Below are 257,357 nucleotides of genomic sequence, written 5' to 3' on the forward strand. Positions count from 1 at the left end.
GAATGAGAGATATAGACATTGATGTTGAAAGATAAATAACAATGAATGAAAGATATGCAAAAAAAGTAACGATGATAAAGGAAACATGCCATTGTTAGCTGGTTGTAGCGTGAAAATGAAAAGCTATTGTGAGATCAAAATCAACCTGCCTGAACCTATCTGATCTCCCAGTTGCTGGACACTTTAAATCTCCATTCCTTTCCCACACAGACCTTTCTGGCCTAGGTCTCACCCTTTGTCAGAGTGCGGCTAAACGTAAATTGGAGGAACGGCATCTCATATTTCGCTTGGGCAGCTTACAGCCCAGTGGTATGAATATTGATTTCTCTCACTTCAGGTAGCCCTGGCATTCCTTCTCTCTCTCTCTATGTCTCTCACACCCGTTGCACTAGCTTCTCATTTTCACCCGACAGTTAACAATGGCCTATTTCCTTTATCGTCGTAACTTTTTTGTTTATCTTTCAATCATTGTTCTTTACTTCTCCATCTCGCCATCTATATCACTCGTTTCCCTTATCCCGAACCAGTCTGAAGAAGGCTCGACCTAAAATGTCACCCATTCCTTCTCTCCAGAGGCCTGCTGAATTACTCCAGCTTTTTGTGTCTATCTTTGGTTTAAACCAGCATCTGCAGTTTCTTCTTCCAAATTATTATTCTGCTCGTTAATTGCAGAATATCTGTTTCGAAGAAGGGCAAGGGTAGCACAGAGGTGCAGCAGTTAGAGCTGCTGCCTCCGAGCCTTTGATCCTGATCTTGGGTGCTCTCTGTGTGCTTTGCATGTTCTCCCTGTAACCTCGTAAGTTTCTTCGGCGTGCTCCTTATTTCTTCCACATCCCAAAGACGTGTGGGATTGTAGGTTAATTGGTCCGTAAAAAAATGGCTTTAATGTGTAGAGAAAGTACAATAACATGAAGCTAGTGTGAATGGGTGATCAATTCAGTAGCCTCCATGACTCTATGCTGGAAATGTGAAACAATATGCATAGCAATAACAGTAAATGCTGGAAAAGTTCAGCAGGCAGTATCTGCCGAAAGACAAAGTCATCGTTTGGGACCCTTTGTCAGAACTACAGTAGAGGGCATAAAATGTTGACTTTCTCTTTCTGCAGATGCTGGCTTACCTGCTTAGTTTTTCCAGCATTTTGTTCTAGGTAATCCTTATTCACACAAATAATGTAATCTTGAAAGTTTTTCTCCCCAGTGAATGTTCCAATGTTTGTTTACAATGCTTATGGTTAAACTATTTAGCCACAGATCTTTAATGGGACAAGAGAACCTATTTTCATAATTTGTGGAACTTGCTAAGCCATCAAGTTACTGAGAGCCAAGAATGTTGATGTCAATCCATTTCCATGATTCTCTCACAATAAACTAAACACAGGTGACATATATTCAACTTGCTGTAATGAGAATTCAACTGGCTTCAATATACCAGGAGCCCATTTGCCAACTAGGCTCCCTGCAGTGACTGTATGGCAAGCTGAATGTATGGACTGCTTCATCTGCTCTTGTCCTATTAAACTTAGAGCCACAAGCACTACAGATGCTGGAATCTTGAGCAAAACATAAAATTGAGGAACTCAGCAGATCCAGTTGCAACTGTGGAGTGGACATTTGACGTATCAGGGTGGGACCCTTTTTCACACTGACCAACTACTTCCAACAAAAAAACATTCAATTTGCTACAACCCTCCCTCTCTTAACAAAGCAAGTTTTGTCCGGCTTTCAGTTTAATGATAGATCATTGGCATAAAATTTTATCTTTTAAAGTTAAATGTGAGACACTTTACAGAGGCTGTTCCAGTATTATTTGTAATTACTGAATGTATAGACGTCTGCTTTTTCAATTACAAATGGATGGGATGGGATTTATTTATAGATTGTGGGCATCTGAAGAGACAACCAGCTTTATTCAGGGCTATTGTTACCTGCATGATAACATTTCAAGATCCAGGTGACCATGACAATCATTCTTTTGATTTTTTTTTTTAAATGATAAATTGATGACATTCAGTAGTAACCTACCATCTCTCCTTTTAACCCACATTAGAATATTCTATAGTGACGATCAATAAATTTCACACAGAGGATGATGGGTATATGGAACAAGCTGACGGGTAGTTGACACGGGTACTATAACAATAAGACATTTGGACAGGTACAAGGATAGGAAGGTTTAGAGGAATACAAGCCAAACGCAGGAAGGGGGCTAATGTAAATGGGGCACCTTGGACGGCAAGGGCAAGTTGGGTTGAAGGGACTGTTTGATGTTTTATTGATCCAAAAGATCCTGATCAATTGTTGGTTGAAATAACCTTTCCAAAGTGTAACTATACACACAATACCAAGGGATGTTGAATTGAATGATCTAGGGGAAGGTAAGTGTGCAGAATATATTTCTCAGCATCTCACACTGACTCTATAGACAAAGTCCAATATCTGCAATTGGGTCGAGATAGTACCCTAGCTGTTCAGAAGCCTGATAACAGAGAGGGAAAAGCTGTTCCTGGGTCTGGTGGAGAGTGCTTTCAAGCTTTTTTGTATCTTCTGCTTGACGGGAGTGGGAAGGAGGAGGACGAGTGGGCAGGGACAATTCTTTGTTTATGTTGGCTGCTTTTCCAAGACAATGTGAAGTGTAGATGGAGTCAAATGATGTGGAGTGTCTGGTTTGGGTGATGGACTGGGCTATGTCCACAACTCTCTGCAATTTCTTGTGGATGATATTTGTATAGCAGCATTACTGTGAGAAGGTTAATATAACTAGTCAGGTTGAATTTGGGCCTGAGGGAACATGGAATAAATGTAATTGACTGAGGAAAGGATGGATTACCCATTCAGTCTGAAGAAGGGTTTTGGCTCGAAATGCTGCCCATTTCCTTCGCTCCATAGATGCTGCCTCACCCGCTGAGTTTCTCCAGCATTTTTGTCTACCTATTCAGAATGCCTGGTTGATGATTATCTCAAATGATTCAGCTTCTTCTCCAAATGTACTCTCTGCCATCTACAATTTCTTTTGCACCAAACTTCTTGACAACTTTACTTTAAATACTGGGGGAAATATAGATTGATTATCCTAATTATTAGAATTGTTAATCTAACGTAACCCACCCCAGAGTTTACATTGGGTTCAGGTTAGGTAAAATAAAGAATACAAATTTAGAAACTGAAGACATCTTCATTATTTTACAGGTTAAGAGAATTTTCAGATCTGGCAATAAAACACCTCCTGATCATAATAAGTCAGTATTTATTAATCAGGCTCTTGTGCATCATATTGCTCAATTTCAAAAATGTTAAATTTTCCACATATTAGCAGATATTCCAAACTGAAGTACAATATTAATTTAGTACAAAAACAAGCAATTCAGCAAACTTCTTATTTACATTCTTCAAAAATACAAATCCATTGTTATTCTTCACTCTTTGGGTTTTTTGAGACATTCTCTTCCTTTGGAAGCAACTGTAACATTTTGTTTCTCTTTTTTCACATCGGGAATGAAGACACTCCCGTCCATACATTTAAATAGACCCATTAATACAGTGGGTGCTGCATCTCCATTTATTTCTGCCCCAAACCCTTGGCCTCACCATGTAAGGCCTGTTGGAATATTACAAAAAGTCAACAGCAGAGACCCTTTCTCTGTTCCCAATCTACATGCTACATCGGTGATGTGCTTAGCTATTGTAAGTTGCATGTACAGTCACGATGCAACAATCTACACATGAGCCAATTGTGCTGTATCAGCATGTGACTGGATAAATAAGTTACACCTATATTGTGTGCAGCATAAATATGGCAAGGTCTGTAGCAAAGGGCTCATTTATTATCACCATATTTGACATTAACTTTAAAAATAATCAGTTGCTAAAATAAATATTAATCTGGATATTGGCATCATGTCCAGAGCTGTATTTATTACCCATGCCTGGTAAATACTTAGTATTTTGGAAGAAAATGGTTAAACTGATCGGGTAAACAGTACTGAAGCATCTCCTGTAGCAAAATGATAAGGTCATCAACTAATGGCCTGCAGAGCAGAATGATGTTGCTGCTCCATTTCTTCCATTTTTCTCCTACGAATTTTACAAATATTGATGTACAACGAATATTTGAGGCAGGGATCAGGGAGGGGAGGATTTCCAAAGGCAAAAATCACAAAGCAAAATTAAATTGCCTTGTTGTAGGGAAATTAAAAAATAAATGGTTACTGGTGGTGATATTTGTTCTTTAAGAAGGCAAGTAATTCTTCATACTCATATGCTATTAACCTAGCTTACGAAGGCTCAGGTCCCTCTGCTAAACATACACAGCCATTTTAGTGCATACTGAATACAGATATCAATAACTAATGGAAGCAGAGTATTCCCAGAGTTTTATAAATAAAGAACAAAGTTGCCAAGAGAAACCCAAGAGCACATTCACTTATGCACAAACACGCTCGTCACAATAAATTGTACCTGGGGCTCAGAAATGTGGCTCTCCAAATTATAAAACTGTTCAGTAATAAAGTTCCTGTCTCCATCTACCCAAAGATCTTTATATTGAAGTTTCATTTTACTGTGTTAGTTTATCTGTGTAGGCAAGAACATCTTAATTGACTTCACCTGCTGTTGTGCATAATAAAATCAAAACAGATTTTACACTAGGTCTTTCTGTTTATACTAATACATATTTCTAAATCAAAATTTGGAAAACAGTTTCTGCAACAGGTATCCAGTTAAATGATTATTCCATAAAACAAAGTGGTTCGACTCCCAGGTTGTATAAAGCTTCCTCAAAAGCAACAGTGCTTCCAACAAAGCAGACAGAACAGCTATAGTGAATAAGTACAAGAAGGCTCAGTACTTTGAGAATATAATCATGTTACAGTGCATCCCAAGTACTTATTAAACCACTAATGCAAGCATTAATGGGTACTTTTACAAAATGTTAACTACTATATAAAATGACATAATCTACTCTTCATACAATCTCAATATTTCCAAAAAACATGTACAAATCAAAGCAAAATATTTAAAGATTTTGCAAAAAAAGTCCTTAGCAAAGAGTGCAAAAGTCAACACAATTGCAAATTAATTAACCTAAAGTGCTTAAACATAAAAGGAAATAAAATGATACAAGGAATGCTAATCAGTAATAATTTTCCTGGTGTGTATAGATTAAACTAATTAGTAGATAGTTTGGATGTAACTTTAATTCACTTGCTACCAGCAATTAAACAGTGCCACAGAATAATGTTTCACCGCAACTCAAAATAAGAGCCCTATTAATAATCAATAGTTTTTTTTAGATCTTTCAAATTAGAGCAAAATATGCTCCAAGAGTGAAGGAAGGGTGGGGGGGGGGGTTGGGGTGGGGGGGGGGGGGGGGGGGGGGTGAAGAAATAAAGAATGCTGTGACTGATGATCTGCAGAGATGCACGCATTTTTTTGTTTCCAGCATCAAACTCATAATAAAGGTTGTGTATACCTTGCTGCACACAGTCATTGTTTGAAACAGGATTTTGGCATAGGAAGTATCCTATTAATTTTCAACATTATTTTTTTTAACAGCCCCCCCACAATTCCTTTTGTCTTATTTATCTCTATGATAAAGATGAATGCTGCAGGTTACAAGTTGGACAAGAATGAAACAAACCCAATAACACTGTCACTGCACAAGACAGCCCATTTGATAAATCAAGATGCATGAAAACATGACTGAATTCACAACACAACAGCAAGTGAAACATTAGCCACAACTGGAAATATTTGAACTCTATGGTTTGAAAAGAATTAGTGATTCACAGACAGTGCTGTATACAGTGTTTCTTACTACGTGAGGGAGTCAGGAAAATCTCAACACATAGCAACAACAAAAGACACGACATTCATCACAACATCAGTGCACATTACATCAAAAATGAGGTCTTCCTAAGGTGCATAAAGAATGGCAAGCCATAAATCAACAGATATGGAGGTGGTGTACTAACACTAACAAACTCTAGGTGTGTCTGAAGTTGAAATTTTAAATTTGCAAAACATCACTTTTACACTGGCACTTTAGTTTTGGGCAATTCATGACAGCAGTAGCTCCCCCTTAAGTGGTTGCAGCTTATCACTGAATATGATCTATTTACTGTTTGGCAGTGAATTCTCTCTCTGCGCGTTCAGTGCAGTAATTCCTTCATGGCCAACTTCTTTTTTTAAAGGCTATTTTGAGATGGTCGTTGCTGAATTTTCTCAAGAGGGACCCAACAGGACCTAAGAGGGATCCACCACCCCCTCCCCCCTCCCCCACCATGTTCATTTCCATTCCTTTTGATGAAAGATCACAGCACCCAAATACTTACATGCCCACAATTTTAGTTGGGGGATACACAAGGAGATTGAATTTAAATAGCTTTGATTTATTTTCAAATGAATGAGAGTCACAATTGGATACCACTTCCAAGGAAATCTTATAGTGGCAATAAAATGCAATCAACAATAAGAAACTGGTCACCCTCTTCCCCATTAGGACGAGATCCAGGCATGTACAGCACAAAAATAAAATCACTTGATGCAAGGAACCATGTTAAACTCTGATGATGATAATGACCTTATTTATGGATTGGAAAATAATATATCTTATCACAAATAGAATTTTGATGTATATAATTCAATTAATTGCTTTAACAACCCTTAAACGTTATGCTTCAAAATGGTTACTGATATAAATTATTGCATTAATTTGATTCAAATGTGCTATAGATTAAGTATGGGTTACCTTTATACTCATTTTATATTAAACTGATATTGAATATTCGATCAAGATGTATGCCTTAAGTAAAATTATAACAGTATTCCTAATTTATTTGTGAAAGTGGTAACATTGGAAAGTAAATGTTATATTAACCAATTTACCTATTTTTATTTTACGTACAGAACGTTTAAAGTTTTACAACTTGTTGTAAAATATGTTGTAACATATTCTGACAATCCACATTAAAAGCTCAATGTACTTTTATACAAGGACAAAATATTACGACTTCTGATTATTTAAATCTTCCACGTCCCAATTAAAAAAAATACTTTGGGATTTCCACATCTTCTAAGGTGTTTGAAGTTATTTCATTCAAAAACAATGTCAAGACTAGGCACTGTCCAATGCCATTTTGAAAGAGCTGTTATCAGCAAATTGGTAACTTTACTCAAAAGATTCATTTGAATTCTGTCAATTGTACGTTTCAGGATTTGATATATCAAGACTTTTAATATATTTTTCAAGTGCAAACTCTGATAGAAAGTCAGTTGATCACAATTTTCAAAAAGGTTTAGCACTTGAATGAAAATATTTGCAGAGCCTTATTTAAAGAGCAGGGGAATGTTGCTGAATGGAACTAACTATAGGGACCCAATAAGGATTCAGTGGGCCGACATGCATCTTCTAAATTCAATGAACTACAATCCAACATTGGTTCACCAAATACCATAGCATCATTATAACACCAGTTTGTACTGCAAATTAAAAGTGTCGATCGTAACTATACTGCTTTGTTAATGTACTTCATGATAGTTGAGCATTTTGTACTGTAATGAAGACCAAAGCTGGTATTAATTACGTTTGAGGAATACCCAGGTGCATCGCATCGGTAGCCACTGTTGAGAGAAATCTTACAGTGCAGACAAATGATAGCTCAGCCTTAATACTAAACTTATATTGGCCACTGATGTTGCACTGGCTATACTTTATATATAATGGTAGAGGTAAAAATAGTCTACTGGGGAATTGCTGATCAGATAATAACAATGGATGTTCGAGTTCAAATTCCAAAGCTTCCTTCTAATGAACAACAGTGTATCTCCTAAGTGCTGGGGTTAAATCCAAAAGAATGGGAAGGAAACCTCAGCACACCACCACCAACTGCTGCAATCTTAATTATGCTAAAATTAGGTGGTTTTGCGGATGGGGTGGGGCTGGGGAGCAGAGAAGGAAAACGAGCGAGTAAGGAGGAAAGATTGAAAGAGATGCTATAGGCTTCAGACATTACCCCTTCGGTACTTTTGATCTTTTACCACTTGGAAAGCCAAAGGCACCACCCAGACGGAAAGCCACCATCTCAGATTCTCCCATGTCTCCTGGCCTCCAATCATTTAGGCAATGAATAAAAACTCCCGAGGACCGTTATTTCCTTATTGCTGCTGGTTCCATAATGAATAATGTTCAAATTAAATTGCAGTGGGTAAGGAATTCAAAGACATTTTATTCCAGTTGCCTAGACCAAATCTGAATTTTGATAAATTACAGCAAATCCACTGCAAATATTCCCTACAACTAGCTCAAATAAAAAGCAAATCTATTAGTATGGCTTTACATTTCCCAGTGCTAATTACACTAAATCAATACTCCATCAAAATATATTTTGACATTTGTATTTATAAATGACACCAGAATAAACTCTGAATACAAACAATCATTTAATTGCATTTTAATTGCACCTTCCAGCTCAGTAACACCAAAAAGAAAATTGCTGCTATTGCACAAACTTACCAAGAAATCATTTTAGGCAATTGGTTTAAATCTCTTTTCCAAATTATATACTGAATTTCACTTAATTCTTATTATTTTTTAAATTTAACTTATTGGACAGGTCAATATTTGTAGAGCACAAATATAAGTTGAAGCAGACGGTAATTTTTATGGAGCCACTGAAATGATTCAGAAGCTGTGTTAGTTTAGTGATACCATCTATACCTTGAAACTAAATAACCAATAAAGCTGCTAGAAAATGCCTGATCCAATCAATAGAGCTGTACAAAAGCTATAAATTACAACACGGCCAACATTTGCCATGGAAGAGAAAGCATTGGTGCTGATACAAGAATGCCTCTGATGCCAATACTTTATGTTACAGAACTCACCCTCTAATGTTTAACATTTACCCCACAGCAGAATAGTTTGTGGCTGCAAGATAATTGATTTGAACTTTTTGAACCTGCACCCATCCAACTTAAGTTTTCAACTTTCCCCAGTTGTTCTTTATTAATAGCCATTATAACATGTATTAGACTCAAGCCCATTGCTAGCTTTCAAACATGATAAAGGGATGAATTTTAAGTATATGCTAAGGGAAGTCTTGAAGTGTACGTTTATATTTTCTGTTAGAATCATTTTCAAGAGATATTCACTTATTTTGCAAATGATTTCTGGAACATTTGATGACAGCATCGAAAATAAACACATTTTAAATGTTATAAGTTACATTCTTATATTTTAGGTTATTAATTTTTTTTTAAATAATTGTGACATCTCTATTGTGACTGTTAATCTGAATTTTAATGTTAATTTTGGGGGCGTCTGATCCCAAGGGCTCATTGACTTTGAACGCTGACCGATTCCACTTTAGTAATGCTTAACATTCATGGCTTCTTACCCTTTAATATGCTGCATTATACACCATTTAGTTTTCCTCTCTTGGATCACAATGAACACATTAAAAACTTTTGCATCAAGTGGCAGAACCAAACATTCACAGGTGGCATGTAGGACAGGCAGATTCATTTAAATCAATCACCTTCTGGCCTACAGGTGTCAAGCAGTTATTAGAAAAGTACCCCAATCTTTGCATGCCCAACATCAGATGTTAACTGCATTATTTGCATAACTGTAGGCAGAGTTTTCTGACTCGCACACTTAAAACTAGTTAATGTTATCCAAGCATCAGCTAGAAGTTACAGGAGAGATATTTGGACTAATTGACCTGGGCTTAAAGATCTCTGTCATCAAGAGTTTTTAAAAAATAAAGTTAACTTTAATTAACTTAACATAATTAAAATTAACTTACTGGACCAGAGTTCAATTTACACTTTTTCTTACAGTTTGAATACAAGATTTGAAAGAAAAACAAGTTGCATTGTACAGATCTGCCATGGAGCAACTTCATTAGCCAAATGCTTTAACTCACACAGATGAGGAGACGCGATTTAAAATGTGTATTGATGGCGATATTTTAAAATTTGAGGTTGTGGTAGCAGCGGAATTATTCATTTCATCTTTTATCCTCTTCAGTTTTGTTTGCCCAGAAGTTTTGAATCTTAGAATGTAACATGGCAAATGGAAAGAGAAGGCGGGGATCCCAAATTGATTGCAGTTAATAAGTAAATACATGTTTTTAAATGCTATTTATAGCACTTGTAAGCTTCTGCATCAAGTCAGGGCTCCTTCACATAGTATGGAAATATTTCTTACATTCCTATGATTTCAGCTCCCACATTCAACTGGTAATGTTAAAGGGCTCTACTGTACATCTGCATGCCTGTACGAATGGAATCTGCATGGCTAGCAACTTCACACAGTTGACCAGCATTATTTAGAAACAGTTATTCAATATGCATGCATGCCCATTTACATTACATTTATGGGAGAAATGTGCAAACTATCAATCATCCAATTCTCAATTGATAATTGTTAGGAACACATTAAAACACATCTTGAAATGTATTTGGATATCCTGTTTGGTATAGTAACCTGCATGTATTCCAAGTTTAGAAAGCTTGTTTCTGATATATCTCGGGGGTACAATTTTACTTGAACAAACCTTATTAAATTAAGCCAAAGTGCAAGGGCATTGAGCGTGCAGAGAGAAAATAAAATATTTACTTCTCCTGATATGTCACTGTGGGAAATAAAGTTTACAGCTATAGAAAGTGTACCCAAACCCCTGCAGTGTGATATCAGCACAAAACAACCTTCCTTATTGCAGAGCGTGACTTTACAAATTATTCATGATAAAGTTTGCGGGCCAAACAATGCTCAATTGTAACAAGTTTAATTTTGATCATCTCGGTCCCTCAGAAGTTAGATGGAAACAATCTGAACACTTTCAAGGCTTTGGTTCAGATCCAGCTAATTAGCATTGCAGCACAATTCATTGAATCTTACCAAATGTAATCACGAAAACCATAACAAAAGCATTAATGCAAACTCTTTTTTTTTGATTTTAGGGTAATTGAACTTCACAAGATGACTGACAATTTGCTACAGGCTTACTATAGCATGACTATGATTAGATTAAAGAGGATGCAGATTCGCTCAGTCCTTTCATGCTGCAGCTCTGCCTTTGGTCACAAGGGGGCTCCAAGTGAGCTGTGCAATGGCTATAAAAAGCCTCGTGACAGAAATCAAAAGCTCAAATCATATTTTTCTCTCATTTTACTAGTTCACCATTTCCATCGGGATTTTCTCCTTGGTGAAGAAATATCAGCTCACAGACATGAACCAGTGATATGATCTAACTCCAATTGGGCTTAACCCTGCAGTCTGCCCATCTATATTGCAGCCAGTTCAGGCAAACACAAAAAATTGCATACAAGTCAATGAACAAACACCAAGGGGCTTCCTTTGTATCAGCACACTTTTCTTTGCCATTTATTTTCGGTGGATTCATTCCTAGCACATCTCTTCCTTTCTTCAAATGAGAGACTCCAGATGCAATCTAGAGTCCAGACAAACGTTCCAAGGCTGTTGAAAATATAAACTCTGAGAAGTTACTCTTTTCAACTTGCACAAAGCATTTTTGGAAGTATTTTCACACACAAAAAAAATGCTCAGCGCAAGTGGCACTTCTGCATAAAAGGGTCCCACTTTTAGTCTTAAATTCTGCATAAATAAAAGCTGGGATTTCTTTTGAAAAATAATTAGAAAATCAGCCTCTATTGAGCATAATCATTTGGAGAAATTGCTGCTCAAGTCTATTTCTTCTTCTACCTTCCTCAGCAGAGTCTGAATGTCACTTGCCTCAATACCAGACAAATCTGCAGAGGTCGTCGGACTGTCGAGAGAAAGAAACGCAGTGAAATCCATATTGTTCACACCCGGTATGAGTTCAGTCTGCAAGGGCAGCTGTGTTGCCTGACTGCTTCCCTTGGAGCTGGAAGGAAAAGTCTGAGAGTGCGGCCGAACCTGCTCCTGATCGGACTGGACCTGCGAAGAGTCCGCTTCCTGCGGTGGGTTTTCCTTGCTGCTTCCTTTTTTTTCTTTGCTCTGATCACGGCAGGCACAGTGGCACTGACACGACTCCTCTTGCTTGATGATTATGACAGGAACACTCAGCCCGATCTGTTGCACTGGGCTTCCTGTGATGAGAAGTGAAACAAGAGGCGCATTTATATAAAAACCTGGAGGCTGCTGATATCACACAAGCTACCTTCTGCATGGACATTAGAGTTTTGAGAAGGTGAGTTTGCCATTCCCCATTTAGAGTCAGAGCCAGTCAAAGAGTTTTACAGCACGGAAACAGATCCTTCGGCCCAACTTGCCCACATGCCCCATCTACACTAGTCCCACCAGATTGCATTTGGCCCATATCCCTCTAAACCTGTCCTATCCATGAACCTGCCTAAATGTTTCTTAAACATCTTTCTAGATAATATTTACATCAGAATATAAAAATGTGCTGAGTTTGCAGTGAGACAGATAAATAAATCATTGAAACATGATGCCAATTGTTTACGCAACCCAAAATCACAACGTGACCAATTGGCTGGATTAGATGGAAAGATGCCACGTTGGTCAACAGTGATTTCACATACTTTACGTTTTTGCATGCATCCATAAGTAGAAAATATATATCAACCACAGGACGTAATCTATGGTTCCTTCACCAATTATTGTGTGGGCTAAGCAACCATACGGCACAGGCCCCAGAACTGACTTACATAGACTAGTACAGCACAGGAACAGGCCCTTCAGCCCACAGTACTGTGGCCAGTATAAAGCCAAGTTAAACTAATCTCCTTTGCCTGCATGTGATCCATATCCCTCCAATCGCTGCATATCCATGTGCACTTAAACACCTCATTATAGCTGGCTCCTCCACTGCCCATGACAGCATGTTTCAAGCTCAGTAAAAAAAAAAAACTTGCCCCAAAAATTTCCTTTAAACTTTGCCCCTCTTACATTAAAGCCATGCCCTCTAGTCTTTGGCATCTCTTCCATGAAAAAAGACTCTCACTGTCTATCCCATCCAGGTCTTTCATAATTTTATATACTTCTGATATAAGTTCTGATGGTCTCCCCTCAACGTCCGACATTCCAGATAAAACAATCCAAGTTTGTCCAACTTCACCTTGTAGCTAATACCCCCTAATCTGTTTAGGGACTGTTTACTGTTGCTCTTTCTGCAGATGCTGCCCAATTTGCTGAGTATTTCTAGCATTTTCTGTTTTAAATACAATGGTCAGATTTCAACCCACTATGTATCTATGTAAGTGTAGGTGACATAATCACTAGGCTACTATACCATCATAAATCTGTTCGCCACACTTCCAGACAATAAAATGTTTTGTTGCTGCACACCACATTGTCACCACATCACAAGAATAAATAAATAGCTATGAAAGATAGACACAAAATGCTGGAGTAACTCGGCGAGTCAGGCAGCATCTCTGGAGCAAAGAAATGGGCGACATCAATAGGAGAGGAAGGCAATAGGATAGGCATGTCACCTATTGATTTTCTCCAGAGATACTGCCTGACTTGCTGGGTTACTCCAGCACTTTGTGACCTTAGGCATTTGCAGTTCCTTCTGACACAAATAGGTATGAAAGTTTAGAAATAAATCTCTACCTCAAGAATAAACCCTACATAAGATCTTATAACCAATGTCGCATAACATTTACCCCGCTGGACAAACAGAAACTTAGATACCTTGATGTAATTCATATTATCACTAATTCATCCATCTAAAAGTTTACCCAATGCTTAAAATTTATTGTAATATAGAAACAAAAAATTAAAAGCTGTTACCCGTATTGTTAGTGACTGGTATTGCTGTGGTAAAAAACACCTTTTCTACTTTAGGACCCTGTGACTGAAGAAAAAAAAAAAGTTATAAAAATGAACGGTTTAACATGGACATTAATTACAAATAACATTCTGTCTTATTGAATAATTACATTTCTTATCTAACAGTTTTAAACAACGCAAACATTCACAGGGTCAACATGACATGTATCCTCCCCTCTGGCAGTGCAATAGGACTTCTCCATGGCAGAACCAGAGCTCCCACTTTTAACATTTATTTTCTAATCAATGGCGAGTTTGGAAACACAGGGAAATGAAAACATTTAGTGGATGACAGTGTCTGGACCAAATACAATCGTCTGCCTAGAGATAATAAATCGTCAATCTTGGCTTTACTTTTTATAGTAAATGGTAGATGAGGGGCAGCACAGTGGCGCAGCGGTAGAGTTGCTGCCTTATAGCGCTGACAGCACTAGGGATCGGGTTCGATGCCGACTACGGGTGCTGTCCGTATGGAGTTTGTACATTCTCCCCGTGACCGCATGGGTTTTCTCCGAGATCTTCAGTTTCCTCCCATACTCCAAAGACGTACAGGTTTGTAGGTCAATTGGCTTGGTATAAATGTAAAATGTTCCCTAGTGAGTGCGGGATAGTGTAAGTGTGTGGGGATCACTGGTCGGTGCCAGACTTCGGCCAGTTTCCCCGCTGTATCTCTAAACTAAATATGGTTGTGAAAGTATGGAGATGAACAAGGACAGGATAACTTAGCTTGCACCAATGTAGGACATACCAGAGTACTTCACAGTATCAGCCATGGCTGTATTGACAGCAAGCTTGCCTGCGAGTCACAAGGATGCAAGTTAGTGTCCCCATTCAGAGGCCCAAGAACAAACTCATGGTCGTGTCTCCAGCGCAGTATCAATAGGTTTGCTCCTGCACTCCTAGAGAGGATGTGAAAAGGCCACACGGACGGCACGCGGTGTTAGAACCCAGATAGAACCCAGTTCCCTGAAATTGTGAGGCAGCAGCACCAACTGAAACACACACACACACACACACACAGAGTAATTACTTGCATTCCTCAAGCGGTCCCTTGTGAATATTAAACAGCACGTTGCAAATTCTTTAACAGCACGTCACTTACTTGAACACTTGTAATTCCATGGAGCCTTTCAGGCTTTTAATTCCTTTTAAAGGGTCATCACTGCTATAGTTTTGTAGAGATATACAGCATGGAAACAGGTCCTCACACCCATCGAGTCCACATTCACTGTCAATCATTAGTTCTATATTATCCCACTTTTTCATCCTCTCCAAATACATCAGGGGCAATTTACAGAGGGCAATGCAAACCAGCACATCTTTAGGATGTGAGAGGAAACAGGAACATGTGGAGGATACCTACACAGTGTCCGGGCAAACACTAAGAAGGACACCAGGGACTACTCTCACTAAATTTATACGAGTTTTTGACAGTCAGCTTGGAAAATAGAGTTTGTACAATACAACAAGCAACATTGCAAACTAAGACTGGGAATTATCTGGGTAAAATCAATACCCAGAAATCCCTATTGCTCTTCAAGCAGTTGCATACTGAACATAACGAGTCTAAAACCTTGGTAAGTTCCAGAATTTAAGGGGGCACTGCTGTAAATTATAGGTGAATGGAAAAGTATTTTAGAAATGTTGTGAACTGCAGGGGCCATTTCTGGATACTTTTATGACCCTATGAGATTGAGCAGGAATGCATCAAAATGGAACATAGAACAGGAACGGACCCTTTGGTGCACAATGTTTGTGCCGAACATGATGCCGAGTTAAACTGATTGTACATGATGCATATACATCTATTCTCTGCACTTCCCTGTGCCTTTCTAAAAGCCTCTCAATGCCACCACCATGTCTCCCTCCACCACCAACGCTGGCAATGCATTCCAGGCCTCCACGACTGTGTGTGAAAAAAACTTGCCCTGTACATCTCCATTAAACTTTGCTCCTCTCAATTTATAGCTTTGCCTTTGAGTGTTGGACATTTTCACCCTGGGAATAAGGTTCTAACCGTCTACCCTATTGATGCCTTTCTTAATTTTATATAGTTGAACCTAGTCTTTGCTCAATCTCCGACTATAAATCCAAAGCAACATTTTAGCAACATAAAAACCCTCTAATCCAAGCAGCATTTGGGTAAACCTCCTCTGCACTCTCTCCAAAGCTTCTGCATCTTTCCCATAATGGCTGGAACTGCAGGCAATCCAAATACGGCCCAACCAAAGTCCTATGGAGCTGCATCCTCAATTATGGGCTGTTCTCAAACAAGCAAGCGGGTTAAACAGCCTTGGTCTGCTATTGTATTTTGAGATTGTATTCCCCCCCCCCCCCCCCCCCCCCCGATTAACTTGCATTCCACTCTTGCTTCTCCCTAAACTCATTGTACTATGGATTACAGGGACTATTCAAAACCCTAATCCCTAAAGCTTTAGCTAAAAAAAAAAAACCATGCCTGAAATGAGAATAAATTTTTGTTTCCTCCTTACCCTCATCATCATCATCTATCAAGTTCCGTGAAAGGTAACTGACACAGTATTATTTAACTCCTTCACAAAGTGAAGAAAAATGATAGGGAAGTAATTGAAGAGATTTATGGCATCTCCAATACAGATGCCATGATATTGTGGGGCAATTTACCACAGCCAATCAACCCATAATTGGGATGTGGGAGGAAATCGAAGCACCCAGAGGAAACCCATGGAGAATGTGCAAATCAATATCCAAAAATTTCACGGCATTAGTCATGGGGGCGTCACAGAAATCCTTCCTCTGCATTGAAACTGGCAAGAGGTAAACAATATTGCATTACAACCATTATAATTTTGCTGAGCTGCTTATAAGGGTTTGAATTTCTCAGTGCGAGGAATTTCCCAACATTTCTACAGTGTATACCGTGCTGTCTGGAGGAAACACACTCGATGGGCAATTAGACTTTCAGTTCTAAACTTTATTATGTGCACAACTTGTTTGAAACAATAAACCCTGTACCATGTCCACCTAATAACTGGAAACCACATCAATTATGTTATCTTCCATACAATGCTCAACTAGTAAGTACACTACTTTAAAAACAGGATTTTTTTGAACAGGAACAGTTACCTGCCAAGACTGCATGCACATTTCAGACAGATCTAATATGATCTTATATGCCATTATATTACCTGGAAATTATTTAGAAGCTTTTTCCTTTAAAAACTATGATTATATTTTTGTCAGAGTTGAGCACTGGGGGATTGTGGAAAGGATAAAGCTACAGGAAAAGTCTAGTATAGATGACAATAATAATTCTCAGTTTAAAGATCTCAAATTAACAATGATATAGCATCCATGTCTGACTAGTGAAATATACCAAAAAATATATTTTTGGTTAGTAATAACTGTTGTTTAATGACACTAATGGCCCTCTGCAATGTGCTGGACAGCAAATAACCTGTGCTTCTTTAATAGTGATTGAGGGATGAATGTAAGGATAATCCTATGCACCGGGATGATATTCAGCAGCTGATTAATTGGGCAAGGGAATAGCAGCCAAGTATGTGCTGCCAAGTATGATGCAAGCCATTTTGGGGTCTAGGACAAATACCATGAATAATTCAACCTCGGAGTATCAAGGACCTTATTGTATGTCTAAAGATCCCTAAGTGGCTGCAGCGTAGGTAAATAGGATGGTTAAGGTGGTACGATGGATGCTTGCTTTCATTAGCCTGAGGTCATGGTACAACCTCCTCTTCTCTCCATATCTAACACCCTTTTGACTCCTTTGCAACTCTAGCCTGTGTCAATTACTCCACTCATCTGCCAATCAAGTTCCCCTCCCCTCACCTTTGTCCCACCGCCACCTCTCTTTTCTAGCTTCCTCTCTCCACTACAGTCAGGATAAAGAAGGGTCCTGACCCACAAGTCGCCTGTCCATTCCCTTCACAGGTGCTGAAGAAGGAACTGCAGATCCTTCGCTCCATAGATGCTGCTGCACCCGCTAAGTTTCTCCAGCTTTTTTGTGTCTCTTCACAGGTGCTGCCTGATCCGCTGAGTTCCTCCATCACTTTGTGTTTTGCTCAAGATTCCACCATCTGCAGTTTTTTGTGTTGCTGCTTCTGTTTTGACTAATATTTGCCATGAAATGGGGGAAAATTCCATGGTGAACTTTGAGGTGTATAAGAAATTCTAAATATTCGAAGGTACCAGCTAAACCAAGCAGGAGGATATTTGGTTCATTCAAGGCCATTGAGCTCAACTACTTGTTGATAACCTCGAATTCCAACAAGCACAATTAGCTAATCTTATCCAAAGGACAATGTACTTAAGGGCCTGTCCCACCAGCATGCGATTGCATGCGTCTAGCGCAACCAAACGTGGTGGCTTGAGGCGTACGGCCGTGCGGGGCAGGTCCCAATTCCAACCGCGGAGCCGTATGGAGTTGTGCGGGGCTGGTCCCGACATCATACTCACCAATCAGCTGGGCAGGAGGCGGGCCGACTGAATTTGTACGTCGCACAGCGTCGGGCGGTGACGTCATCACGCAACGGCACGCCGGGCGGTGACGTCATCGCGCAATGCCTACGGCGTCAAGGCTCTGCGTACGACGTCGAGACGCTACGTACGCCCGTTGAGGCGCTGCGTACGGCCTCAATGCGGCTGCGGGCCGACAGGCCGTTGTCGCGCGGGATTTTCGGACAGTGCAAGATTTTTGGAGCCCCGCGCGATGTCGGGACCAGCCCCGCACAACTCCATACGCCTCCGCCGATCGAAGTGGGCCCCTCGAGGCCAGTCTAGATTGCAAGTCCATTAATGGAATTTAAATCTGCTAACTTCTAAACCAACTTACATCAAGTCTTTGAGTTATTCATCCATCATATCAATATAGCTTTAAAAAACAAAATTAAACCGCATGCTCACCATTTTCTCTGAATTTTGTTGAACAGTGTTGGCTCCATTTATGATCCACTGCAAGTTCTGGTCTGCCATCACAATGCCAGGCTGAAGAATAGTGGTGCTCTGTGATGGATTAATTGTTATATTAGCACCGTTGGTTGCTAAAGGCACAGTCTGTACCATAGCCGGCATTGATTCTGTGTTACAAGAGGATGGGAGTCCATTACTGGACAAAGGTGGAAGTCCTTGCGTCGGCTGTAGTGGCGCTGGGGAAGGCTGAACAAACTCTTGCTGATGGGTTGAAAATTGCTTGACTGGTGGGACAGGCACTGGAGGTGTCAACAAAATGCCAGTGGGATTCCTAAATGCCGTTTGGTGCGTACTGGTAGCCAACGTATCCGACGGCGTGGAGATGGGGTCTGCTGCTTGCTGGGAAAGTCTCTCAATAGTTGGCTGTGACAAGGTTGGAACATCACTTTTTAGTTTCCCTGTCAAGCCTAAACACAAAATACAAATAATTGTGAAATAAGCATTGAAAACAATGTCCACCACCACAGTTGAACTCTGATGCTTTATATAAACTGCATAATTTTAACCACTATTTGATCCAAAACAAATGCAGCATAAATCAGAATAAAGTTGCTTGGGTTTTGTAACCTGCTAACACCTTTTAGTCACTATTTTCACATTGTCACATGTGCGAAGGCACAGTGAAAATCTTTTGCTGCGTACTGACCAGACAGAGGAAGGACAATACATAATTTCAATGGAGCCATCCACATATGCTAAAGGGTGTAACGTTTAGTGCAAGGTAAAGTCTGATGGAAGATAGTCCAAAGGTAAAGTAAGAAATGTTGGAGCAGAGATTGAAGAGTGTGTCGCGATTGTAATGCGTGATTGCTGATCCACTCCTGTGACCAGCACACAAAGAGTCGCCTGGCTTGGGCACCATCTTGGATCTGCTACAATCAACCAGCTACAAAACAATTGTTTTTAAAAAGTAAATTATTCAACCCCAAAACTACTGGTGCTGCTTGAAAAATTTGACTGGATTCATATCTGAAATGTAATGAATCATTGTTCCTACCAGGCTGTTGGGAACCATCATGGCTGGTACAGCTATCAGTATTGTGAAACATGGATTCAAAGAGACTTCCTGCTGAAATAGTGCTCAGGTCATGTCCTTGGACCTAACAGAAACAAAACCAGGAATTAACGTGGGTGAATATTAGTGAGGGGAGAAAGAAAAATCAGGAAGTTGAGTAAAAGTAGTTCACACTTTAAAAAGTACTCCAACAATTTGTATTTACACTGTTCTCATATAACATGACAATACTCTATAAGCTAGATCAACCGAAAATATTAATTCTGTTTCTCCCTTGATGAAACTGCCTGATCTGCTGAGTATTTCTATTTTATCTGTTTTTAATAGATTTACAAGCATTTTTTGCTTTTCAACTACTGCTGTTGATTGCTGTTGACCGATTGAATTGTATTGATATATACAATTTGGTGATAGATACAGCATGGATACAGGCCCTTTGTCCCTCCCACTGACTTCATGCTGACCATCGATCACCCATTCACAATAGTTCTATGTTATCTCACTTTTGCATCCACTCCCTACATATCAGGGGCAATTTACCGAGCCAATTAACTTACAAACCGATTAACCTACAAAGCATCCCTGCACACCAGGGATGTGAAAGGAACCCGGAGCACCAGGAGGAAACCCACGCAGTCACAGGGAGAGTTTGCAAACTTCACGCAAACAGCACTTGAGGTTAAAATTTAACCTGGATATCTGGTGTTGTGAGGCAGAGGTTGCACCACTACGCCGCCCTGTAAAAGATTCTGTAAAACAACAATGACTACCACCATCTGCTTTTAAACTAATTCCCAGCTGACCTTTGGTTCCAAGAACCTCAATATTGCTAAATGCCTTCTAAAAATAAATTCAGAAAACACCTATTGCATTTCCAACATCCCTCTTTGTTATACTTCCCCTTTTCAAATTTGTTTCATAATTGTCTCATTAAGCCATGACTGTAATCATCTTCAATGGAACCAATCTCAAATGTATCAAACAAGATGGTGTCAGCACCCCATCTCTTTCTCAACACAATGTTGAACCTCACTAATAACAAATCAACTGCAGTAGGAGTTGCCAACAGGAAATTATGGAGGCAAAGAGTATGCAGATGCTGGAATTCTGAGCAAAACACAAACAGTTGGAGGAACTCAACAAGCCAGGCAGCATCTGATCAGTTTAAAGTGTCCCAAACCCAAATTGTCAACTGTCAGATTTCCTCCAGAGATGATGCTTGTCCTACTGAGTTCCTTCTGCAGTTGATTTTTGCTCAATCGAAAAATCCCCCACAGGAGCAGCATTTCAGAGGCAAGGTCATCCCAACCCCAATAATGGATCTGCAGTAGGCCGACTATGCTTGCATTTGGAGGTTGTGCTTAAGTCATTGATAACTTCTTCACTAAAACGTATGAAAAGATACACCCTACACGGTGGCGCAGCGATAGAGTTGCTGTCTTACTACGCTTGCAGCACCGGAGACCCGGGTTCGATCGTGACTATAGGTGCTGTCTATATGGAGCTTGTAAGTTCTCCCCGTGAATGTGTGTGTTTTCTCCGAGATGTACAGGTTTGTAGGTTAATTGGCTTGGGTTTGAATATTTGGTATAAGTGTAAATTGTCCCTAGTGCGTGTAGGCTAATGTTAATGTGCGGGGATTGCTGGTCGGTGTGGACTCGGTGGGCCGAAGGGCCAGTTTCCGCCCTGTATCTAAAAAACTAAAATGCACACAAAACCTGCAATACAAAAATTCTCTCTCAACCTGTCCTTACTATACAACGTAGAACACAAAGTGCTGGAGTAACTCAGCGCATCAGGCAGCATATCTAGAGGATATGGATGGATAGGCATTGTTTCAAATCAGGACTCTTCTTCAGATTAGAAGCACCCTGATGTTAGTCTGAAGAGTCCTTGTCCTGCAGAGATACTGCCTGGCCCGCTGAGTTACTCCAGCATTTTGTGTTCTAAACAAGATTTCAGCATCTGCTGTTCAGTGTATCTCCACTATAAAACATGGCAAAATCCTGAAAAACATTCACTCGTTTTGCATCTTGAAAACCACCTCCCAGTGACAGAAGACATCAATGAAATAGGTTATAAATGAAAAAAGTATTAAATCTGTCATTTTCCAGTGCTCTGGCTCTTCCACTGTATTTTGCAAGGAGATTGAAAAAACAAAATGATATGAAGAAAAGTGAAATAATTATACGTAATGTATGGCCTGTTAATCTATTCAAATGAACCAACCATCAAATAGATAATTGAATGCCACACTACGATCTGCAAAAATTATTGTTTTATAACCTTAGCACAAGAGACGGCCTTTTAAAAAATAAAAAAATAAATCAGAAAATACTGCCGTTTCATCACCAACAGCTCGTAATAGCTTACCAATTGTGAATTTTCTCGGAGTTCTGAATCCGTGGATATCAAGCTTAGATCACTTAAACAAAGTGAATGGTTTGTCTCCTGTGGACAGTGGATAGAGTTGACAATATTACCAACGTACAAATCTACACAAATTATAAACCAAATCGATTTTCACAGAATGGAGAGAATCCAGCAATAAAAAAAAATAAAAAATAAAAAATTGTAACAATCTGCAGACTTGGCGAAGGAATTAGGAAATGTAAAAGAAAGCTAAACCATGAATCCTTTTACAACTTATTGGAAGCATAGTACTGCACTAATTCGAATGTTAAAATAAAATGTCATCTCGTCATTAAAATGGTTAAAATCTTGTTTTTTTTGGTCCACATTGAGAATAAGTTGAAATTATTTTTTTTAGCACCATGATTTAATTCAATGTTAAAGTAACTTTTTGTAAGTTTACAATGCTATTCTTGAGTAATGCAGCGGAACCAGGAACCCGCCAGAGAGGGAAGCCTGCGAGCTGCAGGTCATTGCAACAGCAAGCCTGTCCACCTCCACCCAGAGAGGAGGATGGAGGGAGAATGGACAAAGGCCCCTCGTGAGCCGGGGCCCATCCCCACAACAGGCCAGGCCCGCCGTGGAAATGTGAACCCGCCAGGAGAGGGAGGCCCAGCGAGTCGCAGCCCACCTCAACAATAAGCCCATTGCGGAATTGGGAACTCACCCGGAGAGGGAAGCCACGGACAGGAGGATGGAAGGAGATGACGACGTTCATTGGACAAAGAAGAACCGGGGTGTCTAACCTTCTGCACCCTCAAGGTTGGCTGCAGGAGGCACCCCTCGGGGAACAAGGGCTGAAGAGGCCGTGCAAGGAGAGGACAACAGTTCATGGGACAACCAGAATGGAGGCAATCACTGCAACAGGCGTTTGTGGCCAGCTGCTGCTGGGTCTACAAAATGGTGCCACGCATAAACACTCAGTGTGCTGAACATTCTGGTCTAACCAGGGGATAGTGCTCATGTACGGTGATAGTCTTTGCTGAGTTGTATGCAAAAAAAGTCTTTCATTGTACCTGTGTATATGTGATAATAAAGAAACCATTGAATCATAATTTGTTATGAAAGATAGTTCTGTCAATTTTTAACCAGGTTATTACTACTAAGTTTTAAATATACAACTCAGATGGCATCTCCATTCAAAACATTAATCCTTTTATTTTTCTTATATATAAGTACTTTGTGTATGAAAATGTTCTCATTTTATTTCAAACATTTTATGACATCCCCGACTCAAAATCTCTCTTAGATTCCTCCACTTCCCAAAAGTGAATCAGAAATGAACCTACTGTCATGTTCTGTGCATGCAGAGTAAACAGTGGCCAACAGCTAAAAGCACACCTTTCAGCAAAGCGTTCAAAGGGAACAATGTTTTGTAGAAACTAACCTCATTCACAGAATTCTGGTTCGACACATTAGCTTGGTCTTTATCGTGGGCCTTCATGTGGCTCTTGAGACTATATTGTGTGCTGAAAGTCTTTTCACAGCGATTACTAGGACAAAAGAAGGGTCGCTCACCTATCAAAACACAATAGTATTCTTGTGTTAAGTTGTTGTCACACCTGCAAATTCACTCATATTCCATCAAAAGTGACAAAACAAAAAAATGTTAATATTTTTGCAATAGCATTGTAGAAATGAATTAATGTTAATTAATGGTAGCTAGCTCCATACTACACAATTCAATTTGGTCGCTCTGCAGCTCTGAATAATTCTCCTTTTCATGTTTCTGCATTTCTATTGGCTTCCCAGGAGAGATTACTCAAGTAGAAAACTGCGGGCAATATCCTGCTGGGGTCTGCTTGCATTCTGAGAGGCTTGTTGCTATAAATAACTTTGGGTTGTCAGAATAACTGGCAACAGCAATACAACAGAACAAAGCAGTGGGGTGCTAGCAAAAAAATCATGTGCAATTTTTTAAGTTTAAAAGGTTGTGGGGCATTTGCCTAGACAATACCGAAGCCTAAAAATTCATCTACTACTTTGGTGTTATATTTAAAGGCCACTGCACGCCACTGTTTGGGTTGGGAACTCACCAAAGTGAAAGTCAGTCACACCCGAGGCTCAACATCACTGACATGCCAGAGGGGAACCCATGGTTAGGGACACTCCAAACAGGACCAGAATGTTGTGGGGTTTGCGTGAACAGTGGGAGGATGGAGTCCTTGAGAACAGCAATAAAAATGCTGACCAAATCATACCAGAGTCCCAGGCTGGCCACTGCTCATGGGCACGCTGTTTTAATAGCTATATAAACACAGACAATAACGAGTACTTCAAGATACAACGTGCTGGAGTTGTACAGTGAGAAAAAGAAAGCTTCTGCCAATCCTCTCTTCCAGCTTTCTTCCCCCCCCCCCCCCCTCCCCCCCCACAAACAGTCTGAAGAAGGGCCCCGACCTGAAACATCATGTACCCATGTTCTCCTGGGATGTTGTCTGACCCACTGAGTTACTCCAGCACTGTCTTTTTTTGTCAACCAGTTCATTGTTTCTATAAGTGACTTTAACCACCATGCATCCGATACTGAAATTGTAGCACGTGAACAAGGAAGATTTGCAGTTACAAGCTCAGTGCTGTCATTTGAAAATGGATAGCTATATATCATTCATGTAATGAGTAAGGAGCACTGAAATAAATAGCATCCCGTGTCTTAATTTAGCACAATTAAAAAGTGTTACGCATCTTAATTTTTAGTCTTGCATCTCTTCAACGTACTGGTGCTAAGAGAACAGCACACTTAAAGAAGCACACAGTTAAGCAGGGTTCCTTATAATAGCTACCCTTTTTTTTGGGAAGAGATTTTGATCTACTATCACTGATTATGCATCTATCCAAAAACAAAAATGGAACAGTCACCTTCAGCAATTAATCAAGCAAAAATAGAATGAAGTGGCTGCATATTTTACCAGCAGTCATTTTGAGCAGACTACTATATAGTAATCGTGGAGAAACAAGGAGCTGCTGAAATTTTCATGCTTATCCCTCTTGCTTCTTAAAGCCTTCGTAAGTATGTAACAAAATTCAGCAAACATTTCCCTTTAAAAAAAAATAAAGGCTTGTATTTGCTCCTAGAGATTTAGTTTGAAGTCTTTTTTTCCTGATGCAAACCAGTGGGCCAGAGGAGGGTGGAGATGATGGCTAGAAGGTATTAAGATCTTGCAAAGCTGTTCTAGTGGGAAAAGGAAGACATCGACCTCTCCATGCTGTGATAGGGGCAGGTCAACAGGTCTGTGCCTTGGTTATTTCTGGTGGAATGCAAGACTTTTGGAGGCTTCATAGTTTAAAAGTGGGGGTTAGCTAGTGGAAAGCAGCTCTGAACCAGGTGGAGGAACAGGTAGGTGACAAGGTCCCAAGAGGCAGGGATAGAAATCCAGGATATTGGTAAGTTTCTATTCCTTTCCCCAAAAGGATGAAATAGGCAAGATATTTATTGCAAGGGACTTAACTTGTCCCAAGAGTGTGCAGAGATTTCCGAGGATTTAATAGGAACCTGAGGGGTAATTTTTACACACAGGGATGTCGGGTGTATGGGACGAGCTGCCGGGTGAGGTAGTTGAGGCAGGTACTATTGCAACATTTACAAAACATTTAGACAGGTTTAGAGGGATACGGGACAAATGCTGGCAGGTGGGGCTAGTGCAGATGGAACATGTTGGTCGGTGTGGGTAAGTTGGGCCGAAGGGCCTGTTTCCATGCCGTGACTCTATGAGTGCTCAATTGAGGCAACTCCAGAGTCATGTATTCCTGAATTAGGTTGTTACGTGACGCCCAAAGAATGGCATCATCCTGTGCTCCCAGGATGAGTAGAAATCACACCAGATGCACGTCATACATGCCTAGATTTCTGGAGTGATGCAGTGGAGATGGTTGTTATTGCTTTGCAGTTCACAATGCTATTCAACAATAAAGCGTTGCCAACATATTCAGGTAAATTAGATGTTAAAATTCACCTAATTTTCCTAGGCTGCCTGAAATTTGCCTGCGAAATATTAGGAGAAACAAACAGCATCAAAATTAATCTTACAAGGAACATTGCCGGAAGGAGTTCAATTACATATTCGTCAAAATGCTTTGTGCAAATCAACCTTAAATTTGACTTTTAGTGCCAATGTAGTCCTTTCTGTTCATTCCCCAAACTTTAAACAAAAAGCACTGAATATATCAATGGACGGAAGATATTGAGTAGGTCTATCCAAGTGGCCCGAGATGTCGTCGATGTCGTCGATGTCGCCAAACAGAAAGCTGAGGGTCTGATCCCGGTGGAGGAGAGCGTCCAGTGCCCACTGTGAGTCCCAAATGCACTGCCATCGCAACACCCCGCAGCTCCAGCCCCTTCCCCTCAGGTCCCCCATGCTGACTCTTGCCCCCCCTCTCCCGTGATACCCCCTCCCCCTCTCTCCCATGGCTCTTCCCCATCCCCCACACAACCCCCCTTTTCATCCCTCAACCCCCCCTCCCCCCACCCCCTCCCTCCACTCTTGCCCCCCTCCCCCCCACCCCTCACAAACCCCCCCCACCACCCCCTTCCCCCCCCCCCCCCCCCCCCCGCCCCCCCCCCCCCCCCCCCCCCCCCCCCCCCCCCCCCCCCACACATCCCCCCTCCCACCCACATACACACCTCCCCAACGGATCCCACTTAGTCTAGTTACATTATAAAATGACTCACTCATTCAAAATTAAACAGGAATATAAACATTAATTTTGGATGGAGTTGGGGAAACATTTGTACATAAATTATGCAAATAAAAGTTAGTAACAAAAAATAGGCTGGACATAATTCACGACATTCTATTGTGAAGGGTGCGAAAAATAAGGTTAAATGAAAAAGACTGATTACCTGTGTGGGTTCTGACGTGAGTTCTGAGATGGTGACTGACCGCAAAAGCCTTCCCACAGCCATCATGATCACACCTAAAAATGAAACACATTGAATGTCTGAACCCCGTCACTTTTGCATAACATGTGCTGCGGTCTAAATAAAAACGCACACACCCCACACACATACATGCAGGTATCAATGGTGCCTGCTGGACACCAAAGAACATCTCCAAAAGAGCAAAGTGCTGGAATAACTCAGTGAGTCAGGCAGCATTTCTGGAAGAAATGGATAGACTTTTAGATTTCAGAGATACAGCATGAAAACAGGCCCTTCGGCCCACTGAGTCTGCGCTGACCAGTTATCACCCTGTACACCAGCACTATTATGGACAATTTACAAAAGCTAATTAACCCACAAACTTGTACATCTTTGGAGAGTGGGAGGAAACCAAAGCACACGGAGAAAACCCATGCGGTCAAGGGGAGAATGTACAAACGGCATCCATCGTCAAGATCGAGCGCGGGTCTCTGGCGCTGTAAGGCAGCAACTCTACTGCTGAACCACTGTGCCCCCAGGAGGTAAACTACATTTCAGGTTGGCACACTTCTTCAATTGGGTCCCGTCCCGAAATGTTGCCCATGAAGCAACGGTGCCTGACCTGCTAAGTTATTCCAGCTCTTATTTATTTTTTCCAGCTTCTGCAGTTCCTTGTATTTCCAAAGGAACCTTTCGTTTTGCTGGCACCCAGGGAACAGCAGAGAAAAAGATGAACATTGCAGCATTGGAAGAACATGTCTTACCTTTTCTAGTGATGGCATCCCATCATATGGTAAGATTTACAAATGGGTGCAGCTCTATCATCTCTCTGACAGTGAAAATCCACATGGGCCCCAAGCTACACATTATTGGAACAAAGTGCAAGAATAACTCAGATGATCAGGCAGCATCTCTGGAGAATATGCATAGGTGACTTTACGGGTCGGGATCCTTCTTCTGAAGGGTCACCCGTCATTGTTCTCCAGAGACAACGGCCTCACCTGGAGAGTTACACCGGCATCTGTGTCCTTTTTTGTAAACCTGCAGTTTCTACACATTATTAGCTCAGTTTTGCAATTTATCCAGTTGCAAGATCCATGTTTTTAGATAAGATGGAAGTCATTTATTTTGGTGATATCACCAGCTTTGTGAATGTTAAAATATGCCAAATCCTTTTAAGTCACGTGGTTGGTAATTTTTGCTAACCTCTCGTGTTCTCAATAATCTTTTGGAAAAGTTATAAAATCAAGCCCCAGTCTGATACCATATTTAGTAAAGAGAGTGATGGGGGGTTTATTGAAATTTCTGTCAATTATTTGAAACATCATTGCTGACTTACTTTACTTTTGTTTATAATGCAAGTTGAATAATTCAAAGTACAAATCAGGTGCCATATTTACCGTGTCAGAATAATGATTACGGTTTCAAAGTTCTTTATCTGGTTTAGGATGTTCCACGGTTTGGGAAGCTACCACTTAAATATGGGATAAACGCTGGCAGGTGGCACTAGGGTAGATGGGGCATCTTGATCGGCATGGGCAAGTTCGGCCGAAGGGCCTGTTTCCATTCTGTATAACGCTTTTTTCATTGATAAAGCATTACATCGTTTTCAAACTATTAATTTTCTTCAAATATAGCAATTTACAACCACCATTCCAAAGCCTTTGCAAGAAAACAGTTTATATTTCTTGCTTCAATATATAGACAAATAAAACAGCCATTAAAAAACATCTTGAAATGTCAGATATGGGGTAGACTATTTCCTCTCATGTTGAATTCAAAATGAAAAGGATTAAAAACTAATTTAGCTTAGTTGCAAGATTCCTGGAGAACTGTACAAAGGTTTCTTTAGTACAGGAAAAGGATTAGTTTAATTTGGCACAGAGATTAGTTTGACTTGGCATCATGTTCAGTATGGACATTGTGGGCCAAAAGACTTGTTCTTGCGCTGTACTGTTCTATGAAAAGAGTTTATAGTTAAAAAAATTGTATTAAATATTACACTATTTGAGTAATAAAGTCTCACCCTTGTATCAAATTTCCGAATGGTGACAGAATGATGATTTATGGTCTTCTAGGATTTCACTTGCAATGTAACCAAGGTCCTGAATTTTATCTGATGAATGCAGTTTATTCGATCTTGCTATAGGGGGAAAAAAGTGATTGATATTGGCCTGGATTTTGCCTTTAACCCTGCACTACAGGGCCCTAGATATTTAAAAATAAATATGACATTCAGTATAGTATCCCATCTGAAAAATAATGCTTTACTGGACTGTCAATTTAGATTTTGTACTTAGGATTTTGGGATGGGACTTAAACCTAACTCCAGAGATGCTGCCTGACCCACTGAGTCACTCCAGTTTTGTGTCGATCTTTGATTAAAACCCATAACCATTTGGGAACCACAAGTTTTTCCATCAGATTAGAGAAGAATGTTATTGGTACAACTTGTGTTGCAATAGTCCCAATAGCAACCATCTCTTGAAAGTGAATTTGAATGTTTGGCCATCTAAGAAACAGATTATTTTGTTGGTGTCATCCAGTGGTACTGGTTGTGAAGGTCACAAGGGGGAGTTTATGATTGCAAGTTTTATACATGGTTTGCCGAATACAAATTAAAATATTATGCAAGTGTAGAATCCTCATGGAAAGAGTGCAAGAAAGTCATGGAAAAGGCATGCAAAGCTACACTGACATTTTATATACATGTATTATTGATGAAAAATTAAATATAACAAGTTTTTTTACTCCATTGAATGAATTAAATAATTTAATATTTTTGTCAAAATTTTGAAACTTATTTCACTTGGATGGATGTACAGGGATCCCATTTAGAAAGAAAAAAATACTAATTTGATTAATTGTTAAGACATAAATTTATCAATGAGATTATTAAAGGCTATGGAGCCAAGACAACTGGATGGAGCTAGGATACATTTCAGTGCACATCACACTGAATGGTGGACTTGACACAGAGGATGGCATGGCACTATTTCAATTGTGAAATGACTACTGACAAAATGCTTCCACTGGCTATCCGATTGCAAACAAGGAACAAACTAGATATGACTAGAAGAGATGGGATATTTAAAAGGGTTTTGATTATGTGAAGCATTTTTGAACATAATTCTTGTTGCAGTGAAACAGAGGTTTGAACAGTTTCAAACAAAGCAGATAATATAAAAGTGCAGACACAAAGATTCCTTCTATACCAAAACTTCTGCAGAGCAGGCCCACTCTTTTAAAAGTGATAACTCAAGAACAATTAACAAGACATTCAATAGACTCATTCCATTATGAACTAACAGTTGACATTGTTGTTGGGAATTTTGAGAATTATGAATAAAATTAGTAGTTTATAATTTGTTTAAACCTAGAACTCATATTGGGAAGCATGATGGGAAAAATGGCCAAGAATGTAGTCCGAATAGCTAAAGCTGAAACATTCTGTTGAAAAACAGGCTTTCTTATCTATTGGGGGGAGGATAGTCCTTCGCAGTTCTGTCTAGGTTTTTATTTGTTGCAATCGTGAGATACCAGCTGCTCATGACGCTGTGTTTAGCAGGTGTCCCCCAAAGGTTAACAAATGACCTCTTTAACGAGGGGACCCCATTTAGCGAGGAATCAATCCTTCCCACAGGGCCACTGACATTTATGGTATCTATCTGATAGATATATGGTAGAGAGATTTTTACAGCAACAAGAAACGTAAGATTAAAGTTAACTACGGGGAAAGACAAAGATGGAAGGTTACAGAAACATTGATTAATGATTTATTTCCATTCCACAACTGTGTCATGAGGAGATAAAAATCTTGTAGTTACTATGGCTTGTTGAAACAGTTTGGGCTTGCTCACAGTTTCCCGATGTGCATCGCTAAGGCCTTTTAATTAACTGACTTGTTCGACAGACTTAGCAGTGATCTGTGAGCTGTTTTATTTTGTGTCTGTGCCTATCCGAGTAAAGTCAGATATGGGGTATGGGTAAAGTACAAAATTCCCTCCTACAACACAATAAGAAGATTGCAGAAACACCAAAAAAATCTTCAGACCTAGGCAAATCAATAATTAGCACGCTAAAAAAAACTAAAATTTTCGGAGTGAAAGGGTGGCAGCCATGGGAGGTAATAAATCACACCCTCAGTAGCAGTGAGGACAAAAATACTCAGGTAAAATAATATTATACAATTTTTAACCTGCTTAATTTCACATGAAGATTTTAAATTTGTTCTTGGATCTACAATAATCTAATCACCCAGTGGCACAGTGGTTCAGCAGTAAAGCTGCAGCTTTACAACGTCAGAGACCCAGGTTCTCCAGAGACCCACCTGAGGGTGTGACTTTGGGTGCAGTCAGTGTAGAGTTTGTACGTTCTCACTGTGGCCACGTGGGTTTCCCCTGGTTGCTCAGGTTTCCTCCCACATTCCAAAGTTGTGCAATTATGTTGATTAACTGGTTTCTGTAAATTGTTCCTAATGTGTAGGATAAGAAAGTGGACGGTGAGAAAGAGGGCAGCCTGGTGGCGCAGCGGTATTGCTGCCCTCCTGCGCCAGAGACACGGGTTCAGTCCTGGCCGTGGGTGATGTCTATATGGAGTCTGTATGTTCTCACTGTGGCCTGCATGGGTTTTCTCCAGGTGCGTTGGTTTCCTCCCAAGTTTGTGGGCTAATTAGCTTGGTATAATTATGTTGTCCCCAGTGTGTATAGGACAGTGTTAGTGTGCAGGGATCGCTGGCTGGCATGGACGGTGGTCTGAAGGGCCTGTCTCCATGTTGTATCTCTAAACTAAACTTATCCTATGCGCAGGCATATCATTCGGACTGTATTTGGCAACAATTCAAATGCATTTCCAAGTTCATTAACTGCATTTAACAAAGCAGGTGTTAACAATGCACAGACAGTAGCGGACTGGCCAGGGTGTCAGCTTGCCCGATGGCAAGTGGGCCCCTGATGAAGTGGGCCCCCTATATCGTGAGCCCCTGATGAAGTGGGCCCCCTTTGTCTCCTGGCAACTCATATTTTTGGACCCAGTCCGCCACTGTGCACAGAAGTCATAATCTTATTAGGAATCAAAATGAATTGCTAACTCCCCTCAGCATTTCTAAAGATTAAGATTGTCCACATGTTAAAAAACTGAACAGGGTACTTAGCTTGAAGTTTACTTATTAAAAAACTTTTTACTCCAACCATGTCTCCTGTTAGAACACCTTTTCTAATTTCAAAATTGATAAATCAAGTTGACAGTAATACAAAACTTCACATCTTCCATTTCTTAATAAATCTACAAGCTTTGCAAAACAGTGGAACCATAAGAAGCTTCTACCTAAATGGCTTCTCTCCTGTATGCGTTCGGACATGTTTCCTCAGGTCACTGAGTGTAGTAAAGTACTTAGTGCATCCTTCTGATTCACAGTTAAATGTTTTCCCCGTGTGAAGCCTTTGATGGGCTTTCAGCCTGGAAACAAAACAAAATACAGTTACTACCAGTGACTAGTTCAGAGTTGACAACCCGATGAACGGTTTTATCAATTGTTGTATCACTGATTACATCCAGCACTGCATGGAAGGGTTGTCAAAGAATCTCTCCAGAAGAACTCCCTTAAAACAACTTCTAAAAAGCATATTATATAAGTAAATTAGCATAAAAAGAAATAAGACATGTGTAACCATTAATGACACTCGAATGCTGTTAATCAATTTTGTGAACCATTAATTCACCTTGGTTATATTCCCAGGGAAGTAATTGGCCTGAGGAATTGAATATTTCCCTCTACATAATTGAAGCCTGATCTTCCAAGTGCTTTCAGTATTTTCTGTGTTTTGTATCAGACCCAGCAGTTGCAGCTTTTTTTATTATTGTTTTTCAATCCCTAGCCAGTTTTCTTTTCCCCAAAGAATGCTAAGCTTTCCTAGCACTCTCTGTTATTCTGGATTTCCATCAACCACTATCGAGTCAAATACTAGAGAGTATAGCTTTAAGCTGAAAGAGAAAAAGTTTAAAGCAGATGCGAGGGGCAAGTGAAGTCTTTTAGATAGGCACAAGCAGGGAATGGAGGAATATGGATCAAGTCCAGGCAGATAGATTTAGTTTAACCTGGCACTGTGTTCAGCTTGGACATTGTGGGCCATAAGGCATGTTCCTGAGCTGTGCTGTTCTATGTTCAATGCTAACTCTTTCTCTCCTCATTGGTGCTGACCAACCAAAGATGGCAGCATCTTTTTTTTATTTCAAATTTCTTGTTTTTATTTTTATTTACTGAGACACAGATGCCTGGTTAGTGTTACACTGCATGAGTGTTTGTCATAGTCCTCTCAGTCCACCAGTCCGAACACTTTCATGTACTTATCCCACTGTACTTTAAAATGACATCTACTCAGGGTGCTTGCTGAGAACTGTGTGCAAACAGTGGCATAGCTGGTAGAGCTGCTGCCTCACACCTCCAGTAGTGGGGTTTGATCCTAACCTGAGTGCTGACTGTGTGGAGTTTGCATATTCTCCGTGACCCTGCATTTAGAGAAAGGCGACCAACAGTCAAAATCAAAGTGAGATATTAACCTCCAGCATGCTTTCCAGTCACTGGCATTTATTGATTATGGATGGTCAAAGCATACCAATAAATATCAGATGTCACTTATCTCAGGCCACCCGAGTGTTTTCTCAGTTCTCATGATGCTCCTTGATTTGAATTAAACGATTACCAGCTTATCAGCTTCACCATGCTTATTAACCTCTCCCTGCCAGTCCTTGTTTTGTGCTTTAATGGTCATAACTAGTGCCTCACATCAGTCATTTTATTTGCTGATCTGCTGCTCTGGTTCCCACCTCACTACCTATCTAGTTTGAATCCTACTGAGTTGTAATAGTGACCCGACTTCCCAAGATAGTGATTCCCCTCCCCAGGTCCTACCTGTCCCGGAAGTGTGTCCAATCTATACCTATATAACTAAAAGTCTGTTCTTGACCGGTTTTGGCCATCTGTGCTGCGATTTCCGAGCGAACGCTGCCACCTACGGCCGTCATTTTTGGCCACCTCGCTCAGAGCCCCCCTCCGCCGTATGTGTGCCGAGGATTTTTCCCGTCGATGACAGAGATATTAACGATTTTACAAAATTCCCCATTCTCTCTGCTGCCCCTGCTGCCGGCAGGGGGAGGCACTATAACATAGAAACATAGAAATTAGGTGCAGGAGTAGGCCATTCGGCCCTTGAAGCCTGCACCGCCAACCAGGAAGTGGTGTGCCTCAATCAGTGTCTGCAAGCTGGAGGAAGGCAGAGGGTCACGTTTCTCTGAGCTGTGAATAACACTGAACACATGACTACTCAAATGTAAGTGTCCTTAGTGGTTCTAAAATGCTTGCAGAATGTGTCTATTGGTTCTAAAATAATCTCCCCCCCCCCTCCCCTCCCCTCCCCCCCCCTCTCCCCCCCCCCCCCCCCCTCCCCCCCCCCCCCCCCCCCTCCTCCCTCGTCCCCCCCCCTCTCCTCTCCCCCTCCCCCCCTTTTTTCTCCCCTCCATCCCCTCCCCCACCATTCCTCCCCTAAACCCCCTCCCCTCCACACACCCCTACTCCCTTCCCTCCACCCTCCCTGCTCCCCTCTCAGCACACCCTCTCTCTCCCCTCTTACCCTCTCTCTCCCTCCCTCCCTCCCTCGCTCCCCTCCTCCCCTCCATCCCTTCCCCCACCCTCCCTTAAACCCCCTCCCCTCCACACCCCCTACCCTCTTCCCTCCACCCTCCCTCCCCCTCCCTGCTCCCCACCTCACCCCCCTCTCAGCACCCCCTCTCTCTCCACCCCTCACCCACCCTCCCTCTTATCCTCCTCTCCACCCCCCTATCCCTCTTGCCCCTCTCTCTGTGTCTCTGTCTCTGCCCCTTCTCTCTCTGCCCTCACTCTCTACCCCCCCCCCCTCTAGATGTGACTGCAAGTTGGGGGCTATGCGTCAGTAGATAGGGTGGTATGGGGTAAAAGGAGCAAATTAATAATATTAATATAATATCAAGGGGGTAATTAGCGTGAGTGCGGGAGGAAGATAGTTAGTGTGTGTGCCGCTGCGGCCACAGAAATTAATGTTTTTACCCCTGACTTTAACAAATCAAGGCAATAAGTAGAATGGTGTGGTAGATGAACATCAGCACATGGATTGGAAACGTTTACAGCGATGTGGGCCAAATGTAGGCAAATAGGACTTGCTTAGAAGGGGCATCATGGTGGTTGGCGCGACTCACGTCGCAGCGGCCTCTGCAGTCCGTCTGTCTTTTTGTTGTTTTTTGTCTCGTTTGAATGTAGTTGTTTTTTATTTTTTTGTGTATGTGTGTGGGTATGTGTGTGGGGGGCGGGGGAAACTTTAAAAAATCTAGCCCCTGCAAGGAGAACCCGACCTTTTCTGTCGGGTCTCCGTTGTCGTTGGGGCCTAGCACCGTGGAGCGGCCTCCAGCAGGAACGACCTGGGGCTCCAGTCGTGGAGCCTGCGGACCTACTCACCATCGCGGAGCTGACCGAGTTCGGAGCGGGAGGAGCGGTGGTGGCGCGCTGCTGCGACCCGACCCCGGGGATTCGGAGGCTTACTGCAGGTCTGGCAGACAGGAACACCGGGAGCCCGCGGGTCCCTACTGGGAGACCGCTTTTCGGGGCTTCCGCAACGACGACTTCACCCGCCCGAGTTGCGGGGTTGAAGAGTACCTGGAGTGGGGCCTTACATCATCGCCCAGCGTGGCTTGGAATGTGGGACTTTGCTAGCGCCCGCAGGGGGCTCCAACAACAAGACCCGGAGCGTGGGCTTGCATCATCCGGCGCGGTGTTAATGGCCGTGGGACAATTGCCATTGCCCGCCGGGGGCTTTGACTTTGACATCGGGAGGGGAATGGGAAGTGCAGGGGGAGAGATAAGTCTTTGCCTTCCATCACAGCGAGGAGGAGATGCGCTGTGATGGATGTTTGTGTAAATTGTGTTGTGTCTTGGTTCTTTCTTGTGTGTATGACTGCAGAAACAACATTTTGTTTGAGCCTCAATGGGGTTCAAATGACAAATAAATTGTATTGTGTATTGTGAGCATGGATGAATTGGGCCGAAGGGCCCGTTTCCATACGGTATGACTGAAAAAGAAAAATGTTCCAGAGGCTAAAACAAAGAATAGATGAACAATAGATAACCAGGGAGGCACAGTGGTAGAGTTGCTGCCTTACAGCGCTAGAGATCCTGGTCGATCCTAACTAAAGGGTGCTGTCTGTATGGAGTTTGTATATTATCCCTGTGACCACATGGGTTTTCTCCAAGTGCTCTGGTTTCCTCCCACATTCCAAAGATGTGCAGGTTTGTGGGTTAATTGGCTACTGTAAATTGTCCCTAGTGTGTAGGTTAGAACTAGTGTGCGGGTGATTGTGGTCGGTGCGGACAAGGTGGACCAAAGGGCCAGTTTCTACGCTGCAACTCTAAATGAAAAGATGACTGTTTGATTTTGTTTAATGTCTAACTAAGAGACCACTGTTTGAACAATTGAAATGTAACGCTAAATTAACAACTGGTTTTGGAATAAACATGTCAATGTTGGAATATGAATTGTCAGATTAACAAGTATGTTTATGGTGTATTAGGATCCGTGACACACAAATTAGTTGGATAGTGAATACTCTGGTATAATGAGTGTTGGCTTAATGAGAATTGACTGTATTGATTGCAAGACTGACCAATTGGAAGTCTCCTATAATCTGGCATTTTGTTTTTTTTAATTAAATTGATTAGGTGCCCCTTTTAAGATGCCCCTGAGTCTTCGGACCCAAAGATTCTCCTGTGTAAATGTTTAATAACCATGCTATATCTGTTTTGTCACATAATTTTCCAGATAAAATGTTTTACTCCAGTTCAAGGAGAGTTACTGTCCACTGATGCAAAATATTATAATGAATTTACAATGCCAAATTGCCCTCAAGCCAGAAGCATTCTCCATGTAAACATATTAACAACATACCGATTACACCACCTTAATACTGTCCTCAAAAGACACGATGAAATGCATTTATATCCGTCCCTCCCTGCTCTGCGACATAGCATGCGAATACAGGAAATTTGTGTATTACACAATTCCTTGCAATACTTGGTATTGGTATATTATTTCATGTGTACCCAAAAACTCTGCTTTGCATGCTATCCAGACACCTCATACCATAAATGAGTTCAACCATACCTTTCACAAGTACATCAGAAGAAAACATAAATAAAGTGGAGAATTATAGTGTCATAACTACAGAGAAAGCATAGTTAGAAAAAGTGCAAAAGCCACAATTAGGTAGATTGGAAGAGTCTGATAACAGCGTGGATAAAACTTTTGTATCTTCTGCCCAACTGGAGAGGGGAGACAAGAAAATGACAGAAGTGTGAATTGGTCCTTGATTATGTTGGCTGCTTTCCCGAGGCAGCAAAAAGTGTATATGGAAGCGGGGTGCGCGTGAGTGCGTGAGGGGGGGGGCTGGTTGTGATATGGACTGGGCTCCACTCACAACTTACGCAATTTGTTCCACTCTTGAGCACAGCAGCTACCATACCAGAGTGATACATGTGCATCTATAGAAATTGCCAAACGTCATGGAGATATGCTAAATTTTCCTAGCTTCCTGCAGACGTTGAAGCTGTTGGGTGCTCTCTTGGCTGCAGGGTAAATTTTTATTGATATTTACACCAAGGAACATGAAACTCTCAACCACCTCCAATTCAGCACCATTTATGCAGACATTGGGGTGAATCAAAGACCAGTTCCTTTGTTTTGCTGGAATCGAGGGAAAGGTTGCTCTTGAAGCCATGCGACTAAACTTTCCATCAACTTCCCCCCTCCCACCCCGACCCACTGCAGTGGTGTACTTGTATACTTCATACTTGGGCAATTCATAGAAATAGTTTAATTTAATCCGAGCTACAACTAATTCGCGATTCATTGCTGTCTTAAAAAATATTTTAAACAGAAAAACCTCTTCTTTCAGATTGGAACCTCTAACTGAGAGTTTAAACTTTTTAAAGTTAGATTGGGCCTTGTAACTGGCTTCAACAAAGAAAACCTTGAATCATATGTTCCCTTGATTTCCTGGTTTTACAATGATTCCTCAGAAGAAAAATAAGTTGTGCAATCACATTATATCTAATTTACTGATAAAACCACAATAGTAATACTGAACGATAGAGAATTGACGCTAAGGTTAGACAAGCCACCAAGACTGAACATGTTGGAGATGACTGGTTCTATGCATTACACCCAAAGTTATTTTCCAAATCAAATGTTCTATTAGTGTTAACAGCTATGGCAAATATGAACAAATACAAATTAACAGATCGGGCAAATAACCCATCACCTCCTGAAACATTCTAATTTAGAAGGGAGAAAGTCGGATGTAAAATAACATTGAAGGATTAGGCAGTTAACCGGTCTGCCCTGGCAGATCCATTGTTTCTGCCTGCTCCTGCCACACAGAACTAATCTCCAAATACACAATTTCATCCTATTCTGCTCTTGTCGAGTCCCATCTGACCTACAGCCAATACACCTTGCATGCCCATCCACTCTTCAATAACTTTCAACTTAATCTTTACCATGAAAGTCCACCCCCTTCACAGCTCCATCCCCACCAGGAAGGTCTCAAAGCCCCCAGTTCGTCCTTGAAGAGAGGCCCAATCAGTTTCCCCCTACTAACACTCTCCTCTACCTGGCAGAACATCCTCACCCTCAACAACTTCTCTTTTGACTCCTCTCACTTTCTTCACGTTAAAAGTGTGGCCAGGGACACTCACATTGGGTCCCAACTATCCCTGCCTGTTGGTTACAATGAACAGTCCTTGTTCCAAATGTACACTGGCACCATCCCCCAACTCTTTCGTAACTACATCGATGAATGGATTGGGGCTGGCTCCTGCACCCGAGCAGAACTCGCTGATTTCATTAACTTTACCACTACCTTCCACCCTGCCCTCAAATTCATCTGGACTATCAATGAAACCCATCTCCCTTTTTTTGATCTCTCTGTCTCCAGCAAAGGGGACTAACTACCAACTGATGTCTACTACAAACCCATCAACGCCCAGTTATCTACACTCCTCCCACCCGGCCTGCAAAGACATTATCCCCTGCTCTCAATTTCAGCAACTCCACCACATAAGGTCATAAGTGATAGGAGCAGAATTAGGCCATTCAGCCCATCAAGTCTACTCTACCATTCAATCATGGCTGACCCATCTCTCCCTCCTAACCCCATTCTCCTACCTTTTCCCCATAACTGTTCCCAAGATGAGGCTTTTCATTACAGGACCTCCCATATGTTCTTTCTTCAGTAAACATGCTTTCCCCACTGCTGTCATCGATGCGTCGCTCACCCACATCTCCTCGGTGTCCTGTTGGTCTGTTCCCACTCAACACCACCCCAAAATGGAACACAAATTCCACCATTTCCACGAACCTTAACTTTGACCCTACCAGCCTTCGCATCCGACATTCCTGCCATCAACGTGATTTCACCACATCTTCCAATCCCCACACCTTTCCGACTACTGTGGAGCCCGCTCCATCCACAACTCCTTGATTCACTCATCCCTTCTCACCCAAACCATCCTCTCCCCAAGTACTTTCCCCTTAAACGTTTCCCTATACCTCCTCCCTCACACCCATCCAGGACCCTAGCTGTCCTTCCTGGTAAAGCAGAGATGCATATGCACTCCTCTAACCTCATCTACAGTATTCAGTGTTCCCAACATGGCCTCCTTTATAGCGGCAAGACCAAGTGTAGATCGTATGACCGTTTTACTGAACCCGTAAGCTCGGTCCGCCATGGCCTGTTGGATCTCCCGCTTGCTATCCATTTTTATTCCCCTTTCCATACTGTCCTGGGCCGCCTCCATTGCCAGAGTGAAGCCACACGCAAACTGGAGGAACAACACATATGGAGAATATGATTGGGGAGTTTACAACCTAATAGCATGAACATTGAATTCTCCATTTTTAGATAACTAACCAACAATCAATCTTCTTATCCCCTCTTCCTTGTGCCCCAAGACTTGTGCCCATTTCTCCCCTTTCAGCTATATTTCTGCCCCTGGCTTCAGAATTGCACCTCTTCTATCCTTATCTCACACCTTTTGTCTTTTCATCTCTGGTGTTCATCTGCCTATAACCCCTCACCAGTATTCACTGTTTTGGTTAGTCCTGGCCCTCTTCAGTCGGAAGAAGTGTCCCATCCCAAAAATATCCCCCAAACATATTCTCCAGAGATACGGCCTGACCTGCTAAGTTATTCAAGCACTGTGTGTCTTTTTTTGTATTAAAATGTTATGTACTGGAAATGAGGCAGGTATTTGAGATTCTAATCCTAATACATCAACCGTAAAATTCTTTGAAAATGATCTGCATATCTCAAATACTGATGAAACAAGGATCTAGTTTTAAGTGATCGGAGAGTGCAGCTCAAAATAACTGAGAAGGTTGGAAACTTGATAAGCATACAAATAGGTGAAAGGGTCACACCATTTAAAGCATCTTTTTTTCAGTAAGAATTTAACTTTAAATGGTAGGTAACTTTAACCTGCAGATTCTTTTACAGTATTAGACAATAGTAAGCAACCTTTTGTCCATACCAGTTAACAGTTAATTAAGTGCAAAGTTATAACCATTTATTTGAATAAGATATATTTATTGTCAAGGAAATCTGAACAAAGATGTGGTTTAAAAAGGTGCAGACCACAGAGCCCTCCATAATGTTTGGGACAAAGACCCATCATTTATTTATTTGCCTCTGTACTCCACAATTTGAGATTTGTGATAGAATAAATCACATGTGGTTAAAGTGCACAATGTCAGATTTTAATAAATGCCATTTTTATGCATTTTGATTTCATCATGTAGAAATTACAGCTGTGCTTATACATAGTCCCCCCATTTCAGGGCACCACAATGTTTGGGACACATGGCTTCACAGGTGTGTTTGTAATTGGTCAGGTGTGTTTAAATTCCTCCTTAATGCAGGTATAAGAGAGCTCTCAGCACCTAGTCTTTCCTCCAGTTTTTCCATCACCTTTGGAAACTTTTATTGCTGTTTGTCAACACGAGGACCAAAGTTGTGCCAATGAAAGTCAAAGAAGCCATTATGAAACTGTGAAACAAGAATAAAACTGTTATAGAGGAATCAGCCAAACCTTAGGCTTACCAAAATCAACTGTTTGGAACATCATTAAGAAGCTTACAAATCGCAAAGGGACTGACAGGCCAAGGAAGACCTCCACAGCTGATGACAGAAAAATGTTCTCGAAAATAAAGAAAAATTCCCAAACACTTGTCTGAACCCAATTGAGCATACCTTTTATATGCTGAAGAGAAAACTGAAGGGTACTAGTCCCCAAAACAAGCATTTACTAAATATGGCTGCAATACAGGCCTGGCAGAGCATCACCAGAGAAGACACCCAACAACTGATGATGTCCATGAATCGCAACTTCAAGCAGTCATTGCAACAAAATGCTAAACATGATTACTTTCATTCACATGACATTGCTGCAATATGGTGCCCTGAAATGGGGGAATTATGTATAAACACTTGTAATTTCTACATGGTGAAACCAAAATGTATAAAAATGACCTTTATTAAAATCTGACAATGTGTACTTTAACCACATGTGATTTTTTTTCTATTACAAATCGCAAATTGTGGAGTACAGAGGCAAATAAATAAATGATGGGTCTGTCCCAAACATTATGAAGGGCACTGTAAATGTAAGTTGCTGAAACAGAATGCAACATACAAAGTACAAAAGAATGAGCTGCTGCAAGAATTGATCAGGTCGGGTAGCATCTGTGGAGGCAAAGGGTCGATGTTTTAAGTCGAGACGCTGCTTGAAGTGTCACATTTGTAAGCACCACAATACCATTACTGAACCTGATGCATGGGACAATTTAATTCCTCACAATCACTTGCAATATATACCATGAAAATATAAAATTGTTTTAAAAGAAACAGTCGGACAGTTGTTGAAAAAGGAAATGTCTACTGAGAACTAAATCTTATGTAGACACTCATTTATTTTTCTCTCCCTACAAAGCTCAAGTGGCTCACCCAACGTTCCCTCATCACCAATGTCTCCGAAAAATTGCTGCACACAAATGAAACCCACGCTTTAAACATTAATTCAAGCAAATGCCCAAGTTCTTTGTTATTACTTGTTGCAGTCCGTCAAATTGGCTAATATGAAATTGAGTGAAAAGATACAGAATGTCAGCGAATTGAGAAATAGACCAAAAACAATTTCCTTACATTATTTTAGCACAACTAACATCACTGTCCTCGCGTTCAAAATGTGACTAATTTCTTGATATGCATTGATTCAGCCACTGTTGAATCCATCTTGTTACTCCACCATTAATACCCAACCATTGAACCTTCTTAACCAACCTTCCATGAGGAACCTTGTCAAAGGCCTTACTGAAGTCCATATATACAACATCCACTGCTTTACCCTCATCAATTTCCCGAGTAACCTCTTCAAAAAATTCAAGAAGATTCGTCAAACATGACCTTCCAGGCACAAATCCATGTTGACTGTTCCTAATCAGACCCTGTTTATTCAGATGCTTATATATATTATCTATATATTAAGTATCCTTTCCATTAATTTGCCCACCACTGACGTCAAACTAACAGGTCTATAATTGCTAGGTTTACTCTTAGACCCCTTTTTAAACAATGGAACAACATGCGCAGTACGCCAATCCCCCGGTACTATTCCCGTTTCTAATGACATTTGAAATATTTCTGTCATAGCCCCTGCTATTTCTACACTAACTTCCCTCAATGTCCTAGGGAATATCCTGTCCGGACCTGGAGACTTATCCACTTTTATATTTCTCAAAAGAGTCAGTAGTTCCTCTTCTTTGAATCTCAAAGTTTCCATAGCTACTCTACTTGTTTCCCTTACCTCACATAATTCAATATTCTTCTCCTTGGTGAATACCGAAGAAAATAAATTGTTCAATATCTCCCCATCTCTTTTGGCTCTGCAGATAGCTGTCCACTCTGACTCTCTAATGGACCAATTTTATCCCTTGTTATCCTTTTGCTATTAATGTAGCTGTAGAAACCCTTTGGATTTACTTTCACCTTACTTGCCAAAGCAACCTCATATCTTCTTTTAGCTTTTCAAATTTCTTTCTTAAGATTCTTTTTACATTCTTTATACTCCTCAAGCACCTCATTTACTCCATGCTGCCTATAATTATTGTAGATCTCTCTCTTTTTCCGAACCAAGTATCCAATTTCCCTTGAAAACCATGGCTCTTTCCAATTTTTACTATTTCCTTTCAACCGAACAGGGACATAAAGATTCTGTACTCTTAAAATGTCACCTTTAAATGTCCTCCATTTCTCTTCCACATCTTTCCCATAAAACAAACTGTCCCAATTTACTCCTTTTAAATCCTTTCGCATCTCCTCAAAGTTAGCCTTTCTCCAATCAAAAATCTCAACCCTAGGTCCAGTTCTGACCCTCTCCATAATTATATTGAAACTAATGGTATTGTGATCACTGGTCCCGAACTGTTCCCCAACGCATACCTCTGCCACCTGACCCGTCTCATTTCCTAACAGGAGGTCCAGCACCGCCCCTTCTCTAGTAGGTACTTCTATGTATTGCTGCAAAAAACAATCCTGCACACATTTTACAAACTCCAACCCATCCAGCCCATTTACAGAATGTGTTTCCCAGTCTATGTGTGGAAAATTGAAATCTCCCACAATCACTACCTTGTGCTTACTACTAATATCTGCAATCTCCTTACATATTTGCTCTTCCAATTCTCGCTCCCCATTTGGCGGTCTATAATACACCCCTATAAGTGTTGCTACCCCTTTCCCATTTCTCAGTTCCACCCAAATAGCCTCCCTAGACGAGCCCTCTAATCTATCCTGCCAAAGCACTGTTGTAATAAGCAATGCAACACCTCCACCTCTTTCCCCTCCAATTCTAACACACCTGAAGCAACGAAGTCCTGGAATATTTAGTTTCCAATCACTGCCCTCCTGCAACCATGTTTCACTGATCGCCACAACATCATACTTCCAGGTGTCAATCCAGACTGTAAATTCATCCACCTTTCTTACAATGCTCCTAGCATTAAAATATACACATTTAAGAAACCCACCCTCTCTTATTCTCTGTTTATTGTCTTTTTCTTCTCTCTCCCATACAGGCAGCATCCATGGAGCGAAGGAAATAGGCAACCTTTTGGGACCAAACCCCTTCTTCAGTCTCAAGTAGGGTTTCGGCCCGAAACATTGCCTATTTCCTTCGCTCCATAGATGCTGACTCACTCAATGAGTTTCTCCAGCATTTTTGTCTACAATATGAAAAACAAGTTTGATTTTTACTTATTCCCTCAGGTTAATGAAAGTAAAGCTCCTGTTGCACACATGCCAACAAACAACTCAGGTGTCTGTCTGCCTACATAATTTAAAGGCAACATGAGCACTCGGTAATGCTTAACCTGCAGGATTAAAACAAATAAAAACAAGAAATAAAGATATTGATAACTAAAGTTAGCTCCCCTTGGATACCAGCAGCTAATTCAGATTCTGTAAGCAGGTGCAGCATTGTATTTTGCACAAGCAAGTTAAATTTAGCATTGCAAAACAGAAGTAGCAAAGCTGTATTCAATTTCTGGACTCCTATCACTAAATATCCCATTTGGAAAAAAGACAAATATACTGAAGGAAAAGGAGAGCCGAATTAAAAATAAAATCTTGCAACTTAACTGAAGGCAAGAGAGCATTTGTATGAATCTAGAACAAAAGCAGTATGTTGAAAGGACTCTGAAGGCAAAAAGTTGACACTTTTCGTCGAGGCATTGTATCAGCACGAAAAGGAAAGATTGTCAGTATGTAGCAGTATATAGGGGGGGTGGGGGGAGTGAGACAGAAGCTGGTGGGTAACTGTTGGAACCAGATGGGTGACAGTTGGAACGAGAATGAGAGGCAGAAGGAACCAGGATGGATGAAGAGGATGGAGTGATGAACAAAGGGAGAAAAAGCCCAGCGGTAGAACTGGTGCCTCAGAGCGCCAGAGACCAGGGTTCAATCCCAACTTTGGGTGCCGTCAGTGTGGAATTCCTATGTCCTCCTTGTGACAGCATGGATTTTCTCCTGGTGCTCCAGTTTCCTCCCACATTCCAAAGACGTGCAGGTTTGTAAATTAATTGCCCTCTGTAAATTGACCCTAGAGTGTAGGATGCAAGAGTGGAAACTTAGAACTACTGGATGAGTGATTGATGGTTGTTATAGACTTGGTGGACTGAAAGACCTGTTTCCAAGCTATATCACTAAAACTAAAATTTGGTTGATAGTTGAATGCATTCAGGAAGAGAACAGTGGAGGTGTAGTTAACCCAAAATTGGGAAATACTAATGGATGCAAGCTACCCAAGGGAAGTGAATTGTTGTTTTCCCAATTTAAATTTGGCCTCTCTGTAACAATGGAGAAGGCCAAAAACTGACAGATAGGTGTGTGATGTGGGAAATTCTGAAAATAAGGAAGGTGAGTTGTCTGTAATATATTTAACCTAAGAGTTTACATACTAGAAAAGCATGATGGAACAGAGGCCAACAGAGTTATGGGCCTGTCCCACTTAGGCGACTTTTTAAGGTGACTGCAGGAGACTATGCAGTCGCCGCATGGTCGCCACATGTTCGCGGGTGTTTGTCGTGGAGTCGCCTTCATGGCCGTGAGGAGTTCCCGCATTCTGGGAGCTAGTTGCTGCCTCATTATGGTCACCGCAATTTTTTCAACATATTGTAGGTATGTTACAAAACCTACCTGAATCGTCATTGGGAATCTGCCCACAGCCAGGTCCGCGATTTTGGCGCTGTTTGGAGGGGGCGGGTTTAAAACGCGATTTTTACTAGGCTGTACTAATCGCACATGTTCAGCCTAGTAAATCATTAACGAAAAATCGCTGCAAGACCCGGTCGCAAAAGGTATTATTAGTTTTATAGGCCTCGATAATATAGTTCTAATAGTTTTAAAATTACTGTCTCATTCCGCAACCTCTCGCAGCCCCAGGGTTTTATAAAGCAAACAATTAAAGGTATGTACCTTATTTTTACATTAAATGGGGCATATATATAACCCTATATATCAAGTTATCTATAGCGAGTAGTTCATTTTGGGCTTTTTATATCCCGCAGTATTTTTCTCGGCATTTGAGGGCACTAATCCAGCGCGATGTCAACGTTCTAAACCAGCGCGTTCACATGAACCCACTAGAAAGCCGATTTAAATGGGCATTTATTTACAGCAATTGGACACTAAATTCCTTCCATTTGGCCTATAAATTAATGTAAATTAGATATAAAAATCATGTTATATTGTGAATTATTTGTGAATAATCTTTGGACACTTAGGCTATTTAAAAATGTTAATCTTTCCTTAAGAAATGGGCTTTTGACTATCCAAGATCACAGCTTTTTTGTAATGTCCATTGAAAATCAATAGGGAACAAGATGCTAATTTCCGAGTATGAAAATGGTCATAACTTTTTTAATACTTGAGATATGAAAGTGAATTTGGTGTCAAATTAAACTTATTGTTATGCTTTATCTGATGGGATAAATTGCAGACTTGATTTTTTAAATCTCAAAATTTTGTAACATTGCTACATATTGCAAAATTAGCGGCAACCAGAATGAAGCCGCCATGGAGAGTGGTGGGAATTTTCGTGCTGTAGGTGGGTCGCCAGGAGGTCGAAGGTTCTCATAGGATGTAGCCGGTGCTGACCGGTGAATTTCATTGGCTCATAGGGGGAAAAAAAAAACTGTAAACAGTAGTTTTCAGAACCAAGGATAACCGATTGGTAACGTTAATGTCCGCCGAGCTTCACAGCCGTGTATCTTTGGCTTCTTAAAGGTTGTCTCCACTCATTCTACCCCCACCCCCCCCCACTCCTTTAAAGGACTTATGTAACCCTTCCCGTACACTGTGCTTTCACCGTCTTAATTACAGCGACAACTTTCCTGTTCTTCGCGGTGGTTGGCTGTATCACCGTGTTGCTCCAGCGCTTTGTGTTCTGAATGCTCACTGATGTTCTGCCTTTGGAGAAGAGCTGGGCGCCGGGAAATGGAAGAAATACACGTGTGGACACCATTAATTATGGTGGCTCCTGAACGAGGATTTTTTGTAAGCGCACATTTTAAAATGAGTTTATTAACTAGCAGGTCTGGACAACTAACTTTAGGTCAAGACTAATCCTTCATTAAAAGTCCAGGTATTATTAAATTCTATTTTAAAGAGTGAAATTGAAAGAATTGCAGAAATGGGTAAAATATGCGACCTACGTTCTTTGTGGCAACTTTTCATTTTTCAAAGCATAAGACATAGGAGCAGAATTAGGCCATTCAGCCCATCAAACCTACTCTGCCATTCAATCATGGCCGATTTATTTTTCCCTCTCAACCCCATTCTCCTGCCTTCTCCACTTAACCTTTGACATCCTTACTAATCAAGAATCTATCAATCTCTGCTGTAAAAATACCCAATGACTTGGCCTCTACGGCAGTTCCACAGATTCATCACTCTCGGGCACAAGAACTTCCTCCTCATCTCCAATCTGAAGGTACATCCTTTTATTCTGAGCCTGTGTCCTCTGGTTCTATACTCTCCCATTATTGGAAACATCCTTTTTACATCCACTCTATCTAGGCCTTTCATTATCCGATATATTTCCATGAGATCCCTCCTCTTTTTAAACTCCAGCGCGTACAGACCCAGAGCCTTCAAACGCTCCTCATACGTCAACCCAATCAACCCTGAGATCATTCTCGTAAACCTCCTCTGGACCCTCTCCTGAGCCAGCACATTCTTCTTCAGTTATGGGGCCTAACTGGTATTTAATAAATACACACCCCTCTCTTTCCACCAATCAAAATACAAACACATTATCAATTTATACAACAGAAAATTGTTCAATCACAAGTCACTGAAAATAATAGAAAATCTGCAGTTAACAGAAAATGTTAGAAACATTCAGTAGATCAAGCATTTGTGGAAAAAGAAACCAGATTCATTTTACACATCCTTTCACAACCAAGTCGTGCTGTGCAAAATACGTGTACATTCAGGGATGTACTGAAAATAATTTAACTTTAAAACTTGAAGGTCTGAAGTGAAATCTAGACAAACCCAGTAGAATTTAAGTTAGTGACTGAATTCTCCTGGTGAATCCACCCAAATAAAATTGTAAGTTGAATTTAATAAACAAAGAACAATGCACTCATTTGGGAGGTCAACCTTTATGCTAATTTAATATTTTTTACAGGATTAAATTTACTCAAAACAGGTTAAACTTTATTATATTTTGAATTAACCAGCATCATTTAGCCAGGGATTAAGTATAAAGTTATGTGAGAAAAACTCACTACCTTTCATTAACTAAGGCGGCTTTTTATAGACAATAAAACATTTGTGGATTCTAGACCAGATCGTAAATGGATTGACACAATTCATCCAAATAACAACCACTTACTCAGTGTAACACAGCAGTACACCAGTAGAACTGCAGCGTTAATCAAATTCTGTGAATATCTGGATACGGCATTCAGACATGGATGAGAGCATACTCATAGTTGTAATCAACTTACCTATATAGTGTGTTAAATGCCTTTTCACAACCCTGTACGTCACATTCAAATGGCTTTTCCTTGGTATGGACTCTGACGTGAATTCTGAGGCTGTAAGAGGTGAGAAAGGCCTTGCCACAGCCTTGCTGGTTGCAAACAAAAGTGTATTCACCCCTGTGAGTCTTCTGATGTGTCCGTAGATTCCCTGCTGTGCTATACGTACGTGGACAGCCTTCAAATGTGCACTGATATCGTTTGACCTATGTGCAGAAAAATGTTAAAAACTTCAAATTACCCAATTTCCATTTGGAATTTAAGCACATCATTTAATATGTTTTAAAGTTAAAATCAACCATACAACTATCAACTTTGCGACGAAAGGCAACAAATTGAATCTTAGGTATTAAATGTCTTGATCGCAATCCACAAATGTTTGCAATTGGAAGAATTCAAAGGAAATGCAACTGTGCAGGTAGTCAGTCCATGCAAGCCACCTCCAAGATTCAACATTAAAGACATATTAGCAGGTCCAAACGCCATTCAATAGCAGAAATATTAAAACAATGGAAAATAACCTGAACTACCAAGGTAGATCAATAAGATCCTCCAAAACATAGCTGTCCCCATAGCATGCAAGGTCTGATACACTGGTCCTTCTTGCTCTTGCTGGTTAAGCTATCCAAAAAAAACATTTACTGCATAAGGACTACAGTACTTAAAGTGATGACTTAACACTATTGTCTGGTTTTGAATGGAGCACACATCCCATGATTAAATAAAATTTAAAAAGTCAATCACAGCAGTAGAGAAATGAAACTACTGCCTCAGCACATTTCCAAGAGAACAGCTTAAATACAAAGTATGTGGGTTGACATTTATTCACCTAAAACAATGAGAGTTTATCCTGATAACACTTAAAGATTCAAGAATCTCGGTTTACCTTTACCAACAACCGTGTACTGCTCCCACCAGTGAAAACATTTATTGATTACAAGGACTTTGAAAATGTCGTTCCCCTTAGTGATACATTCATCAGCATAGACAATTCAGTGTTGCTGCCATAAGCCCACATTTGAGATGTTGCAATTCAGATTCTTATCATTGAATCCAGTCATAATTCAACATGTTGCAAACATTCCCAAAACAAATAGTTTCAGTTGCAACATTTCTACTTTTAATTTATATTCAAGAACAAAATCAAAAGTGGCATTTCAATGCATTTACGGAATTGTTGTAATAAGTGGGGCTACCTTCCAAATGAATCATTGAAGCGAGGATCAATTTGCTTGAATTAGCAAATAAGAACAAATCAAAGCATTCGAAGAACAGCAGTAAGTTCTCCTCATGTCCAAACTAATAAGCCTCCCACAGGCAATACCCTCAAACCCAGCAAACGAGTTACTGGATCTGACGTGCACATATCAGCGGCAATCTCTGCAAACAGAATGGCCACAGATTTGCACTACTACATTAGGAACAATTTGAGCATTTCTGCTCACATGGGAAGACCCTCACAACTTTTTCTTCGAAGATGGACACAAAAAGCTGGAGTAACTCAGGTCAGTCAGCATCTCTGGAGAAAAGAAATGGTCCTTTTTATTTTTATTCCTTTTCTCCAGAGACCCACTGAGTTACTCCAGCTTTTGGTGTCTATCTTCGGTTTAAACCAGCATGTGCAGTTCCTTCCTACACAACTTTTTCTTCTGTCTGATTCACCAGAAATTGATGAGCAAATCCATTCCATATGCCAGGAAAGCAACAAGATGCAGGCCCATTTGGTAGATAAATACGCACATTCCAAAAGATTTTAGAATTGATCTTGTGAGAAGCTTCCTTCCATAACCATCAGGAAGCTAAAGGGGTACTGTGTAACATACAGAGGTCTGGACATTGAGAAGTGATTGGTAATGTTTTCCCATATGTGGGAAATCCAGTGACAGAACACCAACTTTCAGCTGCCATTCAAGGGCAGGTCATTGCTGGTGTATGGTTCCCCTTCTTCTCCATGGACCGCTACATCTACAGGAGCAGAAGGCAGATTTTATAACTGTTCAATATCATTGTGTTTCTTTTCATTAATCAACATGATTAAATTGAAATGGTGCTTATTTAAATGTTTATGAATGTTTATTAATGTCTGAAACATTCAAGCTCTTTATTAGCCTGATTCAGTCAATTGCCAGGGTGGGAGATTGCAACCTTCATGTGGTCCACTCTGTTTCGACTAATGCAATCAACCCAACGTGCACAAACAAATAGAACAAGATGACCTACAACCTTAGGCTGTGCACACCATACACAATAAGAAGTCAATTGCCAAAACATGGATGACCAGAGCTTACATAGATAATGTTTGGGGCAAAGACCTATCATTTATTTATTTGCCTCTGTGCACCACAATTTGAGATTTTTAATAAAGAAAAAAAAAAATAAAAAAAAATCGCATGTGGTTAAAGTGCACATTGTCAGATTTTAATAAAGACCATTTTTATACATTTTGGTGTCACCATTGAGAAATTACAGCAGTGTTTATACATAGTCCCCCCATTTTAGGGCACCATAATGTTTGGGACACAGCAATGTCATGTAAATGAAAGTAGTCATGTTTAGTATTTTGTCGCATATCCTTTGCATGCAATGACTGCTTGAAGTTTGCGATTCATGGACATCATCAATTGCTGAGTGTGTTCTCTGGTGATGCTCTGCCAGGCCTGTATTGCAGCCATCTTTAGCTTATGCTTGTTTTGGAGGCTAGTCCCCGTCAGTTTTCTCTTCAGCATATGAAAGGCATGCTCACTTGGGTTCAGATCGGGTGATTGACTTGGCCACTCAAGAATTGGCCTTTTTTTAGCTTTGAAAAACTCCTTTGTTGCTTTAGCAGTATGTTTGGGATCATTGTCTTGCTGTAGAATGAACCGCCGGCCAATGAGTTTTGAGACATTAGTTTGAACTTGAGCAAGTAGGATGTAGAATTCAGAATTCATTATGCTACCACCATCAGCAATTGTATCATCAATGAAGATAAGTGAGCCAGTCCCTTCAGCAGCCATACATGCCCAGGCCATAACATCACAGATGAGATGGTATGCTTTGGATCTTGGGCAGTTCCTTCCCTCCTCCATGCTTTGCTCTTGCCAACACTCTGATATAAGTTAATCTTCGTCTCATCTGTCCACAGACCTTTTTTTCCAGAACTGTGGTTGCTCTTTTAAGTACTTCTTGGCAAACTGGAACCTGGTCATCCTAATTTTGCAGCTAACCAGTGGTTTGCATCTTGCAGTGTAGCCTCTGTATTTCTGTTCATAAAGTCTTCTGCGGACAGTGGTCATTGACAAATCCACTCCCGACTCCTGAAGAGTGTTTCTGATCTGTCGGATTGGGGATTTCTTTTATTATAGAGAGAATTCTTCTGTAACCAGCTGTGGAGGTCTTCCTTGGCCTGTCAGTCCCATTGCGATTAGTAAGATCACCAGTGCTCTCTTTCTTCTCAATGATGTTCCAAACAGTTGATTTTGGTAAGCCTAAGGTTTGGCTGATGTCTCTAACAGTTTTATTCTTGTTTCTTAGTCTCAATCAAACAACCTTTATTGTCATCTTGCAAAGCAACAATTGTACAGTGCAAAATGAGAAGACGTTTCCCAGGGAATACCGGAGCATCGCACATGAAACTTAAAACATTTCACACACAATAACAGTAAAAACAATCCAGTCCCTGATGAAACAGTATAAATAGTTAAAAACAGGTAAAACAGCAACATTAAAATACAGTTAAAACGATCATTAAAATGTCCAGGGCAACTCATTTGAGTGGCTAGTGCCAGAGTTATTAAATTGTCAGTGCAAAGCCGCAGAATCAGGTGGAGTGACTGTTTAGCAGCCTCACAGCCTGTGGCAGGAAGCTGTTTAGCAGTCTGGTAGTCCGGGCTTTGATGCTACAGTATCTCTTGCCTGATGGCAGGAGATCCAGGTGTGTGTGGAGGGGGTGCAGTTAGTCCTTAGCTATTCTCAGAGCTTTATTCAGACAGCGGCTCTGGAACAGTTCTTGTACCGAGGGGTAGGGAGACGCCAATGATCCTCTCTGCTCCCCTCACTCCCCTCTGCAGAGCCTTCCTGTCTGAGCAGTTGCAGTTGGAGTACCACGTGTTCATGCAGTTCGTGAGTACAGATTCCACCGTTCCCCTGTAAGAGAGGCCCAGGGAGCCGTTGGTGAGAGGGGAGGAGTACCTGCGCTGTAAGTATAAAATACACCGCGGGGCTTGTTTCCACAGAGGCCCAGGGAGCCGTTGGTGAGAGGGGAGGAGTACCTGCGCTGTAAGTATAAAATACACCGCGGGGCTTGTTTCCACAGAGGCCCAGGGAGCCGTTGGTGAGAGGGGAGGAGTACCTGCGACCAAATCGCCAACGTTCCAGAGAAGGAGTCTGGGGGAAGCCTCTGATTGGTTTACATTTTTACATTTCTGCCTTTAGGTTAAGGATTCTGGGAGTTAAGGGTACAGTATTTATTAGTAAAGTTTAACGGATAAAGTTTTGTGTTTTTTTAATATTTAATATAGTTAAATTGGGAGTAGGATATGTCGGTGGAGATTGGCCCCGTGGTTTGCTCAGCCTGCAACATGTGGGAGATCAGGGATATGGTCGGTGTCCCTGGTGACTACGTTTGCAGGAAGTGTGTCCAGCTGCAGCTCCTGGCAGACCGCATTGAACGATTGGAACTGCGGTTGGATTCATACTGGAGCATCCACGATGCTGAGAAAGTCGTGGACAGCACGTACAGCGAGTTGGTCACACCGCAGGTAAAAGGTAAGAGGACAGAAAGGGAACGGGTGGCCAATAGTCAGCAAAGCAGCAGGCAGGTAGTGCAGGAGTCCCCTGCGGTCATCTCCCTCCTAAACAGGTATACCATTTTGGATACTGTTGAGGGAGATTGCTCATCAGGGGAATGCAGCAGCAGCCAAGTTCATGGCACCATGAGTGGCTCTGCGGCACGTGAGGGGGGGAAAAAGAGTGGAAGGGCAATAGTAATAGGGGATTCAATTGTCAGGGGAATAGATAGGCGATTCTGCGGCCGCAAAAGAGACTCCAGGATGGTATGTTGCCTCCCTGGTGCAAGGGTCAGGGATGTCACTGAACGGCTGCAGAACATTCTGGAGGGGGAGGGTGAACAGCCAGTTGTCGTGGTGCATATTGGCACCAACGATATAGGTAAAAAAAGGGATGAGGTCCTACAGGATGAATTTAGGGAGCTAGGAGATAAGCTTAAAAGTAGGACCTCAAAGGTAATAATCTCTGGATTACTACCAGTACCACGGGCCAGTCAGAGCAGAAATAGGAGGATATTGCAGATGAATACGTGGCTTGAAAAATGGTGCAAGGGGGAGGGATTCAAATTTTTAGGGCATTGGAACCAGTTCTGGGGGAGGTGGGACCAATACAAACAGGACGGTCTGCACCTGGGCTGGAATGGAACCAATGTCCTTGGGGGGGTGTTTGCTACTGCTGTCGGGGAGGATTTAAACTAATGTGGCAGGGGGATGGGTACAAGAGCAGAGGGGCAGGGGGTGTAAAATGAAGGTAGAAGAAATAGGTAGCAAGGTGAAAAGTAAAAGTGGCAGGCAGACAAAACCAGGGCAAAAATCAAAAAGGGCCACTTTTCAACATAATTGTATAAGGGGTAAGAGCGTTGTAAAAACAAGCCTGAAGGTTTTGTGTCTCAATGCAAGGAGTATTCGTAATAAGGTGGATGAGTTGAACGTACAGATAGCCATTAATGATTATGATATAGTTGGGATCACGGAGACATGGCTCCATGGTGACCAAGGCTGGGAGCTGAACATCCAGGGATATTCAATATTCAGGAGGGATAGAGAGAAAGGAAAAGGAGGTGGGGTAGTGTTGCTGGTTAGAGAGGAGATTAACGCAATGGAAAGGAATGACATTAGTTTGGAGGATGTGGAATCGGTATGGGTAGAGCTGCGAAACACTAAGGGGCAGAAAACGCTGGTGGGTGTTGTGTACAGGCCACCTAACAGTAGTAGTGAAGTTGGAGATGGTATCAAACAGGAAATTAGAAATGCTTGCGACAAAGGCAAAGCAGTTATAATGGGGGACTTCAATCTACATATAGATTGGGTGAATCAAATTGGCAGGGGTGCTGAGGAAGAGGATTTCTTGGAATGTATGCGGGATAGTTATCTAAATCAACATGTAGAGGAACCAACGAGAGAGCTGGCTATTTTAGACTGGGTATTGAGTAATGAGGAAGGGTTAGTTAGTAGTCTTGTTGTGCCTGGCCCCTTGGGCAAGTGTGACCATAATATGGTTGAGTTCTTCATTAGGATGGAGGGTGACATTGTTAATTCAGAAACAATGGTTTTGAACTTAAAGAAAGGTAACTTTGAGGGTATGAGACATGAATTGGCCAAGATTGACTGGCAAAGGGGGGGGGGGGGGGGGGGGGGGGGGGGGGGGGGGGGGGGGGGGGGGGGGGGGGGGGGGGGGGGGGGGGGGGGGGGGGGGGGGGGGGGGGGGGGGAGGGGGGGGGGGGGGGGGGGGGGGGGGGGGGGGGGGGGGGGGGGGGGGGAGGGAGAGGGGGGGGGGGGGAGAGGGGGGGGGGGGAGAGGGGGGGGGGGAGAGGGGGGGGGGGGGGGGAGGGGGGGGGGGGGGGGGGGGGGGGGGGGGGAGGGGGGGGGGGGAGGGGGGGGGGGGGGGGGGGGGGGGGGGGGAGGGGGGGAGGGGGGGGGGGGGGGAGAGGGGGGGGAGAGAGAGGGGGGGGGGGGGGAGAGGGGGGAGAGGGGGGGAGGGGAGGGGAGGGGAGGAGAAGGGGGAAAGGGGGGGAGAAGAGGGGGGGGGGAGGAAGAGGGGGGGGGGGAGAAGAGGGGGGGGGGGGGAGAGATTATTTTAGAACCAATAGACACATTCTGCAAGTGTTTTAGAACCACTAAGGACACTTACATTTGAGTAGTCATGTGTTCAGTGTTATTCACAGCTCAGAGAAACGTGACCCTCTGCCTTCCTCCAGCTTGCAGATACTGATTGACGCACACCACTTCCTGATTTTATAGTCACTCCCCCCTGCCGGCAGCAGGGGCAGCAGAGAGAATGGGGAATTTTGTAAAATCATTAATATCTCTGTCATTTTTCATCGACGGGAAAAATCCTCAGCACACATATGGTGGAGGAGGGCTCTGAGCAAGGTGGCCAAAAATGACGGCCGTAGGTGGCGGCGTTCTCTCAGAAATCGCAGCACAGATGGCCAAAACCGGTCAAGAACAGACTTTTAGTAATGTAGATAGATTGTCCCTGAATCTGGCAGCACAGTCATGTGTGAGCAGTGTGAACAAGAGTGGCCTGAGCACATAGCCTTGAGGGGAGCCAGTGCTCAACGTGATCGAGCCCAAGGTGTTCTTGCCAACACGGACTGACTGCGGTCTCTCTTTCAGAAAGTCCAAGATCCAGTGACACAGGGTTTATTTGGCCTCATAATGGCTTATTTGACTTTCATTGGCACAACTAGGTCGTCATTTTGATAAACAGCAATAAAGGTTTCCAAAGGTGATGGAAATATTGGTGGAAAGACTAGGTGCTGAGAGTTCTCTTATATCTGCATTAAGGAGGCAATTAAACACACCTGAGCAATTACAAACACCTGTGAAGCCATGTGTCCCAAACATTATGGCGCCTTGAAATGGGGGGAACTATGTAGAAACACAGCTGTAATTTCTACATGGTGAAACCAAAATGTATAAAAACACCCTTTAATAAAATCTGACAATGTGCACTTTAACCACGTGATTTGTTCTATTACAAATCTCAAATTGTGGTGTACAGAGGCAAATAAATAAATGATGGGTCTTTGTCACAAATATTACGGGGGGCACTGTAGATGCATAGATACATAGAAACATAGACAATAGGTGCAGGAGTAGGCCATTCAGGCCTTTGAGCCAGCTTCGCCATTCAATATGATCATGGCTGATCATCCACAATCAGTACCCCGTTCCAGTCTTTGTCCCATATCCCTTGATTCCGTTAGCCCTGAGAGCTCTATCTACCTCTTGAGTTTCTTTCCGCTCTGCTGCATGATGGTTCTGACAATTGGATGGCCTTTGCCACAAAGGGTTTCATTGACCACATTGGAACCATCTTTGTTGGGAAAGTGAAGACAGCAGATTCACTTGAGCTACGTGCCTACCTAAGGAGAGAACAAGCACACGCAACTCGCCATTCCCAGAAAATTCTGGGATGATGAAATAGTCGAAGGATTAATCTCCACATTTCCATGAGGTGTGTCAGAGTACAAACAAAACATTTACTGTAGTGACTGGTTTAATTTGTCCTTTTGCCCTGGGTTTGGTGGGGTGATAAAACAGTATCAGGAATACAATTTAGCCTTCATCTGGCAGAGAACGAATTTCAAGGATCTTCTGACATATTAGCAATCTAATACAACAATTACTACGCTGGAGTTTAGAAGGGTGAGGCTGTTCTCATCAAAACCTACCAGATAATGGATGGCCTAGATAGAGTGGACAAGGAAAAGATGTTTCCAGTCACAGGAGAGTCTAGAACCAGAGGGCATACTAAAAGGACGTACCTTTAGAATGGGGATGAGGAGGAATTTCTTTAGACAGAGGGTGGCAAGTTTGTGGAATGCATTGACATAGACGGCTGTGGAGATCAAGACATTGGTTATTTTTTAAGTTGAGAGTGAAAGATTCAGGATTAATGGCTAGGGTTAGTCAAAGGTTAGAGAGAGAAGGCAGAGGAATGAGGTTGAGATTGAAAAATAGATCAGCCATGAGTGAATCGTGCAGACTCTATGAGCCTGTCTTATGGAAGATTAATTGAGAAGCAACATGAAAGGGAGCCACCACAGTAACATCCAAGAACTTCCACATAGTCAAATATGCAACAAAGCATTCACAAAATTTGAATGCAATTTAAATACTTGATCAGTTTATCAAAATAAATCAGTTTATATGTTTTAAACACAGAAAAGAATGAGGTACCCTTGCTGACACATTCTCTTAGTCATTCATTGAAGCAGTTTTTTTAAACTTGCTTCCAGTAACTATTATTAATTTGAAAGTAAGCTTCAAGTGACAATACTCCTATTGAAACTTATGATCTGCTCTGAGCAGATACCAAATTTATATTGTGAAGACAGTATGCTGTAATCGTTTTCTTTTAAATAATTCTACTATACTTCACTAATGCAACCTGTTTTTGACCGGTGTGCTTGTTTGGCGATCCAGTGTGATGTTTTCATAAATATTGAATGGGTACGACTGCTAGCCCTTCGTTTCATGGTCATCCTCAGAGATCATAATTCTCACCTACAGGAGCAGCCAAAACTTAGCATTTAGTACAATATCAAATGGCAATCTGAATCAGATGACTATGCTCCATGGCCACAACCAAACAGACTTAAGCACAAATAACTATTCCGATACTTCAGTGTTAGGTGAGGGGAAATATGGCACCACTGAAGATGCTGTCTTGCAGATGAGATGCTAAGCAAAAGGACCTGTCTGTCCTTTCATCTGAGATAACAGATTCCAATGCATTATCTTGGACAAGAGCAGGAAAGCCCTTCTCCGTACCAATTATTAATCAAATTCATTAGATTTTGTACTACATCATGCGTTCTGGCTGCTTCTATAGGTGAGAATTTTGATCTGATGATGACAAAGAAACCAATGGCTAACAATCATACCCATTCAATATTTATGAACGTTTCACACTGGATTGATTTAATAGCCCTGTCCGACGGTACGAGTTCATTCCAAGAGCTCTCCCGAGTTTTAAAAAAAATCAAACTCATGGTAAGCACGGAGAATGAACGTAGCGGGTACGTCGGAGCTCAGATACGTCTCTTAGCGGCTCGTAACAATAACTGGCAGGTACTCGGGAAGACTTGCTAACGGCAGGTAAGCACGGGAAGACTCGTGTAGATTTTTCAACATGTTGAAAAATGTCCATGAGAGCCCCGAGTACCGACGAGTAGCCATTACCGTAAATCTCCGAGTTCTAATCAGGGCAAACTCGGGAGAGCTCTTGGAATGAACTGGTACCGTGGGACAGGGCTTTAAGTAAGCAGAGCATTTTGTAATTGGGATATGCTAAAGCAGGTTGCATTAGGGAAGGAAAGGAGAATTCATGTAAAGTAAAGAAGAAATAAAGGAAATGTTCATTAAAATAGAAAACAATCTTCACAGATGTCAAGCATCTGAAATAAAGACAGATAAAGTTGGAAATACACAAAAGGTCAGGCAGCATCTGTGGAAAGAAACTGCTAAAGTTTCTTATTCCAATAATTTCTATACAATACTTGTCAGGTTAACTTGTGCAGAATTCTCCCTCTTGCTTTCTTTTATTAAATAGTGAAGTGATGCAATATATCCATTTTCTAATCTAAAAGAATGGTCCCATCTCCCTCAGATAAAAACAGAGGATGACTTTAAATATTGCCCACGTTGATATTGATCAATGTTTTATTTTAAAGATGAATTATAACATCATAGATTTATAGTATCACTGAACATTTCAGATCTTTTAAAGCTCTGCAATATTAACCTTCTGATCTTGGAAACGTATCAATATAGTCCCATAATATTCTTCACTACCAAATATTTGTTTATATTAATTGCAGTTGGTTGCATTTTCCAAAGCAATATTGTTTTATTAGGATGCAGAACTTTGTATCCTCTTGGGTGACCCTTGAGAATAACAGGTCAAACCAAAATCTTAATCCTGTTTCTCTTTTTCTCTCTTTACATCTGCTGCCAGACCTGCAGGGTATTCCCAGTATTATTTCATTTCAGATTTTCAGGATCCTCAGTATTTTATTTTTACTTCCCTCTTCATCTTATTACAAATAATAACGCAAAGTACTCAATGTCTGCCATTTCGTTATTGTTTTTTTTTTAAATGCCGCCACCATGTTTTCAATGGGTCTACATTGCTATTGATCAAACTTTTATTCCAAAGATGAATTATACCATCATAGTTTTAGTATTTCAGAACAAGGCCATTTGGTGCATTGTGTTATTAAGGTGCACCGATTGTGATGCCCCAAATAAATTTATTTTAACATTGCATTTTTGTAGTTCATCAACTATTGATCAAATGTTATTGCTTATTCTATCACTCCTCCCCACAAGATGTGTGTTAGTATTGTCTTTTTCCATGCTTTTATACAGCTTTGTTATCATCAACTTCCTGTCATTAATAGGTTTTATTTTTTTAAGTAGTACTCTTACACCTTAGAAAGTACAAACAAGTTTTGTATTACATTAATTTGTGTTGAGCACACTGCACTTATCGTCAGATTTATGACTCCATTGAGGCCAATTTGTCGCTTAATATATGGTTAAATCTTCTTAAAATAACTGACTTTGTCCCTCACAAACATTAGTAGTCAGTCCCCATCAAGTGGCCTTTGATCTTGATTTTCAAAAGGTTTTCAAGAAGGACTCGTGCAGGAGTTGGTTAACAAAGTTAGCGCACCATTGGTGTTATTCCCTGGCATGGACTGAGATTTGCATTATATAAACAGAATGATGTGAATAGTGGGGTACTGCAGGGGATGGTTCTTGAGACCAATCTGTTCATTATCTACATTTACACATTAGCTGAGGGGACTCTAATGTCACGTTTAGTTTAGAGATAGAGCATGGAAACATACCCTTCAGCCCATTAAGCATGCCAATCATCAAATTACATGTTCACACTTGTTCCCTATTACCCCATTTTCTTATCCACTCCCCATACCGTAGCAGGAAGTTTGACTGAGACCAATTAACCTACAAACCCACAAATCTTTAAGATGTTGGAGGAAACCAGAGTACCCAGAGGAAACCCATGCAACCACAGGGAGAATGTACAAACTCCACACAGACAGCACCCAAGGTCAAGATTGAACCCAGGCCTCTGGCAGTGAGACAGTGTCTCTACCAGCTGTGCCAATGTGCTGCCCTGTTTTCAATTTACTGACAATGCAAAAACAGCCAGCATTATGAGTAGGAAGGTGGATGATTAAAAAAACCTCAAGGAAATAAATACAAGCTAAACAAGAATGTGCCAGATGGAACATAATTTGGAGAAATTTGAGTTAATCCACTTCAGGGTAGAAAACAGAAAAGCAGAGCGTTTTAAATGGTGACTGACAGATCGTTGTTGTTCGAGTCTGGTATGCTTGTACACTGGAAGCTAGCGTCCAGGTGCCGCAAGTTGGAGAAATTATATATTGGCTTAGATTGTAGGATTTGAATAGAGGAGTAAAAATAAGTTTCATTGCAATTACATAGAATATTGGTAAAATTGCACCCAGAGTATTCTATACAGTTGCGGTTTCATTTTCACAGAGGGAATGCTACAGGACATTCAAAATATTCACAAGACTGATTCAGGGAATGGTGAGGGGGGGGGGGGGGGGGGGGGGGGGGGGCTGCCACAAGGAGAGATTGGGGAAATATGGTCTGTATTTTCTAGCGTTTAGAAGATTGATGTGATCCAATTAGTGGAAAAAAACCTTACACAGTTTAACAGGGTGGGTGCAAAGAGCAAGGTTCCCCCAGCTGAGAAGTTTAAAATCTGGGGGCTGCAGTCTCAGATAAATTCAGTACATTTAAAACAGATTGAAACATTTGCAGATACAAAGGTAATACAAGGATTTTGGGGATAGTGCAGGAAAATGGATGTCGAAATTTAACCATGACCCTGAAGAATGGCAAAGGGCCATTTCAGTCCCCAATTCTTGCATCCGATGCTCACACTGATAGAATTAGCTAAAGTCACCACTGCTTCTCCCAAGATGTGCCCTGGGCAGCACAGTGGCATAGCAGTAGACCTGCTGCCTTACAGCGCCAGAGACCCAGGTTCGATCCTGACTACAGGTGTTGTTGGTACAGAGTTTGTACGTTTTCCCTGTGACTGCGTGGGTTTTCTCCTGATGCTCCTGCTTCCTCCCACATTCCAAAGACATGCAAGATTGTAGGTTAATTGGCTTTGGCAAAATTGTAAACTGTCCCTAGTGTATAGGATACTGTTTGTGTACGGGGTATTCGCTGAGCTGGTCGGCGCTGACTCGGTGAGCCGAAAGCTTGTTTGCACATTGTATCTTTAAACTATCCCCTTATAGCACAGAAGTGCCTTTATCTTCTATCTATATTACTAAAACTCTGTTCTTGACCGGTTTTGGCGATCTGTGCTGCGATTTCCGAGAGAACGCCGCCACCTACGGCCGTCATTTTTGGCCACCTCGCTCAGAGCCCCCCTCTGCTGTATGTGTGCTGAGGATTTTTCCCGTCGATGAAATATGAAAGAGATATTAATGATTTTACAAAATTCCCCATTCTCTCTGCTGCTCCTGCTGGTGGGATGGGGGAGGGACTATAAAACCAGGAAGTGGTGTGCCCCAATCAGTCTCTGCCAGCGGTATGTATGCCTCAATCAGTCTCTACAACATGGAGGTCTGAGCTCTGAATGACTGAACAAATGTCTACACAGCTGTGAGTAAGTACCCTTAATTTGTTTTGAAAATGAAAATATGGTTATGGTTAGTTTGAAGGAAAAAAGCACTGCCTGCAAATGGTTGTTTGGGGGGTTGGGTTCTCTCTCTCTTCCCCCCCCCCCCCTCCCCTCCTCTCCCCTCGGGGGGGGAAGAATAGTTAGTGTGTGTGACATGCAAGTTGGGGGGGGGTCTACTTGTCTAGTCAAGAGATTTATGATGTTAAAGCCTTTGGTTATGGGATTATAATCCCAACGTAGGGCTAGTGTTGTCTATAATGGATGATTTTTCTTTCCATCCCAGACCACACCCCAAGTAAAAAAAAAAAATTGCTAATTATCAAGGCAATTTATCTTAGCTGTTAGTAGAGCTAAAGCAGCTGGTCCATCAATGGATATTGTATCCACACTGGTTTCACAGTGGGTCAGAGGCCTGCAGAAGAGCAGTGCAAGATAAGAGTTTGGTACCACCACTACAAAAGAGTTTGGTACCACACTACCATCACTCTTTCATTGCCGTAACACACCTTGCATATTAGCCTTACTAAGCATATCTAAGCAGTTGCAAAGAAAGGATGCAAATTGATTTGCAGCTCCAATATTAATACAGGTGCACAACCTTTTATCCGAAAGCCTTGGGACCAGACACTTGTCGGATTTCGGACATTTTCGGATTTCCGAATGGAAGATTTTTAGCGTAGATTAGGTAGGTAGCGCGGGCGGCTTGAAAAGTCTGGAGCGACAGCCTCCTTCCCAGAGACCGGGGAATCATTGTAAATCATTGCATAAATGTTAGTCAGTTAGTTTGGAGGGATTTTATGGGGTGGGTGGGTGATGGGGTAAACTTTAATTCTTAGTCCCCTACCTGGTCGGCGACTCCAACATCGCGGAGCTGGGGGCTCCGTCCGGCCGCGGGCGGCGCCGGTTGGAGCTCCGACCCCGGCAACTCGACCCCTGGCTGCGAGGCGCTCCAAATCCCGCCGCCCGCACCCCAAGCGCTGGGTAAAAAAATGCCTTACCGGGTCGCTGTGCTAAGCTATCTGAGGCGCCTTTATCTTAGCTGGGGCTGCGGGCGGCGCTGGATTTGGAGCGCCTCGCAGCCAGGGGTAGAGTTGCCGGGGTCGGAGCTATTGTATCGCACACTGGGTTCACGGAGCTGCGGAGCTTCTGACGGGACCCGGTAAGGCATTGACCGAAGCCTCTCCGACCAGGTAGGGGATAAGAATTAAGTTTACCCCTTCAACCCCCCCCCTTCAAATAAAAGTCCTCCAAACTAACATTTAAGCAATGATTTACAGATGTTTAAGTGTCTCCCTGGTCTCCGGGGAGGAGGCAGCCGCTACAGTAGTACAGACCTGGGTTGGCCGTGGGTCGTTTCGGGTCAAGTTTGGCGCCAAACGCGAGCTTTGGTGTACAGACGACATCCTGGAAAAAATGGCCGGTTTTCGGAGTTTTTCGGTTTCCGGAACACCGGATAAAAGGTTGTGCACCTGTATAACGATTGCACTCTGAGCTTTAACACACAGAAGAGTACAGCACAGTAAAAGGCCCTTCGGGCCATGATGTCTGTGCCGAACATGAAGCCGAGATAAACTAATTTGCTTCATCTGCATAAGATCCATATCCCTTCATTCGCTGCATATCCAAGTTGCTGTCTAAAAACCTCTTAACACAATGAAAACTCTAAAAATACTAGCAGGTGAGAATGAATTAACTCTTACTAAATATTTAATAGAACCACACACTGTCCTTTTTTTTTGAAACACTTACCTCTCTAACCTTGGTCTCAGGACACTCCGATTGCAAGGTGAGCGTGGCTCCCTCAATATTCCTGGGCATTGGTGTGGATCCAGGATTTATGGTGAACTGAATCTGATCAGGAGAAATGGTGTGATGCACATAACCCTGTGCCATTCCATCAGGATCCGATATCAGGTAAAAGTTATCCTCGCTATTCTCTGATAAAAAAGTCACCAAGTTGTTATTGTTGCCTCCTTCTTCATCATCTTCTTCCTCATCGTCTAAGCCAATGGGGTCTTGTTCTATTAAGACTGTTGTCCGATCATAAACAGTCCCAGAGGAAGAGGACAGAAGTCCATTTTTTACAGAAAAGACCATCTTTTCTTCCCTAGTCATCTCCTCTTCATCATCTTCTGTTTCATAGTATGCAACATTGTTGTTCTCAGACACAAGTTCGTCCTTTTCTGGGTCATTGTCACCCATGTTGTATTCTCGATTATACCAGAATGGTGGAATTTTCTGAATGGTCATGAAACAGAGAGAGCTGTTAATGCAGGGATAAAAACATGGCAAAAATAGTTTCCTTCAAGTGCAATAAATATATTTACATAGCATAATTCACAACTTCAAGATGCCCAATAACATTTTACAGTAAATGCACTGCCATTGGATAGAAATATTTAATTTGTCCTGCTTGATTTGGGAAGTTAACAGTAACGCAAGATCATTTCAAACAATGTAGTCCAGAATAATGCACACCTGTTTAGGAGCAGTACTGATCATCAGAATACCAGCATCATTTTGCATTATTTACCCATTCCTAGTCCTAGAACAAAATGCTTTACTTCCATTATTGCTTCTGCACCAAGCATTAAACACTATATGGCCAATAATCTATCAATTACACCCAGGCTGGTAGAATTTTACACACATTTGATTCGTCATTTACAAAACATCAAATGCAACCACTTGCCACAGAACAAATTTTGAGCCAAGCTGAACATTTTAGACATAATCATTAACACTTAAATAGACTCCATAGACCCTGCTTGGTGCGATCAAAATCAATAGTTTATCTTCCCCTGATAAATAGATTTTTTTAATTGCCAAAGGAAAGGCAAACATTAAAAAAATTATATTACTAGAATGTCTGTAGATCAGTCTATAACATAAAAGAGAGCCAAATGAAAATTGAATGAAAGTTGAAGTTTAAAGTAAATTGACAAGCAGTGTTAGTCTGCTTTATGTAGATATAAGAGCATCAGATTATTTTTTCATTACTCGTTCTCAGGATAGAGGTAAGCACTGGCAAAACTAGTATTGAATGCATATTCCCAGATGCCCCAGCAGCTATAATGGGCTACTTGAACAGCTGCAGTCACTACCTCGTTGTAATAGTTTGATATATCTAGACAGAGTTTCCGGGACAACTATGGGTGGCTGTTAACCATTGTAATTCCAATCTCCCAGAATGGTAGTCATAATCCAGACAGAAAGGGCATCATTCCAAAGGGCATTAATTCATGGAGTTTAAGAATCTGTTATTCTTATTGCTACATATACTGATTTCAACTTAAAAAACAGCAAAAATTTTAACTAACTACTAGACGACCAGTATGTTAATCCAAGATGAACGTGGATGAACTGTGTGGTTCAACTGCAGGTCTTGGTATATTGGAAGAATAAGAGCAAAGCAATCAGTGGCTTGGGAAGGAAAAAAATAAATCTATGCCAGATCTCTGCAACTTTTTATCTATAAACCTAGCTCCGTTCCTTCAACTGATGTATTTCTCAATCGCTTCAGGCAACAACTGAAAATTCTGTCTCTAACCATTCAGATTCCATAATCATCAATTCCCAGCTTGAATCTCTCCATTTCTCTAAAGCTCTCCCAAAAACCCTTTTTGCCCAAAGTCACCCATGATGTCATTTTGCTAAATATCCAAGACCAAAGATAACCATGTAAAATGCAAGTAGGAGATGGTGTGTAAGGAGACATTTTGCAAGTCAGTGTCTAGTGTAGATCACTAATCCTGGCAGTCACCAACTCGTATATCAAACGAGTCACCAGGAGACGAGTCCCTTCGCCATAGTTTATAAATTCAAGCTAATTTTCTCCCCAGCCTCTCTAATTTAAATTCCCGACTCAGTTGTTCTGGCATGAAATCCATACCATCCGATAGGATGGACACAGGGATAAAGTTGAGGCTCATTGCAGTGACGGGGCGGAGATCAGTAGAGTAGTTGGAAGTTAAAGCAGGGAGGTAGGGAAAAGGAGAATTAAAGAGTTGGAGAGTAAAAGAGAACAAGACTCAGTTAATTCGGTGCCCGTTGGAAAGAGGGAGAGTAGGAATATGAGCAACTTGGGCAGCGGTGCCACTGCCTCACAGCACCACAGACCCGGGTTCAATCCTGATCTCGGGTACTGTCTGTGTAGAGTTTGCACGTTCCTCCTGTGACCGTGTGGGTTTCCTCCGGGTGCTGCGGGTTGCTCTCACATCCCAAAGACGTGCCTCTGCAAATTGCCCCGAGTGTGTTGGGGGTGGGTGAGAAAGTGGAATAACATGGAACAAGTGATAACGGGTAGTCGGCGCGGATTCGGCGGGCCGAAGGGCCTGTTTCTATGCTGTATCTCTAACTGCACTCCCCGTTACTCGGCCGGAGAGTGGCGAGGCCGGGACGGGCCCCTGTCACCCGGGTGGCGGCGGACGCAGTGACAGCCCGGGTCCGGCGCGACCCCCCGCCATCCGCCCGAGGCCGCTCACCTGTCACGGGAGACGGACCTCGCTTCCCACCATGTTTAAACCCAAGCCTGTCTCCCGGGTGCTCCTGACCGAGCCGTCCGTCCGTCCGTCCGTCCCTCCCCCAGCTGGGCTTTACCTGCGCTGTCAGCCTGACCCGGAGCCGCCGCTCCTCCAGCAGCCGCCGCCATGGTCCGCCAGCCCCGCGGCATGCTGGGTGCACCAGCCCGCCACACCCCCACAACCCCAATCCGCAGACAACTACACCATTATTTTTTTCTCTTTCAACCACTCGTTCGTTTCTGCAGTGATAACGTTGCCAGCCGCACAATCTGCGGTTTTTGCGGGTGGGGATTGTAAAATGGTTTGACCCGGTTGCCCAGCAACGGGCGCCCGCGGGCTGAAGCCGGCGTCTTCGGCTGGCCCGTGTCACGTGCAGGGGGGGGGGGGGGGGGGAGCGTGAGCGTGAGGCGGCTCCACGCTGAGGGTGGAGCTTTCCAGAACAGTCACCACCGACCACCATCATACTCCTCCTCAGCGGCAGCCGCACCGAGGGGACGGGTTACATGGAACAAGCGCCGCCTACTCGCCAGAGGGAGCGACAGCGGCAGCGGCAGCGGCAGTGGCAGTGAGCGGAGGCCGCCTCTTGTCGACCCACAGTGGCACCTGAGGTAGGGTCGTCTCAGGCCAGCGCGGTCCCACCAGCACCCCTTCCCCACCCGCTAAGCTAAACTGATATCCCGGTACTACCAAAGTCTACCGGTACTACCAAGGTCCCGAGGCAGAAATGAACAGAATTTTATTTTATTATGCAGAGAGAAAACAATAACATTTTGTCCATGGGTCTCGACCCGAAACGAAAAGTAGTAGCATTAGGGCATTCGGCCCATCAAGTCTACTCCGCCATTCAATCATAGCTGGTCTATCGCTTCCTCCTAACCCCATTCTCCTGCCTTCTCCCCATAACCTCTGACACCTGTACTAATCATTTTTCGGAAATGATACCTGACCTGCTGAGTTACTCCAGCGCGTTGTGTCCTCATCTTGTAACTAACGCATTCTAATCCAGGCAGCATTCCGGTAAACCGCTTCTGCCCCCACTCCAAACAAATCATTCCTGTAATAGAGCGTCCATCATGACTTCCTGGCTCTTATATTCAATGCCCAAACCAATGAAGACAAGTAAACCACACAACGTCTTTACCACTCTATCTACCAGTGTTGCCACTTTCAGGGAACTGCACACTTGAACCCAAAGATCCCTCTGTATAATCAATGCTGTTGAGGGTTTAGCAATTAACTATATATATACTTTCCCTTTCAGATTCAGATTCAATTTTAATTGTCATTGTCAGTGTACAGTTCAGAGACAACGAAATGCATTTAGCATCTCCCTTGAAGAGCGACATAGCAAACGATTTGAATAAAAAATAAATAATAAGTGTCCGGGGGGGGGGGGGTGATTGGAAGTCACCGAGGTACGTTGTTTAGTAGAGTGACAGCCGCCGGAAAGAAGCTGTTCCTTGACCTGCTGGTTCGGCAACGGAGAGACCTGTAGCGCCTCCCGGATGGTAGGAGGGTAAACAGTCCATGGTTGGGGTGAGAGCAGTCCTTGGCGATGCTGAGCGCCCTCCGCAGACAGCGCTTGCTTTGGACAGACTCAATGGAGGGGAGCGTGGAACCGGTGATGCGTTGGGCAATTTTCACCACCCTCTGCAGTGCCTTCCGGTCTGACAGAGCAGTTGCCATACCATACTGTGATGCAGTTGGTAAGGATGCTCTCGATGGTGCAGCGGTTTGCATTCAACCTTCCAAAGTGTTCATTTCCCCCCTCCTTTCTTTCACTCCTCTTCTCATAATGATTTCTCATAGGACCATTCAGCACAAATGGACAGATAAACTAGCTTTGACTAGAATCAAGTGTTTTATTGTCATATGTCCCAGATAGAACAATGAAATTCTTGCTTGCAGCAGCGCAACAGAATATGTAAAATAGTAGACCATGTAATAAACGAGAGAAAAAAAAGTTCAGTGTGTGTACATATACACATGCTCACAAATGCGTATAGATCACATATATAGCCAGCGATTCTTTAAATGTTTTACTTGTATTTCCTGTGAAATTAGCAGTTTCCTTTCTGTACTTCTAGTCACTTGAAGCCAAGAGTCATTCCACACTTTCCTGCCTGAGACTTCAGTCATTCAAAATAATTCAGCCTGAAGAAGGGTCCTGACTTGAAACGTCACCTATCCATGTTCTCCAGAGATTCTGCCTTACCTGAAAAGGCTACACAATTTTGTGTCTTTTTTTTGTAAACCAGCATCTGCAGTTCATTGTATTCACATTCAAAATTACTTGCAAAATTACAGTTACTCCTTGATTTCACAATCATCAAATGTCATATCCAAGGTAGTATCACATTGCTGCATCCTGATTTACATTGCTTTATTGTTTGTAATCATGCTGTTATTCTAATCAAAAGCTCATTCGGGTCAGGTTCATAATTTTAACTATGGCAATGTAGTTGAAATGTAAAAGCTCAAAAATAAAGGTCATATATCTCAAACCAGCTTTGATTGTCTGAGTGACATTGTGGGATTATTCTTTGCAATAACCAGTCCAGCTTTCTTTTCTGGCTCATCCAAGATACCTGGTTGTGATGCCTTGAGAAAACACAGCATGAGAACATGTTTTTTATGAACCCAGAGATAATTTCAGCTTATTTTAATGGTTCAATGGTTGTATGCACTGCACAGTGAATTTTTTTTGCATAGTTCAACTTTACAAAAGTCCAAAGTCTGGTCTATGTGCTCGATGTACTGGAGCTGCTCACAATCCAGGTAAGCCTCAGTCCGCTGTAGGGTCTCCTCCATCGCTCTTGACTGGCTCAGCCTGCGAACTGACGCCCCTCTCCTCGCCCAACCGCCACTGTTTCCCGAGGGCTCCTTCTGCAGCCGACCTTGGGCGCTGGAAGCAATACCCCGATCCCTCTCCGACCGAATCATTCCTCGTGTCCGTTGTCGCCAGCAGCTCCCTCCTCCTCAACTCTCGGGTCTTTGGAGCCTTCTTTGCAATGGCAAACCAGGCTTGCCGTGGGTGGCCCGTCGGGTCTTCCCTTGCGGCGGTCCTTCTCATGGAGATGGAAGAAATAGTTTTAACTTTCAGCATCTTGACGCCAAAAATGCTGAAGAAGGGTCTTGACCCGAAACGTTACCTATTCCTTCGCTCCATAGATGCTGCCTCACCCACTGTGTTTCTCCACCATTTTTGTCTACCTTCGATTTTTCCAGCATCTGCAGGTCTTTCTTAAACAACTCTTAGATATTTGATGCTCAGTCACTTGTAGGTTAGCACTGCCAAAGCCAAAATACAAGTTATAATGACGTTACGGAAACTTCAGTTGTGAAAGCAGCCAATGCGTTGATCAAAGAGGTGGGTTTTGGCGAATCATACAAGCACGGAAACAGGCCCTACGACCTAACTTGTCCACGTCGACTACATTTACACTAGTCCCAGCTGCCGCTGTTTGGCAAATATCCAGCTGTGCACCCATCCAAATGTCTTTGAAATGTTGTTATATTATCTGCCTCAACGATCTCTGACAGCTCATTCCATATACCCACCAGCCTCTGTGAAAAAGCTGCCCTTCTGGTTCGTATTCAATCTTTTCTTTTTCACCGTAAACATATGTCTGCTGGTTCTTGATTACCCTGAGTAAAAGAGTGTGCATTCACCCTATCTGTTTTCCTCATAATTTTATATATTAACATACGATCTCCTATTAGGCTCCTGCACTCCTAAGGAATAAAGTCCGAGCCGGCCCAATTTAACCCTATCTTTGGCGAAAAGCAGTAATTTGGCTTCAGTGGCACAAAGCTATTAAGGGGAAGGAATCAATTGTACTCCTGTTCAGTTAATCTGAATTTTTATCTGGTACTTCAGACAGATGAATTCCAGGGAATTCTCATATACTCCTGTTAACTCATCGCCAAAACATTTTTAATTTAGATTCAGATTCAATTTTTATTGTCATTGTAAGTGTACAGTACAGAAACAACGAAATGCATTTAGCATCTCCCTTGAAGAGCGACATAGCAAACGATTTGAATAAATAATAATAAGTGTCCGGGGGGGGGGGGGGGGGGGGGGGGGGGGATTGGCAGTCACCGAGGTACGTTGTTGAGTAGAGTGACAGCCGCCGGAAAGAAGCTGTTCCTCGACTTGCTGGTTCGGCAACGGAGAGACCTGTAGCGCCTCCCGGATGGTAGGAGGGTAAACAGTCCATGGTTGGGGTGAGAGCAGTCCTTGGCGATGCTGAGCGCCCTCCGCAGACAGCGCTTGCTTTGGACAGACTCAATGGAGGGGAGCGAGGAACCGGTGATGCATTGGGCAATTTTCACCACCCTCTGCAATGCCTTCCGGTCGGAGACAGAGCAGTTGCCTAGAAGAAGCGCTGAAAGTGTTTGACTACATGTGGTATTGAGCACCCTGTGGTGGTCAATCAATCAATCAATCAATCAACCTTTATTGTCATCTTGCAAGCAACAGTTCTACAGTTCAAAATGAAAAGACATTTCCCAGGGAATAGCGGAGCATTGCACATGAAATTTAAAACGTTTCACACATAATAACACTAAAAACAATCCAGTCCCTGATGGTACAGTATAAATAAATAGTTAAAAACAGGTAAAAACACAACGTTAAAATACAATAAACCAATCATAAAAATGTCTGGGGCAGCTGATTTGAGTGTCCAGTGCCAGTTATTAAAGTGTCCGTGCCAGCTGCAGGATCAAGTGACTGAGTACAGAGTGGCTGTTTGGCAGCCTCACAGCCTGTGGTAGGAAGCTGTTTAGCAGTCTTGTAGTCCGGGCTTTGATGCTTCGATATCTCTTGCCTGATGGCAGGAGATCCAGGTGTATGTGGAGGGGGTGCAGTTTGTCCTTAGCAATTCTCTGAGCTTTTTTCAGACAGCGGCTCTGGAACAGTTCTTGTACCGAGGGTAGGGAGACGCCAATGATCTCCGTCACTACCCTCAGCAGACCCTTCCTGTCCGAGCAGTTGCAGGTGGAGTACCACGTATTTATGCAGTACGTGAGTACAGACTCCACCGTACCCCTGTAGAAAGTCCTGAGGATGTTGGTGGGGAGTGAGGCCTGTTTTAGTTTCCTCAGGAAGTGCAGTCGCTGATGGGCCCGTTTGACGGTCCCAGTGGTGTTCCTGGACCAGGTGAGGCTGTCTGTAATTTGCACACCGAGGAACTTTATGCTCTCCACTCTCTCCACTGCAGTGCCACTGATGTTGAGAGGTGTATGCTTTGGCTGCGCCCTCCTGAAGTCGACAACCATCTCCTTCGTTTTGTCGACATTTAATTCTAGATTATTTTTGCCGCACCAGTCCACTAGTTGTTTTACTTCCTCCCTGTACATTGATTCATCATCTCCGCTGATGAGTCCCACCACTGTTGTGTCATCCGCGAATTTTATGATCTTGTTGTCCCTGAATCTGGCAGCACAGTCATGTGTGAGCAATGTGAACAACAGCGGGCTGAGTACACAGCCTTGAGGGGAGCCGGTGCTCAGCGTGATCGAGCCTGAAGTGTTCTTGCCAACATGGACTGACTGCGGTCTCTCTGTCAGAAAGTCCAAGATCCAGTGACACAGGGTGGTGTTGAGGCCCAGCAGGGTTAGTTTCTCCACAAGTCTCTGTGGGATGATGGTGTTAAACGCTGAGCTGAAGTCAATGTACAGGATTCTGGCGTATGTGTTATTGTTTTCCAGATGCGTGAGTACTGTGTGCAGCGTGGTAAAGATGGCATCCTCTGTAGAACGGTTGGGGCGATAGGCAAACTGGAGGGGGTCTAACGATGAGGGGAGGCTGGCAGTAATGTGGGGTTTCACCAGGCGTTCAAAACACTTCATTATTATTGGGGTCAGGGCAACAGGGCGGTAGTCATTTAGGCAGGCAACAACTGGTTTCTTCGCTATGGGAATTATCGTGGAAGTTTTGAGGCATTTGGGGACAATGGCATCTGCTAACTCCTCAGCACATTCCTTGAGCACACGTCCTGGGATGTTGTCGGGTCCGACTGCTTTCCACGGGTTGACCTTGGACAGGATTCTCCGTGTGTCCATTGAGTCTATGGTCAGGACTGGCTGGTCGGTTTGTAAGCAGGGGCTGGCTCTCCCCTTGGGTGTGGTGTTTGCTGCATCAAAACGTGCAAAGAAGTTGTTCAGTTCATCTGGGAGAGAAGTGTCCGTGTCGGTTACCTGCTGCCTTGCCTTGTACCCCGTCAGTGTTTGGATTCCCTTCCATATCCTCCTGGTGTCTCCTGTGTCACAGAGGTGTCCCTGGATTTTCCCCGCGTAGGCACGTTTCGCTGTCCTGATTCCTTTTTCCAGTGCAGTCCTGGTAGATCGAAGAGCGGCTGTGTTACCGGCTCTGTAGGCTGCGTCACGAGCCCTCAGCAGCGAGCGCACCTCTGCTGTCATCCATGGCTTTTCGTTTCCACGTGCAGTGAAGGTTTTCATGATAGTGACATCCTCGGTGCACTTGGCAATGTAGCTGGTTACAGTCGCTGCATAGTCCTCGATGTTGATGAGGTCATCATAGGATGTTGCTGTCCTGAACACATCCCAGTCAGTGTGCAAGCATCATATCACACGCAAACAAATATGGTTGTTTGAAGTTAATTATCGCAACAGGAGTACCTTGGAAATTGGCCTAAACACAATCATCTTCATTTACTTTAGCAATACTGTCCTAGCCTGCCCAACGTCTGATTATAGCTCAGGTCCTCAAATCCTCTGCACTGTATCCATCTTAACAACATGCTTCCTTTAGCAGGATGACCAAAACTGAGCTCAATACACCAATGGGCCCTCATCGACGTCTTGTACAACTGTAACATAACATCCCAACCTGTATTTTCAGCACCCTGACTGATGAAGGCCAATGTAGCAAAAGCCTTCCTGACCACCATATCTACCTGTGACAGCACTTTTAGGGAACTATGTACCTCACTCCCTAGATCCCTCTGCTCTAGAACACTCCCTACGGCCCTGCCATTTAGTGTGAAGGCCCTGCCCTGGTTTCATTTCTCAAAATGCAACACTGTGTTACTAAACATGCCTTGTAGATTCTCATCCAAATTGTTGATATAAATCATAAACAGCAACGTGCTCAGCACTGATCCCTTCGGGACATCACAGGAGAAGCTTGACAAGGAGAAACGTGAACTGGAGAGCTCGAGAGATGGCATGCCAGAGCCATGGGGGGACAAAATATTGGTAGCACTGGTAAAGTGAATTGGAGATGGAGGAAAGGCCGGGAGGAAAGGAAAGTTGTGTAAAAAGAGCAGGCCCGGAGGAGTTTGTAGTGATGGTCATGAAAAGAGCTGGACTATAATCTAATGTTGATCAGAAAATGCAGCAGTGACAGACAAATAAGTCTTCGAATGAGTTTGGATGTGAGAATTATGCTTTGAATGAGTGCAATTGATGTCTGGGCAGCCAGGGTTATGTAAAATACTGAAGACTGCAGACAACAAAGGGATAGGCAATAGCTTCAGCAGCAGATGGTCTAAGGCACGAGCAGAGATTAGTAGTAGTTTTTTTTTGTCATTTCAATTTCAAATGCAAAGTACAGTTGAATTACGTTTACAAAGAAAAGCTGCTTAGAGAAAAAAAAACCAGATGATTTCCTCATAGAAGTTCACTTCATGCTTACAGCCCATTTCCTTCAAGGAAATACAAAGAGGGAAGGTCAAGAAATAAGCTGAATCAGCTAATATTTGCTGAGAAGCAGTGATTTGGCTTCAGCGGCCTAAAGCTATCAAGGGGAAGAAACCAAGTCTCCTATTACATTAATCTGCAGTCTCACTGGTCGCTCAGACAGACGAACTCCAGGGAGTTTTCCTATACTCCTGTCAGCACCAAAAGGTATTTTAAATTAGAATAAGGACTGAAAGTATTTGACAATGTGGCATCAAGGCATTGTGACAAAACTGAAGTCAGTGGGTATACAGTCCAGAGGTTGGAATCGTATATCACGCAGAGGAACATGGTTGTTGTTGGTACAAGTTAGTAAGCACTGCAGGTGTTCCTCGTACAGTGTCCAAAACACAGTCTTCTTCAGTTACATTATCAATGACCTTCCTTCACCATTAAGTCAAAAGTGAACTTGTCTGTTGATAAGTGCAAAATATTCAATTATTTTTGCAACTCCTCAAAAGTAAAATTCTCGAGTAAGCTTGTGACAAAATCCAGAAGACATTCACGCATGGGGTGATTAATGGCAAATTAAATACCTGCCACAAAAATGGCTGGCAATGACCATCTCCAAACTCCTCGAAGATACCAATGACCAGCATTTGAGCTAAAGCTTCCACAACTTTATTTATTGTATCAGCAAGAGCAGGGCAGAGGCAAGTGTTTAACCTTTGATATCCCAAAACTCGCACTGACTACAGTGTGATAAAATACTCCCCCACCTGCCTTGGGTGCTTGCATCTTCAGCAACACTCAAGCAGTTTAACACCATGCAGGGCAAAGATTAGTGCTTTGCAATGGGAAACGAGTGAATTAGACAGTACCCTAGCTTATGATAGAACCGTTCAGAAGCCTGATAACAAAAGAGAAGAAGCTGTTCCTGAGTCTGATGGTGCGTGCTTTTAAAGTTCTGTCTCTCCTGCCTGACGGGAGTGGGTCGAAGAAGGAATGACCGGGGTGGGACAAATCCTTGACTATGTTAGCTGCTTTTCTGAGGCTGCGTGAAGTGCAGATGTAGTCAATGGTGACGAGTCTGATCTGTGTGATGGACTGGGTTACATTCACATCTCTGCAATTTCTTGCTTTCTGAACAGAGCTGTTCCCGAATCAAGCTGTGAGTCATTGGAGACATGCCACATCTCGTCAGACTTCGAAGGAAGTAGAGGCATTGGTGTACCTTCTAGGCTGGCCCATCAATGTTGTTGGTCCATGACAGATTATTGGAATGGAATGGAATACAGTGAAATTCTTTGTATGCATACCCAATGCATACAAATAGCAGCCACCTACAGCCCTGTTAAAGTTACAAAGCACTCCGGCTCCTCCTTTTGTTCTCCCCCTCCCCCACAGTGGATTCCCCCACGCCGGGTCCCCATTGTCCTTTGTTCTCCCCCCCCCCCTTCCCTCACGCCAGTCCCCTCACACCGTGTCCTCCATTGTTCTTTCTTCCCCCCCCCCCCCCCCCCCCCCCCCCCCCCCCCACGGTGGTTCTTGCGCTCTCATCGACCATGGGTTGAGCCGCGAGGCATCGCCACCGCCGCCAAGGCCCCATCATCGCGAAGCTTCATTGCGATGGTAATATTAATGCCCATGAACTCTCAACCATTTTCACTTCGGCACAATTGATGCTGATATAGGGGCATGTACTTCACCAAGCTTCCTGAAGTCTCAAACTAACTTCTTTGTCTTGCTGACATTGAGTGAGAGGTTGCTGGCCTGAGACAATTGTACAAAGCTCTCCTTCTAGCACTCTGACTCGTCATTGTTTGTAATCCAGCCCACCACAGTGGTGTTATCTGCAAAATCGTAGATGGAGTTACAGCTGAATTTGACCCGATTGCCATTAGTGTATAGGGAGTAGTCAGGAATTGAGAACACACTCTTGCAGGGTACTGGTGTTGAGAATTATTGTGGAGGAGGTGTTGTCAGCATTCTGTTTATCTTCTTGATTGTTGCTGTGCAACTGTTCCTTTTAAATGTTGTCTGTCGTCAATGAAAGAACACTGCATGGTTCAAAACTGTTTATTTATCCTATCGCGTTTCATTCACCTTAGTAATATCTGATTACAAAGCTTGATGATAATTTTAATCCTGTCTGTTTTGTGGAATATAGAAACATAGTGTTAAAACTTGCTGGGCTTCTGCCAGCAAAGCCACCATAACCATGGTTCTGCATATCAGATGCTGTTCTGAACAGGCATCACTGCAATTTACACACAATTGATAGTGTAGCACTGAGAAGATACTGTCGGAGCCTTTCAGCCCACCTGGTCCATGCTGACCAAGGTCTTAGGCAAAGTTGTTGCCAAATCAAGTTATGATGTATCCGGACAGGATACATTCTACAGTGCAACAGGAGAGTTGTTGGAGACATGCCGAACCTCTCTTGGATCCATTGTAGGCTAGAGTCAAGGATGCACACTGACGCCTTTACTTTCTCAGCCTCAATATGCTTGGCATAGGTCAGATGTTTGGTAATGTTTACGCCTAGGAACTTGAAGCTCTGTGCCATCTCCACCATCGATGCATGTACACCACCTTGCTTCCTTAAGTTAATAACGAGTTTGGTGAACTTTTGTAACTTTGTTGGCACCAGAACCGTGGCGACACTTATGTACAGCCGAGGTGAGGTCTGCTGTGATTCTACCGGATTATATGTAAAACAAGTATTATGGAATAGTTATTTTATCTTGCTGACATTGAGAGAGAAGTTGTTGTTTGGACACCATGTTACTAAGCTCTCTATCTCCTTCCTGTAGCTTGTTTTGTCATTGTTTGAGATCTAACCCCCTACAATGCAAACTTGCATCTGCAAACTTGTAAGAAATTTAGGAATTTTCCAAAAAGGGATTCGAAGACTTATTTTTTGGCTGATTACTGATTGGGGATGGGTGGAGCTAATGTGCTGATGACTGATTGACGTGATGATAGGATGGTTGTCTGTCTTTGCCTCAGACCTCTCCATCCTCTCTGCCAACACACCCCTTCCATTTAACAACACATACTGTAAGGTTCACTTCACTGCCTGGCATCTGAAGGCATCAAATGTGATTTTATTGGAGAAAGGACGTGTTTGTTCTCTGCCTGGTGTCACCAGAGTTGAGATTGTTTGTAATTTTGCAGAGGCACTCTACAGGGATTTTTACATTTAGCAGCAACATAAGCAGAAATATATATTTGGAACATTCTAGACAAAAAAACAGGGCAACCAGCTCCTGTGAAAGAATGAATATATTTGTTATCAACAAAACATGAGCAGCTTTTGTAAAAATGTGGATAAACAAAACTGAATTCACAATTCATGAAGAAAGGATTTCAGTACACTTGAGACATCAGGGTATGAACAAAGTAAGATTGGGTTCAATCTTGCAAAGGAATGTTATATGCATGAAGACTTGGTCGTAACTTTGCAATTTCATAAAATGTGAAATGGAAGAATTTGCCTTGAAGGAATTTTTATTGTCACATTCTTTAACAATAAAGTAAATTCAGCTGGTACACAAAAATGCTTGAGAAACTCAGCGGGTGCAGCAGCATCTATGGAGCGAAGGAAATAGGCAACGTTTCGGGCCAAAACCCTTCTTCAGACTGTTCAGCTGTTAGTGTTTCTGTGGTTGTCAGTAACCAAATCAAGTTTAAAAAACAATCTTTTGGGAGGCTGAAAAAAACAGTTGTGCTGATAACATTGGTGTCGTCAGCACAACTGATGGCCAGTCCCACACACTGTTAAGACCAGTGCAATGGGTGTTTCACCAGAGAGAAACACATAACGTGGTTCAGGGTGGCAGTGCATAATTTAGATATGTTACAATACTTACCTTCAGTGGTGTTGCAATTCTGCCACTGGCCGTGTGCACGATTTTGGCGTGTTTGAGGGGGGGGGGGGTTAAAAAAAACATTTCCGACCTGGTCCTGGATTATATTTATTGGAGTGCAAGATGTTGGTAAAGAATCGTTCCGACGGCCGTTCTGTGTGTTTTTTTTTTTAATTCGCCTGACAAGTTAATCGCTGGAGTGATTTTAAAACTAGCTTCTGAAGCCGTCAATGCCGACAATGGGGACGGATTTTATGTAGGGGACAGGTAAAAGAAAGTAGTTTATTTTTATGTATAAAAGTGTTTCTTAAGATGCATTTAATTCACATTTTAAGTTGCGAAATGGTGATTTTTTTCCCCCGAAGAACTAAAAACACTGCAACCTCAACGTTCCAAATGGTCCCGTTCCAGAAAATCCCACAGGCAAGTTGATTTAAATGGCCATTAATTTACAGGTATTAAACATTAAATTCTTTCCATTTGGCCTATAAACCCATGACAATGAGATTTTTAAATTGTTATACAGTATTGTGAATCATTGTGTGAATGTTATTTGGACACTTAGGCTATTTTAAAATGTTAATCTATTCTTAAGAAATGGATAGATGTTTAGATTAGCTACAATTGGGTAACTAACTAATTATATGCTTTAATTTCAAGTCATCTAAGTAAGATTGTTTCATATTTGTTTCAGAATGCTTCAATCTATAATAACTGAAAATTTCTTTCAGTTCTCTTAAATGTTAAGAATGTTATGGGCTTTTAAATGTTCTCGATCACAGCTTTTGTGTTAAGTCAATGAAAAAGCAATAGGGAACAAGATGCCAATTTCCGAGTATGAAAATGGCCATAACTATTTTACTACTGAAGATATGAAAGTGAATTAGGTATCAAATTAAACTTCTTTTTATGCTTTATCTGATGGGATAAATTAAAGACTTGATTTTTTAAATCTCAAAATGTTGTAACATTGCTACATAATTGAGACCACAGATATGTTTTAAATCTTTCAACCTCTACAACAGTCCCACATCCCCGTGCAAACTCAAAAATCAGAGAAAGGGATAAAGGGCCTGTCCCACTGACGGCATCATATCAGTGTCGCCAAAAGATTTTGAACATTTCAAAATCCAGCGGCGACAAAAAAAATGTTGCGACACATGAAAAAACACCGCGCGTCAGATGTCATCACGCCGCATCATTGCCGCGCCATACATCATCACGCCGCGTGTTTTTCGGTTACCTGATACGTCAGTCAATGATACCGGCAGTCACTGAAAAAATCGCCAAGTGGGACAGGCCCTTAACAAAGGGGAAGGAAGTGCCAGGTATCCTGAGATGTAGGAACAAACAACTTACAATTATATTTTGTTAGGAAATTATGTCTCGAGGGACTAAATTCATGCTAGCAAGGCGGATGGAAATTGGCTAAGGGATAGAAAGCAGAGTTGTGTTGGTGACTTGTTTTTTTGGACTTGAGGGATGTATGCAGTCTGTTCCCTAGTGTATCAGAACCGCTGTTCCTTTTGACATGTATTATTGACTTGACCTCGAGTTAACAGCCATCGTTTGGATTTGTCACAGACTGTGAGAATACAAATCTATAAGAAAATTGAGCAAATATATTGGTAGGGGGGTGGAATCCAATGTAGGACTGCGGCAGGTTGGGAGTCGGTATGGAAGGTGATGAAAGAAATGTCAGTGGACAGGAGCAAGGCAGGGAGGGAGGAAGTACTATATGAAGGAACTGCAGATGCTGGTTTAAACCAATGATAGACACAAAATGCTGGAGGAACTCAGCGGGCCAGGCAGCATCTCTGGATAGGAATAGGTAACGTTTCGGGTTGAGACCCTTCTTCAGCCCTTCTTCTGAAGAAGGGTCTCAACCCGAAAGGTCTCCCACTCCTTCTATCCAGAGATGCTGTCTGGCCCGCTGAGTTACTCCAGCATTTTGTGTCTAGCGAGGAAGTACTGTTGGATTGAATTGCATTTATTTTAATGCAACATGTCTTGACGGGCAAGGCGGATGAAGTCATGGTGTGGATAGGTACGTGTGATTGGGATGCTGCAGCCAGTCTGGATACCTGGCTGAGAGAGAGAGACAGGATTGGCAGCTTAATGTTCCAGGGCACAGGGGTGAGGGTAAAAGTGGAGGGAGAGTTGCTTTATTGATTGTCACAGGCATAGTCCAAGATGACATTACTGACGGTTCATCTAGTGAGTCTATTTAAGTGGAGCTGAAAAATGAAAAGAGGATGATCACCTTGTTTGGAGTGTACAATAACCTCCTAAATCAGGTGTCGGCAACCAACGGCCCACGGACTGTAACCCAAAATCATCCGGCCCGCAGGCGTAACACAAAACACACACAACACTTATCCGAGAGTAGTTCTCACACACACAGCCAATTCCATATCACAACACCTGTCGACTCACTCTCTCCCTCCGTCCCTACCCTCCCACCTCCTCTTCCATTCTCCCGACCACTTGGAGTGAAAGTGCCGCCCCCCTCCCCTCCCCTCCCGGTGCCGTGCGACATATGTGAAACTGAAGCGGGCTGAGAGTGGCTTCGGCGAGGCGGTTGCTCCAGCGGTTTCCTCGGGAGCCCAGCGGCGGGCGGGCTGGAGGAAAGCGAAGCATCAGAGGAGTCGGTGAGGAATTCCGCTTCGTCCAGTGTTGCGTTTTAGTTTGACGCGGGGATAATTGTCTTTTTGTTACATTTTTGTCGCGATGTTTAAAAACTATCATTAATTATTTATTAACAATAGCGATAGATGTGACCCGCCACCCGCTCACAGACATGGGTCCTGGCTCCAATGCAGAACAAAGTTGCCGACCCCTGCCCTATACAGTCAACGGAAATTAGAAGAACAAATATCCAGGAGATTGCAGGCAGCTGCAAGACAGTTGGCATAGTGGGCGATATTGACTTTCCCAATATAAATTGAGACTGTCATAGTGCCAAGGGATTAGAATGGGTGGAAATTTTCAAATGCGTTCAGGAAAGTTTCCTCAGGTGGTATGTAGAGGCCCCTACAAGGGAGAGGGTAGAGCTAGAGCTACTCTTTGGAATTGGGAAGGACAAGGGATTGGTGTTCATGGGTGGGCTTTTTGGGACCAGTGACCACTGTTCTATTAGCGTTAAAATAATTTGGGATAAAGACAGGGCGGGCCCACAAGTTAAAATTATGAATTGGGGCAAGGCCAATTTTGATGGTACAGGTATTGGACAGGAACTTGCTAAAGTTAATCGGAGCAGGTTATTTGCGGGCAAAGTAACATTCCAAAAGTGGGATGCTTTTAAAAGGGTGATGACAAGAGTTCAGGCTAGGGTGAAGGGCAAGGTAGGTAGGGAGAAAGGAAGCCTGAATAACAAAATAAATTGAGGCTCTGGTCAGGGAAAAGGAGGCATGGATCAGGTATGGGCAGCTGGGATCAAGTTTATCCTTGGAGGAGTTTTGGAAATTAAGAAGCATATAAAAGAAGGAAATCAGGAGGCGAAAAAGCGTGCAGGAGATAGTTCTGCCAGATAATATTAAGGAAAATCCTAATATTTTATGTACATTAAGAGAAAGAGGGTAACTAGAGAGAGAATAGGGCCTTTCAAAGCGGCCATCTGTGTGTGCAACTGTCAGGGATGGGCAGGTCCGCAATAAGTATTTAGCCTCTGTTTTTACCACGGAGAAAGATATGAAAACTGGGAAGCTTAGGTAAGTTAATGGAGATGTCTTGAGGACAATCCACATTACAGTCAAGCAAGTGCTGGATGTCCCATGGTGTACAAAGGTATATAAATCTCCTGGGACTGATCAGATATATCTGAGGACACTGGTGTGTGGCGTCAGTCATTACACCAGATCAGCAATGACTACACTCGTAGTAAGGTGAACTATCACAATAGGTTTTATTTCCAATGTCAAACAATAATGTCTATTGGTCCAGGTCTACTCAAGGACACAGTCCCTCATCGTCAGTGAGGAGGCACAGGCAACTTGGTATTCATCCCAACATCTTCCCCTGACCTCAAGAGGAAGTGCGGACTGTCTAAGGTTTGTTTGGGTGGCTCAGTCTTCCCTGAGCCTGGAAAAACAGAAACACAGTTAACAAGTGATCCTCTACTCTCTCTCCTTTTGCTATGCTCCTTTCTCCTTCGACACCTGGCTGGAACCACTGGGTTGACAAGTGGTAGGGCTGACGAGGTTTCCTGTGAATTGGTCAAATAACTATTAATTGGACCCAGCTGTATCTCATTTCCCCAATGGCCCCAGTTTACCCCAGAGTACTTGTGTTATCCAGCAGTCAGTCATTGTTTGTGGTGTGGATTGAAGTCTTCCTCTGGTCTGTGTACCAGTGATGTGGATCGGAGAGGCCCTAAGGGAAGATGTGACGTCGCAGCGGCCAGAGAAGAAATTGCAGGGTCCCTGGCTGAGATATATGTCATCATTAGATACAGAAGACTGGAGGGAGGCTAATGTTGTGCCTCTTTCTTAGAAGGTCTGCAAGGAATAGCCTGGAAACTGTAGACCAATGAGCCTAACATCTGTGATAGCTAAGTTATGAGAGAGGATTCGGAGGGATAAGATGTTCTTAGACGGGCTGATTAGGGATAGTAAGCAGAGTGTTATACGTGGGAGGTTGTGTCACAAACCTGCGAGTTTTTTTGAAGAAGTAAGCCAAAAAGGTTGACATGGGCAAAGCTGTAAACGTGGCCTATGTGGACTTCAGCAAGGTATTTGATAAGGTTTTGATAAGCTATGTGAAATTTAACACAGAGAAATGTGAAGTATACATTTGTTAATAAAAAAACGTGGTTAGATCATTTTTGGAGATAGTACAACAATTGAAAAAAACTAAATAAAAATCAAATAGCTTCTTTATAAATTAACACATGGCATACAGAAGCAAAGATGTTGTGTTAAACCTTTATAAAATATTATGTTCGACACATTCACAGTAGTATGTTTATTTGTGGAAACAACACTTCAGAAAAGATGGCAATTTCCAAAGAGAGGATGTATAAGGGAGTAAGTGGAGTCGCATCTGATCTCCAGGACTTCTTTTACACAGAGTTACTGGAAAATGGTTAAGGTTAAAGTGAAATTTGCTAATCATGCTCGAAATCAAGAAGGATCTTTATGGAGCAAATAAGAAACTGATTCCAGAGACAAATGCTTGTAACTGCAGCACAGAAACTTAAGGCAACAGAGGTATTATGGGAGAAAAGAGGAGTTTTTTAAGATAGTGATCTGGAAATACACTGTCTGCGAGGTGGTAGCAAGTGGTTCATCAGTAACTTTCAATAGAGAAGTGCATAAATATTGAAGGGTTAGAAATGATGGCCCTGAGGAGAGAGCAGATAACTGAAACTAATTGTGAATCGTATTAAGAAATGCACCTTTTGGTGCTGCATCATTCTTCGAGCCACTGAACCTTCTAAACACTCATTTTTCAACAATGTGAGCACAACTACACAATTATTTTCAGAATTCTGAATTAATCAAAATAAATTCAGAAATTCCTGATACACTCATCCACGGAACATAGAAAATTGCTTTTCAGGATGGACTTGCGTCATCATAGTTGACATCAAGCACAGTGAATTACAAACATGAACGCACATTTACTTACCAAGTAGAGATTCTAGCCCAAGCTTCCAGATAACCCTTGGTTCCTGACAAAGTTGGGAGTAGTGGATCCACTTGGATATCCCAAATGGTATTCGGGAAGCCAATCTCTCATATGGCCTTTGAATGTTAACAGAGAGTGTCAAGTCAAATAGAGTTTATTGTTGTATCAACAAGTGTGGTGAGGTGCAGATACAATTAATATCTTGTTGCCGCAGCATCACAGGCATAAAGTTGTTGAACGGATTTCAGGAAATGTTGAAGGGTTTTAACAGCCCTATTTTTTTTTAAATGTCTGAAACTGATGTACCTAGGATCATGGGGCTTGTTTAATCAGAGCTATGTGATTGAAAATTCATTTCATCTGGAGTAAATTGTGCCAGGTTAAATCATGTGATGTTACTTTTGTGATTGATGTGATTTCTGTGCCAGAAACAAGTGATGATGTGATTTCTGTGCAAGCCTCCTTGTGGGTCATTCCAGTGTCACCTGGACCACATTGTCCATTTGAGAAGCTATTGACAAGTGAAATACCCACCTCCATTCCTGTGCCCCTCCCAAAACAACTGCTGCTCTATTCTCCCAGCCTCTCTCAATCTTCAACCTACCCTAACACTGTGATCACTCCTCCCTTTTTCCAGGCTGCACAATTCTGGCACACCTCCTCTATTCCTCCCATACACATCTTGACGTTATCATCTATCAATTATTCCTCTCTCCATTTAATCATGCCAGCGTTCCCAATTTTGCCACTGCATTTATTAGTGCAAATGTGTGGAGTGCCCAATAACTTGAGCCTATGTCCCAAGTAAAATTTGATGCAACAGAACATGCAAGTTGTCCATTTATATCTACATCTTTCCAGTGAATCTTGTCAGATACCTTTGAAGTTGGCAATGGGTTTTCCAGAACAAATATTGTTCATTTAGCCCAAAGAAGCCTCCTCCTACCCTTCTTTATGTAACCCAACCTAATATCCTACTAATCCTGTCTCCCTCATGACTTTACTAAGTCTTCCCAAATCTGAACAATCTGTGCCAGTTCCTCCTTGTGATACCAAGTTTTACATTCTCAGCCCAGGTAAAGCAGTTTTGTTCAACTCTTTTATTGGTTTATTACTGATATATTAGTTTACTCAAAAATGAAAATATCTTCACAAAAGTTAGAAAAAAATAACCTTATGGTCATATAATGAATTTTATATCCTCTGTTAAATCATTTTTTTCATCCAGTCTGAACGGTCCCAACTCAAAATGTCAACTGAAGATGATTCCCGACCCAAAACATCATCTGTCCATTCCCTCTACAGATGCTGCCTGACCCACTGAATTCCTCTGGCACTTTGTGTTTTGCTCAAGATTTCAGCACCTGCAGTTGCTTATGTCCTGCTTCACTTCATGATTGGCGACTTTACCATAGGCTGTCTGTATCATGAGCTCTGGAAATCTTTTCCTGAACATCTTAACCCTCAGATGTTAAGATGCCCCTTAAAAATCATGCTTTTGATCACTCATTCCAATTTCACTTTTTGTTCAGTTTAACAGTTAGATACAAACACCAATATTATTTCATATCGTGCCCCATATGCATGTTTATATACACAGCAAAGAGTCCTGTGAAGATCTATGATCATTTAAACTCCATTTAAAATGTGTAATATTCTTGTTCCGAGCTGATCAGAAATAATAGGGCATTCAAGATGCAGTTTGTATCAATACAATTGGTACAAGTACAGCCATGTCTAGACTTGGGAGTCCCCCTGCTGGCCATTCACGTGCCTGCTCTTGGTGGATGGATGTACGAAAACAATCTGAATGTTGACTCTCAATGTTTGTCAATATGTAATTAAAAAGAATGACAAAAAAGTCTACTTAAAAATATAAATTAAAAGCATTAAACAGGAAAGTAATTAAAAATAATTCACAGTCCAGTTCCCACTGAATCAGCGAGGTTTTGGATCTTGTGCCACATTTAACTCGCACAGAATCCAAGAAACGATGATGTACCAGAATCCTGCGACATTTTGAACAGGGTCTCATGCTCAGTGACAGATTTGGTCATCCCTCCTGAAACCTATTCTCTGAAACTCTGACTGCTGGACACTGCAGCAAAGATTTACCATGGAGCTGACAGTCTGCTGTGAAAATGAAAGATCTAGTATCATAAAAAGTCGCTCAATTAAATGACAGGTGATCGAAGGGAGATGAGGGGACTGCATGGAAATAAAAAAAATTGTTTGCAGTAAAAACTGGCATTGTTCATATTTGGGAGAAGGGAACAAAAGCATTTTTTTGCAGCAAAGAACACAGTAGAGTATATTAAATCATGTTTATTTGAATTGTGCACTGACAATTTGTACGATTTGAACATTAACAAAGATCTCCACCAATGTATAAATATTTTTAAATTAAATTCCGTACATATGAATGCAACAGTTTACATCATATCATGGAGTATGAAACACTGTTTTGGTTCATTGTCCAATGTTATAGAGCACTATCTCATGTACAATCACCCATTTGCTATAAACCATCCTGATTTTCAGCAGTTGGCTAAACAAAAATCTCTAAGCAATAGTAGGAAAAATACTGTTCCTCTCTAACAATTTTGTTGCTGAAGTGTCTTTCAAGAATTTAGTTTATGCTGTCTTTAATGGCATGCTTTAATCACCAGCTTCACTCCTTCAAACTTGGAGAGTGGGTGACATGATTTCTCCTACAAAATGCAGAGGTTTCCTTTGAAGATTAAATACTGTGCTACTGTACACCATCAATGAGATCTCATGACCCAGATACTCTGCCATTACTGGAAGCAGTGTTGGAATGCCCTGTAAATCCTCATTCAACATCTCTAAACTGCAGGTTTATTTTTCATACGTGTCACTTTAAAAAAGCTATGTCCTGCATTGACAAGGCTGAGATACATATTGTGTAGGAAGGTACTGCAGATTCTGCCTACACCAAAGATAAGACACAAAATGCTGGCGATACTCAGCGGGACAGGCAGCATCTCTGGAGAGAAGGAATGGGTGATGTTTTGGGTCGAGACCCTTCTTGCGATACATATTAACATACTCTATCTGGTCCAAGATTGTATGCCAAAGATTGGGATCAATCATGCCAGTTGTTATGTGAATGAATTTACGCATTACATTGATGGGGTGTAGAGACACAGAAACTTGCCAGATAGGCCAAGAATGTTTTCATGTAAACCTCATTTTATGCAAGGTTTATTTTTCTTCCCATTATTTCCACAATGTTTTACTTCACTTTCTGCACCTCAAGATAAATATTTATGTTATTATGCAGTAATATATCAATACTCTCTGTAGCTCATTTGAAAGCCACCATATATACATATTTTTCTGGTTAATTCAAGATGTTGATAACAGGTCTGACAATGAAACATTGCTTTATTAACATGGAGACATTACATTAATTCAATATTAACAATTATTGATCTGGACAGGTCACATTACATTAAGTTGAAAATTCTCACTCTTCAAATCACATGTCCCTATCTGTAATCTCCCAAAGTCCCACAAACGTCCCAAGTATCTGTGCTCCTCCAATTCTTGTCACTTGATTTTAATTACTCAACCAATACCTGGCAATCCTTTGGGTGCAATGGGTCTAAAGCTCTGCTTTGAAGGGTCTAAATAACTGCTTTCCTAAAACTCTCAATCCCTCTATCTTCAAAATGCTCTACAGCCTCTTTGATCAAATATCTCCTCCTTGTTGTTCTTGTGTCAAATATTGTTTAGTGAATGATTTGAAGAATGCAGCAATGGGCCATGTATGCATGATATTATTAGCAACAGAATGTTTCATTACAATTTCTAAGACAATGACAGCTATGGTTAACAGATGTAGGTCAAATTCCAGCGTGCCACAATTACAATGCATTTATTGTGATATTGAAAGGATTAATGAAAGGTACAAATGAATACTGGGATTGATTAGGTTTAACTTCTTAATTTCAAAGAAAGAAAAAGCCCATAAAATTATTGGGAACTGACTTTAACAACAGAAAAATAAAAGAAGCACTTGTAAAGGCATAATGTTAAGATTAGAGGAAGTGAGACTATGGTTAGTGCTGAGAGAAAGTGAGGTGGAATGCTGGCAAATTGGAGGCAGGGTCGGGAGATAGCCCTGTGAGTAATGCATAAAACTGTTAAAACTGTCAAAGATGGTCAGTAGGACAAAGAAAGATTAGTGGCATCACAAACATGAAATGTAACTTAAAAAATCATCAAACATTTCAATAAGCAGGGAGCTGCCAGTGGGTTACAATTATAAAAGATAAATAGTCTGTGTCCTAATGGAATTATCTATTAGATGTGAAGCTAAAGATTAATTCTGCAATAACATTTGGTTAAACAGTGATTAAACAACCTTTTAATTGTTTTTAAAACACAAACTCAGCAGGTCAGACAGTGTGAGAACATGGATGGGTAACGTTGGGACCTTTCTTCAGACTGATTCTAGGTGGGGGGGTGTGTGAAGAGAGGTGGGGGCAGGACAAATTCAGGCAAGAGAAAGGTGCATGAAGGTGAGAGGGGTTGATTGGGAAAAGGTGGATAAAGGCCTGAAATGAAAAGGAGATAAAAGACTGAGAAAAGACGTGGTGTGGAAAGTGAGACCAGAGGAAGCAATATGGGTGGAAGGGAATGGCAGTGTGAAGGGGGGGGCAGAAGCAATGGGGAAAGAAAAAAGAGGGGGAAGATTTGGTTAATTACCTAATATTGAAGAATTCAATGTTCATACCATTGGGTTGTAAGCTACCCAAGTGGAATATGAGGTGCTGTTCCTCCTGTTTGCTAGTGGCTTCACTCTGGAAAAGGAGGAGGTCCAGGACAGCAACTCCAATATGGGAAGGGGAGTTAAAATGGTTAGAAATGGGGTGATTCAGTAGGCCTTGGCGGACCGATTTCAAGTGCTCGGTGAAATAGTTCCTAGTCCTTGCCAATGCAAAGGATGCCAAATCGAGATCACCAAAACATGTCTACTGTTTAATTTATGTTGGATTTTAATCATAGAAAAATGTTTTAGGACATTTTATTTCAGTACAATCAGAAATAATTGGACACTGAATTGATACAGAAGGTGGTAGAAGAGGTGCCCAAATGCTTTGTTAAAGATGGAGATTTTAATAAAGGGCTTGTCCCACTTTCACGACCTAATTCACGACCTCTGCCAAGTTTGCCCTTGACTCGTACTCGCAGCATGGTCGTCATGAGGTCGTAGGTAGGTCGTAGGTACTCGTGACTTACTGTGATACCTTCATTGCAAACATAGGCAGAAGAGGAAAGGCGAGCGCAGTCTTTGAGGATTTCTTGAGTTTAATCTAACATCAATATCTACTCATTACAAGATGATCACTAATCTAAAGCTTTGTACACTGTGTAAAACAAATGGAATGTATCAGTAAATAAAAACAGCAAGCTCAGTTTGTCATGTGGACTGAAGCCATTTCTGTAACTGGTGCGAGAAATAATATACAATAGGGTAAAAGAGACTTCACAAGTTCCATTACGGTGAACTGAGATTATAAAACATGTGATTCAAGTCTAATCTCAACGGGGGAAAAAGAAATCATTGCAACTCATTCTAATTACAATTTGTCAAAGTACAATACTGAAAGCCAAAATAATCTTAGTCAAAGACAAAACAGTCATCCGAGAAGATTTAATATTGGGTATTGAAACGTATTTTACCTGAAACAGCAATTAAAATATTTTTTAAATGTTCAACATAATTTTGTATTAATTCATTGCTAGTTTATCCAAAATGAAAGGTCTAAAGGTTTAAAAATGTATGCCAAAATCCTGCTCTAGCAAAATGTTTCACAGTGAACATTATCTGATCAAACTACGATAAGTAAAGATTTTATCAAGTTCATAATTGTTATTATTGGTTCAAAACATTTCAAATAATATCTGGTGATCACACCTATCCATAATTCTTGTGATGATTATTTTTTATTCGCTTGGCTTAAAAGAGGAAATGATTTGTACACAAATCAGTTTTTGCTACCATGATAAAGTAATATAATGACAGGTATACTTCACTATCATTATATTAACTCCAAAAGATAGCAACTATAATTGCTGAATTAACTTGATTTGCCTGTCTCCACACTCCTGTAATATGTTAATTCCAGGTGTAATTGTTTGATTCCAATTTGCTTCTGTTTTTTCTAATGTTTTGGGATTAGATTAATTGCAGGCAAATTTTTGACAAGTTAACATTTATTGTGGCCCTTTACAATCTTTCCATTTCACAAAATGTGTGAAAATTTATGATGCAGGCCACTTCCATTTATTTGGTCTATCCAGTCTGTGCTTAAACTCAGAGCTATTGTGCAAAATACAGTTTCAAAAGCCACTTTGATGAAAAATCGAAAACATTTTTTGCCCGGTTAAAGTGAGCATGGAGTAATCTCTGATTTCACTTGTCAACAGGAAGCAACTGTTTGCATACAGAACCATCAGTGCCCTGCACTTAATGCATGACAAGATGTGACATTAATAACATTCCACTGCACTTTGACAAAATGGAGGTGGGGAGAATCTCTCCTGCTCTGAACACCAACAGTAAGGTACAATACAAAAATCTGAATTTACGTTCTAAATAACAAAATATTTGCACTGCTCTACATTACCTGAACTTCATAAAAAAATACTCTTGTCTGGAAATTGTACAATTTTATTGAACTCTATAAAATAAACTATGTTGGCGGGTTAAAGTACTTTAGTTAACCATCCTGCAGAGTAAGTAATTGTGAAATGAATAGCTGTGCTGCCTTCTTATTAACGACTGGCTCATATTGACCCACTAGAGTGGGAGGTGGTCTCAGCAATAATGCTGCGAAGATGCTCGCTGTAGAGAAACAAAGAGTGATGTTTATATCTTAAATTATTGGCTGTAATTCTCATTGGTGATACTACGTGGATGCTTCAATCACCATTTAAAAAAATTATAAATCTATACATTTACGAAATAATTGTTTGAATCCAATGCATTAGACCACATTCAAAAATGATTTAATTATAACATCTCAACAGTCGGTATTCTGGAACAACCCAAATTGTGTATACTCTCTCTGTATTGGTCACTGTACAATAAAAAAAATACAACAGCTATGAAAATAAAATAATAAGTTTGATTCATCAACTAACGGGCCTTAAAGTAAAGCTGAACATGTTGAGGATCCGTTTCTTAAATTCAACCAAAGGCTAAGCAAGAAGACGCAAAGTTCTTTATAAAAGGGCACAGTGGCATAGTTGGTGGAGCTGCTGCTCCTCAGCTCCAGTGACCCGGGTTCAATCGCGATCTACGAGGCTGTCTGCCATGGAGTTTGCACATTCTCCATGTGACTGTGTGAAAAATAAATCTTATTTAAATAGTGAAACACAGCTTAATCCTGTTCAGAATATGGGTCTCAGTGTTTTCTAATCTGAATGGAGGGATATATATATATATACTAATTAGGAAAGTTAACAACATTGAAAATCAGAGGTGGTTTGCTGGGCTAGTATCTGGAAGAGCCATGGGAAGGAGTGGAGCAGGTGTGAGGGATTAGATGACAGACTCCTCATTCCCAATTCATTTTTTCTTGCATCCTGCCAGATTTATCCGTAATCCTCAGGTGAATAAAAGCAAGGAGCCTTTGACAAACAATTATTAAACACTCTATTGATTAGTTTTGAAACTGATGTGTAGATAATGTTGGGAAGATACTGCTGAAAATACTCAGCAGGTCAGACAGCATCCATGGAAAGGAACACAGTTGTCATTTTTAAACAGGTTTTGACCATTTTGGTTCTGATGAAAGATTGTCACCCTGAAATGTCAGCACTATTTTTCTCTGCTGTTCCCGAATTGCTGAGAACTGACCTGAAACTTCAGCTGTTATACCCATGTTTCATTTGTAAAATGGCCAAATGCATTGAGCACTGAAATACTATGTACTCAACTCAGCGCCCAGCACTGAAATCATTTTCACTTTATATTGAACAGATGGATTAACACCAGGACTTAGCCTATAATTACCCAAGAGTGTAATTTACATTAAATAACTAAAGTGGGACCCAGCTTCACACGGGAGGGCTGATCCCCCAACGCAATATTCTACCACACCACCAATTCCAGTATTGGTGGCCAGTGTGGTGGGGGGTGGGGCTTTCTGGAGCGCTAGTATGGGAGTTGTGGGCTGAAGGGACTGGTTTCCAGAAGGGCTAGTATGGACATTACAGCCCAAATGGATTCTTGGGCTGGCGGTTCAGTCACTCAAGCCTGGTGTGCTGGCAGCTCACTCACTCAAGGCTGGTGGGCTGGCAGTTGACTCGCGGCTATTCCTTGAAATGCCACTTCAAGCAAGGTGCAAGGCCACCAAATTCAAGTGTAGTTTCATACCTCTTCAAGCAGGGTGCAAGGCCACCAAATTTAAGTGCAGTTTCCTGCCACTTCAAGCAGGGTGCAAGGCCACCAAATTCTAGTGCAGTGTCATACCACTTCAAGCAGGGTTCAGGGCCACCAAATTCAAGTGGGTTTCTTACCACTTCAAGCAGTGTACAAGGCCACCAAATTCAAGTGCAGTTTCTTACCACTTCAAGCAGGGTGCAAGGCCAACAAATTCAAATGCAGTTTCATACCATTTCTAGCAGGGTGCAAGGCCACTAAAGACAGAGAGTCATGACCTCTCCCCCTTCTTGCAGATACTGAGCCACGCCCACACTTCCAGGTTCTATAGTCCCTCCCACCAGAAGGGGCGTGGCCTTCATGGCATGATTGACAGGAGAGAGAATCGCAAACATTTTTAAACACTAATAACTTATTTTTCATTGATGGGAAAAATCCTCAGCACCTGATGAGCAGAGGGGGACTCTGAGTAAGATGGCCAAAAATCACAGCCGTACGTGGTAGCGTTTTTCTGCTAGATTTCATTACCTCTCCTGACCCAATTACCTGATTGTTTGACCTTCCCAGCTTGTTAACTCCCCAAGATTCAACTTGCTCACTTCCTCAATTACCTGAGCGCCACTCTTAATTATAATTCCCTGGGACCTCTGCTGCCTCATGGAAATGTGACTTGAAGACAAATTAGCAGGGCTTCTCAGCCTCACCATTCATCTTCAGCTATTTTAACCAAAAATATCAAGTTTGAGGCCAACAAATCCATCTGGCTTTCAACATGGAATTCTGCAGTTAATCTTTGTTTTTATTGTTACCTAAAATTTCCCAAGAAAAACAGCAAAATTAAGCTTACCAAGTGTACAGACATCAAGGTTGTTGGAACTCGCATGCTTCAGAAGTTCTCGAAGGAAAGCCATTAAACAATTGAACACATTCCTATGGCATTGAGGTAGCATGAGAACAACCTATGTAAAGAGAAACAAGTGGATGTACAAGGGTGGATGGAAGTTACCAAATTGATTAACAAAAATCCTTGGACACACAAAGGACTGCAGATGCTGGCATATTGAGCAAAACACAGTGTTGGAAGAATTCAGCAGGCCAGACAGCATCTACAGAGGGAATGGACATATACAATGTTGGGTCTTTTTGTTCTTGTTGGGTTTACGCAAACAAGAGGAATACATCAACAAAAATCATTTATATAACACACCTAACATTAAAAAACATAGTAAAGTACTCCTCACTTTTCTAACTTCAAGAAGTCCAGGCCCAGCCTGCTTCATCGCTACTCACTGGTCAAACATATTGCACCAGGAATTAATCTGGCAAACATTCACTGCATTCCTTCTATCCCACATATATCATTGTGAAGGATGGGAGATGAGATCAGCACACAATATACCAGATGCAGTTTCACTGGGTCTCTGAACTGTGAATAACACTGAACACATGTCTAATTGGAGCAGTACACAAATTATCTGACAATTCAGGCCAGAATATGGTTTATCTTCTTAATTACCTACTTAACCTGCCTGTTACCTTTCAGGAAATGTTCATTTTGAACTGTTGCAGCTTAAAGGAGGGGAGGGAGTATTTTAATAAGCAACCAAGTATCCGATGAAATTCAGCATCTAGCATCCATGATTTCAGCAGCGTTACAGAGTCCAGAATCATCGCTGACACAGACTAGTTGAAGATGTGCAACAAGACCAAGGGTTTTTCTTGACAGCCAAACCTTTCAATCTCTTGCCGTTTAAAAATTGTTCCACTTTTCTATTTTTTTTAGAACTCAATGTTTCCATTATATTCCATCTGCCATGACCTTGCCCATTAACGTAGCATATATATATTTTAGCAATCATTCAGATATGTGATAATTTATGCAAATGAAAAGCAGATTCTGCATCCTCCTCACAACAGGATAAATGCATTGGTGAGATTGGCTAAAGCTGAATATAAAAATCCTGGGATTTTGACCCTTGAGGATCTATCTGCCTTTTAGTTGGAGTCCTGCTTTGATATCTCAATCTAACTACTTCCTTGTTCCTTCTGCTGTCATTTATTCAGATTTATGATAATTCTATCTATCCCTTCCTTTCCAGCTGCACAGGAATCTTCGTGAAGCCCTAGAGTCATGGCTCAGTCATAGACATTTCAGGAAATTCTGTCTTATCCACAACAATGTCAAGCAGGCAGGGGGCTTAGAGACTTAGGGAGGTCGTGAAGCCCATCTTTGGGTCGACGTTGTGCAGCCGTCAGGGGTAGACCCGGCGGCAGCCGAAGTTGGGCCGGCGGTCGATGAGAGCTCCAGTGGTCGATCGTTGAGACGTAGGTAGTCGACGACCGCCCGCGTGGGAGCCAGAAGTCGGACATGCGCCGAGAACAAAGGAGGACCCAGTAGGGGACCACCAAGAGGGAGAACAAAGGAGGACCCAACATGGGGGGACCGCCAAGAATTAAGAGGGACCACAAATAGATTGTGTTAAAAATGGTTTGTGTTAAATGGAAAACTTTGTAGCTTTATCGACGCCCTTTACATGGTGTCTCTTTGCATAGCTTGGGTCCTCGACTGCCTACGTCCATCCTCGAGCTCAACGGTCGCCGGCCTCGACCACTGATGCTCTCATCGACCGCTGGCCCAACTTCAGCTGCCGCCGGGTCTACTCCTGACGGCTCCACAACATCGACCCAAAGATGGGCTTCATGGCCTCCCTAAGTCTCTAATTCATATTCATTCAGATATGTGATAACTTATGCAAATGAAAAGCAGATACTTGTAGGTGCTGGTAACCCAAAATAGAAACAAAAACGCAGAGATGCTCAGCCCAGCAAGTTCAAGTAACATCTGGGATGGAAGAAACAGAATTACTATTTCAGGTCAAAGACCTTTCTTCAGAATGAGGAAAGTTTTCTATATCTGCTATGAATTGCCTACAATTAGCTCATATATTGAAAATGGGATTTACGTTATCCACTCAGTGTGATTGGATCTAAAGGCTAATTCTGACCCAAAACGTCACCTGATGCTGCCTGACCCGCTGAGTTCCTCCAGCACTTTGTGATTTGCTTCACAAGGTCCACCTTTGGCATTGTGTTGTTTACCTGTTCAATCTGGGTCAGGCTGTTGGCACTTTCGAGACATTTGATGTATAGGTTATACGTGATGACCGGCTCAGGAAGAGCATCCAGAAAGAGCAACAATGCTTCACATATAGAATGGTTACTGCCAGCTGCAAATATGTTAAGGAAATAGATGGGGTGTTTCACATACGTACACTTGGATAATGTCCATTTACAAAAAAACCCCACAAAATAACAAAGCACAATTATATAAAAGATTCACACTGGACCAGTTCTGCATCTACAGTGCCCTCCATAATGTTCGCGACAAAGACCCATCATTTATTTATTTGCCTTTGTACTCCACAATTTGAGATTTGTAATAGAAAAAAAACCCACAAATGCACAGTCAGATTTTATTCAAGGCCATTTTTATACATTTTGGTTTTATCATGTAGAAATGACAGCTGTATTTATAATAGTCCTCCCATTTCACCATAATGTTTGGGACACTATGAGCAGAGATTCACCACTTCAAAAAAGTTCTTCTCATTGTAAAGGATTTGCTCTTAAGGTGTATGTTAATTCCCTAACATCGGGAACAATCTTCCTAATGTAGCCTGTATAGAATTTTGTAAGTTTCTATAAGATCCCCTCTCAATCTGTACTGTAGTCTATCCATCATAAGACAATTCCCAGGAAATTGAATATTTATAATGAATTTCACCATAATGTTTGGGAATGGCTGCCATCTGATTGTATCAAGTGAGCTCCTTAATGCAGGCAGCTCTCAGCACAAGTCTTTCCTCCAGTCTTTCCATCTTGGAAACATTTATTGCTGTTTATCAACATGAGGACCAAAGTTGTGCCAATGAAAGTCAAATAACCCATTCTGAGACTGAGAAACAAGAATAAAACTGTTAGAGACATCAGCCAATCCTTAGGCTTACCAAAATCAACTGTTTGGAACATCATTAAGAAGAAAGAGAGCGCTGGTGAGCTTACTAACTGCAAAGGGACTGGCAGGCCAAGGAAGACCTCCACAGCTGATGTCAGAAGAATTCTCTCAAAAATAAAGAAAAATCCCCAAACACTCGTCAGACAGATCAGAAACACTCTTCAGGAGTCAGGTGTGGATTTGTCAATGACTACTGTCTGCAGAACACTTCATGAACAGAAATACAGAGGCTACACTGCGAGATGCAAACCACTGGTTAGCCGGAAAAAATAGGATGGCCAGGTTACAGTTTGCCAAGAAATACTTAAAAAAGCAACCACAGTTCTGGAAAAGGGTCTTGTGGACAGATGAGATGAAGATTAACTTCTAGAGCAAAGTACAGAGGATGGAAGGAACTGCTCAAGATACAAAGCATACCTCTTCATCTATGAAACACGGTGATGGGGGTGTTATGGCCTGGGCATGTATGGCTGCTGAAGGTACTGGCTCACTTATCTTCATTGATGATACAACTGCTGATGGTAGTAGCATGCTGAATTCTGAAGTGTTTAGACACATCCTATCTGCTTAAATTCAAACAAATGTCTTAAAACTCATTGGCCGGCGGTTCATTCTGCAGCAAGACAATGATCCCCAACATACTGCTAAAGCAACAAAGGAGTTTTTTCAAAGCTAAAGAATGGTCAATTCTTGAGTGGCCAAGTCAATCACCTGATGTGAACCCAATTGAGCATGCCTTTTATATGCTGAAGAGAAAACTGAAGGGTACTAACCCCCAAAACAAGCATAAGCCAAATATGGCTGCAATACAGGCCTGGCAGAGCATCATCAGAGAAGTCACCCAGCAACTGGTGATGTCCATGAATCGCAGACTTCAAGCAGTCATTGCATGCGAAGGATATGCAACAAAATACTAAACATGACTACTTTCATTTACATTACATTGTTGCATCCCAAACATTATGGTGTCCCATGAAATGGGGGGACTATGTATAAACACTGCTGTAATTTCTACATGGTGAAACCAAAATGTATAAAAATGGCCTTTATTAAATTCTGACAATGTGCACTTTAACCACATGTAATTTTTTTCTGTTTCAAATCTCAAATTGTGGAGTACAACGACAAATAAATAAATGATGGGTCTTTGTCCCAAACATTATGGAGGGCACTGTATAAGTATAGTCACAAAGATAGATCCATGTTATGGGATGGTAGAGCGCCAGAGTTGGTGCAGCTGCTGCCTCACAGATATATTGACCGGAGTTCAATCCTGACACCCATTGATATTCATGTAGAGTTTACACATCCGTTGTGGGATGAAGTTGTTCCTGTGTTGTACTGTTCTATTTCCCCTGTGACTGCGTAGGTTTCCAGTTTTCTCCTATCGCCCAAAGACGTTGGAGTTAGAGAGTAAATCGACGGCTCTGAAATGACCCTAGTGTGTAGATTGTGGTAAAACCTGGGAAAGTTGATGGATGGAGGGACGGGAGTGGGTTAATGATTGGGAAAATTAGCAGAGAAATGGGATTGCTCTGTGAACTATCATAGTCTCACAAAATGAATTAGCCTCCTTCTAAGTCTACGTAAAATTACAAACAGATAAAGCACTCGCCGTCTTTGGCAGCATTTCCCTTGGACCTCAATGGGCGCAGTTAAAGGATTTCCCCCTTTATGGTGACCCCTTTCTGGACTTCCCTAACATCGGGAACAATCTTCCTGCATCTAGCCTGTCCAACCCCTTAAGAATTTTGTAAGTTTCTATAAGATCCCCTCTCAATCTTCTAAATTCTAGAGAGGAGTCTATCCAGTCTTTCTTCATAAGACAGTCCTGACATCCCAGGAATAATGAAAGAGAATTGTCCTTGCCAATTTGATTTCCAGGTGTTTCCACCCTGTACAACTGCTGCTCTGATGCTTTTGGGAAAGCTAAAACCAACTTTACTGGCAAATTCTTACTCGGTGGCAGCAATCAAAATTCTCTTGCTGTGCCTAATGAAGAGAAGTCATTTGATTTCCTTTCCACCCTGCTCTGATGCTGGGAAAAACACTGGCAAATTCTTAGGTAATCAAAACGCAATAGAAGATAAGTCATGAAAGGTCATTACAAATTAGAAAAGGATACGGATAAAATCTGGTATTCCAGTATCCAAACAGTCTCTGATCTCCTCAAATTCCGACTTCAGTCCTGGTTGTTGGAAAAGATCGCCCTACAATGATAGCATTTGACATGTCAACAAAGGCACTCCCCATTTATATGGGAAAACAAGCTGAGAAATGAACATGAATCAAGACGGATAGTTTGGAATTGTTACTACAACGAGACCTGGAGTGCAGCATTGCGATGTAGGTAGTTGACCATTGTCCAGATTTCTTTTGGAATGTCAAGTTGCACTTCATTTGACAAGCAGTCACCATATTTGTTTTCCTTGGCCTTTCGTTCCTACAGGTTAAACAAATTGCATTGTAATTCCAGTAATGATGAAATAAAGTGCACCATTCATGTCAAAATAAACTACAGTGTACCCCCAAGCTATGGCATGAATAATGTATTTTATATAACACAAACTCTTTTCTCTCCATTGAATCCCATCTTATAAGTGTACATGAGTTCCAAGCGGAAGTGTTTCAACAGTCATGCCCAACGATCTCCAGGCAAAGGAATTCTGACTATGTTGTAGGCAGAAGAGAAAGAATTGTTCTTTTAATTAACTATAAATACATGTAACTTTGTTTCCAATTTGTGGCTACAGCATAGAAACAGGCCCTTCGGCCCACCAGGTCCACACCGAAAATCAATCACCCGTTTACATTAGTTCTGTTATCCCACTTTCTCATCCACTCCCTACACACTAAAGTCAATTTAGAGAGGCCAATTAATCTACAAACCTGCACGCCTTTGGGATGAAACAAGTGCAATCCTGGGAGAACCCATGTGGTCACGGAGAATGTGCAAACTCTACACAAACAGCACCCGAGGTCAGGATCGAACCTGGCGCTGTGAGGCAGCAGCTCTACCAACAACTGTTGTTTGATACAATAGCATTGTATAAGTATCAAGAGAAGAGATTGCCTTGCCAGTTTATAAACCAAATATTTTCAGTAATCCCTCGCTGTAAACAACTGTGTAATTGTTGGACAAGTACCGGTTATCACCATTTGCTAACCTAATTTGCTAACCTAATGCTATCACTATTTGGGTTGCAGAAATTTTCCCCTTGCTGAATTTGTAAATCACAACCCAAAAATCCATGATACGGCATAAAATTCCCTCTTAGGAATTTATATGGGGGGGAATCCCAGGAACACAAACTCCTGTATTATGCAGGGAGGGGTCCCTTGTATTAATGAAAAGATTGCTTGTCAGTTTCCAAAGCATATCCCTCAAGTGGCCTCCTGCTGTGAATCAGCAGCCTGTAATCATTGTCATTGATAAACTAATTTGGGTCCCTTGAATATATTTTGTGTTGATTTAAAGAGGCAGAGGTGAAGCTAGCGTAGATCAGCCGCAAACACACTGAAGAGTACCTATTACGTTGTGTTGTGTTCTGAATATTATACAAACAATATCACTCTCTGTGTATGATGATGGGGTGTTAGTGATAGCAAAATTTTGATTTCCACATTTACCTACTAGAGACAGTACTGTCAATTTCTGCAAGGGAATAGTCCATACATTGTTCTCAGTTTTGTGTAACTCTAGATAATAATATAACAAGTTATTGGACATCAAAATCCAAGCCTTTCTGTAGATAAGATCATTTTAAGGAATGGACACATTACAGGTTTTGTTTCATAATGCAAGAAATTTACACCTGTACCATCGGAATTGATGGTAAAATTGTGGTGCACAATACTAGGCATCGATCGACAGTTTATAGGCAAAGCGGTTTACTTGAGTGCTCTGTGTTTTGTCATTGAAGATGCTTTTGTAAATGTTCTTTCAATGTTAACAATGGTAGATTGTGAAGTTTCCTTGACCCTGAGAGCTGTGCAAAATAAACAATGCATGCGAGTAAACGCATTAAAAGTCAAGTTCCCAACACCTTCAGGCACTTGTGTAGGGAGGAACTGCAGATGCTGGTTTAAACTGAAGACAGACACAAAAAGCTGGAGTAACTCTGCAGGTAAGGCAGCGTTGCAGGAGGAAAACAAAAACATAGGTGACGTTTCGAGAAGGGTCTCGACCCAAAACGTCAACTATTCCTTTTCTCCAGAGATGCTGCCTGACCCGCTGAGTTACTCCAGCTTTTTGTGTCCTCCTTCAAACACTTGTAGACTTCAAAACAAATATTAGTATAGGAAATGAACCAGACTCAACCAATTCATATTCAAATTAATGAATAAATGTTTACAAAGCAAGAGATAATTTTAGGATCATCTTTCATTTAATGATGTAGAATCACCCAAAGCCCAAGTGTGAAGTTACCTGCAACGTAAACCGATAGCAAGTACTCCTGATTACATCTGTGCTGGAGCACGTGCACTAATCTCTTAACTCTATATCCTCTAATATACTTTGCAATTAGATTCCCAATTCCCTTATAAAGGTCCCATGAATTGACCAAATCTACTCAAGATGAAGCAGTTTAGTTATTTGGAAAGGTTTTGATCCAAAATTGCACATCTTGACAGCTATTTTTAAGGCCCATCAAACATCGATACACTTTATAAAGTACTTTATTGAGTGTAAGTGCTTTGGGAATTGCTGGAGTCATGAAAGGAGCTAATCAAAGTCAATGTCCAATAGTCACCTTGTTTGTAGCAACAGAGCAGAATGGAGGTGGGGGTGAGCTTTGTAAAGTTCTCATAGGTGCAAGCGCAGGAACTGATCACCAAAAGCTTTTCAGAAAACAGTCTCCTTTACAAAATCACAGCAGCCCAGAAGTTGCAGTTAATTCTGGGATCGATTGGCCTCATCGCTGTACTTCTGACATGATTCTCAGAAATATGTCGCAAGATTTGGGAAGTGAAAGCCTGTTGATACTTGCAGCTGTAGTTCACTGCGATGGCCACGTTTGGGATGTGCAGAGTGAACCGGCGAGCCCAGGGGGTTAGGCATGCAGTTTTAGAGGGTTCTTGGGATAATTTATACGGTCCGGTCTCAAGACTATAGAGCTTCGACCTGCATTAACATCAACCTCTGCCGTCAAAATAAACATCTGAAAATAAATTGCTCTTCTGTTTTCAAATCTTTCTATTTTCTTTGAAATAATTAAATTTCAATTCTCTGATTCTACACTTTCTTATGATCTTGTGGATCAGTTATGCAGAATTTACATGTTTCTTGAATTTATGTAAGTTCCATTATAGAATACCAGCTCTCGTGACAAATTTTAAGCATAAAGGATACAGATCCAGTATTTTCATAACCAATAAACCAAGATCAAATGTGACTGTATCACTTACGCAATTTTATCCAATGTGCTAATTAATTTCAAAGAACATAACATTGAGAAGCCTGTAAAAGCTACAGCAAGCAAGAATGTCATTGTTTTGTTCCCAGAACACATGACAACTGAACACTCTTCACATTGGAAAATAAAATAGCATTCAAGAATTGAAGACCAGACAGACGTTAGAGTAGGTTATATGGCCCCTCAGCTTGCTTTAACAAGAGCAATTGTATTCTGATTCATTAGTGTTTCCTTAATATTGCACAGAAGTGTTAGGCAAGTTTATGTGATCACAAAGTGCTGGAGCAACTCAGCAGGTCAGGCAGCATCCCTGGAGCATTTTTGGTGACGTTTTGGTTCGGGACCCTTCTTCAGACTCAACGTGAGCAGATCCTGGAGTGATATTACTCTGTATCGCAGCGGCACAGTGGCACAGGTGGTGTAGCTGCTGCCTCACAGCACCAAAGACCCAGTTCGAGCCTAAGCTCACATGCTGTCTGTGTGGAGTCTGCATGTTCTTCCTATGACCTGGTGGGTTTCCTACGGGTGTTACGATTTTCTCCCATATCCCAAAGACGCATGGTTTTGTAGGTTAACTGATCAATGTGCAGAGGATGGATGAGAACGAGGGATAAAATAACTAGCATGAACGGGTGATTGATGGTCAGTGTGGACTCTGTGGGCCGAAGGGCCTGTTTCCATGGTGTATCGCTAAAGTAAGTAAGTAAGTTTTATTTATATAGCACGTTTTACATCAACTCACGTTGAAACCAAAGTGTTTTACATAAAATAAATAATACGTTTCTGTATATCTATAGAAAAAGATTTAAAAAAGAGGTCAAGACTAATGTTAAAAGTGGAATGGAAGGACAAACGTATAACATTTTACATGCAATTTCTGAATGTTTTCTGAATTTCTGAATTATCAGCTGTTCCGCACATTTCCAGTTGCAGCAATTTGAGATTATTTTAGACGAATCTACTCACCAACTCTTGTATCCTTTTGGGTGGGACGTCGCGAATTGGTTCCCTCAGGCAGCAAAGCGTGTGCAGTGAAGATCCAAAGCAACTTGGGAGGTAATTCCCCGAAATCGCCAGAAAATAATCTTTTCCACGTATTAGATGCAAGACTAAAATATCTTCAATCTGGTCCGTTCCCATATTTAATGAAAGAGCAGTGGTTTTATTCACATACACTTCCAACTCGATTTCTATCCTATCTCCTAAAGAGAAAACAAACTCATGTTTGTTCATACACACCACCGAACAAGCAATCTGATCAATGCAAAGGTTATTTTCAGAGTCTTAAAACAGGCACGCACTTTTTTGTTTATCTCCAGACCTTCTGTAGGTGCACATGTCAACATTCTCCTGTGATTCAGGGTCAGTAAATGAAAACCACAATGTTTCTATTTGAACCAGGCACATGGTTTTCATGTATAATTAGCGTAGAGTATGGGAAAAAAAACTAAGTGCAGGAGGGTAGACGCTAAAAGCTGGAGTTACTCGGGACCGACCCTCGGCACAGCCGATCTAGACTGGGCTCGGCCCTCAGCTGCCACAAACAATGGACATTGGTCAAGCGCGGAGGGCTGTCGATGACCGAGGATGGCTGTCGGTGAGTGAGGAGGGCCAGTGAGCTGTCTCCCGTGTGAGTGCTGGCAGTCAGTCGAGGACAGGCCGCGCATGTCAATGATGAACGTGCCGCTGAGAACAAAGGGGAACCTGCTGTGGGGAAGGGGCGTTGAGAACAAAGGAGAACTGTAAAACAAAGAATTTCACTGTACCAAGTACATGTGACAATGAAGTATCAATCAATCAATCAAAACTCAGGTTGGGCAGCATCTGTGAAGGGAATAGAAAGGTGATGTTTTAGGTCCGGATTCTTCATTTCGTCAGTGTGAGGAAGGGACCCAACCTGTCTATTCCCTCCACTGATGCTGCCTGACCTGCTGAGTTACTCCAGCACTTGTTTGTTTTGTTCAAGATTCCAGCATGTGCAGTTAATTGTGTGTCAATTTCACTGCTCCACTGTGGAATGTGAAAATATCCTTGTGAAAATAGATTAATTTAAAACATTAACCCTGAAGCAGATTTGGTATTTGGCCAACGTTAAACAAATTTGTCTGTCTCTAATTAGTGACAATGTTATGTGTTTGTACAGATCATTGCTTCCAGCCAAGTACAAGTGTGTACTTGGCTGGAAGCAATGCCCCTGATATTACATGTTAGGCTACTTTTATTCCTTTTCACAAATAAAATTAATCTGGGGATGGTAAGTTTACTTTGTGTGGATCTGTGAAATATACCAGTGTCTGGGCGATGTACTGCCTTAACACAGCTAAATTACTAAACCCAGGCTCTCTAGATTTTTGAATAGAGAGGGATAGAACTCTGTGAATGTATGGCCCAATCACATCTCAACCCTGGTAATGTCAGTGGTTTAGCTGCCAATGTAACCTCACTTAAACCATTATCTTCAAATTGTGTAAAGTTATGTTACAGTAGTACAAGACATTGGTCAGGTTACACTTGGAGTACTCAGTTTTGGTTATTCTTCCATAGGAAGGATGTAATTAAGCTCGAAAGAGCGCAGAGCAGATTTACGAGGATTTTGCCAGGACATGAGGGCCTGAGCTACGGAGAGAGGTTGTGGCAGGCTTGGAATTTATTCTTTGGAGGGCAGGAGGCGGAGGGGTGACCTTATAGAGGTGTATAAGATCATGAGAGGAATTGATAGGGTGAATCCAGGGTATTTTACCCAGATCAGGGGAATCAAGAACCTGAGTACATATGTTTAAGGGGTGAGGGGAAAGATTTAATTGGAACCCAAGGGGCAGCTTTTTCACACAGTGGATGGTGGGTATATGGAACGAGTTGCCGGAGGAGGTGGTTGAGGCCGGTTATGTAACAAGATTTAAAAGACAATCTCAACAGGTACATGAATAGGAAAGGTTTAGAGTATGGGCCAAACACAGGCAGATGGGATTAGGGTAGATGGAGCATCTTGGTTGGCATGGGCAAGTTGGTCTGAAGGGTCTGTTTCCGTGCTGTATGACTCTATGACAATGAGTAAAGTAAGTATCTAAATCCAGCTTTCATAACGTACGGTATCATCATCAAAACGATGGTCAAATAATTTAATTTTTATTTCGTGATTCAGGAAATATTAATGTAATTATATAAAATAAAAAGGAGGAATATTCTATATTGTACTGAGAATGGAGGATATTTTTATACTTGAGGAATCCAGGGTTATCAAGTTGCACAAAGTGCTTGAGAAACTCAGTGGGTCAGACAACATCTGTGGGGGGAATGGATAGATGATGTTTCAGGTAGCGACACTTCTTAGGATGTTGGGTCTGAAGTAGAGTCCCGAACCGAAACACCGCCTCTCTTTTTCCTCCACAGTTGCTGCCTGACCCGTTGAGATCCTCAAGCACTGAAGTTCCTTGTGTCATCATCAAGTTATTCCAGTGCAGGTTAGTTTAGTTTAGTGATAATTCATCATACAGCATGGAAACAGGCCTTTCGGCTCACCAAGTCCATGCCGACCATATCTCACTAATTCTATTATCCCACTTTCGCATCCTACACACTAGGGGCAATTTATAGAAGCCAATCAGCTGTATAAACCTGCACATCTTTGGAATGTAGGGAAGAAACTGGAGCACCCAGATGAAACCCATATGGTCACAGGGAGAACGTGCAAACTCCGCACAGGCAGCATCCGTAATCAAGATCGAATGGGGTCCCCCTGAGCTCAGACGAACTTCATGATATTTCCATTTCCATTACCACCCCGTACCACTGATTCCAAATGTGAATTAAAGTTTAGTATCCACTCTATCTTCAGACACCAAGGACATGTTGGGAACTGCGGTGGATTCACTTTGTGTTGGGTCCCTAAACATGAGCACTTTCATCATGGATGGTACCTCACACCTTGAATACACAACTTTTAAATTTTGATCATTTAATTTTGATTAAGGAATTACATAAAATCAATCCTGTAACAGAATGCAATGTTAAAAAGAGACACATTTATACTTAGGAACAAAATAAAACATACCTTCAATTAAAATCCCCTTGTTAGGTGTGGCACTAAACCATGGCTTGCAGTAAGAAGGCTCATTCAGTTTGGTGATGAATTCAAACTGACAGGGCACAAGCCCAGTGTTGGCAATGATAAGCGTTTGAACATGGAGCTGCATGAACTTTACATTCTCAAAATAAAACTGGAAAAAAACGTGTCAATAAAAGAACAGTCTTGCAAAATAACTCACCAAAACAATACAACTGTCCTAAAGGGTTAAATTGACATGTTAACAACTCATGATTGATGGACCTATCAGTGCAAGAGATATGCACACTCATGACTGCTTGGAACAGTAACCAAATGGCAATTGTAGGATCATAAACCAAGACTGATGTTTTTCTGTCCTCTTCGTCAGGAATCTGACATCAGCAGAAGTACTTTGAATGGTTCACTGGTTGAGTGCAGCTGAGTTCATACACACTAGGTATTTAAACAAGTGCTGTTGTCCTCATGGTTACAGTGTAATGGGCAATTGCTAACATCGAGATGGGGCCGGGTGGGGTGGAGGAGGAGGGCTGGATATAGGATTAATGATTTGAAGGTTTTGTAAACAATTCCCTACTAATGCTGTAAAAATTATATAGAGCATGGTCGAGAATCCTACAGAAGACTTGTGCATGAGCCTGTGCAGCAATTAAAACTAGTCTTCCATATTCAGAAGTTTTATTATGCACTTCATGGACCAATTAATGTAGGGTCATTTCAAATACTCTCTTAAGATTTCACACCACAGTTTGATTGTTACATCGCTGTCTCTGGGGAAAATAAATGAGAGGATGCAGATGTAATTGCCAATACATTTGTCAAGAGGTATTACCCAAACTTCCGGAACATCTGGAGATTCAAAGTAGAATTTGCAATAAAAACTATGGAAGCATTATGAAACATCATCTGATTATATACTGGGCACAAAGTGACAAATTAACACACAGCAGTCTCCAGTTTACTTTAATTGAATGGGTGATAAGTAATGTTTAATTTTTACTGCAGCATCTAAATGAAAAGTACCTGTATAATTGGACATTCATTCTAAGTCATGGATCAACAATTTAAATTTTACTTTTGGCTTTACATTGACTAGAGAGTGTTACAGCAACCTGGTAGAATACTGTTTGGGTATAATTAAAGATCAGTAGGTGGTCAGAATGCATATTTCTCCAAGAAATCAATAGTATCACCTAACGAGAGAACCGTTAATGAAGTGAAGTGGTTGTAGCAACATATCATTCAAACTGAACTGAGCTAACAATAACACAAAACTGAAAGCTGCAGACCCAAATACCAACAGAGTATCTTACCTCGATCTTGGACAGTGACACTGAAGGAATAGAATCATTCTCCATTCTATCTAATGTACGAACAATATTTTCATAGGTCTTCTTGTACAAATCTTGATTGATCACCTTTATCTGTAAAAATATGGACTGTACTTAAGAACTTATCGGCACCAACTTTCCCTTTAAACAGCCAACATTTTTTTTATCTCAGGAGGAAATAACAGATTTAGATTTGGCAATTGAAAAGCATAAGATATTTCTGAAAATACACCTGTGGATAGAAAAACAATGCTCATTGTGAAAGATGATCCTTCTGAAATGGTGGTTTCACAAGGAGGGGGTTAGGCTTGGTGCATGTGCATGTGCATATGGAGGGGGTTTTAAACAACTTAAAATCAGCTCCAGCCATCTGCACCGACAGACACTGCTGGATCATTGGCAGCAATCGATCTATGCAAAAATCCTGACTTCAAGAGGCTCCTCACCAATAATATATTCAAATAAGGCTCCAGTGCAACTGGGATACTGATGTACCCAGAGCTCAGCAACAAAATGCTGGGCAGTACTCTTTGTAGGCCAAGTAGAATAGGAGTTGCATTTCCAACCATTGAGATTACATCTATCAAGTCCTACTCTCCTTGATGCAAAACACGAATGTCCCTAGATCACAGTCTGACCTGTAGCTTCTTAAAGATTTTTTCTGCTTATTCATGACAAAGTAATAATCCAAACCACAAATATGTAAGGAAAAAGTTACACACTACAGAAAGGGCTCGTATTAGAGCTCTGAGATGCTCACGGTTTTGGATTCTTAATGCATGGTGTTCTGTAAACTAGATACTAGTAATTAGGAGACCTAATATAATGTTGGCATTTATTGCTGTGGGAAATTAATATAAAATGAGGGAGGGTTTATGCTGTTATCTCGTAAAGCGGTGAGACCTCATCTGGAATATTCTACACAATATTGGTCTCTGCTTAATAAAGAGCTTAAGTGCAGTGGAAGCATTTTGGCAAAGATTCATCCCACTGGTACCTGGACCAGACTGACTGCCTCTCGATAGAATGGATGAACTGGTTCGGTTTGCAGGTAAAGGAGCTTGAAAGACCGAGGCAGGGCTTGTTTTTAAGATGCAGTATCCTGAGGGGGCAAGATAGATGCAAAGAAGATGGGAGAAACTAGAACTTGGGATCACTGATAAATAAAAGGTTGCTATTTAGGACACAGATACAGTCAATTTGTTTTCTCAAAGATCGTGAGACTTTGGAACTTCCTCAAAGAGAGGTTGAAGCAAAGTACTTCAGTATTTTTAAGGCAATGGGTCAATAGGTTTTTAATATGAAAGGTGAAGGATTACTATGGATATTCTGGAATGTGACTTGAGGCCACATTCAGATTAGCCATTAACATATTTAAATGGTGGGGCTTGAAAAGTCAGCAAGCCTATTTCTGCCCATAATTCTTATGGTCATATGGTTCATGAATGAGTTTAAACTCGCTCAATGAAAAAAAAAAAAAAAATGATTCAATTTATTGTCATTGTCAGTGTACAGTACAGAGACAACGAAATGCATTTTTTTTAGCATCTCCCTTGAAAGGGAGACACAGGGCGTCGCGGTGTGCCCGCGCCTGCCGCCGTATCATTCCATTACAGGCAAAGGTGGGTGAAGTGTCTTGCCCAAGGACACAACGACAGTATGCACTCCAAGTGGGATTTGAACCGGCTACCTTCCGGTCGCCAGCCGAACTCTTAGCCCATTGTGCCATATGGTTCATGAATGAGTTTAAACTCGCTCAATAAATATATCTGTGCATATTGTAATGGGAAAGAGTGGTGGATCCCGAGAACGAGCCGTCCGGAGAAGTGATGGAAGCAGATAAGAAAGTGATGTTTACGCAGGAGGTCAGGCTGTATTTTTTGTTTCATTTAACATCAAATATAATGCAGCATCAAATGTCACTGTGTCTAGCTTTATTCAATTAGATTTGAACTGTCAGGTCCCACCATCTTACCCTAGATGGTTGTACCATTCTCATCAGTGTCAATGGCTACAAGACCATTTATCCTTGTTAAATTCCGGCTGCTTTGAGTGTTTGCTTGATCCACAAGGGTGGCGCCACGATGGCAGTCTCGCCAACAGTCTGTCTTCGTCTCTTCTTGTTATTTTTAGTGTGTATTAAAAGCATGTGTTAATGTTCTCTGGTTTGTTTTATGTGGGGGGTGGTTGGCGAGAACTTTTTCAACCTCTTACTTTGCCGTAGATGCAATTGTTTTCCGGATCGTATCTCCGGTCACTCTGCGGCCTAACATCATGGAGCTGGAGGCCTTGCTCGGGACTGACTTTGAGCCCCACCGCGGGGCGTGGACTTAACATCGGAACCGATCCCTTGCATAGGATCAACACTCCAACCGCGGCCTGCGGATTTCACCATTCGGGAACTCGCAGTCTCAGGTAGAGACCGATGTCGGGAGCTGCCAACGACGCAGAGGTTTCGACCAGCCCCGACCCGGGATCCGATCGCCCGGCGGAGGGGAGCTGAAAATTCCCCCCCCCCCCCCCCCCAGGAGCTTTATCGCCCCGACATGAGGGCCCAAACGGCGCCAGCTAGGGGAGCCAAGATCGCCCCGTCAATGGAAGGCTCGAGGCCCCTGACCGCGGGAGAACAAAGAAGGGAAGAGATTGAACTTTTTTTCGCCTTCCATCACAGTGAGGAATGTGGAGGAATCACTGTGGTGGATGTTCATGTTAAAATGTATTTTGTGTGTTTTCTTGCTTTTTATTGGTATGACTGCATGACAAATCAAATTCCTCGTATGTTGCAAAACATACTTCGCAAATAAAGTATGATTATGATGATTATGATTATGATCAAGATAAACTATTTGCCAAATGGTCTGATTTTACAATACATCATGGTTTTATGAAATGTTCTAGCTAAACATGGTGTGTTTGCCGACAATTCCTTTTTACTACAAAGGATCAAGACAATGGGTAAAATATGGTGAATATGAAAAGATGATTACGTACCCCAACTTGAAACAGCGCGCTGACAGGTTTATGGTCGCTAATTCTCAAAGCCATGTGACTGCGATAATCCAACTGTTTGACGTGATTGCCCTTCCAAAGGATTCGATCACACCACGCAGGGACTCGGCACTTCTCACTGAGAAATAAAAAACACTTCTTCAAAAACGTTCATGAACGCTGCTAACCTTACGGTAAAAGAAAGAATCATAGTATTCTCCAGGCATCAAGTCTGGAGAATGTGAATAAGTGAAGGGCCTCAACCCGAAACGTCACCCATTATTTCTCTCAATAGACGTTGCCTGTCCCACTGAGTTACGCCAGCATTTTGTGTCTCTCTTTGGTTTAAACCAGCATCTGCAGTTCCTTCCTACACATGGATAGATGACGTTTCGGCTTTATTAATACAGATTGTGGTGGGGGTGAGAAATCTGGAAGAAAGGTGGGGGGTCGGACAAAGTCTGACAAGTGATAGGTGGATACAGTTGAGGTTTTATTTTTGAATGGCAGATGGTTGGACAAAGGCCAGAGATGAAAAGCCAAAAAGGGTGATAAGATAACAATAGAACAGGCATAAATTGTGAAGCCAGAGGAAGGAATATAGATGGAAGGGGAAGTAGAAAGGGAGAAATGAGCACGCATTCAGGTGGGGCCCAGAGAAGAGGGGACAAAAGAGGATGGGGAGGGGGGGGCGGGGCTTATAGTAGTTGTTTCATACACACTTCTGCATACATTTCACTATCCAAGTCAAGTAAAAGTTGCATCAGGAAATAAAATGATATTCCTTTGGATCTCAGCCAAATTTGCAACTCAAAAACAAGACAGATTATTCTGTCCTAATCACCGGCATAAAGTTATATTCACTATCAAGTCTACCCAGAGTGTTCTCTGTACATTTGTTTGTCTCTGTTTAACTATCCACTTGTCTCACTCCCTCCCATCTCCCCTCCCCTTTCTTTAATCTATTCCGCACAGTTTAACCTTGCATCTGCTGTCACCCCTGGCCTCCCCTCTCTGGTTGATATCTGTTATGATGTTTCATCTGTAGAGTATCACAAGATGTGCAAATACACAGTTTAATTGACACTGCCGGATGCAATCAATCAGGATTCTCTCGTGGAACTGTACCCTATTAAAAGTCAACGCATTTTGAGGGGAAAAAACTTTGACCTTTAAAATATTAATGAACAATAGCTGCTTCCAAGCTGTTACCCCTTAATGCACGAGGTCAATGTGATTAACTACTTTCTTTGCTGCAACAACATTTTAGTGTAGAAGGTATGAGAGGAAACCCGTTTGAAAGAAAGCAACATGAACAATATTGTCCAGTCATATAAGCTTCTTCATCAGCAAATCCTTTGTTTTAAGTAAATTCATCAACTATTTGAGGTATCATCCAGAAACTAACGAAGGAGACAATAAGTACTGTGCCAGAAATGCTAGTTAATGGATGTGTATTTAGAAGCAGTGGTATACAAAACTGGCACACCAAATGCTGAGTGTGATGCCTCCCAACAAATACCACACAATGAGATAACACAAGACAGAGATGGCAAGTTAAGCAGTTCAATCACCAGTTTCACATTTCAAATTAAACCGTGCATAAAATAATAAATAAAACTGCTGAAGGTGCTAGATATTCAAGGAAGCTTTTTGGTGGAGAAGGGGCACAATAGAAGCAAATCTTTATGGCAGATTAAAATAAAGATAGGAAAATAAAAGAGGAAAGAATTATGCCATGAATTCCTCAAATGAGACTTCAGAAATTGCATGCAAGCCATTACAAGAACACTGGAACCACGTAGATGAGCCTGTTCCTTACATGCAGCCACACTGAGTAGCACAGTGTAGCAGCTGGTGGAGCTGCTGTCTCACAGCATCATTGATCTGGGATCGATCCTGATCTCCAGTGATGTCTATGTGGAGTTTGTACATTCTCCCTGTGACCATGAGTTTCCTCTGGGTGCTCTTGTGTTCCCTACATTCTTATCTATATCTCTGATAGAGATGACAAACAGCAATTGGCCCAGCACCCAACCCTGAGGCACACCACTAGTCACAGGTCTCCAGTCTGAAAAACACTCTGCTTCCTTCCTTGAAGCCAATTCTCTATCTATTCAGCTATCTTATAGAGTCATAGAGTAAATACAGTGTGGAAACAGGCCCTTCGGCCCAACTCGCCCACACCGGCCAACAATGTCCCCTCTGCCCTAGTCCCACTTGCCAGCGCTTAGTCCATAAGCCTCCAAACCTGTCCTATCCATGTACCTGTCCAACTGTTTCTTAAACGATGGGATAGTCCCAGCCTCAACTATCTCCTCTGGCAGCTTGTTCCATACACCCACCACCCTTTGTGTGAAAAAGTCACCCTTCGGATTCCTATTACATTTTTTCCCCTTCACCTTGAACCTATGTCCTCGTCCTCGATTCCCCTACTCTGGGTAAAAGACTCTACCGGATCTATTCCTCTCATGATTTTGTATCGCTCCTTGGATCCCATGCCATCTAACCTTCCAGAACAACTTACCATGCAGAACCTTGTTGAATGCTTTGCTGAAATACATATATACATCTACAACTCTACCATCATCAACCTTTTTGGTCACATCAACAAAAAACTCACAGATTTGAGAGACACAACCTCCCTCGTACAAAACCATGCTGACTATCCCGAATCAACCCTTGTCCATCTAAATGCATGTACATCTTATTGCTCAGAATACTCTCCAGCAACTTTCCGACCACAGATGTTAGGTTCACCAGCCTCTTTTGATAATTATATTAGAAGGCAATGCACAGATTTAAAGGTCTTGCTTATTCGAGACCAGATGACAGAATCTGGTAATCCACTCTGAGGAAATGGTTGCTATGTAAATTAGAATTAACTTAAGAAATATGTAGGTAGACGTACAAGTTATTGTGGAATTATCCAAACCAAAGCTAGAAATGTTGGATGCCCAATGCAAGTGAAATTGGGGCAAAAAGGAAAGTTTCACCAATGTTGTTAGTTGTTACAAACATCATTAATGGCAATATGCAACTGAGAAACGAATATCCTGTGTACGGGAAAGATGGCAAGTAGAAACAAAATCCTATTCTACTAACAGTGCATATTAAAAAGGTCGTCAAAAGTTTGCGGATTAGAATAAGGGTCAAAGGCAGAGTCAGTTCCAAAGAACTGGGTGAACACAATGTGCCTGATGTGAAGCAACAGATTCTGAGAAAAGTACACACCCTGTAGATGTCTCTTGGCCAACGCGCTGGTATAGTTCAAGTGCAAGTTCGCGTTTACTGTCACTTAACCAATTAAGGTACAGTGAAATTTGAGTTACCATACAGCCGTACTAAGTGAAAAGAGCACAACACACACATAAAAGTAAATTTAACATAAACATCCACCACAGTGGAATCAACATTCCTCACTGTGATGGAAGTCATCTTCCTCCTTTCTTCACCCGTAGTCGGGGCCTATGAACCCTCCGCAGTTTGCCGCTACAGACGGTCCGATGTTCAGGCCCTCTCGTTGGGATGATCGAAACTCCGACGTCGGGACGGATCGGAACACTCCGCGGCAAGGAGTTCCCGAGTCGGCCGCCTTTTAATGGAGACCGCCGGCTTCATGGTGTTAAAGTCCACAGGCCCAGCGTTCGGAGCACTTCTTCTGGCATTCCTCGGCAAAGGATTGCAGCTCCGCAATGTTAATGTCCGTGCTGTGCCTGCGGCTTGAAGCTCCTTTTAGGCTGGTTTGCAGGAAAGGCCACACCAATGCAGTTGTTGGGCCGTGGGGGGGGGGGGGTGTTCAGTGCGGGAAATGAGACACTGAGAAAGTCGCATCTCCGTCGAGGTAAGTGACTGAAAAAAAGTTTCCCCCTATTCCCCCCCCCCCCCCACATAAACGAACCTAGAAACATGGAAACACACATTTAAAACATAAAAACAGAGAATGGACATGTCAGACTGCTGGCGAGGCAGCCATTGCTGGCGCCACCCGGTGGTAAAAGGGCAACCAGTGACATTTCAACATCATTTCGAAACAACATACCATGGCTTCCTGCAGCCTTCAAGGCAAGATTATGGAATTAAATCTCTCCTTAAAATCGTATTGTTGAGACTAAAGTGTCGTCCAATTGATGCCAACCAAGACCACAGCGAATCTAAACGCTCACATCAGATGTGATATGAATTATTGCATCAGAACAGAAAGATACTGCTGCTTTTCTTGGAAATAATACACCAAGCAAATGGGACTGATAAGGGTACAACATGTATGAAAAGATCACACTGATTCAATGCAAACAATCATTGTACCACAAAGATAAACATGCAAAGTTTTGACTTCAATGCAGGTAAACCAGAAGGTGAATACAACCTCCCAATTCCCACTCTGACGATGCCACCGTATATTAATGTTATGTGGACAAGCTTGATTGTAACCCTATCAGATATAAACTCCCTTCTCCGTCCCCTCCACCTTATCTTCTCACTTTCCCAGTTCTGATGAAGTGTCATGGGGTGAAATGTGACAGTTTCTCCCTTCACTGATGTTGCTTGCCTGCTGAAAGTACTGGCATTGTGATTTTGTTTAAGATTTCCTGCATCTGCGGGTTTTTTTCTTCTTCAGTTACATGCTGTGAACTTTGGACTGAAGAAGTTTCACCAGTGTACATTAGGAGAAGAGTGCACATGGACAATGATCACAGGCGACTTGAGTAAAGCTCCTCCACAGAGCACCAAAGAGGTAGCAGAGAATGCTGACGTGGGCATAAGTATTCAAGAGGGAGATTCAACATGAATGCAGCGGACATGCTCATCTAAACCAATCCCAAGGATTTAAAAAAAATGTTGAGTTGAGTTTAGTTTATTGTCACATGTACCAAGGTGCAGCGAAAAGCTTTTGCTGCGTACTAACCAGTCAGTGGAAAGACAAGGCATGATTACAATCGAGCCATCCACAGAGTACAGATACACGATAAAGGGAATATCATGAATAACATTTAGTACATGATAAAACCAGTAAAGTCCGATCAAAGATAGTCCGAGGGTCTCCAATGAGGTAGATAGTAGTTTAGGACTGCTCTCTCGTTGTAGTAGGATGGTTCATACATTGATCTTAAGACAACGTACATGGTGAGATGTATCCCAATCTCTCAGGCTTCAAGAAGGCTACAAGGCAAGATGAAATGAAAATGTGTCTGCAGCAAATGATTCAGAAAGGATGGGAATGCAGACAGCATGAAGTTGAATTGAATCTCAGACCACACTTCCAAATGTGTGAAATCAACTGGATATGCAAGCTGATCTGAGCTTCAGAGGAAATAATGACTGTTCCCAAGCCAAAAAAGGAAGAAACTGATAATGTATACCCAGAAGTCATAAAGGTGTAGCACAGGAACAGATGCTAAGGGCCACCATATCTGTACCGATCATGGTGCCAATCGGAACTACCGACATGTACTTTGTAGGCGGTTAAATCCACAAACCACAGCTTTCTGACATGTTGTATTCTTCTATATTTTCCTCCAGCGTTGTTGATCCAAATATTCTTCCAAGTAAATGTCTCCCAATTTCAAAGCTGTGTACTTGTTTAGAAGTTAAGACTTCTTTGAAGCCTGGGACTTTAGGTTTTTTTTTCTATTCACCTCTGAAAAGGAAAAATTATTTTAAGTATGGTCAGAACTGATCTGACCATCAGTTCCAATGCAACCGGGATTAGAGGTATGAGCTACAAGGAGGGGTTGGACAAAGGCAAATGAGATTAGATTATCCTGACATTATGTTTGGCACAGACACTGTGGGCCACTGTGGGCCAAAGACACTGTGTCCTGTGCTGTACTATTCTTTGTTATTATATTTTTACTATCCACAGAATAATGAAAATAAACTGTCAAAGATGGCTAAACCATCACTGTCAGAGCTCACTCGTGTCTCCTTCTTTGTCCCACAGATTTGCCTTCCCACCAAATGCAACAAGGACATATTTCCCCTGGTCCTCACCTGTCACCCCACCAGCCACCGCATCCACCACATCATCCTCCGAGATTTCTGTCACTTCCCACCACATCTACCCATCCCCACCCCTTTCCACCGGGACCACTCCCTCTGCAACTTCTCAGTTCACCCATCCCTTCCCACCCAAGCCATCCCCTCCCTGGGTATGTTCCCCTGCAACCGGAGGAGATGTAACACCTGTGCGTATACCTCCTCCCTCACGTCCATCCAGGTAGCCCAGCAGGGCCTTCCAGATGAGACAGGTTCACATGCATCTCCTCTAATCTCATCTACAGGCATCAGTGTTCCCGATGTGACCTCCTGGGCAACCATTTCCCCGAACATTTCCGCCAAGGCCTACTGAATCTCCCGGTTAATTCCCCTTCCCATTCCCATAGTGACATTTATTTCCTGGACCTCCTCTATTGCCAGAGTGAGGCCACACGCAAAGTGGAGGACCAGCATCTCATATTCTGCTTAGGTAGCTTACAACTCAACGGTATGAACAATGAATTTTACAATATTTATGTAATCTCTAACAATACCCCTCACCCCATTCTTCCCCCACAACCCATATCTTCCCGAAGCAGTCTCCTCTATGCCTGACCTGGACGTACATCCATTCCATACCCCTGCATCCCTCAACCTACATTCCTTCCTCTGGCTTCATAATTCACAACTGTTTTTGTCTCACACCTTCTGTAGTTTATCACTGTCCAACCATCTGCCTATGAACCACCCCCCCCCCCCCCCCCCCCCCACTGACCTATGTTCACCTATTACCTGCAAGGCTTTGTCCTGTCCCTGACAACTTTCTTCCTTCTTCTACAATCAGTCTGAAGAACCAAAGCATCACGTATCCATGTTCTCTAGGGATGCTGCCTAACCCATGATGTTACTCCAGCATTGTGTGTCTTTTTTTGTTGCTATAAGAATATTACCCCTTAAGTACTGTATAATGTAATTAAATGCATTTTGACTTGCAAGTGATTAAAGAATCAATGTATTTGGAAGAAAGCCACTGTAAATATTCAATTTCATTTTTAGTATTGCAGAGAAATTAATCAGAATTATACAGTGAGAGACACTGAAGGGAAAATTATGCACTTTTCTGGCGCTATTTTTAGTTAGACTCTGATTAGAATGGACTTCAATTTAAAGATAGCAGATTCAGGATTTTGACGGTCCAATGAGCACTCAAGGCATCTATTACCTTGTGTCCCAGTTATCTGTGCCAATGTCATATTTGTAGGTAGGTTGAAAGTTGAGCGCTCCTTCTTCGAATCCACGGAATATCATCATACTCTTCTTGTGCTTGCTTAGCTGTGCAACAACAGAGTATCTTACAATTTTTGTCTTAACTTGCAGTCCTTTTATCATTTAAGGATGTGAGTTTAAAAAAAATTAATATTCATAAATGAACCAGTTAAATATAGCAAAGCATGGACACAAAATGCTGAAGTGACTCAGTGGGTCAGGCAGCATCTCGGAAGAAAAGGAATAGGTGACTTTTCAGGATGAGACCCTTTTTCATACATGAAGTCTCGACCCAAAATGTTATCTATTCCTTTTCTCTGGAGATGCTGCCTGACCCACTGAATTACTCCAACATTTTGTGTCTATTTTGGGTGTAAACCAGCATCTGCAGTTCCTTCCTACACAGATAAATATAGCATCTCAAATAAGATGTTTCTACTTTGTATATGGAGCGTCATGTAGGCTAAAATAGAAATACTTAAAATTTTCCACATTTCCATCATGTAACTTTAAATAAATTGTGAAATAAGGAAAAATGTGTGGAATAAATATGAAATATATATAAATTATAAGCGTAGATTGTAGAATCCTCTGCCAAGCATTCAGGTTAAACTTCCTGAGTCAATACTCTGTCACGCCTCGGATATTTTGGAATCATTTTAGGCCATAATTAAAAATTTGCATCATAGACTATTATATTTTGACATTAAAAATATGTGCATCTTTTGAAGATAATGTTTCTCTTCCTCTAATGAAATATTCTGTATTCATTTTCCCTCATACCCAAAGGGAATCCAGCAAACATTAGAACTAACCATTCCACAAATAACTTGATTGCCAAAGAGGGACACAATGGCGCAGCTGGTAGAGCTGCCGTCTCACAGTGGCAGGGACCTGTGTTCGATCTTGACCCTGGGTGCTCTCTGTGTGGAGTTTGCATGTTCTTGTTTCCTCCGGCTGCTCCGGTTTCCTCCCACATCCCAAAGACGTGCGTGTTTGTAGGTTAATGTAAATTCCAACTAGTCTGCAGGAAGTGGATGTGCAAGTGGGATAACATTGAACTGGTGTGAATGTGTGATCGATGGTCGGCATGGACTTGGTGGGCTGAAGGGCCTGTTTCCACAGTGCATCTTTCAATCAGTTAATAGCAGGTGGTATAGTGGTCGAAATAAAAATACTGATATTGTAAATCTCTTGTTCTTCTTGGTCTGTACCAGTCTGTAGACTGAGCCCTTCATTTATCCTGTTTGCTTCACTTTAATTTTAATAATTGTTCATTATTTTGGAAATTTTGTACAAATGTTTCACTATCAAAAGCTTCCTTTAAAAATAATTCCACCTCGTTTGGTTGATCAACTAAGTAATCTGTGGAGATTAACTTTTCCCTTGATGCCTCCGTAGCCCGATAAATATTAACAGTCACTTAACGTAAACCTTACCTGATCATACTTGATGAGGTTTTGGTAATCCTTCGCTGCTATTAACTTCTTAATTGTTTCTGCTTCGGGGTGACATATCCTGTAGTTCAGATCTCCAACCCATAGTACAATGCTTTATATTGCAAAACAAAGTTGCAAACAATGAATGAATAAATAGAAACATATCCCAGATACTCATTTTTTTGCCCACAAAACATCAAGCTGTGGTCTGGTGCTGTATATATATGTAGATATATGTATATGCCCATATCTATAGCCTTAATCAAATGATCCTCATTCATATAGAATAAATCTTCAAGTATGAGACATTTATGTCACAGCACAACTCAACAGTGGAAAACTGACGATATCATCCTCTAATACTGCTGTACATACACTCCAACAACAGTCACTGAAGTATGATAACCAAAAAAATATCTCATGATACTAAAGGTTTCAAAATGTCACTGTTAAATGTTTTCAAGTTAGGTAAAGCTCCCTACATTTGGCTTCACTTCAAACATTGGAAAACACTCTGGAGTTAATGCAGAGATTGTCAGTAATACAATAATATCCTTTTCTGTTTCTTCATGATTTCAAGTGTACTGTTTAGGAAATACATGCATTTAAGGGACATAGAGCTCATAGTCATGCTATCAATGAATTCAGTTGATGGTCCTAACATTATCTTTCCTTTTGGTCTATTGCCGTACATGGACAGGTTTCAAGAAAGATGAAAATACACATGACAAAACCTACAAGGCTCTTTCTGTTCTTCACGAAGATATGGGACTGGTCTCACATTGTGATTCCCAGTCAGGTTTGGATAAGGGAAGAAAGCATTTAGATCTGTGTCCATGGACACAGACTCCATCCAACCTTTCCACATTAACCCTATCAACATTTACCTTGATTTATTTCTCCCTCCTGTTTTGCAGCTGCCATTAAACGTTGTTCACTTGCACTTGATTAGATCCATTCCAGGTATGATAGTGTTTGAAATTCTAACCACTTTGAATATATATAGCAACAAATATCCTCATTCTAATTTCTTTGGAATCAGAGAACTCAAAAATACTGGAGATGCAAAATAAAATTCAGAAAATGCTGGAAACAGCGTGCTCGGGCAGCACCCAATAGAAGAGAAACAGGAAATATTTCAGGTCACAATCCATCGTCAGTTTTGAAACATTATCTGCATTTCCATTTTTAATTTCATCCTCTCTTTTCCTGGAGTTTTGAAATATGAGAAGTCCTGTTACAGTCATCATGATGAACCTCTGGGTTCTAGCCCAAGATCTAACTCAACCACCTTGCTGTTACTCGTACTTGTGCCTGAGCAAAAGCTGAAGCGGTGGAGATAACATAGGAGAGGGTATAACTTATGGTCTCATGACAGATTTTTGTACGATCTCAGTACAAACTTCACACACATCAGCTCTTTGCCACAGAAGTAAGAGCCTTGGATGCATTTGCCCAAGATAGACACAAAATGCTGGAGTAATTCAGCATTTCTGGAGAAAAGGCATAGGTGACATTTCGGGTCGAGACCCTTCTTCAGATGCAAACTCTTCTCAAGGTATTCCGACTGAAGAAGTTCTCTCTACAATGGGATTTCTGCCACACCCTCTCTCGCTGCTCCCCCTCTGTGAGCAGTCAGAAGAAGGTCTCAACCTGAAAGGTCACCTATTCCTTTTCTCCAGAGATGTTGTCTGATCCCACTGAGTTACTCCAGTATTTTGCGTCTACCTTCGGTGTAAACCAGCATCTGCAGTTCCTTCCTACACATTCAATTACATTGTTGCTCCACTTTCTTAGGATCATCGTAACATCAAGGCAAATAAACTTGGGATTGCTCTGGCTTGCACAGCTCAGTGCCACACCAACCCAAACCAAGTACAGTGCCCTCCATAATGATTGGGACAAAGACCCATCATTTATTTATTTGCCTCTGTACTCCACACTTTGAGATTTGTAAAAGAAAAAAATCACATGTGGCTAAAGTGCACATTGTCAGATTTTAATAAAGGCAATTTTTATACATTTTGGTTTCACCATCTAGAAATTACAGCTGTGTTTATACATAGTCCCCACATTTCAGGGCACCATAATGTTTGGGACACATGGCTTCACAGGTGTTTGTAATTGCTCAGGTGTGTTTAATTGCCTCCTTAATGCAGGTATAAGAGAGCTCTCAGCACATAGTCTTTCCTCTAGTCTTTCTATCACCCTTGGAAACTTTTAATGCTGGTTATCTACATGAGGACCAGAGTCATGCTAATGAAAGTCAAATAACCCATTCTGAGACTGAGAAACAAGAATAAAACTGTTAGAGACATCAGCCAAACCTTAGGCTTACCAAAATCAACTGTTTGGAACATCATTAAGAAGAAAGAGAGCACTGGTGAGCTTACTAATTGCAAAGGGACTGACAGGCCAAGGAAGACCTCCACAGCTGGTGACAGAAAAATTATCTCAAAAATAAAGAAAAATCCCCAAACACTTGTCCGACAGATCAGAAACACTCTTCAGGAGTCAGGTGTGGATTTGTCAATGGCCACTGTCCGCAGAAGACTTCATGAACAGAAATACAGTGGCTACACTGCAAGATGCAAACCACTGGTTAGCCGCAAAAAATAGGATGGTCAGGTTACAGTTTGCCAAGAAGTACTTAAAAGAGCAACCGCCGTTCTGGAAAAGGGTCTTGAGACCAGATGAGATGAAGATTAACATATCAAAGTGAGCAAAGTATAGAGGAGAGAAGGAACTGCCCAAGATCTAAAGCATACCACCATATCTGTGAAACACGGGGTGGTGGGGGTGTTATGGCCTGGGCATGTATGGCTGCTGAAGGTACTGGCTCACATCTTCATTTATGATACAACTGCTGATGGTAGTAGCATAATGAATTATGAAGTGTATAGACACATCCTATCTGCTCAAGTTCAAACAAATGCCTCAAAACTCATTGGCCGGCGGTTCATTCTACAGCAAGACAATGATCCCCAACATACTGCTAAAGCAACAAAGGAGTTTTTCAAAGCTAAAACATGGTCAATTCTTGAGTGGCCAAGTCAATCACCCGATCTGAACCCAAGTGAGCATGCCTTTTATATGCTGACGAGAAAACTGAAGGGGACTAGCCCCCAAAACAAGCTTAAGCTAAAAATGGCTGCAATACTGGCCTGGCAGAGCATCACCAGAGAAGACACCCAGCAACTGGTGATGTCCATGAATCGCAAACTTCAAGCAGTCGTTGCATGCAAAGGATATGCAACAAAATACTAAAGAAGACTACTTTCATTTAGATGACATTGCTGTGCCCCAAACATTATGGTGCCCTAAAATGTGGGGACTATGTATAAACACTGCTGTAATTTCTACATGGTGAAACCAAAATGTGTAAAAATGGCCTTTATTAAAATCTGACAATGTGCATTTTAACCACATGTGATTTTTTTTCTATTACAAATCTCAGTGTGGAATACGGAGGCAAATAAATAAATGACGGGTCTTTGTCCCAAACATTATGGAGGGCAGTGTATGTATGTAACCATTGGACAGATGCAACTCCATCAAATTGAGTTTGAGGAAAATTGGACCAAACAGATGGAGCATTAAAACATCTATTTTGTGCGAGTAACTCTCAGAGGTCTGGCCACTTACTCGTGCTTCATGATCGTGAGGGATGATAATGGCAGGTTGGTTTGGAGGAAGCGCATTCGAGTGCAGATCTCTTTGTAGTCCTGGTTCCGTCTTTCACACTCCTCAGTGTGTGCTGCCAGGTGAGAGCTCACGATACACATGGAGGTACTATGAAACATAAATCTTATACTCACTCCACCCTTGTTACCCTAGGAGGAAAAACACACATTTGAAAAGCTTGAGATTTTGGAAGAGCTCAGAATTCATGCTGGAAAATTCTTCGGAGAAGTAATACCTTGCTGGAAAAGTCTACATTAATCAAGTACACTAAAGTTGCGTTATTGCTAAAATTGTGCATCTTGCGTTGGGCTGACTATTCCAACTTGCTAATCCCCTCTTCTGGAAGATCCCCTGCAATCCTACTCCTGGGATCTCTGGCCCACTCTTAGCTGCTTCTGAATTCTCTGCAAACTAAATGGGCTGTGTAATACCCTTGTCCAATGCCAGATGAGGAGTAGGTTGTAGGATAACAATGGCTGCTGGATGTGCTATGGCCAGGGACAAGGCATCTGAGCCCTGTGCAGTGATTAGTGATGTCAGGAAGATTGCACTAGGCTCATGTGTTTCAATAATGCTGGTTGATGGCAAGATAGGAGATATCTAGTGGTGGTCAGCGGTGATGGAGAATGGCAGGTGGATTGTGCTAAATCGGGCAGCACAGTGGTGTAGAGGTAGAGTTGCTGCCTTAAAGCGCCAGAGATTCGGGTTCAATCTTGACTATGGGTGCTGTCTGTACGGAGTTTGTATGTTCTTCCTTTAACTGCGTGTGTTTTCACAGAATGCTCCAGTTTCCTCCCACATACTAAAGATGTGCAGGTTTGTAGGTTAATTGGCTTCTGTAAATTGTCCCTAGCATGTAGGATAGAACTAGTGTATGGGTGATCATTGGTTGGTGCGGGCTCAGTGGGCTGAAGGGCCTGTTTCCACACTGTATGTCTAAACTAAAGATTGGTCCATAGAAAAGTGGGGTGGGGGAGGGGTTGAAGTTGGACCTGGATCTCAGGGAATTAGTGAGGTTATAATCAGATCCTATGACATTAAGCACCACAGTCTAGCAAAAGCACCCTCCCTGTATCCTGACAATTTAGCCCTAGTGGAATTTAAGTTTCAATTAGATCCTTTCTTTCCTCTGACCTTCTGAACACAAAAGCAGTCAACCCAATCTCTCCTCAACAGAGTATGGGGGCAGCACAGTGGCAACGCTGGTAGAGCTGCTTCTTCACAACGCCAGAGATCCGGGTTCGATCCTGACCTCGGGTGCTGTCTATATGTAGTTTGCACATTATCCCTGTGAATGCCTGGATTTCCTCCGGGTGTTCCGGTTTCATCCAACATCTGGGTTTGTAGGTTAATTGGCCTCTGGAAATTGCTCCTGGTGTGTCGAGAATGAACCGGTTATCGATGGTTGGTGTGGACCAGGTGGGCCTTTGCACCCGTTCCCATGCTGCATCTCTAAACTCTCTAAAATAAACGACAATCAACCCTTAGCAAGAATTTATTTCACTGCCTCGATGGCAAGCATTTCCACTATGCATAAGGATGGTGCAATTGCAACGTGATGTTGACAATGTATGCTATTATTTTATGATTCCATAGTAAGAATCACAAAAGAAAACCAGATTGTAATCAATTGTCATTTGATGTTAGTTCCCCATATCAGGTGCATGTAGCTCCTTTGAGATTATAGATGAGCTGAGACACAAGGTATTCCTGTGCTACTTGACATTATTGCCAGAGAGGAATTGAAGCAATTGCTACGGGTGCATGGACCAGTAAAACGCCGTGTTCAAAATCCAATTCAGCAATCATTAGAATCTCAGGATTCACTGCGATCCACATTCAGAGGAAGAGGTCATTTTAGATTTTACTTCGGAGTCACGTGAGGGACTCCATGAAAGAAACCCGCTTACGACGCATGCGTGTCATATCGCATACACGCATTGAAGGAGTCAGAAGTGGGAGACGACGTCTCCCTAGAGAGAAAGGCAAAGAAGCAGGTAAGAGACTGCAAAATTTTTCCACTTACCTTGCAGGTAGGAAATACAAGAAGCTGCAGGAGCTGGAGGGAGACTGTAGAAATGTTGCAGCCAGAACCAGCCAGCAGCAGCCGTTAGCGGGGAACCCTCCGGAGAGGATTCCCAAACGGCTATTTTTAGCACAGAACAGCTGTGCCCGACGTTGCTCCCCGCACCGGCAAGAGACTGCTGCCGGGCGGGAAACAAAGCTACACGGCCCGGGGAGTTTCTAGACCAAGTCGGGTCTATTTTTAGATGCAGTCGTTCGGCGCTCCGCAGCTGATTAAAGCAGCTGCACCACCCGGAAGAGAGAGAGAGCAGACATCGGGAACAGCAGCCCATGGACCTGTGCTACGGGGTCCGTGGGGCTGCGGGAGGAAGGACGTTCCTCCGAAAACGGCAGGCTGAAAACCAGTACAGGTAAGAACAAATTTCCCTTACCTTTTTTGGTGCTTTTTCCAGAGTGCTTGCTGTCTTCTGAAGAGACTGGTGTGTTGCTGAACAGCAGGGAGCCAGCTAGGACGTCAGGGCACAGCCACAGGTGGTTACTGGTGGGATGCTGAACAGCAGGGAGCCACCGACTGATGTCAGTATAGAGCTGAAGGGCTGTTGTTTAATGACCAGCAGCAGCCAGCAATAAATGTCGGCACCAGCATCTCCCAGATGGGAGCGAGTGCCAAACTTCACCCTAAATGGGTAGAGGTGCCCGTGAGGACCAGGACCATGGGGAACGGTCCAGTGCCCGTAGGCATGGGGACGGGCTGTGGGATATACCGCGTGCGACTAGTGCCCGAGAGCACCAAGGTCGGCAGGAGCGGTCCCATATATTAAGCACCCGCGACGACGAGTGCCCGAGAGCATGTAAGTCGGCTGGAGCGGTTTGCTGGAGTAAAATTCTCCATATTGGCAGGCTCCGGGATTGGAGGTAGCCACAGTGGGCAAATAATAATATAAGTCCCACAGCAGTTTCCCATATGGGCTGCATGAAATGTCGGACGCCTCTTAGGAGGGTATGCAAGGTCTGACGGGGGTAAGCCTGAGCAGGTGATGGAGCCACTGTCCCCTATTGAAGGGGGGGAAAACAACCTGCCGAACATGATGAGCAGTACTGCCAGCAGAACTCACGGAGAATGATTGCGAGAGGATGGCTGTGAGTATTGAAGGACTGTGTGTCCACCCATCAACTTCAAGCTAATATTTTTGCTTAAGTGTTGGCAAGGCTTCTATACCCCGGAATATTGTGGTGCTCTTAATGTAGCCATTGTTACAGGTGCATTTGCAGACATGTTGGGAAGGCCGTTAGGAGTTGGGAAAATCCGTAATACTCTGAAAGGTCTCATGGCGGGCATAACAGCTTTGGCCCGCATGTTAAATAAGGTGTACAATATTAGTGACCACAAGGATGCCATTAGCACTATTTTTTTTTGGAATGTGCAGTTTGAAGGGCCATTAAGCCAGCTCTAGACCCTAGTTCGCTATACTAGGTAAGCAAAGGGCTATACACCCCGTTATTTGGGGGGGGAGACCTGTCTAAACAGGTAAAGAATTGGCGAGGAGGCTTCACTTTGGGGCTGATTAAAGCATCCAAAGGTTATCTGGGGAAGACATTAACCTCATTTGCATCCTAAGAGAGGTAGTGTTTTTGTATTATACTACAAAGAATTGGGCAGAGGTACCCAGCAGCAGCGTCCTGTTTAGGGTTTGGGCCAGGACGACCACTGTGGAAGATGCATAAGTAACATTAACCATTAGGCTCTCCACAACCGCATATGAAACCAAGAAAAAATAACTTGGTTACCACCAATACCATGGAGGTAGGTGAATTTGGGGCTCCAGCATTAATAGGGAGCACGGAAGTTGGAGGGATATTGCAACTTCATGTTGTAGCGTGGTGTAATATATCTATGGACAGATATATCCTTAGCAGTTTTAAGGGATATCTGATAGAGTTTCTACACAAACAAAACCCTCCAGTACAACATATACCGGACAGATATACATGCTGGTAATGGAATAAACCAAACCTGAACAACAGGATTTGTCTCAAATATCTTTATTAGAAATAAGAAAGATGGGGGTTGCCGTATTATTATGGATTATCAATACTTCACAATGTTGTGCAATATATTCATTTTAAAAATGGATATTTTTAGCAGTGCTAAAGACTTAGTGTTCAGCAGGCTACTGTATGGCAAGTATTAATCTTTAAGATCCTTGCTACTCAATATCCAACAGGGGGAAAAATTTTAAACCAGCGTTGGGACTGCTGCAACACCAAAATCATAGAGTAATGGTATAGTTGGATGATATCCTTATTGTGGGAATAACTTATGAATCGGCATGTTAGCCAGTGGTTGCCACTAAACTATTGTTTGAACAGCTGGGATTCATTATCCATTCACTTAAGTCAAAATTGACACCATTAACACATTTAATATGTTAATGACTTTACTAATATGGAAACCCACAGAGTTTAATGGGCGCATATATTATAGAGGTCATTTATTTTGGCCAAGGGAAAAATGATAGAAGCTATAAAAGAATTACAATGTTGGGAACACAATGTTAAGTATTGCTCCAAACCCAATAGTTATTCACAACCCGTCTGTGCTATTACAAACAGATGCCAGTGCAATTGGTTATGGTACAACTGATACCATCTCGAGCTATGGGGGAGATGGAATATATAAGAAGCTAACCTACATAACACTAAGGGTTAGAAATGTTAAGTGCATTTCATGGGCAAAAATCTTATTGCTCAGGAATGAAACTGCAGCATGGTAGATGGTAGATAGATAATACCTCGGTGAGGGCATATTTAAGTCATATGGGTGGAAAGATATCACCAGCTTGTGATGAATTGGCAAATTAAACTTGGGAATGGTGTGTCCAAAGGAATATTTGGTTATGGGCTACGTATCTACCAGGGATACTAAATCAGTGGCAGACACCAGGCCACGAAAAATTATTGGAAGTACTAAATGGATGTTGGATAGATGGTATTTGCTAAAATCAGTAAAGTAGGTAAGGCCGGATATTAGAATTGCATCCGGGGTTAAATCACCAGTTACCGAGGTATGTATCATTGATACCAGATCCTGAGGCAGAAGCTACAGATGCTGTTTCACTGCACTAGGGGAGGGGTTTTCATTTATGTATTACCTCCTTGTCTAGTTATAAATTTGGGGTACGAAGGGACATTCAACAGGAATCGGTATTGGGGATGTCTTAGTACCTGATTGGCTTACCCAACTATGGTTTTCCCGGGGTACAGGACATGGTGCTGGAACTATGTATAACGGTAGACGTAGTCCTAAGTTGCTGGTGCATCCAGTAACTGAGGATAGCTATCCATGTCATAGAAAATATTGATTTAGTAGGTTGTAGACTCTATAACACCGCTATGGGACATGGGGCTATCGATAGAACTGTGGACATGATCACAGCAGCACGAAGAAGGTCTACTCTACAACAGTATTTAGGTCATATTAAAATGGACTAATTACTGCCATGAAAACTTTCTGGACCACAGAAATAAGGATGTTCCGGGGGTGCTACAGTGGCTTACCAGCCTGCAATATGGAGGACTGTGTTTCAGCACTGTGTATAATGCCGAAAGTGCATTGTCAAGTTATTAATGGCAAGAAACAGTAAGATAACTATATTTGGAATGTAAGTGTGGCTTTGATCTTGCTAAGGAATTGGTCGCCGGCTACAGCATTAAATCTGGATACCTAACTAGAAATAGTAATGCTGATAGCGCTAGTCACAGTGCATAAGCTCCAGTTATTGCTAAAAGTAAGACTGGATGGCTTCACTATTGCGGCACGAAGATTGAGGTTTGTGATCCAGGACCGTATTATTAAACAAAATAGGCCAGGATTAGCAGGGCAGGTCATAGAATTGATGGCCTACCCGGAGGACAATGCCTATGTATAGTAAAGTACGGTTTTGTTATACAGTAAGAAAAATAAGGCTATCAGAGGCAAGGAATTGGCGTTTAATCAGCTATAAGATACTGTACCATAGAGTGTAACTCAGACCATTTCGCGGTGGCTGAAATATGGGATATGATAGGCGGAAGTGGACAATAACATATTTAATTCTCACCCCACCAGGGCTGCAGCTACATCTGCAGCAAAACGCCTTGATGTATCCATGGACCAAATCCTCAGGATTGCGGGATGGTTGTTGGAGAATACGTTTCAGAAATGTTAACAAACCAGTTAGCAGCATGGGAACGGTTTTTCGGGGAACAATTTTAAGTTCTGTATGATAATTTATCCCTGAAGAATACAGGGTTATGATTTGAATTAATTCGATATTATTTATCATTTCCATTAAATAATTGGTATGAATGCTTTGAATATAATTAACAATTTCTCTCTAACTACCAAGGCAGTTGTGAAGCATGGACTCGTTTCCACGGCATGAGGTCACAGAGCTTTGAAATCTTTCATGGAGTCCCTCACGTGACTCCGAAGTAAAATAGTAAGATTAAACGAGAACTTACCAGTTTGAAGTTTGATCTGTATTTTATGAGGAGGAACGTTGAGGGAATACATGCCCTCCGCTCCCACCCTCATAGGGTCAAATCTTAAGCTGGTATCTCTTTGATAATCTTGCTATTTTAGGTCAATATAGGGTATCTGTGACCTCACACCGCTGCTTTGAAGGATGACACGCATGCGTCGTAAGCGGGCTTCTTTCATGTATTCCCTCAACGTTCCTCCTCATAAAATACAGATCAAACTTCAAACTGGTAAGTTCTCGTTTAATCTTACTATTTACACCAACAAAAGTTTGTAAACAGGAGCTCTGAAAATAATACATTTTAAAATGCTCAGCAGAGAATATATCTTTTCTAATGCTGTGACAACGATAAAGGGACAAGTGGGCTGGTCAGTGTTTTTCCCTGAAAGTGTAAAGGGCCTGTCCCACTTTCACGACCTAATTCATGACCTCTGCCGAGTTTGCCCTTGACTCATACTCGCAGCATGGTCGTCACAAGGTCGTAGGAGGTCGTTGGTGGGTCGTAGCAGGCCCACATGCTGGTCGTAGGTACTCGTGGCATCAAGTAGGTCGGGGCGTTTTTCTAGCATGATGAGAAATGTCCACGAGTAAAAAAGGTCGTGAATTAGGTCGTGAAAGTGGGACAGGCCCTTAAGGATTAACAAAACAGATCTATGTCGATGCATACCATTCAACTGTGGAGGAAGTGCTTTGGGGGTGTGGTGCTGGGATTCAGAGGTGTGCAAGCAGTTTGATGAGAATATATTAAAATTCCAAATAACCTGCTATCTGAATGTTCAGAAATCCTGATGGTTTTGGCATCTGGCAATGCGTGTTCTGCTCCTTCCACAGATGGAATATTTAGTGCAGTTTTGGCCACCACACTACAGGAAGGATGTGATTGCACAAGTTTCGGTTACAACAGACTGTCTACGTTGGGTTTGTTTTCCTTAGAACATATGAGTTTGAGGGAGGACCTAACGGAGGCATACAAACTCATAAAGGACATAGACATGATGAACAGTGAAAACTTTCCCACATCAGGGAGATTCCGAAAACCAGAGGGCATAAGTTTCATGTGGGAAGTAAGGGGACTAGAAATGATCTGAAAATTGCTTTTTTTTTACCATGCGGGAAAACACTGACCTGAGAAGGTGATGGAGGTAGCCATCTCACAACCATAAAAAAGGTATCTGGACAATCATTTCAATGGACAAGGCACAGAATGCAATGGACCAAGTGCAGGTAAATGGGATTACAATAGATGGATATTTGATCATCTGTATGGTCAAGCTGGGTCTAAGGGCCAGTTTCTGTGCTGTATGACTCGATGAGAAAAGTACATAGAAGTTTTAAATCACATACCATTTAAATCCTCAATTGAGAATGATCTGTAGAATGTAAAGTGGAAGTTATTGTATATTTAGAGTCATAGAGTCAAGATGACACAGGCCCTTTGGCCCATCTTGCCCATACCGGCCAACATGTCCCATATTTAAATTATAAATATTACCATTTCTTGTTCTATTAGGTTTGTATCAATGCAATATGTGAACAAATTATTTATTGTACCTTAATGCAATGGGTTTTATACATAACATTAGTGCCAAGTTTCTTATTTTAGACACACCAAAGAATTTTAAGCAGGAACTAATGTTGGTCCATGCCTCTGTTATAAGCTCTTTAATTAGTAACAGAGGAGAGATAATAGAAACTGAAACTCGCAGAAAGAGAGGCGGAGAAACCATTCTCAACTGAAATACCTGCTTCCCTGGCCCTCGGGCCTCAGAGAGCTTGGACCTTCATTAATTATAATTGTGTGTTAATAAAGAAGGAGGGGTATTTGTAACAATTGCTTCACTCAGTGGCACACCCATAATGGCAGCACAGCGGTAGAGTTACTGCCTTAAGGTCCTGTCCCATTTGCCGATTTTTTCGGCCGGCGTCATATCAGTGTCGCCAAAAGATTTTGAACATTTCAAAACCCAGCGGCGACAAAAATAATGTTGCGACACATGAAAAAACACCATACGTCATCACGCCGCAAATTTTTTGGTGACCTGTTACGTCAGTCAATGATGCCGGCAGTCGCCAAAAAAATCGGCAAGTGAGACAGGCCCTTTACAGGACCAGAGACCCAGGTCCGATCCTGACTACGGTCTCTGTCTGTACGGAGATTGTACTTTCTTCCTGTCACCGCGTGGGTTTTTTTCAGATGCTCCGGTTTCCTTCCACATTCCAAAGACATGCAGGTTTGTAGGTTAATTGGCATCCCTAGTGTGTGGGAAGAACTAGAGAATGGGTGATTGCTGGTCGACATGGACTCGGTGGGCCGAAGGACCTGTTTCAACGCTCTAAACTAAACAAAACAAAACAAAACTGAGGAGTTATAGGTATGCCACTGGGAACCTCCATTCCTTATTTACCATCAAGGGAAGTGGGTGGAAAGTGTAGGGAAAATTAAATATAATGAGGCATCATATATTCTATGTTCAATATCGATTTCCTAAATTTTAAGATGGATCATGCACAAGATTGCCAAGGACATGGACAAAACCGTATGAGGGTGTCCTCCTCCTCGTCACAATGAAATTGCACAATCTTAAACCCCTTTTTCACGGGGCGACTTGACGCAAGAGTTAACCATAGTTGAACATCGTGGGAACCTCTTGCGATAACTGTACGGCATTCGTGGACCACCGTGGCGCTAACGGCAGGTACTCGTGTAACTTGGTGACTCGGGAGAAAATTCAAACAAGCTTGAATTTCTCCAAGAGTAACTTGTACACTTGTGGTTGAACATTGCAACATTATATGCACGTAGTGGCCAGTGCGATATCCGTACTGACTCTTGCGTGTACCGTGGGAACTCCTGCGAACGGTGAACCCGGAAGCTGGACAGAGGGGACAGAAGGCGAGTAAAAATTGTCTTCTGTGGGATTGAATTAAAAAAATAAAGATTTGCATCCGCATATGGACATCAACTTATTCATCAGTTATGTTAATGAGATTCAAGAAAATAACTATAATCTTTAAAAGGGACTTTACTGAAAGGTCCCGCATTTTTATGGTCCGTGAGAAATTTTTCACATGTACTTCTTTGAGAGATACAGCTCTTGAGAGATCCTCGCCGACCAGCGATCGATGCCTTTCCGAAGCAGGGTCCGGAACGCTACCAATCAATGTTCTCCAGAGACCCGTGTAAAGGAGTGAACTGCACATGCTGGTTTAAAACGAAGACAGACACAAAAAGAGGGGGGGTGTCTTCATTTACTGGCGGTGGGTGTCTGTCACTGAAACAGGCAGGTGAGATTTCACATCCACCTTGTGTGTGCCTCTCTCTCTCTCTCTCGCTCCCTCCCTCCCTCTCACACAGGCATGACTGGAGGAACTCCGCGGGCCAGGCAGCATTTACGGAGGGAAATGGACAGGCGACCCATTCTTCATGCTGCCTTATGTCTCCCTCCCCTCTCCCCCCCCAACTCCCACCCACACACGCGAATGCTGGAGAAACTCAGCGGGTGCAGCAGCATCTATGGAACAAAGGAAATAGACAACGTTTCGGCCCTGCTGCACCCGCTGAGTTTCTCCAGCATTCGTGTGTGTGGGTGGGAGTTGGGGGGAGGGGGGGGAGAAAGACATAAGGCAGCACGAAGAATGGGTCGCCTGTCCATTTCCCTCCGTAGATGCTGCCTGGCCCGCGGAGTTCATCCATTCATGCCTGTGTGAGAGGGAGGGAGGGAGAGAGAGAGAGAGAGAGAGAGAGAGAGAGAGAGGCACACACAAGGTGGATGTGAATCTCACCTGCCTGTTTCAGTGACAGACACCCACCGCCACTAAATGAAGACACCCCCATCTGTCTCCCCCTCCTCTCCCTCGACTCCCCCACCTTTCCCTCCCAACTCCAGTCCCGTCCCAAGTTCGGTCTGTGAAACGCAACACGCCAGCCCCGACAACCAGCCCGGTGGTCAGTCCTTTGAAGATAGACACCAGTTGCTTGGAGCAACTCAGCGGGACAGGCAGCATCTCTGGAGAGAAGGAACGGGTGGCGTTTCGGGTCGAGAGCCTTCTTCAGACTCTTGGGATCACACTATCCCTAGCCAACAATTGGCATATCAGGGAACCAAATATAGACATAAAGTGCTGGAGTGACTCAGTGGGTCAGGCAGCATCTCTGGAGGAAAGGGTTAGGCGACATTTCGGGTCGGGTCCCAATCTTCAAAATACCCTGCTGAGGTCATCTGTTGTTGGCCCTGATTTGTCCCGGTCTTTTCTTGCTTCCAGTTCCCCCCTACAATCATCCCGAAGAAGGGTCCCAACCAAAAATGGAATCCATTCCTTTTCTCCAGAGATGCTGCTTGGCCCGCTGAGTTACTCCAGCATTTTGTGTCTAACTTGCTGATTCAGACAGTTTTTGATTTACTCTGAAACACACGTTGGAAATTTAAACTTGGGCGCAACTAACATCGTCTTACTACCGTGGGAACTCTTTAACTCAGCGGGCAGGCAGCAGTTAATTGTTGCTCCCTTCAGTTTCCCAGGGGGTCGGGACGGGACTGGAGTTGGGAGGGAAAGGTGGGGGAGTCGAGGGAGAGGAGGGGGAGACAGATGGGGGTGTCTTCATTTACTGGCGGCGGGTGTCTGTCACTGAAACAGGCAGGTGAGATTTCACATCCACCTTGTGTGTGCCTCTCTCTCTCTCCCTCCCTCCCTCTCACACAGGCTGAGAGACTCTGCCTCAGTAACTGTGCTCACTCCATCTGTGTCTCCCACATACACAGTAAAACTCTGCTTTGTGTGTGTATATACCAATTCAACCAAGGGAGGATATTTATAGTGTGTGAAAAAAAAAGTGACATAATTTGTGCCACGTGATGATTTAACAATGTCATTCAAGATTTAACGGGAAAGCTCGGGAGACGGACAAGTCACTCGCACAAATAACAGAAATGCCGAGTACCGTGGGAACTCTTTGTCTACCCCCACGTTATATCGTGTGATATCGTGCTAGACCACGACCACTTCACTCTGGCTACATCTTGCATCAAGTCGCCCCGTGAAAAAGGCCTATTATGGTATCAATTCATTAGTCCTTCTGCTAAGAACTATAACTTATCACATACAGATCAGCAGGTTAATTAGCCTGTGGAAATTTCCCTCAGTGTGTAGGTGTAATGCAAAAGTAGTATAACATAGAACTGGTGTTAATGGGTGATCGATGGTCGGCAGGAATTAGATGTTACTTTTAAGTGTTAAAGGAAGGTAGCTAGTAGTTATGTGCAAGACTCTGGAAGCTGGAATCAGACAGGGCCGTTAAGAAATATAAAGGAAGCAAGAAAGAACAGGGAATCACGACGGCTAAAAGGGGCCAGCAATGGACATGTTACACTTTGGGAGGTCAAATTTAGGAGAAAATTACAGAGTAAATGGCAGGAGTCTCTGGACCATTGATGTACAGAAGGCATCCATGGTTCACTGGAAGATACAGAACAAGTACATAGGATGGTAAAGAAGGTATGTGCAATATTTGCCTTCATAGAGAACTGTTTCGCATAGAGAACTGTTTTTCATTTCATCTTGAACTGTAATAGTCTCTCCATTAATGTGCCATTAACTAAACCAAATAGCGGGATTTGATTTTTCTCCCTTCAATCTGCCTTACCATTCTTCCCATGATGCCAGTTCCTACTGTTTCGACTTCCACTTCTGTGACGTATTCTGCAAGTTCTTGTCGCACATACAATATGAGCATCATTCCAACCAGACGGACAAGCTTGATCTGAAAGATAAGATCCGTTTCATTAAAGTATCAAATAAAGATGTCTCATCTTCAGATGTACCACGGATACAAACGTAACTGAGAAATGGGAAGCTGAGAAATGGGAAGCAGCATAGGTGTACAGCAAATAATAACCTGTATCACCAAAACTGGGACCTTTCAATCAGGTTTGCTTCAAGATACAAGATACAATTTATTTGTCATTTCGTCATTTCGTTTGGACCTCAAGGGGTCCAAATGACAAATAAATTGTATCTTGTACCAATACAAGGAGTTATATCAAAACATTGTCCACAGCTGATCTCAGAAAGAGCAACAATAGTGCAATATGTCGAAGAATCAGGTGAATTCCATCAAATAATTTAGTCATTTCTAAAGGAAAGTGGTTTATATGTATCGTTTATACATTTGATCCAGAAACAATTTCAAATGAAAAAAAAATTCAATTCTCATCCATACAGAACCCTAATAGATAGGGCTGCATAATTCTACTTTTTGCTACGTTATTGCAACAATTATATTGCATTGATCCAACTGAGCTGCATTAAAAATAATACAATAACTGTACCTTTGCATATTTGGTTGTAGGATGAAGACTCACAGACACAGCTCGGAACCACTCCTCTTGTTTCGGTGAGTCGTTGAAAAGGAATGCTTCTTTGCTCAGGTCAATTTCTTGAAAACTTATAAAAACAAGTAACAAAAAGCTCTGCTTACCCTATTGCCAATCAGAACATCAGTAAACACGGCAAATATCAATCCTCTAAACAGGTTTGAGAGGACAAAAATGCGCAGCAAATGGTTCCAATTAATTAGTCAGGTTATAACTGAGATAGACACGCCTCATCACGCATAGAGGCATAGAGTCATACAGCACAGAAACTGGCTCAATTTAACCCTGCCGACCAAGACACCTCACCTAAGCTGGCCCATTTGCCCAGAGTTGACCCATATCCTTCGAAAGCCATGTACCTGGCCAAGTGTCTTTTAGATGTTGTTATTGTACCTGCCTCAACTCCCTCCTCTGGCAGTTTACCCTAATACCCTCTGAATGAAAAAGTTATACTTCAGGTTCCTATTAAATCTTTCCCATCTCACCTATGTAAACCTATGTCCTCTAGTTCTTGTTCCCCCTGCCCTAGGTAAGAGACTCTGTACATTCACCCTATCTATTTCACCTCATGATTTTGTACACCTCTGTAAGATTACCCCTTAGCTTCCTGTGCCCAAAGGAATAAAGTCCTAGCCTGCCCAACCTTTCCCTACTGCTCAGGCTCTCAAGTTCCACATGATGTTGATACATTGATTAAAAAGCAGCACCATTTTAGACGTAAAGCTAAATCAATTCAACTGCACATGGTATAAACTTTAGCCAACTCAAGTGAAAAGTTTAAGACATTTTGGCAGCTTCTTGCATGAAGCCACTACAAACAGCTATATTTATCTGCAATTTTTATTTCACTCTTGAAAGTCCTATGGCAGGTGCACTTAACCTACAGGAAATAAAATCCCATTTTATGCAGAATTCCACTATTATTCCCATTAATGGTCCATCAGCTTTTCATTTAAAGGGCTATCAAAAGGTCAGTTTGCCCATTGTGCCTCTTCTGAAAGTAATGTTTCCCTCCTTCCTCGTAGCTCAACAACCTTTCACACTGTGCAATCCAAATCATCGTACATCAATGAAAATGGTACAAAAATTACTGATGCTGAAAAGCTGAAATTAAAGCAGAAAACGCTAGAAACATTGAGCACCGTGTTACTGACATCTTCAGCTTTAATTTATCCTGAATTATTGACATCTTTAAAAATTGTCCCAATATTCCACTCTGCAATCATCCAAAATCATCACCCAATTTACCCATGACTACATAGATGGCCCCAATCTCCTTCTCCACCCAATTTTATTCATCACTGTTCCATCTACATATCTACATATAGTTGGTGACAGCGCTGAGGAGGAGGATTTCCTGGAATGTATACGGATGGGTTTTTAAGCCAATATGTAGAGGAACCAACTAGAGGACAGGCCATCCTAGGCTGGGTATTGTGTAATGAAGAAGGATTAGTTAGTGATTTTACTTCGGAGTCACGTGAGGGACTCCATGAAAGAAACCCGCTTACGACGCATGCGTGTCATATCGCATACACGCATTGAAGGAGTCAGAAGTGGGAGACGACGTCTCCCTAGAGAGAAAGGCAAAGAAGCAGGTAAGAGACTGCAAAATTTTTCCACTTACCTTGCAGGTAGGAAATACAAGAAGCTGCAGGAGCTGGAGGGAGACTGTAGAAATGTTGCAGCCAGAACCAGCCAGCAGCAGCCGTTAGCGGGGAACCCTCCGGAGAGGTTTCCCTAACGGCTATTTTTAGCACAGAACAGCTGTGCCCGACGTTGCTCCCCGCACCGGCAAGACACTGCTGCCGGGCGGGAAACTAAGCTACACGGCCCGGGGAGTTTCTAGACCAAGTCGGGTCTATTTTTAGACGCAGTCGTTCGGCGCTCCGCAGCTGATTAAAGCAGCTGCACCACCCGGGGAGAGAGAGAGAGAGCTGACATCGGGAACAGCAGCCCATGGACCTGTGCTACGGGGTCCGTGGGGCTGCGGGAGGAAGGACGTTCCTCCGAAAACGGCAGGCTGAAAACCAGTACAGGTAAGAACAAATTTCCCTTACCTTTTTTGGTGCTTTTTCCAGAGTGCTTGCTGTATTTCTGAAGAGACTGGTGTGTTGCTGAACAGCAGGGAGCCACCTAAGGAAGGCAGGCCACAGCCACAGGTCGTTACTGGTGGGATGCTGAACAGCAGGGAGCCAGCTACTGATGTCAGTATAGAGCTGAAGGGCTGTTGTTTAATGACCAGCAGCAGCCAGCTATAAATGTCGGCACCAGATGGGAGCGAGTGCCAAACTTCACCCTAAATGGGTAGAGGTGCCCGTGAGGACCAGGACCATGGGGAACGGTCCAGTGCCCGTAGGCATGGGGACGGGCTGTGGGATATACCGCGTGCGACTAGTGCCCGAGAGCACCAAGGTCGGCAGGAGCGGTCCCATATATTAAGCACCCGCGACGACGAGTGCCCGAGAGCATGTAAGTCGGCTGGAGCGGGTTGCTGGAGTAAAATTCTCCATATTGGCAGGCTCCGGGATTGGAGGTAGCCACAGTGGGCAAATAATAATATAAGCCCCACAGCAGTTTCCCATATGGGCTGCATGAAATGTCGGACGCCTCTTAGGAGGGTATGGAAGGTCTGACGGGGTAAAGCCTGAGCAGGTGATGGAGCCACTGTCCCCTATTGAAGGGGGGGGGAAACAACCTGCCGAACATGATGAGCAGTACTGCCAGCAGAACTCACGGAGAATGATTGCGAGAGGATGGCTGTGAGTATTGAAGGACTGTGTGTCCACCCATCAACTTCAAGCTAATATTTTGCTGAAGTATTGGCAAGGCTTCTATACCCCGGAATATTGTGGTGCTCTTAATGTAGCCATTGTCACAGGTGCATTTGCAGACATGTTGGGAAGGCCGTTAGGAGTTGGGAAAATCCGTAATACTCTGAAAGGTCTCATGGCGGGCATAACAGCTTTGGCCCGCATGTTAAATAAGGTGTACAATATTAGTGACCACAAGGATGCCATTAGCACTATTTTTTTGGAATGTGCAGTTTGAAGGGCCATTAAGCCAGCTCTAGACCCTAGTTCGCTATACTATGTAAGCAAAGGGCTATACACCCCGTTATTTGGGGGGGGAGACCTGTCTAAACAGGTAAAGAATTGGCGAGGAGGCTTCACTTTGGGGCTGATTAAAGCATCCAAAGGTTATCTGGGGAAGACATTAACCTCATGTGCATCCTAAGAGAGGTAGTGTTTTTGTATTGTACTACAAAGAATTGGGCAGAGGTACCCAGCAGCAGCGTCCTGTTTAGGGTTTGGGCCGGGACGACCACTGTGGAAGATGCATAAGTAACATTAACCATTAGGCTCTCCACAACCGCATATGAAACCAAGAAAAATAACTTGGTTACCACCAATACCATGGAGGTAGGTGAATTTGGGGCTCCAGCATTAATAGGGAGCACGGAAGTTGGAGGGATATTGCAACTTCATGTTGAAGCGTGGTGTAATATATCTATGGACAGATATATCCTTAGCAGTTTTAAGGGATATCTGATAGAGTTTCTACACAAACAAAACCCTCCAGTACAACATATACCGGACAGATATACATGCTGGTAATGGAATAAACCAAACCTGAACAACAGGATTTGTCTCAAATATCTTTATTAGAAATAAGAAAGATGGGGGTTGCTGTATTATTATGGATTATCAATACTTCACAATGTTGTGCAATATATTCATTTTAAAAATGGATATTTTTAGCAGTGCTAAAGACTTAGTGTTCAGCAGGCTATTGTATGGCAAGTATTAATCTTTAAGATCCTTGCTACTCAATATCCAACAGGGGGAAAATTTTTTAAACCAGCGTTGGGACTGCTGCAATACCAAAATCATAGAGTAATGGTATAGTTGGATGATATCATTGTGGGAATAACTTATGAATCGGCATGTTAGCCAGTGGTTGCCACTAAACAATTGTTTGAACAGCTGGGATTCATTATCCATCCACTTAAGTCAAAATTGACACCATTAACACATTTAATATGTTAATGACTTTACTAATATGGAAAGCCACAGAGTTTTATGGGTGCATATATTATAGAGGTCATTTATTTTGGCCAATGGGAAAAATGATAGAAGCTATAAAAGAATTACAATGTGGGGAACACAATGTTAAGTATTGCTCCAAACCCAATAGTTATTCACAACCCGTCTGTGCTATTACAAACAGACGCCAGTGCAATTGGTTATGGTACAACTGATACCATCTCGAGCTATGGGGGAGATGGAATATATAAGAAGCTAACCTACATAACACTAAGGGTTAGAAATGTTAAGTGCATTTCATGGGCAAAAAGCTTATTGCTCAGGAATGAAACTGCAGCATGCTAGATGGTAGATAGATAATACCTCGGTGATGGCATATTTAAGTCATATGGGTGGAAAGATATCACCAGCTTGTGATGAATTGGCAAATTAAAGTTGGGAATGGTGTGTCCAAAGGAATATTTGGTTATGGGCTACATATCTACCAGGGATACTAAATCAGTGGCAGACACCAGGCCACGAAAAATTATTGCTATGATGAATACACCACCGTCTTCTCCCACCATTTCACCAAAGTCTTCCTCGTCTATGCTTCCTAATGACACTTCTTCATCTTCTTCATACTAAATGGATGTTGGATAGATGGTATTTGCTAAAATCAGTAAAGTAGGTAAGGCCGGATATTAGAATTGCATCCGGGGTTAAATCACCAGTTACCGAGGTATGTATCATTGATACCAGATCCTGAGGCAGAAGCTACAGATGCTGTTTTTCACTGCACTACGGGAGGGGTTTCCATTTATGTATTACCTCCTTGTCTAGTTATAAATTTGGGAACGAAGGGACATTCAACAGGAATCGGCATTGGGGATGTCTTAGTACCTGATTGGCTTACCCAACTATGGTTTTCCCGGGGTACAGGACATGGTGCTGGAACTATGTATAACGATAGCCGTAGTCCTAAGTTGCTGGTGCATCCAGTAACTGAGGATAGCTATCCATGTCATAGTAAATATTGATTTAGTAGGTTGTAGACTCTATAACACCGCTATGGGACATGGGGCTATCGATAGAACTGTGGACATGATCACAGCAGCACGAAGAAGGTCTACTCTATAACAGTATTTAGGTCCTATTAAAATGGACTAATTACTGCCATGATAACTTTCTGGACCACAGAAATAAGGATGTTCCGGGGTGCTACAGTTGCTTACCAGCCTGCAATATCGAGGACTGTGTTTCAGCACTGTGAATAATGCCGAAAGTGCATTGTCAAGTTATTAATGGCAAGAAACAGTAACATAACTATATTTGGAATGTAAGTGTGGCTTTGATCTTGCTAAGGAATTGGTCGCCGGCTACAGCATTAAATCTGGATAACTAACTAGAAATGGTATGCTGATAGCGCTAGTCATAGTGTATAAGCTCCAGTTATTGCTAAGTAAGACTGGATGGCTTCACTATTGCGGCACGAAGATTGAGGTTTGTGATCCAGGACCGTATTATTAAACAAAATAGGCCAGGATTAGCGGGGCAGGTCATAGAATTGATGGCCTACCCGGAGGACAATGCCTCTGTATAGTAAAGTACGGTTTTGTTATACAGTAAGAAAAAAGGCTATCAGAGGCAAGGAATGGGCGTTTAATCAGCTTTAAGATACTGTACCATAGAGTGTAACTCATATCCCATATTTCTGCCACCGCGAAATGGTCTGATAGGCGGGAGTGGACAATAACATATTTAATTTTCACCCCACCAGGGCTGCAGCTACATCTGCAGCAAAACGCCTTGATGAAACCATGGAACAAACCCACAGGATTGCAGGATGGATTGTTGGAGAATACGTTTCAGAAATGTTAACAAACCAGTTAGAAGTATGGGAACGTGTTTTTCGGGGACCAATTTTAAGTTCTGTATGATAATTTATCCCTGAAGAATACAGGGTTATGATTTCAATTAATTCGATATTATTTATCATTTCCATTAAATAATTGGTATGAATGCTTTGAATATAATTAACAATTTCTCTCTAACTACCAAGGCAGTTGTGAAGCATGGACTCGTTTCCACGGCATGAGGTCACAGAGCTTTGAAATCTTTCATGGAGTCCCTCACGTGACTCCGAAGTAAAATAGTAAGATTAAACGAGAACTTACCAGTTTGAAGTTTGATCTGTATTTTATGAGGAGGAACGTTGAGGGAATACATGCCCTCCGCTCCCACCCTCATAGGGTCAAATCTTGAGCTGGTATCTCTTTGATAATCTTGCTATTTTAGGTCAATATAGGGTATCTGTGACCTCACACCGCTGCTTTGAAGGATGACACGCATGCGTCGTAAGCGGGTTTCTTTCATGTATTCCCTCAACGTTCCTCCTCATAAAATACAGATCAAACTTCAAACTGGTAAGTTCTCGTTTAATCTTACTATTTTGTTGTGCAAAGCCCCTTGGGCAACAGTGACCATAATATGGTGGAATTCTGCATTAGGATGGAGAGTGACATGGTTAATTCAGAGACTAGGGTCCTGAACTTAAAGAAAGGAGACTTTGAAGGTATTAAATGGGAATTGGCTCGAATAGGCTGACAAATGATACTTAAACGATTGGCAGTGGAGATGCAATGTCAAAGATTTAAAGATTGCATGGATGAACTCCAAAGATTGTTCATCCCTGTCTGGTGAAAAAAACAGGGAAGGCGGCTCAACTGTGGCTAACGAGGTAATTAAAAGGATAGTGTTATATCCAAAGCAGCAAACAAGAGGACTGAGATAATTTTAGAATTCAACAGAGAAGGGCAAAGCGTTAATTAAGAGGGGCAAAAAAGAGCATGAAAGAAAGCTTGCAGAGAATATCAAAACTGACTGTAAAAGCTTTTTTAGATATGTAAAAAGGAAAAGATTAGTGAAGGCAAATGTAGGTCCCTTACAGTCAGAGACAGGTGAATTTATAATGGGAAACAAGGAAATGGCAGAACAGTTAAATAAGTACTTTGGTTCTGCCTTCACCAAGGAAGACACAAACAATCACCCAGAAATACTAGGAGACTGAGGATCTAGTGGGAGGGAGGAACTGAAGGGAATCCACATTAGTCAGGTAATGGTGTTAGATAAACTGTTGGCACTGAAGGCGGATAAATCCCCAGAGCCTGGTGGTCAGCATCCCAGCGTACTCAAGGAGGTGGCCCTAGAAATCGTGGATGCACTGGTGATCAATTTGCAATGTTCTATAGGCTCTGGATCAGTTCCTGTGGACTGGAGGTTAGCTAATGTAACTACAAGAAAGGAAGGAGAGAGAAAACTGGGAATTATAGATCAGTTAGCCTTACATCGGTAGTGGGGAAGAACCGGGAGCCCACACACCCCACTCCCACTCTCTCCTCCCGCCCAACCCCTCCCACCCTACACACCCCCCCTCCCCCCCCCACCCCCCCCCACACATCCCCTCCCCCCACACACACCCCTCCCTCCCCCACACACCCCCCTCCCTCGCCCACACACCCCCTCCCCCCCCCACACCCCCCTCCCCCCCACACACCCCCTCCCCCCCACACACACCCCTCCCCCACACACACCCCTCCCCCACACACCCCCCCCCCCCCACACACCCCCCCTCCCCCCACACACCCCCTCCCCCCCCCCACACCCCCCCTTTTATGCATTTTATGGGGATGTATCACAACATGGTATGGGAACAGCTCCACCCAAGACCGCAAGAAATTGCAGACGCAGCCCAGACTATCACACACAACAACCTACCTTCTATTGACTCAATTTACACCTCATGCCTTGCAAGGCCACCAGCATAATCAAGGATGGGTCTTACCATAGTCATTCCCTTTTCACCCCTCTGCCATCAGGCAAAAGGTACAAAAGTGTGAAAATGCACACCCGTAGATTTGGGGACAGTTTCTTTCCAGCTGTTATCAGGCAATTGAACCATTCTATGGACAACTAGATTGTGGTCCTGAGCTACTATCTTCCTCATTGGAGACCTCAGACTATCTTTAATTGGACTCTACTGAACTTTATCTTGCACGGAATGTTATTCCCTTTACCATGTATCTGCACTGTGGATGGCTCGATGGAATCATGTAATGTCTTTCCGCTGAATGGTTCGCACGCAACAAAGGCTTTTCACTGTACCTTGCTACACGTGACAATAAACTAAACTAATACTGGAATGCCTGTTAAGATGACAAACATCTCACCCACAATGTTTCTGATCCAAGTTCAATATGAAACTAGTTATGTGCAGTGCATTTGTTTAATCTTCATTTAGAGTGTTGAAAAATATTCAGCAGTACAAAGGTTCCTACTCTTCCCTCCTTTCCAAGCAGAGCAAATAACACTGCATCTCCCATTTTGGGACACAATTGTAATTGGATGCTAATTTTTTACCACGGCAAATAGTTTCAGCGTAATTATAGGAAGCCAAAGTACCGGAACATCTAACTAACAGTCGCATGAATCAATGTGGTCACACACATACCCAATACAGTAGACATCAGGTGGTTCAATATCATAACTCAACCAAGGCTTCAGGTCCTGCAGTGGGGACTTGCCGTTCACGTTGTATGTTCCTGCAAATATTCTGAAAACAAAAATAAAAATCTTGAATACAAGAAGTAGAATGATGGCAATCCAAAATGTTATGGACACGATTCCAATATTTAGCTTTTATTATAAGCAGAGTGAATAGCTGGTGACTCACAGGTAACAAACATTAGCAAATTACTTAGTTACAGATGTGATGTTTGTTTGGGAAAGTTTGGATTTATCAGACAAAGCCAAGAAGCCAAACGCAGACTTAGCGATCGTTTTGCGGAACACTTTCTCTCAGCCCACCTGAACCTATCTGATCTCCCGGTTGCTGGACACTTTAATTCTCCTACCCATTCCTGCACAGATCTTTCCAAAGATCCTATAGTGGAGCAAGATAGACCACTCCTTCTAAATGCAATGGGCTGACGCTTAGTACGCAACGGAGCAAAACGTGGGCCTTTTTGTCATCCATTTCAGTAACCCGACCCGACTCGCAGTGTAATCAACGTTGCGGGGGAGCAGTTTGTGTTAATAAATTATAATTCTGAAAATGAGGAGAAGATTTTTACCAAAGAACTTTTATTTTTACGAGGATGTTTCCGTAACCGGCTTCCGTCTCTGCACTAGTATCTTTGCTCCGCTATGGGATCTTTGGTGTGGAGACGGAAGCCGGTTACGGAAATGGGGCCGAAAATGAATCTGCCCGTGACCGTACTACGTCTTCTTCGTCGAGTGATCAATCTTGCTTGCTATAGGATCTTTGGACCTTTCTGTCCTCGGTCTCCTCCATTGTCAGAGTGAGGCTAAACGCAAATTGGAGAAACAGCATCTCATATTTTGCTTAGGCAGTTTACAGCCCAATGATATGAATATTCAGGAAGGCACGGCTCTCTCCCTCTATCTCTATCCTTCCCCACCCAAGTCGCAATAGCTTCTCATTTTCACTCTACAAACAGCTAACAATGGCCTCTTTCCTTTATCATCGTTTTTTTTTGCACATCTTTCATTCATTGTTCTTTATCTCTCCACATCGCCGTCTATATCTTGTTTCCCTTATCCCTAACCAGTCTGAAGAAGGGCCTCGACCCAAAACATCACCCATTCCTTCTCTACAGAGATGCTGCCTGTTCCGCTGAGTTACTCCAGCTTTTTGTGTCTATTCAATAATTTGTTAAAGCCAAATTTGTCTAAATAACTTGACTGATTAATTGATTGAAACAGGCCCTGCTGCCCACACACGCCATCGGTTGATATTAGTTCACACTAGTTCTATGTTATCCCACTTTTGCCTCTATTCCCTGCACTCCAGGAGCAATTTACAGAGGCCAAATAACTGACAAATCTGCCATCTTTGGGATGTGGGAGGAAACCGGGGCACCTGGAGTCACAGGGAGAATGGGCAAATTCCATGCAAATAGCACCTGGTCAGGGTTCACAAATTAGTTGCACACAAACAATTTGTATAAACCCAATGGGCTGATGAGCCTCATTGCTATTTCTCTAAATACAACTAGCATCACCGCACATCAGAACAAAGTTATAGATTTGTAATACACATGAAAATTAATGTTGATTGCACAGTCCACAGAACGTGTAAACTAACCTGTAATTATGTATGTAGGTGTATTTTCCTTCTTGTTTCAGCAACTCAACTTTGATTAAGTTGTCCCTCAGACCAAACTGCGGTATGCCAAGGATATGCCCCGTGTTCTTAACCATCACATTCTTGTCGCGGACAACGTCATTGGTCATTTCAGGACTGCTCGAAACAGAAACACACAACCTTAAAAAATGTCTCCAATATCTCAAGGAATGGAACACAAACGCAGATCGTAGTAAATGCATAACAAAATTCACTTCCTTGGCATCTTACCCATTCATCCACCACCCTCTGTGTAACTTTATGGGTCTGTGGCACCATGGATGAGTGGGAGAAGTGAGAGGACCAGAGGAGTGAGGGGAGGAGGTTTGAGGAGAGAGAGAGAGAGGCCCGGAGGAGTGGGGGGAAGAGAAGGCCAGGGGTGTGGGGAGAGAGAGGGATGGAGGAGTGAGGAGAGGGGCCTGAGGAGTGAGGAAATGTTAAGTGGTAGAATTCAATATTGAGTACAGAAATGTTGCAATGTGCTGTTCCTCAAGTTTGTGTTCGGCCTCATCATAACAATCCAAAAGGCCACAGACCAGACGGTTAAAGTGGGGGAGGAATGAAGAGTTAGGGTGGCAGGCAGCTGAAAGTTACTGCAGACTCAACACAGCTGCTTTGCAAAGCGATTACCCAATCTGTGGTTGATTTTTCCATTGTAGAGGAGACCACACTGTGAATGCTGAAAGCAGAACATTCGATTGGAAAAAGTGAATTGGTGCTTCACCTGGAAAGACTGTTTGGATCCCTGGATGCTGGAAAGGGAAGAGGTGTAAGAATACATGATGCATCGCCTTCAGTTGCAAGGAGAGTGGGTGTTTGGTGGGACGGGAAGAGTGGAGCAGGAAGTTGTGAAGGGAACGGTTGCTGCAAAATACCAAAAAGGGAAGAGTGAGGCTGGGACGTGCGGTCAGGGGCCGCAGAGCCTCACCTGTCATACTCCCAATGAAAATAACTGTTAAGAAAAGTTGTAAAGAATGCCGATATGAAATATGAAACATATGGTTGCCTATCCAATAGTCATTGTGCAACCTGTCAATTGGATGGTGAATTTAAGCTACCTCTATCGGGTTCATATGCTTCCACATTGACCTCACCGCACGTCACTGGAGTGAGGCAGGTGTGTCTGGTGGTGAAATCTCTTTGAAGGTGACAGAAAAATTACAGCGAATGGTCTGAGGAATGTAGAGGCTGCTTGGAGGAAGGTGAAGTGGGACACAAAATGCTGGAGTAACTCAGCAGGACAGGCAGCATCTCTGGAGAGAAAGAATGGGTGACTGGTCAGGACGAGACTCTTATTCAGACTGGAGGTGAAGTGGTCAGGTCTTTGACCTAAAAGTTTAGTTCTGATTCTCTGAAGGGCGTTTAATCTGAAGATTTAACTCTGCTTCTCTGCCTACAGGTGCGGGTCTGACCTGCTGAGTATTTCCAACACGTATTGTTTTTATTTCAGATTTCCAGCACCTGCAGCTCATTCTTTTATTTTTTTTTATGTCATTCCCCTTGTTGGATTGGAAACATACCAGTCACAATTTTGAATTTGATATTTTGAATTATTCTGACCATCAAAATTCTAACATATTAAATGTTTTATTACATAGTATACAAGAGACACGTTTTAAATGACATACCAAGTGTCCATTTCCTCAATAACCTATTTCTATATATCTGGTTTGACAATCCCTCAAATACATGAAAACACAAAGAACAAAGAATTTCAAAATAATGGAACACAATTTACTTTATATTTTAAAATTTTCTTGAGGTGATTAGCTACCATTGTAAACAAATGCATGTTCCAATCCTTATTTGGCTTACTGTAAAATGTTGCTTACATAGTTTGGGTCTATGCGAATTTATCAATGCCATTGACTGCTCAGCAATGACATTAATGTTGTTGTGTGTCAGAAAACTGGTACAAATTTTGATAAAAGGGGAAATCCAGCTACGAGATTAGCATCTTATGTTGTCACCAATGTTAAATATTATGCTAATCTGGACTCTTGAGACACTATTCTGGAAACACTTGCAGAAATAATTGCAAATGTATCTGGTTGCAATAGAAAACTTGCTAACATCCTCCATGAGTAGGCATGCAAACCGAGGAAAATAAATGGCGATTTAAACATGTTCGTAATTTAAAACTAATGCGCCGGTGGATAAATAAATGAAAGAAATAAGTCTGCAGGAATGTATGTAGACAATTTCCTCATACCACTGAAGTGACTGTAATTCAAAATGTTGCAATTTAGACTATTTTGATGGAGGGAAGGAGAGTTTATACAACATCTTTTTAAAACTTCGAAAGTGCCAAAATGTTTTATAATTAATTAAATAAACTGAAATGTCGCCACTGTTGTAACTTAAAGAAAATTATTGTCCAGGTTTTGCACAACAAAGTTGCAAAAACAGTAACAGGATGTTTATCTGATAACCTACTTTGCAGGTTTTGGTTGAGATATAAAGATTGACTTTGAATAGTCTTTATTGGTGCCAAATTGCATTCTTTCATCAACATCTGAGTGGGGGGGGTGAAAAGTAAGAACAAGTTTACAATCCACTTTCTCAAATCTGTAGGCAATATTTTGATTGTGACAATCAGTCACACTATAACTGTTGCCAGACAACTTTTGCAGGCAGTGAATTAAATGAATATATAATGGTCTCTTATGCTCATACATGGAATCTGATTATATTTATACGGTGTGCTTTAATGTAAAAGTGTTTGGTATATTTGTTCGAAGTGACTGTTAGATGGTGCTCCCCACCTGTAATAACCTCCGCCTAAGTTAATTATTTCAACAAATTATTTTCGTATTTGGCTTTTTTTTTTATGAACAGCCCAGTTAAAATTGTTCCTCCAGTGTGCAGTTAGCTGAATTTCATGATGGGAAAACCCAACTATCAAAGAATATCTGCTGTTACAAAAACAGGTCATTGAATCAATTTCCATTCAAACAAAATTGTGCCTTCAGAGAATTGCAATATCATTTTGAAAATATTAATTTTAGATGATGCTTCATAGGGCACACTCTTCATTCACCTTACATTACTCGAACCTTATGAAGCATGAGAAAACAGTAGGAAAAAAAATCAACAAGAAAAGCCATGCATTCACAATAAACATGACAGAACATGCAAAATTACTTTCCAAACTCAAGCTTAAAAAACAAATCAACTCAAATATTTTCAGTGCCTACGTTTTGAATCAGTACTGGTTTGCGTTTACATACCCCATGGCAGGAGATTGAGAAACGGTACTGGTGGAGGCCTCAGAAAATTCTTCTAGGTCATTGGGCTGTCTGGAAACAACAGAAGTTATTTTGTTGAGCAAGTTCTGCATATTAAAGGACAGCATTATGTGTAATGATAACACTCAGATTGCCTCACTTGGTTACATTCACTTTATCACTTAGCTCATGCGTCGGTTACTAGGCAGAAATCAATTCTGCTATCAGGAAAACACTCATATGTTATTACCCAAATACTATTTTCTAGATTTAGATCTTAAAATGCAATGAAACTGAGCAGTTTTATTCAATCCCTTAATTCACACCAGTAAAACCTTCCCATGCAAACCACCCCCTCCCCAGGTACTTTCCCCTGCAACCGCAGGAGATGCAACACCTGTCTCTATACCTCCCCCCTCGACTCCGTCCAAGGACCCCAACAGTCTTTTCAGGTAAGGTAGAGGTTCACTTGCACCTCCTCTAACCTCATCTACCGTATCCGCTGTTCCAGCTGTGGATTCCTGCATATCGGCGAGACCAAGCGCAGGCTTGGCGATCGTTTCGCAGAACACCTCCGCTCAGTCCGCCTGACCTTTCTGTCCTGGGCCTCCTCCATTGTCAGAGTGAGACCCAGTACAAATTAGAGTAACAGCACCTCATATTTCGCTTGGGCAACTTACACCCCAGTGGTATGAACATTGACTTCTCTAACTTCAAATAACACTTACTTTCCCTCTCGCCGCATCCCTCCCCCTTCCCAGTTCTCTGACCAGTCTTACTGACTCCGACTACATTTTATCTTTGCTTTGTTGTTACTTTCTCCCAACTAACAATGATCTATTCTACATTTTCCTTGATCTCCAATCCCTTTGTTCCGTTTTCACACCTTACACTTCCTTATCTATACACTTCCGTATCTATGTACTCTCCCCTGACATCAGTCTGAAGAAGGTTCTTGACCCGAAACATCACCCATTCCTTCTCTCCAGAGATGCTGCCTGTCCCACTGAGTTACTCCAGTATTTTGTATCTATCTATTTCTATAACCTCAATGTACACTTAAAAATGCTATTCTAATTGATTGAAAGATACAGCTTTGAAACAAGCCATTCAAACCCATATGCAGATGAACAGAACAAGGAATGGATACAATGCAGGTGGAAAGTACCCCATGTTCTTTATTAATTATACAAGTCCACCATTGATTTTCCAGCCCCCTTGGTTCCAGAGCCTTTCTAGATTATCCATTTTGCTGGACCGACAGAAGTCACAGCCTTGGGAGGGCCCGCAAAGTTGGTGCGGAAGTCGGCTATGAAACCGATCTGCCGGCTCCAGCTGGGTCGGAGGTCCAAAGCCCTGGCCGCAGCCGGCTAATTCTACCCGCCAATTGACCAAGGAAGTTGTCTACGGGAACGGATCTGCCGGCTCCAGCCAGGCAGAAGTTCGACCTGCTGCTTGGCACCGAAGTCAAGAGTCAAGTCAAGAGAGTTTATTGTCATGTGTCCCAGATAGGACAATGAGATTCTTGCTTGCTGCAGCACAACAGAATATAGTAAGCATAAATACAGAACAGTTCAGTGTGTCTATATAGCATAGACCATATATATAAGTCCCGATTAGGTCGACATTTCGAGGAAACTTCTGGGGAAGGGGTTTTGTCCGGATTAAAGGAGGAGTCAGGCCACCCGTTGCTGGAAAATCAGTGGTGGACCTGTATATAGATCATGGGCAGGTAGATGAGATGAGTTCATCTTGACATTGTGTATGGCACCATCATTGTTTGCCAAAGGGCCTGTTCCTGTGCTGTACTATTCTATGTACCACCTCCTTCTTAACTGCACTGTCATGGCTCCTGGCTTCTCTCAAAGTCAATAAATCTTCAACAGTCAATGGATAAATGACCATCCTGCTCACAAATGGAAGATGCTGGACGATGCATAGTGCATTTATGGCCATGAATCATAAACACAGCATGTCAATCTGCCCATTATAATCTGGGGCAGGAGACACCTTGTTGCTCCACTTGACACCTCAGGAAGGCATCATCTGGACATGACTGACTTTCAAAATCACACAAAACCATAACGAGATGAATGCAAACATTCTGCAGCTTTGTCATGCTGTTGGCTCTTACTTTTCTGGGGTAGATTCAACATCATCATCACTTTCTTTCTGGCAGACCTGCTCTTGATCATCAAGTTGTGAAGCCAGAAGATCAGAATCACCTGCAAGTTGACAAAAAGATAATCATATTGATGTGAGTGAAAGCATAAATAACAAGAACAAAATTAGGGCATAGGTTCAATTGGCTGCTTGGGCAGGGTTAAGGGATGAGTGGGAGAAAAGAGATTTACTTTAATTGACCCAATGTTTTCATGAATCAATTAAAATTAAAAAGTCAACAATGTTTTGCACTGAGAAGTCATAGATGCTAAACGATGACAGGACTTATATTTGCCTAAAGTCAATTTCACATAAGACAAATGATGTCTGCCGCATTTCTCTTCAATTCACCTCCACCCCATTGTGGACATTGGACTATCGCTACAACACGGAGGCATATATTCTTCACTCTGGATCGTCCCCTTTTTGTTTACCTTGACTTGATTGCATTTATGTACGGTATATCTAATCGCATGTAAATCAAACCTTTTCACTGTACCTCGGTACACGTGCCAATATTAAGCCTAAACCTATTCACTGCAACACATGGCGTTGCAGCAGTCCATGTGGCAGTACAGGGATCATAAGCAATCTTAGGCCTGCTATCACAAATATGGGGTGGAAAATCATAGTGCGCTGTTAGACTTGCATTATGTGGTTATTGTGCCAAAGACATAACAGTTACAGCCATTAAACCCACCACTGAATCAGCATCACATCGTTTGCATGCACACTTCTGGACGGGTGGATTTGGAGAGTCGGTGTCAGGGAAGGAAAGAGATGACGGCCAAAAGCCCTCGTGTTAGTCGAAGGTTTGGGGATTTTGTTCGACCAAGTAGTCCTACCTTTTACTATGATCATGATTGATATTTTCCCTCAATGCCAATGTCCTGTACTAACCTAACATCCCACGATTCCTTTAATATCCAAACGTCTATCTGTATCCGTCTTGGATATAACTCAGTGACCCGGTCTTCACTGGTGTCTTGGGTAGAGAATTGCAGAGATCCATTGCTCTCTGGGTGAAGACATTTCTCCTCATCATGGAGCTGAATAGTGATATTCTGAAGCCGTGGTCTCAGGTTTTAAACACACCTGCATCCACTGTGTCAAGCTCTGCAAGAATTGTGAGCCAAAAACAGAGTGGATTTGCACCCATTTCTCATCTCCCCCACCCTTGCACCTGTATTCCTTCATCTGGCTTCACAAATCACATCTCTTCTTATCTCACACTTTTTGTCTTTTCATCTCTGGCCTTTGTCCAACCAATCTATCAACCTTGCCCCCCTCACCCGTGTCCACCTATCCTTTGCCAGGCTTTCACCAGCCCCTCCTCTCTCCCAGGTTTACTCCCCCATCCCCCAACTAGAATCAGTCTGAAGAAGGATCCTGACTCAAAACATCACCTACCCATGTGCTCCAGAGATCCTGTCAGACCCGCTGAGTTACACCAGCACTTGGTAAACTAGGTAAACTAGCATTTGCAGTTCCTTATGAATCCAAGTGCTGGAGTAACTCAGTGGATCAGGCAACCTCTATGGAGGGCATGGATAGGTGACATCTTGAGTTGCAACCCTTTTTCAGTTTGAGGAAGGGTCCCAACCTGAAACGTCGCCTATCTATTCCCTCCACGGCCATTGAGCCTGACCCCGCGGAGTTACTCCAGCACTTTGTGTTTTGCTCACGATTCCGTCATTTGCAGTTCCTTGTGACTCTGCAAGAAATTTGTATGTTTCAATGAGATCACCTCTCGTTTTTCGAAAGACAATATACAGCATTGATTTTATCAGAACGCAAACTAAAAGCACGAAACTAAACTGAACGATATATTCTCGGAATTACGAGATTGTTAGGCGGTTCAGTACTTACTGGTAGCAGCAATGGCAGCAATGGCGGTGACGGCAGCAGCAGCAGCAGTGGCAGCAACACCAATAGAAAAATACGTGCAAAGTATTGTTGAGTGAATAGTTGGTACACAGGCAGGGCTAGATAGCAGCAGGAAAGCACCATTAATAACTAGCCAGGAATGATTTGTTATACAGGGGCAATGATATTTCTATGCAAAATGTGGGTGAAAGAGAAAAGCAGAAACTTGAATCTAACATACATGCCAAAGATGTTAAAATACGCTGCTGTTAAAATCCTTCAAACAGTAACCATCCACGGATTGGTCGTATCTTACAGAATTCACTAATTATTATCTTAAAATTTGGGATGGAGAATGCAATTTGTCCTCATTCCACTTTTGCAGATTAAAATTTACTCCTGTGGTATTTGGTTTAGTTTAGTTAAGATATTCAGCATGGGAAACAGGCCCTTCGTCCCACTGAGTCCACGGCGACCATCGATCACCCACTCACACTCCTTCTGTCATCCCACTTTCACATCCACTCCCTACACACTAGGGGCAATTTAAGGGCCTGTCCCATTTTCACGACCTCTGCTGAGTTTGCCCTTGACTCATACTCGCAGCATGGTCGTCATGGGGTCGTTGGAGATCGTAGGTAGGTCGTAGCAGGCCGTGATACTAGTCGTAGGCCGTGGCATCAAGTAGGTCGGGGCGTTTTTTCTATGGGCCTGATGAAAAATGTCCACGAGTAAAAAAGGTCGTGAATTAGGTCGTGAAAGTGGGACAGGCCCTTTTTCAAAGCCCTATAAACCTACCAATTAGCACATCTTTCAGATGTGGGTGGAAACCAGGGTACCAGGAGGAAACCCACAAATGCCACATAGACAGCACCATAGGTGTGGATCAAACCCGGGTCATTGGTGCTCAGAGGCAGCAAAATCACCACTGTGCCACTTTATGTCGGAAAAAAATAGATAAATCAAAGCAAGATTTGTTTTTTTTAAACCGGCTTCTTGACGTGTGCAGCTTTGCGTACGGAAAAATCACAAAACGGCTAAATTGTATTCTCCAATTTCTTGGAACGCAAACCACCTCTCCCCTTCTTAACACTTGTTGTCTAGAATATTTATACCAACATTCCACTTGAGATGATGATCACCACAAATCTACTGTACTTGCTCAATAGTAAGAATAACCTTATAAATATGTTGACTGGTAACAACACCTTCTCATTACACCAGACAAAAGTATGCCCAAAGTTTGAAAAGGTTCCTTCAAATTCAGGGCGAGATAACATCCAAAACAGTTTGTGGTTACCATTAATTCATTCTCAACTACTGGCGGGCTCAAGTGCACCAGAAGACAATAATAGGGAGCACAGAAGCACAGCGCCAGAGACCCAGGTTCGATCCTGACTACGGGTCGTGACTTAACAGAGTTTGTACGTTCTCCCTGTGACTGTTTTGTGGGAGTATGGGAGCTGGGGTGTTCCGGTTACCTCCCACACTCCAAAGACGTACAGGTTTGTAGGTTAATTGGCTTCGGTATAGATTGTAATTTGGCACCAATGTGCAGGTTAGTGTTCGGGGTGGTCACTGGTCGATGGGCCGAAGGGCCTGTATCCACACTGTATCTTAAACTAAATTAAGCTAAATCACTGGGTTCTGGCTTATTCCAAGCTTCTTTCAAAGCGTATCCCTAGTTAACTACACAAATACAACTATCCTTTGTTACAATTTGCATCAGAACAGGTTCTATTTGATTATCTAGGTTTTAGCTCTTCGAGACACCACCTAAAAATTTGGAACAGACGCCAAATCAAAATAATGAATGCTGCGCAGAAATACATGCCAATGGTTGGGATCAAGCTAGGAACTCTGGTGCAAGTGATCACATCCAAATGGTATGTGACATTTGGTGCAAAGAAAGTCTACACGTAGGGATCAATAAAGTAATGGAAATTGTAAAGATGTACTGATATATTTTAATATCACTAAACTGAAGTGTGTGCCGAGATTTACGAAGATGGTGCCATGACTAGAGGGCCTGAGCTATAGGGAGAGGTTGGACAGACTAGAACTTTATTCCTTGAAACACATGAGGTTGAGGGGGTCATATTTTAGAGGTGGAGGTAATCATGCGTTAAATAGATAGCTTTTACTCAGGGTAGGCAAATCAAGAATCAGTGGGCATACATTTAAGGTGAGACGGGAAAGATCTAGTAGGAACCTGAGAGGCAGGTTTTTCATTCAGAGGGTAGTAGGTACATGGAACAAGCTGCCGGGGAAGGTGTTTGAAGCAGGTGCGAAAACAGCATTTGAAAGTCACATGGACAGACAGATGGTTTGGTGGGATATTGGTCGAATGCAGGTAAACAGGAACACCTTTGTTGACCACTGATCTATGAGCTGTTTTATTTTGTCTGTGCCTATCTGAGTGAAGTCAGACATAGGGTATGGGAAAAGTACAAAATTCCCTCCTACAGCATAGATGGAGCATTTTGGTCAGTCTGGATGAGTTAGGCCGAAGGGCCTCTTTCCATGCTGTATGACTGGGAGAAATATTGAAGAAAACCATTAGAGAATCTTTCCATTGGAAATAAATAATGGGATTTCAAAATATATAATCTGAGGTGGATCCTAAATTATTGAGGGAAGTGTGGCTGGCAATGAATGAGGTCTGACTTCATTTCTCTTAAGTATAGGGTGGTGCCAGAGGATTGTATAATTGCAAATGTTCCACCACGTTTCCAAAAAAAAAAAGCAATTACCGGCCAGTCAGCCTAACTTCAGTGCAAAGCAATTTATGGAGACAATAATCCGGAAATTAGCCTGAAAAACACTTGGCTAAATGACATGGAACGTGCAAAAGTAAAGTTTAATAATGAAACTCAACACAAATTAGTTGAAGGCAAATTTACTTGACAAACTTAATTGTGTTCTTTGAGAAGGTTGATGGAGATGGTACGGTTGATTATGTGCATGTGCCATTTGAAAGATTTTTGATACACTATCTTATTACTTGCAAAATTAGAAATTACACGACTTAAAGTAAAATGATAGAAAGTTAACTAAGATCTCGAACACAGGGAAACATGGTTAATGCCCATTTTCCGCAAGATGATTATTTTTCTCAGGTTCTTAGTATTGTATAATCTAAGACCTGGCGTAAAAAGCTTCATTTCAATCTGCAGACAAAGCAAAATTCAGAAATGTAGCAAACACCAAAATTTGCAGCTATGGGCTTTTACCCGGCCATCCTCCGCATCCAACACATCAACGTGACTCCACCACCAGTTTTGTCTTCCCATCCCCACCGCTTTCAACAGAGACCTCTCCCTTCGCAACTCCTTGGCCCACTCATCACTTCCCACCCAAACCATTCCTCCCCCAGGTACTTTCCACGGCAACTGCAGGAAATGTAACACCTGTCCCTAGACATCCTCCCTCACATCCACCCAGGAACCCTAGCAGCCCTTCCAGGTATGACCGAGGTTCACATGCGTCTCCTCTGACCACATCCTACTGTGTATTTGGTGCTTCCGATGTGGATATCTTGGCTTCCTTTACATCAGCAATAACAAGTATAGACGAGACGTGACCTACGTGGGGTTTTCTCTGGCTTTATTCCAACATTCCAAAGACGTACAGGTTTATACGCTAATTGGCTTGGTAAAATTTTTAATTGTCCCTAGTGTGTGTAGGGTAGTATCAGTGTGCGGGGATCGCTGATGGCACGGACGTAGTGGGCCGAAGGGCCTATTTGGTGCTGTATCTCTAAACTTAACTAAGCTTCATGTGAAACAGGAATTTCTCTGCATCCTGATCTATATGACAATAAACTAATTTGAAACTCCTGGCCCCTTTGCTCATTTTCAGTAGTGGAAAAGTTGTTGCCCAGTCAAAACGCAGAGAGAAATGGTGCTAAATTTTTATTCCAAATTTTGGACGCTCAAATCCTTAAAGCAGATGAACTAGAAGCCCGCTGCTGTCTGCAATAAAGACAGCATACAAAATTAATGTCTTGTAATAAATTGTTCTCAAGGCTGTTCAGATATTCAGGGAAAGGGAGAAGTGGGAGTTGATGGCAGAGCAGGGAGCAGTGAACTGAAGTCTAAGAAGAGTTATCAACAAATATTTAATCTGACATTTACTCGTAAAACAGATAACACTCAAGATACGTTGGTAATGTTATCAACTTCAAATTAAAGATAATTGTCACGTATCTCAAGATACAATTAATAAATAATGAGCTAAATTTATTAAGCTTAATCCTTTATTTAAAAAAATCCAATATATTTCAATATATGTAATCAATTCTTACAAGTCTATTATCAGAACTTAACTTTATAAAAGGTCGCAAATTACCATAGAGAACACAGACATGAGAATATTGAGAGACTTATCCCCAGAATTAGCACATTATCTTGTGAACACATGAAAACAAACATTGAGTACAAAGGTACATCTGCGTTTGGTATTGGATACAATCTATATTTAAACAAACAGAATAAGAGATTGCCTTTACAAATCACAAACAGATTCGTAAATCACTATTTTTTTCTGTTTGCAAATATATTAACCATTTTGTAACCCGCATGGATATTCAGTCTGCAGTTATTTCTCATTCTTCTGCAAACTTTCCTGTTCTTTCCCTCCTTGTGAAGATAGAATGGAAATTGATATATTGACCCTGTTACTTTCCATAGTTTTGCTGAGGAATCGAGCCCTATCTCACCGACACCCTAGACCACTCAGCTGTCTCTAAACTATCAGAATCAGTGTAAAAGTCCAGCAGTGAATGAGTGGCAATTTCCTTCAGCAAAATATTGAAAAGATCAAAGTAACTGAACCTGGCGTAACTTGCCTGGGGGAGGGATTGAGAAAGGGGGAGTGCACAGGTTACTTGAAGTTAGAGAAATCAATATTCATACCACTGGGTTGTAAGCTGCCGAAGGGAAATATGAGACGCTGTTCCCCAGTGGTATCAATTATATTTTCTCTAACATTGAGCAACCCCTGCACTCCCTCACTCTCTCCATCTCTCCCCCACCCAAGTCGCACCAGGTTCCCGTTCTCGCCCAGCTAACAGCTAACAATGGCCTATTTCCTTTATCATTGTTACTTTTTTGCATATCGTTCCTTCATTTGTTCTATATTCTACATCACTGTCTATATCTCTCGTTTTTCCCTTTTCCCCGACTAGTCTGAAGAAGGATCTCAACCGAAATGTCACCCATTCCTTCTCTCCAGAGATGCTGCCTGTCCCACTGCCTGCCCCACTCCAGCATTTTGTGTCTATCTTTAGTTTAAGCAAGCAAATCTACCAGCTTCCATTCATTATGAGCACATAGCAAGCAAGCTGGACATTCAGAGACTCAAAGTTAAGAATACCTCATCCATATTATAGAAATGGATGAACCAATAACACCAGGCTACAAAGTCTACAATGTAAATGTAAAGGAGTTACACAAGAGTTTGTCAACAGGTCTAACTCAGCTTACCGGCTAGCTGCACCCCATAAAATTACAAAGCAAAAATAGTCAGATAAAGAATATGCAATTGTATTTTCTTTGTGTTTCTTAAGGTAACCTGCTCCACCTCGTTACTTACTGTATTTACAGGTGGTTAAAGTAGCCGCACAATATTTGATTTTACCCACAGTTGCTACACAACTTTACATGTCAACCTCTCCTAGGTGAGGTTGCTCAGCAAGTTGGTAACTCTTGGCACTGGAACAGTTTACAGAATGACTCACTTCTGCATTATCGCCTTCAAAGACATACGCCTGCAGGAGTGCAGCACTCTTCAAACATCTATGAAGGCAATTAGTACTGTGATTTAGCACAAGGAAGCCAAGTCAAAGATTGTTGCAATACCACGCAAAATATAACACAAGTTATGCTGTACGTGGAACATTTGCTTTTCTACTTTTGGATTTGACTTTATCACAAATACAATCATTTTGAAATGTACACATTTTACGCTGAGCATGACTATTTGTCCAACTTCTCTGGACTTTGTCTGACGTTGACCCACAACAACAAATTCATCCATTTGTATTTAGAACATAGAAAAATAAGTACAGGAGTAGGCCATTCGGCCCTTCGAGCCAGCACTGCCATTCAATATGATCATGGCTGATCATCTAAAATCAATACTCCGCTCCTGCTTTTGCCCCATATCCCTTCATTCCTTTAGCCCTAAGAGCTAAATCTAACTCTCTCTTGACAACATCCAGTGAATTGGATTCCACTGCCTTCTGTGGCAGAGAATTCCACAGATTCACAACTCTCTGGGTGAAAAAGGTTTTCCTCATCTCAGTCTTAAATGGCCTACCCCTTATTCTTAAACTGTGACCCCTGGATCTGGACTCCCCCATCATCGGGAACATGTTGCTGCATGAAGCGTGTTCACTCCCTTAATAATTTCATATGTTTCTGTAAGATTCCCTGTCATCTTTCTAAATTCCAGTGAATACAAGCCTAGTCACTCCATTCTTTCATCACATGACAGTCCCGCCATCTCGGGAATTAACCTCGTTAGCCTACGCTGCACTCCCTCGATAGCAAGAATGCCCTTCCTCAAATTAGGAGACCAAAACTGCACACAATACTCCAGGTGTTGTCTCACCAGGTCCCTGTACAACTGCAGAAGGACATCTTTGCTCCTATACTCAACTCCTCCCATTATGAAATCGACACTGTGTTTATCAGTGCTAACAAGCCGTGGCTGAAGATAAGGAGAACTTCCACACCAACATGGAAAACATTCATCCACCCCAGAGAGAGATCATTTGATCATCTTGGATGATTTCAGCAGCAGGATATTGAAGTGGGCATAACCACTGCTCAGGTATAACTGGAAAAGATGTAGTAGGGAAGGTTTAGTCAAATGTCATTCTTCTCTTGACACAATGTTTGGATCACAGTCTTGTCATAACCAATAACCTGCTTTGTTAGGAACAAGAATACAAGACCTCATGGCAACCTCCGTCCAAGTACTGAGAACCGATAGACAATGACACAATGGTATCCAAAACGCTGATGATTTGATGGTCACCAATGACTGCTGGACATCACCTAATCCACTGTGGAGCAGCAAAACATTCCAGCAATCAGGCTCAAAAACATCAGCATCTGACCACAAAAAGGTTGATTTCGAACCTCTCAAGGACACCACAACGATAATCCTTCTCAGGCAACAGGGCGACACGGTGGCGCAGCGGTAGAGTTGCTGCCTTACAGCTCCAGAGACTTAGCTTTGATCATGATGACGGGTGCTGTCTGTACGGAGTTTGTACGTTCTCCCTGAGACCGCGTGTGTTTTCCCCAGGGTGCTCCGGTTTCCTCCCACACTCCAAAGACGTACAGGCTTGTAGGTTAATTGCCTTCAGTAAAAATTGTAAATTGTCCTCACTGTGCAGGATAGAACTAATGTACGGGGATCGCTGGTCAGCACGGACTCAGTGAGCCGAAGGGCCTGTTTCCGCGCTGTATCTCTAAACTAAATTTCATGGCAAACATATCAACTCTAAGCCAACAGGGGCCTCAACGTGTCCACAGTGTATGGGCTGTCCTGATTAACAATTTTGATTGGAGATGTCACCTCCCCTTAAGGAAACTGAGAGGTCTGCAGACATCCGAAGGCAGAGATCCAGCAGAAAACTCATCACGTCAAGAATAGATAGTAAATTGAAAGAGAGCAACGCCCTGACGTAAATAGGTTTCTTAGGCTATTGAACACAGCCACAGCAAAACACCCAAGGCCCCATGTCACTGAGCAGTGAACGTATCATGGTCAGAGATGCAGTCTCTGGAATTCATTGCCACAGACAGGTGTGGAGGACAAGTCATTGAGTATTTTTAAAGCAGATGTTGACAGGTTCTTGATTAGCAAGGATGTCAGATGTTATGGGGAGAAGGCAGGAGAATGGGGTTGAGAGAGAAAGAGATCAACCATGATTGAATGGCGGAGTAGACTCGATGGGCAGAATGGCCTAACTTTGCTCCTATGACTTGTGAACTAAGAAATACTTTGATGGCCTCCTCAACCATATCCCTGCCCTTAGCACCCTTAATTCCATCCTACCGCAGTTGAAAATAATCTAGTTTGATCACCTGACCAACAAGGTAAAAAAGATCACGACACAGTTGACAAGTTAACAAAGCGATTGCAGCATGGCCTGATACATAAATTCCGACCTATAAACATGCAAAAGTCTGTCGAGAATGGCTCAGCTCTGTTCATTGCCAGAACAACCCTCCCCACCAAAGTTTTACCTGAGGTGCTGCCTCAAGAGATCGGCATCTATCACATCAAGGATCCCGACTATAAAGGCTGTGCCCTGTTCTTGGTGTTACCATCATGCAGAAGGTACAGAAGCCTGAAGTCCGACACAACCAGGTTCGGGAACCGTTACTTTGCAATCATCATGTTCTTGAACCAACCTGCACAACCTTATTGTACCTCACGAACGGAATATTAACAGACCACTTCTTGCACTACTATGAACTTGTTTTCCAATTGCGTTTACACTAATATCCTGTTATTGCAGTTTTTTTCTTTTGATTGTCTTGTCGAATTTATGTATGTGTTTTTGTGTGCTGTTTAGAGTCTTTGAGCCATTGATGCTGCTGCAGGCAAGATTTTATTTGTACCTGTACCAGCACCTCACTGTACTTGCACAAGTGACAACTAATTCCAGTCCCTGCTGCCTGCGACAGAGGAAACCTCTGCCAGTGTCCTTCACGAGCCTCATCTCCCAAAAGGTTGGAGAGCTGTTCCCAAAATTGCAAGTAATAATACCCTACCTCCCATCTCTCCCCCCCCCTTCACCACCCCGTTTCCCGGTGTGCACACATTCCATCCATCTAGAGGCACAATCGACCTGTTGTTTACAATAATCTCATGAGAGAACCAGGGATTAGGGCCAACGTGGCCTCTATTGTGGCATTTCAGATAGGTTTGAGAATGTCCTTTATTTGTGCTTAAAGGTTATTCTTTATTTCTATTGGTGTAAAAGAGCAGGGAGACCTTAAATGAAGAAGAGTCAGAAGAAGGGTCTTGACCCAAAACGCCATCTATTCCTTCTATCTAGAGATGCTGCCTGTCCTGCTGAGTTACTCCAGCACCGTCTGTCTATTTTTGGTATAACCAGCATCTGCAGTTCCTTCCTACACAGAGACACCTTAACATTGGTCTGAAGAAGGGTTTCGGGCCGGAACGTTGCCTATTTCCTTCGCTCCAGCATTTTTGTCTACCTTCGATTTTCCAGCATCTCCAGTTCCTTCTTAAACACCTTAACATTGTCTGTGAAAGTTCCATAAAATACAGGCTATTAAACTTGCCATCAAACAAACTGAATAATAACAGTCTATTGCACTTTATCTATTTATTGTGTATATATATATATCGTCTATGGTATATAGACACACTGAACTTTTATCCCCTGTTCTGTATTGTTTACATATTCTGTTGTGCTGCAGCAAGCAAGAATTTCCTTGTCCTATCTGGGACACATGACAATAACATTCTCTTGTCTCTTGCTCAAGAATGGACTGTGCCATCTCAGTGTTGCCTTTACCTTGTGTGCATTGCAAATTCTTGCAGTAGCTGGCATGTAGATGCGATCTTTGCAAGTAGCTGCCAAAGAGACATGTTCTTCGGCACGTCCTGAAGATTGAATACGACTTAGTTCAGCACTGAATAATGATTTCTCTTATTTCAGGTAGCCCCAGCATTCCTTCTCTCTCTATTCCTCCCCACCCAAGTCACACTAGCTTCTCTTTTTCACCCTACAGACAGCTTACAATGGCCTGTTTCCAATATCATCGTTAATTTTTTGCATATCTTTCATTCATTATTCTTTATCTCTCCACATCACCGTCTATATGTCTCGTTTCCCTGATCCCTAATCAGTCTGAAGAAGGGTCTCGACCCGAAAAGTCACCCATTCCTTCTCTCCAGAGATGCTGCCTGTCCCGCTGAGTTACTCCAGCTTTTTGTGTCTATCTTCGGTTTAAACCAGCATCTGCAGGTCCTTCTTACACAAGGGTATTTTTAATCTGTTCCTCACAATTGTTGCTAAATCTATCATCCTATTTGAAACTAATTGATTGTCAGGGAATTGAGGACTAAGTGGAACTGGCACAGAAGAACATAGAACATTTTACAGCATACGACCAGGCCCTTCGGCCCACAACATCTGTACTGAACAAGATGCCAAGACTATAATTTATCTACCGGCACACAACCCACATCCCTCTATTCACTGCATATCCATATGCCTATCCAAAAGTCTATTAAATGCCACTATTGTATCTGCTTCAACCAGCATCCCCAGCAACGCATTCCAGGCATTTACCACCCTCAATGTAACAAATAACTTGCCCCGCATATCTCCTTTAAAGTTTGCCCCTCTCTCATTAAAGTCATGACCTCTAGTCTTCGGTTTTTCTATCCTGGGAAAAATGGTTTTTGAAATAATTTTATATACTTCTATCAGGTCTCCCCGCAACCTCCAGCGTTTCAGAGAAAACAATATGTTTGTCCAACCTTTCCTTAAAGATAATGCCTCTTAATCCAGACAGTATTCCAGTAAACCTCTTCTGCACCCTTTCCAAAATCTCCACATCCTTCCTGTAATGGGGTGACCAGAACTACATACAACACTCCAAATGTAGCCATATTTTTTTATCATCCTGAATGGCAAGGCAGTCTTGAAGGGCCGAGTGGCTACTCCTACTCCTGTCTTTTTCTGATGTCAACATACAAACTACAGCTACTTTCATAAACTTTGCTCTCACTTCCATCTTATCAACTAACTCCTAAATAGTGAAAAATCCTCACCAGTTAAAGCTGCTGTTGTATTTCATACAGGTGATGGTGCAACGGGATGTTGCTCTGCACAATCTCAAGACAGTGAAGTATGTAGAAATATATGGAAGGAATTACCTGGGGTATCTTAACAAAAGTGTAACTCAAAGAAAGCTGTAAATCAGTGTGTAAAGTAGTCCGAGTTTAGTATTTTTTGGTTTAGAGATACAGCGCGGAAACAGACCCTTCAGCCCACCGGGTCTGCGCCGACCAGCGATCCCCGCCCATTAACACTATCCTACACCCACTAGGGACAATTTTTACATTTACCAAGCCAATTAAACTACAAACCTGTATGTCTTTGAAGTATGGGAGGAAACCAAAGAACTCGGAGAAAACCCACGCAGGTCACGGGGAGAACGTACAAGCTCCGTACAGACAGCACCCGTCGCTGGGATCGAACCCGGGTCTCCAAAGCTGCATTCACTGTACGGCAGCAACTCTACCGCTGCTCTACTTCATATTGGAAGTAGAGCCCCACCAATTTATCTCCAAACAATCAATGGATAGGCTATGCTCCAATTCGGCAATTTGTTCTTGGGAATAACAGTTCTCAAAGAGGTATTGTAGACAGAAAAAGCAAGATGTCCTATCCATATCCTTCTGAATACTGAAGCTCCCTTTATAGAATGTCTTGAAATTAATTACCAATCTGTAGTGCTAGCTGCACATTCTGCTATTCCAAATCATAGATTATATTGGAACAGAACTAGGCAGCATAGTGGCATAGTGGTAGAGTTTGTGCCTCATATCGACAGAGACATGGGTTCGATCCAGACCTCGGATGTTGTCTGTGTGGAGGCTGCACATTCTTCCTGTGACCGCGTGGGTTATCTCCGGGTACTCTGGTTTCCTCCCACATTCCAAAGGCGTGCAGGTTTGTAGTTTAATTGGCTCCTGCAAGTTTTCCCCAGTGTGTAGGATGAAAATCTCGGATAACATAGAACCAGTATTGGGGTAATAGTTGGTCGGAGTGGACACGGTGGGCAAAAAGACCTGTTTCCATGCTGTATCTCTAAACTAAACTAACAAGTTATAGTCGGCACTAAAGACTAGGATGGAATCAAATGATTGGTATAAAGATATTCTGTTCAATGATAATGGCAAATGGTGAATTTTGATCCACTCAGTCACTTGCAAAATTAGATTTTGTACTGGTGCTGGTTTACACAAAAGTACAGAAAGTGCTGGACAGTTTCAGGTCCTCACCCGAAACGTCACCAATCCATGTTCTCCAGAAATGCTGCCTGACCTGCTGAGTTACTTCAGCACTTTGTGTCTTTTTTTGATGCAGAGGGAAATGTCTCTGTTCCTCCCATACTCCAAATCGAGTGAAGCCAGTGAGTAATTAGAGGGAATCGATTTCAGTCACGTTCTTCGTGATTTCTCTTGGGACTTCCTCAGGGAAGCCCCAACTTGCAATCACGTCATTGCAGAGACACCACCACTATTATAAACTGGTTTCTAGGCTCACCCAACGGTAAACACACCTCACAAGGCTGACACTAAATCTCCTGGCACTACAATAACTAAGTTGTAAACAGGAATTACATCATCCTCCATCTATCCAAAGTGGAAATCACATCTTCGTTGCAAGCGTGTTTTATGACTTAGTGCAGGGGTCGGCAACCTACGGCCCCCGGGCCGAATGCGGCACGTAATCCGAAATCAACCGGCCCGCAGGCATACTTTTGTGTCCGTATTCATCCGGCCTGCAGACTTCCGTCATCTCTGGTACTTCCCGGGCTCGAGGCCGCGGCGCCCAGGCACGGTGACGCAAGGACGCAAGGAGGCCGAGAGCCGAGCGCCGCCGAGAGCCGACAGAAACGTCACCCATTCCTTCTCTCCAGAGTCGCTGCCTGGCCCGCTGAGTTACTCCAGCAATTTGTGTCTATTCACAAGTACTCTTTGTATCTCTGTGGAATATATAACTGGTTTGGACTGATGGTGGGATGGGAGATCTGCTGTCCATATGCTTTCTGTAAGAGCAATTGATTTATTGCCATTGTTTATGTACCTCCCGTAACCTGTTCCAGTTCAGGTGCTTACCAAAACATAATGTTTGGCATTGTTGATATGGCATATTTTGCATAGTGCATATACTGCATGGTGGAGTATCTTGCTCCGCTCTATGATCTTTGGCCAGTGTTCCGGGTAGCGTCCTAGAAGGGGCGGGATCTAAGTGACACGTGATTTGCTGCCTGCCATCCAGGGCGGAATCCATTTGTACACGTGATAGATGTGGCCCGCCAGCCGCTCACAGACACGCGTCCCGACCCGTATGCAGAACAAGGTTGCCGACCCCCGACAGTGTCTGTTGAATTTCCACGGTGATACTATTTGATCCATAGACTACCTTTGAGTCTTCAGTGAGATGAAGGCAAAGCTGTTTGCTGAATCTGCATCTGAAGTGAGAAGATAGCTGCAGGCTTAGGTTTATTATTGTTACATGTACCAAGGTACAGTGAAAAGGTTTAATTTTGCTTGCTATCCATTGAAGACAGACAAGACATGAATATCATCAAGCCAATCTCAAGTACAAACTTAAGAAGGGAAATATACAGTGTGCAGAAGATAGATTCTCAGTATTGTAACATATCAGTTTCAGAGACAAAATCCAATGTCTACAATGAGGTAGGATGGAGAATTAGACTGTACGCTAGCTTATGGAAGGACTGTTCAGAACCCCATTTGCTAACAGGGGGAAGGGGAAGACACTGTTCCTGAGCCTGTGGTGTGTGTCTTCAAGCTTCTGTCGTGGAAGATGTTTAGTTCCATAGAGGAAGGATCAATTGCTAATGGGTAAATATCTTTCCCCAGAAGCCCTTCACTTGAATTACCCAGGTGGAAGCATGCAAGTCTGATCTGACATGCGCTCTGGCTACATTAAAAATTACTTCCAAGTTACAACGTACTGAAATTATTTGTCTGAAGAAATAGCAAGTCAAGGAAACCAAAGATCAAGTCAACAGAAGCCTGGAAAGTATAAATTGGAGGCTGCAAATCACTTCTCAATCACTTTCTCTCACCTTCACTTACCATAGGCCACTGACAATACACAATAGACAATAGGTGCAGGAACAGGCCATTTGGCCCTTCGAGCCAGCACCACCATTCAATGTGATCATCCCCAATCAGTACCCCGTTCCTGCCTTTTCCTCATATCCCCTAACTCCGTTATTTTTAAGAGCTCTATCTAGCTCTCTCTTGAAAGCATCCATAGAACCTGCGTCGACAGCCCTCTGAGGCAGAGAATTCCACAGACTCACCACTATCTGTGAGAAAAAGTGTTTCCTCGTCAGGGCCTGTCCGACTTGGGCGATTTTTCCGCGGACTGCCTGCGACTGTCAAGTTTGCGGCACTCGCTGCAAAACTGGGGACTGAAACGGCGACAGACAGACACACACCATGATGAACAGGGGGGTTAAGACGGCTAGCACAGTGTACGGTAAGTCCTTTAAAAGAGGGAGGGTGAGGGGGGAGGGGAGTGAGGAGAGGAGAGGGGGGGAGAGAAGGGGGGAGAAGGGGGATGGGGGGAGAAGGGGGGAGAAGGGGGGGGGGGGGGGAGGAGGGGGGGGGGAGAAGGAGTGGAGGCACTTTTAAGAAGCCAGACAACTTTTACTAAGCCAGAGATACACAGCTGTGAAGTTCGGCGGGCATTTAACATTACCGGTCGGTTCTCCTTGGTTCTGAAAACTCGTGCTTACGTTTTTTCCCCCCAATGAGCCAATGAAAATGCCCAGTCAGCGAAGGCGATTAACTAAAACTACCTACGACCACCTCGACTACCTCCAACTACATGGCGACCCCACTACAACTGCACCTACGACTACAAAAGTATCGATTTTCTCCATGGCGACCAATTGTTGAAAAATTTGTGGCGACCATACTGAGGCCGCAACTAGTTCCCAGAATGCGGGAACTCCGCGCGACCATGAAGGAGACTCACCAGAGACCACCAGCGAACATGTGGACACCATGTGGCGATCATGTGGAGAGCGCAGAGTCTCCTGCACTCGCCTAAAAAGTCGCCTTAGTGGGACAGGCCCTTTACTTCCATCATCGGTCATCAGTTTTCTAAGCAACTTCCAGCAGATGGGCAGCACGGTGCCACAGTTGATAGAGCTGCTGATGCACAGCTCCAAGGTGGCGGATTTGCCACTGACTGCTAATGCTGTATGTGTGCAGTTTGCATGTTCTCCTTATGACTGCATGAGTTCCCTCAAATGCCCAGCTATCCTCCCACGTTCCAAAGATATGCTGGCAGGAAATAGGCTATTTGTATGGTTAGGTGCTGGAAGAACTGAAAAAATTGTCGGAGAACACATTAGAGGGAAATAGATAAGAGATGGAACAAATGTGAATGATCAGAGAGCCTACTAGGATGCGGTGAGCAGAATGACCTCTTTCTGTGTCATGCGAAAGTATGAAATAGGAATATGTATGCTTGAGGCATAAAGGCCCAAAATCAAGGTTGCCTTGGGCCTCCTGATCCAAGAAGAATTGTCAACTCCCTGCATACCCATTAATAAACTAAATATCACTTTTTAAAAAAAATGTCATTGTCCTGACATTGTGACATTGCAGCATCCTGACAATGTCAATGATACAGTTAATGGCTAGACTCTTAACACCATTGATGAATAGAGGGATGGTGTGGTATCAGTGCACAACCATATGGAAGTGGAAACACAAGTAGACAGAGTGATAACGAGGGCGTATGGTTTGCTTGCCTTCACCCGTCAGAACATTGAGTATACGAGTCAGGAAGTCATGTTGTAGCTTTATAGCACTTTGGTTAGGCCATATTTAGAATATTGCGCACACTTCTGGTCACCCTATTACAGGAAGGATGTGGAGGCTTTTGGGGCAAAGAGGAGGTTTACCAGAATGCTGTCTACATTAAATGGTATTAGCTACAAGGAGAGGTTGGGCAACCTTGGATTGTCGGTGGCTGAGGGGCGACCTGATAGAAGTATATAAAATTATAAGCGGCATAGATGGAGTAGACCAGGGATGAGGTCTTTTATTATTTTAATTTTAATCTTAAAATGAATGTATTTAAAATACCAAAGAATAAAAGAAGATTCAACAAAATAATCCTCCCCGACTGACGGCCACAATTAAAACATTAGTAAGTCATGAGGGCTACTTTAACAAATTAATGTACATTTTGAAGTATATCTAATTGAAGTTTCGTGGATGTGGCCTTATTAGGTTACAGCTAACTTAATGCAGCATTCCAACATGAAAAGATTCCCCACCCCTGGAGTAGACAGTCAGAAACTGTTTCCCAGAATGGAAATGTCAAAGACTACTCGCATAGCTTTAAGGTCAGAGGAGAAAGTTTGAAAGAGATGTGCTGGGGAAGTTTTTTTTACACAGAGTGGTGGGTGCCTGGAAGTGGCTGCCAAGGATGGTGGCGGAAGCAGATACGATTTAAGAGGCATTTAAGGGGCTTTTAAATAGGCACATGAATATGCAGGAAATGGAACGATATGGAGGCATGCAAAGATTAGTTTAACTTAGAGTCATGGTCAGCAAAGGCTTTGTGGGATGTAGGGCTCCTGCGCTATGCTTAAGTTTTACTTTAGAGATCCAGTGCGGTAACAGCCAAGAGCAGAAACCGCTTGTTGACAGTTGTAAACAGACCACAAAGCAGCAGTAGGGAGGTTGGGGATAGCATCAAGCAGGAAATTAGGGATGCGTGTAGCAAAGGTACCATGGGTGACTTTAATCTACATATAGATTAGGCCAACCCAAATTGGTAGCAGCGCTGAGGAGGAGGATTTCCTGAATGTATACAGGATGGTTTTTTAAACCAATACGTAGAAGAACCGACAAGAGGACGGGCCATTCGAGACTGGGTATTGTGTAATGGGAAGGATTAGTTAGCGATCTTGTTGTGCAAAGCCCCTTGGGCAACAGTGACCATAATTTGGTGGAATTCTGCATTAGAATGGAAAGTGACACGGTTAATTCAGAGACGAGGGTCCTGAACTTAAAGAAAGGAGACTTTTAAAGGTATGAGACAGGAATTGGCTAGGATAGACTGGAAAATTATACTTCACGGGTTGACGGTAGATATGCAATGGCAAAGACGTAAACTCCAAAAAATGTTTATCCCTATCTGGAGAAAAAATAAAATGGGGAAGGTGGCTCAACTGTGGCTAACGAGGTAATTAAAAGGATAGTGTTAAATCAAAGGAAAGGGCATATAAATTGGCCAGAGAAACAGCAAATCAGAGGGCTGGGAAATTTTAGAACAGAGGAGGACAAAGGGGTTCATTAAGAGGGGGGAAAAAGAGCATGAAAGAAAGCTCGCGGGAATATAAAAACTGACTCGAAAAGCTTCTTCAGATATGTAAAAAGAGAAAGATTAGTGACGACAAATGTAGGTCCTTTACAATCAGAGACAGGTGAATTTATAATGGGAAACAAAGAAATGACAGAACAATTAAACGAGTACTTTGGTTCTGTCTTCACTAAGGAAGACACAAACAATCTCCCAGAAATACTAGGGGACTGAGGATCTAGTGGGAGGGAGGAACTGAAGAGGATCAACATTAGTCAGGAAATGGTGTTAGGTAAACTGTTGGGACTGAAGGCAGATGAAGGCCTGATGGTCTGCACCCCAGAATATTCAAGGAGGTGGCCCTAGAAATCGTGGATGCATTGATGATCATTTTCCAATGTTCTCTTGACTCTGGATCAGTTCCTGCGGACTGGAGGGTAGCCAATGTAACCCCACTTTTTAACAAAAGGAGGGAGAGAGAAAACAGGGAATTATAGGCCAGTTAGCCTAACATCAGTAGTGAGGAAGATGCTTCAGTTGATTATTAAAGATGTTATGGCAGCGCATTTGGAAAGCAGTGACAGGATCAGTCAAAGTCAGCATGGATTTATGAAGGGGAAATCATGTTTTACTAATATTCTGGAATTTTTTGAGGATGTAACAAGTAGAATGGATAAGGAAGAGCCAGTCGATGTGGTGTATCTGGACTTTCAAAAAGCCTTTGACAAGGTCCCACACCAGGGATTTATGTGCAAAATTTGAGCACAGGGTATTGGGGGTTGGGTACTGACATGGATAGAGAACTGGTTGACAGACAGGAAGCAAAGAGTAGGAATTAACAGGGCCTTTTCAAAATGGCAGGCAGTGACTAGTGGGATGACGCAAGGCTCGGTGCTGGGATCCCAGTTATTTGCAATGTATATTAACGATTTAGACAAGGGAATTAAATGTGACATGTCCAAATTTGTGGATGGCACAAAGCTGGGTGGTATTGTGAGCTGTGATGAGGATGCTATGAGCTGCAGAATGACTTGGATAGGTTGGGTGAGTGGGCAGATGCATGGCAGATGCAGTATAATGTGGATAAATGTGAGGTTATCCACTTTGGTGGCAAGAACAGGGAGGCAGATTATTCTCTGAATGGTGTCAGATTAGGAAAAGGGGAAGTACAACGAGACCTGGGTGTGCTTGAACATCAATCACTGAAAGTAAGCATGCAGGTACAGCAGGCAGTAAAGAAAGCCAATGGCATGCTGACATTCATTGTGAGAGGATTTGTGTATCAGAGGAAGGAGGTCCTACTGCAGTTGTACAGGGCCCTAGTGAGTCCACACCTGGAGTATTGTGTGCAATTTTGTTCTCCTAATTTGAGGAAGGACAATAATGCTATTGAGGGAGTGCAGCGTAGGCTCACAGGGTTAATTCCTGGGATTATTGAATGGCAGTGCTAGCAGTGTAAGCCGAATGGCCTACTCCTGCACCTATGTTTCTATGTTCCTAACAGGCCCTTCGGCCCACCTCATTTTTTACAGACCATTGATCACCCAAACCGTACTCAGGGGCAATTTACCGAAGCTAATTAAGCTACAAACCTGTAAGTCTTTAGAATATGAGAGGAAACGCGAGCACCCGGGAAAACCTAAATGATCACAGGGAGAATGTACAAATGTACTATTCTGTATTATTCTTTATATTTCAGACCATTAATCTTCCTGTTGAACATGCTAAATATCTCCACCCTTTCAACAAAACAAATGATGTAATTTTGTTCCCAATTCTAATATCTACATTAAAAACATATTTTATCAATTTCAGTTTGCTTTGCATTAAATAGGAAATTGCACTAAAATCTCTAAACACGGCACATAATGCAATTAATTTAAATGTGTATCCTGATATTATGGAGTAGTGTATTAGCCTCTGATGTATCAATGTTCACTTGCTGAACTTCCAAGATTGAAGAAACATGTTGTGCAGAACTATAAATATTTGTGAACGGTTTTATTATGCAGCAGATGTTTCAATATCTCTGCTGCTTGCCTTGAGCATGTACAAGGCCAAAGATACTGGAAAAACCTGAACAATATATCCTCTCAACCACTATCAGCCAACCCTAACGTATAACATAGACAAAAAAACAAAAGTGCTGGAGTAGCTCAGAGAATCCGGCAGCTTTGTGGAGGTGAAGTTTCAGATTGGGACCATTCTTCAGACTGATGTTGTGTGGGGGGGGGGTCAAAGCCGGCAAAGAGAGTTGGGGATGTGGCAACGCCCGGCAAGTGATGGGTGACACAAATGAGGGTGCATGATTAATAAATGGGAGGAGATAGTGACAAAGGCTAGAGGAGAAAAGACGACAAGAGTGTTACATAAGAAAAGGAGGGAGTGAAATTGAAAGCCATACGTGGAAGTGGGCAGGGAGGAAGGACGAAAGGGAAATGTAGGGTCTAGGAGATGGGAGCGTGAGTGGAGAGTGAGCATATGGAGGACAGGAGGGGCTAGGGTGGGCGGAACATGGGAGATATGTGTACGCACTCACGTGGGGTAGTGGGCGGTGGCAAAAAGAGAGAGTGGCCAGGGAGGGGGTGTGCTGAGGGTGGTGCGGAGGGGAGTTGTTATTACTTAAAATTGGGGAATTCAGTGTTGTGTCACTTTCCCAAGCTGACTATGAGATGCTGTTCTTCCAGTATGGTGTGTGGTCACATTTTGGCAATGAGGGAGGCCCAGGACAGCAAGGTCGGTGAGGGAATGGGAAGGGGAGTGAAAATTTAAGTTGCAGAGAGATTGGCCTCTGCGGAAAGTGCAAAGGGGCGGGAACGGGAAGATGTGACTGGTGGTGGGATCACATTAAAGTTGGCAGAAATGTCAGAAGATGATGTGTTGGATGCGGAAGTTGGTGGGGTAAAAGGTGACGACCACGGATCCTTGATCCATCTGGGAAGGAGGGGGAGCGAGAGCAGAAATGCCGGAAACGGAGGAGACACACAACAAAGCCGGTATCCACATCCACTGAAGAAAGAGAACTCAAGATTTGCTCAAGATTGTAGCATTTACAGTATCTTGTGTCCCTGTTTAAAATGGACAAGAACGCCAGCAGATGTTTTGGGGATGATAAACACAAAGTGCAGGAATAACTCAGCAGTTGCTGAGCAAGTGCTGAAGTCATCTATAGAGAAAATGGATGGGTGACATTTTGGGCTAGAACTGTTCTTATGACTGAAAGTAGAGGGGAGGGAACTGGAGGTAGGAAAAGGCCAGACCAAAATAGGACTGGCAACAGATGTCCAATAAAGGGTGGAGCCCATAATGGCCCATTGTTGGTTGCGGAAGAGTTGATAACCAAGGGATACAAGGATACAATACACTGTGTAAACAGAACAAATGTTTGGCACTAAAAGTGCTTGTTTTCTTTAGTGATAAGATAACAACCAGAAAACATGATAAATGATTCTTGACAATACATGGGGTGGTATAGAACAACATAAAAGTAATAATTCACTAAAATGGCACACAAACGCCTCAACTTATTCAGGAGACTGAGGACACTCAGCAGAATCCAATGACTCTTACAAACCTCCGCACATGCTCCATAGAAAGCACACTGTCAGTTGCATTACAGCTGGTTTTGGAACAGCTCTGCCCAAGCATGCAAGAAATTGAGGAGAGATGTGGACAGAGCCCAGTCCGTCACAAAGACCACACTCCTCACCATTGACATCATCTACACTTCATGCTGCCTCAGAAAAGTAGTGAAAATAATCAAAGACTTATCCCACCCAGTCATTCCTTCTTCCTGTTCCCGTCAGACAGACGATACAGAGGCTTGAAAGCGCTTATCACCACTCAGGAACAGCTTCTTTTCCTGTTATCAGATTTCAATTGCCCCTTCCACAAGCTAGGGTACTGTCCAATTCACCTCTAACTCATTGCAGACATTTGACTTTGTCAATGGAAGGATAACGCTATCCTGCTGAGAACTATATTCTGCATGCTGTATCTTTCCCATTGCTCCACCGATTGTACTTGAGCTTGGCTTCATTGTATTTATGTAAAGTATTATCTCATTTGATTGAAGGGCATGCAAAACAAAGCCGTTCAATCTATTTCAGTACACGTGAAATTAATAAACCTACAGTATCTGCGCTATATTCATCTCAGGTCTTTAAAACAATTTCCAAACGAAATAAATGTTAAATTAACAAGCACAACACTCATCAAGATTATCCATGGAAAAGATTATCCATATTTTGTTTACATAATAACTCCACCTTTGGGAAGGAAGAGCTATGGAAGGAAAGGGCAAACCACCATTCTGTTTCATATTCCTTCGAGACGTATGTAAACAAGTTACTGTGTAGGAAAGAACTGCAGATGCTGGTTTAAATCCAAGGTAGACACAAAATGCTGGAGCGGGACCGGCAGCATCTCTGGAGAGAAGGAATGGGTGACATTTTGGGTTGAGACCCTTCTTCAGACTGATGTCAGGGGAGTGGGTAGGACAGAGATAGAATGTAGTCAGAGACTGTAAGTCTGGTGGGAGAACTGGGAAAGGGGAGGGGATGGAGAAAGAGGGAAAGCAAGGGCTATCTGAAGTTAGAGGTCAATGTTCATACCACTGGGGTGTAAACTACACAAGCAAAATATGAGGCTCCAATTTGTGCTGGGCCTCACTCTGACAATGGTGGAGGCCCAGGACAGAAAGGTCAGATTGGGAATGTGAGGGGGAGTTAAAGTGCTGAGTAACCGGGACATCAAGTAGGTTAAGGCGGACCGAGCGGAGGTGTTCAGCTAAACGATCGGCAAGCCTGCGCTTGGTCTTGCCGATGTACAGGAGTTGACACCTGGAACAGTGGATACAGTAGATGAGGTTGGAGGAGGTGCAACTGATCCTCTGCCTCACCTGGAAAGACTATCGGGGTCCTTGGATGGAGTCGAGGGGGGAAGTAAAGGGACAGGTGTTGCATCTCATGCGGTTGCAGGGGAAAGTACCTGGGGAGGGGGTGGTTTGGGTGGGAAGGGACGAGTTGACCAGGGACTTGTGGGGGGAATGGTCTCCGTGGAAAGCAGGAAGGGGTGTAGATGGGAATATGTGGCCAGTAGTGGGATTCCGTTGGAGGTGGCGAAAATGTTGGAGGATTACATGCTGTATGCGAAGGCTGATGGGGTGGAAGGTGAGGCCAGGGGGGACTCTGTCCTTGTTACGAATGGGGGGGAGGGGGAGCAAAAGTGGAGCTGCGTGATATCGAGGAGACCCTAGTGAGAGCCTCATCTATAATGGAAGAGGGGAACCCTCGTTTCCTAAAGAATGATCATCTCCGATGCCCTGGTATGGAAAACCTCATCCTGGGCGCAGATGCGGCGTAGACGGAGGAATTGGGAGATGGGGATAGAGTCTTTACAGGAAGCAGGGTGGGAAGAAGTGTCGTCAAGATAGCCATGGGAGTCAGGTTTGTAGTAGGTGTCAGTCAATAGTCTGCCTCCTGTAATAGTGACGGTGAGATTTAGATGTCGGAGATGGTGAATTTGAGTGCAGGATGGAAATTAGTCGTGATGTTGATGAAGTCAGTGAGTTCTGCATGGGTGCAGGAGGCAGCACCAATTCAGTCGTCAACATAGTGGAGATAGAGTTCGGGGATAGGGCCAGTGTATGCCTGAAATAGTGATTGTTTGATGTACCTTACAGAGGCAGGCATAGCTAGGGCCCATGTGAGCGGCCATAGCTACGCCTTGGATTTGGAGGAAGTGGGAGGAATCGATGGAGAAGTTGATGAGGGTAAGGACCAGCTCTGCTAGGCGGGGGAGAGTATTAGTAGATGGAAATTACTGGGTCTGCGGTCGAGGAAGAATCGGAGGGCTTTAAGACCCTCCTGGTGGGGGATGGAGGTGTAGAGTGACTGGACATCCATAGTAAAGATGAGGGAATGGGGGCCTGGAAAACGGAAGTCACTGAAGAGACGAAGAGCTTGTGAGGTGTCTTGGACATAGGTACGGAGGGATTGGGCCAGGTATAGTAAATAATTAGGTGGGACATGAACAAGTAGAAACAATGGGTCTGCCAGGACAGCTCTGTTTGTGCATTTTGGAGAGAAGAAAAAATCGGCCCTTACGGGGCTGGGTAACGATAAGGTTGGAGCCTTTCGAGGGCAGAAAGTTGGAAGTAATGAAATCAGAATTGGCGTGTGACATTAATGTCTGTGGGGTCATGATTCAAGGATAAATAAGTAACAGAATGGATTAAAGATAGACATATAAAGCTGGAGTAACTCAGCGGGACGGGCAGCATCTCTGAAAAGAAGGAATGTTTCGGGTCGAGGCCCTTCTTCAGACAGAATGGATTTAGTTTTAAACAGACTAACATTACAACTGACAAGGAACAACCAAATGCCAAATTTCACACAAACAGCATTAATTAAAAAAATTTAAACTGCAAGAAACGCCACAGGTTTCTGCGTGTCTTTTTGCTTCATGAATTAATTTGTAAAAAAATAACATTTGATCTCCAATAATTTCACTGAAACTACAGATCACAAAGATTTTAAGCCATTAATATTAATTGTCCATAAGGTATAAACGTTGCTGTATTTTTACAGAGGTGCAGAAAAACAAAGAATATTAAGCAACAATATCAATCACAATGTTCAAACTTCCTGTGTTGGTTGATACATTTTTTAGGAATACCTGACAACCACCTGAAATAAATCCTGGGCCTCCAACATTTACTAACGCTCACAATCTGTACGACTGTATGGCAAATCAAATTACTTGTTTGTTTTTACATACTTACTAATAAATTAATTACAATACAATCTGAAAACTCTGCGCCTGAAAACAAGGCTGAACCAATTTTTGTCCTCGTCAATTTTCTACTAAGTCAGACAAACACCCTTTACAAGCAGTAGTTTACGCTCAAACCAAAATGAGATATTGTCCTCTCATTCACTCATAAATAATGGTTAAAAAGTCCTGGGAAGTACAAGTGACAACACCGGCTCCGAACGTAAAAAAAGGGGAAGTATTTCAACCTGTATTTGAAGCGTCTTTTGTGGACATTTCACAGTTCAATGCTGCATTCTGCCATCAGGTCTTTAACAAGTTCCTCATTATTCAAAGCCAGCATGACATCACTGAAACTTAGATTTCAGGCTCAGCTAATCAATCACTGAGCCAGTGCTGATTCAAAAGCTGAAAGTTGGAGTAACTCAGCGGGACAGGCAGCACCATGGAGAGAAGGAATGGGTGACGTTTCAGGTCGATACCGTTCTTCAGACTAGTTAAGGATAAGGAAAACGAGAGATATAGACGATGATGTAGAGAGATAAAGAACAACGAATGAAAGATATGCAAAAAGGCAGTGTGCTTTACCAAAGTACACAAGTTTATTTGTTAATCTAAATGCTGCCCGTTGTTGGAATGCCTGCTCATATTTCAAAAATACAAATGTTTGTTAATTAATTCATTTGAGAGTAATCAAAACCTGTAGCAAAAGGTAAGATATAACCGCAGTGCTCATCAAAAGGCATGCATGTATCATGCTTACAAATATACTGTGTATAATAATCAACATCTATGCTGCACTGCAAGAGCTGTTTGCAAAAGAATCAAGTGTCACATCAGCAGAAACAACAGCTGCAGTGGTTCAGATTGTCTTACAAGATAACAAAGGAAATCTCCAGGCACAAGGAACTGCAGATGCTGATTTACCAAAAAAGACACAAAGTGCTGGAGTAGCTCAGTAGGCCACACAGCATAGGTACAACATGCTGGAGCAACTCAGCGGGACAGGCAGCATCTCTGGAGAGAAGAAATGGGTCAGACTGCATTTCTGGAGAACATGGATGTGCAACGTTTCGGGTCGTGACTCTTCTTCAGACAAAGGACATCTGTCCTGTTGCTACATGAGAGTGGGTGACCACACACCTCTATTTGAGTGGGGTAATCCTGGACTACAATAACCAAATCCAAATCCTATTCGGGACACTACTTGCCCCACCATTCCCTCGAGCTGTGGCAGGCACATTTATCCAGTGGCTCCTTAAACCTCCTACTTACTCCAGGCCCATGACCCCACAGATGAGCACCAGGCCATTATCTTGCAGACCATCTCTGGTTTTATCACTGCCAGCCATCTGCCCTCCATAGGCTCCAACCTTATTACACCCCAGCCCCACAAGGCCAGGTTTAACCTTATCCCCAAAATCGATAAACACAACTGCTCCTGCCCCACTGAAATCATTTCCACGTAACTGGATTCCACCCTGTCCCCCCGGTCCAATCCCTCCCGACTAATGTCAAAAACAGTCGGAAGGGTCTCCACCCGAAACGCCACCTATTTTTTTTCTCCAGAGATGCTGCCTGACGGCTGAGTTACTCCAGCATTTTGTGTTTATCTTCGGCTCCTTAGAGGAACAGAAATCGTAGGAACGGACTTTCAACAATTGTCCCAGCACCCGACTGCAGCAGTAAAAGGAGCAGGACATAATTACTGGAATTTTGGGGGGAACATTCTCTCGTCAGCAAATTCTTGTCTCACTTTGGCTTTACCTTAATTCTATGCAATCCTGAAATGAGGACGAAGATGCATCAACAATTTATTTAATATGCTTGAGTGCATTACAGCCTTTTGTTCGTCAGTTTTTGTGGAGAGAGAACTGTGCCTTACAATCTGAACACTTCCTTAATCTGACTACTGCCTGAGGAAGAAGCCTTGAGCAGTAAACAAACTGCTGGAGGAACTCAGTGGGTCATGCAGCGTCTCTGGAGGAAAATAGATCGATGAAGCTTTGGGTCAGGGCGCGTCTTCAAGATGTACATGGGAGTTTGGGCGTCTCTATTTGTGTATTCAAACCCTCTTGCAAAAAAACAACCTGCATTTATCCCAATCTTCCCAACTGCTTACTAAGCATTTTGTGTCCTGCTAGTTACTCTAGCATTTTGTGTCCCACTGAGTTACTCCAGCATTTTGCGTCTTTCTTCGGAGGAAAAGGGTGCTCAGATTTTTTTGAACACCTGTGAATCACTCACCATTTATACAACACAATCAGAATCTTTGGAAAGAGACATCAAAAATACTGGTGTTGAGCTTCACTGATAACCTGGTGCATTGTTAAGTTTGCTCTGTTTATCTGAGAGGAATCTAATAAACCTCACTTTAACATGAAGGTATGAATCGACAAAAAACCACAAGTTTATGGGGACGTTAGAAAGTGCTAAATATATAATGAGGTGTTAACAGTGTTACAAATGTTGTGGTCCAGTGCATTAAAAGATTCTACAATATCTTGTGGTCAAATTATTTAGTGATAAATCTACCTAAACTATAGAAGAACATGGAGTTGCTATGACTTCCTTCTGATTATGTAAGCAGTCTTTGAGGTAAACAAGTAGTCACATTCATATGAATAGGTCAGAAATGAGGGGTCAGAATGCTATACATAGGCCCCTAATTCTCATGTTCATATTTCTTCACAACACAGAAGGCCATTCTGCCCATTGAATCAATGCTGGCTCACAAAGAATCACAAAGTCCCATCTAATTTCCCCATATTACCCCAGGTCCTCCCACCTACCTGTACTATGGAGAATTCACAGTGGTCAAATAGCCTACCAACCCACATACTGTTGAATCTTTAGACTTTACTTTACAGATACAGCGCAGAAACATGCCCTTCTTCTCACCGAGTCCACACCAACCACCAATCACCCCAGTACACTTGCACTATCCTACACACTAGAGACAATTTAAATGTCTTATCAAAGCCCATTAACCTAAAAACCTGTACATCTTTGGAGTGTGAGAAAAAACCGGAGCACTCACAGAAAACCCATGTGGTCATAGGGAGAATATAAACTCCGCAGACAGCCTTCATGGTCAGGATCGTACCCGGGTCTCTAGTGCTGTAACTCTACTGCTGCACCACCGTGCTACCCTGTCTTGCATCGAGGCAAGAACCTGGAGCACCTCAAGAAAACACACGGAAGGTTGCAGGAAGAATTTCCAAACCCCACCAAGGCTAAAACTAGGTAATTGGAGCTGTGAGACAGCAGCTAAATTAGATGGTCTTATGCAGAGAAGGATGGACTCAGCCCGGCCCATCAGGTACACAGTGCTCATCTCCACCAAAAGCATTTATCTGAAGTGCTGCCTCAAGAAGGTGGCATCCATCATCAGGGATCTCCATCATCTGGGCTATGCCCTCTTCCCAAACAAACTGTACCTTGTTGGTTATACCTTCATATGTAGTTTCAGGAGGTACACCCAACATCTTATGGTAGCAGCTGGGAAGAACTGTCTAGATTCAGGAACAGTTTCTTCCCAGCTGCTAGTAGGCAACTGAACCATCCTCCCAACAACTAGAGAGCAGTCCTGAACTAGTATGTACCTTAAGTATAGAGTGGTTTTTTGTCATATGTCTAAGATAGAACAATTAAATTCTTATATGCAGCAGCACAGCAGAATATGTAAACACCACAGAACATGTAAACAACAACAGAATATGTCAACATCATCAGAATATGGTGACCCTCAGACTACCTTTAATCGGATTTTACTAGACTTTATCTTGCACGAAACATTATTCCCTTCATCATGTATCTGTACACTGAGGATGGCTCGTTTGTAATCATGTGTTGTCTTTCTGCTGACTGGTTAGCACGCAACACCGCTTTTCACTGTACCTCAGTCCAGGTGACAATAAACTAAACTAAATCATCATGGAATGAGATTATCCAGGTTGGGAGGACTATTCAAGAGATCCAACATCCATAAAAGTATCCACAACAACAGCTAATAAATGGAATTCCATACCATAAATCTCACTGCTACCATTGTGTAGGGGGTACAGCAGCTGAACGCCCCAGACCACCAGGTTCAGGAACAGCTACTTGCCTAAACCATCAGGTTCTTGAACTGACCCGCACAACCCCAAAAACTGTAGATGCTCAAAATCTAAAATAAAAACATTAAAAGTTGTAAGCATTCAGCAGGTCAGATATTTTAATGCATACAGACCTGCTGAACACCTCTAACATTTTCAGTTTTTATTTCACATGCAGGTAAACATTGGCCTGACAGATCTATCTAAAACGTGCTGAAACACCTCATCCAAATGTTGGCACCAACTTAACTATAATATATGACCTTGGTAAGCTCGGCAAATTACTGGATAAATCAACGAACAGACTGTTCTTCACTCACATCTCGAGCTTGTTACAACACCGGGCCAGCTTTAACTGGGATGATTGATGATTAATTGTACTGAGACTTGTGTTCAGACTCCAGGAATGAGCTGCCTGATTATAACATTTTGTTATGACCATTTATCGTTCAAAGTGACTGCAGGCTTAAACAGCAAGTCAAATGCCCAGTGCCAGTGACAGGCATTTTTATTCCTACTTGCCTGACCGTAAAGGTTGCCACCTGTTCACTTTTGAATCTTCTGACTTTATTGACTGCTGTATCCAGAAAGTTCTAAAATGAAAACAGGATACCATTTTTGTTCCATTTGGTGTTTTGTGGGTTTGAGCTTTATAGAGGTTTCATTAATGTCTGTCAGCAGTAAACATAACTCAGAATGGAGGCACAAGGATTTGCAGATGCTAGAATCTGGAACACTGGTATTGATCACTTACTTTTTTAAGGTAATCAATTGAACTGATTGATTGAAAGATACAGCTTAGGAAAAAGTCCAACCTACCGAAGTCATGCCGAACATCAAACACCTGTTTACACTAGTTCTATGTTATCCCACTTTCGAGTCTAGTCCCTGCATAGTGGGGGCAATTTACAGAGGCTAATTAACCTACAAACCCATGGGAAACTAGAGCACCTGGAGGAAAACCAAGCAATCACAGGGAGAACAGGCAAACTCCACACAGACAGCATCCGAGGTCAGGATAGAACCCAGGCCTCTACTAGCTGTGCCACCGCACCTTCCCATAGTGATGGGGTAAAAAAAAAAATCATAATTAACTGAAAATATATTTTTAAAAGATTGTATTCATTGTACAGATCATGCCTCAAACCAAAATGTTACTTCTGGGTCAGTATATACAAGGGTGGACGAGAAAAAATCTATTGGGTTTAGTATAAATTTATTTGCAGAATTCTGTGTTCATAAAACAATACTTTCAGGTGAATGTTACAGGACAGAGCAATGTTAATGCATGTTAGCAAATGCTTATAACATTTTTAAAAATGTGCTTTGCTTGCCAGGGCCTCGTAGAGATAGGAAAATGATTCCTATTATTTTATATTTCTGCTGGCTTACACTTATGACCCTGATGGTTACAAAATCGTATGTAAAATTCAGGATGTGTTAGTTCACCCACAAAAAAGGGTCTACAAAGTATTTTTGTATCAGAAAAGTATTTTTGTTAGTGTGAATGAATGATCGGATATGAAGAATTCCCCAAATAAATGAAGTCTTGATGTTTACAATTTGGCAATCATATTTTAGAACTGTCAATCCTGTTGAATTACATCTTGAAAAAAGGTAAAACACAAAGTGCTGGAGGACCTCAGCGGGTCAGGTAGCATCTCTGGAGGGAATGGACAGGTGATGTTTTGGGTCGGGACCATTCTTCAGACAGCTTTGTATCTTGCGCATAGAAGCAACATTAGTTTTAACCATCCTTTCTTGAAGCTGCTTTCTTCATAAAATGGCTATTTCTTCCTCACCATATACAAACCAATTCAGAGAAACATAGAAAATAGGTGCAGGAGTAGGCCATTCGGCCCTTCAAGCCTGCACCGCCATTCAATATGATCATGGCTGATCATCCAACTCAGTATCCTGTACCTGCTTTCTCTCCAAACCCCCTGATCCCTTTAGCCACAAGGGCCACATCTAACTCCCTCTTAAATATAGCCAATTCACGCTTGAAAGCCACAATGGAACCTGCCTCCACGACATCTGCAGACTATGTGTTCCAGATTCCAATCACATAAGAGTTTCACTTCCCATCACCATTAATTCTCTTGGCCTTTATTGTGTATCCGTGACCTAGTCCTAAACCCCTCCACTCTTTCCAACCCTCCCAATATTTCATATACATATGCCAGCTTCTTCTTCTCTTTAGAAAACTGTAAACAGTAACCCTTTATCTCAGGAACTAATGCTTGTATATCTTTTCTGGATCCTCTTGAATGCCCTTACATTTTCCTGCCACGTTTGAACAGAATATTCCAGTTAAATCAAACCATTGATTTATAAATGTTTAGAATTATTTGCCTTTCCGCCTCTATTAATAAAACCCAAACTCGTGTTAGCCTAATCGTCTGCTTTCTTCATAACCTGGTGATTTTTTTCCGCACTTTATACCAGTCTTGTCACTTTTAGTGTCTGTGCCCAGGTCTCTCTGGTCCTGAACCCTTTACTCTATAAAGTTTCTCCTCATTGTTCCTACATAAATGTATCATCTCACATTTCTCTGCATTAAACATTTTGCATTTGCTCTTCCACCAGCCTGTCTGATGCAATCAATCATATTCCTCTTCACAGTTCATAATACAGGTACTGCCAAGGCCTGTGCCATCTGCAATTTGAAAACTGTGGCTTGCATTCTGAGCCTTGAGCTTACATTGCTATCACTATTGTACCTATGATCATTTGAGCTCCATTATTTTTCTAAGAAATAGTCAATGCTTATCGGGAAAGATAATCTAAATCTGCTATTGAATAAGGTCGTTGAAGGTATCGGATGTAGCTTTATCGTGTATAATTGGCCAGCAGTCTAACCATATGTCATTCAATGTAATGCTGTTGTGATTGAACCAGACACATTACCCATCAATAATCCTATGCAAGGGGCACACAAGACCTGTTTAAAGCATCTTAACAATCATAGCAGTTTTGTTTAGAGCTACAATAAATAGCAAATCTTCCAATGCATTTTGCTGGATTCAGGAGTAAAGATTTTTCACATAATTATTATATTTGGGGATTTTTCACACAAAATTTGTAATCACTTGAGCTCGGTGTCCATCTGCCTAGCCATTCCATTATAATAGGTTACATTTGTGTCTCTGGTAACTGCAAAGACCAATAACACCAACAGTGACCATTCAGTGTCTGCTGGTTTGGAATAAAAGGTAATGGTTTTAAAAGTTGTGAGGGGAAAGATTTAATAAAAACTTGAGGGGCAACTTCTTTACTCAGAGGGTGGTGGGTATATGGAACGAGCAACCAGAGGAAGTAGTTGAGGCAGGTACAATAGCAGCATTTAAAAAGACACCTGCATGGGTACATGGATAGGAAAAATTTGGAGGGATATGGGCTAAATGCGGGCAAATGGGTCAAGCTTAGATGGGGCATCATGTTCAGCATGGACAAATTGGGCTGAAGGGCCTGTTTCCGTGTTGTATGACAAATTTTATCAGCAAAAAAATCTGGCTTAGCCCCTTACTTAATTTTTACCTGAGTGAATAGCTGAGGAGCATCGTCAACTTTAATTTGAGAATTAATGACTTGGAAGAGGATTACTGAAGCTATGAAGTGATAATGGCCTGTGTGACATCACTTCTGGTCTCCATCACACTGCCAGACAAACAGGAACCATGCAAACCGTGCACACAAAACTCATACTTGCTGAAAAATCCTTATTTTTTATTTTAATCCCTATGCAACATTGTACTATGCTCCTTCGAATTTCAATGCCATAAAGCTTAAAGATGAATAGATTCTGGAATTTTGAATGACAAACTGCTCTTGAAGTACAGACCATGAACAAAGTGGCAAAACTCTGAACCATAAACAAAAATATGGCTATTATAAGTAGCATGTAGTGTAGAAACAAGGAACTCCAGATGCTGGTTTACAATAAACACAAAGTGCTGGTGGTAACCCAAAGTGTAGCGGTAAAAGAGGAACTTAGGATTTCTAGTAATTGAAACACAAAATTAGCAAGCAGATATACCAAATAATTGGAAAGTAATGGAACATTGATTCCTATTGCAAAGGGTTGGAGTATAACATTGATGTAATTTTACAGGACATATGTGTAGCTACATCTAGAGGAATGTGCATGTTTGATTTACACATAGGTTTACATTTATTATTGTCATATGTACTGAAGTACAGTGAAGAGTTACATTTTGCATGCTATCATGTTCACAACTTATAGGAGCAGAATTAGGTCATTCGGCCCATCAAGTCTACTCTGCCATTTAATCATGGCTGATCTATCTATCCCTCTCAACCCCATTCCTTTGCCTTCTCCCCTTAACCTCTGATACTATTACTAATCAATAATCTGTCAATCTGCCCCTTAAAAACACCCAATGTCTTGGCATCCACAGCCATCTGCGGCAAAGGATTCCACAGATTAACCAGCCTCTGACTAAAGAAATTCCTCCTCATCTCTTTACTAAAGCACATCCTTTTATTCTGAGGTTATGGCCTCTGGTCCACACTCTCCCACGAGAGGAAACATCCTCTCCACATCCCTATCCAGGCCGATCCAATCAGGTCAGTACACAATAGATAAATAATCAAGTCAAACTCAAGTACAATAGGTAGAGCTAAGGGGAAGGTACAGAATGCAGAATATAGTTCTTGTGGCACCACAATGTACACAAATTCGAATTTCTGTAATGGAGTAGCATTGAATCGGACAGTGCCATAGCTTATGGAACGACTAGGTCCCAACCCGAAATGTCACCTATCCATGTTCTCCACAGATGCGGCCTGACCTGCTGAGTTACTACAGCACTGTCCGCTTACGGAAAGACCATTCAAAAACCTGATAATATTGGGGAAGAAGCTGTTCCTGAGGAATAGATGGTCCAAAGGATAAATGTGCCTGCACTGGAGACCAGTTCAGGGCAGTTCATTCCTGGGATGAAGAGTTGATGCATGTAGAAAGGTTGTGCTGAAGGAGCCTGAGAGGATATTTCCCCTGGTTGGGATATCTATTGCTAGGGACTTGAGATACAGTGTGGAAACAGGCCCTTCGGCTCACCGTGGTCCGTGTTGACCAGCAATCACCCCGTACACTAGCACTAGCCGATACACTCGGGACAATTTATAATCTACAGAAGCCAATTAACCTACAAACCTGTACATCTTTGGTGTGGGTGGAAATCGGAGTATCCAGAGAAGACGCCATGACCAGCCATAATTATATTGAATGGCAGAGCAGGCTAAGTTTGATTACCATATTTTTGCCTCCTGGGCAAATAAAATTAGACAGCTCATTCTGAAAGATGCAGTGCAGATCTATTGAGCTGAGCAGTCCAACTCTCCATGTGAAATCTTTCACAGTGAAATGTGGGAACAAACCAATGTAGAAAGTGGCCATGTAGATACAAGGAACTGCAGATACTGGAATCCTGCGTAGAACCGAAAGTGCTGGAGTAACTCGGCGGGTCAGTTAGCATCTCTGGAGGAGCATTTTGGATTGGGACCATTCTTCAGACGTTTCAAATTCAAGAAGGAACCCAATCAGAAACGTCGCCCATCCATGTTCTCCAGAGATGCAGTCTAAGCCGCTGAGTTACTCCAGCACTGATGCAAGTGACCACTTAACTAGCAAGACATTTACAATCTCAAATTCCCAAGTTACTGCAAAATGCACAAGATCCATAACATTTTCTGTATAACTGATGTACTTATACAAGCATGAACAGCAAAATATTACTTTACTGGAGAATGTTAACACAATTGCATGCAGTAAATTATCATTGAGAACATAGGTGAGGAAAACTTCCTTGTATTATTTTTACCGACCAGTTTAGAGCAACTTAGCTGTGGGTAATATTGAAAGAAGTCCAATCAGTCTTGGACACATGGGTTTCAGTAGTTTTAGGTCTACATTTCTGAATATTATTCAGACAATGTTCAGAGGAACAATAGGATGATCAATATCTGATGTTAGTCAAACACTCACAAATTAATTCAGCATTCTCAGTTCACCAGGAACCACATACATTGCTTGAGGAGATGAAGTTTGTAGGAAATAATTATAAAAATTTACCGCCTATTTTGCTGGCCATTTCCTCTTCTGCGCAAGAGAGTGAGGATGCGGTATCATTTGGATATTCTTCCCCCTGGCATCTGTGCAGCTGTGAATTTTTCTTTTGTTGGTACTTTGCCAGCCACTGAAATTGAAGCGAGAATCCTCCAGGGGCAGCTTGTTTGTGTACTTCTACAATAGTAAAATCACATGTAAAGCAGAGTACATCTTTCATTGTTTTTCCTATCACCATTGTTGCATAATTTGCATTGTAAAAATTCACAAATAACCTTTACATGTCTTTATACATATCCAGCCACACCATCATTCATTAATAGTCTGTTACTGGAAAGAATGAATGGATTCAGATCAGACACCAACTTGACAAGATTATTACGGTAATGCATTGTCCTGAAATAAGGCAAAGCAGGAAGGAACTTTGATCTCAAATGTTGACTGTTTTTCTGTCGAAGAGACACAAAATGCTGGAGTGACTCAGTCAGGCAGCATCTCTGGAGAAAAGGAATAGGTGACGTTTCGAGTCGAGTTTCTTCTTCAGACTGAGTGAGGGGAGGGGGAAACTTGAGATATGAAGAAGTGCAAAGAACAAATGGATGAGAGGTATGCAAAGGACAAATCAAAGCCCCACTGTTTCTCTATACACAGAGGGTATTGAGTGCTTGGAGCACACTGGCTGGGGTTGGTGGTGGAAACGATAGTGACATTTAGAGACTTTTAGATAGCCACATGGATTCGCAAGGAATGGAGGGGTATTGATTGTGTGCAGGTAGATAGGTGTGCAGGTTGGTGTTGGATCATGTTCGACACAGATTTTGTGGGCCAATGTGCCTGTTCCTGTGCTGTACTGTTCTATGTTCTAGCGATCCAACTTCTACGTGGCCAAATATTTTTATTGTATTCTGAATTTTGAAAGTGATAGCAATGATGTAGAAGACCTCCTTCGACTTTGTTGAAGACCAGCTTCGACTAGCTATGATTAACTTCGGGAAAATTGGACACGGAATAGTGGAGAGTGAAGATGGCCTCCTTCGATCTCCTTCGACTATGATTGTATTGTATATCTTTATTGTCATTTCCTGAGTATTCACATACCCAGAGGAAACAAAAAAACGTTGCTCAACCAGTGTCCATTCAGTGTGCATTAAAAATAAATAGAAATAAAAATACATATATCATGAACAAATTTAACACTCTACTAAACATTCAACAGGCGTTCCGATCGGCAGCGGCACAACAGTGGCTCTGCTGCAGTGTGTCCAGGTTGGTGGTTGGTGCGCGATACTTTGGCAGGGGGCAAAGTCCGTTTAGCAGTCTTATAGCCTGCGGGAAGAAGCTGAGGAGCATCCTGCTGGTTTTGCAGCTAATGCTCCTGTACCTCTTCCCAGATGGCAGGATGGAGAATATGTGATGCGATGGGTGGTAGGGGTCTTTGATGATGGAGATGGCTCTGCTGATACATCTCTTCCTGTATATGTCCAGCAGGAAAGGGAGTGGAGCACCAATAATGCTGCTGGCGGTCTTCACAATCCTGTCTAGTTGGTGCCGTTCGTACGCCTTGCAGCTCTCGAACCAGGAAGTGATGCCGTAGGTCAATGTGCTCTCGATTGTCCCCCTATAAAAAGTCCGTAGGTGTGTAGTGGGGAGACCTGCTTTACGTAGTCTGATGAAGATTATCTATGACTACCTTCGACTACCCTTGATCACCTACGAGTAACATGCCGACCTACTACGACTAAACCTACGAATAAAAAAAGTATTGATTTTTTCCATGGCGACCATTTTTTAATCGCGGGCATTTTTTAACATATTGAAAAAACGCCGCGACCTAGCTGAGGCCTCGAGTACACGGAGACTACTCTGGAGCATGAAGGAGAGTTACGAAGACCTCCTATGACCTCGTGTTGAACATGCTGCGAGTATGAGTCGAGGGCAAACTCGCCAGAACTCGTGGATTAGGTCGCCCAAGTGGGACAGGCCCTTAAAATCGACTGGATCTCTTGGTTGCTAACCATTTTAACTTCTCTTCTCATTCCACACTGGTCTTTATGTCCTGCATCTCCCCCACTGCCAGAACGAAGCCATAAGCAAACTCAAGAAACAGCACCTCATAGCCTACAACCCAATGGTATGAACATTGAATTTTCCAATTTTAGGTAACTAACTAAACCCCCATCCCACCTTTCTTTTTCCCCCTTCTCTTCCCTGTGCCCCACTATCACCTACTTTTCCCCTCCCCCTCCCCTTCTACTACATCCGTCCGCTGGTTTCGCAATTCGTTGGCTGGGTCCATCTATCCCTTGCCAGGCTTTTTCCTGCCCTCCTCTCTTCCAGCCTTCTTTCTTCTTTCTCCTCCGCCACTCCCCCCAACACCACGGTTATAATGAGGAAGTGCCCTGACCCAAAATGTCACCAGTCCATGTTCTCCAGAAATGCTGTCTGACCCGCTGAGTTACTCCAGCACTTGGAGGATTTTTTCTGTCAGGTAGCATCTGCAGTTCCTTGTTTCGACATCAATGGACCTAACGTCAATCTGTAAAATTCTGATGTCTTTCCAAATTTTAGCAAATAAAAATATCTGCTTATACTTCAAAGGAGATTAAAATATGATTGCCTGCAAACCAATGGTATGAACATTGAATTTTCTCCTTTCTCAAAGATTGTCATTCCTACATAAGTTTCAGTTTCACAGCCATCTGCTTCCTCACTGCAATACATTAACAATCTGCGTTATTTGTTACTTTAGGCTCCACAGCAGGGGTTCGCAACTGGTCCATATGGAAATAGAGTAGAAACCATTGTGAATATTTCCCCATTTCGGTCAAGATGAGGCTGACCAGAATGTTCCCACTGTTGTCAGAGTCGTGTTCAACTCATTGACCAACTATCTGTTTTGCAGGTGATATTGCATCACAAGCCATCCTAGCCCCCAATCTCACAATACAAAGGAACCAGGACCCTTCTTCAGTGAGAGTCAAGGGAAAGGGAAACAAGAGATATTGACGGTGGTACAGTGCACTCCATAATGTTTGGGACAAAGACCCATCATTTATTTATTTGCCTCTGTGCTTCACAATTTGAGATTTGTAAGAGAAAAAAAATTACATTTGGTCAAAGTGCACATTTATTTATTAAGATTTTATTAAAGGCCATTTTTACACATTTTGGTTTCACCATGTAGAAATTACAGCTGTGTTTATACATAGTCCCCCCATTTCAGGGCACCATAATGTTTGGGACACATGGCTTCACAGGTGTTTGCAATTGCTCAGGTGTATTTAAATGTCTCCTTAATGCTGGTATAAGAGAGCTCTCATCACCTAGTCTTTCCTCCAGTCTTTCCATCGCCTTTGGACATTTTTTGCTGTTTATCAACATGAGGACCATAGTTGTGCCAATGAAAGTCAAATAAGCCATTATGAGAATGAGAAACAAGAATACAACTGTTAGAGACATCAGCCAAACCTTAGACTTACCGGGGGGGGGGGAGGTGTATTGGCTTGGGCATGCTGAAGGTACTGGCTCACTTATCTTCATTGATGATACAACTACTGAAGGCAGTGGCATTATGAATTCTGAGGTGCATAGACACACTCTATTTGCTCAAGTTCAAGAAATGTCTCAAAACTTATTGGCCGACAATTCATTCTACAGCAAGACAATGATCCCAAACATACCGCTAAATCAACCAAGGAGTTTTTCAAAGCTAAAAAATGGTGAATTCTTGAGTGGCCAAGTCGATCACCCGATCTGAACCCAATTGACCATGCTTTTTTATGCTGAAGAGAAAACAGAAGGGGACTAGCCCCCAAAACAAGCAAAAGCGAAAGATGGCTGCAATACAGGCCTGGCAGAGCATCACCAGAGAAGACACCCAGCAACTGGTGATGTCCATGAATCGCAGACTTCAAGCAGTCATTACATGCAAAGGATATGTAACAAAATACTAAAAACATGACTATTTTCAATTACATGACATTGCTGTGTCCCAAACATTATGATGCCATGAAATGTGGGGAACTATTATGCACAGGTATAAACACTGCTGTAATTTCTACATGGTGAAACCAAAATGTATAAAAATGGCCTTTATTAAAATCTGACGATGTGTACTTTAGTGTGAAGTAAGTTTGTCTGCTATAAGAACATCAGGGCATTCATGCTAAACAAAAACACTGAGTGCTGAATGACTGCTGAGAATTGATGGGATGACTTTTAAGCCTAAACGGCCTGTCCCACCAGCATGCGATTACATGCGTCTAGCGCGACCAAACGTGGTCCCAATTCGAACCGCGGAGGCTTATGGAGTTGAGCGGGGCTCGTCCCAACATCATACTCACCAATCAGCTTGGCAGGAGGCAGGCCGACTGAATTTGGACGTCGCTCAGCGTCGGGCGGTGACGTCATCGTGCAACGCCACGCGCTAGGCGTACGCCGTCAAGACTAGGCGTACTACATCAAGACGCTGCGTCTCGACGTCAGGAGACGCCCTCTATGCGCCTGCGGGCCAGCAGGCCGTTGGCGCGCGGGAGTTTCGGACAGTGCAAGATTGTTGGAGCCCAGCCCCGCACAACTCCATACGCCTCCGCCGATCGAAGTGGGACCGGACCCTCGAGACCGTACGCCTCACGCGACCAGGTTTGGTCGCGCTAGACGCATGCTGGTGGGACAGGCCCTTTACCCTCAGACATTAGCAGCAATTGAAGAGCGCACCCCCTGAGGTGAGGACTGTTCAGAGCTGGTCGGGGGGGGGGGGGCTGAAGAAGAACTTCAGGACTGTTTGAAGTCTGTAGACTGGGCGATGTTCAGGGACTCGGCAACAGACCTGAGCGAATACGCCACATTTGTTACATACTTCATAAGAAATGTGTGGAAGACTGCATCTCTACAAAAACCTTCCGAGTGTTTCCCAATCAGAAGCCTTGGATGAACTATGAGATCCGCACTCTTCTGAAGACCAGACACTGGGCATTAATGTCCGAAGATACAGAGGTCTACAAGAAGTCCAGATACGACCTTGGTAAAGCCATCAAAAACACAAAAAGGGACTTTTGCTCCAAGCTGGAGGATGAGACTGATGTTCGGCAACTGTGGCGGGGCTTGAATGCCATCACTTCCTACAAGGCGATATAAGGAGGCAGCTCAAATGTCAGAGAAGCATCAATCCCTGACAAGCTCAATGCGTTCTATGCACGCTTTGATAGGGAGAATACTGATGTGCCTTCCCGAGCCCCAATTCGCCGTGATGGTTTTTCGGTCACAGTCACAGAGTCACAGAAAATCCTTCAGAGGGGTGAACCCTCGGAAAGCTCCTGGACCTGATGGTATACCCGGTCGTGTTCTGAAAACCTGTGCAGACCAACTGGTTGGAGTTTTTACGGACATTTTCAACCCCTCACTTCTGAGGTCTGAGGTTCCCACCTGCTTTAAAAGGGCATCAATAATACCGGTGCCCAAGAAGAGCAAGGTGACGTGCCTCAATGACTATCGACCACTGGCACTAATGTCTGTGGTGATGAAGTGCTTTGAGAGGCTGAACATGGTGCAAATCAACTCATACCTCGACAAAAACCTGGACCCACTGTAGTTCGCTTACCACCACAACAGATCAACCGTAGATGCAATCTCGCTGGCTCTCCACTTCGCTCTGGACCACTTGGACAACAAAAACTCATATGTCAGGCTGTTATTCATTGACTACAGCTCAGCATTTAATACAATCATCACCTCCAAGCTGGTTACCAAGTTCTCAGAACTGGGTCTCTGTGCATCCCTCTGCAACTAAGTCTTCGACTTCCTCATTCACAGACCACAGTCTGTTTGTATTGGTGGAAATGTCTCAGCCTCGATAACAATCAGCACGTGAACACCGCAAGTGCTCAGCCCCCTGCTGTACTCACTCTATACTCATGACTGCATTGCCGGTCATAGTGTAAACTCCATCATCAAGTTCGCAGACGACACCATTGTTATGGGATGTGTCACTGACGGAGACGAGTCAGAGTATAGAAGTGAGATCGACCGACTGACCAAATGGTGCCAGCACAATAACCTGGCTCTCAACACCAGCATAACCAAGGATCTGATTGTGGAGTTATGAAGGGGTAGGATGGGGACCCACAGTCCCGTTTATATCGATGGTGGAAAGGGTCAAGAGCTTCAAATTCCTGGGCGTGCATATTTCCGAAGATCTCTCCTGGTCCCAGAACACTGATGCAATTATAAAGAAAGCACATCAGCGCCTCTACTTCCTGAGAAGATTACGGAGAGTCGATATGTCGAGGAGGACTCTCTCGAACTTCTACAGGTGCACAGTAGAGAGCATGCTGACCGGTTGCATCGTGGCTTGGTTCGGCAACTTGTGCGCCCAGGAGTGGAAAAGACTGCAAAAAGTTGTAAACACTGCCCAGTCCATCATCGGCTCTGACCTCCCTACCATCGAGGGGATCTACCACAGTCGCTGCCTCAAAAAGGCTTGCAGCATCATCAAGGACCCACACCATCCTGGCCACACACTCATCCCTCCGCTGCCTTCAGGTAGAAGGTACAGGAGCCTGAAATCTGCAACATCCAGGTTCAGGAACAGCTTCTTCCCCTCAGCCATCAGACTACTAAACTCAACTCAAACAAAAATCTGAACTTTAACAGTCTATTGCACTTTATATGCTTATTTATGTGTGTATATTCAATGGTATATGGACACACTGATCTGTTCTGTATTTATTTATGCCTACAATATTCTGTTGTGCTGAAGCAAAGCAAGAATTTCATTGTCCTATCTGGGACACATGACAATAAACTCTCTTGATCTTGAACGAGCTATGGTCAGTTAAGGAAAGAGGAATTGACAGGAGGAGGATGCTAGTCATGCTCCATGTGGTCATAGCTCTGCAGCAAGCTGATGAAGGTTGGACAAACTGAAAGCAACACTGTGAAAACTTCGATTCTCCAGTATCTGCTGTTCCTTCTTAAACACCCGCTGAGTTTCTCCAGCATTTTTGTGTACTGTGAAAACCACCCATGAGGGGCTCTGCCAGCAGCAGCTTGACCATGGACTCAGGGCACATGTTACGGTGCAGCTTACTTCAGAACAGAGGAGAAAAATGACATCTACCAAACCACTATACCCAGGCTACAATTCAAAAGGCAGCAGATGTTGGAAATCTGAAATAAAAAGCAGAACATGCAGGGGACACACTTGCAGCAGTTTGGTCAACATTTGTGGAAAATAACATTAAATTTGCACTCAAGTCAAAGTTAATTTATCAGGTAGCACAGTGGTGCAGCTAATGGAGCTGCTACCTCACAGAGCTAGGGGCCCAGGTTCGATCCTGACCTCCGGTGTTGTCTGTGTGGAGTTTGTATGTTCTCCCTGGGTGGGTTTTCTCTGGGTGTTCCGGTTTCCTCCCACATCCTGAGGATGTCAGAATGAATTTCAAACCCGCTACAGTACCACGATCTGTTACAACTTTCATTTTGCATACCCATGAACACCCTGTCACTAAAGCCAGCTTTATCACAAGTATTTGCAGCTGCTTCAGTGTTATTAGAACAAGCTTGAACAAGTTAAAACTGGAAAGAGGATACATCAGTAAAGTTTATTAGCATCATCCACATATGCACTATTAACAGCAACTAGGATAACCTTTCAAATCACGATGATGCCCAATTATTTGATTGATTGCATGGAAACGGGCCCTTCGGCCCACCAAGTCCACACCGACCATCGATCACCTTTGTCGAATGACCACACTAGTTTTGTGATATCCTACTTTCGCATCCACGCCCTACACACTAGCGGCAATTTAGTTTACAGAGGGCAATTAACCTACAAACCTGCACATCTTTGGAATGTGTGAGGAAACCAGACCACCCGAAGGAAACACAAACGGTCACAAGGAGATCATGTAAACTCTACACAAACTGCATCCGTAGTCAAGGTTTAATCCGGATCTCTGGTGGTGGGAGGCAGCAGCTCTACCAGCCGCACCACTGTGCCGCACAATTATTGTGTCCACCCTTCAGCCAAAAACACTGCGAACTACCCGAGCAGTCAACCTGCACCTCTCTCCTTTCATTTACAACATTTGCAAGAAACTTTGCAAAGACAATCAAGTGGACCGATTGCATTAACAAGAACAAATACATTTCTAAGTTGTTGAGAGTGTCATTAATGTCAATGTTTTTCGCTCAGTTCCTTCAAACTGTGCCTAGTTACAAAAATACCTCAGACAGGACGCATTAAGACCACAATACTCATTTTGCAGCAATTTTAAAGCAGCGATGAAGTGCACAGCATTCGTTGTTAATATGATGCATAATAACTATAGCCTCTACATGTAAAAATACATCTAAATGGATGTTGCTCATGCAACACACTTGTCAAGTCAATGTCAGTACTTACCACTGTAATTTCTGCGTTTTTTAAACATTAAAGTGCGTATTTTTCTACAGTCATAGACCCACTTTCAACAATTCTGAAGACACAGTAATAATCCGTTTTGCTTACACAGAGGGTCAAAAATGCATGTGAATAAGTTAGGCTTCTGTACATGATATAATTGATTAAATAAGCACAACAATGAGAAAAATGTCACCATCAAAAACAGAGCCTGCTTTCTGGGAAGTTGTGAATAAGTAACTGACTGCAGGGTGCAACGGCGCAGCCTCACTGCAAGAACCTCACTCCTTTGATCGAGATGAGGAGGAAGTGCAGATTGGTTTAAAAGATAACTAGACCGTTGGGTCCTGTCCCCTCAACGTGCAGTTGCGGGGAGAGGGGGGGGGGGGCAGCCTGCTGTGTCACACACACACTAACCACCCCCCACACACATTAACCACCCCCACACACACACACACACTAACAACCCCACACACACACTAACCACACACACTAACCACCCCCCTTGATATTATATTAATATTATTCATTCGCTCCTTTTACCCCATCCCCCACCCTATTCACTCATGCATAGCCCCCAACTCGCAAGCACTGCTAGAGAGGGAGGGAGGCAGAGAGAGAGAAGGCAGAGGCACATAGAGAGAGGGCAGAGGCATGGAGAGAGTGGGCAGAGACATGGAGAGAGTGGGGGAGGAGAGAGAGAGAGAGAGAGAGGGAGAGGCACAGAGAGAGAGAGAGAGAGAGGAGAGGGGAGAGGCACAGAGAGAGAGGGCAGAGGCAGGGGCCCGATTTCATCTCCGGCAGCGGCGACCAAAGGACTGTGAGCGGTGGGCGACCATAGAACTGCGAGATCGGCGGCTTCATTGCAAGGCACGACTTAATCTCCAGGTACGACTTTTGAATAACGGTGGGGGGAGGGGTCGGGGGGGGGGGGCGACGTCACTCGCAGCGCGTGGAAGATGGCAGGCACGCAGACCCATTGTGACATCATCAGCGAAAGACAGTCGTTTTTATTTCAATTTTTGTCCGATTTTTGAACATTTAGAGTAATAACTCAAGAAATAAAGCATTGAATTTTCTGATAAGGTGATTTTGGTCTCCATGGAAAAAATATCTACCAAAATATGTAAACATTTTATCGTTACTGCGTAGATTTTTCGAGAAGATGTGATTATACACAAACAAGCACACAAACAAATACATCCCCATACAAGATCAGACTTTTAAGTACATAGATATCAAATTCCAATTACATATTGCTACAATGAATGAGATTAATCTGACCTCAGCAAACTACTGATCTGAAATCTCCATTCAACTTGCACTCTGACCTGTGTCTGTGTCTCCTGCACTGTTATAGCATATCCAGTGTAAGCTTGAAGAACACCCTCCACCCCCTCACCACCACACCCCCCACCCCCCTTCTTGTGCACATTATACCTTGAAATAAAATTTAAACAATCTCCAGCTTTTTTCCCCTACTACAATCTGAAACATTGCCGATTCATGTTCTCCAGAGATGCTGTGTAAACGGCTCAGTTACTCCAGCACTTTGTCTTTTTTTATAAACCGCATCAGTAGTGCTTCGTGTCTACAACTTTCTATCATTGCTTGTGTCAGAAAAGGCCATTGATGGATACACATGAGGTATTCACTCAGTTATCTCTCTATAAAAACACTGTCTGATCCATTTATCCTCTCTCTCTCATCAGCTAATGCTATAGCTTAACACCCTTCATCCTATCACCTGCTCCTCACCATTTCTGCAGGTTTCTCCCTTTTTCAGTTTTGGGCCCTTCTCTTTGCAAAGATGTTGCCTGAAATTCTGAATGTTTTCAGCATTTTCCATCTTTATATCATTGAACCGGCCCTTGTGCAAGAGAAATTGACGATAACCCCCCACAGATCACATTCAGCAACTAAAACACTCTGGATAAACTATGTAAAAACTGTTTTCACTTATCTTAGAAACAATGAACTGCAGATGGTGACTTATAAAACAAGACACAAAATGCTGGAGTAACTCAATGGGTCACGCAGCATCTCTGGAGAACATGGATAGATGACGTTTCGGGTCGGGACTCTTCTTCAGATTGATTGTGGGAGGAGAGGGTGGGGTGAAGATAGCTGAAAGAGAGGAGAGGGTGGACAAAGCCTGGTAGGTAATAGATTGATCCAAGTGAGAGGGGATTTGTCCACTATCTGCCTATCAAAACCCACCTCACCTATATCAACTACACCCCAACTTTTGTGAACAATCTCACCACAACGAGCAGCGCATTACGCTTATTTGTAGTTTTTCTCGCTATTTATAGGAAAGATCTGTGGATATTATGATCGCCAACCACTAAGCTTCAAAACAGATGTAAAAGAGGATGTTGGAAACACCCAGATCAGTCAGCGTTTGTGGAGAGCCAAAAATGTTTATTTGGTAACAACCTTTCATGAGAACTGGCAAGTTCTGAATAGTAACTGGGAAGGCTGGAAATTTAGAATAATTGAATTCCATGTTGAAATCTGAGGCTGTAACACATGTAGTGAGAAGCTGTGATACAATGCCTCCAAAGCTCTGGAGTTCAGTGGAACATTATAAGAAGAAATGAACAGATGTCAGAATGGAAGGTTCCTGAAAAACTGCAGCAAGTAGGAATTTTGTTGCCCTGGTTCATAAATGGTACATATGACAAATACACACTCCTGAATGCAATGGGTAAGAATGAACAATTGTCTTCTGCAAAGCTGTCACCCAATCTGCCTTTGGTATCTCCAATGTGAGGGAATCCTCATTGTGAGCATCAAATCCAGTGCGCTAAATTGAAACCTGTACTGAATTGCTATTTCACCAAGTATGTTTTGGTCCCTGGATGGTGGGAAGGAAAAAGGTGAATGTGCAGGTATTATCATAGAGCAATAGTTATATGCCACACACCTCTGGGATTTTCTAGCACTGATTGATACTGGTTATTGATTACATAATGTTGTCCTGATGTTGATTATATCTTTAGCATTCATGATCCCTGTTGGCCCCTCAGTTTGAAGAAGGGTCCCATCCCAAAATGTCGCCCATCCATTTCCTCCATAGGTGTTGTCTGGCCCGCTGAGTTCCTCCAGCACTCTGTGTTTTGATAATGATTCCAGCTTCTACAGTTTCTTGTGGCCCTAAATCTTCAGGATATTTGAGGCTTTAACAAAAAAATAATAATTCTTACCTCCACATGCCTTGTGTAATTCCTGTAGGAAAATCCTACTCTGTGAACCAAATGGCAGCTCAAGCACTTGATCAACATCATTTGATGTTATTTTAACAGTCGTGTCAGAACCTGTGGAGTTGTCAACAACCATTTTAGAACAAAACTGTTGTGTCTGGTTCTTTTAGCATCTGTAGAGTTTTGCTTTTGTACATCCAAACCCCGATACCACAAAACTATGGATATAGTTAAGCCAACAACACGTCATTAACACAGAACTTGCATCATATTAAGACATAGAAACTAGTTTATTTTTGCAATTTGGTTAGTCATTATCTCAATGAAGCACTTCCAACAGCAAAAGGTCACAACAGAACTGATTAAATATTCTGGTTGGTATGTATCATTTTTCCAATTATAACTTGGACATTACTTCATCATAATTTCATTGTGCAACCATGAAAACTATAAAATGGGAGAAACATAGCCAGTTTTATCTATCTGAATTAAAAAATCAATTATTAAGCTGGCTTTTTCTTAAGTAAGGAGGTAAAGCTTTCTCGAAGCCAAAAGGATTTTGCACGTAATATGTTTAAAATGGACATTAATAGAACACAGCACAGCACAGGAATAGGCCCTTAGGCCCAAATGTCCATGCCAAACATGATACCTAGATAAACTAATCTCATTTGCCTGCACGTGATCCATATCCCTCCATTCCCTTCATATTCATGTGCCTTACTAAAAGTTCTTAGAGGCCACTACAGTATCTGCCTCCATCACCAACCCTGGCAGCACGTTCCAAGCACCCGTCACCGTCTGTATAAAAAAAATTACCCTCACATCTCCTTTAAACTTTGTCCCCCTCACCTTTGTCCCCCTCACACAGAGAGTGGTGAATTTCACACAGAGAGTGGTGAATCTCTGGAACTCTCTGCCACAGAGGGCAGTTGAGGCCAGTTCATTGGCTATATTTAAGAGGGAGTTAGATGTGGCCCTTGTGGCTAAGGAGATCAGGGGGTATGGAGAGAAGGCAGGTACGGGATACTGAGTTCGATGATCAGCCATGATCATATTGAATGGCGGTGCAGGCTCGAAGGGCCGAATGGCCTACTCCTGCACCTAATTTCTATGTTAAAGCCATGACCTCTAGCATTTGCCATTTCCACCCTGAGAAAGGGATTCTGACTGTGTGCCCTATCTATGCCTCTCATACTTCAATCAGGTCTTCCCATAAACTCAGATGTTCCAGAGAAAACAATCCAAGACTGTCCAACCTCTGCAAATAGCAAATACTCTTGAATCCCAGCAACATTTTGGTAAACAATTGTTAAGATTACTGAAACAATTTTAACTTTCTCAAGCTCATTCAGAATATTGAGTGAATAAGCACGTAACTGAAAACAGGAATTATGAATGTAATACAAAACTACATTCACTTTGCATTACCAGAACTTTAACCATTAAAGCACAGAGATTCAGTTATGTTGTTAATACTGTGAATATGGTGACACTCAGTGGCAGCATAGAAACCCACAACAACCAGATGCATTTATGCTAATATATTTAGCAAGGACTCAAAGCACAAACTGTTCCAAACATAATATAGCTTTTTTTCCATTGAGAGGGTAGTGGGTGTATTAAACGAGCTGCCAGATGAAGTAGCTGAGAAAGGTACTACAGTATAACAACATTTAAAAAACACTTGAACAGATACATGGATAGAAAAGCTTTCGATGTGTATGGAGCAAATGCGGGAAAATGGTATGGCCTGTTTCGATGCTTTGTAACTCTGTGACACTATTACGTTATATACCGTTTTATTTTCCAATTATAACTTGGCCTCCTCATGATTTAGTTGTGCAACTATAAAAGCTTTTGTTCTACAACAAACGTGTGAATGAATTGAGTATATTTAGAACTTTAAAATTAATTGTTTACCAAACAAATTTGAAAATTGCACAAATAAAAAGATTCAAATGTGCAAAATTATACATTTAAAACTAACAAAAAATAATTCCTAAATTTGCAAACTTAACTAACTACATAGTCAGGTTCAAGGCTATTGAGTATAGAAGTTGGGATGTAATGTTAAAATTGTACAAGACATTGGTGAGGCCAATTCTGGAGTATGGTGTACAGTTTTGGTCGCCTAATTATAGGAAGGATGTCAACAAAATAGAGAGAGTACAGAGGAGATTTACTAGAATGTTGCCTGGGTTTCAGCAACTAAGTTACAGAGAAAGGTTGAACAAGTTAGGGCTTTATTCTTTGGAGCGCAGAAGGTTAAGGGGGGACTTGATAGAGGTTTTTAAAATGATGAGAGGGATAGACAGAGTTGACGTGGAAAAGCTTTTCCCACTGAGAGTAGGGAAGATTCAAACAAGGGAACATGACATGAGAATTAAGGGACTGAAGTTTAGGGGTAACATGAGGAGGAACTTCTTTACTCAGAGAGTGGTAGCTGTGTGGAATGAGCTTCCAGTGAAGGTGGTGGAGGCAGGTTCGTTTTTATCATTTAAAAATAAATTGGATAGTTATATGGATGGGAAGGGAATGGAGGGTTATGGTCTGAGCGCAGGTATATGGGACTAGGGGAGATTATGTGTTCGGCACGTACTAGAAGGGTCGAGATGGCCTGTTTCCGTGCTGTAATTGTTATATGGTTATATGGTTAAGACAAAAAAAAGTATCACCATCTTCTTGTTAATGAGGGTTGGTAATTAAAATGTGCTTTAACCACTATATCACATTCAAAACAATTAAAATTAATTATGAAATCATTGCACTAAATTGTTTGATACCAATTTTTTTCATTGCTTTAATTTTTCTTTTATAAAGTGTGAAGGGACTTTAGAAGCACCATAGAAATGATTATCACAAAATACTTTGTAACTCATTATTTTTCTACAACCAGAAATGTAAGAGTTCTCAGGTTTCCTTTGATACCATGGTGGTTATTTCTTTTTTATTTTGGAATACCTCAAACTGAGTTTAATAAATTGTTTCAGCAATTTGATAATGTGGAAAGCTAAAATGTCAGAATGTGTGATTTCTAGGGGAATTTGAAGGGATGATGTTCCATTTTCCTGAACCCCACAGTATTTGATGGGATATTGTCAGAAATTGGATTCTGCGGTTGAAAATCTTGGTGATTTTGTGGTGCATAGTCACAGTGCACATAACACACATTGTTGGACAAGTGGGGCAGACAAAGTCATAGAGTTAGTTACACAGCACAGAAACTTGGACAACCTGGAAAAATTTCCGTCTTGAGAAGTAACAGGTCAACTTCTACAGCAGTACCAGGGGACAAACCTACAGTAATTTGAAATTCAGAAATGGAACCCAACTAACCTCATCCTCCAGCTCTCTTGCCACGCTCCTTTAATTGTCTAAGTAGTTTAGTAACTTTCCACCAATGAGAAAGTCACCAAAGAGGCAAGGCAGTTTACTCAATTTTGGTCTACAACGTTTCAAAAAAGTTAGTACTTGTGAATTTCCCAACAGTGTGAAATCCTGAACCTATGACCTCTTTCACAATTCCTTGCCGGAGTTGCTGCCACATACTCTTGACTGTACCATTTAGTTATTACATAAATAAATATACAATAGATGCAGGAGTAGGCCATTCAGCCCTTCAAGCCAGCACCGCCATTCAATGTAATCATGGCTGATCATTCACAATCAGTACCCCGTTCTTGCCTTCTCTCCATATCCCTTGATTCCATTAGCCTTAAGAGCTCTATCTAATTCTCTTTTGAATGCATCCAGTGAATTGGTTTCCACTGCCTTCTGAGGCATTGAATTCCACAAATTCACAACTCTCTGGGTGAAAACGTTTTTCTTCATCTCAGTTATAAATGGTCTATCCCTTAATCTTAAACTGTGGTCCCTGGTTCTGGAGTCCCCCAACATCGGGAACATGTTTCCTACATCTAGCGTGTCCAATCCTTTAATAATTTAATATGCTTTTATAAGATCCCCTCTCATCCATCTAAACTCCAGTGAATATACAAGCCTAGTCACTCCATTCTTTCATCATATAGCTGCCCCGCTATCCCAGGAATTAACCTTGTGAACCTACGCTGCACTCCTTCAATAGCAAGAATGTCATTCCTCTGTTAAGGGCCTGTCCCACTTGCCGATTTTTCCGGCGACTGCCAGCATTATTGACTGACGTATCAGGTCACCGAAAAATTTGCGGCGTGATGTGGCGTGATGACGTCTGACGCTCTGTGTTTTTTTCAAGTGTCGCAACATTGTTTTTGTCGCTGCTGGATTTTGAAATGTTCAGAAATTTTGGCGACACTGATATGATGCCGGCAGTCGCCGAAAATATCATCAAGTGGGACAGGCCCTTAATTCTGATTTACAGTTTAGTCTTTTTTGCACCACTCTGGATTGTACAACTAACTTTGCACTATTCTGCTGTTTTTCACTCGTATTTATTGTTGCATTTATCACTGCCATGTATACTGTTAACTTATATCAGAGTGATGGCAAGAGCAAAGTGTTGGAGGAGAGAAGGAACTACCCAAGATCCAAATCATACCACCACATCTGTGAACCACGGTGGTTGGGGGTATTATGGCCTGGGCATCTATGGCTGCTGAAGGTACAATGATACAACTGCTGATGGTAGTAGCATAATGAAGTCTGAAGTGTATCGATACATCCTATCTGCTCAAGTTCAAACAAATGCCTCAAAACTCATTGGCCAGCGGTTCATTCTACAGTAAGACAGTGATCCCAAACATACTGCTAAAGCAACAAAGGAGTTTTTCAAAGCTAAAAATCACTTCTTGAGTGGCCAAGTCAATCACCCGATCTGAACACCAGCAACTTCTATGCCCTTTGGAAACTACATTGTGAGGAAAATGGGAATCATGGGCAGAATGAAGAAAACCAGGCCCAAGTCGAGAGTCTCCGCGGATGGACCGTGCCGGTTCCCCTAGACTAGGGGTGTGGCCTGGGTCCCCGGTGGGATTTCTCGCCGGCCTCGCTTGACCGAGCAGCCCTAGGCCTTATGGCCCTGTTACTCTCCCCGATGGGCGACGCTGTGTCCCAACACATGGCTGAGAGGATGGTGGGACAGGCGCTCCCGCTCGCTTTACGGTGGGAGAATGTCTCTTTGGAATTGCAGGTGTCGACTACTGCTCGTGACAAAGAGTGGAGTCCGTGGCAAAAGCATGACGGACAGCGGGCGCGTCTCGGCATCTGGACAAAGACATTGCCTGATCCAGCCGTGCCATATTCGCCCTTTGAGTGACAGTTGTTTGCATGTTACTTGGCAATCCTTCCTACCGAACACCCTATGGCGGGTGGCATAGTGGCTATGCACCCTCACCTACACATTATGACCTGGGTTAAGTCCACCAACGTCTCCCATAAAGAGGAACATGCACAGCGCTTCCCTTTTGTAAATGGAAATGGTGCATCTCTGATAGGGCGGAGAGAGAGGCCACTATGGTGTTCGCCGTCCGCATGAGGATGTCATGGCCCTCCCTTTGTCCGATGACAATAGTCCAGTCCTAGTGTACACCAACTCCTGAGCAGTTGCCAATGGTATTACTGTATGGATGACGCAGTGGAAGTCCCAGGGGTGGGAGAAACATGGTCTGCACCGGCTAATGGCCGAGTATGATACCACATGGGAGATTCAGTCTGAAAACGGATCCCACTTTACCGGTAACAAAGTACAACAGTGGGCAGCTGGTAATGAGGTGTAGTGGACCCTCCACATCCCGTGTAATAAATTACTGAGTGAATCAAAACTGTTATCTGAATCTAGTGATTTATCGACAATTTCCTTCTGTTTTTGGCTACTACTGAAGTTTGTAGCTTGAGTCGAGACCATGTTCTGAAATTACGTCCATAAACCTCTCATTCTCCTTCTCTTTTCTTCCTTAAGCTGCACCTTTGACCAAAATAGTGCACACCTTCCCAACCTCCATTCACTTTGTTTCTTTTGTCGTCGTAAAGCATTTTGGAAAAATTTCCGTGATTAGAGGCAATGTATTAAAATGTAGCTGCTGCTATAAATACATCAGTTTAAAAATGTACGTAAAACAGCTGAAATTAATAAGACTTACCAATAGTATGCATGTTCTGAATCACTGAAAAATAAAAGCAAAAGTTGAGTCAGAACCTGGACTGTTATATTTATTTGGTTCATATATTTATTTAAATTCAACCTGTGAGATGTTGAAGATTGAACAACGACGATTGGATCTGAGCAATTTCCCCACTTGCACCATGATTTAGTTGTTGAATTGCAAAGAATCTATAGCATTGAAGCAGAACATGTGGCCCATCAGGTCTAGATTATCTTTTATGATTTATGCAGCCTTCGCTCTGTCCTTGATTCATGTCAATCAAGGCAGGGTCACTGAAATCTGAAACACATTCATTGTGGGAAATAGGAACGCAAGCAACATTCGAGAACTTTTAAGTTGCCAAGAATCTAATGGAGGTGAGGAAGAAAATAGTGCTGAATCAATGAATGGTACCAAAAAGCCAATAGATCCCTCTGGCCTGATAAGGTATATCTAAAGTATTAAAGAAGGTTGTCATGAAAATAATGGATGCAATGGTTATCATTTCCCAAAATTCCATAATTCCATAACGGCGGGAGAGAGAAAACAAGCAACTACAGGAAATGCTGGAGGCTCTTGTAAAATATATCAAAGCACTTGAAAATTGGTTTGGTTTGACAGATCTAAAGGAGTGTTTTTTAAAGTCTAATTAATGAAACAGATAAGGAAGAAACAATAGATGTGTAGTGTTTGGATTTTCAAAAAGCCTTTCATAAACTCCCACACAAAAGGTTATATAAACTAATGTGCGTGGCTTTTGGGTTTTGAGGGAATGCATTAGCATGGATTCAAAATTATTCAACAGACAGGAAGCAGCAAGTTAGAATAAATGGGTCTTTTCTGGGGGATGGAATTTGTGGGGTACAGCAGGGTTCAGTGCTTCAGCATCAGGTGCAGGTCCACCACCGATTTTCCGGCACCCTTCGTTCCAGAGTTTTGCCGAACCAACAGAAGTTGCATAATAATAATAATACAATACACCTCTGGCCCTCGAATTATATCCCTCTTGTATCTCTAAAGCACCATGAACTGCTAGAAATGTAAATAAAGCACATATTAAATGTAAAAAATAATTTTTATGGCAGAACTTGCAGTTCTTGCACGGGCAACCCGGGTGCAAGTTAACGAGTTGCCATACGTCCCGATGAGGGTCAGATCGGGGGCTGCCCGTAGATGCTGTACAACGTGAAGTTATCAACTTCACTAGGGAAAACAATGGAAGATAGGAAGCGTTGATGTACAGAGACTTGGAGGAGAGATGGGTTTGGTTTGCTGATGTTCACCGCTGTGGTTAACATTTGTAGATGGGACCTGGTAGACTGTTTGGTAGACAGGAGGAAGCACAGTTGGTGACCTGGTGATTGTGTGATGGGTCATCAGCAAGTTACCAGCAAGGAGAGAGAGTAGAGCAGCAGTGGAAACGTTTAAAAGAGCACAGTTCGATCATTGGCTCATTGAGAGACACAACAGCGAACAAGTAAATGGACACCCTGGTGGGAGTTGCCATATTGAGGCAAAGTTCTGTGATTTAGGGTAAGTGCTGAGGCTTTGATTCGAGTGGCTTTGGCCAGGAGACTAAACAGAGGGTGACAGCAAGAAACGGTCTTCTACCTTTTTTCTTTAGTCTAAATGCAGTTGACATAGCAGTTAGGGCATGGGTATGGTCCTACTGCAGAATGTGGGTAGTCAGAGAAACTTCTAGTATTACTGAGGACGACATCTGTGAGATGTGTCCATGAGAGCTGGATCAAGAGCTGGATAACCTCAGAATCATCTGGGAGAATGAGAGCATTATAGCTCAGAGTTATAATGAGGTGGTCACAACTAAGGTGCTGTTAAAAAGTAGGTAGGTGAGCACCAGGAAAGGTAAAGGAGTAAACATGGAGTGCAGGAATGTGCTGTGGCCATTCCCATCAAAAACTCATATATCCTTTTGATACAGTGGGGGGGGGGGGGGGGGTGTGTGGGATAACCTTATAGGAGAAAGCAGCAGCAGCAGCCAGGTCTGAGGCACCAGGTCTCGCTGAGCCATAGTAGGATAGGGTGAGATTGTGAAATTAGGCAGGGATACAGTGAAAGGTCACACTATAGTTAGGGAGACCAACAGGAGATTCAGTGTACAAAGGAGACTCCAGGATGGTGTGTTGCCTCCCTGGTGCCCGGTTCCAAGATTTCTCCGAGTCGCAGCGGAACATTTTCAAGGAGGAAGGGGTGGGGGGTGGGGGGTGGGGAGCAGCCAGATTGTCCCAGACCAGAAAGGAGGCAGATGGGAAGTTGGGGGCAATTACTGTAGTCAGAGAGAGCAATATTGGCAGACAGGACAGATAGGTGGGCAGCAAAGAAAGAGGAAAGGCAGTAGTTTAAACTATATTTATCTCAATGCTAGTGGCTTAATAGCGGATAAATTCAGGGCAGCATTGGGATATAACAGCAATAATGGAAAACAAGGTGGGAATGGCAGCCCGGCATTCCATGTTCAGGCATGATAGAGGTCAGGGGAGTTGCCCTTCTTGATTACGGTGGACATAACTACAGTGCTCAGAGAAGATATTCTAGAAACAGGAAGGGAATGATCATTTTGACGTGTCTCCCAATAGTCAGCATTACAGAAGCAGATGTCTAGCGAGATTGCAAATAGCAGTAAAAACAGTAACATAGTATTAGTGGGAAAGTTCAACTTCCCTAATATTAATTGCTTCTTCCATACTGTAAATGGCAGCATTCGGAAGCTTGTCCAAGAAGAGACTACAGAGTGTAGAATATTTAACTGTCATGTGTATTAAAATGGCACAATGAAATTCTTGCTTGCAGCATTATAAGTTCATAAGTTATCAGAGCAGAATTAGGCTATTCTACTCCGCCATTCAATCATGGCTGATCCATCTTTCCCTCTCAACCCCATTTTTCTGCCTTCTCCCGATTAACCGTGACAAACTAACTAATCAAGAAATTAATTAGCATAGAGTAACTAGAGTAAGAGTAAACACAGTACTCGGTAAATAACAATGAAACAAATGAAAACAAAAATCAATAAATAAACCTCAATATTAGTGCAAAATAAAATTAAAGCCTGAAGTCCCTGGTGCAAAAAAACACTAAGAATGTCTTGAACTAAGAACTCTATTGTAGGTTAGTTAGTGGTTGTAGTGTTCAATAGCCTGTGAAGAAGCTGTTCCTGAAGCTCAGTCACAGTTTTCAGACTCCTCTACCTTCTTCCCGATGGGTGTAAAATGAGGGTGTAGCCAAGATGGTGTGACCGCCCTGATGATGCTGGCTGCCTTTTTGAAGTCATGCCTCCTGCAGATCTCTTTGACAATTGGAAGATCAGTACCCATGATGGATCAGGCAATGTCCATCACTTTTTGTAATTGTTTCGGGCCGTTCAAGTTGCCAAACTTGGCAGTGATGCAACCAGTCAATATCCTCTCTACCACACACGTGTAGACGTTCAAGAGACTATTCGTTGACATACCGAAACTCCACAGCCTTCCAAGAAAGTAGAGGGGTTGATGGGTTTTCTTTATGATTGCTTCCATGCGTTTGTTCCAGGACAGATGTTCAGAGAAATGCACGCCCAGGAACTTGAAGTTGTTGACTCTCTCCACCACCGACCCACCAATGAAGACAGGTTTGTAGATCCTCAGACTTCCACTTTTAAAATCAACAATCAGCTCCTTGAGTTACTGATGCTGAGAGCAAGCTTGTTGTTCTGGCATTCTGATGAATTTAATGATGCACCTGGAACAGTGTCTGGCTACACAGACATGGGTATGGAGTGAATAAAGCAGGGAGATGAGCACGTAGCCTCATGGTGCCCCTAAGCTGACAGTTATAGAGAAGAAAGTGTTGTTGTAAATACATACTGAGTGTGGTATGTTGACGACGAAGTCATTGCGAAGGGATGTGCAGAAACCCAGTTCCCTGAGCTTGGTAACATGTTTGCAGGAAAAGATGGTGTCGTTAGACAATAGCCTGATGCACAGCAAATGTTTTTATTGTCCACGTGATCTGGCACAGAGTGGAGACCCAGTGAGATTGCATCTCGTTGATCGAAGATATTTCCTCAATACATATATAGAGAGCCCTACCAGAGAGCAAAACCAAAATGTGTTCCCTTCTTAGGAAACGTGATTGGCCTCATCAGCAACAACGATGAGCTGGCCTACAGGGAGGAGGTCCAGCACTTAGCAGCATGGTGCGCTGACAACAACCTGGCCCTTAACTCCAAGAAGACCAAGGAGCTCATTGTAGACTTCAGGAAGTCCAGACACGGCACGCACACCCCCATCCACATTAACGGGACGGAGGTGGAACGTATTTCTAGCTTCAGGTTCCTGGGAGTCAACATCTCCGATGACCTCTCTTGGACCCACAATACCTCTACTCTGATCAAGAAGGCTCATCAGCATCTCTTCTTCCTGAGGAGACTGAAGAAGGTCCATCTGTTTCCTCAGATCCTGGTGAACTTCTACCGCTGCACCATCGAGAGCATCCTTACCAACTGCATCACAGTATGGTATGGCAACTGCTCTGTCTCCGACCGGAAGGAATTGCAGAGGGTGGTGAAAATTGCCCAACGCATCACCGGTTCCACGCTCCCCTCCATTGAGTCTGTCCAAAGCAAGCGCTGTCTGCGGAGGGCGCTCAGCATCGCCAAGGACTGCTCTCACCCCAACCATGGACTGTTTACCCTCCTACCATCCGGGAGGCGCTATAGGTCTCTCCGTTGCTGAACCAGCAGGTCGAGGAACAGCTTCTTTCCGGCGGCTGTCACTCTACTAAACAATGTACCTCGGTGACTGCCAATCACCACCCCCCCCCCCCCCCCGACACTTATTATTTTTTATTCAAATTGTTTGCTATGTCGCTCTTCAAGGGAGATGCTAAATGCATTTCATTGTCTCTGTACTGTACACTGACAATGACAATTAAAATTGAATCTGAATCTGAATCTGAGGACATAACTGAAGTGTCAATGGGGCAAAACTCTGGGACCAGTGACTATAATTATATTCATTTTTAAGTAGTTTGGAGAAAGATCAGACTGGCCCACAAGTTGAGGACCTAAACTTTCAGGCGTGTTTTGGCAGGAATTCGCAGAGGTCCATTAAGAGAGTCTGTTTACAGTTGAGAATGGCTGATAAGTGGGAGGCTTTCAATAGTGAGATAACAAGACTAAAAGGCCAACATGTTCCTGTTAGGGTGAAGGGCAAAGCTGGCAGGGTCTGGTTGAGGGTCTGGTCAGGAGAAAGGAGGAGGCATACATCAGATTTAGGCGGTCAGGATCAACCGAGGTATGCTATTGTTTACCTACATTAATGATTTGGATGACAGTATAGTTAACATGTATGGTAATTTTGCAGATGACAGTTTACAACACAATCTAGATCAGTTGTGAAGTTGGGCCAAGGAATGGAAAATCGTCTTTAAATCTGTGTGAGGTGTTGCATTTTTACATGTCAAACCAGGCTGGGCATTATACAGTAAATAGAGAACCCTGGTGAGTATTGCAAAACAGAGATCTGGGAGAACAAGTGCAAGTGGCGAGTCAGATGGGCAATGTGGTGAAAGAGATATTTGGCATACCTGCCTTCATTGGGAAGGATATGGAGTACAAAATGTTGGTACATCATGATGTAGATATTAATTAAGTGATTGGTGAGACCACACATGGAGTACTGTGTGCAGTTGTGATCACCCAACTCTAGGGTCATTAGGTTGGCATGGGTGCAAAGAGATTCACCAGGATGTTCCCTAGGCTTGCAGGCTTGAATTATAAAGAAAGGTTGGGTAGCTGGGACTTTTTTTGTGTGGACCAGGTTGAGGGGTTATCTTAGAAATCATAGAGTGATACTGCGTGGAAACAGGCCCTTCGGCCCAAGTTGCACACCGCAAAACATGTCCCAGCTACACTAGTCCCACTTGCCTGCCTCCATGTACCTAACAGTTTCTTAAACATTGGGATAATCCCAGCCTCAACTACCTCCTCTGACAGCATGTTCCATACACCCACCACCCTTTATGTGAGGAAGTTACCCCTCAGATTCCTAATATTTTTTTTCCATTTCACCTTAAACCCTTGTCCTCTGGTCCTTGATTCCCCTGCTCTGGGAAAGCGACTGTGTATCTACCCGATCTATTCCTCTCACGATTTTGTACACTTCTTTAAAATCGCCCCTCATCCTCCTGCACACCATGGAATAGAGTCTCAGCCAAATCAACCTTTCCCTATAGCTCAGACCCTCTAGTCCAGGCTGTGGATCAAACTGTATTGCTGATTTGATCCGTGTCTGACTTTGCTGCAGATGACCTGATCCATAATTCATGTCCAGGTTTCCACACCACCACAACCTAGTGGCATGCGGGCAGCCATGTTCAACCTACGATCTCGAGCCTACAGTACTCATGGCAGTGGTCTCTGTTGTATCCTAATTAAAATACTTGTTATGATATACAATGACTCTGTATCAATAGTACTTTGCACACTGGCGCAACATCCTCGTAAATCTTCTCTCTACCCTTTCCAGCTTGACAACATATTTCCTATAACATGGTGCCCAGAACTGATCGCAAAATACTCACAAATGCAGTCTTACCAACATCTTATACAACTGCAACATAACCTCCCAACTTCTATACTCAATACTCTGACTGATGAAGGCCAATGTGCCAAATCCCTCATCTTACTGAGGGGTACAAAATCATGAAAGGCATGGATAAAGTAGATTGAAGAAGGGTTTCCATCGAAAAAATCATCAGTCCATTCCCTTTATAGATGCTGCCTGACACGCTGAGTTCCTCCTGCACTTTGTTTTTTTGCTCAAATCCCAGCATTTAGTTTCTTGTGGCTTCATGGGACAAGCTCATATTTTCTTCTTTAACTTATGAAGAAACGGATTTCATTGAGTGCATGAAAGTTGCTGTAGGTGTGGTTCATAGTCAGTTTAGAATTGTCAAATAGACTTTAGACATTACAGAAGTAACATCCAAAAGTGCTGGACATCGGAGATCCACAGATGGTTTCGCACATCAGATGTATTGGTGATCCTGGACGAGAGCTGCAGACTTCATGCAGCTCATATAAAGTCCCACTTTCCTGTAACTTTTTATTTTTCCCTGGTTAGATTGCACAGTGGAGAGAAAATATGATGCTACATAGTATAGAAACAAAGAACTACAGATGCTGGTTTATACCAAAGATAGATGCAAAGTGCTGGAGTAACTCAGCTGGTCAGGCAGCATCTCTGGAGAAAAAGGATGGGTGGCGTTACAGGTCGCCAACCTTTTTTAGAATCTGAAGACGGGTCCCGACCCTGAAACATCATCTATCCTTTCTCTCCAGAGATGCTGCCTGACCCGCTAAGTTACTCCAGCACTTTGTGTCATCTTTGATACTACATAGTAATATTTCTGGACGTGAATATGTTTACCATCCTTAAATATATTTTCAGTAAGCGTTAAGAGAGAGTGGATGAAGGAAATGTAGCGGGAGTGGATGTACTGCTTTAAAATGTGTTATTTACGAGCTTTGTGACAAAAAGAACTATACGATGAATTGAGCAGAACACGACGACAGGACACATACAAAGAGCGAGCCAAGGAAATTACATCATGCTCCACCGGGCCACTTTTGTTTACTGAAGCATACAGTGTATGTACTGAGAAATTCCGGGAATAATATTTAAATTTCCAGACATCATGAATTATGGCTTGATACAAACTATATTTAACATTGTTAGAGCACAAGGCAGATTTGGAAGCTAATCAAATCAGTAACAATGCATTTTAAAGGAAAGAAAAATTACGCAGAAAGTTTTAAAAATTAGAGTAGGAAAAAAAAAATGACCAGTGAATGGTGAAGATGTCAAAGATCAGGAAGTGGAGTAACATTACTTGGATATGCAGATTCTTAAATTATTTTAAAAAAAGAGACAAAACAGTATATTAAAAATATCTATTAAAAAGCAAATGTACTCTTCTGATGAAGGGTCACAGATCCAAAACATTGACTGTATCTCTTTCCACAGATAATGCCTGACCTGCTGTGTTTTTCCAGCAATGTGCTTTTATTTCAGATTTTCAATATTCGCAATGTTCTCGATTTTCAAAAGTAATCATTGGGGTTTTAAACCATCGGCAGAATGGGGCCACCTAGGAAAAAACTATTTGTCCATCTTGCCAATCACAACTGCTTCACATTCAGGATTGAAATGAAAAGATTTAGATCATTAGAATCCTTTAAATCTGTACATATGTTGATGAAAGCTTCCAACAAGTTCAAACAAATGGGTGCTTCTCCAGGCAGTGACTGGTGGGTTGCCACAAGGATCAATGCTTGGGCCCCCAGCTAATCATAATATTTTATTAGAATGAATGATCAAAATGAATAATTTCTCATTTTACAGGCTGCCCTCAGGAATGCGTAGTGTGAGGAGAATGTGAAGAGATTCCAGTGGAATTTAGAAAAGTGGAGTTACTAAATGCATTGGAGATGCAGTATAAAGTGTAAAAATCAAAGCTTATCCACTTTGATTCCAAAATAGAAAGTTAGATTATCGGGATAGCATGCAATGTTTTAGGAAAAGGTGCAAAGAGAAGTGGGTGCTTAAAATGTAGGTCACCGAAGGCAAGTGCAGCAAGCAGTTAAGAAGGCAAACTGTTTGGCCTTCATTGCAAGAAGATTTGAGTATAAAAGCAAGGATATCTTTATGCATCTGTTCAGGTCCTTGGTGAAACCCCATTTGGAGTTGTGTGCAGAGTTTGGTCATCTTATCCGAGGAAGGATGTTTCTGCCAAATAGGATGTGCAACAAAGATTCTTTGGGAAGATTCTTGCACTAAGTACTCTTTACCTTTTAACTGTACTCTGTGGATGGTTTGATTGTAATCAGGAGGACCAGAGGACATAGGTTTAAGATGAAGGGGAAAAGATTTAATAGGAATCTAAGTGGTAACTTTTTCACACAAATGTGGTGGATGTATGGAACAAGCTGTCAGAGGAGGTAGTTCCCAACATTTAAGAAGCAGTTAGATAGGTGCATGTATAGGACAGGTTTGAAGGGATAAGGACCAAATGCTGGCAGGTGGGACATGTTGGCCGGTGTGACAAGTTGGGCCGAAGCGCCTGTTTCCGCACTGTGTCACTCTATGTATAGCCCTTTCTTTGACTGGCTAGCGAGCAATAAAAGCTTTGCACTGTACCTCAGGACACATGACTAATAATAATACAAATAATAAATAATAAACAACGAACGAAATACGAGTTGAGATTGGATAATTACGTCGACATTCACTGGAACATAACAAACAAGAAGGGATCTCTTAGAGCAAGGGTTCCCAACCTGGAGTAAATTTACCCCCAGGAAGTAAATTTCACCTACCCAGGGGGAAAATTTGATAATTCTGGATTTGTACATTTTTTTCTCAATGACTGACTGCATTTGGGTCTGGTATACTGGTATCTGTTCATCATTAGTTGTTCATAAATAAGTGAAATAACATTGTTATATGCTATTAAAGTTGTCTGGGGTAAACGGGATGAAAAAGGTTGGAAACCTGTCAGAGTCATAAAATTCCTCTGCATGGAAACAAGACCCATGGCTCACCATGTCCATGCTGACCAAGTTGTCTAACCAAGATAGTCCCACCTGACTGCAAAAGGCCCACTTGTTTCCAATCTTTCCTATCTATGTACCTGTCCCTGTCCCATGTGACTTTTAAATACAATAATTGTTCCACATACAGCTTCCTACACTCTACAGACAAAAATCCTAGCCTGCCCAGGTTCTCCTTATAATTTAAACCCTCCAGTCCCAGTATCATCCTTGTGAATCTTCACTGCATCATTTCCAGTTTAGTGGCATCCTTCCGATCACAATATGAGCAGAACTATAGACTGTACTCCAAATATGGCCTAATTAATATCTTGTACAGCTCCGTTACATGATGTCCCAACTACAGTGCTCCCCCTCACCGATAAAGGCAAGTGTGCAAAACACCTTCATCATACTTACCTATGTCCAGACTTTCATGAACCTATGTACCTCCACTTCTAAATCTCTCTGTTTGACAGCATTCTCCAGGACGTGAAATGTGTAAAAGTCTTATACGACTAGATGTAGAAAGAATGTTCCCAATGGTAGTGGTGTCCTGGACCAGGAGGTCACAGCCTCAGGAACTGAGATTTGGAAGTAATTCTTCACCAGGATGGTGCTGAACTGTTGAATTATCTACCACTGAAGACCCAAGTCCATAAATACAATTAAGAAGAAGGTATTTGTATAAATGCTGAAGGAATCAAGAAAACGGCTTACTGAATTGATTGAAATTTTATGTTCATATTAAATGGCGGAACAGGCATAAAAGGAGACCAATTACTTACTCCTGTTCCTATTTTCAATGTTTCTAAGTAGTGGGAATGAAACAACTAGTTTAAAAAATAAACCAAACTATATTTTTGCTTTTCACGGCAAATAGTTTATAGCAGGAATTAGAGACCAGGAAGCTCAGAAAGACAATTATTTGGCATTAGAAATATTCTTGACTCATTGAATTGAACATTAAAAAAAGTATTACAATGGAAAGGCAAAACAAAAATAATATTCTTGATTTATAGACCAGGAAAAGAGTAAAACATCAATACTAATAGATTCTAACTTAAAATATAAGCAGATTGTGAGAGTGTGTAGGTCTAATTCCTCAGGAGGCAAATTCACAAATTTAGCATAGAATGAAAGAGAAAGATTGTTCCAAGACCATCAAAAATATTGTCCCCTTTACTTCACCACCATTTTAAAGAATAAAAGGATAGTACCTTCTTCGATAATAAAGTCTTCTGATATGGGGACTATTTTTTCCAATGAAACATCGTCAGCAATGATTGCCATTCTTCTGTGAGTGTACATAAAAATTCTAAACAAAAATAAAAGTTAGAGTTTAAAATCTGAATAGCTGCATTTGAACATTGCTGAAACAATAAATATCCTGAGTCTGATGAAGGGTCACAACCCTACACATCGCCTAGCAATCTAGCCTGATCCACGGAGTTTCTCCAGTACTTTGTGTTCCACGCAAGGTTACAGCATCTGCAGTTCATTGGTCTCCAATAAATATCCTGTCATTCTTTAAAAATCATTCCCAAAAAATGGCTTTCACCATCAAGGCCAGTGTTAAGTGTTTATTGCCAGCTAAGTAGAGAATATTTATCTTGAGTAGGACGGAACCGCAGAAGATGGTTTACACCAAAGATACACACAAAATGCTGGAGTAAATCAGGGCAGGCTCTGGGGAAAAGGAATCAGTGACATTTCATGTCAAAATCATTCTTCAGATGTATATTTCTCTTAACTTTGAAAGCACTGAGTTGCTTGGTGTGGAAATTGCAAAATGACGGTAAAATCTCATCACAAGAAAAGCACTGATGTACAGAAGTATCTTTGGAACCATGAGCACAGATTCCAAAAGTGGCAACAGAAGTATATAGAGTGGTAAAAAAAGGTGTACAGTATACTTGCCTTAATCGGTCAGGACACTGAATATAAGAGTCAGGAAGTCATGATACAGCTTTATACGACTTTGGTTAGCCTCATTTGGAATATTGTGGGCAGCAAAGCTAATCTCCTCTAGGATCTTTGGTGTGCAGTTCTGGTCGGCCCATTATGAGAAGGATGTGGATGCTTTGGACAGGATGAATAGGGAATGAGTGGGACCTGTGGATTGCAAGACCACGAATGATGGATAAAAGAAGTGTGTCAGTCAAGGATTGTAAATGATGGGAAATGCAGGTCAGTACCGTGTGATGGAAGTGTCTCAAAGAGATGGCAAGAGTAAACTTAAAAGAACCAACCTTCTCAGAGAGGCCAGCATAAAATTGCATTGCTACAGAGAAAGCAGTATCATTAAAATCTACAAGGTGCCAATGTAAGGCATAGTTTGAGCTCCTGTGGATTAATTTCTCCTGGCACACTCGAAATGAGCACTGATACCTGGTGCATTTCCAACGTGGAAACATGCAAGTGATATTTATGACAGGAAGTGCCAGAACCAACACTTTTTGACACCAAATTATTACAATAACATTTTGTTCCAAAAGACACAGTGCTTAACACGAAAATAACAGTTCTTTTTGAGGTAATTTTTAATTCCCTTACGCCCCCCAAAAAAATCTATTTCAACGTTAATTATTTTAGTAAAACTGTTAAACTGAAAGCAGAATGAATTAAGCTATTGTTGTGTGATTGATACTTGTAATGATCACCTTTGCAACTGAATTGATGCTTTTTATAATTGGTATCTTCTTAAAATAGGGCTCTTCTATTACAATTTGATTTTTCTTTACTCCAAATTATCTGCTTCCATTTATCCCGGGCAGATAATACTTGAATAATACTGACCCAGTAAAAATAACATAGTTAGGCGAATGTAAAAGGGCATTAAGTTAAAATCAACATACAATTTGCGGACCCTAAATTATACTGGGCTACAGAGTATCTCCGATTAACAAAACCCTCCAGATTTTAGCAACTCTCACCTTACGATATGTTGAGGTCATTAAAACCCTGAATTATCCATCGTTGAAAAGTACCTCTAGAACCGCCTGTACCTGCACTCCGGCCACCCGTGAGCCATAACCATTGACCCAGCAAACTAGGGGCCTTCAACTCAGCTGGATTTCAAGCCCATGTTCTAGACTGAAAGTCTAAAGAAGGACCCCGACCCAAAATGTTACCCATCAATGTTCTCCAGAGATGCTACGTGATCTGCTGAGTCACTCCAGCATTGTGTGAATTAACTAGCAACTGCAGTTGTTAGTTTTGACTACTTATACAATGGTTACTTGGTTAAAGGGGACAATCAGCAATAATGGACCATTACCTCACCACCCCCCCCACAGTCTGTTATAATGAGGGGTTATTGTATTATTGCTTGCTTGTTTTTTTTTAATATATAAATAAATAACTTTTTTGTTGCCTTTTGTGGTGTTTATAGAGTACTATGTTTTCCTGTCTGTTGTAAGAATTTAATTATTCTGTTTTGTGGGGACATGACAATAAAATACTTTCTAACCTTAACTTTATAATATCACTTGTAATCTTAAAATTGGATTGCTTTTCATTTGCAAATCAGACAGCCCCCCTCACTGTTCTTAAATCCTAAATTCGTACTCCCTGGCTTTTGACCATGTGAGAATTCTTCTGAATGTTTCTTTATTTTACATGTCAGGTGACTTTTGATTGTTATTACAATGTATTAAATTTTTGTCAATGATTAGTGATGTACAGCACTTTGTTGCAACTATGATTGTTTTTAAAGTGCTCTATAAATAAAATTATTATTATTATTATTATTATTATTAATTGTTAATTCTGAAATATTAGTGTCAGGTGACTGTTATGTAGACAATATTTAAACAGAGTGACAATAGATATGAACTTTGAAAATAAAGAACTTACGCAAATTCATTGCTGCATTCCACCAGTCCTATAATACGGCTTTCATTTGATTCTCCAACTAACACAGTACCTTGCACCGCATATAGAACATTGTGAAGGAAAAACGATCTCATTGCAATTTATGTTTAATATAGTACTTTTAAAGCACAAGTCCCGTCAATAGCCGTCAACATTTTTACAACCCAAAGCTAGAAATATATGCAGCCTTTTCTCAGTCAAAATCTTCCCTTAATGCTAAGTGGCAGACCTAGTCCAGCCAATGCCTCACAGTGCTAGAGACACTGGGTTCAATCCTGACCTCGGGTGCTGTCAGTGTGGCGTCCCTCTGGGTTTCCTCCAGGTGCTCCAGTTTCCTCCCACATCCTAAAGATCTGTGGGTAGATACCCCATAGTAAATTACCCCTAGTGTGGTGGAATAATCTGGAGGGAGGTGATGGTAATATGGGGAGGATAAAACAAAATGGAACTGATGTAGGATTTATATAAACAGGTGGTTAATGATCAGCAGAGTGTCTGTTTCGTGCTGTATCTCTACTGAGGAAGGCTGATGTAAAGATGCAAGATCCGTACTGTTGTCTAGATTAATTAAAACCAGAATGAAATGATCAGTTACTTTCTGCTATCTAACTAATGCTTGAGCCGGTTTTCATGTGTAGTGTACTTGTTCACAAAATACAAACCATGCACAAATACATTATACCATATCCACATATGGACATTCTATCAAACCATCTCAGTACAATTTCCAGCATGGGAATGTCAAAGGCTAGAAGGCATAGCTTTAAGAGGGGCAAAGTTTAATGGAGATGTGCAGGGTAAATTGTGTTACACAGGGGTGGTTGGTGAACGCAGATACGATAGCGCTGTTAAATTAGATTGGCACGTGAATATGCAGGGATGGAGGGATATGGATCAGACGGAGATTAGTTTGAAGGCATCGTGTTCGGCAGATATCGTGGGCTAAAAGGCCTGTTCCTGTGCTGCACTTTTCTATGATCTAGTGCACAATTATCCCTGGCAGTTCTTTTTAGATAACATATAAATGAATACATTTTGGGAGGAAGTAACTACATTTAAACGTTTTGATTAAAACATTTTGATTAAAAACATTTTAAATGTCCTCTGAGGTCGGGCTATATGTATGTATTTATGTATGTACTTAATCTATGAACCAATGTTGTGTAACGTTAGTACCTCCACCAATGTAAAGCACTTTGGTCAACGAGAGTTATTTTTTAAATGTGCTATAGAAATAAAAGTGACTTGACTTGATTTACCGATACAGTATGGAAACAGAATCCACACTGTTGATCACCCATTCATACTATTTCTAGGTTATTCCACTTTTGCATATATTCCCTATATACTGGGGGCAATTTACAGAGCTAATTTTTGTTTCAATACTTCAGAATACCCTTTTGTTCTAAATATTGGGGTTCTAATTTAATGGGGGTCTAATTTTAGGGAGGTTGTAATTTAAATAGGGGGGGGGGTGTAATTTAAAATATAATTTAAATAGCCTATAAATATAAAGGGGGCTATGATTTATAATAGGTATGTTACAAAACCTACCTGAATCGCCATTGGGAATCTGCCCACAGCCAGGCCCGCGATTTTGGGCTGTTTCCATTTTTACAGGCTGCTGGCAGATCCCCTCATTAACGAAAAATCGCTCGGGATAGTTTTATTCGCCCCCGCAACATCTCGCAGCCCCAGGGATAAAGCAAACAATTAAAGGTATGTACCTTATTTTTACATTAAATGGGGCATATATATAACCCTATATATCAAATATCTATAGGCGAGTAGTTCATTTTGGGCTTTTTATATCCCGCAGTATTTTTCTCGGCATTTGAGGGCACTAATCTAGCGCGCTGTCAACGTTCTAAACCAGCGCTTTCCACATGAACCCACTAGAAAGCCGATTTAAATGGGCATTTATTTACAGCAATTGAACACTAAATTCCTTCCATTTGGCCTATAAATTAATGTAAATTAGATATAAAAATCATGTTATATTGTGATTTATTTGTGAATCATCTTTGGACACTTAGGCTATTTAAGAATGTTAATCTTTCCTTAAGAAATGGGCCTTTGATTATCCAAGATCACAGCTTTTTTGTAATGTCCATTGAAAATCAATAGGGAACAAGATGCTAATTTCCGAGTATGAAAATGGCCATAACTTTTTTAATACTTGAGATATGAAAGTGAATTTGGTGTCAAATTAAACTTATTGTTATGCTTTATCTGATGGGATAAATTGCAGACTTGATTTTTAAAATCTCAAAATTTTGTAACATTGCTATTTATAGGGAGGGATATAATAGGGTTCTAACAGGGCTGGGATCCCACTGCCCGACCTTCCCTGTTCATCCCTCTCCCCTCTGGATAGTTCGCCCCCGTTGCCCGGGGATGAGCAGGTCGGTGGGAGCAGATGGAAGGGGACTCAGTGCAATAGCCCGACTAGGAAGCCGCGACCTCCGCCCCAAGGATACTGCCCGACATTCATGTTCGGGCTCCAGTGTCGCCTGCACAACTCCCGACTGGTCCATGGCGGCCCCGGCCCGTCTCAGGCTGCCTGGCAACGGCGACCCCGGCTCAGGCTGCCTGGCAACGGCGACCCCGGCTCAGGCTGCCTGGCAACGGCGACCCCGGCTCAGGCTGCCTGGCAACGGCGGCCGGGCCGCGCCCCAGCACCGGGCGCGCGATAGCACTGGCACATTATCCCGGGAACGGCACCGAGCAAAACTCTGCTGCAACTCCTCGCCGCCTCCTGCAGTCCTTCCTTTGGATCTGTAACCCCCTCGGGGCTCACTCCGCTCGCTCCCTACAATCCGCTTTTCCAAATCCCCGTCGCACTTTGAAAAAAAATCCTACTCCGTCCGCCCGTTGCAATTCTTCTCAGTTTCTGCTCACACTCGCATTCCTTCGCCTGGGTTCTGCGGTTTTATTTGCAAGCAACGTTCCGAGCTTCCTTTTTATTTAAAACAACTTGTACTTTCCTCTGCTCTTGCTAAATCCTGTCACGTATGGCTCCGATTCGAGTTATTCGTCCACACATGCCCCACGTATAACGGTGGAGAAGTTCGGCTGCCACGTTTGATTCAGAACGCCGAACTTTGTCCGAACAGCCGGAAATCGACTCACTGCTCGTTATCCCCTTTGCCCCGCACTGTTGCAGTCACATACTTTGCTTTATTGTGCATTTCTTTCAGGGAATACAGCGCTTTGAAAAATATCGTGACGTTGCTCGTTGGTAACATTAAAGGGCGAATAGCATTTGTCTTGGTTCTCACCCCGTTCTGAGTATATTACGTTCCTTCCTGTTACTATGGGAAATGTTTTACATTATGTTCCATCCAAGTTACGATAGAAAGTGGGCATAACTGACTTCACCTCAGGAGGAAAGGAAGGTCTTTGATGAAGCATTTGAAGGGACTGGCACTGGCCTGAGGAACTCCCACAGTGAGATCCAGGAACTGAAGTCCTGGCCTTCTTCCAGTGGTGGGTCTCAGCTGGAAGGCATATAAAAACAGGAAATGGTGGAAACGCTCAGCAGGTCAGGCAGCATCTGTGTAAAATGAAACAGAATGAGTGTTTCAGGCCAGAGACCCTTGAACCCGCTGAATTACTCCTGCACTTTGTGTGTTTTTTTGGTAAATCAGCATTCGCAGTTCCTTGTGATTCCTTTTGGATAGTCTTCAGCGAAGAGGCTGAGGCAAGGAGGCTATGCTTATTCTGTTGTGTGTTTAATTTAAATATTTAAGCATAATGGCAGGGACGCTAGTGCAGTGCATATGCTGCATGATGTGGGAAGTCTGGTGTCACTGACGATTACATCTATGGGAACTGTGTCCAGATGCAGCTCCTCAAGGACCGAGTTAGGGAACTGGAGCAGCAGTTGGATGACCTGCGGTTCATCTAGGACAACAAAAGCTTCCTGGACAGGGCCTACAGACAGATCGTCACTCCAAGAGTGCAGGAGGTGCGATGGGTAGGAACGGAAAGAAAGAGGATGAAGTGGGTGCAGGAGACCTCAGTGGAAGTTCCTCTTGCAAACAGGTACGCCCTCTTGGGAGCTGTCGGGGCAGACGACGATTCCGGTCCAAGCGACGGACAGGTCGGTGGCTCCATTCCTAACGATGAGACTCGACCGGCGAAACTGACGTTGGGCAGTGCCATAGTGGTGGGTGACTCCATTGTCCGAGGAGTGGACAGGAGATTCTGTGGTGGCAGCGGGAGCGGATGCCGGGGTCCGGGCGGACGGGTGTGAGCTGAGGCCGAGGTTTGTAAACGTTGCTCCAACCCCCAGCCCGGCCCTCCCTGTATTGTTCACAGCGTCTCCCCGGGGAGAGAGAGGGATGGAGCACGGCGACTGGAGGGGTGGGAGCGCTGTCCCGGGACCGTGAGGGAACGACCCACCTCCCCTTCTCCCCCTTCTCCATTCCCCCTCACTACCACTTCCCCCTCTACCGGGGAAGATCTACCCGAGCCGAGAGTAGATTACTCTGGCCGAGAGCCCCCTTAGGCGTGGGGCCCAATTGGGAGCAATTGGTCCAATTGGCTTAAGGCCGGCCCTGCTTATCTGGATGCATCACAACTTGGTTTGCTGGTCAAGACTGTAAGAGTTTAGTTTAGAGATACAGCACAGAAACAGCCTCTTTCGGCCCACCAAACCCGCACCGACCAGCGATCCCCCGCATACTTAGTGTAATTGAACCTAGTGTTCTACACACTAGGGACAATTTACACTTATACCAAGCCAATTAGCCTACAAAGTTGTACTTCTTTGGAGTATGGAAGAAAAGTGAAGATCTCAGAGAAAACCCATGCGGTCACAGGGAGAACATACAAATTCCGTACAGACAGCACCTGAACCCAGGTCTCTGGCACTGCAAGGGCTGCAACTCTACCGCTGTGCCGCTCCTTGTGTGGATGAAGTCCAGTCCACCACACAAGCCAGGCTCCCCATTGACTCCATCTACACTTCAAGCTGCCTCAGGAATGTACCCAACGTAATCAACAACCACTCACACTCCAGCCATTGTGTCTTCAGTGAAGTACATTCTGTCCTTCAATGCAAAGATGTTGCAGTTCCAAAATAAGGTTTTGTTGCAATTGTACAAGGTATTGAGTACTGTTTTAATATCTTGTCTCTTAAAAGCTGTTATACTACATCCCTCAACTAGCTTGTTTCATATACCTACCACCTTCTGCGTGAAAACGTTGCTCCTCAACATTCCTATTAAATCTTTTCCCACTCACCTTAAACCCATCCACTCTGGTTCTTCATTTCCCAACCTTGGGTTAAAGTCTCCATGCATTCACCCTGCACAGTCGCGCAGTGGTAGAGCTGCTGCCTTACAGCGCCAGGGACTTTGCACGTTCTCCCAGTTACCACGTGGGTTTCCTCTGGATTCTCCGGTTCCCTCCCACATTCCAAAGACGTGTCGGTTTGCAGGTCAATTGGCCTCTATAAATTGTCTCTAGTGTGCAGGATAGAACTAGTGTATGGGAGATCATTGGTTGGCGATGACTCGGTGGGCCGAAGGACCTGTTTCCATGCTGTATCTCCAAACTAAACTAAACCCTATCTATCTATTCCCCTCATGGTTTTATACACCTCTATAAGATCATCCCTCAGCCTCCTGTGCTCCAAGGAATAAACTTTGAGTCTACCCAAGATAAGGGGCTAATTATTTAAAACTGAGCTATGTAGAAACAAGTAACTGCAAATGCTGGTTAATACATAAAAGGACACATGGTGCTGGAGTAACTCAGCTGGTCAGGCAGCCCCTTTGGAGAATATGGATAGGTGCGTTTCAGGTCTTGAACCTTCAGATTGATTGTAGGAAGGGAAGAAGAAAGCTGGAAAAGGCGAGAGGTCGGACAAAGTGTGGCAGGTAATAGGTCAACAAAACAAGGGTGTTGGGGGAGGTGATAGACAAATAGTTGGAACAAAGGCCAGAGATAAAAAAGGAAGATGTGAGACAGGTTTGAAGAGTTATGCATTGTAAAGTCAGAGGGAGGAAAGTAGCAGGGGGGGAGAAAAATATATGTGAATCCAGGTGGCACAGAGCAGGGAAATGGTGGTGGGGGGGTGGGGTTAGCGAATATCTGCTCACAGAGGGTGGTGAATCCCTGGAATTCCCTGTTGTAGCAGGTGTTGGCAGCTGGATCCTATGAAGCATTTAAAGTGGATGATTATTTGACAAAGCGAGGAATATAGAGGATCAGCATGGAAGAGGAGTCAAGGCCGGCATGGTCACATTCGATAATGGGGCCTGTTTGAAGGGACTGACTCCAGAATCCTGCTCCTATTTTCTCGTGTTATTCTCTTCACTGCAATGTCCAGCTTCAGATGCGGCAATGAGTCAGTCTTCAGACAAGCACACAGTCTGAGGAAGGGTCGTGACCCGAAACATCACCCATTCCCTTTCTCCAGAGATGCTGCCAAAGAACTAGTGTATGGGAGATCATTGGTTGGCGATGACTCGGTGGGCCGAAGGACCTGTTTCCATGCTGTATCTCCAAACTAAACTAAACCCTATCTATCTATATAACTCCCCCCGCTGAGTTACTCGAGCATTTTTTACACCACTATGTTCGGTGTAAACCAGCATCTGCAGTTCCTTCCTACACTCATTATGTTGCATATTTATTTACTTGACTTTCAAGGACTTAGCAAGGGCTAAGGAGGAATTGAATGGCCTGATATTGAATTTCAAACTTTTCTTTGTGGCTGAGAGCACTTTCTTCCTTTCAAATTGCGCATCTTAGAAATTTTTACTTCCCCATTTCTGTCCCTTTTTGCTGCTGCTGCCAGTTTTCTGCATGACTTGCCGATTATTATAGTATTACATCACGCTGCAGACAGCAACCTTCAGAGGGTGCAATGTCTCTTGAATACAAACTAGATGAAGGTAAATTTGTGATCACATTAGGTTGTAGTGTTCTGAACCACAGTGCCCTCCATAATGTTTGGGACAAATACCCATCATTTATTTATTTGCCTCTACTCCACAATTTGAGATTTGTAATAGAAAAAAAAATCACACGTGGTTAAAGTGCACATTGTCAGATTTTAATTGTCAGCCCTGTATGTTTCTTAAGTTGTCGGAAACTAGCCGTGGCTGCCTCTTCTTATCATTCCAAATGTGGGAACGGTCCGCATGTTCTTTGCATCCTTTGGAGTTTCTTTATATTGGCTCTCGAAATGCTGTTGAATCTCCAGTGCATTGTCTCTGTTTTGTGGGATCATAGAGCTGGCACTGACACCGCACCGCGGACTTCATACTGTGCTAACTGGCATCACCGATCAGTAAATGAAATAATTTGTGTAAAAACCACTGCCAATGATCTATACATCAGCCTTAGGGCCACCCACTCCCATCAATGATAGACAATAGGTGCAGGAGTAGGCCATTCGGCCCTTCGAGCCAGCACTGCCATTCAATGTAATAATGGCTGATCATCCCCAATCACTACCCCGTTCCTGCCTTCTCCCCATATCCCCCGACTCCACTATCTTTAAGAGCCCTATCTAGCTCTCTCTTGAAAGTATCCAGAGAACCGGCATCCACTGCCCTCCAAGGCAGAGAATTCCACACTCACAACTCTGTGAAAAAGTGTTTCCTCATCCCCATTCTAAATGGCTTATCCCTTATTCTTAAACTGTGGCCCCTGGTTCTGGACTCCCCCAACATCGGGAACATGTTTCCTGCCTCTAGCATTTCGAAACCCTTTATAATCATATTAGATTAGATTAGATTAGATTAGATTTGTTTATTGTCATTCAGACCTTTCGGTCTGAACGAAATTCTGTTTCCCTGCAGTCATACATATAATTTAAAGAAATGACAAAACACATAGTCAACACAAATTTAACATCCACCACAGTGAGTTCACCAAACACCTCCTCACTGTGGTGGAAGGCAAAATCTTAAAGTCTCTGGCTCTTCCCTCTTTGTTCTCCCTCTGCGCCAAGGCGACGGTTCAAACTCCGCGGGTGGTCGCTGCCTCGCCACAGGGTGGTCGCTGCCTCCAGGGTCGAGCCAGGTCTCCGCAGCCGCCGCCGCCGCCACCGCCACAGATCCAGGGCCGAGCCAGGTCTCCGCTGCCGCCGCTGTTCCAATATGTTCCAATAAGATCCCCTCTCATCTTTCTAAATTCCAGAGTATACAAGCCCAGCCGCTCCAGTATATGACAGTCCCGCCATCCCGGGAATTAACCTTGTAAACTTACGCTGCATTCCCTCAATAGTAAGAATGTCCTTCCTCAAATCAGGGGTCCAAAACTGCACACAATACTACAGGTGTGGTCTCACTAGGGCCCTGTACAACTACAGAAGGACATCTTTGCTCCAATACTCAACTCTTCTTGTTATGAAGGCCAACGTGCCATTCGCTTTCTTCACTGCCTGCTGCACCTGCATGCTTACTTTCATTGACTGATGAACAAGGACCCCCAGATCCTGTTGTACTGTTTTCCCAACTTGACACCATTTAGATAGTAATCTGCCTTCCTGTTTTTGCTACCAAACTGGATAACCTCGCATTTATCCACATTAAACTGCATCTGCCATGCATCTGCCCACTTACCCAACCTATCCAATTCACCCTGCATTTTCATAGCATCCTCCACACAGTTCACACTGCCACCCAGCTTTGTGTCATCTGCAAATTGCTAATGTTACTTTGAATCCCTTCATCAAAATCATTGATTTACATTGTAAATAGCTGCGGTCCCAGCACCGAGCATTGCAGTACCCCACTAGACACTGCCTGCCATTCTGAAAGGGACCCGTTAATCCCTACTCTTTATTTCCTGTCTGTCAACCAATTTTCTATCCATGTCAGCACTCTACCTCCGATACCATGTGCCCTAATTTTGCCCACTAATCTCCATGTGGGACCTTATCAAATGCTTTCTGAAAGTCCAGGTACACTACATCCACTGGCTCTCCCTTGTCCATTTTCCTAGTTACATCCTCAAAATATTCCAGGAGATTAGTCAAGCATGATTTCCCCTTCGTAAATCCATGCTGACTCATACCGATCCTGTTACTGCTATACAACTGTGCCGCCATTTCATCTATTATGATTGACTCCAGCATCTTCCCCACCATCGATGTCAGGCTATCTGGGCTATAATTCCCTGTTTTCTGTCTCCTGCCTTTCTTAAAAAGTGGGATAACATTAGCTACCCTCCAATCCACAGGAACTGATCCTGAATCTATAGAACATAGGAAAATTATCACCAATGCAACCACGATTTCTAGAGCCACTTCCTTAAGTACCCTGGGATGCAGACCATCAGGCCCTGGGGATTTATCAGCCTTCAGTCCCATCAGTCTACCCAACACCATTCCCAGCCTAATGTGGATTTCCTTCAGTTCCTCCGTCATCCCTGAACCTCTGGCCACTAGTACATCAGGAAGATTATTTGTGTCCTCCTTAGTGAAGATGGATCCAAAGTACCTGTTCAACTCATCTGCCATATCCTTGTTCCCCATAATAAATTCACTTTTTTCAGTCATCAAGGGTCCAATTTTGGTCTTAACTAATTTTTACCTCTTCACATACCTAAAGAAGCTTTTACTATCCTCTTTGTATTATTGGTTTATATTCAATCCTCTGGTTAGCGATAAAATATATCTTTCGGAATATATAAAATGAACTCAACATGGTGGAAGCTGGGAAGATGTTCTCTATGAATGGAGGATCTAGAGCTAGGAATCTCTACTTGTGACAAAAGACCCTATGCATCTACCATATCTATTCCCCTCATTATCTTATACACCTGTCATCCTCCTGTGCTCCATGAAAGAAAGTCCTTGCCTGATCAACGTCTCCCTGTAGCTCAGGGCTAAACATAGAAACATAGAAATTAGGTGCAGGAATAGGCCATTCGGCCCTTCGAGCCTGCACCGCCATTCAATATGATCATGGCTGATCATCCAACTCAGTATCCCGTACCTGCCTTCTCTCCATACCCTCTGATCCCCTTAGCTACAAGGGCCACATCTGACTCCCTCTTAAATATAGCCAATGAACTGGCCTCGACTACCCTCTGCGGCAGAGAGTTCCAGAGATTCACCACTCTCTGTGTGAAAAATTTTCTTCTCATCTCGGTTTTAAAGGATTTCCCCCTTATCCTTAAGCTGTGACCCCTTTTCCTGGACTTCCCCAACATCGGGAGCAATCTTCCTGCAGGATGGCACAGTGGTGCAGTGATAGAGTTGCTGCCTTACAGTGCCAGAGACCTGGGTTCAATCCTGACTATGGGTGCTGTCTGTTGCTCCGGTTTCCTCCAACATTCCGAAGACGTAAAGGTTTGTAGGTTAATTGGCTTCAATAAGTTGTTAAATTGTCCTTAGTGTATATAGGTGGTCAGTGCGGACTTAATGGGTGAAGGGCCTGTTTCCGTACTGTATCTCTATGTCTAAAGTCCTGGCACCATTCTCATTATTCTCTGCTTTCTTCCCAGCTAATTTCACCTTGCCTGTAGCAGGGTGACCAAAATTGAACACACTACAAATGTGGCCTCAACAGCTTGGGAAGTAATATTGGTGACTGGTAACCGTCAAATTGCTGTAAAGTTTAACGTGCTTTCATGCATTGTGGAATTCAGCTACGTTTCCTGATATTTGTAAACCATATTTTAAAAGAAAAGAACTAGATACATGATCCTATGCTATTGTACACATCAGGTATGAAACTCCTGCACAGTAAACATTTTAACTCTAAACATTACAACAATCTGACAGTAACCAGTCACCAGTGTTGCTTCCCAAGATGATCACTGTGACATAACAATATGAAGAGAGGTTATTCTCACAAAACAATATCCAGACCTCTGCCATGACCAAAGATACTAGAGGAGCAAGATAGACCACTCCTACAAAGTCCAATGGACTGATGTGTAGTAAGCAACGGAACGTCACTTCCGCCATTTTAGGAATAAGACCCCGACCTCCGTTATGCCTCTGCCGTGACCGAGACGTTATGATTCTTCCAGCACACTGCGTACTCTCCTGTAAACTTTTATGGACTCTTGAAGGATGCAACATTGCCCTCTGAAGAAGTCTAGGTTAAAACCATCATCCAAAACATTTTTAGTGTGAAGGACAAAAAGTGCTGGAGTAACTCAGTGGGTCAGACAGCATCTCTGGACAACATGGATAGGTGAACTTTCAAGTCAGGACCCTTTAGTTTTTCGAGACACTGCTCGGAAACAGGCCCTCTGGCCCACCGAGCCCGCACCGACCAGCAATCCCCGCACGTTAACACTAGGAACAATTTACATTTATACCAAGCCAATTAACTTACAAACCTGTACCAAAGATCTCAGAGAAAACCCACGCATGTCATGGGGAGAACATACAAACTCTGTACAGACAGTACTGTAGGCAGGATCGAATCTGGGTGTCTAGCGCTGAAAGTTAGCAACTCTACTGCTGCGCCACCATGCTGCCCATCTTCAGACTGAAGGTAACAGGGGGCAAAGGGGGAAAGATAGCTGAAACAAAGGAGGGGCAGGCCAAAGTGTGGCACAATAGTGAAGCTACCCAAGAGTTTTGATCTACCACAGAAGACACAGGGCAATTGGGGAAAGGTCAGTCATCCGTACGATACTCAAATGTGTTCAGGCACATTTAGAGTAGTGTGTTCAGTTTTGGTCACCATGTTACAAGAAAGATGTTGTCAAGCTGGAAAGGGTGCAGAGAGGATTTCCGAGGATGTTGCCAGAATCCGAGGGCCTGAGCTTTAGGGAGAGGTTGTGCAGTCTAGAACTTTATTCCCAGGTTGAGGGGTGATCTTATTACAAAATCATGAGAGGAATAGATCACGTAAATGCACAGACTCTTTGGCTCTGAGTAGGGGAATTGAGAACCTGAGGACATAGATTTAAGATAAAGGGGGAAATATTTAATGGGAATTTGAGAGGTCACTTTTTTACACAAAGGGTGGTGGGTGTAAGGAATGAGCAGCCAGAGGCAGTAGTTGAGAGTTACTTAAGAAGCATTTAGACAGGCATATGGATAGGACAGATTTAGTGGGATATGGGCCAAGCGGAGGAAGGTGGGACGAGTGTAGATGGGACATGTTGGTTGGCGTGGGCATCCACCACCGCCCCTGACAACGTGTTACATGTACCCACCACTCCACATAGCCAGAGGATTTGAGTTTAGGAGCAAGGAGATCCAAATGCAGTTGTACAGGGCCCTGGTGAGACCGCACCTGTGTGCAGTTTTGGTCTCTTCATTTGAGGAAGGACATTCATGCTATTGAGGGAGTGCTGCGTAGGTTCACCAGGTTAATTCCCGGGATGGCGGGACTGGCATATGATGAAAGAATGGGTCGATTGCGCTTATATTACCGGAATTTAGAAGGATGAGAGGGGATCTTATAGAAACATATAACATTCTTAAGGGATTGGACAGGCTAGATGCAGGAATAATGTTCCCGATGTGGGGGGAGTCCAGAACCAGGGGTCACAGTTTAAGGATAAGGGGTAGGTCATTTAGGACTGAGATGAGGAAAATCTTTTTCACCCAGAGAGTTGTGAGTCTGGAATTCTCTGCCACAGAAGGCAGTGGAGGCCAATTCACTGGATGTATTCAAGAGAGAGTTAGATATAGCTCTTAGTGCTAATGGAATCAAGAGACTAACAGGGCAGGGAGGTGGGACCAAAGGAAAGAAGACAGAGGCCCATAAAAGGACAGAAGCAAAAGGGAGAAGGGAGATAAGAAAAACTACCCTGAAAGCTTTGTGCCTTAATGCAAGGAGCATTTGAAATAAGGTGGATGAATTGAATGCGCAGTCAGTAGTTAAGGGACACGATATACTGTATTTGGAATAACGGAGACATTGCTCCAGGGTGACCAAGGCTGGGAGCTAAACATGCAGGGGTATTCGATATCCAGGAACGATAGACAGAAAGAAAGAGGAGGTGGGGTTGCAATGCTGGTTAAAGAGGAGACTACTGCAATAGCAAGGAGTGACATTAGGCTGGATGCTGTAGAATCGATATGTGTAGAACCACGAAATAGCCAACGGCAGAAAACGCTTGTTGGAGTTGTATACAGACCATCAAACAGCAGTGGCGACGTTGGGGATAGCATCAAGCAGGAAATTAGGGATGTGTGTAGCAAAGGTACAGCGGTTATCATGGGTGACTTTAATCTTCATATAGATTGGGCCAACCAAATTGGTAACTGTGCTGAACAGGAGGATTTCCTGGTATGTATACGGGATGGGTTTTTAAACCAATATGTAGAGGAACCGACTAGAGAACAGGCCAACCTAGACTGGGTATTATGTAATGAAGAAGGATTAGTTTGCGATCGTGTTGTGCAAGGCTCCTTGGGCAACAGTGACCATAAAATCGTTGCATTCTGCATTAGGATGGAGAGTGGCACGGCTAATTCAAAACGAGGGTCCTGAACTTAAAGAAAGGAGACTTTGTCTGGCAAAAAAATAAAATTCGGAAGGCAGCTCAACTGTGGCTGATGAGGGAAGTCAAGGATAGGTAGGCAAAAATGCTGAAGAAACTCAGTGAGGCAGCATCTATGGAGCGAAGGAATAGGTGACGTTTCAGGTCGAGACCCTTCTTCAGACTGAAGAATAGTGTTAAATCCAAGGAAGAGGCATATAAATTGTCCAGAAGAAGCAGCAAACCAGAGGTTACGTTTTGGGTTGAGACCTTTCTTCCTCGACTGGAAACGTCACCCATTCCTTCTCTCCAGAGATGCTGCCTGTCCCGCTGAGTTATTCCAGCATTTTGTGCCTTTTTATGGAACTAGTATGAACAGGTGATCGATGGTTGACAAGGACTCATTGGAACAAATGGCCTGTTTCCTTGTTGTATCTCTTGAAACTTGTGTATTTAGCCATTTCATTTATTCCTCATCCTTATAGTTGCACTGGTCTCACCACTTGGTGGCGTCAAATCTCAAACTTGGTTGACTCGAGTTCCACAGACAGGCTATTTAAGTTCCCACCTCACACTGTAGATGGCAGCTCCTTTTAAGAAATAGTGTGATTCAGTATCGGAAGAACACACAGAAGGAACACTTTGAGAAGGATCCCTGTCAAACGCTCTCATTGTCCCAATCAGAACTACAATTTTAAAGTTCCCACCCTTGCGTTCAATCCTCCATCACCCTCTCCATAACCTCTTCCAGTGTGAGAGTGGGGACACAAGGAACTGCAGATGCTGTAATCTTGGGCAAAAGACAAAGTGCTGGAGGAAGTCAGCGGGTCAGGCAGCATCTGTGGAGGTAAATGGACAGGCAACACTTCAGGTCAGGACCCTTCCTCAGACTGAGAATGCTTTGTTCCTCCGAAACCAAACTCACGTTAGTTCAACATCCTCCATCAATAAAACATTTTTTTTAGCTGACCAACTCCTAAGCTCTGATTTTGAGTATTAGAGATAAGGCATGGAAACAGGCCCTTCGGCCCACTGAGTCCATGACAGCCACCAAACACCTGTTCACACTAGTTCTATGTTATCCCATTACGCATCCCCTCCGTTACATGCTAGGTGCAAAATACAGTGACCAATTAACCTACAAACCTGACCTGTTTACTTTATCATCGTTCCTTTTTTGTTCTTGATCTCTCCACATCACCGTCTATATCTCTTGTTTCCCTTATCCCAAGCCAGTCTGAAGAAGGGTCTCGACCCGAAACGTCACCCATTCCTTCTCTCCAGAGATGCTGCCTGTCCCACTGAGTTACTCCATCGTTTTATGTTGATCTTCGGTTTAAACCAGCATCTGCAGTTCCTTCTTACACAACCTACAAACCTGCGCGTCTTTAAGAAGTGGGAGGAAACTGGAGCATCTGGAGGAGACCCAGGCGGTTACAGGGAGAATGTGCCAACACCCAAGATCAGGATCGAATCCTTGTCCCTGGTGCTGTGAGGCAGCAGCTCTACCAGCTGCACAACTGTGCTGTCCCCTGGGTGTTAGTCTCTGCGACTCTCTTTCGTCCTTTCAGATTATACCTACTTCCCTATGAACACAGAGCAGTTCACCATAGCTTGACTATATTACTCTACCTATGATGAATCCAGCTCACTGACATGCCTACATTACACAATCACTTAGAAATTCAACAACCCACAAAAACGTGTGGTAAAAGGATGCTCAATGTGAGGCTTATGTTATAGTCCCAACGCCTCACATGGTTCCTTCTCTTGCTACACGTCATGCAAGGATTCGTGCACTTGGGCAACAAGCCTGTTGTTGAACCCACACGCACATGCTGACAAGCACTGGATCTATCAGCACCCTCCTGAACAAGCAAAATACTACAGAGCTCGTTGATATTTTGCCTGTAAAGAGTACTCCCTGGGTTACAGAAGACTCGACTTGCAGAAATATGATTTCACGCAAATTCTCCCACAAATCTTTCAACACTTCCGAATAAACAATGTCTCGGGGAAATCAAACGTTTATCGTGGCTCTTCATTTTTAGACTTTACTTCAGTTTACTGTAGAGGCACAGCGTGGAAACAGGCCCTTCGGCCCACCGAGTCCACACCGACCAGCGATCACCCCATACTATCCTACGCACCAGGGACAGTTTGCAATTTGCTGAATCCAATTAACCTACAAATCTGTTTGTTTCTTGGAGTTTGGGAGGAAACTGGAACATCCGGAGAAAACGCACGCGGTCACAAGGAGAGAGTAAAAACTCAGATGTACAGATAGCACCTGTTGTCAGGATCGAACCCATGTCACTGGCACTGTAAGACAGCAACTCTATGGCTACGCCACTGTGCCGCTCCTTGTCAACGTGTCTTAAAAAATTTTAATTCCATTGAATGATTTATGCCGAAAATGTCTGTCGTGCCAAACATCCAAGTGTTTAAGTCGGGGCTTGGTTCAAAAGAGTTTTAAAAGGCTGTTTAAAAGAGTGGTGAGGGTCTAGAACGCATTGTCTGCGGGGGGGGGGAGATATGATAATGGTATTTAAGAGGCTTCTGGTTGGCACATGGACATGTAGGTAATGGAGGAATCACGTGGATCATAGGCCGGCAGATAAGATTAGATCATCTTGACATGTTTGGCACATGTGGGCCGAATTGTTAGTTCCTGTGCTGTACTGCCCTATGTTCTATACATTCTGTAAACCTCCTGCTTCATCTTGTTCCTCCCTCTCTCCCCCTCATGCATATTGTTGGGTCTCCTTTATTTTTCAGTGATGGTGCGTTGCTTCTGGAGCCGATTAGTCACTGTCTAAAGAGAACACCCACACCAGGGAGTGTGGCTGGTGTGAAACGAGTGCCTGAACAGAGGCCGTGATGACATATTTCTGATGTTTTCTATCAGACCGTGAGTCGGGGGAGGGGGGTAGGAGTTTGGTTACTGCGGGATCTTCCTTTCCTGCCAAATGTTTAATCAATTGCTGCACTCAGCGTGTGGCTGGTTGGAAGGTGGTATCTGCTGGTTGCAGGTGTGGAAGGTGGTGTCTGCCATAGGGTGAGTGAAACTCTTCATATTCAGTCGGGGACTCTCCACCAGATGGTTGTCCACTGATGTCTGTGCTTGAATGAGAGACCTGATGTAGCCCCTCCAGGCAAAAAAAGGTTTTTTTTATAGGGCCTTTAATATCGTAAAATGTGAGGACATTTTCCCTGCAAATGTTTTCAGAAAATGTTTGCCTTTACATCTTATGAGAAGAAACGGTGGAGTCGTTGGTTGTGAATGTATTAGAATGTTTTAATTTATAGATGGATTGAAAGATACAGCAGGGAAACAGGCCCTTCAGCCCACCGAGTCCATGCCAACCATCGATCACCTGTTCACACTACTTCCATGTTATCCTACTTTTTGCATCCACTCATTACACATTAGGGGCAATTTACAGAGGGGCCAATTAACCTGCAAACCCGCACGTCTTTGGGATGTGGGAGGAAACCGGAACACCCGGAGAAAACCCATGCACTCACAGGGAGAACGTGCAAACTCCACCCAGGTAGAACGTGCAAACTCCACACAGGTAGAACGTGCAAACTCCACACAGACAGCACCCGAGGTCAGGTTTGAAACCGGATCTCTGGACCTATAAGGCAACAGCTCTGCCAGATGCACCATGGTGAAATTCATTTGATTTGGTGTGAATCACTGTAGATGTGGCATTGGGATACTCATTGGGATTGGACAGAAAATAATCTCATTAGCACCAGACTAGTGAATGATGGGCAAAGTGGCGCCGCTGGTGGGGCCAGAGACCCAGGTTCGATCCTGACCTCGGGTGCTCCGGTTTCCTCCCACCTTCCAAATGCGTGCGGGTTTGTAGGTTAATTGGCCTCTGTAAATTGCTGCTCGTGTGCGGGGAGTGAATGAGAAAATGGGATAGCGTGAAACGAGTGTGGATGGGTGATTGATGGTTGCCGTGGATTCAAGTGGGCGCAGGGCCTGTTTCCCTGCGGCATCTTTAAACTAAATGAGGCAGTTATGTTGATCCATTGTAAAGGGAAACTCAGGACCACTGCTATGATGCCAGTTTTAATCCAAGGCTGGCCACACGGCAATGTCGGGCAGTGGGCACGACAGAGATGGGTATCAGGATGGTGATAGTCATGAACACAGCAGCAGGAGTTTAGAAGAATTCTAGTACAGGTCCACCACTGATATTCTGGCACCCTTGGTTCCAGAGCCTTGCCGGATTATCCAATTTGGCGGACCTTCAGAGGTCACATATAGTAATGATACAACAATATACCTCTGACTCACTAATTATACACCTCCTGCGTCTCTAAAGCACCATAGACTGCTAGAAACCTGAAAAAAAAGAATATTAAGTGCAAATTAAATGCGCTTGCGCTTGACACCACGACTGTCACTTGGACCTTGAATGGAAGCCATAGCTGGGGTTAAAAAAAAGCAAAATAAGAGAAGAATTGCCCAAACTGAGGGATTACCACCAACAGCTGCAGATGTCAACCTATAACTCTTTTGGAACCGAGGAACACATCCCAAAAGAGCGCGCGCCACACGCAGCGCCATCTGTGGCTGCCCAGGGTATTGTAAGTGCGCTCTTGTAAATTTGTCCAGATTAAAGGAAGTGCCAGATCATCGGTTGCCAGAAAATCAGTGATGGACCTGTCTCCCGAATGTAGATAATGCTGGGATTAACAACCAGCCCACCATGATGAGCAGTCAGAAATGCAATTACCTTGCACTAAACATTATTCCCTCACCATTTATCTATACACTGTAAATGGCTCGACTAATCATGTGTTGTCTTCCCGCTGACTGGTGAGCACGCAACAAAAGCTTTTCACTTTACTTCGGTACACGTGACAAGAAACTGAAGTAAACTAAACTAAATTACTGCACAGCACCATTGGGAGGTGGGTGAATATAACTCTAGTTGTGGGTCTGTGGAGTTCTCTGCCGCAGGATATTTTCGCTGGATATTTTCAAGAGAGAGGTGGATTTGGCTCTTGTGGCTGACGGGAATCGGGGGGGTTTGGGGAGAAGGTAGGAACGGGCTGTTGATTTTGGATGATCAGCCATGATCGTGTTGAATGGCGGTGTTGGCTCGGATGGCCTACACCTGCACCTATTTTTCTATGTTTCTAATGAGTATGGTGGGAGTGAGTGAATGAAAAACTGTTTTGTTCGGTGTAAACAACTGTACAGATACAGTCTGGTGTTTAAGTCGGCTTTAATCGTAAGTCACACTCCGCAAATTCCACCAGCATGTGCAGTGCCCTACCAGGGGCTCAAACGCACTGGATAAAGTGTACACCAACATCAAGGACGCTTACAGAGCTCTCCCCTGCCCATCCCTGGGGCAATCTGATCACCTCTCACTGTTTCTACTGCCATCATACAAACCCCTCATCCGCAAGACCAAACCTGCAATAAGGACGGTATGGCCCGAGGACGCCACTCTACAACTCCAGGACTGCTTTGATCGCACCGACTGGGACCTGTTTGAACAACAGGCTACCAGTGGTACAGAGGTAGACTTGGAAGAGTACACATCCACTGTGCTCTCCTACATCAACTGCTGTGTGGAGACTGTCACAGTGGACAAGCAAATGAAGATGTTCCCAAACCGGAAGCCCTGGATGAACAAGGAGGTTCAGGATCTGCTAAGGGCACGCAACAATGCCTTTAAATCCAGGGACACTTCTGCCTACAGTGCGGCCTGGTCGAACCTGAACAAAGGCATAAAAAAGGCCAAAGACATCCACAGGCAATCCACAGGAGGAGAACCCGCGAATGAGAACACAGCCGGGGAACCGGGAGATGAACGGCGGGGCGAGCATGCAGGACCAGGGGCACTGGGGAATAAGGGGACCGAACGTCGCGGGGAATGCATGCTGGGGTCAGGGGGTTGGGGACAGACAACAGCAGCAGGCACCTTGAAAACCAGCGGCGGGGCATGAGGACCGGGAGGAGTTGGTCGCGGCTCAGTCACGGGCAGAAGATGTTGACGGTTGCGCCGGTACAGAACACCATCGACATTGACAAGGTAGGAATGAGGTTCCTTGGATGGTCCCTCAATGAAACCCAGGCAGCTCTTTTTCGATTTGAGCATATCGCTGCTCGGTCTCTGTCATGGTTCGAGATGCGTACGATATGGGTAGCACGCTACCATCGGTTGCTGTTTGAAGGCAGGCTGCGCCTAAACCGTATTGCGAGGCGTCGCAGGTGATAGTGACTAACATGCGGCAGGCGTGTACAGCCTGTTCAAGAGTCGGGTCTGCATTTCATAATAACTCTGTTTTTAACTTGTAGCTTGTAGCTAACAATCTTGTCGCGTGTTAACTCATTAGTTATCTCACCAAAGCGACCTCGCGGGGCCATATACTTTAAATCACAAATGAAACGTTCCACATGCTCATCTGGAAGCTGGTGTCATGCAAAGATCTTAGCTCTTTCTAGAATGCGGTTAGATGGTATGTCACATAACGCACGGAATTTTCGTAGCAGCACATTTGGGTTGCACACCGTCTCAGCTGGGACCACCACCTGGCCGTTCATGTTGAGTACATGTGGCGCAAACTCAAAGGTCTGCGCGCGAATCATAGCCTCGGATCCAGCCAGGTTGAGCAGGAGAGATGCCTTGACATCGTCTGGGTCATTCCGATAGGCGATATTTATGTAGTGCTCGCAGTCGATCTCAAAGAGCCTCCATCGCTCGCCTATGTCTGTATCAAAGATTAGTTGGGCTGGCTTTCAGCACAAGTAAGCCATCGTATCAAAAGATCAAATCAATAAAATGCTAATAAACCCCGTTAAACGGACGCAGTGGGTAATTTACAGCTTTCCGACACCATGTAAACAACTGTACAGACACAGTCTGGTGTTTGTCAGTTTTAATCATCAGTCTTAATAGCACAGTACAAAACATGTTTGTTTCACTCTACCACTAGTGCGACTACATAATATAGGAAATGAATGTTAACATGAAGTGTTCAAGGGTGGAATTAGTGGTAATACAGTACTCTGATTGGTTCACATGCAATAACCAATCTACATTTGGTAAGCCTGTTGTGGGAGAGTGCGGTGAATACATTGAGTGACGGTGCTGGCTCGAAGGGCTGAATGGCTTACTCCTGCACTTATTTTCTATGTTTTCTATAAAGATGAATCAGGGCGATCTGATGGGATGACACATCACGTATGAGCTCTGCAGTGACACGCTGAGCTGCTCCAGCGGGCAACAGCTTCCTGCTGCGAGTTTCCCCAGCGGAGGACAGGTGCCAATAATCCACTCGACTTGGCAATGGGCGAGCCTCATCAATAAATAACAACAGGCAAGACGATACTAACTGCTCCCTCAAGCCTATTTTCTGAAAAAGCCATGTTGCAGCCAAGTAGTCTCTCAGTAAACACTCTTTCAGAAAATATGATTGAGAACATTAAAAAAAACAAGAGGTTAAAATGAACACCCTTAGGCTACTTAGAGAAGAAATCATGGGGATTCCCAGCTCTTTAAGTCCTGACTTCCTGCCCAGCTGGATGGAGTTGCTATCTATTGATGGTTGCCATTTTGTTTCGTAATCACCACGCTGAACCTCCATCCTCACAGTCTTTTTCCCAGGATGGAAACGTCAAAAACTGTAGGGCAGAGCTTCAAGATGAGAGGGGCAAAGTTTAAAGGGGATGTACGGGGTTTTTTTACACGGTGGATGGTGCGTGCCTGGAATGCGCTGCTAAGAATGGCAGATATGGTGGTGACGTTTAAGAGGCTTTTAGATAGTCTGAAGAAAAGTCACCCAAAACATCACATATTCCTTTTCTCCAGAGATGCTGCCAGACCTGCTGAGTTACTTCAGCATTTTGTGTCTATTTTAGATGGCACATGGTATATGCAAGGGAATGGAGGGATGTGAATCACCTGCAGGCACTTGAGATTAGTTTATCTTGGCGTCATGTTTGCAGACATTGTGGGCTAAAGGTGTGTGCTGTACTGTTGTATGTTCTATGATGTCAGTGCCCACGAGCAGTGTGGGAAGGATACAGTGAGTCCTATGACAGTCATACAGGGGCCGGAAAATTCCATGCCGATAATAAATGTCTTTGGGGGAGCGTTTCCTCAAATGCCCTATCAGAAACGAAATAATCTGGATGTAAGCCCGGACAGGACTGGGATCCCCAAGGGAGGGCGAGATCTCAAGGAGGTGGTTGAGGGAGGCTAGCAAGGAGACAGGTAATGGATAGGGTGTGATAGGCACCTGAGGAGGGACTACCCACACCGTCCGTGGCCCGGCCCATATCAACAGGGACAAATGGAAGGTGAACGATACTTTAACCCAGGGCCAGCCTCGACGGGCCCAGCTGGACCTGTGAGCCCATATGCTAGATACTAGGGGTGTCCAGAGAACCCGGATGGGAAGGGACATTACCCAATGATAACACGAGAGGCAGAAGAAGAACCTATGATTCAGGTAATTTTGGTGGGACAATTAACACCCATAATGATAGACACGGGAGCTACATACACTTGCGTGCAACTGCAGTATGACTCACACTTTCCCATGTCAGGGAAATGTATTAAAACTGTAGGGTTCTCGGGAAAGACACAGTTAACATGGTTCAGGGCACCTGCACGTTTAGAAATGAGTTATAAATAAATAGTATTGCCGGTATTGGTCTCTAAAGGGACCCCCATTAATTTGTGAGGTAGAGATGCTCTGTGGAAATTGGAGTTAAAATTGTAATGTACTAGAAATGGTTTGAGTGTGGACAGGACAAGTGGTCAAATGATAATGCAGGAAGTTAGAAAAGCTAACGTCTTTTGGATAGGAGATATAGAAGATCAAATTTGGGAAACGTGGGAAAAGTGGAAAAAGGGCGTGCTGGCCATACTGCCCAAAGCAGCCCAGCCCAAATTTGAGTTACACTGTACAGTGGTTTTTGACGAAGCTGAAGATGCAGACAATAGTGGCGTGTAGATGCAGACAATAGATGCAGACAATGTGGCATGTAGGGGCATGCGGCCAGCGCCACCTAAAGGCAGAAGCAATAATAATTGGAAAACAAGGGGCAGCCTTGCAGATTAAATGGATGCATTTTTGGAAAAGTGGTATAGGGTGCCAGGAGCTGCACCCCATGTGACATTGCTTGTCAATGAGGGACACCAGTCCAGAGTCTTGGGGCCCCTGGTGAAACGGGCAGGTAATATTACTAGTTGGGGGAAAAAATTACACAACAGGTATGGAAATCAGGAAATAATAATTATATCAAGATAGTGGTGAATATAGATATGATGGGAACATTGAAAGTGGTCGAAATTACCCTCTGGCAACATCTTCCTTTGATGAAGAAAAGAGAGGGTCAGACAAAGGAGGAAGGGTTAGATAGGTTGCCCCAATTCTGTGGTCACAACACGACACAGATGTCGGAAATGTAAAATCCGCTAGTCCAGTGGAAATAGGATTAAAAAAGAGAGCAAATCTGCCCCGGAGACCACAGTACCCCCTGAAGCCAGAGGCAGAGGAAGGTATAGCACCAACTATACAGGGTCTGCTGGAGGTGGGATTCCTTATTAAGCCAAGTAGCCCCTGCGACACCCCGGCTGTTACCGGTCTTGAAAGCAGACAAGTCCAAGTGGAGACTAGTACCTGCGAGCGGTAAATGAGGTGGTGAGAGATTGGCCAGCGGAAGTCCCAAATCCACATACACTGCTGACTAATGTTCTAATGTCCACGTTCTTCAGGGAACGGGGATTCCCCTCCGCCACCATAGATGAGGCTCGCACCAGGGTCACATCCATACCCCGCAACACTGCTCTCTCTCCCCATCCCCGCACTCGCAACAATGGCAGAGTCCCCCTAGTCCTCACCTTTCACCCCACCAGCTGGCAAATACAACAAATAATCCTCCGCCATTTCCGCCACCTCCAACGTGACCCCACCACTCGCCACATCTTCCCATCTCCCCCCATGTCTGCCTTCCGCAAAGACCGCTCCCTCCGCAACTCCCTTGTCAATTCTTCCCTTCCCTCCCGTACCACCCCCTCCCCGGGCACTTTCCGTTGCAACTGCAAGAAATGCAACACCTGTCCCTTCACCTCCCCCCTCGACACAATTCAAGGATCCAAGCAGTCGTTCCAGGTGCGACAAAGGTTCACCTGTATCTCCTCCAACCTCATCTACTGCATCCGCTGCTCTACATGTCAGCTGATTTACATCGGGGAGACTAAGCGGAGGTTGGGCGATCGTTTCGCCGAACACCTCCGCTCGGTCCGCAATAACCTACCTGAACTCCCGGTGGCTCAGCACTTCAATTCCCCCTCCCATTCCCAATCCGACCTCTCTGTCCTGGGTCTCCTCCATTGCCAGAGTGAGCAACACCGGAAATTGGAGGAACAACACCTCATATTCCGCCTGGGTTGCTTGCGTCCTGATGGCATGAACGTTGAATTCTCCCAGTTTTCTAACCCTTGCTGTCTCCTCCCCTTCCTTAACCCTCGAGCTGTCTCCTCCCATCCCCCCGCCCTCGGGCTCCTCCTCCTCCCTTTTTCCTTCCTAACCCCCCCCCCCCCCCCCCCCATCATCAGTCTGAAGAAGGGTTTCGGCCCGAAACGTCGCCTATTTCCTTCGCTCCATAGATGCTGCTGCACCTGCTAAGTTTCTCCAGCATTTTTGTGTACCTTCTAACAGAGGCAGCTTACTTTACAGTAGTAGATCATTGTTCAGCGTTTTTAGTGTACCCTTAGCAGAGCAATGTCAGTATTTGTTTGCTTTTACCTATAGAGGTAGTCAATACATCTATACTAGGATGCCACAGGGATTTAAACACTCGCCCCATGTCTTCAATCAGATATTAAAGGCAGATTTGGAAAGCATACCCTTAGATAGTACATTAATACAATGAGGATGATTTGTTGGTTTGCTCCGCAAGTGAGGAGCAATGTGAGCGAGACACTTTGACTCTCTCTTGGAAAGGCTGGCGTGCAGAGGTCATAAAGTATCAAGGAAGAAGCTGCAGTTTTGTAAGCAGCAGGTAGAATATTTAGGACGATTAATATCCAAAGGAGTAAAGGCAACAGCACCGGATCAAATTGAGGCAATAATTAAAGCTCCCAAACATCAGACAGTGGGACAGATGATGACGTTCTTGGGAATGGCAGGATACAGTTCAGACTGAATTGGAGAGTATGCTGATATTGTGACACCATTAAGGAAAATAATGAAGGAAGCAGGACACGCAAGCCTGAGAAATGTTTTGCAATGGAATGATGAGGCGGAAACAGCTTTTAACACTATTAAGTAAGAGTTACAGTCAGCTCCAGCCCAAGCCCTACTAAACTATGAAAAGGCCTTTCACCTGTATGTTTCTAACAGGAAGGAGGGCTACACTGCAGCAGTACTGACACAGGAAATGGACATAGGTAAAGCATAGCAGCCACTAGCATATTACAGTACAAAACTAGATGAGGTAACTCAGGGATACCCGCCCTGCTATCAGGGATTAGCCGCATTGTATTATGCATATGAAAAAGCGTCGTCTGAGACCATGGGCTATCCCGTGATCATATACACACACCATAAGGTAGTAGAACTGTTGGAGAAGGGAAACCTTGTGTTGACACCGGCTAGGATAACAGCGTTTCAGATGTTGTTGACATTTCCAGATATTACTATACAAAGATGTACCACAAGTAATATGGCTGATTATGCCCCGCTTGGTCATGAGGGGGAGTCCCAAGATTGTGTAGGAAAAACAATGGTATTTTCAAAGTTTTAAGCAGGGTTTAAGATAATCAAATTGGAAGTTTGCCCGCAACCTTGCTCAGCCCAGTTGGAGGAAATGAAAGCTTTAATAGCAGCATGTGAAATGATGGAAGGTGAGAAAGTTGATGTTTATACAGACTCAGCAAATGCTCACGGGGTCTGTCACTTGTTTGGGGGCAGTATGGAAACAGAGAGGCTTTAAGTAAAGCAACGGAGACCCCATACAACATTATCAGCAAATTTCAGATCTGATAAGGGCAATGATGAAGCCTAAGGCATTAGCTCTGGTTAAATCCCAGGCACATAAGAAGGGAAACAACATGATTATAAAGGGAAATCATGCTGCAGACGAAGCAGCCAGAACAGCGTCTGGATGCCGATCAGCTGTTGTTGCATCTCAGGTAAGCTTGGATCTGGAACCCACAGAGGAGGACGTAATTGAAATGCAAGGTAAGGCAACCTTAGCACAGCAAACAATGTGGAGTCATAAGGGAGCTAAGCAGAACTCGGAGGGCCTGTGGACTACTGAAGAAGGATTGCTGGTAGCACCAACACCATTGCTGACCATTCTTATTTCAGAATCAATTGGGTTAGACCATTGCGCAAGGGGGGAAGTAATAAGAAAGGTAAAATAGGATGAGTTTTGGTCACCTTACCTACAGGCCACATTTTGTCACAGTATGAGGTATGCGCTCAAAACAATGTCAGGAAGGGAATAACAACGTCTATAGGTCACATACCTGTGCCTGAAGGGTCATTTTGGCACCTGGTGATCGACTATGTGGATATGATAAAGACAGTAAGAGGGAAAAGGTATATGCTAGTAGTGATCGATAGATTTAGCAGGTGGGTGGAGGCAGTCCCTTCCAAAGATTTAGGTGCAGGGACTGTAGTAAAGTTTCTGACGAATTAAGTAATCACAAGGTTTGGTATACCTACAGAAATTTGTTCCGATAACGGATCGGCTTTCATTCAGAGAGTAGTCAAGCTGGTGCTACAGGCCCTGAGAGTGAAACAATGGTTTGGGTGTGTATATCACCCTCAGTCACAGGGCATGGTGGAAAGAATTAATGGGACGTTGAAGGCTAAGCTAAATAAGGTATGTGCAACTATAAAGTTGAATTGGATTGATGCCCTGCCATTGGCACTGATGAGTTGTAACTCATCGAATAACTCATTGGACACCACACGAGATGCTTACTGGCAGACCCATGCCGTCGCCAAAATGGAGAGGTCCTACAAGGGACCAAATTTGGAGCAGTTAGAGGTAGAACTTAAGCAGTATATGCAACATTTAACTATGATACACAAGTCTATTTATGCACAGGAAAAGCAAAATAAGTCAGAGGTGGACCAGGAGGAAGGACCCATTAAACCTGGAGACAAGGCGTATGTAGGAGCCTTTAGAAGGAAGTGGAACGAGCCAAGAAGAGAAGGACCGCTGTTCAGGTAGAAGGTCGATCCACCTGGTACCATCTCAATCATTGCAAAGGGCTGTCTCACAGGTACGGCTCGATAATACCCTGAGGTAAGTGAACAGGGGGACAAAGACCTCAGGGAAAAGCAGAGCTTTAACCAGATAGTAAGTGAGGGTTTTTGGAGACACTAGTGACTCTGAGGCTGTTGTAAATGAGGTTGCAAATTATTGTCCTCCTCCTGATAGTGTGGGTAGGGGAGGGCTGGGAGATGCCCATACGGTCCCTCCCCACTCAGACCTGGAAACCATCAACATGGCCGATATGGCCTGGTAACTCCACCAACTCACCAGGGTTAGGGGAACAGGTGCGAGATCTTGGGGCAGGGAACGGCGATAGCTCGGCTGAATGGTCCAGAGCTGTCACTAATGATTGGTATGTGGGCACGATACAAGGCGCAGACGTCGAAATTACCACAATGCATGAAATGCACTAAGGCCACAGGAGACTAAAGAAGGTCCATCTGTCTCCTCAGATTCTGGTGAACTTCTACCGCTGCACCTTCGAGAGCATCCTTACCAAGTGTATCACAGTTTGGTATGGCAACTGCTCTGTCTCCGACCGGAAAGCACTGCAGAAGGTGGTGAAAACTGCCCAACGCATCACCGGTTCCTCACTCCCCTCCATTGAGTCTGTCCAAAGCAAGCGATGTCTGCGAAGAGAGCGCAGCATCGTCAAGGACTGCTCTCACCCCAGCCACAGTCTGTTTACCCTCCTCCCATCCGGGAAGCGCTACAGGTCTCTCTGTTGCCGGACCAGCAGGTTCAGGAACAGCTTCTTCCCTGCGGCTGTTACACAACTTAACTCTGCACCTTGGTGATTGCCAGCTGCCCCCCCCCCCCCCCCCCCCCCAGACACTCCTTCCCCCAGAAAAATGGCACTATTGCTAATGTATGTACATATATATATTTTGCTGTTCCATTATTCTATGTTTGCTCTTCTGGGTGAGATGCTAACTGCATTTCGACGACTCTACAGTGCACTGCACAATGACGATAAAGATTGATTCTGAATCTGAAAAACACTGGCTGTACCGGATCCTCATCAGAGTTCCATCTTGCAGAGATTAATTGAGGCACACCACTTCCTGGTTTTATAGTCCCTCCCTCCCCCCTGCCGCCAGCGGGGGCAGCAGAGAGAATGGGGAATTTTGTAAAAACATTAATATCTCTGTCATTATTCATCGACGGGAAAAATCCTCGGCACACATGCAGCGGAGGGGGGCTCTGAGCGAAGTCGCCAAAAAATGACAGCCGTAGGTGGCGGCGTTCTCTCGGAAATCGCAGCACAGAAGGCCAAAAGCGGTCAAGAACAGAGATTTAATAATATAGAGATAGGTATTATCTTTATATTTTATATTTTTGGTGTTTGTAATACTTGAGATACTTAAATATTATCCTTTGTTTTAGCTTTGCTCTGCATGTTTGGATTTAGCTTGTTTATGTTGAGATAAGACATTTGCTCGCCTTTGTGTGTTTTGTTTATATAAATTGAGGGGGGAGGTGTTTTGATTCTCCCCTCGAAGTTAGCTCAAGCGTAAATGAGTTGTGACAGTTATATGACCTTTGTAACTTTGTAACACCCCTAGCTGAGATAACTAAGAGAGATAAAGGGGGCTTAAGATAGGAAAGTAAACACTGGGTTCTGCTAGCTTAACACTTGGCGTATATCAATTGTGACAATTATATGATCTTTGTAACTCTGTATCAAGCCCCCTAGCTGAGAGAAATAAGGGACGCAAGAAAGGGAAAGCCATGTGGTTTAAACAAGGGTGGGCTACAGAATGGAAAATGACTGGGAAAGGAGGAGAAAATGCAAGTGATTGGTTATTGCTGAGGGAATGTTTGCAAGTGATTGGTTATCGATAAGGGAATGTCTGCAAGTGATTGGGTATGGAAATGCAACGGGGGTGGAACATACAGAGTTAAACATGCCGCAAGAAGGGGCAACTCTTGGTTTGGAGTGTACTGTCAAGTGATTTGCTCTTTGAGTGTTCCAGCCTTGATTTGCAAATAAAGGTTTGAACTTCTTGAAGAATTTTCTGCGTCGCCTGAGTTAATTTTGAGTATCAGCAACCACAACACAGCCTCCATCCAGTCGTCCCATGGACCATCATCCCTCTCCTTGCTGGGCCACCTTCAATCTTCGTGCTCCAGGGCTGCCTCCCATAGCTGACCTTTAGTGCACGGAAGGTAAGTCCCCTTGTCCTTCTTACTGGCCCTTTGTCCGCCGTCACCAAAGTGGAACATGAGGTGTTGGCCTTCCAGTTTGCGTGTGGCCTCACTCCAGCAATGGTGGAGGCCCAGGACAGAAAGGTCAGTGTGGGAATGGGAAGGGGAGTTAAAATAGTTAACAACCGGGAGTTCTCCTGGGCAGCACAGTGGCGCAACTAGTAGAGCTGCAGCCTCGCGGAGACCCAGGTTCGATCCTGGATTTTGTGGAGTTTGCACGTTCTATCTGTGACCGTGTCAGTTTCCTTTGGGTGCTCCGGTTTCCTCCCACATCCCAAAGATGTGTGGGTTGGTAGGTTAAACAACCTGGTGTGTGGGCAAGTGGAAGAATGTGGGGGGGAGGGAGAGTTAATGACAATGTGGGAGAATTAAATTGGATTACACTAGTGTAAGATTGGCGTAAATGGATGATTGATTATTGGCATGTTCTTGGTGGGCTGAAAGATTTGTTTCAATGCCGTATCTCTCAACCTTATTGTCCATGGGAGGGTTTCTCGGAGTTGGTGCAATAGGTACTGTGGTCATTGCAAAAGGAGGAAGGCAAACAGAATTAAACTGCAGGCTCAGTTCCCTGGATTGTTTTCTGGAAGCTTTCATCTCAGGCTCTGTGTTTATACTAACATCCAAACAGTCATTGGCTGAGGCTTTGAAAATAAGTGGAAAATGCATTTTATGTTTGCAGCGAGAGACACCATCTGACCACTTTGGGAGCCAGGAAAGTGAGGGAAGGTTCCTGGAGAGATGAGTCACCTCCTGATTCAGCTGCCAGAACATGTCAACTAAACAATACACCAGCAAAACATGCTCGGGCATTCAACCCGGCCACATGCTCACCAGTAACTCCGAGCTGATCATCCCAGCCCAGAGATTTGCAAAAAATCTGCATCGATAAACATCAGCATGCCACTGATCTTTAGTTTTACTTTAGTTTAGAGAAGCAGCGCGGAAACAGTCCCTTCGGCCAACCGAGTCCGCTCCGACCAGCGATCCCCGCACATTAACACTATCCTGCACACACTAGGGACAAGTTACATTAATACCAAGCCAATTAACCTACAAACCTGTACGTCTTTGGAATATGGGAGGAAACCAAAGATCTCATAGAAAACCCATATAGGTCATGGGGAGAACGTACAAACTCCACACTGCACCCATAGTCGGGATTGAACCCGGCTCTCTGGCGCTGTAAGGCAGCAACATCACCGCTGCATCATCGTGACGCCCTATTTCTTCCCTTATTTATTCATTTTCAGAATCTGGGTAAGGCCAACATTTCTTACCCACGGAGATGCAAGGAACTGCAGATGCAGGAACCTTGAGTAAAACAGAATGTGCTGGAGTAATTCAGCAGGTCAGGCAGCATCTGTGGAGGGCGCGGACAATATTTCAGATTGGGAGCCTTCTCCAGAATTATTGTAGGGGTGAGGGGGAGGTGGGGGTGTGGTGGGAAGCTGGAACGGAGAGGTGGGACCGGGATAAAGCCTGGCAAGTGATAGGTGGGTAGGGTCTGAAGAAGGGCTCTGTCCCGAAACGTCACCTGTTCCTTTTCTCTAGAGATACTGCCTGACCTGCTGAGTTCCTCCTGCATTTTGTGTTCAAGTGAGGGGGCATTGTATAGGTAGATGGGTGGACAAAGTCGGGATGTAAAGGAGACAAAAAGGTATCAGATAACAGCACAGGAACAGGCTTTCCGCCCACAATGTTTGTGCCAAACATGATGCTGAGTTGAACTAATCTCATCTGTGTGTACATGATTCATGTCCCTCTATGTCTGCACGTATCTGAAAGCCTCTTAAATGCCACTATCATATCTGCCTCCACCACCAACCCTGGCATCACACTCCAAACCCCCACCACTCACTGTGTGGAAAAGTTTGCCCGATTAACTTTGTTCCTCTCATCCTAAAGTTATGCCATCTAGTCTTTGACATTTCCACCCTGCAAAAAAGGAAAGAGGTTCTGACCATCTACTCCACCTATACCTCTCATAATTTTACATGCTTCTATCAGGTCTTCCTTCAACCTCTGATGTTTTTTTTAGAGATACAGCGCGGAAACAGGCCTTTTCGGCACACCGGGTCCGCACCGACCAGCGATCCCCGCACATCAACACTATACCCACTAGGGACAATTTTTACATTTACCAAGCCAATTAACCTACATACCTGTACATCTTTGGAGTGTTAGAGGAAGCCGAAGATCTCGGAGAAAACCCACGCAGGTCACGGGAAGAACGTACAAACTCTGTACAGACAGCACCCGTAGTCAGGATTGAACCCGGGTCTCCGGTGCTGCATTCGCTCTAAGGCAACAACTCTACTGCTGCGCCACCGTTCCAGACAAAACAAGCCCAGTTTGTCCAACCTTGTAATTAATACCCTCTAATCCAGAGATCATTCTGTTGAACCTATTCTGCACCTTCAAAGCCTCCACATCCTCCCTGTAATGGGGTGACCAGAACTACATGGAGTAATAGACACAGATAAACGGCGTACAGTTGCATATCTCAATTTTGTTCTCTTGCAGGGACAGGGTCAGCGTTTGATGTTATGTCCTGCTCGTATCTCCTCCCTTTATTTGAGATTGTGCACAGTCAGTGTTGGGTGAGAGGGAATCAGGGTTGTCAAAGTTTATTCTGTTCTCATCCATTGTCTCTTTGCCACACCCAAAGAGACAGAAACCTGGCTTGCTTCACTGGGAAACAAGTCTTGAATCTTGCAGTGTTGTGGGTAACCAGTTGATAATAACCTTCCTGAGCCACAAGGAATGTAGGGCATTCTTTTATGACACACTGACTCCTAATTACTTTCTGAATCATGACCTAATTACTGCTGATGATACCATGGATAAGGTCTTGAGTTAACCACATGTATCTGAAACTGAAATGTATTGTGCATTTACTTTTTTCAAGGCAACGACTGAGATGTTGAAGCCTGATCAATTAGGGAACTTGGTCAGCATGGATGCGTTGGGCAGAAGGGGCTATTTCTAAGCTCTGTAGCTCTGTGACTCCAGGATCTGGAACATAAATCTGGCCGGTTTGTCTTCCTTGGCAACAATGAAACAATTTGCAGCATCCAGTAGCCTCCCAGTTAACAGCAACCAATTTAACGCAGGAGGTACTCAACGGGTCAATCAGCATCTATGAAGGGAATGGATAGGCGACATTTTGGGTTGAGACCCTCCACAGATGTGCCTGATCTGTTGAGTTGCTCAAGCACTTTGTGTTTTACTCAAAGTTTTACAATCTGCATTCCCTTGTGTCTCCAACTTAACACTGGAGATGGTTTAAACCCTAATCATGTACGTACTGCATGTAACTCATTGTGTGAACGGTTTGATCCACCTCTTTGTTAATGCAAATCTTGTTATATTTAACCTCAGAGCTTATGATGAGTGTGACTTAGAGGAAAATAAATGCATCTCAGATACAAGTACAAACCTGGTGATTGCAAATCAGTGATTCTTTGTGGACTCGGCTTTCATTTAAGATCATTCGATTTTTCCTGAGGCATTTACATTTAGGGGAATTCACAGTCAGGAAGCAGTCAGAGAAGTATTTTATTATTATGGGCATCACGTACGTATGTGTCTACTGAAGGCAAAAGTAACATGATGCAGAAGACTTGAAAAGATCTTGAATGCTTATGACGGCGTAAATGGATATGTATACCTTGGAGTTTTTATGCAAACGTGTGAAGAATTTTAAGGTTTCGAGACATCAATAATTAGACTACTGATGATGTGTCCTGTGCCCAACTATCCTGAAGGTTACACAGGCCAAGATATGTGTATCACCCCCCCGCCCCCCACCGATGTTGAGCGTCTACCACTCTCAACAATCAACGGATGTCGTGAAATGCTCCCCACCTATTGGCACAAGGGACTTTTAACATCTAGTCCTGTGTATTTGATTCTTCAGTGCATCAGTCTGTATCTTTTTACTGACACAAGGTCAGTGTGTACCTGTACCTGAAGTTGGGAAGTTGCCGATTCCCCAACGAAAATCACTGAGTTACTGTTGGAGGAAGCTGAACAATGCGTAGACAGTGAAGATGGTTATCAAGAATTACGGTGGGACCTTGATCATCTGGATGAGTGGGCCGAGGAATGGCTAATGGAGTTTAATTCAAATGTGTGAGGTGCTGCAATTTGGGAAGTTATACCAGGGTAGAATGTTCTCAGTGAATGGTAGGGCCCTGCAGAGTGTTGCAGTGGGATCTAGTACAGGTACATAGTTTCCTGAGAGTGGCATCACAGGTAGATAGGGTGGTGAAGAAGGGTTTTGGCACAATGGCGTTCCTCAATCAGGAAATTGAGTATAAAATATAAGACCACCAGGGGGCGCCGGGGAGATGGCTGCCCTGCCAGCAGTCTGTCTGTATTTTCTTTATTTTTTGTCATTTTTTAGTTTGTTAAAAGTTTGTTTTAATGTTCTTCGGTTTGTTTTATGTGGGGGGGGAGGGGGGAGGGAATCGTGGGAAACTTTTTTTCAAGCTCTTACCTTCCTGGAGATGTGATTAATTTTTGGATCACATTCTCCGGGCTCTGTGGCCTTCCATCGATGGAGCTGGAAGCCTCCTCGGACTGTCCTGAGCCCCACCACGCGGACCTTACCATCAAGCTCGCAGTCGGGAGAGGCTAGTCGGGAAGCTCCAACGTCGCGGAAGGTTCGACCAGCTCCGACGTGAGATTCGATTGCCCAGCGCGGGGGAGCTGACATCCCTCCCAATGCGGGAGCTTGATCGCCTCGACACGGAGGTCCCGAAGGCCGCCGGCTACGGGAGTCAAGATCATCCCGTCAATGGAGGGCTCGAGGCCCACGGCCGAGGAAGAACAAAAGGAAGAGACTTGAACTTTATTTCACCTTCCATCACAGTGAGGAATGTGTAGGAGTCACTGTGGTGGATGTTCATGTTAAAATGTGTTTAGGGTGAGCTGTTGCTTTTAATTGTATGACTGACCTGGCCAAAGAAATTCCTCGTATGTTGGAAAACATACTTGGCGAATAAAGTGTGATTCTGATTCTGATTCTGAAGTTGCTTTGTTATGCTCTATAGGACATTAGGCCGTGTATTGTGTTCTGTTTTGGTCGCCCTGCTATTGGAAAGATGCCATTTAGCTGGATAGCGTGCAGATTTACCAGGACATGAGGGCCTGAGCCATTGGGAAAGATTGGGCAGGCTAGGACTTTTTTCCTTGGAGTGCTGGCGGCTGATAGGTGATTTTGCAAAGGTGTATACAATTATGAGGGGAATGGATAGGGAAAAAGCACAAAGTATTTAGGGGAATCAAGAACGAGAAGGCATAGGTAAGCGAGGAACAATTTAATAGAAACCTATTGTTTACTCAGAGGGTGGTGGGTACATGGACCGAGCTGCCAGAGAAAGTAGTTGAGGCAGGTGCAATAACAACATTTGGACAAGTACATGTTAGAAAAGTTTAGAGGGATATGGGTCAAATGCGGGCAAATGGGACGAGCTTAGATGGGGCATCTTGGTTAGGATGGATGAGTTGGGCTTGTTTCAATGAAGTATGACTCTGTGACTATGACATAGATGGATGTGATGGGATGTTGGTGCTCAGGCACTGCATTGGAGGCGGAAGGAGCCTTGGGTCGGCTCCAAATCTGTTGGCCAGAGCTACAGTAGTTTTACTCACCACTCTGACAGATCCCGGCCTACAACCCCCAGATATGATACTGGTTGAAGGTTCTTTCCTCACATGTCCCTCAGGGGTGAGAGAGTGGAGGATGAGAAAAGTTGTACTGTTTAATTTACAGGCCTTTTATTGTGCCCCATACACACTATGGCAAGAGTTTACTGTAAACCTCATGGATCTCCCATCCCCCACCCACACTCCTTATTGGTTTTAAGTGAACTTTCATTAAGTGTAAAAGAACACCTCATAGAAACCTACAAAATAATGAAAGACATGGATAGAGTGGATGTGGAGAGGATGCTTCCTCTGGTTGGAGAGTCTATGACCAGAGGTCATAGCCTCAGAATTAAAGGGAAGGCCTTTTGGAAAGAGGTGAGAAGGAACTTCTATAGTCGGAAGGTAGTTAATCTGTTGAACTCATTGCCGCAGAGGGCTGTGGAGGCCAAGTCAGTAGATATTTTTAAGGCAGAGATAGTCATATTCTTGATTAGAATGGGTGTCAAGGGTTACGGGGAGTAGGCAGGAAAATGGGATTAGGAGTCAGAGATCAGCCGTGATTGAATGGCGGAGTAGACTAAATGGGCCGAATGGCCAAATTCTACTCCTATAACGTGTGAAGTTGTGAACTTTTGTTTCCTCTTGCACAATGTTTGAATGATTTCATGTTAGGAAAAGAGGCACCCATGCTGATGCCTTGACCATAATCCGCACTGACTTTCATACCAGTACTTTAAATGATCTAATACATGAGCGACCTAATGCAAAAGGCATTTGCTGCTTTCGCGTGATTCCTTCTGAACACACAAGCATACACCTCAGTTTATGTCGGTAAGTTGTCCTTTGCAAAGCACAGCGTTTAATAAAGTTCTCCTCATTTGGATATTAATGGAAGAAAAGTCAATGTCACCAAACATGGCACTGTCCCAGAAGTCTTCCAGTTTTAAAACATTACAATTGAACATATGAATGAGTTTAGTTTACTATCACGAGTACCGAGATAGTGTGAAAAAGTTTTGTTGCGTGCTAACCAATCAGCAGAAAGACAATACGTGATTGCAATCAAGCGATCCACAGTGTACAGATACATAATAAAAGGAATTACGTGAATAATGTTTAGTGTAAGATAATGTCCAGTAAAGTCCGATCAATGATAGTCCGAGAGTCTCCAATGAGGTGGATAATAGCTCAGGACTACTCTCTAGTTGTTGGTAGGATGGTTCAATGGTTCACTGATGGTTCAACAAATACACGCATAGAACATTATGTCTACGGCATGCTAGTACCATGTTGAGGCATTGGGGATGAATGTTGACAAGTCTTGTTGAGGCCATATAAAACTTTGGTTAGGTGGCATTTGGAGGATTGTGTACAGGTCTGGTCACCAACTATAGAAAGGCGGGGCTGTTGGACAGCTGCGGCTCGCCTGCAGTCCGTCTGTTTTTACTTTTATTTTTTTGTTTGTTTTTTTTGTCTTGTTTAGCTAAATTTTAGTTTATTAGGTTGTGTTATGGGGAGGGGGTGAAACATGTTTTTTTGTCTCTTCCTTCGGGGGAATGCGACTTTTTCTTGTCGTATCCCCCTTCTCTGCCTCCGTCTGCGCTGAGGCCTAATGGCGGAGCTGGCGGTCTCCAACCTGCGACCGACCTCGAGGCTCCGGAGGCAGAGCCAGCCAGGACTTACAACGCAAGGCTGGCCGACTTCGGGGCTGAGGCAGCGGTGGCCCAACTCGCTGATGCGGCGTTCCAGCTTTCAGCAGCGGCCTGGAGCTGAGGCTGCGGGACTCGGAGCTGAGGCAGCGGGACTCGGAGCTGATGCAGCAGTGGCCCGACTCGCTGAGGCAGCGGGACTCGGAGCTGATGCAGCAGTGGCCCGACTCGCTGAGGCAGCGGGACTCGGAGCTGATGCAGCGGGACTCGGAGCTGAGGCAGCGGGACTCGGAGCTGATGCAGCGGTGGCCCGACTCGCTGAGGCGGCGGGAATTGGAGTTGAGGCAGCGGGACTAGGAGCTGAGGCAGCGGGACTCGGAGCTGATGCAGCGGGACTCGGAGCTGAGGCTGCGGTGGCCCGACTCGCTGAGGCAGCGGGACTCGGAGCTGAGGCAGCGGGACTCGGAGCTGAGGCTGTGGCGGGCCGACTCGGAACGGGGACGGCGTTCCGGCTTTCGGCAGCGGCGACATCACCACGGAGGTCCGCTGGACTGGAGAGCGGCATCTTCGGCCTGGATCGCCTCAGCGCAGAGGGAGAACAAGGAGGAAAAAGACAGAGATTAAACCTTTTGCCTCCATCACAGTGAGGAGGTGCTTGGTGAACTCACTGTGGTGGATGTTCATTTGTGTTTATTGTATGTTTTGTTATTTATTATTATTGTGTATGACTGCAGGCAACGAAATCTCTTTCAGACCGAAAGGTCTGGATGACAATAAAGGAATCAAATCAAATCAAATCAAATCGAAAGGATGAGAAGGCTTTGGAGAAGATGCACAAGAGGTTCACCAGGATGCGGCCTGAATTGGAATGTGTTCGCTACAAGGAGAGGTTGGACGCACTTGGATTGTTTTCTTTAGAGTGCCAGAGGCTGAGGGGCGACCTGATAGAGATATATTGAATTATGAGAGGCATAGATAGGATAGAAGTTCTTTCCAAGACACTGGAACCATCAAATATTGGACGGCATAGGTTTAAGGTGAGAGGAGGATAATTTAAAGGAGATGTGCGATGCATGTTTTTTTACATAGGAAATGGTAGGTGCCTGGAAGACATTGCCTAGGGAGGTTGTAGAAGGAGACATGATAGCAATAACAGAACCAGCAGGTACAGGAACAGGCGGGGACTAGAGGGAAATGGAACATATGCACACAGTGGAATCAGATTCAGATTCAGATTCAAACTTTATTGTCATTGTGCAGTGTACAGTACACAGACAACGAAATGCAGTTAGCATCTCCCCAGAAGAGCGACCAAGAATATGAGCAATAAATAAATATATTTATGTGCATTCAGTCACAGTAATGCATAGTAGTGATTGGCAGTCACCGAGGTACAGTATTGAGTAGTGTAACAGCTGCAGGGAAGAAGCTGTTCCTGGACCTGCTGGTCCAGCAACGGAGAGACCTGTAACGCCTCCTGGATGGTAGGAGGGTAAACAGTCCGTGGTTGGGGTGAGAGCAGTCATTGACGATGCTGAGCGCACTTCGCAGACAGCGCTTGCTTTGGACAGACTCAATGGAGGGTAGTGAGGAACCGGTGATGCATTGGGCAATTTTCACCACCCTCTGCAGTGCTTTCTGGTCGGAGACAGAGCAGTTGCCATACCAAACTGTGATGCAGTTGGTAAGGATGCTCTCGATGGTGCAGCGGTAGAAGTTCCACCTCCGTTACGTTAATATGGATGGGGGTGTGCGTGCCGCCCTTAGACTTTCTGTAGTCTACAATGAGCTCCTTGGTCTTCTTGGAGTTAAGGGCCAGGTTGTTGTCAGCGCACCATGCTGCTAGGAGCTGGACCTCCTCCCTATAGGCCGACTCAACGTTGTTGCTGATGAGGCCAATGAGTTAGATTGGCATTATGATCAGTGCAGACATCATGGGCCAAGGAGCCTATTCCTATTCCGACATGTTCTATATTCCGTGTACACACAGATGGTTAATGGGTGATATTTAGTTTAGTTTGGTTTAGATATAAAACACGGGAACAGGCCCTTCAGTCCACCGAGTCCACGTCGCCCAGTGATCCACTTACACTTGCAGTATCCTACACACTAGGGACAATTTACGATTTTTAACAAAGCCAATTAACCTACAAACCTGTACGACTTTGGAGTGTGGGAGGAAACCGGAGCACCCGAGAAAATCCCATGCGGTCACGGGGGGGATTGTACAAACTCCGTACAGACAGCACCCGTAGTCAGGATTGAACCTAGGTCTCTTGCTCTGTAAGGCAGCAACTCTGCCACTGTGTCACCGCACCGCACCGCGCCGCCCTAAATCTTAATATTTTACATGATGGATAGAAATAAATTCTTTCACCTGCCAGAACCAACTTGCGGCCAAATGGTGGTGAATGTCTCGATTTACTCGATTGTCTCGATCCCATAGATCATCATTAGAGTTGTGGGTGATTTGTCCACTCCAGAGTGTGGGGAAAATACTTGACAAAGTTGCTGGAAAAATAAAATTAGGAGAGATAACATTTCAGCGGGAAAACCTTGATGTGCTGACTGGGAGTTTGGGAATCACAGACTCATTGGTTGGACTTCCATGACCCAGAATGCAGAAGGCCAAATGTCAAACCGTTATTAATCAGCATCTGTTGAAAGAACATAAATACTGACAGACTATTATTAACAAGATTGATCATGTTTTCGGATGCATTCCAAGTCCATTAGATTTCAAGGTCAGGCAATGATACCCTGCCTTGTTTTTGGTTACTTACAATAGGCAAGACTCAAGCAGAAGTCGATAGTAGATGATACACAAAAAGCACAGGGCGAGTTGACACCCACACACTTGTGTGACCTAGTTAACCAAGTAGTAGTAGTAAAGATCATAGAGTGATTCAGCGCAGTAACAAGGCCCTTCAGCCCATCGTGTCCATACTGACTCATCTGTACTGATCTTG

At 43.0% G+C, this 257,357-nt stretch overlaps 2 protein-coding genes and 1 long non-coding RNA gene across 8 annotated transcripts; 1 reads left to right on the forward strand and 2 right to left on the reverse strand.

Annotated features, from left to right (window-relative positions):
* Positions 1-5,359: 5,359 nt before the first annotated feature.
* Positions 5,360-67,112, reverse strand: mtf1 (metal-regulatory transcription factor 1). 2 transcript variants are annotated; one of them, XM_055656070.1, is made up of 11 exons: positions 66,815-67,112; positions 63,965-64,453; positions 48,707-48,945; positions 32,385-32,516; positions 27,042-27,115; positions 23,589-23,719; positions 22,163-22,240; positions 19,772-19,874; positions 18,709-19,181; positions 13,768-13,831; positions 5,360-12,095 (listed from the first exon to the last, which is right to left on the reverse strand). In XM_055656070.1, the coding sequence occupies exons 2-11, from the start codon at positions 64,415-64,417 to the stop codon at positions 11,686-11,688; spliced, it is 2,157 nt and encodes a 718-aa protein (XP_055512045.1). In that variant the 5' UTR covers positions 64,418-64,453; positions 66,815-67,112; the 3' UTR covers positions 5,360-11,685. The 2 variants fall into 2 exon arrangements, with proteins under 2 accessions (XP_055512045.1, XP_055512044.1); XM_055656069.1 differs by lacking the exon at positions 66,815-67,112 and having other exon boundaries at positions 63,965-64,465.
* Positions 67,113-67,133: 21 nt separating this feature from the next.
* Positions 67,134-69,245, forward strand: LOC129709615 (uncharacterized). The gene is made up of 2 exons (XR_008725532.1): positions 67,134-67,346; positions 68,826-69,245. It is a non-coding gene; the product is annotated as an uncharacterized LOC129709615 (long non-coding RNA).
* A 16,953-nt stretch (positions 69,246-86,198) lies between these two features.
* inpp5b (inositol polyphosphate-5-phosphatase B) lies at positions 86,199-221,621 on the reverse strand. Of its 5 annotated transcripts, XM_055656076.1 has the most exons (24): positions 220,654-221,621; positions 218,155-218,235; positions 215,517-215,614; positions 204,702-204,725; positions 198,628-198,738; positions 187,021-187,191; positions 151,000-151,090; positions 148,869-148,937; positions 145,600-145,755; positions 143,944-144,045; positions 135,364-135,478; positions 134,679-134,795; positions 122,451-122,638; positions 118,806-118,917; positions 117,323-117,432; positions 110,125-110,260; positions 107,116-107,226; positions 105,791-105,956; positions 102,706-102,941; positions 98,649-98,765; positions 98,448-98,532; positions 95,407-95,534; positions 93,155-93,266; positions 86,199-90,765 (listed from the first exon to the last, which is right to left on the reverse strand). In XM_055656076.1, exons 1-24 carry the CDS (start codon positions 220,707-220,709, stop codon positions 90,641-90,643), a joined length of 2,817 nt encoding a protein of 938 aa, XP_055512051.1. In that variant the 5' UTR covers positions 220,710-221,621; the 3' UTR covers positions 86,199-90,640. The 5 variants fall into 5 exon arrangements, with proteins under 5 accessions (XP_055512051.1, XP_055512047.1, XP_055512048.1 ...); XM_055656072.1 differs by lacking the exon at positions 220,654-221,621 and having other exon boundaries at positions 218,155-219,041; XM_055656073.1 differs by lacking the exons at positions 198,628-198,738; positions 204,702-204,725; positions 215,517-215,614; positions 218,155-218,235; positions 220,654-221,621 and adding an exon at positions 195,422-195,614.
* Between the last annotated feature and the right edge of the window lie 35,736 nt (positions 221,622-257,357).

Source organism: Leucoraja erinacea, chromosome 26, assembly GCF_028641065.1.
Source record: "Leucoraja erinacea ecotype New England chromosome 26, Leri_hhj_1, whole genome shotgun sequence".
Taxonomy (NCBI): Eukaryota; Metazoa; Chordata; class Chondrichthyes; order Rajiformes; family Rajidae; genus Leucoraja; species Leucoraja erinaceus.

Bases quoted from the DNA above. Each gene is read 5' to 3' on its own strand.
- mtf1 (XM_055656069.1), bottom strand. From the start codon at position 64,465: ATGACCATTCAGAAAATTCCACCATTCTGGTATAATCGAGAATACAAC. The intron at 32,517-48,706 runs GTAAGTTGATTA...TTTTGTTTCCAG, and splicing joins GCATTTAACACACTATATAG to GCTGAAAGCCCATCAAAGGC. The intron at 23,720-27,041 runs GTAATCAGTCTT...GTGTTTTGATAG, and splicing joins TCACGTCAGAACCCACACAG to GTGAGCGACCCTTCTTTTGT.
- inpp5b (XM_055656076.1), bottom strand. From the start codon at position 220,709: ATGGACCAGTCGGGAGTTGTGCAGGCGACACTGGAGCCCGAACATGAA. The intron at 151,091-187,020 runs GTAAATTTTTAT...GTCAACTTGCAG, and splicing joins AATGGCCAGCAAAATAGGCG to GTGATTCTGATCTTCTGGCT. The intron at 135,479-143,943 runs GTATGTGTGTGA...TGTTTTTATAAG, and splicing joins CCTGATGTCTACTGTATTGG to TTTTCAAGAAATTGACCTGA.